The sequence below is a fragment of the Mustela lutreola genome, chromosome 12 (genome assembly GCF_030435805.1).
Source record: "Mustela lutreola isolate mMusLut2 chromosome 12, mMusLut2.pri, whole genome shotgun sequence".
Lineage (NCBI taxonomy): Eukaryota > Metazoa > Chordata > Mammalia > Carnivora > Mustelidae > Mustela > Mustela lutreola.
This window is the reverse complement of record NC_081301.1, coordinates 32,553,455-32,837,148: the sequence shown is the minus strand read 5'-3', so window position 1 is coordinate 32,837,148 and position 283,694 is coordinate 32,553,455. Positions and strand designations below refer to the sequence as shown.

Below are 283,694 nucleotides of genomic sequence, written 5' to 3'. Positions count from 1 at the left end.
TTGTTGAGCAGGGAGCCCAAAATGGGGCTCAATCCCAGGACTCTGGGATCATGACCTGGGCTGAAAGCAGATGCTTAACCTACTGAGCCACCCAGGCACCCCAATTCAGTTATGATTTATAATGAAAGAGAGAGGTCAAGCTTTTCCAGACAGGAAAACCAATATGAACTGTTGAACAGATCCCCTGAGCTTATAAGTTCCTGCTAGAATGATCTCTGCCTAGTTTCACCAAGTGCCAAAAACATTCAGCCTCTTTCAGAAATTACTGCAATATTATCACCTTTGGATTCTTCGATATTAACCAAATGAAAAGCATATGGAAATTTCTTTTATCTGTTTATTAAAAATGTTTTTGAAATAAATACTTTGAACAACCATTAACAATCAAAGCAGTGAGATCACTGAGTGTTGCTTCTTTCTGCAAAGAAGGCACACCATTAGCTTGTATAGTTAATGCAACAGCCACATCCAAAGTCAATTAGGCTGTTTTAAACACATGACGGACACTACTTACGATCCCAGAGATACCAAGGACTCCTCGGGGTCAGTCATCTGAATAGGCTCTGAAGCTGGCTTGATCCTTAGAACCTCTGCAAAGCCATCACCAAACCAGCAAGTAATATGTGCTATGTCTACAGTAAAGTAGAAAAGGCGGTCCTGGCAGAGCTTCCGTCGATACACAGACCGAGGGTCGGCTGACAGCACAGCCTCAATGGCATGCCTTGCTTCCTCTGCTGATTGGAAATACTTAAATGAAGGCTGACTGCCATCTGCAATGAGAAGAATACAACTTAATGCTGGTCAACTTTCAGTACAGTCAACTTCAATGTGGAGTATCACACTGAATACACTATCACTTGAAATGAACTGGGTTTGGCAATCTACTCAGTTGTTACAGAGAATGTTGCTTTCAGGTGGTTTCATTAGATTAAACTTACGCGTGCCCCAAATTTTCATTCACTGAACAAAACCTTCTATGTTCAATGTCGACTCTGATTTGATTCCTTGTCATTCCATTTCTTCTCAGAATGGAGGCATGGTCAGGGAAATGCATGACAGTCCCAGCACTCTCAGAAAGCCACAAGAAAGAAGACTAAACCCACCTATACCCAGAGCACCAGCCATAAGCAAGGGATGGTGTCTCAGAGAGCTGGTGTCACAGCCCTAGTTAAAGTAACACCACACTCCCTAAGGAACGAGGACTTGGGAGAGTCCTGAAAAATAGTAGTATAGATACTCTGAGAAAGTTAAATACCATCACTAGAGAACAAGCCACCCCAAACCACCAAGGTGAGGATGTACAGGTAAACAGACGTACACCCTATTAAGTGGCAAAACTTCCTACATCTGTGTCATCACGGATGTATTTTAATTTTTAAAAATACAGTATGAACAAAACTTAAATAAAAAATTAACTGTGACTTAATTTTTAATAGCTACAACATAACATACATCCAAATAAAGGCCAGGCCCTCCCAGGAAGGCATGTGCTTTAAACAATGTTGTTCCCGTTCAAAATACCATGTGGAGTGGTGGTGGATCTTTATTCTTTTGAAAGTAAATTCAGTTTTTAGAAAACAGCCAAAATCACTTGGGTAGTAAGTTCATAAATAAAGTCATGAAGTTCGATCTTTGTTCAAAAACCAAGGACCAATTCAACTGCTGATCATGTGGAATCCTTATTAAAAAAAAAAAAAAAAAAAATCCCATTAAGGACCAATTATGCAGTGCTAAGATTCCTTTACTGCATGGCTCATGAAATGACTCCAAGGCCACTCAAAAAAGAGTAATTCCAGAAACATCCCGCTCTTCACTAACAGTATACCTGGTAAAAGCTTCAGGACTTTGCACAGTTGTTCATTTGGCACAGGTGCCCTTCCATCACTTCTCTGCCTACTTATTCTTCCAGGCTCAGCTCAAATACTTTTTCCTCCAGGAAGTACTCCCAAATTTTCTCCCTGCTCCCCAAGTCATAATCCTTTTCCCTGTCATGTGCCCATAAGCACTCCATTCCAGTGCCAATCCCCCCCACTCCTACCACCAACACACAGCCACCATTTCAGTATCTTTTATCTTTTTTAGACTCTAAAGCTTCTGACAGGGCCATTTCTTATTTCTGTATTAACTCCAAATTCTGCTGGTCCAAATCAGTCCCTGTTTTATAGTTACATTTAATTTCTCTTTTTAGTGCTTTTTCAAATCAACAAGGCACATTATAACCTCTCAGACACCCAGCACTATAGTTTGAAAAAGATAAAACTTTCCAAAGTAAGAAGCAATCACTGCTAACTGCAGGTGAAAGGGTAAGTAGAAATACAAAGTATATTCTGAGCAACACTGCTTTCTTTGTTCTTTCACAAAATCCCTTTAAAACTGACCTTCCTCTGTATACAATGAGGAAACAACTTTCATAAACAAAACTTTTAAAATAAAGAGCTCAATTTAAAAATCAGATGCTTTGTTTAAACATAAAGCCTTCAGAAAGAATAAGAAACACACCGTGGAGTGGCACATGAAATCAGACATGTCCTTGGCAACCAACTGGCTGTTCTTATGGGCTCGTTGCAGCCACCTTCCTTCTAGACTGCTGCCTCACATCTGCTACAGGCTGGGGAACCAGGGGAGGGCATCTATTACAAACTGTGTGTTAAAGTAAACGAGTCCAAGTAAAAGCCCTTTGGCCTCTCTTCTACAGTAAAGGGCACGTCTCCAGTGCTGGGACTTTTTACAGGGACAATTACTGTGCTAAGAGACTTCCCTTCTACTCCTAGGCTCCGTGCCACAGGGAGAGCTATCAGCCGTCTGACAGAATAAGGTGAGATATTTCTCTAGTCAGAGAGTAAAACATGAAAAAACTTAATCCAAGTATAGAATGAGCACAATTTAGCTTCTGAACGCTGTTTGAAAACTCCAGGAACTACTGTAACAGACTGACAAGAGGCCCTAAATCATGCGCCACCTCACGAGGCAGGAGCCATTCTCAGCAAACACTTCACTGAGTGTCTGGGACTCACTGTGCTGAAGAAGGCTCGTCGTCAGATGGTGCTGTTGCCCAAACAGAATTTTATACTCCTACAGTTCGTATAACCAGTCATACTGACAAATCCTCTATATAATTGCCCTCAGAAATACCAAATTTAGCTAAAGCTCTCATTCCAAACTAAAAGACAGAGGGTACCTGGCTCACCTTCTGAACTGAGGTGCTCGAGGTCCGTCTCTGCATGAGGAGTGAAGCGGACTTCCAAGGGGGCCACAGGGGCCTCTCTAACCCAGTCAGGGACCGCGCTGCAGTGGGCTGCACCAGCCATCCTGGAAGGACACTGACGAACCACCGGCTGCATCTCCGCACTGTTTCCTTGTGCAACCACTGCTTCCTTCCCTCTCTTTAGCCTCTTTTCTGTACCTTCCTCTGAAAAGCTCTTCCCCGGACAATTTGAGCCAATTTGTTCTTCTGCCACACTCAGACTCTGATCACTTCTTGATTCTACACCCAAATCTGCTGCTATTTCCCTGGGCTGAGGGGAGTTTTGCTGGATTTTTGTTGAGTTATCATGTTTCATGTAGTTTGTTCCTGAAGTTCCATCTTCACATTTAGGTTTTTCCTTAGTGTGACTACAGGCTTGTGGTTTATCACACCTTGAGAGCTGTCGCTGGTCATAGTGGTTAGTCTTGCCATCAGACTGGAATGTGTTTTGGGATTTATATTGGTTATTCTGTAAATTAAAGTCCTGTAGAGGCTGAATCAAATTTTGTGGGGAGTCATACTCAGCTATGTAGGGCTTTATGTCTAGGACAGGTGTGCCATGAATCATGTCAATTCCAGAAAGATATATAGCTCCACCTATAATATGAAAAACACATCCTCTTAGAAATCATAACAATGAAGAACGGTACAAACAATTAAGAACCAACATCATCTGCTTATGCCTCACCAAGCTTACTCACAATTCTCTTACACACCAGGTTTTCTTATACCTGGTGCCAACACACCCTTTTCATTCTGCCTGGAAACCCATCCTCTTCTTCACCTGTGAAACTCCTACATGCTCTTTAGGGCTCCTCTATGAAACCTCGCCTACAGAGCCTTTCTGGCTCTTCCACACATAAGCACTATTTCCTCTGTGTTCCACAGAGAAACCTATGTAAAAACCTCTACTACACCCCTTTTCATATGGTCTGGCAATGACCTAGTCAGTCTCTCTCCCTAGACAGTGTGGGTAGGCCCTTGAGCACTGACTCATTTTTCCATCACTGGGGCTTCTAACTCTGTTTCAGGCATAGCAGAGTCTTCAGTATGTCTCTGTGGGCTCAATGAGGATTTCCACTGTGGCAAATATACATGAAAGTGGCCCCCAGAATGCACACCTCCTGGTGTTCACACCCTTGGATAATCCCCATCTTTTGAGTGTGACTTGATATCACTCCAATGACTGTGTTACATTATCTAAGACTCCTGTGCCTGCAGGCAGATTCACTCCGAGATATTCTCCTGGTGGGCTTGATGAAGTAAGCAACCACCCTGAGAAAGCCCAAAAGGCAAGGCACTGCAGAAGCCTTTAGGAGCTGAGGGCAGCCACCAGCCAACAACCTGCAAGCAACTGTGGCTCTCAGTTCCACAACTACAAGGAAATGAATTCTGCCAACAACATGAGTGAGCCTGGAAGCAAATTATTCCCCAGTTAAGCCTCCACATAAGAACTCATCTAGATCACACCTTATTTGCAGCCTGGTAAAATCCTAAGCAGAGGACTGGCTTAGCTGTTCCCATATTTCTAAACTAATTATTATGAAACATAGTAATATTTCAAAGAGATAATAAATGTGTGTTGTTTAAACTGACTAAGTAGGGGCGTCTGGGTGGCTCAGTCGGATAAGTGTCTGCCTTTGGGCTCAGGTCATGATCCCAAGATCCCAGGATCAAGCCTGGTATCAAGCCCCTGCTCAGTGGGGAGTCTGCTTCTCCCACTCCTTTTGCCCCTCCCCTCCCCTCGTGCTCTCTTTCTCTCTCTCTCAAATAAAGAAAATCTTTAAAGAAATAAAAAAAAAAAAACAATAAAGTGTATGGTAATTTGTTACACAGCAATGGAAATCAACACATCCATCAAGACTCAAACACTTAAACAGAACATAAGTCACCACTGCCAAATATTAACAGGTCTTTTGTCTCACTTATACAGCTGCATGTCCAGTGCCTGCTACTGGTGCAGATTCTACTAACTTGATTCTTGGGAAATTGGCCAAATGAGAATCAAAAAATTGCATATGATCACATTCCATTCTGTCTCCATTTAAGAAAAACAAGACTAACAGAGGACTGATTTCTAAAACATGCTCACTACGAATGAGCCTGGAACTTTGGAATAATGACTTTGGACTTCCTAACTAACAGATATGCCCAACAATGTCTGCAGAAGGAAGAAAGCATTGTAGTATACATAAACGTTATTGGGATTTAGACTTACACAACCCCCTGGCTGGATGCTATTAGGCGTATTATCAAACATTAAAGAGCCTCAGCTTCCTCATCCATAGGAGGAGAACTGCTACCCTATCAAACCCAAACAGCCACAGAGCGATAACGCACCTCAACACGCTTTATAAACTATAAAGCACCATGCAACCACTAGTAGTCATCATAACACTTACTTGTAAGAATGTCTATAGTGTTATTGTGTTTGCCTTTTACATTTCTAATTTGAGCTCCCCCATGAGAATTTTAAGTTCTTCTTCAATGCAGGGATTGTGTGTGTGTGTGTGTGTGTGTGTGTGTGTGTGTAAATTTTTATTTTTATCTACTGTTTTTGGTGACACACAATAGTTTAATAATGAGAACTGCAAGTGATGACATCATAACAGGATATATTAAAACCTGAAAAAATACAGAGCGCTTCATGAATTTGTGTGTCATCCTTGTGCAGGGGCCATACTAATCATCTCTGCATGGTTCCAATTTTAGCATATGTGCTGCTGAAGCGAGCACAATGCATGGATTTTTATCTAATTTGTTTACCACTATACCCTCAGCACCTAGAACAATGCCTGGCATATACACAGTGCTCAGAAAATATGTGCGGGATGCACAAATGATAATAAAATGTTCAGTAATAGGGCACCTGGGTGGCTCAGTGGGTTAAAGCCTCTGCCTTCGGCTCAGGTCATGATCCCAGGGTCCTGGGATCGAGCCCCGCATCAGGCTCTCGAGAGCTGGCTTCCCTTCCTCTCTCTCTGCCTGCCTCTCTGCCTAATTGTGATCTCTGTCTGTCAAATAAATAAATAAATAAAATCTTTTAAAAAAAAAAGTTCAGTACTATTACTCAAGCTGGTTGGCTATCACAAATTGACAAAGCTCAAGTTGAACTGCCTTCAGAATTTTCTTGGAAAACCTATCCAAGGCTAGGCTGAATATAACCCAGGGGACGGAGTTCAAGTTCTGGCAAAAAACAAACAAAATAACTGATCTTACCTATTTAGCACTAAGTAGCCTGAAAAGTACTCACAGCTTTTGTCTCATAAGATCCTAAAAAAATTTTAAAAATTAAAAAAAAGAAAATACTATGTAGTCCCAGAGAGGGCAGGTCCTACTCCTTCACCCACTTTACAAACCAGGAAGCTAAAGCCTAGAATGGACTCCTGACCTCCAGTCTTCTGCCTCTCCAACAAATGTGCTTATTGTTAGTCAGAGTGATCCAAGAACGAGATGCTTTACTAACAAACAAAACAAACCAAAACTCAAAGATACAGAGAACAGATCACTGGTGGCCAGAGGGAACAGAGTAAGGAGATAAATGAAATGGGTCAAAGGGATCAGGAGATACAAACTCCCAATGATACAATAAGTCTTAGGGATGTCATGTACAGCACAGTCAGTAATATTGTATCATATATTTGAAAGTTGTTGAGAGTAGATCCTCAAAGTTCACACTTTGAAAAAATATTTTAAACTATATGGTGACAAATAATATCTAGACTTATTGCGGTGATGATTTCACAACGTATATAAATATTGAACCATACTGTACGCTTGAAACTAATACGTCAATTATACTTAAAAAAAAAAAAAAAAAACCATGGATGCTTCCAAAAAATGTATGGCCCAGTAACTAGGCTATATCTGAATACACAGTTAAAATGAACCTGGTATTCTACCCAGGTACTTCCACAATCTGACATGTGTTTAAATGTTATTATACTGCAATTCATAGCAGACCCTCTGCCACACATCAGAGTTAACAGGTGTACTACAACCACAGCGTATGTTCATCTCCTCAAAGTGCAAGGAAGAAATAATACACCACCACCCTACATGTTTACCATATCTACACATACAAGCAGTTATTCTCTGTTAATTCTGAATGTGTCCAATTATTGTTGAATAATTTTGTATTTACTATATTCTAAGTCAGAGAAAATTTGGTTACTAATTTAATTATTTTTTAATAATGTAATAGTTTCTAATATATGGGATGATATAATTAAACTCTGAGCATCCTATGAGAGCTGATTTCAAAGGGTGACATTCTTTTTTAGTCATTTCTTCTTCCATGCCTGGTAATCCCCAGGGGTTAACACCACTGGTACTCCTCCGAATAACAGCCAGTTAATACTATGTTTGTTTTATAAGACTTCTTTTAGAGAAGGAAAAAAGATAAAAGTAGAAATGAAATTTGTTACCTTCTACCTTTTCCAGTTTGGCCAGGGTCAGTCCTATCGCATTGGGACGATGTGGGCTCCTTGTGGAGAAAACTCCAGTCTTGATGCCATTCAGCCTAGGAGGCTGCACTTTTGCCTTACAGCTCAAATGACCATTTTTGTGAAAAACAAACAAAATCCTATTGAAAATAAACCAAACCACCAAGTAAGGAAAGAATACTAAATGAATTTATCATAATAATTTTATGGGGGAAAAAAACTTTAATCTTTTATCCCACAAGTTAAAGCTGAAGGAATGCTTTTTAACGGTACTAAAATGTAATCAGTGGGGAAAAAAATAATGCCATTCTCATTCCTTGAAGGAAGGCAGCGTCTTATCTCTATATCCTAACACAATTACCGGTATGTTGCAGGAACTTTTACAAATATTTGTCAAGTGCCTGAATAAGCATTATTTATGAAGTAAGAGCCTGCTATTTGCCACTAAGTCTGCTACACATTTTTATACTTATTTAACTCTCTTAACAAGCCCAGGACTTGTAATTTAACCTCCATTTTAAGAATGAGCCATTTAACATTTAAGAAATGTTAAATAACTTCACTGGGTCTTCCTAAATAAAACAGAAAAGCAGGAAACCATAAAGAGAAACAATAACAGATTCAAACTCATTAAATCATTAAATTTATGACTATAAAATGTTATCCCAGGAGAAAACATTTGCTACATGTACAATAGATAATGGGTTAATATCTGTGGTATATAAACTGTTCCTACAAATCACAAAGGGGAACTCATTATAAGAAATTAAGCAAAGATGGGGCGCCTGGGTGGCTCAGTTGTTAGGCATCTACCTTCGGTTCAGGTTATGATCCCAGAGTCCTGGGATTGAGTCCCACATTGGGCTCCCTTCTTGGTGCAGAGCCTGCTTCTCCTTCTCCCACTCTCCCTGCTTGTGTTCCTTCTCTGGCTATGTCACTCTCTGTCAAATAAATAAATAAAATCTTTTAAAAAAAGAAAGAGGGGCGCCTGGGTGGCTCAGTGGGTTAAGCCTCTGTCTTCAGCTCAGGTCATGATCTCAGGGTCCTGGAATCGAGTCCCGAATTGGGCTCTCTGCTCAGCAGGGAGCCTGCTTCCCCCTCTCTCTCTGCCTGCCTCTCTGCCTACTTGTGATCTCTGTTGGTCAGACAAATAAATAAAATATTTAAAAAAGAAAAAAAAAAAGAAACTAAGCAAAGAACATGAATTGACAAAAGAGTAAGAAATAACAGCAATCAAATGAAAAGATGTTGAACCTCACTAATAATTAAGAAATTTAACTGAAAAATAAAATACTGTTTTTCTCAGGTCACCTGGATGGCTCAGTCGGTTGAGCATCTGACTCTTGATTTCAGCTCAGGTCATGATCTCAAGGTGGTGAGATCAATCCCCGCTTAGGATTCTCTCCCTCTGCCCCTCTATCCATGCGTGTGCATGCTCACTCTCTCTCAAATAATAAACAAAATCTTTAAAAAATATCTTGTTTTGGGGGCACCTGGGTGGCTCAGTGGGTTGGGCCTCTGCCTTCGGTTCCGGTCATGATCTCAGGGTCCTGGGATCGAGCCCATCAGGCTCTCTGCTCAGCGGGGAACCTGCTTTCCCCTCTCTCTTTGCCTGTCTCTCTGCTTACTTGTGATCTCTCTCTCTCTCTCTCTCTCTCTCTCTCCCTCTCTGTGTCAAGTAAATAAATAAAATCTTTGAAAAAAAAAAATCTTGTTTTTCCCTGTCTGACAAAATGCAGAAAAACTGGAACATAGACAGTGTTAGCAAGAATGTAAGAAAAGGTCATTTTCATACACTGTTTTCATTTACAATACACAAATTAAGCTTTTAAGAGCAGTTTGGCAGTAGCCCTCCAAAATTATAAATATGCGCACCCTCTAGCTCAATATAACCATTTCTGATACTTATTTGTGAAAATGTACATGTGCCAAGATCTGTGTCTAAGAAGGTTTGCTACAGCATTACTATAATAGTAAAATAACTATCCATTAACAAAAGAGTGGTCAAATCATGTCATATCTCTATTTTGCAATAAGAGACAGCCATTAAAGCAAAAAGAAGAAATCTGTATGCATTGTCATGATATACACTGCTAAATGAAGAAAACATAATCCAGGGCGCCTGGGTGGCTCAGTGGGTTAAGCCGCTGCCTTCGGCTCAGGTCATGATCTCAGGATCCTGGGATCGAGTCCCGCATCAGGCTCTCTGCTCAGCAGGGAGTCCGCTTCCTCCTCTCTCTCTCTCTGCCTGCCTCTCTGCCTGCTTGTGATCTCTGTCTGTCAAATAAATAAAATCTTAAAAAAAAAAAAAGAAAACATAATCCATTGTTTAAAACAAACACCTACCCCGGTATGTATGTTTATGCTTCTATACCTATTAAAAAAGAAAAAGAAAAAGAAAAGGCCTGGTAGCATGTAACCAAGCTATTAACAATAAAAATTTCTGAAGAGTGCTGGAGCTAAGGATGAGAGAGAAGACAAATAGGAGGGATACAAAAAATCTCTTTATATAGATCTGGACCCATTTTTTTATATATCAGCAATGTTCTTAATTTAATTAATTTAACCAAGATCATACAAACTATGTCAGACACATGTTGCTTTTACTCTACCCACATCTCCAAATTAACAAAAACATAAGCTATCTCAGAATAAATACTTCATTTTAGGTCTTCCCCAGTAAAATCAGACCAAGTCATACTGGTGATGCTGGAGTGGGTAAAAATGGATAGAGACAGAATTCCAAGTGACAGTAACACTAGTATAACACAGGTGCTAATATATGTAACACTTCATTTAGAGTATCCAGATTTTTTTTTTTTTTTAAAGATTTTATTTATGTATTTGACAGAGAGAGATCACAAGTAGGCAGCGAGGCAGGCAGAGAGAGAGGGAAGCAGGCTCCCCGCTGAGCAGAGAGCCCGATGTGGGGCTCGATCCCAGGACCCTGGGATCATGACCTGAGCTGAAGGCAGAGGCTTTAACCCACTGAGCCACTCAGGCGCCCCTAGAGTATCCAGATTTCTAAAGTCTCTTTTGTCTCTTAGCAAGAACAAACTTAATTGTTAATGGTCTAGAGCAGAGTCTGCAAACTTTTCCTGTAAAGGGTCATACGCTAAGTATTTGAGTTTACATGCCAACGAGTCTGTTGTAACCATTCAACTCTGCCACTGTACCACAAAAGCAGCCACACACAATATATAAATGAACGGGAATGGCTATGTTCCCATAAACTTATTTAGAAAGATGGGGAAAAAACAAAGATGGAGGGGTAGATGGATTTGGTCCATGGCCTGTAGCTTGCTGACCCCTGGTCCAGAGGACAGAATAATGACTTACAGGCAGAATTACGAAGGTCCATAGAGTACAACTCAACAGAAGGCATTCATCACAATCAGGACCAACTGCAAATGGAACGAGTCCCCTCAGTGGATCCCAAGCTTCCGTGAGAATGCCCAAGTTATGCCTACAGTCACGTGTGTGAATATGCAACAGGAATTCCATGCAACAGCTAAGTGTGGTCTGGAGGGCAGACTCTAAGGTTGCCTTCGATGGGAGTACTTTACTCAAGAGCAGGTTCTTACCCGAAGACCCACTTCTAACCATAAAACAACTTACCACACATGAGAAAACTGTTCTAAACCCATCAAAGAATGTTCAGGATTATTAAAGATGCTCTTTCTAATTCTCAAACAAGCCCGTGAATGGCTACAAATAGACGGCTGCCTTGGAGTACCATTCTTGGCTGAGAAACAGGATTCCAAGTAGCCAATTGGCTCAGTTAAAAGATTCCCTACAGAAGAAAAGTAGGTAAGAAATCATTAGTCAAAATGTCAAATAGAGATGTAGGAAAACATGTTTTCTTTAATGCACTGATTTCATAATTTTAGCATCTACCAAGTGTTACGCAACTATTAAAAATGATTCATATGTCATGAATACATATAAATAAATATATCATCACCACACACATATTATTATATCCCTTTTGACAGCCAGAGAGAGTAAAGGTCTAAGAAAGACAGGGGGCTCGAGGCACCTGGGTGGCTCAGTGGACTAAGCCTCTGCCTTCGGCTCAGGTCATGATCTTAGGGTCCTGGGAGGGAGCCCTGCATCAGGTTCTCTGCTCAGCAGGGAACCTGCTTCCCTCTCTTTCTCTGCCTGCCTCTCTACCTACTTGTGATCTCTGTCAAATAAATAAATAAAATCATTTGAAAAAAAAAAAGACAAGAGAAATTCTCAGAAGTTCTACTATGACCATAACTCAAATTCAATGTTACCATTACTAAGGTATGTGACTTTGGTCAGAACTAAGAGTATTTAGGGGTGCTTGGGTGGCTCAGTGGGTTGGCCTCTGCCTTCAGCTCAGGTCATGGTCTCAGGGTCCTGGGATCGAGCCCTGCATTGGGCTCTCTGCTCAGCGGGCAGCCTGCTTCTCCCTCTCTCTCTGCCTCCTCTCTGCCTACGTGTGACCTCTCTCTATGTGTCAAATAAATAAATAAAAATAAAAGAGCATTTAAAATAGAGGGAATTGGGGCACCTGCGTGACTCAGTCAGTTAAGCGTCTCAACTCTTGCTTTCTGCTCAGGTCATGATCTCAGGATTGTGAGATCGAGCTGCAAGTTGGGCTCTCTGCCAAGCATGGAGTCTTCTCCACATTCTCTCCCTCTCCCTCCCCCCTCCCCTGTCCCTTCCTCTGCTCACGCTTGTGTGCATACTCTAAAGAATAAATGAACTTTTTGGTTTTAAACAAAACAAAAATGAAATTTTTGTTTTTTTGTTTTTAAAGGTTTTATTTGACAAAGAGAAACACAGCAAGAAAGGGATCACAAGAAAGGGGAGTTGGAAAGGGAGAAGCAGGCTTCCTGCTGAGCAGAAAGCCCAATGTGGGGCTGGATTCCAGCATCCTGGGATCACGGCCGAAGCCGAAGGCAGACCCTTAATGACTGAGCCACTCACACACCCCAAGAATAAATGAATTCTTTAAAAATATTTTTTAAATAAAATAGAGGGAATAATATGCACAAAGTTTAAGGACAAGTGCGACAGCACATGCAGAGAACAAGTTATTTTGATTGGCTGAAGTGTGAAAGATCAGGCAAAGAATAACAAAAGATAAGGAGACAGAGATTGTATACAGACATCCTCATGCTTTTCACAAGCTTCATGTAAGCCACTGTGTGTTTGTGAAAGACCTACCTCAGTACCTGTTTTTGCTAATCAAAAGAAATCCAAAGAGAATGTTTGATTTTACGAAAAAAAAAAAAAAAAAAAAAAGGCTAAAGTGGAAAGTGCTCAGCATTTGTTTTGCAGCAAGCTGTTATAGATGCAGGGTGCACCCCAAGCAGTGAGATCAGCCCCACCCAGGTCCTTCCCCAGGAACTACACTCAGCATCTGAGCATCAAGCCACCAGAGCTTTGAACTGTGTCTGTGAGCATCTGTGCTTTATCTTAATTTATTTTGTGCATCAACTAACAATATGTGTCCTGAAGTAACAGAAAAGTCTAAGAGAGGTAATTTTTGGGGTCTGGGAACATTCAACAATTTTTCCACATAAATTAATGGTAATTGCTTCTTCGCATTACGCCATTTCAGGTTACGAAAAATTTCATAGAAATGACCTACTTTCAGATAGTGGGGGAAACATGTTCCAAATAAGCATACATTCAACTAAAAAGAACAGAACTGGGTGGTTCAGTCAGTTAAGCATTTGCCTTCAGTTCAGGTCAGGATCCCTGGGATCAAGCCCCGCTTCGGGCCCCCTGCTTAACGGGAAGCTTGCTTCTTTTCCCTCTGCCTGCTGCTCCCCCTGCTTATACTCTCTGTCAAGTAAATAAATAAAAATCTTAAAAAAAAAAAAAAAAAAAGGAACAGAATATATGAAACAAAGTAGTTTAAGCAATAAAGGGAGTGCATGGGATCATAATCATACTACTAAAATATCTACAGACAGAAAAGATTTTAGGTTAGGCTTGGTCTAGTAGCTCTCTGCCCCTAGAATGTAAGCTCCATGTGGGCAGCAGTATTTCTACCTTGTTCACTGCTACATTCTCGGCCTAGTACATTGCATGTAAGGGGGTAGGTACTCAAAAAATTCATGTTACTTGGAAAAAAAAGGATTGTTTAAGTCTAAACTGGTTAAAATGGAAAGTGAGGGGCACCTGGGTGGCTCAGTTGGTTTGGCCTCTGCCTTCAGCTCAGGTCATGATCTCAGGGTCCTGGCATCGAGACCCACATTGGGCTCTCTGCTCAGCGGGAAGCCTGCTTTCCCCTCTCTCTCTGTCTGCCTCTCTGCCTACTTATGATCTGTCAAATAAATAAATAAAATCTTAAAAAAAAAAAAAAAGTGGGCGCCTAGGTGGCTCAGTTGTTTAAGTGACTGCCTTCGGCTCAGGTCATGATCCTGGAGTCCAGGGATCAAGTCCCACAGTGATCGAGTACCATATTGGGCTCCGTGCTCAGCAGGGAGTCTGCTTCTCCCTCTGACCCTCTCCCCTCTCATGCTCTCTTTCTCAAGTAAATAAATAAAATCTTTAAAAAAAAAAAAAGGAAAGTGAAAAATTGAAAGAATATCTCATTAAGAACATTTGTTTATACATTTACCTATTTAAATATGTACCTGTATATGCTTAGAAAGCTATCTGAAAGGATATTTCACCAAAATGTTAACATTTTGGTAAAATGGACATGGTAATATAGTAAAAATGGATAGTGAGATTTCTGGACTATTTTTATACTTTGTAATGTGTATAATATTCAAAATTTTTTAAATCATCAGAAATCCTCTTTTTTCTTCCTAAGTAGTAACTCCTTTCAAAAGACAAAAACTTGGCAAGGCAGCACCAATATAGGTTTAAAGTCCAAGGTATCCACAACTAGCATTTTTAATTTACAAGTAACTTTCTTTTCCACATTTCATGAAATTTACTAACTTCTTTTAAGAGATGACATACAGACACTCTAGACCATCATTTTATTTTCAGCTTCCATTAATTAAATCTATCTACCAGCACAAGTGGTAAGATTATAGGCCTGGTGTTGTCCCTCACAGTACCTTTCATTACTTTTCACTTATAAAAACTGTTTTATTGGCTACATATAAAGTATTACATGTAATAAATGTATAACAGAGCATAATACTCTGAAATCCTGTGTACCCACCCACCCATTACAAGAACAAGAGCTTTACCAACAAAATGTTATCTTTTTATGTTGCTTCTCTCCTATGGCAACCCATCCTTTCTCCCTGAGATAAACAGGTGCCTGAATGGGATCTTTATCACTCACTACCTTTAATATAATTTTATCACATGCATATGCCTAGATAATATTTATTTTGTTTTGAATTCCATAAAAACTGGGATTAAACTGCACGTTATCTTCTCAGAATTGCTTTTTCTTTCTCAGTATTACAATTCTAAGACCCTTCCATATTGTGTATGTTTTTGATGACTTTAAAATATTTTCCCAAATATGTTTACAGGCATTCTTCTGTTTATCCTCATCCATGTTTCTGTGGAATAAAAATGGTAAACAACTTAGAGATGAAGAAACTAAGGCCAAACAATTCTCTGGTCTTCATTAAAATGCCATAAAGAAAAATGGCCCAAAAAAGACCCCTCACCTAATAAGACGGGATCCCTGTGTCTTGTTTTCATTTGTTTAGCAAACTTTATAATATTCTACAACTGCCAGACATTGAGCTAAGCTTGGGTTAAAGAAACAAGAATTCTTATCACAGCAGAATTAACAGTTGGTTGGGAAGAACCTCACAATATGTTTCAACATCATGGGAAAAATATGGAAAGTACCTAGTGCCATGCAAAGTGCTCAGCAAAACTTGGTTTTCTAAGCTCTTACTTAGGCATTTCTCTTGTTTTAACGATACTGCAATTGTACTAACTGTGTAATAATACGAGAAAAACCAACAAGTTATTAATGCAGAGTTTTTGTACACAAAGTTTATCTGTATGTTTTAGTGCTCACAGAAAGTTCAGTCCTAATGACCCTCCTGCCCAGACCCTAAAATTACCCTTGCTATAATTCACAGGTCCCTCCCCTTCTTAAAATACACTACACCAGTACTCCAGACCCTGAGTTCCTTAATTATATGCTATCTCTAACTAAAATTTTCACTTTTCTGTTAACAGACATTGTATTTCTTAACCTGGTATTCAAGGTTCTCTACAATCTGAATCCAACCAACCTCCTTGCTCCATCCACTATTTCAAATTTATAGTTCCCCAGTCTGGTGTTATGTAGACCTCTAAGCCCTGCTCCTTCCTGCCTATGAAAATATTAGGCCTGTAATCTGGCACTGTGCAACAATTTTTTTTTAATGAGCTCACCCTTCTACAAGTAACAGTGCTTTTAGTAAATTCAATCTAAGTTAAACTTTTATAACATGCACAAACATTTCAGTCTTAAGAATCTTCTTCACAATGAAAACTGGCAGTAACCTAGAAGTCCAACAGTAAGAAATTGATTAGAACACATCTCTAAAGCAAAGTACTATGCAATCCCTTAAAACTATTAATGGCCACCCATTTATATGAAATTTATGTTTTAGAAAGACGTTATAAGACAGTGGGGTCACATAATTCATTTTCTAGTTGTTTCTTAATTCATAATTCTTAATTCATAATTCATTTTCTAGTTGTTTCTGCATGCGCAGAAACAAGTATGTAAGGTAGGCACCAGGATATTAACAGCGGTTTTCTCTGGGTGATGGCAGACTTTTTCTTCCATTTGCGTCTTCTAATTTCTTTTTTTTTTTTTAAAGATTTTATTTATTTACTTGACAGAGAGAGATCACAAGTAGGCAGAGAGGCAGACAGAGAGAGAGGAAGAAGCAGGACCCCTGCCGAACAGAGAGCCCGATGCGGGACTCGATCCCAGGACCCTGAGATCATGACCCGAGCCGAAGGCAGTGGCTTAACCCACTGAGCCACCCAGGGACCCGCGTCTTCTAATTTCTAATGTTAATATTCGGCTCTATGTAATGAGGTGAAAATAAACTCATGCCCAACTTTCCAGCCCCAGTTAAAAAAGATTTCCTGTCTCTCCTCTCCGCCCCAGAACTTTTCCACATCTCACTTCCTACAGCACAGGATGCCTCTCTCGGGGGTATTTATTAATTCCTAACCCGCGTAACACCAGCAGCGTTCACATCCTGTCTCTCCTACGTGAGCAAAAACTCTGTGAGAAAGGCTGTTACACTGCACGTGTCTGTTCCAGCTACGGTGCCAAGCCCAACCCAACCGCAGCTACCAGGAACGGAACAGATGACCTCATGCCGCTCGCCTCAGTAAAATCACGTGGTCGCTAGTGCACGTGATCCGTGGCTTCCCAAGAACTGCAACGACCCACTTGGGTTCAGGTTGTCGCATTTTACATCCCGTTCCGAAGTCGGGTCAGGGGCCTGCGCCCGGGCCTCTTTTTGGGTGCGGAACCGCTGATCTCTCAGAAGTTACCTGTTTCCAGAGCCGGCTTCACGCACCCACACCCGGTCGCCGTGGGCTGAGGCCCCGGCTCTTCCAACACACGCATGGCGACTGCTCACTGAGGTATCGACTCGCCGCGACAGGCCTTCCGCTTCCGGTCTCCGAGCGGGGTGCCTGCGCAGTAGCCGTCCTGGCGGGGTGGCGCGAGCCCAGCTCCTGGCGCGTGCGCGGGTAGTGGGACGCGCGCTAGGCGGGCGCTGCCTGTGGCAATGGTGGGGTTTCGTTTTCTATTTCCTGGCTTCGGTTTCTCTGCCGGACCTGATTCTGATCCTTCGCGCTGACCCGCTGTGATTCCCTGCCAGTCAGCGACTCCGAATTCCCGCGCTTGTGAAGGGGGACACTGCGATATAGATTTACGCACTCAGATGTCTCTCTCATTGATATAAACAATCTACGTGACCAATGAATGACACTGGTTTTTAAAGACAAAGGATGTGTTTATGCAGTTAACCACTTAGCATAACGATGGGATGTTAGGAAATTAGAATTTTTTTTTTTTTTAAAGAAGATCCTTGTAGCTTATGGGTGCCCACAAGGCATTTATTTTAAAAAAATATATTTTATTTATTTACTTGACACACAGAGAGTGAGATCACAAGTAGGCAGAAAGGCAGGAAGAGGGCAGCCCCGCTGAGCAGAGAGCACGACTGAAGGGCTCAATCCCGGGACCCTGGGATCATGACCTGAGCCAAAGGCAGGGGCTTAACCCACTGAGCCATGCAGGCGCCCTGGGAAATTATAAATTCTTGAGTGGTGGGAATAAACATGATTTTACTTCTGTTTACGCCCAACTTTTCCGCAATAAAAACGATGTTTTTGTCAGCAAGGAGCCCTAACTAAACCTTACTTCACGTCTAATGGATGGGGAGCGTCACACTGGAGTAGGAGTTAAGGAGTCCGGACTTTTCTGTGCTCCAGACCCTATGGGAACTGAAGCAAGAATGAAATTCAGAGTTAATATGCTATGTACATGAGAGAGATTGTGATCGTTGTTTCTGGGCAAGCTGTGAAAGGTTGAGAGCCAACAAGAATCCTGATTTCATCCCATCAGAAGACCAGCTATCCTTGCAGCGATACTACCCTTTCACCTACTTATTTGTAAAGTCATCTCTCCCCTATATCAAGTTTCTCTGTACATAAAATCTGTTTCTGGGTTTTTTATCCTGCTTGGGGTCGGGGAACATAGGGCTTGCAATATAAAATATCCAGAAGCATGCAAGTCCACAGACTTTAAAAGCTCAACCATGAAAATCTGTTGCTAAACCTTCTCATTTCTCATGGCGTTATATAAGATCACTAGTAGAAAATAACCGGCAACACCCAAAGATTTAAGGAAAAGGTTGTGTAAAATACACACTTTGGGGCACCTAGGTGTCAGTCAGTTAAGCATCTGCCTGCAGCTCAGGTCATGATCCCAGGGTCTTGGGATCTAGTTCCGTGTAAGGGTTCTGCACTCAGCGGGAAGCCTGCTTCTCCCTCTTCTCCCTGCTCTGGCTCTATCTCTGTCCCTCTCTCCAATAAATAAAATCTTAAGAAAATGATAAAAATAAAACACGCACTTTAAAATTTATCAACTCCATATATGAATCCTATGTCCATGAAAATTTGGAAAAGAATACTGTTAATCTGTTTCCAGGAGAAATGCCATTAATATGTGCACTTGCAGAAACAAGTAGGAAAACAATTGAGCTATACACACTTTATAAAACTGGGGCTGTAATAGCTGTGTTTGCCACTAGATGGCGGTATCAAAAGTGATGTCTCGCTTAATTTGTTGACAGTGGAGTGTGGGGAAGACAGAGGTAATTGCCCTCTTGACACTAGATATCATTATCTAAAGGTAATCACGAAAAAAAATGCATTACCGAGTGTGACAAGTACTGCGATGCAAAGCAGATTTGGAGACACTGATGAAGTAGCTTGCTACTTCAAATTTCAAAGGTAAATTTTCTTTTTATGGAAAACAGGAACTTAAATATATAGCAACTTTATTATGCGATCTGAGGCTTTTTATTACCCTTTCTAGAGTTATATCTGATTATTTATAGTTTATAAGGCAACTGTTTCTTTGGAGGTGAGACCTAGGAATCTGCCTTTTAAAAAGCCTAAATGATTCTAATACAGGTGATCATCAGCCTACACTTGAGCCTACACTTATATAAGAGACACCACTTCTTATAATGGTTCTTAACCTTCCATTTGGATGAAGGATCCCTTTGAAAAGCAATTAAACCTTTGGGACTTCTCATGCATCATTTTAGATTTAAAAGCATAGGATTCATGGATTTTTTAAGAACCACTGTTGTACCTACCACAAGAGGAAAATAGCACAAAGTAGAGGTAGATGTTTACCAAACTTTTGATTCTGTGACCTCAAGTTTCAAAGCCAAGGAAGAAAACTGGAAAATGTTTAGATGCACACTGGTGTTTGAATGAGAATAGTGAGAAAGCAGAGTTTGTATGTCTACAGGGAGCAAGGTAAGAGAACGAGCAGAAAGGATCCTAAGAGGTAAAAAGAGAATATTCCCTCTCCTTCTAATGTACTATAGTCCTCATTCCATCTACTTCCCCATCTCTTTCATCGTTATGCCCCCTGTGAGTTGTACCTATGCAAGTATCTAATGATTCATTTTAATGCAACTCACTTAGAACATGAAACTTCCATTTAGTCTTTTTCCTCTAAGGTTGACCCACCCTGGCAGGTGGATTGAGATAAAATTTCTTAAGATTAGACCTAGCGTGAAAAGCACTGAAGAAGTTAGATGTGACTTTAGGTGAGTACCCAGCATCTTTGAGGCTATTCCCTCATCTATAAAACTGGAACTATAATCATTGCCCCTCCCATTTCACGCTCATATGCAAATAAAAAAAGTGTTTATGAAAACATAAATTCTGAAATGTCATCCAGTTGTAAATGACTATTATACAGTTATGCTGCCCTCAATATGTCACTGGAGTAATATGATGGGGTGTGAGTAAATCCCTATACAACGAACATATCTCGAGAAGAAATAAATGTAATGTTCATGGGGGAGTGTGTGCAAACAGAAGGGAAACAGCATTGTGACTGCCCACTATATCAGTGGCCACTAACTGTAGCTGCATTTAGGATCACCAGGGGAGCTTTTCAAATACCCTAAATGCAATGTTGTATCCCATTTTGGATCCTGAAGCCAGAAAAAAGGGCATTAGTAGAAAAACAAATGAAATCCAGATAACGGTAACATCACTGCCTTAATTTCTTAAGGTTTGATGAATGGACCATGGTTACAGAGCTTGTTAACATTAGGATAAACTGGTGAGAGGTATATAGGAACTTCTGTACTATCATGTATTCTATAATTTTTCTTTTAAAGATTTTATTCATTAGACAGAGATCACAAGTAGGCAGAGAGGCAGGCAGAGATAGAGGGCAGGGGAAACAGGCTCCCTGCTGAGCAGAGAGCCCAATGTGGGGCTCGATCCCAGGATCCTGAAATCATGACCTGAGCCGAAGGCAGAGGCTTAACCCACTGAGCTACCCAGGCACCCTGAGTCTTCTGTAATTTCTAAAATTATTTCTCAAACAATATTTAAAACAAAAAACAACTACTTAACAATTAATGTATCTATGCCTGGATCCCATCCTAGACAGGTAAATCAGAATCCTTGGGGAGGTGTCTTGACAGCTGTGATTTGGAAATCTTCCCCAGTGGTTCTGATGGACCCTGAGGGTTGAGCAGCTCTTTCTACACTGTGATGCTTATGAGACTGGGATTCTGTCTTGTTCTTAGCTGTCTAGCTTAGCATTTAGCACAGTGCCTCTATACCTATATGGGGAGCTTATATAATCGCATCCTTGCTGAACTAAACCCTTACCTGCAAAAATCCCCTTCCTTTGAGTCTTCTGTAATAACAGATGGAAAACTGCAAACAGCGCCCCCGCCAAAATACTGGGGGGGGGGCGTTCAGATATCTTCCCCCACAAAATAATTCCTATTCATGCCCCCAGTCTCTTATAATTTTCAGCTAACCCTGACCATTACAAGATAGAAAGTCTTAAAATACTAAAACCGCATTGTTCAAATCTTACTTTGTTCCACATTACCTAACACATACTTCTTAGGTGTGCAAAATTCTGTCCACTCTGATATGAGACTTTCAGCCTATTAGCCTGCTGTTCCACACAGACCGTGCATTAACTGTAGTTTGTATGCAGTTCCCTTGAATATATGCTGAATTCATCCTTCTCTGTGTCACATACAGTGAGGCCACAATCCTCGCCTACAGTACAAATCTTTTCCACCTTTCAAGACTCCTCGAAGATGTGATTTTTTTTCAGGTCACTCCAGCAAAAAAAAAAAAAGTGAGTGTTTCCTCTATTGTGTCTACTCTTCAAACGACACTATTACTGTTATTTGTGTTCTGTTTTATTCCCCCAATGAGACAAGATTAAACCCCTGGAGGGTAAGGACTATGTGTTATAGGTGTTCTAATCCTCGCGGCGCTTATCAGGATGCTGTCCAAATGGTGAAACATGTAATAAAGATTTAATGTACATTTTGCACAAATACAATATTTAAAAAGGAAAAAGAAAATCAAAATTCAAACACTCTAGGAAACTGCGTTGATCACTCATCTCCTCAAAATATCTTGGAAGGAGTCCCAGAATAATTGTTAAAATTAACTTTTTAGACTACCAAAGTCTGAATAAAATGTTGATGCTATTGTTACATGGATAAGTGAACAAAGTTTACAAGAAAACTATTACTCCCCCAGATTTTAAGTGTTCAAACAATAGTTTCTCTACTTTTAAGAATTAACCAAGGAAAAAATAAATAAAATATAGAATTAAAGGTTCTTGATGGGTGATCAATTACTCAGCCATTCCTTTCACGTTTCTCTCTCTCCCCCACCACTATCCTCACCCCAATATGCATATATGTATACACACACACACACATGCACACACACACACGCAAACACTAGCAGGATATCATCTATATAACAGGGCCTGAAAAAAATACCTTCATTCTCTCAGAGTCTATACATGAGAAAAAGAAAACGTAAAAATATTAATGAGTATTGTAGAGATCTACAGTGTTTTGAAAAAATCACACACGTAATATATTAAGATGTGTATTTTGTTGGACAACTATTGACGGTTGAGCATTGTTAAAACAAAACATAACTAAAGACGTCATTTTCTGGATGAATTTCTTGAGGAACATTTGCAATTGCTGGTATCTCTGGTTCTTCTGCTTTGGGTTTTTCTCTCATTTCTGTAAAATAAAATATGGAAATAGGTCCAATAAATGGTATTGAAACAATTAAGTATCTCGGGGGAAAAACTCTGCCTCACACCTTGCACAAAAGCAAATTTCAAATAAATAAAAGTTTTAAATATTAAAATACCATAAGTTTTGTAGAAACAATAAAGTGTTTTTTATACTCTTAGTGTTGGAAAGGCCTTTCTAAGCAGAATAGAGGCCAGAAAACATAAAGGAAAAGAATGACTGGTTTGAAAAACTTAATATTAAAATCATGACAGTTTTGAATAACTAAAAATTAAAATTTTATCATGTAGATGACAAAAACCACTATAAATAAAGTTAAGCCAAAAACAACAGGGGAAATATTTATAACTTATATGTAGGTGAAAGCTTAATAACTAAGATATAAGGATCTTTAAAATCAATCCAAAAGATCAAATTTAAAATAGAACAGGAAACGGGCGCCTGGGTGGCTCAGTGGGTTAGGCCTCTGCCTTTGGCTCAGGTCATGATCTCCGGGTGCTGGGATAGAGCCTGCATCAGGCTCTCTGCTCAGCGGGGAGCCTGCTTCCTCCTATCTCTCTGCCTGTCTCTCTGCCTACTTGTGATCTCTGTCAAGTAAATAAATAAAATCTTTAAAAAAAAAAAAAATAGAACAGAGGGACGCCTGGGTGGCTCAGTTGGTTAAGCAGCTGCCCAGCGTCCTGGGATCGAGTCCCACATCGGGCTCCTTGCTCAGCAGGGAGCCTGCTTCTCCCTCTGCCTGCCATTCTGTCTGCCTGTGCTCGCTCTCTCCCCCTCTCTCTCTCTGATAAATAAATAAAATCTTTTAAAAAAATGAACAGGAATTCAAACGCAATTCTCAAAAGAAAAAAATTCAAATTTATTATAGTCATGAAATTCAAATTCATGATAATATTAATGCCTAGTAGCAGTAGTCATCATTTTAAAAAGTAGAAATTAAAACAATTGGGTTTTTTAGTTTTATTTTTTTAAGCCTAACACATAGGAAAAGGTTGTTTGTTTTTTTTTAAAGATTTACTTATTTATTTTAGAGAAGTGGGGACAAAAGCTGGGGAAGCGGCAGAGGGAAAGGGAGAGAGAATCCTCAAGCAGGCTCCTTGCTGAATGCAGAAACTGACACGGGGTTCAATCCCGGGACCCTGACCTGAGCCAAAATCAAAAGTCAGACATTCAACAAACCGAGGCACCCAGGTGCCCCAGAAAAGTTTTTTAAAGGTAATAATATGCAGTATGGGGGCACCTGGGTGGCTCAGTGGGTTGGGCCTCTGCCTTTGGCTGGGGTCATGATCTCGGGGTCCTGGGATCGAGCCCGCGTCGGGCTCCCTGCCCAGCGGGGAGCCTGCTTTCCCTCTCTCTCTGCCTGCCTCTCTGCCTAATTGTGATCCCTCTCTCTGTCAAATAAATAAATATACATATAAAAAATAATATGCAGTATGGGCAAGGGCCTAGTGGAAAGGCATTATATAAACTCTTGGTTTGTGTGGATTGCTACAATATTTTGGGATGCTGGTCTGAGAGAATGTATCCAAACATTAAATGTGGGTACCTTTTGGCCCAGCATTTCAATTTCTAGAGATTTATCCAAAGAATATAATTGGACAGACAAGCTTCCTGTGCCTCAGTTTTCTAATCTATGAAATGGGGATAATATCGTTTTTCTGTTAGGGCTTTAACATTGAATAAAATAATTCACCCAAAATGTTTAATAGTTTCTGGGACATAGAAAGTGCCCCATAAATGTTACTTCCGATGATGTCCATTGAACTCTGTTTTAATAGTAAAAGTTGGCAGTAATGTAAGTGTTCGTCATTTCAGAGATTGGCTGAATAAATTATTGCACATATAATACCATATAACTGCTACAAAAGATTTCATCAAGATGGCCATGATATATATTGTATGTGAAAAAACGCAGGTTACAGAATGTATTCTACTATCTCATTTGTTTTTTTTTTTTAAGATTTTATTTATTTATTTATTTGATAGAGAGAGATCACAAGTAGGCAGAGAGGCAGGCGGGTGCAGGGGGTGAGGAGCAGGTGGCTCCCTGCTGAGCAGAGAACCCAATGCAGGGCTTGATCCCAGGACCCTAGGGATCATGACCTAAGCCGAAGGCAGAGGCCTTAACCCACTGAGCCACCCAGGCCCCCCTACTATCTCATTTGTTAAAATGAAGGAAAACGACCTTCAGGATGAGGATCAAAGATAGGAGATGGTGTTAGAGTGGACTTACTCTACATTCACTTACATATTGCCCTCCCTTATCATGATGAACGTTCATAATTCATTATTATGAACATTTTCTACTCAGTAAAAAAGGTAGATACTTCCACTTGTTTGGCCAGACAAAACCCCCCAAAAGGAAATCACGAATTAATTTCCCACATTCACCTTGGCAAGAATGAACTTTCTAGAACAGAGCCCTGTGTGGATGAGAGCTGCTTCTCCAGCAGGGGCTCCTGTCAGCACAGGCCCATGCTTCACCCTATCTGCTTTTTACTCTAATTTTCTCTTTTCTTTACTCCAATTTTTTCAGGGTATTTCCAACTAACCCCATGCTTTTGTTGCACTCATCTTTTAGGAAAGAGAATAAATAAGCTACCAGAAGGATTTCTTTAGGAAACAATCGCCTGGAGAGAACTCTAGTCTGGGAGACTCAGCCCTTTGCTAACATTGTCTACGGTATTGTACAAAGAGTAAGTGAAACAGAAGAACGGTCACATTATTTAAAAAGTGTTATGCTTAAGAGAAAGCTTTTCAGGAATAGGCATTGAAATAGAAAGGGATTTTAGAAAACTTGATAAATCCTACAAAAATGAGCTCCCCAGTAACAGGATCACATTTTATATCTTTATAATTTCCTCATACCTTGTACCCTGAGAATTTACTTGCTTTAAGTTTGCTGGGAAATTTTTATTCTCAAGAAATACTGTATTCCTGAAATTTTCCTATTAATTTAGATTTGACTGTTCTTTAAAATATTTTGTACATAATTCATCTTATATTGGGTTCATTTCACTTTACTGGCTAATGCTTCCCAGGTATATCAAACACCTACTATAAACAATTATATTTTCTTTTTTTATTATTAAGAGATTTTATTTATTTATTTGAGAGAGAGTGAGAGGGAGAAATCATGAGAAGGGAGAAGGTCAGAGAGAGAAGCAGACTCCCCACAATGCTGGGAGCCCCATGTGGGACTTGATCCCTGGACTCCAGGATCATGACTTGAGCCGAAGGCAGTCGCTTAACCAACTGAGCCATCAGGCGCCCCACACTTATATTTTCAATGATTTTCTTTTAATTCTTTGTAAATGTGCCAAACAGACATTGGTTGGAAGAAAAACATTTTTTACTGGAAACTAGCTAATGACATTAATCGTATCCTTTGCAATAATGGGAGATACCCTACGATTGTTAAGGCAGGCTATAAAATCACCACTCCAAGGGAGACATACCTATGTTGGTGCTCTAACTATAAATGGGGAACCCCACTAAGTGGCAGTATCACTGACTTATCCTGATAAAACACCCTACCTCGAGGAAAAGTATAAACATCCTTAGCATCCTCCTGGTGTGCTTTAGGATCCTGGCCTTGGGGCCCACCTGTTTCTTGATGTGGTTCTGGAAAGCATTCTTTGGGCAGATCCTTATTTTTATATGCCTTAGTAGAAAGATCTTCAGGCCCAGGTGTTTCTTGGTATATTTCAGGTGAATAGTCTTCAGGCCCAGGTGTTTCTTGGCATATTTCAGGTGAGCCTTCCTCAGGCCTAGGTGTTTCTTGGTATATTTCAGGTGAGCCTTCCTCAGGCGCAGGTGTTTCTTGGTATATTTCAGGTGAGCCATCCTCAGGCCCAGGTGTTTTTTGGTATATTTCAGGTGAGCCTTCCTCAGGCACAGGTGTTTCATGGTATATTTCAGGAGGATATTCCTCAAGAGCAGGCACTTCTTGGGTTGTGTTATGAGAGAATGCTTTAGGCACAGCAATTTCTTTATATGTTTCATGAGAGAAGTGTTCAGGTTCAACTGTTTCTTGGTGTGTCTTTGTAGAAAGGTCTTTAGGCACAGCTATTTCTTGTGTCTTAGGAAAGAAGCTTTCAATCTCAGCCATTCCTTGTTCTGGTTCAGAATTGTATTCCTCAGGTTCACCTCTCTTTTGGTATGTTTCAAGAGCATACCCTTTAGGCATATCTGGTTTGGAGAATGCTTCAGGGGAGCATGCTTCCAAGTCAGCTATGTCTTCAGATGTTTTAGAAGGAAGGACTTTGACTACAGTTGTTTCTTGGCACATTGTAGAGGAGAGGGCTTTAGGTTCAGCCATATCAGGGCACATTCTGGAAGGATGGTTTTGAAGTACAGCTGTTTCCTGGCACATTGTAGAAGTGAAATCTTCAGGTTCAGCTGTATCAGGGCACATTATGGAAGAATGGCCTTGAATCACGGCCATTTCTTGGCACGTTGTAGGAGAGAGGTCTTCAAGTTCAGCTGTATCAGGGCACATTATGGAATAATGGCCTTGAATCACGGCCATTTCCTGGTTCATTGTAGGAGAGAGGGCTTCAGGTTCAGCCACATCTTGGCATGTTTCAGAAGGGTGGTTTTGTACAACTGTTTCTTGTAACTCAGAAGAATGATCCTGATGTATGTTTTCTTGATCCACTGCAGAAAATTGTGTCTCAGGCATAACTTTTTTGGGAGAGGCTAGCAGAGACAACACTTCAGTTATACTCTTAGGTGGTTCAGTTTCTTTCTCCGTAGGTACCAGTGCTTTCTCCATTGTGTCTTTTTTAAATTGTGACTGAGGTTCCCCCTTTAGTTCTGTACTTTGTCGTCTCTTTCTTCCTCTTTTGTTTCCTTTTCCTGTCCTTGGCCGCTTGCATTTTTTCTCTCTGGGGAAGATAAGAATTAGTGTCAGCAATGGGATTACAGGATTGGAAGAAATCCTTAGTGATAACAGTACCAGGTCTCCCGCATCCTACTGTGTTGTACGACCATAAACAAATACTTAATCTCTCTAGACCTCAACCTTCTTGTTTGTAAAATGAAGTAGAAGTGCTAGATGTTCTCAGTTGGCAAGAGAAGAAATGTCCCTCGGGGAATTTTTGTCTCTGACACCTGGCTCACACAGAATCTTCCTGGTGAGTGGAGAGAAGAGAGAGAGAGAGAGAGAGAGTGTGTGTGTGTGTGTATGTGTGTGTGTGTGTGTTTAAAACCATATACTTAACGATTGGTCCTGGTAAGTGTATTACTCATGTTGTACAGGAATAGACTGGCATGCTGGTTTACACAGATGTCTCTTTGGGTCGAGTCTATGTGAGTTTAGTCCCACTATGCCCTGCGCAAACGGATACAACTGTGTTTCTAGATCTGCAATCTAGGCACAGCTCCTTGCCTGTGCAGCCCGCAGACAGAAGATATATGTATAATTGCTTATCTAATTCAGCGTCTTGTGTACAGAATGTTAATCGCTGTGATACATGTCAAATGAGATGTACTGTAAGCTGGGCCAAAAGCTGCAAAAACATTTCTGGAAATAAAGAAGTCTAGTAGAAAGGCATGAGTGGCCATATTATACCTACTCCAAATTAATAGCTAGAGGAAGGATCTAAAAGATAAAAGGATATGCATGGAAATTGCAGCTAATGACAAATTGTTAGTTATTGCCACTACAAGCAAATACAGATGGCTAATGCAGATGGGCTGCGGGGTTGGGGGAGGAAAAGGTGCTATAAATAAACATTTCATCATTTTTCTAAACCTATTGAAATTCTGTTCTATGCTACCTGCTCTGCGGAGCCTTCTCTTAGAGATCACAGGCTGAAATGTTCTCCTTGCTCAGGATTTATGACGAGGGTCATGCTTTTAGGGGAGGGACATGGACTGCCTCATACTTTCATTTTTTCTGGGGAGATATTCTGAGAGTAAATATTCTTATTTCTTTTAGCAAACAAGGTAAAACCAGCGCTTTTATATCTCTGCAGTGTTCATAATTCCTTGCATACTTAAATGGGTACCCTATTCTACCTTTATTTATGTTTGGTGATTTCCATAGTTAAAAATTTTTTTAAAGGTGGCCTCACAAGAACTAGTTTGAAATCAATGTTTTGAAAGTTATATATGTGGGGCACCTGGGTGGCTCAGTGGGATAAGCCTCTGCCTTCAGCTCAGGTCATGATCTCAGGGTCCTGGGATTTAGCCCCGTATCGGGCTCTCTGCTCGGCGGGGAGTCTGCTTCCCCCTCTCTCTCTGCCTGCCTCTCTGCCTACTTGTGATCTCTCTCTCACTGTCAAATAAATAAAATCTTTTTAAAAAATAAAAAAAAGTTATCTATGTAATAAGACAGTCAAAAATAAGTATTAAAAGTAATATACAAGAGGGGTGCCTGGGTGGTTCAGTGGGTTAAAGCCTCTGCCTTCGGCTCAGGTCATGATCTCAGGGTCCTGGGATTGAGCCCCACATCGGGCTCTCTGCTCAGCAGGGAGTCTGCTTCCCCCTCTCTCTCTGCCTGCCTCTCTGCCTATTTGTGATCTCTCTGTCAAATAAATAAATAAAATCTTTTTTAAAAAAAAGTAATAAAGAAGAAGATGTGCAAAAACGATGGGATGAGACCTCAGCATTATAGAGTTTAATTCCAAGTGACAGAGGACACAAGATAATTTATGAAGTCCTCATTGTCAGATTTTTAAAAGATGGTGTATGTGACTTTTTCAGGAAACACATTTCATCCTAGATATTAAATCCTAAATAATTTGTTAGGTACAACTCTGAGGGATACTGAGTTATGTTCCATATTCTTCCTGGTTGTTTTTCAAAAGACACAAATACATCTATGTGGCCTAAAGTTTAATCCAGACTCCGTCACTGGTCAGCTATGTGATCACGGACAAGTCACTTAAGCTCTCTATTCCTTGGTTTCTTCATAGGTAAAATGGAGTAAATGGTATCTGTCCAACTTCATGTGGTAGTTGTAAGAATTGCATATAATAGGGGTTCCTGGGTAGCTCAGTTGGCTAAGCATCCAATGCTTGATTTTTGGCTCAGGTCATGATCTCAGGGTCCTGAGAGTGAGCCCCATGTTGAGCTCCCTGCTCAGCAGGGAATCTGCTTCCCCTCACCCCCTCCCCCTGCTCATGCACACTCTCTCTCTAAAAATAAATAAATAAATCTTTTTAAAAAATAACTGCATATAACTTGGATGAGTGAATTATTCAGGTATAAATTAGTATTCATATTAATACAGGAAGCCCAGTCCTTCTTATGTGCCAGGCACGGTTTTGAGTAATTTACTTATTCTATTATCTCATATAATTTTCACATCATCCACTTATGAGACAGATACTATTATTACCTCCATTTTGCAGATGACAAAACCAAGGCACTTTCTTGTCCAAGGTCAAATGGCTAGAAGTGGGGGAGTCACACCTCAGATCTAGCCATTCTGGCTGTAACAGCCAGGGCTCTTAACCATGACCCTCTGCTGCTTCTTTCTGGAACCACCAAGGTTTCACTGTGTGGTGTGTTATGGTAAAAACAGCCCTCAGCAGTAAAGAGATGTGTCACAAGAGCATGGCCAGCCAGCTGCCAAGAGACTTACCAAGGTGTCTTCTACTTCAGTGGCTTTTTCAACCTTGCCCCACCGCCCCCAACCCAGCAAGCCCAGAAACCCAATTCTATCAGCACACGGAGAAGAGCTCTTTTTATCTGGAATAGAACTCATCAACCAGCTCAGAGAGACTGATAGATAAGCCTAAAGACCAGTTTTTAAGGAAACAGTGAGAAAAGCAAAGTCACCTAGCAGAGGATGCTTGGACTAACAGACGAATGTATTCTTTCTCTGTACCAAGTATTTGAGAAGCCAAGTAACGATCAGAAGTTTGCTTGGCAAGTATGGAATTAGGGGAGCTAATAGGATATTCTTCAACTGAGTCACCTGCCACAAGACTCGAGTACAAAAGTTTCTGCTGTAATTCCTGGAAAATCATAACTCCTGGAAAACCTTTCTGCAAATCATAGACTCAAAGTTCAGTGCTTTGCGGGGTGGGGGGGAGGGGGATAGAGTTAAGGCAAATAACTCAAATTCTGTGCAAATTTTTGTTTGTTTTTATTAAGTAGGTCTAACACGGGACTTGAACACTCAACCCTGAGATCAAGACCTGAGCCAGATCAAGAGTCGGGGGGCTTAACTGACTGAGCCACAGAGGCACCCCTTGTGCAACACCAACGAAAATAATGGGTACCCAGGAGATGACTTGAGTAGTCCAGACAGGCCGCTTACCCCTGCTGGAGGCTGCCTGAGACAGAGTGAAAATACTCAAAAGCAACAGTGTAAATGCAGGCTTTCAGCTGCTGAGATCATGCAAATGATGGGGGTACTCTGAGCCAGCAGGCTGGGCAAGGAGATTGTGCAAGCTACATGTGGGGAGCAGTGCAGGGCTAATCCTATCCTCTGGGGAAGGATGCCTGAATGCACCCTGCTTTTGCAGCAGCCAAGCTGAAGATTTTCCCTTTTCGAAGGTTTTAATTGTATTCCCTTTTGACCAGGCAAAATCTCAAACCAATACAACTTCTACATTATACTGACATCATTCTCCTATTTACCAATCACATGTGAGCTGACTGGTGCTGTAGAAACTCGCCTTGTAGCAAACTAGCTGGTAACTCAGTCCACAGGGGGATAGGTGCTTTTTCTCCAGAAAAGTGCTAAAACATCTACATTGTACTTTTTTTTAAATGATGCCTGCAAATATGTAACCTATTTTATCTTTGCCATCAAAAGAAACATTTTTGCAGCAATGAAGAAATGCAAATCTAACTGCTAATCTAATAATAATCAGAATGATGATAATAAGTGTTTAGATCAGTGGTTTTCAACTGGGGGCAATTTTACCCCTTCGTTTCCCCCCTACGCCCCACCCCCTGTCCTATGTCAGCCGACATTTGACAATGTCTGGAAACACTTTTGGTTGTCACAACATGGGTGAGGAGTGCTACTACTTTCTAGATGCCAGAGAAGCTACAAACCATCTACAATGCACAGAACAGCCTCCCACACAAAGACTTACCCTGCCCACAGCCTCAATAGTGCCCAGATTGAGATACTCTGGCTTAGATGGGCTAAACTCATACTCTGGCTCCTTGGGCTCCCTGTTTCTATCTCTAAGCATGTCCAAGTACCTCTGTTTTCAGAGTCCTATTTTAAATGAGTGTAGTTAGAAGCTGCCTCGTTTATAATCATGGTTTCAGACTCCCTCCCTAAGGGAGGCAGGTGACTTTGCTTGGAGATTTAAGAACTCCTACACTCTTCCATCACTTGTTTCCATGGTTTACTCCATGGAGAGTTAGCACTCTTATTCAATTAGGATTTTACTAATTGAAAGCTTGGAAAAACTAGCTCAACATTCTCCTCCAAGATATCTACTGCTCCCAAAAGATGCTTCTATGGTTGTATTACCAGGGTAGTAGAACACCAGGCCCCTCTATAATATGATTCAGCTGCCTGGGGCTTTAACTTAAGAAGAACAGGAATAAAATTATTTTCCCAACCCTTCACTAGCTATGCGATTTTAGTCAAGAGATTTAACCTTTGGAGACTTGGGGTTTTTTTTGTTTTGGGGGTTTGTTTTGTAAAATAAGAATAATCCCCCACCCCCTCCAATTTCTGGGGTTGTTGGAAAGATACAGTGTGTAAAAGCATGTCAGCACTACTTGACCCAAAGCATATACTGGACAAATATAAGTTCTTTTCCCTCGCAATGATACTATACCCAACATGCCACTGCAAATTTTGCTTCTCTTGTGCTTCAGCTTTCCTTTTTCTGAGTTGCTCTCTGTTTCGCAAATTCCAAGTTCCAGTGACTTCTGTAGGATCAAAATGGAAGTTAGAGGATGTAGTGATAAATTGTGGCATTTATCAGCAAGAGTCCTAGGGCACAGTGGTAGAACCTCTACACGAGGTGTCTGTTTTGCTCCCAGCTTTTGGGGAACAAAGACCATATCTTATTTATCTCTGTACTGACCTCCAAAGAGTGCCTAGGAGCAAATATTCAGTAAACACTTTTTAAACGAAAGAGTCAGTACATAAGTGTGCTATTAACCCATTAATTTCTTCAAAATAATTTTACATATTGTAGAAACATTAAAAAAAATCAACCATGTTCTGCTATCCTTAATGTTAGAACCTATTTTCATTTTATTTCTCATACCCATCTAGTCCTTATATTACATTAATCTGTAATGATTGCATACTATAATTTTATCATTATTAACCTAACATTATGTCAGATATATTTTCTATGAGATAGTCCTCATAATTGTAACTTCAATCAAGTTGATGTATTTCTGTTTGTTCAGTCATTCTACTAGCATTGGTTGTTGCCAATTTTATGGGAATTTTATGGCAAATTTTTTTGCCATTGTAGATCAAATTATAATAAGAACATTCATGCATACCGCTTCTTTCCTTTTGAATTTTTTCCTTAGGATGATGTTTCTCCAAGTTCTTTGGAAAGTTATCAAAAAAGGGTTCTGTTGCCATCTAAGTTGTGAAAAGTTAGTGGGTCTTCTTAGAACTGTAAAGTGATTATAAACTTCCACTGAGATTCCAAAGAGACAGATCATGCCCCTTGGACCACAGCACCTTTTGTTCTTAGGATAGAAGTTCTTAGTGAACTTTGATGGGGGAATAATATACCTTCATTTTTATCAATGTTTAAGTAAATCTCCTTCAATTATGAATGTAGGTGACAAACCACAGCAATTTTTGTTCAGTAACTGACTTTGTCACCAAAAGAAATCACAGATTTTTCCTATCACAATACAGTTGTTACAGATACCTAAAACTACAATTTATTTGAGATGATATATTCAATCTGATACAGTGGTTTTAGACTCACCTTAATATGATCTTGTTATTTAATACATTTACAAATAAGCATATATATTACTATATCACAATTTTAAAATTTTGATTATTGGATCTTATAATTGTTCCCTCTGGAATCCTATCAATTTTATGTATTTAAAATATTTATTTTATAAAGGGGTCTATAGGTTTATAAGAATGTGGAAGAGATCCATGGCACAAAAAAAAATTTTTTTTAAACTATCTCAAGGCCTAGGGTTCTGCAAAATGTTTTGAGACATGTCACTTTAGAACAGACTCAAGACTAAGATTAGTGAGTCAAAAGAATTAGCTCTATTACAGATCGGGCATTAGGTAGACCAGATCTCTTTCCCAAAAATCATAGCAAATTTGCACTACCATAGAAGTATAAGCATGTACTTGTCTTACCTCAGCCATCCAGTATTGGGTATTTTCATTATCTTTCACTTGAATATATTATTAATAACTTACTTGTTATCTCCTTATGTTTCTCTGACTTATTAGAATCAATGCACTGTAAGTCACCTCAGAAGGTATATAACCCCAATACTTCCCATCTAAGGTTATATGAACATAATCATGTCCTTTTTGGGGGACAGATCCATAAAATTTAGGAAAATAATCACAGCCCCAGTTCTTCCCAACAGTCACCAAGTCATCTGAGTGGCCACTAGAGACCTCTGAAGATCTCTCATTACCTGGAACATGATTCTCTTCTTGACGAGGATTAGGTGTCTGACGGCGTTTTAAGCGAGATTGGTCCTTTCCCAAATCCATTTTGCTGTAATACCTTCCTGCTATTTGGTCTAACTTCCACAAGCAACCTTTTTAAAAATATCAAAAGCACCTAACAGTTAGACAGAAGCAGGCACACAAGTTTACTTTTCACTTAACTTCCCGCCTAAAAGTTTTATCTGGTGGGACCACAGCTGTTGGGCACTTCTACTTTCTTTATCACACTGCACAGGTATGAGTGAGTAGGGGACATGGTTCCTACTATCCTCATCCTGTAGCGTAGTTACTGGTTAGAGAGGGAACTACATGGCCACAGCCTGGCATGGCGCAACCATTTATTTCTGTTGCCTGAAAAGTGCCTGAGTCTGATGGTCCTTTTTGGAAGGACCTTTGTACACTATGGAAGTAACATAGTGTAGAAAGAACCCTAGGTCTAGGATCTAACCAGTCCATGTCCTAGAATAAGTCACCCCTCCTTTCTGCGACTCTATGCAAGGTGGGTAAATACTTCCTGACTTGCCCACCCTGCACAGTTCTTGTGAAAAACTGAAGATAAGAATGTGAACACTATGAAGGGGTGAAATTAGACTTACAAGCTCTTCCTGCAAATGGCATTCTTTCTACCTTAATCCTTTGCAAAATAATGTAAAGTCTTAGAAATAAATTGAAAAAATTTTTAAAAAATAATGTAAAGTCTTGCTGTAGATGCTGTGAAATTTAGATGATAGCGCCAAAGAATAAAATTAGGAAACTGAAGCAAATCTGAACTCTTTTCTGTTCACCTGATCATTCTGCATTGACTCAAGGTAACTAGTGAAATCCACTGTTACTTGTCCAGGAAATGTCAAAAAGAATTTCTTAATGAAAATATGACCATGTGATGCCACAGAAATTAAGTTGGAACCAGAGGAATTACTCCATCCCCGGTCGGTTACCCCATTTGAGAAGGCAAGGAGGCTGTTCAAGTAGGGAAGGACGACGGAACACACCTGGATGTGAGCAGCCGGTCTGAGAAATGCAGGATTAACAGTATTTGAGAGTCACAGATTGCACTGAAGCGAGTTTGAACGCCAGTGATGCTCAGTCCAGTTAAATAGTCTGGGGGCCGACTGACCTAGCTACACACGGGGACAATATCGGTACCTATCTCATGGTGTTATTGGGAAGATTAAGTCAAATACTTTGTATAAGACATTTTCTATGTGCCCAGCATATTGAACGTGCTAACAAGTATTAGCTGCTTTTATTAATATTAAAAATATACTAACCAGATTTTGGTAAACCAAGTCATTGTTGGTGTTGTTTTTCAACGACTTATTTATTTATTTATTTGAGAGAGAGAGAGAGTACAAGTGGAGTGAGAGTCAGAGGGAGAAGCAGACTCCCTGCTGAGCAGGGAGCCAGATACAGGACTCAATCCCAGGGCCCCGAGATCATGACCTGAGCCGAAGTCAGACACTTAACTGACTGAACCACCCAGGTACCTCCCAAGACATAGTTTTAAATGCACTAAAGAAATGCAGGAAATCTGGAAAGAATCTTTTATAAACAGGAAACTTTTAAAATGTGAAGAGGTGCCCCGTGCTTTTCTAAACTCTTATGGCATTGGAAGTAGAAGGGCCCGCAAAACCATCTAGTTCCCTCCCCCATTTTATATATGGATAAACTAAGAGCCAAGGAAGGAATGATTTACCTGCCCCAAATTTTCTTACTTATTGCCAACAGCACCTCTTACTGATTATAAAACAGCTTATCTTTTTCAGGCTTGATCTTGTCTGGGTATGAAAATGTATGAACAGATGAGAGAAGCAAGTTTTTCAAACACACTGGAAAATATTGAGAATCACATAACACCCATATATACCCAGCACCCAGAATTAATGTGGTTTTCAGTCATCAGATCCTAATGCTTTAGCTTTACATTCCTAAATTTTCCAGTCTTTCTCATCAGAAAACATCTAAAAACTCATAACCTCAGAGACTGTCTCTACAAAGGAGTCCTGGAAGGAATGGAAGGTGTAATTTGCAATTTGCTTCTTGATCATTTTTGGATTTTCAGATATAGGGCTTAAAGAAATCAAATACAAATTGAAGTAACTTTAAAAATTTTAAAGTAATATGTTGGTTAACTGAACATAATAAAAAAATAAAAAATTTTGGAGCGCCTGGGTAGCTCAGTGGGTTAAAGCCTCTGCCTTTGTCTTGGGTCATGATCCCAGGGTCCTGGGATTGAGCCCCACGTTGAGCTCTCTGCTCTGCAGGGAGCCTTCTTCCTTCCCCCTCTCTCTCTGCCTGCCTCTCTGCCTACTTGTGATCTCTCTCTCTGTCAAATAAATAAAATCTTTTTAAAAATTAATCAATTAATTAAAATGAATTTATATCTATTTAAATAAAATTAAAATATTTTTATAAATATTTTATACTTATTTTATATTTATATTAAAATTTTATAAAGAAATAAAAAATTAAAAAATAAAATTTTAGAGTAGTATAAAGTAAATGATAAAGTTTATCATTTAAAACTGGAATCTTAAATATTGATCCCTTTATTTGAAATGCTTTAATTCTTACTAGTTGTTTCTTATGATAGCTCAGTTAAATAACCTTATCAGATATCTCTGGGGTACCTTACAGAAGATGCGGAAGTACTTCTTAATGAGAATGATCTTTACTCAGGGCTTATTATGTTCAGTTCAGTGATTTGGTAAACCTTAGGGAATGCCACGTACTGTGTGCCAAAAGTTGACCAAGACTGTCAGGATGCAAAGACCCATGGATGTAGTCCCTGAATTCTGGGCACCGTATGCTCAAGAAAGTCATACACATCCTTATTGTAAGGAAATAATAGATTCTTTGGTGTGCTGCAGCCTTCCTAAGTTAATTCCACTCCTGCCTCATGTTCCTGTATCTAGAAGCAGACTGCAGAGGGACCATGAGAGGGCGGGGTCTCAAGTTAACAGTAGTAGGGCCAGTACTGGGTGGAGGGGGCCAGTGAAGGGACCTTGGAGTAAATTAGATTGGAAGTCAGGCAAGCTGTCTTTGATGTGATAAGCAGGCCAGAGCAGGAACTTGTCTGGGACAGCAAAGGAACAGCCACCGAAACAGAGGAAAACCAGAAAAGTATAGTGTCCCAGAAGTCACTTGAAAAAGATGTTTCGAGGAGGAGGGAGTGGGGGTGCCTGGGTGGCTCAGTGGGTTAAGCCGCTGTCTTCGGCTTGGGTCATGTTCTCAGGGTTCTAGGGTGTTCTCAGGGTCCTAGGATCAAGCCCCATGTCAGGCTCTCTGCTCAGCGGGGAGCCTGCTTCCCCCCCACCTCTCTCTGCCTGCCTCTCTGCCTACTTGTGTTCCCTCTATCAAATACATTTTTTAAAAAATCTTTTAAAAAATTTTTTTAAAGAAAGAGGAGGAGGGAGTGTGATCAATTGTGTCAAATTTAGCTAATAGGTAGAGTAGAAGAAAGATTGAGGGTTGTCTATTTCCTAACAATTCAATTCATTATAGACTGCAGCCCAGAGGGGCCCTATAGACAGGACAAAGTTACATGATTTGCACTTCCTAGTGCACAACGAAGAGGCATTGCTCCTCCTACAAAAATTAAGAATTTCCCATCGAGGGGCTCCAGGGTGGCTCAGTCAGTTAAGTATCTGACTTCGGCTCAGATCATGATCTGAGGGTCCTGGGATCAAGCCCCATGTCAGGCTCCAGGCTCAGTGGGGAGTCTGCTTGTCCCTTTGCCCCTCCCCCTGCTCGCGCGCACACACACACACACACACTTTCTCTCTCTCTCTCTCAAAAAATAAAAATAAAATCTTAAAAAAAAAAAAAATTTTCAAGCCAACCACAGCAGAAAATTAAACCCAGCACAGGGCCTTCCCTACTTTCACAAGTGTTTCACAGGATCCTTGCAGTAGACATAAAATAATTATGGTCATTTTTTCAGATTTTTCAGACCTGTGTATGGTCATTTTTATACTGGTGCTAAGTTTCGAGTGATTTCAGGTCACAGAGCTAGAGTAAATCTGGAACTTGGGCCTTCAGCCTCTGAGCCCGGTCTTCTTCCTACAAGACCAAACCAGTTATTGAGGGAGAGAATGGCTTTTCCACCTCCTGACCCATCTGGAGCAAGTTTAAATATTGACGTCCTGTTCATGCTTTTCAGAAGGCTGATTGAACCATGCAGGTGTGGGGAGGAAGGAAACATGGCTAAGAACTTCTGCCCCAGGGCTCTTATGATGGGGGTGAGAAGGGAGAAAGACACATGAGGTACTATCCCATCAAAAACATGGTCTGAGCTTGTCTGCTTATGGATGCCGCCGAGTACACATCGTTAAAGTTCCACTCCCACCGCCATCAGGTCTAAGTCAGAGTCTCCCAAGGGGCTTGAAGAGCTGTGGAAGCTCTTCATCAGAGGTCTGGGCTTTGAAACAACCAATGAGAGTCTGAGGAGCCATTTTGAACAATGGGGAGCACTTAAAGACTGTGTGGTAATGAAAGATCCAAACACCAAGTGCTCGAGAGGCTTTGGGTTTGTCACATAGGCACCTGTGGAGGAGGTGGGGGCCGCCATGAACACAAGGCCACACAAGATGGATGGAAGAGTTGTGGAACCAAAGAGGGCTGTCTCAAGAGAAGATTCTCAAAGACCTGGTGCTCACTTAACTGTGAAAAAGACTTCTGTTGGTGACATTAAAGAAGACACTGAAGCACATCATCTAAGAGATTATTTTGAAAGGTACAGAAAAATTGAAGTGCTTGAGAGCATGACTGACCAAGGCAGTGGCAAAAAGAGGGGTTTAGCTTTTGTAAGCTTTGACAGCCATAACTGTAGATAAGACTGTCATTCAAAAATCCCATACTGTGAATGGCCACAACTGTAAAGTAAGGAAAGCCCTATCTCAGCAAGAAATGGCTAGTGTGCTTCATCTCGCCAAAGAGGTCGAAGTGGTTCTGGAAACTTTGGTGGTGGTCGTGGAGGTGGTTTTGGTGGGAATGACAACTTTGGTCGTGGAGGGAACTTCAGTGGTCGAGGTGGCTCTGGTGGCAGTCAAGATGGTGGTGGATATGGTGCCAGTGGGGATGGCTATAACAGATGCAACTTTGGAGGTGGCGGAAGCTATAATGATTTTGGCAATTAGAACAATCAATCCTCAAATTTTGGACCCATGAAAGGAGGAAATTTTGGAGGCAGAAGCTCTGGCCCCTCTGGTGGTGCAGGTCAGTCCTTTGCCAAACCATGAAACCATGGTGGCTATGATGGTTCCAGCAGGAGCAGTAGCTACAGCAGTGGCAGAAGGTTTTAATTACTGCCAGGAAACAAAGCTTAGCAGGACCGGAGAGCCAGAGAAGTGACAGGGAAGCTACAGGTTACAACAAATTTGTGAACGCAGCCAAGCACAGTGGTGGCAAAGCCTATCTGCTACAAAGAAGACATGTTTTAGACAATACCCATGTGTATAGGCAAAAACCTCTAGGACTGCGGGTGCCTGGGTGGCTCAGTGGGTTAAGTCTCTGCCTTCAGCTCAGGTCATGATCTCAGGGTCTGGGATCGAGTCCCACATCGGGCTCTCTGCTCATCGGGGAGCCTGCTTCCCTCTCTCTCTCTCTGCCTGCCTCTCTGCCTACTTGTGACCTCTCTCTCTCAAATAAATAAATAAAATCTTAAAAAAAAAAAAAAACAACCTCTAGGACTGCATTCAAGACTATTTGTATAACAGGTTATTTCAGTTTCTGTTCTGTGGAAAGTGTAAAGCATTCCAACAAAGGGTTTTAATGTAGATTTTTTTTTGCTCCCATGCTGTTGATTGCTAAATGTAATAGTCTGATCCTGACGCTGAATAAATGTGTCTTTAAAAAAAAAAACACACACATGATCTGGTACAAGTGCTCCAAAGCTAATGTGGTTATGTGTTTTCAGGCTATACTGATAATTATAGAGCCCCCAAACCAGGGGAGATCAGAGTCCTGCTACATTGTGGTTTGTCATGCTGTATCTGGAGCATCATACTGTGAGGACCATGGGCATGATATTTGAGAATGTTCAGGAAAAAGAGGTAGGGTATGTAGCAGTACCTGGCGGTGTAATTTGGGGGGAAACTGCAGCATTCTTGCTAATCCTTGGCTTTTTCCCTTGTAAAACAGGAAAAGTAAAACTTCACCTGGATTCTGTGGTGGACAAAACCAATCTTGAGAGCTTTTTGTAGAATGAAAAGCACTGTGTGGATAGGAGTGTCCTAAACATGGGGGGTGTTCGTGGTATTGTTGGAGTGGTCTCGTGACGCACCTAGGCATTCTCCTAGAGTGCATTTGCGTACACAAGTCAAGAAAGGGAAGATATCATGCACTTACTTTTCTTTTTCTTTTTTTTTTTTTTAAAGATTTTATTTATTTATTTGGCAGAGAGAAATCACAAGTAGACGGAGAGGCAGGCAGAGACAGAGAGAGGGAAGCAGGCTCTCTGCCGAGCAGAGAGCCCGATGCGGGACCGGATCCCAGGACCCTGAGATCATGACCTGAGCCGAAGACAGCGGCTTAAACCACTGAGCCACCCAGGCGCCCCCATGCACTTACTTTTCTTAGTGTTCCTTCCTTGCTAAGATACTTTTCCAAAGCTTTCGAATTCTTTTCAAAGAGTGGATCAAACTTTGTTTTCCTAAGTGGAGATGGAGAGTTTCTGGTTTCCCTCTCTCATGGTCTGTGGATACATGATAAATGAGTTCTGTCTCTGCTTAACCAGATGCTGCAGGACTCCTAGTGATAACATGGTCTATGGTTCTAGAAGGGCGGCAACCTGCCTTTCAACCTAGTTTGTGGCAAAGGTCGTCCTTTGGCCTCCTCCACCAATGTTTATTTCTACTTCTTACTGTATAGACAAATAAGCACCTCCCGATGAACCATGAATGGTCATTTGTCTGGGGAAGAACAATTCTGCTCCCACCTTGAGCCGACATCACATCTTTCTTTCCCCAACTTCTTGAACTCCTACCATACTCAGTTGACCTTCTTTTCCCCACACCCCTTCTTCCTTCCTTCACACCTGCAGTCTAGTTTTTCTTTCCACATTTCGTTCTCTCATCAGTGATGCCTAGCGGCCAAGTCCCGTGGCCCCTCGCAGTTCTACCTCTGAGAGGGAGAGACTTGCTCACGACCCCTCCCAGCACTTCCACCCTCCTTGAAACCTGCTCTGGCTCTTGGCATCTGTGAGGATCTATTTTTCACCTCTCTTCCTCATCCTTCCGCACGGCTTCTCTTTCACTCCCCCGCAATGTGGGAGGTATTTCCCAAGGATGACTCCCTGAACTTTTCTCTGTATACTTCCACCCTTCTTAGGTGGTTGATCCAACTGTAGACCTTCTGTTATTACCTCTGTGCATATATCTTCTAAATAAATATCAGTCTGAGTTCTAAGTTCAAGTTTTCAAGTGTCTTTTGTATGTCATTCATTACAGAATATCCCACTGCACCTCCAACTTAGCATAACAAAAACCAAATCTATCTGCCCCCTCAGGCCACTTTCCTCTTTGGTTTCTTTCTGTCAGAACTATAGCACCATGCTCCTGGTCATCTAGTTGTAAATCTTCACCACTGTCTTCCCCTCTGTCTCCTCACTCCTTCTCACATCTGGGGGACACGGTTCCATCAGTTTCTTCTTCCCAGTGTCCCACATGTTCATTCCCACTTATCCTTCCCCATGCCACCATCCCAGAGAGGGACCTCACCTTCTCACTCAAGTACTGGAAAAGCTTCCTAGGTGGATTATCTGTTTCCATTTTCCCTCACTATCCCCAGACTGTCCTGCAGAAAAAGCCAGAACATTCCCCTTATGGCTCACTCTGAACTGGTTACTACCTTGTATACAATACTGTCAAGTATCAGTAACACTTTCAGGATAAAGACTTAATTTCTCATCCTGGCCCTTACAGCCAACTTCCTGATCTTCTTTCCCATTCCTTTCCCCAAAATACCCAATATTCTAAGTAAACAGTGCCATTGGTCCTCTCTGTTTGCCCTTGGCTCTTTCTAACACCCACAGTACCTTTATTCACACCTCCTGGCTGTTCAGTGTTCTTTCCTTGTGTCTGCCCATCCAGGTAGTGAGCGCCTCCATCACAAAGCCTTTGATGATGGTGATGATGATGGCGAGGAGGAGGAGGAGGAGATGTTAGCCACTTTACAAACACATAATAGGTACCTAATGTTTTATATACATTATCTCATTCAGCTAATATTATCTCTGTTTCACTGATAAGGACATTACTGGTTTAAAGAGATTAGGTTATATCCAAGGATCATCTAAGCGCATTAGTGCTAGATTTAGGGCTTAAAACCAAGGCAGTCTGTCTTTAAGTTCAGATTGACCATTCTGTTCTACTACCTCTTCATACCTAGAAGTGATCTCTCTTTCCAAACTGTAATCACACTTAAGGTGAGCTTCTTGTATAGTAAATACCACATAATAGTTTTAATTTTATTGTTCACATGTATACATCTTTTCTACAATATTCATTTGGCAAACACGTAACAAACATTTACTGCCAGGCTCTTCACGGAGAATTGGTGACATGGAGAAGAATCAAATAAGAGTCCTTTTCCCCCAAGAAACTCAGTCTGATTGAGGGTGAGAGATAACAAGCAAACCTGAATTCGAATATAACACAGTGTAGTCATTTTAATATTGATATTTCCAAATGCTCTGAGAGTAGATATGGAGTACTAATTCTATTGCCATAGAAGCGGAAATTTAAGGATATTACACTGTGCACCACGGCTATAATTCTTATTTGTAACTGCCATGGAATGAATCTGCATTGGTCAACAAGCAGATTTGGGAAAATGAAGAGGTTTTATATGTATGTAATAGTGTCATGGTTTTTTTTTCCACTTTATACTAGTGAGTTTTCCCCCTTTTAGTAATTTCACACACAAAAATAATAATAATAACCAATGTTTATTGAGCACCTGCTTACCATATGCCAGGCACTATTCTAAGCACTTTATATAGAATTCATTTGGTCTCTGCAACTTCCTTTAAGGTAAGTAAGTATTGATATCCTTGCTTTACAGATGAAGAAACTGAAGAAGAGGCATGACCTTGCGCCGTAAATCACCCAACTAGTAAGTGGCCCAGCTGGGTGGTTTGGATCTAGAGATTTTTTTTTTTTTAAGATTTTTTTTTAAAGAGAGAGTGAGCGCACAAGCAGGGGGAAAGGCAGAGGGAGAGGGAGAAGAAGACTCCCTGCTGAGCAGGGAGCCCGATGTGGGACTCGATCCCAGGACCCTGAGACCATGACCTGAGCTGAAAGCAGACACTTAACCAATTGAGCCACCCAGGTGTCCCAGCTGGATCTAGAAGACCATATGTTTAATTACCTTGTTCTCTTACCTCTCAAGTCTACTTCTTTCATATTGAATAAAATAAGATAGCAATATATTTTCTTTTCCAATCCCCTCCCTCTCCTGGTTTCTCTTTTTCCCTCTCCCTCATACTTCCCTTCTTTTTGACATTTGTTGACTCTTTATTCTGCCCAAAACAATGCAGGGTGTTGGAGATACAAAGGCAAATTAACAAAACACAGCATACATAGAACAGTAAGAAAACATGGATGAGGGACACTAGCCAAGGTGGAAAGAGAAGGACTTCTTTGAATAGATGATCTTGAGCTTAGTTTTGAAGGGTAAATAGGAACTAACTATTGCAACACAGCAAGGCTAAGAGCAGAAAACACAGGCTCTGGAGTCTGATCTAAGGTTATTCACATCAGGTTGTGTACAACCTAGGGAAAGTTACTTAAAACCTCCCACCCTTGATCCCCTTGTATATGGAATAGGTATCACAACACCCACCTCTCGTGACTATTACGAAAATTTAAAATGAAAAATTATGGAAAACATTCAGCTCACAGATGACCTTAATACGCTGGCTGTTATTATGATTGCTCATAATCTAATAGAACCACTAAATAGTAAAGCTGAGCAAGGCGTTAGAGTTATTTTCAAGGTAAGAAAGTGGAGATCCAGAGGGAGGCCAGTGTCACACAGGCATAGTGGCAGTTAGAACTGGAACCTGGATCCTTTAAGAGTTCTACCACTTTCCTTTTACTTGTCTGGTGTTCTGAACTCTCCTGTCTACAGGTCAATCTATTTCATTCCCTTGTTTAATATGTATTTCCCAAACTTTCCAATTGTTTACATTCCCTACTTGTAACTTTTGCCAGATTCTTGTAATAACATCTTCTATATTATTATTTGCTTAATATTTTTTTCTTCAGATAAACCCATTTTTAATGAAAGCATTTCAAACATTTTTTTTTTAAGTAGGCTCCAGGCCCCATGTGGAGCCCAAGGTGGGCCTTAAACTCACCACCCTGAGATCAAAACCTGAATTGTTTCAAATGGAAATTTTATATCACCATTGTATGCAGAAAACCAGTCACAGGTTTGTGCTGTAATAAATTCTATTTCATCCAAGGCACATTAAAGTAGATACCAAGCTATGAAAATAAAAAACATTTCATCTAATTATCTGTACTTCCCCAAGTGGAATGCATACCACATCTGGGAAATGCTGGCCTATGTAATTAATCAATGAACCTTCTCATTTTACAGAAGTTCTAGATCATGTCCAAATCCATCTGTAAACCAAACTGCCCTTTGCGGTGGCTGATTTATAACTCAGAAGAAACTGAGCAAAAGACTCACCTCACTCCTGGCCTGCTACTGACTCACTATTATTCAATCAGCAACTCTCATTAACATCTCTAGTTGAACACTAGCCTCTCCTATTTTTGCTATTTCTTCATCCCGTGGAGTTTTAGCAATTCTGGCAATGAACATACTCTAGAAACTAACATAATGGGGCGCATGGGTGGCTCAGTGGGTTAAGCCTCTGCCTTGGGTTCGGTCATGATTTCAGGGTCCTGGGTTGAGCCTCACGTTGGGCGCTCTGCTCAGCGGGGAGCCTGCTTCCCTCTCTCTCTCTCTGCCTGCCTCTCTGCCTACTTGTGATCTCTCTCTCTGCCAAATAAATAAATAAAATCTTTAAAAAAAAAAAAAGAAAGAAAGAAAGAAAGAAACTAACATGATGCTTTTGTTCCATTTATGAAGTTTCAAATCCCTGCTTCCAGCAGATTCTATCCCCCGACTTGGAATTTATAGTTAAATTAACCTAGATCTGTCCCTGCCCCAAAAGGGACCCCTGTGATGAACTGCAACCTTCTGAATGGTTCTGCACACCACGCACCTGCTGCCCACCCCAACTCAGAGGGTCCTGCGCAGGTGTGTTTTCAGTAAATAGTCATCGCCTGAACCAATTGGGGTAGAGGGGCTCTGGCTAGAACTGCTGCCACTAGGTGGACATCTACGGCAATTGCACCATTCTCACCTGCCAATGAAGTCAGAGCTTTGGCTCCAGCACTTTCTTTTGGAGGCAGCCAGCCTTCCTCCCTCATTTACTGACACTCTCTGTTCCTCCTCCCTGCAAGCCCTCCTATGGTGAGTTAGCACTGGGGACGTTTGCATACCAAACACTTAGCTAATTGATATTCTGTCACAATCTGCTCAACAAATGGTAGGCTTTTTTGTTTTGTGTGTGCCCCCCATCCCCGTGTGTGTGTGTGTGTGTGTGTGTGTGTGTGTGTGTGTGTGTAGTGACATGTTGGTTGTATTTTTAGCCAGGTTGGGAAAGGAAGAGCAGGAATTACTCTGGCAGGCAGAAAATGTCTTGCCAGGGTCTTTCTTGCCTGGCGTTCTCTTAAGTGGCTGTGAGCGCCTTTAACAGATGGAGTTCAGTTATATGCTCCAATCTGATTTTATCAGCACATATCCTGGGCAAGTTCAACTCGAGGATGAAGACTTCCTTTGTGCTTCTATATGTGTTGTCTTGTCACCCTTTCTTGTTAGTACTCTCTCCTCATTTTAAGGAAACCAGCCTTGGTCAGCCATGAGACACCCGTGTGGGAGTCACGTAACAATGTCTGATGGGGATAGAAGATGGTGGCAGTCCTGGCCCAGCCTTTGTAGTGAACCTTCCAACCTCCCCCATCAGCAAGAAGCACTTTTTATTCTTAAAGTAAGTGGCACAACGTTCTTGGTAATCAAGAGAGACACTAAAACAAACCCAGACAGAAGAGCCATCCTCTAAGACCACCAGTAGCACCCAGAATGGCCCATAATTCTTCTATCTGAAATAGGAGGTCATGTGTTACTATTGATATAGCCTTTATCATTAAAGTTGGACATTTCACTTCACCTCTCAGGAAACATTAACTCAAAGGAACCACTACCACTCTGAACAGCATGTGGTACAGCGGGTAGAGCCTGGGCCCTTGGATCAGAAGATAAATAGGGTATCTATTTGCACAGAACTGCTATTAGCTGATGTTTTTACCCAGTCCAGATGGGTGTATAATACTTCTTTCTCATACAGGGAGACTGGGGAGAACCTTGTCAGACAGAACATAAATAACTTCATTGGTCCATCCCATGAAGGCAGACTTTACTTTCTAGAAAACCACACACCTACTCTGACTTATGGAAACCTCCATTCCCATATCCCACTACCAAATATGACACCGAAATGGATTTAGTCATCTCTCTGAGAGGAAAGAATAGAGTGGAACTGCACTAATCCAGTCAGTTTAATTCCCCTTTAATGGGAACTAAATTAAGATCTCAATAATACATGATGACAGTTCTGCTTTCTAGTCTTATATAGAAACTACGCCTCTAGCTCTAAATCCTAGTTATCTCTGACAGAGGAAGTGAAGCATTGATCAAGTAATAGAGTTGTTATGTTGTAGGGAGTAAAAGGAGTGGAAAGAAGAGATTGATGGCGGGGGGGGGGGGTGTGGAATAAATAAGTACCAGGGGGAGACGTCTGGGTAAGTCAGACAGGGATGCCAGGCTTGGAGGGCGAGCTATTTATTTTGGGATTTACGAGGGAGCTCAGAATTGTGCTTAATGAAGTTACATGAACCTGGGACACCGTAAACACTAAATTTCACAGAATCTCATAGCTGGAAGAAATCTGGCCCCAAGAAATGCTTGGAAACCCTCTATAGACTCAGTTTACTAGAATATGTTTCTGTTTTTAAGCACTTTGTTAAGGAAACCAGCAGGTACTTTTTAAGTAACCCCCATTTGTTATAGTTCTGATTGTTAATTCACAACCCTGGGAAAGTCATTTCCTATTTAGGGGCCTCTGCTCAAAAGTGTGACCTCTCTGGCTATTAGTTTCCGTTTCTTTCTTTTTTTTTTTTTTTTAAAGATTTATTTATTTATTTGACAGACAAAGATCACAAGTAGGCAGAGAGGCAGGCAGAGAGAGAGGAGGAAGCAGGCTCCCTGCTGAGCAGAGAGCCCGATGTGGGGCTTGATCCCAGGACCCTGGGATCATGACCTGAGTCGAAAGCAGAGGCTTTATCCCACTGAGCCACCCAGGCGCCCCTTAGTTTCCGTTTCTATAAATAACCACCCCAGATCTCTCCTGCCTGCCCCTCTTCGTGGAGAACAGGCAAAAGACAAAGGGAGAAGTGGGAGTGTCTTGGTAACCCTGAGGTATGGTGCACTTTCAAAAACATGACGAGTGTTGCTTTCCCTCCTATATTCCTCACCAGTGACATCCCCCCATGCTGTGCAAGAGGGGCAGTGTTCCATCCCTCTCTGTTCTACCAAGAAGCTTCTCACCCTTGCTCTTCATTCTTTTCATAGAGTGACCCACAGACGCTATAAGAGCATTCACCCAGGGATCCTGGGCTTTTGCACAAAAAACAAGGAACAGGCTTGTGCTGGTCACAGTGCTGGCTGCCTGGGGTGGGAATGGGGGAGGGCTAGTGTGCAGGGAGGCTTAGCAGTGGTCTTCTGGCTCCTCCCCATATCCTCAACTACCAGGGCCACCTGTCCACAGGCCTCTATGGACCCCTGAAGAACCCAGCGTAGCAGCCCACACAGAGGAGCCTCGTAGTCCTGAGTTTTCAGTCACAGTGGAGCCTCCTAATGGCCCAGACTGTTGTTCCCTTTAAGAGGCATTTAGTAAGTGTTTGTGATGCGTCAGGCCCTGTGCTTGCCACTGGGGATAAGAGATGAGTCAGATGCACTGCCTTCCCCAGAGACCTCACAGATTAGTGGGAGAAATAGACTCATGAGTGTCATACACAAGACAGGTTATGACCAAAGCCTGAGTGGTGTTTGGGCTTAGCCGATGGATCACTTCAGTCTGTCTGAGGCTCTGGTTCAAATTCTCAGAGGAGATGAGGTTCAAACAGAACCTTAACAGGGGTGTAGAAATTCCCCAGGGGAAAAGAAGAGGCATTGCAGGCAGGGGAATCTCCTAGTACAAAGCCACAGAGCTGTGGGAGGACACCTGGGTTCTGGGTAATGGGAAGGCCGGAGTGTGTGCTCCCGTCAGGGAGTGGGAAGACCTGAAAACAGAAGGCTTGTGAGGGTCCAAGGAGCAGGCCTTTATGATGTCATGGCAGCCACTGAAGGATTTTAGGGAGGAAATGTCATGGTCAGGTAAGGTTCTTAGAGCATTTAGGTGACAGTGTGGGGGCTGGGTGGGAAAGGAGAGAGAAGATAAATTAACTGAGGGTACTGAAAGGAAGGGACAGATCCTAGAGAGATTGAGGAGGTAGGATTGATAGACCTTATTATGAAAAAGTCTAAGAGCTTCTGGCACAGGAAATTAAAAAAGAAAGAAGGCACACTGAAAATTTAGTGAGGGCCCACAGGTAAGATGACAAGATATCTTACATCAACTTGACTTCAACTTCTTGACTGCCTGGCCAAGATGGCCTGGGTAATGTTTGCGGACAGGAGGTCAAAAGCTTTTTTACAAATGATTTTTCCTAGCTGCAGAGAAGGATTCGGCAGATTTGGCTGACTGAGCCAGTCTTGTCTTCCCTTCTTCTCTCCTGCTCCACGTATCTCAGTCCTGAAACTGATTGCTGTGTCAAGGAGGTTGCCTTCCCCAAATAGAAAAAAAGCCTCATTTGAGTTAAGGATTGGCAAATAACCGTGTAGGATCTCCATGCATCTAGATCTATGCATAATCACCAAGAACCGCATAGCTCAAAATGCTCTACTGTCTCTAGCATACAGTTACAGACCAAGCAGGGGGGAAATTTCCAGAAGAATTGATATTTGGGCTGGGTCTGGAAGGAAAGCAAAGGAAACACAAATGTGCTAAAATCCTCTCTTTCTTGGTTTGGCACCTAGAGTGCTCTAGGGATGAACTGTCCAATATGGTAGCATGTAGCTATTGAACCCTTGAAATGTGACTAATGTGATTGAGGAACTGAATTTTTTACTTAATTTGTATTACATTAAATGTAAACCATTCCCTGTAGCTAGTGGCTACCATCCTGGATAGCACAGCTCTGGAGTGCATTTAACAAGCCCGGATTCTGTTTGAGATGTTCATTCTTTGCTTCATTCTCCTTGTGACCCTCCTCTGTCCCTGCTCTCTTCTGCCTAGTCCTTCCATTTTGATTACCAACTGGCTATCTTCCAGCTTCGAACACTGGTTCTACTTCCTGGTTATTGATTTCCTCTCTCTCTCACCATAACAGAACCCTGGACTATCTTCCATTTGACTCATGCCTTAATACCTCCCCAGTTCGTCCCACCACGTGTGTGGACCTAGGTAAAGTAGGATTCAGAGAATCCTCTCCTGCCACATTGGGCCCTTCAACAGGTCTCATTTCCTCCTTTTCCGTGGTTTCTTTTCTAGGTCCCTTGAACCAGCCAGTTAGTGATGTGGAATATTCCTTGATGTTCTCCCTCCCTGACAAGCTGAGTTTAGAGGATGGGACAGTTGAAAGAAAAGGAAGGTGGGAGGGAGAGTTCTAATAGATTGAATGACTACTTTGATCTGAGGTCTCTGGTAATAGGTCAAGAGCTCCATCCGGAGGCCTTCTCTGTTGTTTTTAACTTTGATTTGGGTAAAGATTGCAATATTGATAGATTGTTTACCTTTGTGGATGAAAGGGATAGACTCAGGATAGATTCAAAAAACGGGTCGGGGTGCCTGGGTGGCTCTTTGGTTAAAGCCTGTACCTTTGGCTCAGGTCATGATCCCAGAGTCCTGGAATCAAGTCCCCTATTGGGTTCATTGCTCGGTGGAGAGTCTGCTTCTCCCTCTCCCTCTGCCAGCTGCTCCCCCTGCTTGTGCTCTCTCTCTCTCTCTTGCTATCTTTCTCTCTCTGTCAAATAAATAAAGTCTTTTAAAATTTTCAAAAAAAAGCTTTTGATAGGCCAAATTTAACACAACGAAATGGAATGATGACAAGTCTCAGATCCTGTATTTAATGGATTTAAATGGTTAATTGCTTATATGTCAATACATGGCTCAGAAGGCTTGGAGGGTTTTGCTGATTCTGAATCAGTGGTGGATAATAAGAAAGGTAATATACTCCGGGAAAGCACTACAGAATCATATCTATGAGAGATCTGTACATTTCCACAGCAATCAGAACATACCTGGATCACTGTTTCAGATTCTGAGCATCTCACTTAAAAAAAAAAAAATGGTGGGGGGAACATTGATTAACCAGCCACAGGGGTAAAGGGACTGGTAACCCATCATATGAGAACTGAGCCACCTGAGGCTTGGAAGAACAGACCATGAGGATGGGATCACCATCCTCAGTCTCTGCAGGGCGTTCGCAGGACAGAGAGCAGACATTCTCAGGGGCTCCCGAGGGCAGAGCAAAAAAATAGAGTGAAAATTCAAGCCGACTTCAGCTCAGTGTGATGAAAATGTTCCCAACTGAACTGTGATTTTTGGCATTGTAACCTGCAGAGGCAGAATTTGGTAGAGCCTCCAGAGGAACGATGTTAAACATGCCCCAGAGCTAGTCTGCTCAAATATTGATTGTCTCTCCAGTGACGATGGCTCATTCAAATCTGTAAGCCCCATCCTTGCTGACCCCGTTGAGCTGGCAGGTTCTATATTAAGTGTCAGACTCTTCTCATTCTGGCTCAGCATTCTAATTAAATAACCGTGGCTCCTTGCATGTGGCAAACAGGTTTCAGGCACAGAACCTCTAGCACCAAGCAGAATGGCAACATAATTTTAGCTCCGAAGCAAAATGGGTCTCACAATAGCAACAGTGCAGCGTGTGCATTAACATTTGAATATGCTGTATAATAAGCCTGTTAATTACTCTGAGAAGAATACTTGAAGAATAAAATAAGCTGTGATCATTGGAGGAGAAAGTGGCTAGCCACGGATAGGATGGCTGCTGCTTGATATTCAAAAATACACGACAGCTCTCATCACAGGTAAAAGATAAAATTACTGGGATTATACACCGTGATGAGAGCGGCAGGACGTGATTGGAATTTTATTGGAAGGAAGTCTGTGGTATAGCTGTTGTCGTCGCCGTCGTCGTTTACCACACTCAGATTTATTACTAATAAAAATGTGTTTCTGTCTGGTGGTTTCGTTCCTTTGAGCAATTTAGGTATGAACCTGTTACTATATTGCTCATCTCAACTGTGCAGAAAATGGCTGGCAGTTTACAAGGGAGATGAGGACCTGGGAGGGGAAGGTCTCCGGTTGGACATGGGGCCATGATAACCACCTTGTGCTAGAAGAGAAGCTGTAGGGACACCCGGGCGCCTCAGTCAGTTAAGCGGCTGCCTTCTGCTCATGTCATGATCCCAGGGTTCTGGGATCGAGTCCTACATGGAGCTCCTTGCTCAGCAGGGAGCTGGTTCTCTCTCGGCCTGCCACTCCCTCTGCCTGGGCTCATACTCGCTCGCTCTCTCTCTGACAAATAAATAAATAAAATCTTTAAAAAAAATACAATAGAAGCTGTAATGATTGGGGTACCTGGGTGGCTCAGTGGTTAAGCTGCTGCCTTCGGCTCAGGTCATGATCTCAGGGTCCTGGGATCGAGTCCCGCATTGGGCTCTCTGCTCAGCAGGGAGCCTGCTTCCCTCTCTCTCTCTCTGCCTGCCTCTCTGTCTACTTGTGATCTCTCTCTGTCAAATAAATAAATAAAATCTTAAAAAAAAAAAAAAAAGAAGCTGTAATGATGACCCAGTACCCCATGCCTTGGACAACCTAAGAGGGCAGTTCTTAAAGTCTGGTCTGCAGACCTCGCTGCGATCTTGCTACTCTTTCAAGGGGTCCATAAGACCAAATTATTTGTATAATAATAATAAGATATTATTTGTCTTTTCCACAGTATGGAACAACTATATACTATGTGATTCATTTCTATGAAATGTCCCAAACAGGAAAATCTGTGGAGACAGAACGCAGATAAGCAGTTGCCAGGGACCAGGAGAGGTCAAAAGGGAGAGCCTAATGGGTACAGGGTTTCCTTTTGGGGTGAGGAAAATGTTCTGGAACTAGGTAGCAGTACTGATGATGAATGTCCTAAATGTCACTGAAAATAGAATAGTGAACTTTATGTTATGTGAATTTTACCACAATTTTTTTTTAAAGACCAAAAAGAGAGATATAGAGAGAGAGCAGTTTGCACATTGTACCACATGAGAAATTTTTCCTCTCCAGAATTTTTAAACTTGAGGGGTTTCTAGTCCTGAAAGCTTTCCTCTTTGCAAGGCCTCAATAGCTACAATTCTTTTTTTTTTTTTTTTTTTTTTTAAAGATTTACTTATGTAGGGGCTGCTGGGTGGCTCAGTAGGTTAAAGCCTCTGCCTTCAGCTCAGGTCATGATCTCAGGGTCCTGGGATCAAGCCCCACATCGGGCTCTCTGCTCAGCGGGGATCCTGCTTCTCCCTCTCCCTCTGTCTGCCTCTGCCTACTCTCTGTCAAATAAATAAATAAAATCTTTTAAAAATCTTAAAAAAAAAAGATTTACTTATGTATTTATTCTCACAACCTGTGAGATCATGACCCATAAAATCATGACCTGGGCTGAAATCAAGAGTCAGATGCTGGGGTGCCTGGGTGGCTCAGTGGGTTAAGCCGCTGCCTTCGGCTTGGGTCATGATCTCAGGGTCCTGGTATCGAGGCCCGCATCGGGCTCTCTGCTCAGCGGGGAGCCTGCTTCCTCCTCTCTCTCTCTGCCTGCCTCTCTGCCTGCTTGTGATCTCTCTCTGTCAAATAAATAAATAAAATCTTTAAAAAAAAAAAAGAGTCAGATGCTTAATTGACCAGGTTCCCCAATAGCTACAATTCTTAAAGTAAAGAAACATTTTTCTTATTCCCTGAACATGCTAGCCTCTTTTAAACCATCTCTTTGGACTTTACCCAATGCTTTATCCTTTTGCCTTATCTTTTCTGTTGACCTGGAAAGTTAGTACTTGTTCTTTAAAGTCCATCTAAAATGAGGGGTGCCTGGGTGGCTCAGTGGATTAAAGTCTCTGCCTTCGGCTCAGGTCATGATCTTGGGGTCCTGGGATCGAGCCCCTCATCGGGCTCTCTGCTCAGCAGGGAGCCTGCTTCCCCCCCCCTCTGCCTGCGTCTCTGCCTACTTGTAATCTCTGTCTGTCAAATAAATAAAATCTTTTTTAAAAGTTTTTTTTTAAATTATTTAAAATGACATTCCCTTGGTGAACTCTTCCTGGACCTGCACCCCAACCCCAGGAAGAAATGGCCAGTCTGGGTTCTTATAGTACTTTAGTCATATTCCTGATATAAAGAATTGTATCACAGTTACTCACAATACATCACTTTTTGTTAATATGTCTGTCTCTCTTAAAAGGTGAGTCTTAAGAGTGGGAGTAATTCTCATTACCCGAAAAGCCCAGTACATCCACATACCCCTCACCCCACACCCCTGTAGCTCTCCAAATGCTGTGCCGATTAACAACTTTATAGTAAGTAGTTTTTAAAAGGCTTTACAAACATAGACTCATTTAATCCTTCTAGCTTTATATACATTTTATAGATGGTTCACCTGAGGTAACAAAAACTTTAGGGCATGAAGAGGTGTTAAAACAGCAAAGTCATGGGCACCTGGCTGGTTTAGTCGGTTAAGCACCTGCCTTCATCTCAGGTCATGATCCCAGGGTCCTGGGATTGAGCCACATATCAGGCTCCCTGTTGACCAGGGAGCGTGCTTCTCCTCCTCCTTTTCCTTCTCCCTCTGCCTGCCACACCCCTTGTTTGTGCTCTCTTTCTCTGTCAAATAAATAAATAAAATCTTAAACACACCCACACACACACACACATCAAAGCCATGTGACAGTAAAACCATAGGACAGCATCTGCTCTCAAACTTGGCACATGGTTGGTCATCAGTAAATGCCTGTTCTGACAAGAGAAGGAAAAGCTAATAGTATTAGGTAAAGAAAAGGTTCCCATATCTCTTTTAGACTTCACAGTGTTAGAGCTGGGCGGGGACCTTGGCTATCTCCCCGTGCAAGTTAGGGATAGAACAGGGGAGGTGCCAGGCAGTCCTGTGGAGCCTGGAGCTGGAGCCGAATGGGAGAGATCAGGAGCAGGGAAAGAGATCTCCCAGAAGGCGAGAGAGTGAATAAGCTGAGAAAGAGTGGGGAGGGCAGCTCAAGATGATTATTCGACCAGCACTAAGGAAACCCCCACACCCAGGAGAAAGGCGGCAGAAGGCCGGAGAACTAAGACATGGGGAGAGCCATGGAGTAATGCAAGATGGCCCAGAGCATGCATGCCCCCCAGGGGATAAAGTCTCAAATCAAAGAGCAAGTCAAGGCTTCCTCCAAAAACCAGCTGTAGCTCTTGTCCCACACCGCCCTGATAGATCTGCCCAGAGGCAGCTACTGCCAACTCTTCCAGCTTCTGAGGTGTACCCCGTATTTATAAACAGTTTCCCTTGCTATTTCTTCATCTCTCCACGTTTGCTGTTACATATTGACCTCCTACCATTCAAAGATGAGGATTTAGCTCTCTGCTACCTCCGCGAAGCACTGGGTGTGCATCAGCCAACTGGAAACCAAGTGACCCAGCTGAGGGGGAGACAATTGCTACTTAGCAGGTTACCGCCAGGAACTCAGCTCCAGGTTGGCGGGATGTGTTTTTGTTTCTATTGGCCAGGGGAAAAAAAAAAGTATGTTTTTTTGCAAGTCACCCAAACACAGCTGAAAAACGGGGACTTAACCATGAAGCTCACACTAAGGGTCCCGGGTCATTCAAGCTTCAAGGTTGGTTTGATTTAGCAGAACACCTGTGTCATCGATGCTGATTTCCGTGTGAGATGGCCACTGACAGTCCCCGGGGTCCTCACCCACATCCAGACAGAGAAAGGTCGTTTCTGGAAGCCTCTTTCTCAAAGACCTCAGCAAACCTCCGTTAGTCTAGATTGGGTCATGAGCCTGTAGTGGGTACCGTGAAGCTCTGCTCAGTTTCCCTCGTCAGGCTGGACATAGTGGTGTCTCAGATGCTGAGAATATTCTTGCAGTCAGTCTCAGGTCTCAGGAAATCACTTCCCCCAAGATTTTATACCTCCCCCCAACCAAACCAAGGTGCTGTCTGAGGCTAGCCACTGGCTGATGAGCCTGGGCCCTAAGCTTCAATTTGGAACGATTCTGAAGGGTCCTCCCCATTCTCAAGTCCTTGGTGGGATCATCTGAGGCCTTGGTTGTAACTACATTGCAGTTAGCTGATCAGCTCTGTCCACATCTTCCCTGGTGTGTTCACGTCCCCACAGATGTATGCCCTAAGAACACCCCTTAACAGACCTTGTGCATGTTACTCTCCATCTCAAATCCATTTCCAGGGAACCCAATCTAAGACAGTCCTCACTTCTGGATCAACAAAGGTAACAAGAGGTGAGACTATGCTGATGAATTAGGACTAATTTACATGCCCTATTATAGAACCAGGGTGGGATCAGCTTCTCCCAAAGCATATAGGCTGAGGCAGGGAAGATGGGGACTGGAGCAAAACTTTGAATTGTTGATAAAAAAGGGAAGAATCATCCTGAGAAGGAAATGCTACAGATATTTTGATCCTTCAAGAGAGCCGGAAGCAGTTTATGTTAAAAAAAAAAAAAAAAATCTCGTGATGTTTCCACATTGGAAACAAATTGAGGTATTTTTAAATGCCATGAAGAGCCCACAAGACATAGTCCAATACTGGCCCACATTTCAGCAGTTGGCAACCTTAGCCAGAAAAAAGCAAGTGTAGTTTGTAGCTCCAGAGACCAAAGTTAGGACTGATAGCTACGTGAAATCAAGATTTCAGCTCCTCTAAAGAATAGTTTCCTAATGATCTGAGTGATATAAAAATGGAATGAAGCATCTAAGGAGGAGGTGAGTTCCTTAGCACCAAAGTTCATGTTTGAGTCACCCTAGAATTTGAACGCTATGATCTTTGAGATCCTGTTCATTGATACCCATAGAAAGTGCCCTAACTTTACAAAATATCATTGATACACCCTTATCCTGATCTTAACAACAAACAGCATTGGGATTACACCAGTAGTACTGCTGAAACACGACTCAGTTTCCTTTTCCTGGAATACACCCCACTTGACTCATTACTTCTGGATATCTACTTAAGTTTATCAAAGGGAAAAAGGTTTCTCGTCTTAGATATAAAGATGCCCCTAGCAAACCCTTTATAAATATCCTGATAACCTCTGTTGCTTAGAAATTAGCATTATATTCTAGCATGTCAGAGCTGGAAGCATCTCAAAGATCATGTAGTCCTGTTCCTTCATTCAATAGAAGTCCCAGAGAGGGGAAAGAACTTAACTTACACAGTAAAGACAAGATCGGGGTCCAGAATTCTTTACTCTTGGAGAAGAGTTCTTCCCACTGCAACCCAAGTGATTTTTTTTTTTTTTTTTTTTTTGTCATTAGGCTGAAATAGTTTCCTATCATCCAGCTATCCCAGAGTGACAGGATTAATGGGCTAATGGACTTCAGGGTTCTAGGAGCAAGCCAGTCTCAGCACCCATTCCCTTTCAGGAGCCTAGAGTACGAAACCATTTATAGAGATAGTTTCTTTGATTACATTTAGAAGTTATTTGTTTTAAAAGTATTATGTTCACATGGTTCCAAATTCGGTGTTCTTTTCTCAATCTCACTATGCCATGAAAAAAAAAAATGCCACGGTACATGCTAAGAACTTAGTCGTGAGAAGCAGGATGAAAGGTATGGTGGGTCTGGAGGGCGAAGAGCCACTGAACCAGGGCTCCTTAAATTCCCTAATAGGACGAGCCTGCAAAAGGAACAATCAGCCCAACCTGTAAAGAAAAGAGGGACTCAACGGGCAGATAAATGATCACCTTGAAATACGACTTGTTTCATCCCGCTCCTTCATCCCATACATCTAATCTGACACAAAGCCTGGTCGAATCTTCCTGTGAAATATGTAGCTTGCCTGTCCCTTCCTTCTCTCCCCTCACAGCAAAAAACTTGATCTGGACTTGAGTTACCTCACACAGAGGTTATTGTCACAGGCTTTTAACTGACCTCCTCCAGGTACAGAAATAGCCTTAACCTAAATGAACATGTCTTTCACCTGGTTTCATTAATAGCATGTGTGTACATTATGCCGGTCTTTAAAAAAGGCTAGCTGTTTACCCTTCAACTCCACGTAGTGGAAAAAACACTGTTAAGTGCCATAAAAAGACGTGCTCCAGGTCAGGAACAAGGCTGGTCACCAGAGAGAAGAAACTTCTCAGAAAATGGGTAAACAAGTTGCATTATTATTTTTATACATTAATATAGGACTCATTAATTAGAAGAAGTGAACACCCAGCAACCCAGATAAATCTAAAAAATACCACGTTGAGTGAAAGAAGTCAGACACGAGAGATGATTTCATTCATACGAAGTTCAAGAACAGGCAAAACCATCTTTTGGCAATGTAATTTGGGATGAGGGTTGCCTCCGATAGGGCACTGGAAGGGTTACAGGGGATAGCCATACTTTCTAACTTCTTTGGGGTATCGGTTTTATACATATATACCTTTGTTAAAACTCACCAACTGTACGCTTAACATCTGCCCATTTTACCCTATGGAACTATTCCTCAATGTAAGTGAGCAAGTGAGAGAAACCTACCTGCTCAGGCTGTTGTGGCAAGAAGACCCAGGATGTCCGGTGAAAAACAGTGGCTTCCTAGGAGGCCCCAGCCCTCTCTCAGCTTCTCAGTAAAGAACATCTGAATAATTGGAGAAATTAGGAATCTCTCGACACCATGCAAAACCGGACAGAAAAGCAATTCTATGGTCTCAGCATCATCCCCCCCTCCTTTTTTTTTTTTAAGATTTTATTTATTTATTTGACAGAGAGAGAGATCACAAGTAGGCAGAGACAGGCAGAGAGAGAGGGGGGAAGCAGGCTCCCTGTCTAGCAGAGACCCCGATGTGGGACTCAATTCCAGGACCCTGAGATCATGACCTGAGCCGAAGGCAGAGGCTTAACCCACTGAGCCATCCAGGTGCCTATTTCTTTTCTTTTAAAGTCCATGTTGCAGGCTCCTGGGTGGCTCAGTTGTTGGGCGTCTGCCTTTGGCTTGGGTCATGATCCTGGTGTCCTGGGATCAAGCCCCACATTGGGTTCCCTGCTCAGCGGGGAACTCTCCCACCCCCCCCCTTCTGTTCTCTGTCTTGCTGTCTGTCAAATAAATAAAATAATAAAGTATTGGGGCGCCTGGGTGGTTCAGTGGGTTAAAGCCTCTGCCCTCAACTCAGGCCACGATCCCAGGGTCCTGGAATCGAGCCCCGCATTGGGCTCTCTGCGCAGCGGGGAGCCTGCTTCCTCCTCTTTCTCTCTGCCTGCCTTTCCCCCTACTTGAGATCTCTATCAAATAAATATTTTTTAAAAAGTTAAAAAAATATAAAGTGCATGTTGCCGCTGGATTAAGAAAATCTGACCCAAACTGAGCTCATATCCTACCACTTTCATTCCCTGAACAGACACTTGGGAAAAGGTATGAAGTCCCTTAGCCCCTCAGCGCCTCCCACACCGTCTGTCCTCTTGGCCACTCTGGGGACATCCGGCGCTTTGGGAACAGATCTGAGGCAGCCAGAACACCTTTTCTCAGCATCCACAGCTACTGCCAGGAGCTATCTCTGCCAGCTTGCTTGCTGTTTAAATTTCATTTGTTTCAGAGTTAAAACATGGACAGAGATTTTTAACTCCAGATAGGACTACAGAGCTCTTACCCAAACAGGGGCTCCTGTCCCACACTTCCCACCTCACTTCCCATTCTTCCCAGAGAGTTGTTCCAGTTCTTTTCAGCTGTTGCCTCTGGGGTTGGCCTCCTTTTACGTAAATAATATGGTTATAGTGCTCTTTAGGTTATTTTTTTTTTTAATTTGAGACATTAACTGTTACCATTAACTATTTTTTATTAAACTTTTTTTTTTTTTGGTAAGGATCTTTATTTATTTGAGAGAGGGAGAGAGAGCAGGAGCAGCGGGGAGAGACAGAGGGAGAGGCAGAGGGAGAAGTGGGTTCCCCCCTGAGCAGGAAGCCTGACTGGGAGGTGGCGGGTGGGGAGCTGGTTCCCAAGACCCTGGGCTCATGACCTGAGCTGAAGACAGATCCTTAATCAGCTGACCCATCCAGGTGCCCCGACCATTAACTATTGACTTCCTACCATGAGAAAGAGGAATTTCCTTCTCTTCCACCGTCACTCTCGCCCGGTTTTGACTACCCCTCCTTTCAGTCCTGGTTATTTATGTTAGCGTGGCTTCCAACGAGCCACGTACCGGTATTTGTCGTACAATTTTTTCTTTTTCCTGGGGTTAAGAATGACCCCTTTTTGTTGTTTCCCTTTCTCAGTGAAACCTGTAAAATGACCTCTCAGTGTGGTTACATGGGAGGTAATCCTCACTTTTATTTTCCAGCATCCCTTCTGGAACCCTCTGACCTCTTACTCCATCCATCCTGGGTTGCTCTCCAGACGTGCTGTCCAGCTACCCCAGTGCGGGGGATTCTCCAGTAGTTTCCTAAGAAAGGGTGCCTGAAGGGTTACGATTTTGAGATCTTGAATGTCTGAAAACATTTGTAGTCTTCTCTCATCTTGAGGGATGGTTTGGCTGTGTGTTACCTTCTCAGCAGAGGATACTTTTCCTCAGAAGGGATCAATTGCTCCACTGTCTTCTGGTTTCCCATGTTCTCTTGAGAAGTCTCATGCCATTTGACTTTTGATCCTTTCATTATGACTTTTTTTTTTCCTCCTAGGACACATTTAGGATTTCTGGTTTTCTGAAATCTCGTTACAGTGTGACTTCACGGGCTATTTCAGTCTGAAAATCCAAAGAAACTGTGTTGTATTATTGCTCAATAAGTTCATCCTTTATAGCTGTAGATAATGAAAATACTGACATTTGAGGGTCTTGCAGTGGAAGTGCCAGCTTGCTTCCTGAGCACCGTGGCGTGATGCCCATTAGTCTTTAAGACCTACTGGTACACACAGTTTCCACTCACCCTTTTATTTATTTTATTTTATTATTATTATTTTTTAGATTTTTATTTATTTATTTATTTGATACAGAGAGAGATAAAGAGAGAGAGAGCACAAGCAGGGGGAGAGGCAGACAGGCAGGCAGGCGAAGGGAGAGAGAGAAGCAGACTCCCCACGGAGCAAGGAGCCCGATGTGGGACTCAATTCCAGGACCCTGGGATTACTACAGGAGCTGAAGTCAGCCGCCCAAATGACTGAGCTATGCAGGAGCCCCTCCACTCAACTTTTTAGTGCCTCTCTTGTAAATATGAATGAATAGTCAAGAATGATCGGGTACTCAGGAAAGACTCTTAACACAGGAGCCAAAAATCTGAGTTAGTGAAAAGGAACTTGGAGAAAATGAACCCATTTCAGATATGAGAATGGAACTTTATCTCTTCAAAGATAGAAAGATGTTACAATAGAGGGACTGGCTGACTCAGTGATGGAACGTTCGACTCTTGATCTTGGGCTTGTGAGCTCCAGTCCTGTTGGGTGTAGAGATTATTTAAAAATAAAAATCTTCAGGGCACCTGGGTGTCTCGGTTGGTTGAGCATCGGACTCTTGATTTTGGCTCAGGTCATAGTCTCAGGGTTATGGGATTGAACCCCAGGAGAGCTCTGCGCTCAGCCGGAGTCTGCCCGAGATTTTTCTCCTTCTCCCTCTGCTGTTCCCGCCCCCCCCAGCACTCCCCACTCTCTCTCTCTCTCAAGTGAAATAATCTTTAAATTAAAAAAAAATCTTAAAGAAGAAAAAGATGTTACAATGAAATAAAAACAGGGTGCTATGAAAAATGAACAAGAAAAAGCCCTTGGAAATTAGAAATATAGCCAAGGAAAAATAAATCTGCTTATTTTAAATATTTTCTCTTAAATCAGTCACTTCATCTGAAAAGAATTCTCCAATCTCCTGCCTTTGGAGATTAGCTGGTAGCCTTCTGGAAGGGGAATTGGAATGGTATCTCACCATTTGGGATGTAGACTTCCACTAATTCCCTTCATTTTAGTCTTCTCTTTCTTGAATTCTGATTAATTTAATATGGGACCGCCTGGGTTGTCCTTTAATTTTAGTTTTCCTTCTTTCCTATTTATCTTTTTGTTCTGCTTTCTGGGAAAATTTCCTCACCTTTGTCTTTTTAAAGATTTTATTTATTTATTTCAGAGCGAGCAAGAGCACAAGTTGGGGGAGAGGCAGACTCCCCACCAAGCAGGGGGCCCAGTGTGTGGCTGGATCCCAGGACTTTGGGATCTTGACCTGGGATCTTGACCCAAGCCTAAGGCAGATGCTTAACTGGCTGAGCCACCCAGGTGCCCCTCCCCATCCTTAGTTTAAAATCCTTTTAAGGATTTGGGAGGGGATGGAGAGGAGCATATGAATTAAATCCATCACCATTATCAAATTACAGAGCATTTCTGTTACTTCAAAAGAAACCTCATACTCATTAGCCCTCACTCCCCATTACTCCCAGCCCTTGGCAACCACTAATCTACTTTTGGCCTCTGTGGAGTTGTCTGTTTTGTATATTTCACATAAACAGAATCATACGTGGCCTTTGCATTTGGCTTTTATCATTTAGCATAATTTTTTTAAGGTTCATCCATGTTGTAGCATCTAGCAGTACCACATTCCTTCCGATGGCTGAAAAAAAGTTCATTTTATGGCTATGCCATGTTTCGTTTACCCAGTCATCAGTTTATGGACATCTGCATTGTTTACAATTTATAGCTATTATGAATAACGCTACCATAAACATTCATGTACACATTTTGTGTACACATATATTTTCATTATCCTGGGTATATGCTAGGAATGAAATTGTTGGCTTTGTTTCGCTTTTTGAGGAACTGCGGAGCTGTTTTCCAGAGCCGCCCTACCATTTTACATTCCCACCAGCAATGTACAAGGTTCCAGTTCCCCTACATCCTCCTCACTGACACTTGTCCATCATTTTTATCATGGCCATCCTAGTGGGGGTGAAGTGGTATCTCACTGCAGTTTTGCTTTGTGTTTCCCAAAGCCTAATGATACTGAGCTCCTTTCATGTGCTTGTTGGCCATTTGCATACCTTCTTTGGTGAAATGTCATTCAAATATTTTGTTCATTTGTAATTAGTTATTTGTCTTTCTGTTGTTGAGTTCTAGTTCTGTATATATTCTGAACTAAGTCCCTTATTAGATATACGACTGCCAGATAGTTCTTCCCCTCCCACACATTGTCTTTGGACCTTCTGCACGGCGTCATTTGAAACACAAAGTTTTAAAATTTTGATTAGCGAAATGTATCTTTCATTTTCCTTTGGTGGGTTGGGCTTTTGGTGTCACACCTAAGAAAGCTTTACCTAATCCAAGGTCATGCAGGTTAACTCCTTTCTTTTCTTCAGCGTCTTCTAGTTTTAGCTCTAATATTGAAGTCTGTGATCCACTGTTAATTTTTGTATATCCTTTGAGGTACAGGTTAATTTCCTGTAAGGTTAATATCCTTTGAGGTACAAGTTAATTTTTGTATATCCTTTGAGGTACAGGTTCAGCTTCATTCTTTTGCCTGTGGATGTGTAATATTCCTTGCACCATTTGTGTAAAACACTACTCTTTTCACATTGAATTGTCTTGACACCCCTAGGTTTTCAACCTTGTCATTACTTGAAAACTGACTGACTGAAGTTTTTCTGAAAGATGGTACCTAATTTAGGAAAGGGTGAGGGGAAATTTTACGTGGTGCTAACGGGAAAGTAAAAGAAGTCCAGCCTCTGAAGGGCAACTTGGTGCACATCCAAATTTGAAACGTATATTCTTTGCTTCAGGAATTGTACTTCTAGGAATTTATTTTCCAGACCTAATTGTACAAAGCTGTTATACGTAGTGGGGAACAACTGGAAGTAAATGTCTATGAGTAGGAGATCAGGTGAATAAATTATGCTACATCCATACAACGAAATATGATGCAGACTTTAAAAATGAAGGAGGCCAATAAACAGATAGATACATAGATAAAATAATGGAGACGTATATTTATTGACAAGGAGCAATCTCTTGCTAAGGGAAAAAGGAAAGCATGTCACAAAGCACAATTTATAGTAGGACTGCATTTCTATATTTTACATATGCAACTACATTCATAGAGATAACTCAGAAAATATTCACAAAAATGTTAACAGTGGTTGGTGCTAGGTGATGGGATTTTGGCTGGCTTTTATTTTCTTCTTTATACTTTTTTGCATTGCATGAATTTGCTACATGCATATGTATTGTCTTTATATTGAGAAAAAGAAAAGCTATTTTCATTTTGCAGAAGAATGTCCTCAAGGAATATATATTGTAAACGACTATTCAATGACAGGGAAAGATGTTCATAATATATTGTTAGCCCAAAAAAGCAGTATCATCCCACTTATGAAAAAATAATTTGAATGTAATATACACAGTATTTCCTAGGTACTATACTTTTTTCACTACTTACTATTTCTGAAATAAGGATGTCTCTTATAATTTATATGAATATTTAATGTAGTGGGCTCTCCCTTCCCTGCCCCCCTGAAAAGCTGTTATTAATGAGACGATGCTTCTGGCAACCTGAGACTGAGAAAGTGCCATATGTGGGTAGCGAAAAGACTGGAGGAACAGACACCAAAACATGAGCAGTGCTTTGCCCTGAATTGAAATTTTTATTTTCCTCTTTTTGTTGAGTACATTTTCCAAGTTTTCTATAGTGCGTGCATAGATAAACATTAAAAACAAAACAAAACAAAACCACCCGGAACCTGCTTTTCAAGGAAGTAGAACGTGAGGGTACCTGGGGCTTATGGTCTTTACCAAAATAAGAGCCTAACAAATTTGGGAACACAACAATTCCCTGAGTAATGTCAGAATGTAGAGTGAGGGAGGAGTACCTTGCATGCCCACTGAGGGGCCCATGGCCAGGCAGGAGCTGGCAAAGCAAGCTTGAGAACAGATGGAAGGTTCAGTCATCAGGAGCAGGACTCTGAGATCAGTCTTAGTCCTGTGTGGACAAGGAAATCCTTGTGATGTAGGAGAGAGTCCAGATGGTGGGATGCTGGCTAATTGTGGAGGAGAGGGATGCTCAACACTGTGGGGTCACTCAGGCTAGCTCAGGAACACATTCCCAGTTCCACAAGAGACCAAGAACTGAATGAAACTGAAAAGGGGCCTGCCCCTTTTAAGAGTGAAAATGTATATTGGTTTGGGTGAGCCCTTCTCTCAGCCAGAGGGGCAGGGTCCCTATAAGAGGTGAAGGACACAGACTGGAGGTGAGGACACGGACTGGAGGTAAAGGACTGAAGGCCACAGCAGAACTTCAACGGCCTCTGCTTAGGGAAAGGGAGAGACTTGGGCTTGTGGTGACTGTGCCTGAGGCACAGAGGAGAAAGCCAGGTACTGTGCCAGGTAGGAGCTTCACCCACATGACCATGTCTAATCTTTGCAACAGTCCCCGGATGAGCCTGAGCCTCAGAGAGGTTATGTGGTTTGTCCAAAAGCACAGCCAATAAGCAATGGAACAGAATTCCTAACTCAAGAGTCCCTCTCTGAAAAGCAAAAAACATTGAGCAAAATTAATACTCATGATAAATAATAGTTTTTTTTAATATGAATTTTTTTTTAACAAATACACAGGTGGACAAAACCTGCAAGGATATACGCCTTAATGGTGGATAGGTCTCACTGGTAGGAATTTAATTTCTAAATTTTATTTTATTTTCTCAGTTTTGGTGTTTTGCTTTGGCTTTTTATTTTATTTTTTTTTACTTTCCACCTCCTCCATGATGAGCACGTAAATCTTCTTAAAGCAGAGAAAACAAAAAAATTTTTCAGAAGCAGTTGTGAGGACTAGTGGATCAAAGTAATGGGAATGAATTACAGTGAGACCTTAATGACAGAGAAATCCAGGTTCTTTACTGGTTATGTGAGTTCCACTTGGCTTCACTGAACCTGTTTCCTAAACAATAAAAGGGGATTATAATCTTGTCCCAGTGAACTGTTGCCAGGATTAACTGAGATGCAGTGTACATGAAAAGTCCCAAGCACAGTACTTGGCATAAGGATGATGCTTAATAAATATTAAACTTGACTAGTCATAGCTCCTCACGCTGCACCAGGAAGGCCGGGCACCTACAGCTGTTTCAGAGAGCAGAAAGGAATCTGGTTTCCTTGGCAGGGGCGCCTGACCAGACCTGTAGCTGCCTATACACCAGACACTCTCTCCTCCCGTTTTTACCATCTGGGAGACTAATAGGATCTCATTCCTTACCCCATTTTCACCCATTTGCTCTTCTTTTCTCCCTTTGTCTCAACAATCTCAGCTGCTTAGATAGTATTTTTGAATACATATGACATTATTTTCAACATAACACACATTTGCAGAGCACCTGCATCCTAAAGATGGCCCTAGGTTTCTACTCTCCATTCATATCATCAGGAATATTTGTACAAGCTAACAGTCTAGTTGAGAATTTTAGATCCTTCAACTCCCATTTATTGTCTAACTGCTGTCACTGGTACACATGCCCTGTTGTGGAAACCCAAAAGGCAGATCTTACCAGTATGCACCTAGGCTTGGGAGAGGAGGGGAAGAATGGAAGTATTTAGTATTTAAAGAACAACGATCAGGGTGCCTGGGTGGCTCAGTGGGTTAAAGCCTCTGCTTTCGGCTCAGGTCATGGTCTCAGGGTCCTGGGATCGAGCCCTGCATCGGGCTCTCTGCTCAGCAGGAGCCTGCTTCTCCCTCTCTCTCTGCCTGCCTCTCTGCCTACTTGTGATCTCTGTCTGTCAAATAAATAAATAAATAAAATCCTTAAAAAAAATAAAGAACAATGATCTTCTCACCCTAGATCATGCACCAGCTTCATATACTGCCTTTATTAGACAGAAAATGTGCCCATTCTGCTAAACCGGTTTCAAACTCAGTTAAACCAATGCCCGAGTGGTGCTGTTTCCTCTCACTTTCAAATTTATTAAATCCTGTTCACAACCACAGGGTTTGTTCAGGTCATCTGATGTTGCTGCTGAGGCAGTGAAGTGGAGAGCAGGCCCAAGGAGTTATAAACTAGTTCAGAGTGTTGTCAGACATATTCTGCAGTAAGATATATACATTAACATTAATGGGAGTAAAAAGAGATTCACCCATAGTTCAGACTCCCTAAGAAACAAAGTTGTTTTCAGTTTTCCTTAATCTCTTTCAGCCCTTGTTCAAATCCATAAATCTCTGGACATGAAAATAATTGTGAATTAGATACAATTATATATTCTACTTCTTTTTCGCACCCAGATGCATACTCAGAATGATCTTAAGTACAACAACACTCAAAACCAGGGCACTGCGACAACAGCCCCTTCAGGCCTGCGGACTGACAGTCCAGTGGAAGACGTTGGCAGGGTGCTGAGACACACCCTGTTCCGCCTGTGTTATTTATGCCTCTGGCAGTGAAGCCCCTGACAAAGAAGCATGTCACTGGAACACATGCTCTTTGTTCACAGAGGTGCATGCCAGCACCGGCTGTGTCAGAAGGGACAGTACCGGGTTTGTAGTCTCTCCTCCTTTGGCTCTTTTGCTTTCTTTTTATTTGCGTGCACATTGTGGCTATGTTTATTAATTACTTGGTAGTTTAATCTTATAAAACAGACATTTATCCTGTGAGCTATGTATCATGGGGAAAGAGTCCTTCATACCCTTGGTTTGATTCTAAAAGGGCAGGATCCCAAGATTTGCCCCTTTTCTTCCTAATGATCAATACCACCTTCCCCACCAGCCACCAGGCTACCACTCTCCTTAGCACAGAGCTACCCTGCTCTAGGCTCCTTCAGCATCTCTATCCTTTACCGGCAAGATAGCTTTGCCCGCGCGCTCTGTTTGGTACTGAAGGCCTTCTACAACTGCTCTCAATCTACTGTGCCAAAGCAGGCGTCATGCTATGACTTCATTCCTGTTAGACTGATGGTGTAGCTGAAAAGATGGCAGGCAGGCTTTGGAGTCAGACCCATTTGAGTTAAAACTTTAGCTCCACCTCTCGTTGGAGCTACAACTTAGGGACCCCGCGCTTCAGTTCCTCATCTGTAAAATGAGTAAAATACAATCTACTTCACAGGTTGTCTGAAGATTACATGAGAAAACATATTCAAACCCTAAAAGAGGATGTTTCCTAATTGCTCCTTGGCTCATGTAACCGATTTGCTAGTTTCTCATAAAAGCCTTTATCTCATGGCCTTGTGGATCTTATAACCTTATAGTTACAGACCTCCAGGGACAATCCTGAAGACCACTCTACTCATCATTTTCCCATCACAGAGATGTCTGCTAGAACTGACATTTTAAATACAAGACTCAAGAAACAATGTACTATAAAGTGTTTGTCTTTTCCCAAAATGCTTCTAAAACTTTTTTTTGCTTTTAATTTTTAATTGGATGTTTTAAAAATTGATATAGACGGTTTTGTTTGGCATTAAAGGAACTCGGGTAAAACGGGAGGAGTCTTTCTTCACTTCCAAAAAAAAAAAAAAAACAAAACCCAAAAAACCACCTTAGGTTATTGCATAGAATTGTGCACTTTTCTCTATTCATAAGTTGTTCTCAATCTTTCGATCCTCTATGTAGATGGCATCTGATCTGACACATGACATATTTACTTATTTTAAGCTTAATATACCCTTACGTGACTCCCCGGAGGTCTGCAAAGCAAACTTAGGGCTCTAACCCTGGCTCTCAGAGTGGTTGCTCCCTGAGCCAGACCATTACAAAGGCTACCTGCCAAGCTTCACCGACACAGAACCCACCGAGTATTTACAGATCTCACTGGGGTGCCCCGAGGAATAAATGAGATAAAAGGCTGGGGGAAAACTCTGTAAAACTCCGAGACCCCATTGGAAATGCTAATTGCTGACTTGCTAGCCTATATTTAACTGTTAGGGGAAAAAAAAACCCCAAAACCAAAAACCAAAACAAACTTAGGGAGATTCTCTTAAACTCGGGGACACTTGGCCTCTCTGTGGCTCCGGCGGACGCCGGGAGCTGGGGTGCCCACTGCCCGCAGGCCGCGAAGGCCGACTCCGCCCGGTGCCACGCGGTACGACGCGGGCCGGCAGAGATTCCTCCCCGAGACTGGGGGTCCTCACAGCACTGCCCTCCCCGGCCCGGCCAAGGAGAGCGGAGTTCGGGTTGTTGGCCTCGTACAGCATGAGGGAGGGGAAGGCGAAGGCGGGTCCAGCGCTCTCTCGTCTGCCCACTTAGCGGGCGTCGGGCTGGCTTGGTCGAGCCTCCCAGGACGGACTTGGCCTCCCGGTTCCCCGCAGCCCTCCGGGCAAACGTCCAAGCGCGAGCCTCAGACCCGCCTCCAAGATCGGCGAGGTGGGGCCCGGGGGTCTCGGCTTCGCGGCGGACGGGGAAGCCCCCCGAGCAAGGTCTTACATCAGCCACCCCACGTGCGGTCGGAGGGAGGAAGTCGCTCCAGTCCCCGGGGCTGCGCCTCCCCCCACCCACCCCCGGCCTCCGCCCCTCCCGCCGCGCGTCTCCCCGCCCCGTCCTTGGTGCAGCAGCGGCCGCCGAGCCGAGCAGCGCCGCGCGGGGCCGAGTGGAGCCGAGCAGCCGCCCGCGCCGCGTCGCCGGTTTAAGCGCAGTGCGGGGCCGCGGCCGGGGGCGGCGGTAGTGAGACCTGCGCTGCGCTCCAGCCCCCTTTTCCCTCCATGGTTTCTCTCCGCTCCCGTGAGTAACTTGGCTCCGGGGGCTCCGTTCGCCAGCCCGCACGCCGCCCACTGCCTGGGACCGCGCCGCCGGGCTCTACCGCCAGCAGACCCCTTCCGACGGCCCTCGCTGCGCAGGCCGGGACGCCTCTCCCCCCTCCGCCCCCGCCGCGGAAAGTTAAGTTTGAAGAGGGGGGAAGAGGGAAACATGGACATGAAGAGGAGGATCCACCTGGAGCTGAGGAACCGGACCCCGGCAGCTGTAAGCAGAACCTCCGTTGGGCGCCCTCTCCCCCCCCGATGACTTGCATGTAATGGTGGCCACCTGCGGGGCCCGGGCCGCGGGTTCGCCGGCTCCGGCTCGGAGAAGGGCGCAGCTCGCGGGCTCGGACGGGAAAGGCGGGCAGGCGGGCGGGCGTGGAGGGGGGGAGCGAGCGCGCGGGGATTAACTCTTTGGCGCCCGCGGGCCCCCGCGGCCGTCTGGGGAAGGCGGTGGGGTGGGGGAAAGGAAACTTTGAGGTCCTCGCCCGCCGGGGTCCTTTCCCGGAGAAGCGCGTGTGCGTGTGGCCGGCGGCGAGGGAGGGAGGAGGGGGTTGTGTAACGCTGGGAGCCATGTTTGCAGCCTCTCGGGATGCGCGGCCGGGCGGAGGCCGGGCCTGCCGAGGAGCCGCGCGGCCAGCCGGGGCTGGGCCCGCCGGGGCTCCGCGCGCCCCCGGGCCGGCCGCGGAAGGGGCTCGGGCGGGGCGGGGACTCCTCCGCTCGGGCCTCGCGGTTGGCACCGGCCGGGCCGAGGGTGGGGGGCCGTCGGGTGAGGAGGGGGCTGTCGGCCTCTGAGGGGGACTAGGAGCCCCCTCGCGGGCTCGGGGGCTTGGGCGGGCGCGGCCTGGCGCGCGCGGAGCGGGGGAGGGGCGAGCCGGACGGCGGAGGTGGCGCAACCGCCGTCTCTCCCGAGGCCAAGTTTGAAAAAAGGACGCGGTTCCCGCCATTTTTCAAGCCTAAAAATAAAACTTTCTCCCCTGTTTCTCTCCCTCCCCTTTCGTCCTCTGGGCCTTCCCCATTCCCGGTCTCCTAGGGCGCGTCCCGGTCGGCCCAGGCCAGCCGTTTTGGCGGCGGCGGCGTTTTCGCCTTTTCTCTGTGCCGTGGTGGCGGAGCCTGGGGCCCCTGCCCGGAGTCTGGCCCCTCGGTGTGGGCGGGCTGTGGCTCCTCGCGCCAGCCGGGGCGCGCCACGGTCCGACAGAGCGCCATGTTGGCGGGCGCCTGTCTCCCTCCGCCGCGTAAGCCGGCCTGTGTGTTCTGGCCGCCGCTGCCGGGCTCAGCCGGTGGCTTTTCCGTCTGCCTTGCCGGGGCTCTGCTCGCACTGGCGGGAGCTGCGCGCTGCGGCCGCCACTGACTCCTCCGGCTCGACTCCTGTGGGGCGCGCTGCCGTCCCCCCTCCCCCCTTCTTAAAAGGGCAACGCCAGGCGGCCGCCTCCGCCCGGGCCAGGCGCCGGGGGTACGGGCGGGCCTCGGCTGGGCTCGCGGGCCGCTGGGTCTCCGCGGCCTCTGCCCCCGCACGTGCTCCAGGGAGGCCGGCACTCGCCGCGGCGGCTGCGTGAGCTGCGGGCGGGCCTTTGAGAATCGCCTCTTTATTCTCCACCCCTGCCCTCCCGGCGGCAGGGCGCGGGGCCATGTTCCCCGGTGCCCGCGCGGGGCGGCCGCGCCTCCGCCAGACCCGGGGCTAGGGTGAGTGGCGTTCCGTGGCGGTGGGGAAGCCTAGGGGGAAGTTCTCCCACCCTGTCCCAGTCGAGCGATGGGCGCGCTTCGTGCAGTCAGGCAGCTGTGGTAACAAGTTGCCAACTTGTGGAAATTTGTCAACCAGCGTTCGCTTGGTGTGTCCCCACAAATGGGGTACGCGGCGAGCCTCCCCGCGCGTCCTTGGAGGACCTGAGGGGTGGGCGTTGCCAGTTGGTCCCCTGGGTTTTCTGGTTGGGGTTCGACCACGGCCGTCCCCTCCGTCCACAGTCAGACATTTTGTGTCGGCCACGTGCTAGTGTATTGAACGGTTAAGCCTTTTCGCACCCTAAGACTTAAAAGAGTTCTGTTCTCATTTTAAGTTGTTAATTTCAGACCCTTGCATTATTGCTGCGAGCTGCAAGTTAGTAGAATGTGGAGTAAATTTAGCCAAAATTTCCAAAAGTGTGCACGTGGATCTTCAAAGGGCTTTAAAACTAGGATTTCAACTCTTTGTGCGAGAACTAAAAGTTTGATAAGAGAATTTTTATGCTTTCTGGGAGACACAACTGGGCTGAAGTTCCCACTATATGGAGTTTTTTTCACATATGCAGTAACCAGTGTATTACTTTTTAGAAGTACTTAAGTAGGAGCAGGTGTAAACTTTTCAAGTAATCAACTTAGGCCTTATACTCTTGCCAAAGACAGGTTAGTCATGTGATTGTTTCATTAACGTTAAATTAAAAGTCAGTTTGTCAGTAGCACTATTCACATTTTAGGTGCTCAAAAGCAGCAGGTGACTAGTGGCTACTGTTATTGGATAGCACTAGGCTACAGCAGTCCACTATTGGTTTATTAAATATTTGAGTACCGGCAGTATGGTGGGGCCTGGAAAAGCAGGGTGAACTAGACAGCAGTGCCTTCCATCTTGGAGCCTCAGAACCCGGAGGTATCTAAATTGCACTGCTGCAGTTTAGGGGCTTTGGGAGCCCTTCTGGAAGCCTGCTAAGGTTGGGGGACACATGAAGGCTCCCCTGGGAACCCTGAGGAGGAGACTCAGCAAGAGTTCGGCTCTTAAGACAGGAAAGCTTTGATCTTAAATTGAAGGCTTTTTCAGGGGAAAGAATGCTCTAGATTTTGAAGGAAATTCTAAAAGAGTTAAATAGCGCTTTGCACGAAAGAATCATCATTGAGGCAAATGAAAAGTTGGAAGAGGACTTCTTTAAAATCAAACTCAGTCACATGGCTCCTTATGTTTGTTGTGGGGCCAGCTGTTAGAGTAGGCTTGGCCTCTGGGATCCTGCAGACTCTTGTCATTTGGGGGGAAAGAAAAGAACCATCATTGGATGTACAGTTAAAATACGGACAGGAGACTTTTAAACGCATATATGCATTCCGTGGTTGAACTTAATGCCGTCAAATGAGAACTAAGTGTTTGAGGAGGGTAGAGGTTTGATCACATGATTTTTGTAATTTTTTTTTTCTTAAGGCCAGATAGGCTTTTATTGTGTATGTGACTTTTTGATTTTTATTTTGAGGTTTGAAGATGACTCTGGTAACCCTTACCTTCTTGTGTTGGCCACAGTGTGTGAGACCAAGATAGTAGGTTCAGTTCACCAATTACTATGGTCTTACTCCTTATAAATACAAGTACGCACATTTAAGAGGGGACTTGTGAAGAAATATGTAATTCAGGTTTTTTCCTACGACCAAAACAGCTCTTCTTATCAGGTGTGTTCTCATAGTGGGAAAGTGCCGCAGATGGCATTTAAAAATCTACATAAAGAATGAAGATCATCATTTCAAAATATAGGCAAGGATAAGAAATATTTTATACAAAATATTTGTATCGTCAGTTACTTCACTGAGAAGAAATTGTGCAGTGCTAGTAATACCATATACACCACGGAAATTGATGGTATTTTCAGATGTGAACTAAAACACTGATGGGGCTAGTGAAACACTATTTAGTTATATTCCAGAATGGAAAGAACACCTGTTCTTTATGTGAGGCTCTCATCCTTCCCTTGCATGAAACGTGGCCCTCTGTTATGAGCACTTTATTAACTCTGCGTCCAGGGACACCAGCCTTGATGTTAGCTGTTGGGAGTTTTCCATTCAAAGTTAGAAAGGCAGGCAATTCCTGTGGTTCACTGGATGCCTCCGTGGGACTTAGGTGGGCTGTGTGCAAAGACGAGGCACTCCTCTTATAAATAAGAGTAACCTTAGGAGACAGACACTTCTGTTTCTCCTACTTTACACTTTTACATTTTTTCCCCAACTTTTTCTGTCTTAAGTTTCTTAATGTAATTTTCAGCACAGTGGGATATTCTAATTGGTTACATAGCAACTTGCTTGCCTCCCCCCCCCCATTTTTAAAGTATTATATCTAAATTGAAGAAAAAAATAGTAGATGTAGATAAAAATAAAATAGGATGGGGGGGGTGTGAGATTTCTACCATCTAGACATTTGGGTATATAGTCTACCAAATATTTAATATTTTCCAAATTCACATTCTTTTAATGTATATATATAAATACAGTAAACTTCTCTATCTCTGTGTGTTACTATTATTTTGCAGTTTCATTGTTAATGTTGCGTAGATCATAATTTATGGGGGTAGTTAGAAGTTTTTTTGCCATTTTAAGTAGTACTGAAAGGAACCTCTTGCAATGTGAATCTGTCTTCTGTCAAATTGTTGTTCAGAATGGTTCCTTTCTTTACCTATACAACCAATAGGATATGGGTGTTTCCTTCTTTCATGCTAACAGTCCTGTCACCTAAATACAATTGAGAACCATTAATATATATTCTGTCATTTTGAAAACATTTAAAAATTTTTTATTTTTATTTTTTATTAACATATAATGTATTATTTGTTTCAGGGATACAGATCTGTAATTCATCAGTCTTAATTCACAGCACTCAACCGTAGCACATACCCTCCCCAGTGCCCATGACCCAGCTGCCCCATCCCTCCCACCCCCTCCCCTCTAGCAACTTCAGTATGGTTTGTCTCCCTCTCTGGTTTCATCTTGTTTCATTTTTCCCTCCCTTCCCCTATGATCCTCTGTCTTGTTTCCCAAATTCCTCATATCAGGGAAATCATGTAAGTGTCTGAAAACATCATTTTAAAATAATGGTAAAGTAGAAGGTTTGGAACATTGGTTAACTCAGAAGAATGAAAGTTGGCAAGGATGCCAGGAGTTACTTTTTCTACATTTTCAGATTATTTCACTTACTGCAATAACCATGTATTAACTTTCTAATTAAAGGAATTGATCACTCAAAATGATCTATAATTCCTCCATACCTTTACCTCTCCCCTCCTTGTAACGGTTATAACCGTTCTAATTGGGGAAGATCACCCAACCAGTTCCAAACCAGTTAGGTAAAATTGATATCAATAGCCAGAGGAGTGGAAAGAGAGCAGGTTGGAGAGGATGAAAGGAAAATTGCTTGATTTTTTTTCTCTGCTAGCACCAATCCCCATAACTTGACTATAGTATATTTCAGATTTTTCGGTTAAAAAGTAGTAGAAAATAATGGTTTTTCTGATAGTCACAGAAAACAAAAACAAGAGTTAAATAGGAAATAATATGGATTATTTATAGTTTTTAAGTATTTATCTTGAATTTATATTTTTAGAAAGATCTAATTTAATTGGAAATTGAAGGATGAAGAGTAAATTTGGTCTCTAAAGTTTATCGGTCTTCAAACAGAAAGCCAGCTAACTTTATCTTGGATCAAATAGCTCCCTGAGTTGTACACCCAAATGTACAAATGCCTGCCCAGCCTTACCTCCTTAGATAGTAGCTCGGAGAGCATTTGGAACAGGAGGAGAAACTAGGGCCATTTTTTCTTGATTAGAATCCCTCATTTATTCTGGGTCTGTATTGGGAGGCCATGGGGTTATCTATCCCCAACTCCCTGCTCACTGTCCCCTTTCCCACAGTTCTGCCGGGCTTGCAAGCAAGTCAGGGTCCCTCCATAGCAAGGAACAGGGCAGGGGGAAGACTTCCTCAAATGCTGCTGATGCAGTGCCTGAGAGCAGACACATTTCACCATGCTCCTCTGTAGAACTTCAGATGAGCTAGAAGGCAGCTGCTGACAGTTGGCTTTCCAGACTTCTTGTCCTCAGGCAGAGCCCCAAGTGGAACCCTGTGGTCTCTGCTTTCTTCAGTAATTCCCACTTTGTGCATTTTTCCCAGGGGCTTGTCCTCTTACTGTGCCTCCCGTCCAGGGTTGTCAGGTTTCTTTACTACTACTTCAGCCTTCCTGGAAAAGTCAAGGGGTATGCCTTCTCTGCTGAGCCGTACAATCCTCTGCCTGACTCAGCCCAGTAAATTCTGTTACCTTCTACTTGTGGAGAAAATTTAACAACTGAGCTACTCAGGTGCCCTACTTGTGGAGAAAATTTAAAAGTCTCAGGTGTGCATTCCCTGAACTTCTTGCTCTCCCACTTATAAACTCACCTACACCTGTATCCATCCTGGCTTTTTCCATAGGAGGAGCGCCCTACCTTCCAACAAGAGTAGAATGATCTATCTCATTTTTAATACGCAGTTTTTATTGTAGTTGCACATCAACTTTTTTAAAGTGATGTTTTGTAGTTTTTTGGCTGGTCTGTTTTTTGTCCACGTTTCTTTTTTTTTTTTTTTTTTCTTCTTAAGGTAAAAACGATATCCTTGAGAAAAAGACAACGCAAATATCTAAAATTTCCGTATATCAAGAAAGGTCACAAAAAATAATAGGGGTTGGTTGCCATTTTATATAAAAAGAACTTGGAACTCAATAACAGACTCAGATGTCTCTATTCTTTCACCTAGCAATAGATTGTGAGGAAAGAATCCTGATTACAGAAGTTTTATGTAAAAAGGTATCATGCCATTATTTATAAATGGGAAACTTAGAAATATACAAGAGGATTGTAATTTGTGGTATATCCTATATACTCTAATTTCTTTAGCCATTAAAAATATTCAGTGTTGTTAAAAGTATGCTTAGTAACAGACTTTTATCTCACCTATATTTGAAATACACAAAGAGTAAGTTAATACCAAAATATTAACAGTGACAGATATTTCTTGCATTGATACGATAATGCTCATGATCAGGAAGAGTTTCTCTTTTATATCCAGGTTTTCTATTGCTGCATCTGCTCAACCCCCTACAGTCCTGACACAAACCTCTATCAGTACTCTGATAAGCCTGTGACTAGTTTTCATCATCTAACAGTTGTGAAAGCTCTTTCTCATACCTAGGGTATAGTGGTGACTGAAACAGACAAGACCCTGCCCATAATGAAGCTTGAAATCTAGTGGTGACTTTTTAAGTCTTTATTCTCCTAATAGATTCATATTATCATCACTGAAATGCTAAATAAGATTTTTTTTTTTTTAAGATTTTATTTATTTGAGAGAGAGAGCTCATGAGTTGGGGGGACAGAGGGAGAAGCAGACTCCCTGCTGAGCAGGAAGCCTGACACAGGGCTTGATCCCAGGACACTGAGATCAACAGTCTGAGCCAAAGGCAGATGCTTAACTGTCTGAGCCACCCAGTTGCCCGCTAAATAAGGTTATAAAGGAAGGTCTCCCTTTCTCTTCTTGAGAGATTTTCTGTATATAAAAGTGAATCCATTCTTCACATTGTATCCCACCGTGTATCCTGGAAAGGAGTCCCTTTTTGATGAGCATTGAAGTTTTCTAATTTTTTCAGTCCTTTCCTCAGTAACTTCTTGTGCCTTGTTTCAGAAGCCTTTACAGGTGTTTGAAACCAGTACTCCACCATTGGTACCATTCCTGATTCTTCTCATCTTTTTTGCAATCTGTCCTTTGTCCTCTTCCTAGGGATTCCACCCTTTCACTCTTCTACCCTGATGACTCCAAAAACAGAACTGACAACCCTTCTCTGCACCCCAAACCACATGTCCTGTTGTCTGGGGAAACTTGTACCCACACATCCAAAGGGAACCTTAAACTCAGTATCCTTCATGATATTCATTACATCTGCCCCTCCCAATCTGCTCCCTACTTATTTGCATCTAGCTACATGGCTCCCATTTCTCTAAGCCAGACTTCAGCTTCCCCTCCATCATTTTCCACACCCAGCAACTGAACCCGCAGATCTGAATCATTTAACATCTTTTTTTTCCCCCTCCCAGTTTCCTCCTCTTGATTCCTATTCTGTTGGTTCAGCAGACCTGTTTTAGCTTACATTTGAATCTTTATGGTAGTTTTTGATGACCCTAGTTACAGTGGAATTTTATCAGTTGAAAGAAATAACCAAGAGGTGATTTCACCCAGTGAGCTGGGAGGCAATATGGCTAACTCTAGTCCCTCTTCACTTGGCTTTGGCAAATTAGTGTCATTCTGTGTAATATTTTGGATTCTCTGTGAGATACAGTCATAGAAAATCCCCCAAACCAAATGAGGACTTTTAGTAGTATTGCTGTTCTAGATGTGTGAGCAATTATAGTTGACTTTATTTTTATGGTTTGTTGGTTTTCCTTTTTTTTTTAATACAAAAGAAATACATGCTTATAAAAAGCCCAGTACAGATATGAATAAAAGCAGAGGTCCCTGTCGTTCCCCTCATCCCTTTCCCCAGAGGTTACTTTTTTAGCATTTAGTGTGTTCCAGGTGCTACTCCTCTGCAGCTCCATGCCATGAATACTATTTTCTTCCTTCACAGATGAGGAACTGAGGCGCAGAGAGGCTAAGTGACTTTTCTGAGGTCACACAGGTCCTAAATGGAAGAGCCAGGATATGACCTCGGTCATCTCTTCCTATAGCCCATCCCACCTCACTTGACACTTTAAGTTTTCAGATGTGATTTTTCCCCAGAAAAGGAGAAAATGGCAGAGGTGTGTAAAGAAGTGTGGAATGAAGGAAGGAAAGAAGTAAAAGGTGTAACTGGCCTGCATGTGTCCTCACTGTAACCAGGGCTTAGGAGGAGGAAGTAAACAGGGTAATGAGAAGTAGTAAAGAAGCAAGTGAGAAGTTTTGGTGTTGTGGATATCACAGACTCTAAATCTGTGTCCTTCTCTGTAAATGGGGGGAGACGGGAAGGTGTAGTGGTGCAAAAAAAAAAAAAAAAAAAAAAGAGTAAGTGCTTCGTAAATGATAGCAATTACTAGAGTAGTATCCTTTGGATTTTGTATGGGAGGATGAAGACATTATTAGCTCATATTCTCATTGTAGAACTGTGAGCATCTCCCTTCCACATGCATGCTTGATTAATGCTATTTAAAATGGTAGATTCACCACAAGCCTTTGGCTGTTAAGTCTAATTTGCATCAGTGTAAATTGACTAAAATGTGTTAAAAAGTTGCAAGTTTGTGTCCACCACAGAGCAAGAGTGGAAGTAGGGATTAGCCTGATAGATACACAGTAGACTTTTATTAATTAATCAGTATTTGGAATTGTGGGGCACCTGGCTGGCTCAGTCAGTAGAGCACTCAACTCCTGATCTTGGGGTCAGGAGTTCAAGCCCCATCCTGTGTGTAGAGCTCACTTTAAAGTAATAAATATATATAACGGGGCGCCTGGCTGGCTCAGTTGGTTAAGTGGCTGCCTTCGGCTCAGGTCATGATCCCAGGGTCCTGGGATTGAACCCTGCCTCAGGCTCCCTGCTCAGAGGAGAGCCTGTTTCTCCCTCTCCTTCCGCCTGCCTCTCTGCCTACTTGTGTTCTGTCTGTCAAATAAATAAATAAAATTTTAAAAAATGAATACAAATAAATAAAATCTTCAGATACGGTACACTTGGATGGATTGGAATTCTGAATTACAGGACCCACAAAGAAGATTTTGTGGCCTGAAAAAGGAACTTAATTTAATGTCTTAACAGTTTTCTTCTGTAGAAATAGCTTTCTCACATGTAACCCAAATTGATCTTTGTTTTGAATTAAGTCCTCTTGCATCTTGACCCCTTCTATATTATCAAGAAAATCTTAGTAAAGATTAATAAAACCAAAAGTGAAAATGTGTAGTGCAGAAACCTCTTGCCAAAACTGGTTAGGGATTTGATAGGAAAAATAAAGTTTTCCTCTTTTTCTTGTGTCAGTCCCCTGGGCCTTGAGGGAGACTCAGCTGGTGGGGTTAGGGTAGGGGTGGGGCGGTGTCTTCTCTGCTTTCATAGTTAAAGTCCCCTCTTGGGGAACAGACCTGGGAAAAGGAATAAGGAAGATATAGTTTCTTCACTTATATTTTAAGAACTGCAGTTCTGTCTGTGGAAAGTAAAGAGTTTAAATCTTTATTTATACTGTGGTGTAACATTCCATTCCTGCTATCTATTAGTATATTGTTACTAAGTGCTTAATCATTTTTCATTTATTTATAACTGTGATCTAGGTCTAAGGCCGCCCCTGTATGTGGATGTTTTTGCTGGGTGTTTATGGTTGTAGGTTTTGCTTCGTTCTTTGTTTTATGTGTTTCTGAAAGCTTTTTTTTTTTTTCCCTTCTTTCCCCTTTGTCATCCACAGGTTCGGGAACTTGTCCTGGATAATTGCAAATCAAATGATGGGAAAATTGAGGGCTTAACAGCTGAATTTGTGAACTTAGAGTTCCTCAGTTTAATAAATGTAGGCTTGATTTCAGTTTCAAATCTCCCCAAACTACCTAAATTGAAAAAGGTAAGTACTTTGTCTTTAGCAGTAAAAGAGAGAACATCTTGAGAAAGGGAAACATGTATGATTTTACCTGTAAGGAAGCAGTTAGTTTAGCAGAAAGCACGTGGCCTTTGGACCTGGGCATATCTGGGATTGAATTCTAGCTCCACCAGTTCCCTGATGATCTTCTGCGGGGTACTTAATCTCTCTAAGGCTCAGTTTCCCTCACCTATAAACTGGTGATACCACCCAGCCTCACAGAACTGCTGTGATGTTTAGGAATAAGACGTGTTGGATGCTCAATAAGTAGTAGTTATGAAAAATAATTATTTTGTGAATAAGCTATTACTGGTTAATTGCTCTATGTTAAAATGTTAGCTGTGGTTTTTTCTTAGTATGCTCTGGTTTAAGAACCAAAGGTGCCTCTCACTCTTCATGTTTTATGTTTGTTGATTAAGGGTGAGTTTCAGTAAAAACTTTTCAGATGTGTAGTCTGATCATTCAAACCTATTGTGTAATTCTTAATGACCAGAAAGCTTAAAATGTCTTGTGACTGCAAGAATTCATTGTAACAAAGCTACAGTATTTCTCATCCTAGCCTATGGCTCGTTGTTAGTACTTCATTGGTCTAATTGTAAATCAGTCATGCCACCAATTTAAAAAAAAAAAAAAAAAAAGCCCTCTAGAAAAATATTTTCTCATGTCCTTGCACATGTAACGGTCTCGGGGCTCCAGAAAGTCAAAACTGGAAGAAACTTCGCTTGATTCTAGCCTAGTCCCTCGCTTTATAGGCATTAGCAATAGACTCAGAAAGGTATTTGCCTAAAGCCACCTACAAAAGAGGTTAGCACTTGAGCCAAAACAACCCATATCTCCTATTTCCTTAAACCAGTACTTTCTCTATTACATAATGAAAAGTATGTGTAAGTATTGCAGGCTTTTCCACTGTTTGGTATTCACTTTATTAGGGAATTTAAGCAGAACTTTTATCCAAAGGTACACAGAGAAATCTGTAATGAGATTTGGGCAAAATGCAGGTAGGCTGTTCAGTAGCTTGCTTTGAGTCCTGAGAGGAGATTGTTATGGGTAAAGTACATTAATTAAAAACCAAAACCCCGCAACACCTGGGTGGCTCAGTCGGTTACCAGTCTGCCTTCGGCTCAGGTCATGATCCCAGGGTCTTGGGATCGAGTCCCACATCGGGCTTCCTGCTCAGCAGAAAGTCTACTTCTTTCTCTGCCTGCTGTTCCCCCTGCTTGTGCTCACGCTCTCTCTGTCTCTCTCAATCTAGTAAATATTTAAAAAAGAAAACCAACCCGGAAACTTTTTAAATTTATTGCCTTAGGTAATAAATGCTTAGACATTCAGGTAACTTAGCTTCCTATCAGAAAGAATAATCCTGTTATATTTAAATTTGTATATTGTTCCTTTCGTCTAAGCATCTATTTTAGAGGTTCAGGTGTAATCCTTTTGTATTTACATGAGTTATTGGTGACACTGGGAGCTCTGATTAACCCATTAAACAAATGATGGCTTTCTAAGCATGTATCTGCATAGACTTGTTGCTCGTGTGATCCTAGTGTGTATTTCGAGTTCTGTTTTCCTAGCATCCTAATACATTTTCCTCTTTACTGTGGTGTGTGTGTACTCTGTCAGACTCAGAAGAGAAGTGAACCAGTGACTATCTATAAAGAGGCTTTATCAAATCCTTCTGAAGCCTTGTTAATCACTTACTTGCAGAGTTAGGGAGGAGTGGAGAGATCTACATATCAAACATAAAGGCAGACAAGAGGTTCTCACAACCGATAACAAACTTCCTTTTCTTCCTACCCTGGAGCACAGATTGTTTTTTAAAAAGAAACTGGTTCTGAAAGATATTTTAGTGTGTAAATATCCCAGGTTTACTAAATTTACACATTGATTTCATTTCAAAATAAACATGCCACTAAATGTGTTGGCAGATTGCCTTGCTGTCTCTATTCCTTAAGCTAATTCATGTTGAAAGGATAGGAATATTACATATGTGTGACATTCTAACCAACCAAAGAAAGTAGTCTGTTTTTGTTTTGATTTACTGGAATCTCAGTAAACACTTGAGTCTTTGTTGATAAGACTTATATTTTTTTGTTTTTTGTTTTTTTTAAGGATTTTTTATTTTAGAGAAGAGACTCCGTAAACACTTGAGTCTTTGTTGATAAGACTTATTTTTTTTTTTTTAAGGATTTTTTATTTTAGAGAAGAGTGAGAGAGCATGGGGGAGAGGGCAGAGGGAGAGCGAGAAGCAGATTCCCTCCTTGAGCAGGGGCCCCACTAGGGGCTCTATCCTAGGACCCTGAGATTACCTGAGCAAAAGGCAGACGCTAAAACCAACTGAGTCACCCAGATGCCCATAGATTTGTATTTACAAATCTAGAGCATGACTAGATAATTTGGAATATCCCATGGGAAGGAAAAAAATGTTTAGAAGTGTTGTGTTTCCTTTTCTGAAATATTTAGTAACACCTAAGTCGAGGACTTGAGTTGTTTTTTAAATTCATTCTTTCAACAAGTATTTAAGTTTTTAAAAGTTCCTCTCTTCTGTATCATGTAGTTCATTTCATTGCATGCCAAAGACTAAATTACATGAAGTTTACATGCTATTCTGAGTACATAGCATAGTGAGAAGGACGAATTCTTCGGAAGCTAGCCTGCCTGGCTTTAGGTCTTTGGTCACCCCTGGAACTGTAGTGTGATCTAGGGCAAGTCACAGAATTATAGTTCATTTTCTTCATTTTTAAATCCAGATAATAATTCTTCCTACCCTATAGGGTTATCATAAGAGCAGATAAGCTTGGGGCACCTGGGTGGCTCAGTGGGTTAAAGCCTCTGCCCTTGGTTCAGGTCATGATGCCAGTGTCCTGGGATCGAGTCCCGCATCAGGCTCTCTACTCAGCAGGGAGCCTGCCTCCCCCCTCAGCTCTGCCTACTTGTGATCTCTGTCTGTGAAATCCTTAAAAAAAAAAAAAAAAAAAAAAAAAAAAGGTAGGTAGATAAGCTCATATTTCTAGTGTTTCAAACAGTGCCTGGCTCTGTACCTAAGTACACGTAGGTACTGTGTAAGAGTTAGATGTGGTTGGCTGCTGTTGTTGGCACCTAAACTAGAGAATTGAAACCAGTTCTGTGGTCCGAGTTTTCTCATCTGCAAAATGAAGAGTTTGAATTATATGCCCTCGACTGTCTTACTACTTCTGGCTCTAATTTCTTTCACTTCGGGTTCTGATTGCTCAGTGAAGGCTCATTCCTTCATTGGCACACGACTTGCTGTGCTGCTTGACCTGCCACTAAGAAATTAGAGTAGGTTCTCATAAAGGCTAGTGCTGGGTTTATGCAAGAAGTGGCCTCTGGGGAGTTGGTTTCAGCAGCCCTGAAGCTGTTGGCCCACTCACTTTCCTGAGGTCTTGGTGCTTCTTTAAGGGCTTGCTTTGGGACCTGTGCCATTCCTGTAGTCTTCGGAACAACACTGTCTGGTGGCTTCCAGGTAGAGAACCTTCCAGTGTGTCAGAACTATATAGGACCAGATCAGCTTTCAAGTGGGGCATAGTGAGCTTTGTTTGGCACATGGAATAAGCTGCTTAGAATGCACAGACCATTTACCCTTCCTGGCAGGTATAGACTGTTGCAACTTCTCAAAGAATTCTAATTTGTCTTGACCCACTTTTTAGGTTAGAAAATGGATTCACCGATGTCAGGGCCAGATCTTGAGCAAACTAATTAGCAGCTGGTTAGGAAAATGCAGCTCTTATCCATTCTGTTTCTCCTCCTTTCCTCAAATGTTCTTGGGATCTGTAAACTACATAATCTGGTTTTAATCAAACAAAATGAATAAACATGCCCTAACAGGAGCAGAGATTATTTGATCTTGATAAGTATTTAAGAATTGTATTAGCTACTTATGACACCTTAATGATAGGTGTTTCTCTGTGTGTATCTGTATGTGTGTGGTATATTCTCTTGCAGCTTGAGCTCAGTGACAATAGAATCTTTGGAGGTCTGGACATGTTAGCAGAAAAACTTCCAAATCTTACACATCTAAACTTAAGTGGAAATAAACTGAAAGATATCAGCACCTTGGAACCTTTGGTAAGTAAGTGAGGACTTGGAAACCAGGACTTACTGGTCATTTTCATTTTCATATTTATTTATAGTGCGGGAAATGCTTGGAAATGATAATAATTCATCAAGAAGGTGGTGGTTTTTATTACAACACTTTCTGTAGAAGTTTTAAAGATCAGGGTATCTCTGGTTATGTGTTCCTGTGGCTTTGCTCTCCCTGCCTGATACTGTGGTGGTTTCCTTCCAAGGGGAAATTTTTTTTTTCCTTTTTTTTGTCCTTTTTAACTTTCCTATATTGACCATAGACTTAAACATTTATCTTAAATTTTTTTTTCCTCACATTGGCCGGGCTAGTCTATACTTTTATACTTTTACAGAAAAAGCTGTTCATACTGGATGGCATATCTGAATTGTAGATGGAACAGTCCAAGGACAGCTCCAGTTAGTTTTAGGTCTTCTAATTGATCTTGTGCCCCGCTGGATCACTGTCGCCTTAAGTTTTGCATGGGAACCCCCGAATCCTCGGTTTTCATACTGGGATAAGCTGTAAAATGTTAAGTGCTAATTGGGTTACAGGCTTACTGTGTGACCTTGGGCAAATTGCTTCTTCTCTCTGGGCCTCAGTTTCCTCACTTAGGAAGCAGGGAGGATAATAAGCTCTGCCCTACTTTATACTTAGGAGTTCTGAGAATAAAATACAGTAATGTGCTTAACTTTGCTTTGTAAGTTGGGAAGCTGTGCTAATGGGGTCCAGGCCACATGGAAGTTGTAGGGCAGAAAAGAGGGCAGGGAGAGGTTAATGTAAGGTGTGGGGCAGCCTCCCAGGCTGTTCTGTGTGGCTGCCACTGGGAAAGTGCTATGAATTCAAGATTGTTAAGTGACTGATTTGTCTAAATATTGCATTCTGTAAATTTGTCATTGAGCCTGAATTCCATTTTAATAAGGCTAATGGAACTCCCAACTTGTTTTACATGTGTTTCATACATTAAGTCAGTCTTCCCATTTGACTTATCTAGCAAACATTAATTGGGAGAGGGTTTTGCAAGCAGGTAGGAGCTGTCTCAGGATCCAGAAGAGCAAAACCCAAGAGGATAAGACACCTTATCACTATCAATTCTGATGTCACAGCACATTAAAATATTTGAGTTTCACCTAACTTGTACAGAATGCTCTGTCGATTTTTCATTTAACAGAGAGGATTGTGACTTCATTTAACAGAGAGGATTTCCTGCCAGAATTATAGCATCTTTTTTCTCCTAATCAATAATTAAGGCTCTGCACTAACATAGGTTAAATCACCTTTTATTGAGTCCCTTTATTTTTATGTTTCATTCAGTGCACCATGGTTAGCTCCTGTTTCTCAAATGCTGGGAGCCTGTTTCTCACCTTTGCTTCGTGAATTTGCCCCTTTGTTCCGTTGTAGGTACACCCAGATACTTGGGCTCCTTCCTTTTTACTAGTTTGTTCTTTTCCTCTAACCCAATCCCCATTTCCAGTTTCAGCAAACATTAGTGAGTTTTGCTGTATTCAAGGACATTAACATTGGCCCATTGTGTCCTCCTGTGACCCAGAGAAAAGAGAACGACTGTCCCCCTTTTAGAGATGAGGGAACCAACTTCAGAGAGCTTAAATAATTACTCCGTGGCGACATGATAAATGGCAAAGTAGAGGTTTAAATTCAACTCTGGCATTCTTTCCACTGCCCTTGGGACCTGTTCTTTTTGCCTTCATATTTATTCCATACCCAAATTAACATTAAACGGAGAATTCCAAGAGGAGCACTAAATTAAGTGCTGGAGTCTCTCCTGAATCTTCCTTCATTGTGTATGTGTCTATGATAGGCCTATTGATTCAGGGTTACTGTCAATCTAAGAACCCCTTTTTTCTAGAACAGAGTGCCACGCAGTGCCTCCCATGGTGGGTCATTGGCTGTTGGCCAATTCTTCTGCCAACCCGAGTCCTCTTTGATGACCAGAAGTTTTTGTCCATGGTCTAGCACACAGAGGCAGAGCAGAAGCAAACATTTTGTGGGAGTTGTTTTCTTGGGCGTTCCTGACCTGGTCAGTGATGTATGAGCGGCTGTGAACATCTAGGTCCCCTAGGACAATGAAGAGTGGTAAATAATTGTATTTACCATTTTTAGAGGATCTGCTATGTACCATGCACTGCAGTAGATGCTTCATGTATGTGATTTCGTTAGTAATCCTCACATTTCTGCAAAGAATAAGAAATAACACGGCCCTCTTTTTTATGCATGAGGAAGCTGAGGCTTGGGAGAGTCCGAATCCCTTGTCCAGAGTCACACACCAGGCTAGCCAGTGACAGAGCCACAGTGCTGCACAGCCAGGGCCATCTGGAAAAGCTTGACCTCCCACCATTCTCCTAAACTTGCTCTTCAGGTGCCTGGGGGTGCTAGGTAGGTCTCCTAAAGTTATATCTTGGAATAAAATAAAACTGCAGGAGAAGATGAAGGGGGGAATGTTGGGTCCGTTTTGTCTTCTGAAAGTATTCTTCAGTGGGAACAACACCATTCTCATCCTCATTAACCACGTACATTTTGAACACCGTCTACTTTGAGCCCAGTTCTTACAGTCATTGCAATGATTGTGAATGCCTCTGCTTGCTACAGGGACATTAATCGAGAGACAAAGAAGGCATCAATTCAAACTTCCTTGGACACCTTTTTTAAGAGACCTGGGCCATCCAAACCATCCCCCAAAGCCCTTCTAAATTCTAAGAAGGCAAGCAAAATTATTGTTAATAAAATGTTTAATGTTTATTATGGCTAGCCTATTAGTTTTAGGCCACATTTCTGGTGTGGTAGCATTCTGATTTTTGAGCGTTTTTGTTTGTTTGTTTTTTGTTTTTTTGTTTTTTTGTTTTTTTAAAGCACTATTTACACATTTCATTGGGTTCCTGACTAAATCTGTGGGTAGTATATTTGGGGCCTTAAAGCACAATTATATTACTTTAAACAGTTCTAGAGTACTACAGTTACTTGGAATTTTGTTGTTGTTTATTTACTTTCACTTTGTTTTCTAGCATACTGTTTGGCATGTTTGAGTTATTCATAATGGGTTCTTAAGAAGTAGCCAAAAATTTCACAGATTCATTGGAGTTTCAGAAATAGGTGGAGGCCCTGTGTACTGTGACAAGAGGTGGAACTAGAGAAGGGGCTTGAGGCACCATAGAGTGTGAAAGATCAGGGGTTGTATGCATTTTTGTGCATCCATTCCTAGGGAATAATTTTGAAAAGCAAATGGCTCATTCCCTTGAGTGAAGAATTTTTAGACTTTGAAAAGCTGCCTAAATTTACTTGTGGTCGTATCTTAGCTGTACAGAGACAACCTTTTTGTGAAGAGAAAAGAGTTCCCAGTGTGTTAGCTAGTTGTCTGGGGTGGTATTTCAACATTTTTTCCCCTCTTTGGCAGGAAGCCCTACCTGGGCTTCTGGAGGTCACAACATAAAAGCAGCTCTCCCTATGATTAGAAGGGCTGGGGACCGCTTTCTTAAGACCTCAGGGGACTGACTTACATAAGCACATTATTTGATCCATAAAATCTCGGATCACTGTACATTGGTGTTTGGAGGAGTGCATTTGCCTGTTGCCGTAACCCTGCTCTGTGTCCCTGCCTGGCTCTCAGTTCCCAAGGGCTGCTCAGTGAAAATAAAACAAGTGTGGGAACCTCTTTGACCAGGAAGATGAAGATCCTGTAAGTGCAGGGGTCAGCAGCCCTTCCTCTACGGGGCCAGATAGATGTTTCAGGCTTTGTAGGCCATAGGGTCTGTCGCAGCTACTCAGCTTTGCTGTTATTCTAATACGAAAAAAGCTGTACATAGTACATAAACAAATGAAGTGGCTGTGTTAGAATAAAACTTATTTTACAGAAACAGGCAGTGGGCCAGGATGAGCCGGTCATCTTTTGCCAAGCCCTGCTTTAGGGTGAAGATTTTAGATTATTTTCTAACTCCCAGATCACTAAGATACCTCAAGTCCTGAAGACAAGGTTTTTTCCATCTGCATTTCTTCCTGGGGCTTGTGAATGTTGAAATAGTTTTCCCAATAAAGCATCAAAGCCTTTGAACAGTGTTTTGTTTTTTTTTTTTGTTTTTGTTTTTGGTTTTTTTTGCAGCTTACTTCATGCAGAGATCCTCTTAGTTTTGTTTTTGTTTTGTTATAGTACTACTTTCTCAGAGAATACCAAGCTTTTTCTCCTGATTCAGAACACTTAAAAGTGACATTTATGAAGGTACATGTCCTGTGCCCTCTGTGCTTATTGGCCCTATTCTAGAGGGCACTAGGCTACATACTACTTGATGTTTTGTGTTTGCTTTTTAAACACTTGGCCCTCTTCTCCTTCCTAAGAGGGTCTGCTGTTACTTCCTGCTGTTCTCTTCTGTTTGCCTGTAATATACTCCCTCTGCCCTCCCAGAGTCTCCCTTCACCTTTAGTCACAATTTGCAAAAGCTGGGATTGAAATATTGTTACACAGTTGTAATAGCAAATGAGTCCCTGAGTAAAATACATGGACATTTTCTTATCTACTTTGGCTACTCAGAAAACTTTCCTCGACCCAAGCTTTCAGATACCAACTATTTTGTGTTTTGTACATTAGATAGATTAAACCAAAGTTCTAAACAAATGAGGTATTGCAACAAAATTTCAGGGTATGGTAAAATCAGAAGAAATTTATATCAGGAAGGTCTGGTAATGGTGTTGATCCTTTCCCCCCAAATTAAAAAAAGAGCATTGTTCTCTCCTTCAGAAGTTTCAACTCTTGAGTGCCCCTTCCCTTTCCCCAGCCTGTACTGACTCGTCTCTTTCTGGAGAATAACCATTACCAATAATTGTTATCATTTGCTTTATTATATGCTATTCTCTTGTGTTTCACATCTGTGTCTCTGAATAGAAATTACAAGTACTTCAAAACTGATGCATTGATTAATTGAATGAATTTGTTTTCCCCCATCCTGCCACCCCAGAGCATTGAAGACTGGACTTGATATCCAACAAGTTCTTTTGGCCATCTGATTACTTGAATGTTAAAACTTAGTTTTGAACCAAATTTATTAAAACTCTGATTTGTCTCATACTGTGAAAAGATCCGGTTTTAATGAATAGTTTTTCAAATTTGTTTTTCTTAAAATTACTAATGCTGCCAGAAAAAGACAGTTCTCTGAGAAGGTAGAGAAGGTAGATTGTAGAATCTAAAATCTAGTGGCGCATTATAAAGGTTGTGAAGGACTTGAGATGTTTACCTGTGTATAAAGCTGAGTCAGTAGCAGCTAAATGAATACAGAGCCTAGAATCTTACCTCTTCGGGAGATGGGTTTTGTTGCTTATATTCCTTTGGTTTAGAAATTTTGTTTCTTAATCCTTTTCTTCAGAAAAAGTTGGAATATCTGAAAAGCCTGGATCTGTTTAACTGTGAGGTTACTAATCTGAATGACTACCGAGAGAGTGTCTTCAAGCTCCTGCCCCAGCTGACCTATCTGGATGGCTATGATCGAGAGGATCGGGAAGCCCCTGACTCAGATGCTGAGGTGGATGGTGTGGATGAAGAAGAGGAGGATGAAGGTAGGTGGGGGTAACATCCAGTGAACCTAATTTCTGCCCGCCAAAGGTCGTGATTAGCGGTTGAATGTTCTTGGTATTGAGAACAATAATTACTTTCCATGTGTATAGGGAATTTATTTCCATTAAATTTGGAACTAGGACCTCTAATTAATTTTAATAAGTTCTTGGGACATTGAAGCCTTCAAATGATTCAAAATAAAAATGATTTGTTAGCCTCAAATTTGGAGCCCTAACACATTGAAGTATTTGTGGTTTACAGTTTACTGAAAGGACCATCATCTCCTGTCTTCCCTGCCTTGTTCGTTTCTTTTCTGGGTTACTGTCTGACTTACCCTTATAAACTCAGCTTTGTCAGCACTTCCAGACTGCATTTCTTGATGCTCATGAGCTAGGTTAGGTTCCTTGCGCATGCTAAAGCTCTTCCTTGCTTACCTCTTTCATAACCTGTCACTCTCTGCTACTCTTGTCCCTTTCAACTATGCTGTGATGATCTTGGGTAGAAACGGTTTTTGTCCTCTTTATTCACAAGGCCTACCACTTCACAGATAGTAGGTATGTGTCCGTTGTATCCAAATGTAAATAAAATCGCTTTCCTGATGGTCTTGTGCTCTCCTTGCACGGTGACTCACTGACTCTGAGCCACTCAGGGTAAATAGTTTCTCACCTCCAGTGGCTTAGAGCAGAATGATCAGTTTTCACATAAGTCAGCATGAAGAAAAGTTACTGTCCTGGGCGCCTGGGTGGCTCAGTGGATTAAGCCGCTGCCTTCGGCTCAGGTCATGATCTCAGGATCCTGGGATCGAGTCCCGCATCGGGCTCTCTGCTCAGCAGGGAGCCTGCTTCCCTCTATCTCCCTCTCTGCCTGCCTCTCCATCTGCTTGTGATCTCTCTCTGTCAAATAAATAAATAAAAAAAAAAAAAAAAAAAAGAAAAAGAAAAGTTACTGTCCTAGAATTCCTAATGTTGCTGCAGTTTGTGGTATTACTGTATTTGAAGCATTATTTTAAATATCTTCTCTTTAAAGAGAAAAATACATAAAACAAATGGTCAAGAAAAATAAAGGAGAAAAACATCAGGCAGCTTGGGTGCAATTAATGGTGTAATATTCTGGTAGCATCTTTGCAGATTGACCGCAGATTGGAGACAAGGCAAACAAGGAGCGGATGTAGGATGGTAAAGCGGACACAGAATAGGACTTTTCACTTTGTTAATATGTTCACATCACTTACTCCCTTCACTGAAGGTTCTCAGGTAGTCATGAAAACCCTCGTCATGCCCCTTGTCATCTAAGTTCACCTTAAACAAGTCGAGTGGCCACATGTGCAAGAGCCTGTAAGGAAGTTCCTTGGACGGTGGAGAGCAGCTCCTGAGAGCGAGTATCAGTCAAGCAACAAGTTTGAGCTTTTATGTGCCAGGGACTGTGGAATATAGTTTCGAAAGTAGAAAGGAGACATGGTTCCTGGCCTTGGTCTTTACAGTCTGCTGAGAAACCTTAAGTAATCCCAAGTGAGTAAAGCATGTGATAATGGAGGAGTATCAGGTGCTCGTGTGAGAGCGTATGAGCCAGGATTAGGAGGTCTGGCGAGTTTGTCTGAGGAAGTGATGTTTAACTGAGACCCAAAGGTTTGAATCGTGTTAGCCAAGCGGAGAAGAAAGGGAAGAGCCTGCAGAGACTAGGAAGCTGGCCAGCGCAGCAGGCTCTAGAACCAGGAGCGGTAAGAACTGCTAGCCTCCAGGCCTGCACCAGCTGGAGTAGAGACACAGGTTGCAGGTGCCTCTCAGCCTGCCTCTTGTTCCCCACCCACGCTGACCCTCCCATTATAGGCTTATGAGCGTTTCTCAGGTTCCTCATCTGCCTCTGGTTTTGTGGTGGTACCCTTACCGCAGAGAAGGAGCTCAGTGTTAATTATTTGGTGAAGGTGTGTGATAACTTTTTGCTGTGGAGAATTCTAGACATAGACAAAGATAGAAATAACAGTAAAACTAACTTTCACGTTCCCATCACTGAGCTTCAACAATTACTGGTTCATGGCTGATCTTATGTTATACGTTTACATCCCAAACTACTTCCCTCTCCCTTATTTTGAAGCAGATCATAGGAATTCTGTCCTTTCATCAGTAGCTGTTGTATACAGCTAGTCCATCAGGACTCCTGGCCTCCAGATGTAAGGGGACTGATGGATAAAGGAGCTCTGATGGATAAAGGTTACAGCTCCCTGGGAGAAAGGGGGCAAGTGTGGTACATGGGTTTCCCAGACACTGGTGTAGCCCAGTGTTTGTCTCATAGACCGACCTAAAGTGCCCTAGCACCTTAGTATGCGTGCCTGGTGGGCCATCGAGGGGATTTAATGAACTCCTTTGGACTGTTTCAGAAGGAGAAGATGAAGAAGATGAGGAGGATGAGGATGGTGAGGAGGAAGAGTTTGATGATGAAGAGGATGAAGATGAAGACGAAGATGTAGAAGGAGAAGAAGATGAAGACGAAGTCAGTGGGGAGGTTGGTATAACTGTTTGCTGCTGTTTCCTATTTGTAGCTAAAAATGAGGTCTTTTTTGCTGCTGTTGTTAAGAAAAGAAAGAAAATGGGCTACTGATGAAAGTAGTAAACTTGTAAATAGACCAATAATGACATGATTGATAGAATTCTTTTCCTCCCCTTTTTAGTAAATACTAAGCAGAATGCTTACAGAATGCAAATTAGACACAGTGCTTGGCTGTGTGGGATAAGTTTTGACCCTTTAACTTAGGAAGTAATGAATGTCCTTTCCATAGGGTGAGAAAACGAAGTGTTGTGAGCTGATAGTATGTCCATCCCTTGGTTGTGTTGAAGGGAAGGATATGTTTACCAAGTCTGAACTTGTTCTTGTATGTTCAGCTTAATTCAGTAAATACATGTAATGCCTGTTGTTTTAAAGAGGTGGGGATGCAAAGTTAAGCAAGAATGTGTTCCTGTCTTGAAAGGTCCTATCTTGAAAGTTGTCTAGTTTATGGGACACCCAGTGATAGAACACCTCTGAGGAGCTGAATGCCACAGAAGGACAGGAGAAATGAGTGACTTGACTTTGATAGACCTCAAGGAAGTTATGAAAACAGAGAAAATGGGATGTCATCAGAATGCACGTTGCTTTGTAGTACAAAAAAAAGAAAGGCTGAGCAATTTGTTTAATCTCATAGGTATTTAATGAAATTAAATTCCTAAAAGAAGCTTTTTATGGGGATGAGCATATAAAAATTCTCTTCTGAAATTCAGGGTTCTAAAATCATTTTTTGAATTATTTATTATAAATTGTATACTAATTAAACACATCTGGCAAATTAAATGCTTCTGAGAAGCAGTTTTATTTATTATTTTTATTTTTTAAAGATTTTATTTATTTGGCAGGGAGAGACACAGTGAGAGTGAACACAGCAAGGGGAGTGGGAGAGGGAGAAGCAGGCTTCCAGCAGGGAGCCGGATGTGGGGCTTGGCTTGATCCCAGGACCCTGGGATCATGACTAGAGCTGAAGGCAGATGCTTAATGACTGAGCCACACAGGTGCCCCTAAAAAGCAGTTTGTTTTTTTTGTTTGTTTGTTTTTCTATTTTATATAACTAGGGTAAATCCTTCTAATATAAATGAAAAGGGGGTTATACTTTTAATACAAATGAAAATAAAGCAAATTCTCAAAATACAAGGTCTTTCAGCTAATATTTGAAACCTTAAGACTGAATTAGCTCTTCAGGGGAATGAATATAGAAAGGAATGTAGAATCAAAACAGCCATAGGAATACTTGTAGGAAAAAGTGGATCCACTAAATATGATGATACACTATTTGTCAGACCTGTAGAATGGAAATCCGGGAAAATGAACCAATGCTTGGATCACAGACAGTTCTTTTTCTCTCTATATATTTATTTATATCTACGTATATGGTGTGTATGTATATCTATACATAATTTATGTGGGCATGTGTGTGTGTGTTCATATGTGTATATATGCTTATTTATGTATGAAATTAGAGTCAATAAATAGGAAAGTAATGAAGAAAAGATGTAAGACCCCTGTAAGAATAAGTGACTTTAGGGGGCCCCTGGGTGGCTCAGTGGGGTAAAGCCTCTGCCTTCGGCTCAGGTCATGATCCCAGGGTCCTGGGATCGAGCCCCGCATCGGGCTCTCTGCTCGGCAGGAAGCCTGCATTCCCCCCTCTCTCTCTGCCTGCCTCTCTGCCTACTTGTGATCTCTGTCTGTCAAATAAATAAATAAAATCTAAAAAATTAAAAAAAAAAAAAAAAAAAAAAAGAATAGGTGACTTTAGAAGGACAGGAAGCTCAGTATTACACCAGAAGTCAGATTAAAGAAGGTTAAAGAAAAGAATATAGAAAAAGAAAGCAGCAAGTCTGACACCACAAATTCTCTTAGTTCCATTTTGCTTTCTTATGCAGTGGGGAGGACAGATGGAATTATATTTGAAAAAGGCAACAAAGTAAAAAGTTAAGATCCTAAAAAGCAGTTTATAAAGAAAATTTTAGTTTAAGCTTATTCAGAAAAATGAACAAAAAAAAAAAAAAAGAAAAAAGAAAAATGAACAGATTTCAGGACATTCAAGTAGATAAAGATAATATTAAAAGGTTTTCTCCTTGATGAATTATTACATTTATTGGCAAATTATCTTTCTGTACTTATAAGTTTGCAGATTAATCCAATAGCATTCGCTATTTACTCGTCTTTAGGAAGAAGAATTTGGACATGATGGAGAAGTTGATGAAGATGAAGACGACGAGGATGAAGATGAAGATGAAGGTGGGTGTTACGCGTGCACGTAGGTCCTCCTCAGTTAAAAATTCACGGGGAAATGGCCATTAATTTTGAATTTGAAACTAAAGAGAGAACAAAATAAGACTCCCTTGGCCTGGGTAGCCTTCACAGGTGCTTGTACAGCGCTGTCGGGGCGCCTGGGCTCAGGCGGTAGTGGGTGTGCGCAGACAGGAGGCTGCCCTTGGCTGGTGCCTGGAGTGTGTCCTACCCACCCCAGTGCTGGGATTACTGCCACACCTGACACTGCTGGTTTGGGAAGTCTTTCACTAGTTTTAATAACTGGATCATAACTTTTGCAAAATATAAATATAGCATCTTTCCAACTTTATTACTATTACTTCTTTTCCTTACCACAACCAAAACCAATGAAACAGCTATTTATTTGTTAATTGTTGGAAATACAGATTCTCACACCTGTGTGAGTTTCAGAGTACCAGATTGTTTGCTCTGCTTTCCATTGGTTTGTACTTTCTCAGCATCTGCTGTCTGTGCCAGCCACTGGACTAAACTTAACCCTGAGTGCAACGGTAGGTAGGGCTCAGTACCGCCCTTAGGGAGCTTTTCGGAACAGCATGCGTGTTTAGGTAATTTCGTTGATACAGCCTTGAATTTTTACTGGTTGGAAAAAAACAGGATGATGTGTAGGTATTCTTAGATCCTCAAGAATGAATACCAGATACTTGAGGATTCTAAGAAATACCTTTTGAGTTAAACACTCGGTTGCTACAATGTGAGTCAACTTAAAGACAGCACATTAAAATGGAGAAAACTGGGTTAACTTCGCTGTCATTTGATGTTGCTGGGCATGTTGCCCTTCTTAATTCAGTAGTTGCTAGTTGCACTTTTTCGTTAATACCCTTAAAATCAGCAACCTACCAGTCCGTTCAAGCTTACAGGTTTTAAATCTCCCAACTGTCAAAAGTTCATTGTTACAATAACATAGGCAAATACATTGTTACAATAACATAGGCAAATACTTTTCCGATTGTCTCAAAGTGAATTTTTGTTATTGTGCAGAAGAGGAAGAAAGTGGGAAAGGTGAAAAGAGGAAGAGAGAAACAGACGATGAAGGAGAAGATGATTAAGACCCCAAAAAACTTGCAAAGAAAGAACTGTTCAGTATTGGTTGGACTGCTCATATGGATTTGGTAGCTGTTTAAAAAAAAAAAAAAAAAAAAAAGGTAGCTGTGATACAAACCCCAGGACACCCACCCACCCAAAGAGCCAAAGAATAGTTCCTGTGACATTCCACCTTCTTCATTTAGCCCCTCTTGGAAATTCACCATCAAGCTTGGGGTCTTCACCCCAACAAAATTGTAAGCGTTGTTAGGTTTTCATGTCAGACTTGCTGTAGCGCGGGGAGCTGTGATTGGTGAGCCAGCCGTCTGTGGCTACCAGTTGCACCAAGACTGTAACAGCATTTTTACTTTCTGTACAACAAAGAAGCTTTGTAAATAAAATCTTAACATTTTGGGTCTGTTTTTTCATGCTTTTCTTTTCAATGAAATTTTTTTACATTAGGACATTTTATGTGTCAACTGCCAAAAAAGTATTTTTAAGAATTTAAGTGAAATAAACACGTTCCTCTTTGGTAAAGTCTAGTTGTATGCTTACATTTTTAAATTAGACTAATTGTAAGCTCATGTTAAAACACTAAAGAACTGGTGTCTCTGGGATTTTTATGTTCATGGTTGTTGAGAGGAAATGCATACAGGGGTCTTTGGACACTTAAATCTGATTCTCCTCATTCCTCTACTGTGGGGGTAGGCCCCCCCACCACCCTAAACAACGTTTGAAATTCAGTGCTCTGGAGCCCTTGAAAGCCAATAAAAACTGTTAGATTCAAGTAATAGATGAATTAAGAAGAAAAGGATAATATGAAGGAAAAGCCTTACCCTGGGTTATGGGAGATCGTAATTCTAATTCTGCCTCTGCCTCTGATTTCCTGTGTGACCTTGCGTTGACCTCTAGATCACCTCCTGGTCTGTAAAATTGAGGGGGTGTGACCAAATGGCTTCTGAAGTCTCTTGTAGCACTGATGGTCTGTGACCCTCACTGACAGGAAGGTCTGAAAAAAAAAAATGGGCTTTGCATCAAGGCTGAAACATGTAGGGTTTGACTGACAAGTGAACAGAGTATGTTCACTTTGTTACCAAGACAGGCGTGCTAAGGAGGAATGACATGTGAAAAGCCTTGCCAAGGAAGAGGGTGGGCACTGCCCAAGGTCAGCTCGGCTTTTCCAGAAGATGGAAATTTTCTCTATTAAAGGGATTTGGGGGAGGGGTAAAATGTTCTGCAGTCTGTGTTCAGTGGCTCAGCTGCTTAAAAGATGCATGACTTTATTGTCAATATTTTTTGTGGTAGGAGATTGAGGATTGTTTTAGTAAATCTTAGTCTATAAGCCACCAGAATAAGAAGGGTTTTTAAACATAAAATTAGTGCTAAAGATTGGGATCTAATTTGAATTCATATCTAGAAAAGGTTATGTAGTGTTTTTTTGTTTTTTGTTTTTTTTTTTTTTTTTTTTAAAGATTTTATTTATTTATTTGACAGACAGAGATCACAAGTAGGCAGAGAGAGAGAGAGAGAGAGAAGGAAGCAGGCTCCCTGCTGAGCAGAGAGCCCGATGCGGGACTCGATCCCAGGACCCTGAGATCATGACCTGAGCCGAAGGCAGCGGCTTAACCCACTGAGCCACCCAGGCGCCCAGGTTATGTAGTGTTAATGGCACCCCCAGATCATGTACTTAAAAATTGAAGTCTTTAGACTTTAAAGTGGAATTTGCTTTTTGCAAAGGAAATTCCAAAAAAATGAGGTTTCTGGTTTAATGGGTACTGTGTTTTCCTCGGGCACAATGCCTTTGCCATTGCAAATCTTCAATACGTTATGAAGCAGTTTTCTTCTGTAATGGCTTTTGCATATATTTCCAAATACCAAACAGTGACTTTGGATGATTGCTTTCCTGCTTTTTCATGTTTACAGAACTTTCCAGTAGCGACCATGCACGTAGGCTGGGCCAGGCTCCTTGGCTGGACAAGAAGGAGAGGGCGGGGATGGAGATAAGCCATCTGTTGGGTGCTCACAGTTAGTTAACTAGTGGGAAAGAGAAGACAGGCCGGAATGCTAACTTACTAGGACCTGGAACTAGAGGTCCAGTAAGTGTTAGGGGAATTCAGAGTTTGCGGATTGGGGATGACTCCTAGAAAGTAGATGTTGCCAGTGCAGGTTTAGAAATGAAATAGGGTTTAGAATAGGAATAGGAGGGAAGAGCACGACTGATCTGGGGTCTGAGGTGGGCAACTGCTTGAATACATGTAGATTCAAAAAGGCAAGTTTGCCTGGAGGATGGGAAATGTGGGAATGGCCCCTGAGACTGGTGCAGTAATTTTGGGACCTTCTAGAGAGACTTTGAAGGTCAAACCTTTCTTGGGCAGTCATTTTGTAAAATGTCACTTTAACCTACTACATGTAGCCCATGAGGATGTCTAGGAAATTATCAAGCCAGGTTTTCTTTTTTTTTTTTTTTTTTTTTTTAAGATTTTATTTATTTATTTGTAAGAGAGAGAGAGAGAGTGAGAGCGAGCACAGGCAGACAGAGTGGAAGGCAGAGTCAGAGGGAGAAGCAGGCTCCCTGCGGAGCAAGTAGCCTGATGTGGGACTCGATCCCAGGACGCTGGGATCATGACCTGAGCCGAAGGCAGCTGTTTAACCAACTGAGCCACCCAGGCGTCCCTCAAGCCAGGTTTTCATTTCTATCCTGTTTTTCTTTTCCTTTTTTTTCCTGTTTTTCTTTTTTAATGGGGCTTTCTGAAAGTCTCATGTGCTGACCTCTAGTAGGGCCTTGAGGCTCTGCCGCTCTTGACTAAAGACTATTTTTAAATTCATGAGAAACAAGTTTTTTGGTGATGAGGTCACAGAGTGGACCATATTTCTGGAGTTGTCTCCCGTCTGAAGGAGACCCTCATTGAGTGGGTTTGCTTCCAGCTTTTGTATCGAATATCTGAGTTACAAAGGTACCATCTAAGCTGGGTGGGAGGCATGTTGGGCTGGATGGCTGGTGTCTGAGGGGGTGTCTCTTCCACACATAGGCCCTCCAGCCAGAGCAGCTGCTCTCTTTGTGTGATAATGGTGGAATGTCATGATCGCATCTGAAGCACTTATCCTTTAAAATAGTTAATATTTGGGGGGCGCCTGGGTGGCCCAGTGGGTTGGGCCGCTGCCTTCGGCTCGGGTCATGATCTCGGGGTCCTGGGATCGAGTCCCGCATCAGGCTCTCTGCTCAGCGGGAGCCTGCTTCCCTCTCTCTCTCTCTCTCTCTCTGCCTGCCTCTCCGTCTACTTGTGATTTCTGTCAAATAAATTTAAAAAAAAATTTTTTTTTAATAGTTAATATTTGGGGTGTCTGGGTGGCTCAGTGGATTAAGCCTCAGCCTTTGGCTCCGGTCATGATCTCAGGGTCCTGGGATCGAGCCCCACATTGGGCGCTCTGCTCAGCGGGGAGCCTGCTTCCCCACTCTCTCTGCCTGTCTCTCTGCCTACTTGTGATCTCTGTCAAATAAATAAAATCTTTTTTAAAAAGTTAATATTTATTTTGTTATTTATATATAATACATATATATAATTAATATATCACATATAATATATAATGTAATTTATATATTTATACACAAATATATTATTTAAATATTTAACTATTAATATTTAATATTTGAAAATACAAGAGAACCAGTACTCATTGCAAAGATGGGTAAACTGAGGCACAGGAGAGGGTGAGTTGGGGACTGGCCCAAGGTTTCCTGGTGAAGTGAAAGAACCTGGCCTAGGAATCACATGGCCCTGTTTTCAACTTGGTGCCCTTACCTTCATTTACACATTCTGCTCTAGTAACCCAAGCCCAGTAATGCTGGCCATTTCTTTTCTTTTTTCTTTTTTTTTAAAGATTTTATTTATTTACTTGGCAGAGAGAGATGACAAGCAGGCAGAGAGGCAGGCAGAGAGAGAGGAGGAAGCAGGCTCCCTGCTGAGCAGAGAGCCCGATGTGGGGATCGATCCCAGGAGCCTGAGTCCATGACCTGAGCCGAAGGCAGTGGCTTAACCCACTGAGCCACCCAGGCGCCCCAATGCTGGCCATTTCTGATGGGAATGCAGACCATCTTGTGTGCGATGCTAGCCTCTGCCCCCATCACCACCCCGGGACTCCTGACTAGTGCTTGCATGAAGGTAGTGACAGTAGACTCCATGTTTCTATTCTGGCATTCCTACTTGGGTTCTACTGCCCTACCCCCAGAGAAAGGTGAGACAGAACCATGAAAATAGTTCCACCCTTAGGCTATGATCTTCCCATTTCTCCAGCCCTGTCAAGTGGTGCTGACATCAATTTTAATGAGGCGGATGATACGCTGTGTTGACAGTTTGAGAAGGGGTCAAGTTACCAGCTGACTTAGACTTAAGCTGAGGTCGGCCAGACAGTTGCTCTGCAGGAAAACCACCAAGATTGCAGCAAGTGTAGAAATTGTTCCCAGAGCCAATTAGGTCAGCCTCATAATCTCTGACCAAGTATCTTATAACTTGTTCCAGAGGTGTTAGGGCATATAGAGGAAAAGTTACCCTTGGAGTTACTCTGTCTGATGAAAGGGACTTCACCCCAGTCAGGAGGGGCTTGTGAGGGGGCTGGGTATTCATTGTGGCCCAGCTCTGCCTCAGCCCTGGGGAGGCAGGAGTGGAATGTAGTGAGCAAGGCCTTGGAATCCAGAGATCTGTTTCAGCCCCAGCCTGGCCACTGACTGGTATTTGACTCCCCCTCCCCTCACACTTCCCTTTGGTGAGTGTCCAGTTCCTCAACGGAAAAGATGGGGCCCGAGCTTACAGCTCTGTTCCGGCTCTACAGTTCTGATTGGGGTACACTTCAAGTTCTATTCAGCAGCGCGGATGCTAGTCAGTGACTCGTGCTTTACTCCCAGTTACCCTAGAGCCCTTGCGCGGAGTAGGTAAGGGTTTGTTTGGGCTGATGGAAAAGGTCAGCTATGTTTTAGGCTGATGAGGTAACAGGGATATGCGAGCAGCAGGACACCAGTGAGGAGACTGTTAACAGTTACCCAGGCAAGGCCGAATGAGGACTGCCAACCCCAGGACTGTCTGTGAGTGAGGTGTCTTCCGAAAACTGCTATAGGAGTATGAGTAAACTGTCCTACCAGTTAGACCAGCGCGGGTTCTGTGTATCTGCCACTAGAGGGCACTACAGCTTCCGGTCAGAGAGAGCAGATAGATGGCCATTTATTGAGAAAGGTTCTTTCTAGCCCCTGTGAAAAAATACACTGTAACCCCCATTTTACAGATGTGGAAACTGAAAGGATTTGAGGTGAAGTGCCCTACCCAAAGTCACGTGGCCTGTAAATAGCCAGCCCTTCTGGGATTCTAATTCCAGCTCTTCCTGAATCCAAAGCTTGTACTCTTGTGAATGCACCTCTTCAGGGCCGTCTGGCTCCTGACTCTTCTGATGAGCAGGTGGGCATGTTTCTTCCCAGTCTGGGAGCAAAGTAGAGGCTGGATGACCAGACCCTGTTGGTTTGGAGGTTCAGGACAAAAAAGCTGAAGTTTTCAGAGTTGAAACCATGAAATGCTTTGAGGGACTGGCAAACAGCCTGCTGTAAATGTGGACAGTCACCGTTACTAATGATTTCACATTGTGGCATGCAGCCCTAACATACACCTCCTTGGCAAACTTGGAAAAGAGCCTTTGCTTTTTGGAATTCTGATTTCCCATTTGTAAATTGGAAGTGCCTTGCTCCTTCCCTCTGCTGAGTGTGAAAGTGCTGGACGCCCATGAGGGAAAATCCTGAGAAGAGCTGAGGACAGACTATGCCGATGGCCTCTTTTGGTGGCAGACTAAGCTAAGCACTCATAAGCCCAGGGTTTTACACAGCTGTGCACCTGCAAGTGATGTAGGTGAGAAGTGGGCATCTTATCAGTGCAGTTGGACTGGCACCGGGGGACTCTGGGAGTGGCTGGCAGGACCTTGAAGAAACTTGAGAAGTCCACAGGACCCCAGCCAGCCCCTGGGGTTGGGAACTCCTGTCAGGCCCTTGGTTTGTCCATTCCAGTGACTGGGGCTCTTCTGCCTTCTGTCTGGTTGGCCCTTGGGTTCCCCTCCTTCTGGGACATCAGCCAGTTGTTCCCCCGCTTCTGTAGCCACCCCGAGCCCTCCACAGCTACCGGTCCAAATCCTACCTACGGCCACCCTGCCAAGCTCAGGCCTGAGCACCTCCAGCCTGACCCGTCCTGAGCCCCACTTGTGACAAAAGAAATGCTGGTCCCAGTGTGTCCCTGGCACACTACAATTTGGCTCTTTACATCTGTTTTCTTGCTCAAGGGAGGCAGTGTAAAGATTCTGACCCCATCTTTCAAATGAGGGAATTGAGGCTCAGGTGGATTATTGGAAGAGCCCAGAGTACAGAGCAAGGCCAACTTCACTGCCCACTTTGTGCTATTCCCAGAGACGAGGGTGAGAGCTGACTGAGGGTGATGGGTCTACTGGACTTGGGAGAAGCTCGTCTCTGAGAGTCCCTCATGTTGGATGGGAATTCCTGAAACCCAGAGCTCTCCACAGTACAGGTGTTTCAGTAGGTGGCAGGTAGAAAAAGAAGACGTAAAGCTGAGGAAATCCAAGTTCCCACACATGGGCCATCTGAGACTGACCCTTCAGTGTCCCACCTGAGATCTGTCATCTCTACGCTTGCTCATGGGATGTCCCCACAGCCTGGCCCTCCTCATGCAACTCAGGAACTTCCAATGACCTTCCTGACCTGCAGATACACACACAAAACCTCCCCACCTTCCTAGCCTTTCTCCCTGCCCCTTAACCCCCCCTTAGCCAACTGGCCCAGCCATCCACACATTCCTGCATGTTTCACTTTGACTTTGTTCATTCTCACTTGACTTTGTTCACCTATCTGTATGATCAAAACCATCTTCAAGAACCAACATAGAGGGCGCCTGGGTGGCTCAGTGGGTTAAGCCGCTGCCTTCGGCTCGGGTCATGATCTCAGGGTCCTGGGATCGAGTCCCGCATCGGGCTCTCTGCTCAGCAGGGAGCCTGCTTCCCTGTCTCTCTCTCTGCCTGCCTCTCCGTCTACTTGTGATTTCTCTCGGTCAGATAAATAAATAAAAAATCTTTAAAAAAAAAAAAAAAAAGAACCAACATAGAGCTATTAGCTTCCCAAATGGCCTGGCAGGCAGTCCTCCCTCCCTGGGGTCCTCTTTGATGACCTCGATGACTTGCTCTCAGCCCTGGCTGCTCTGCTCCCTGTCTCACCTGCCCTGTGAACAGTGGGCGCTCTGGCCAGGTATCTGCTTCCCTCTGCTATGCCTCACACGCTAGCAGTCTGTGCACACTGCCTCAGTGACCAAGTGTATGAGTGTCCTGGCATTGCCATGACAAAATACCCACAAACTGGATGGCCCAAACAAATTTCTCGTCTCAGGTTCTGGGGGCTAGAAATCCCAAATCAGAGTGTCAGGGTTGGTTCCTCCGAGGGCTGTGAGGGAAGGATTGGGTGTAGGCCTCTCTACTTGGCCTGTAGATGCCATCTCAGATCATGATCATGATTGGGTCATGATCCCAGGACCGATCGAGCCCCGCAGTGTGTTCTCTGCTCAGCAGGGAGCCTGCTTCTTCCTCTCTCTCTGCTTGCCTCTCTGCCTACTTGTGATCTCTGTCTGTCAAATAAATAAATAAAATCTTAAAAAAAAAAAAAAAAAGGATGCTAGTCACCTTGGATTAGGGCCCACCCTAATGGCTTCATCTTAACTCATTGCATTTGCAGAGACCCCTATTTCCAAACAAGGTTGTGTTCTGAGGTGCTGGATGTTAGGACTTCAACACACGCATTTGGTGGTGGTGGTGGGGCACAATTCAACTCATACACCAAGTGAGTAATTTGTGAAAACCTCTGGGCAGAGAATGGCTGTCAGGTGCTTTTTCACCCCCCAACCCCCCTGGCTGGGTGTTTGGACAGACAGCAATGTGATTAAAAGGAGGACCTGGGTATTCTGTTTTTGAGAGCAGAGTCAAATCCTGATTTGCCTCCCATCCACTTTGTGTTCCTGAGTAAGTTACCTCAAACTACATTTCTCTCTCAGACTATTAATTCACATTAATTACCTTACTCCCCTTCAAACCCTACCACAAAAATGAGTATAATTTGAGGACCAAAGAGCCAGAGAGTTGGCAGAGAAATACAAATCAATACAAGGAAGTCTGGAGACCCCAAAATCAGAACTCACCAATCTAGAGCTGACAAAAGTTCTGTATCTCCAGACAGCCAGGAAATCTCCAGCCTGCAGGGAAATCCAGACTCCCTAAACTAGAAGAAACCAGATCTCTTCCAGTTGAATCCCTTTACTAATCCTGGAGCCCCCACCGGCAACATGCCTCCCTGACTTCCCTTGGATACCTCAGTGATGGGGAGCTCACTCTTTATAAGGCAGTGTATTCCAACTTAGAAAAACAAAGTTCTTTAGAATAGAAAGGCAACTTTATCTTCTATGATTATTGCTAGTTAGGTAAACAATCTTTTTAAAAAGCTCTTATCCAATTTTCTATAACATTCTTGGGTCTAATTTTGCCCCACGGAGCAACAGAGGGGGAAAAACACCCCAATTCAGCTTTTTAAATGGAGTCCTCTGAATATTTGATGATAATCCATCATGATCCCCAAATCCCAGCCTGTCTTCCTCACAATCTATCTCAATTGAATGTTTTATTATTTAAAATTTATCTACTTGAGAGAGTACATGCACAAGTGTGGGAGCAAGAGAAAGGTGGACGAGAGGGAGAGTCCAGCAGACTCCATGCTGAGTGCAGGGCTTGATCTCATGATCCCAAGATCATGATCAGCCAAAATCAGACCAGACTGATTGAGCTACCCAGGTGCCCCTCTCAGTTGAATGTCCTTGAAAGATTTAGTGAATAAATACTCATGAGGAGATTCCAATGTCAGGTTCATTCACGTTGTAGTATGCATTAGTACTTCATTTCTTTTTATTGCCATACTATTCTGTTGTATGGCTGTATTACATTTTCTTCATGTAGACATGCTTTCATCTCAGGTATATATGGGGAGTGGAATTGCTGGTGCAATTGTTTACTCTATGTTTAACCTTTTGATGTTTTGTTTTTAAGATTTTATTTATTTGACAGAGATCACAAGTAGGCAGAGAGGCAGGCAGATAGAGAGGTTGGAAGCAGGGCTCCCTGCTGAGCAGAGAGCCCGATGTGGGGCTCGATCCCAGGACCCTGAGACCATGACCTGAGCCGAAGGCAGAGGCTTAACCCACCCGAGCCACCCATGTGCCCCTATGTTTAGCCTTTTGAGAAACTGCCAGCTGTTTTCCAAAGCAGCTGCACGATTTTACAGTGTATGAGGGTACCAATGTCGACACGTCCTTGTTTTTACCTCTCTGATTCTAGATATCCTCATGAATGTGAGATGGAATCTCATTGTGGTTTTGATTTGCATTTTCCTGATGGCTAAGGATGTTGAGCATCTTTCCATGTGCTTATTGGCTGGAATATTATAGTTCAACCATGTCCAGATTAGTTTGGTTGGCAGTATCACATGGTTGAGACAGGGGTTGCTGTGGGGTGTTCTGAGCCACTGAGGCTGTGTTTAGAAATGGTGGGGGAACTGAGCAGACAACCAGGGAAAGAACTCAGTCTGGGCTGGTGATGAATGTCTGGGAGCTGCCCATGAGGGCAGAGGAGATCTTGACGCCCTGCGAATAGATGAGATTGCCAGCATTTCTAAGTGTGAGAGGAGAAGAAGTGAAGTTCTGAAAGCTTTGGGGACTCTTGGAAGTTAAAGGTGAGAAGGTGAGAAGAGCAGGTGAAGATACATCATAGAGGCCCACTCTCCTGATTGGGGTGTGGGGTGGGGCACAACTTGTCAAAGTGGGAAGGAGGTGTGGCAGATGAGAGCCATGGAGCATCAGGATGGGGTCTGAGGGTAGGCAATGTCCCAGCAGGCCACAGGCAGTGGGAAACAGACCTGCCAAGGTTTAGGAATGAGACCTGTCCCTAAGTCACCAGGCAGGACAAGAATCCAGAAAGGTCTCACACACCGTTTCTTGTGCAGTCCTCACTACTGCCCTCTGGTGGTGGCTGCCAGTCTGCCATAGGAAGTTGAGATGTTCCTCCTCAGGGACAGAGCTGGTAGTGAAACCCAGGCCTGACTTATTCCAAACCCTGTGCTTTTTCAAGAACACTGTGCTGTCTCAGCATCATGCAGTGACCCCACACGAGAAGAGATTATTTCATTTAAATGTCCACTCTTCAGAAAGATTCTTCCCAACTACCCATGAAAAGGAGCTCCTCTTATTAGTCTCAGCACAGCACTCAATTTGTTTTCTATCATTCCCCTTATTATTATAATTCATGATTTTATATTGTGAAATAAAGAAAACCTCAGGCCCCAAATGGTATCACTTAGACCCAGTTCCCAAACTGGGGCTTAATATCCAATCTAATTGCAGTTGCCACCTCCCCCAGAAATGTGACCTGAACAGGTCACTCAGGAAATTTTTCTTTCCATTAGAGCCAGTGACTCTCATCTGGATCTTCTCCATCTCTCAAGGAAAGACGATGGAATCTGCAGGATAGGATACCTCATCTTTTTCGCTAGCAAACAGCCTCATCTGGAACAATCCTTTTCTTTTGTTAATAGCTTTCTTGTCCTCACCCCCTGTATATAAAAACCTTCCATTTTGTACAGTTCTTCCGAGTGCCTCTTTCTTGCTAGATGGGGTGCTGCTCAATTCATAAGTCATTTAATAAAAGCCACTTAGATTTTCTCACTTACTTGGTTGAACCTTGTTATTTAACAATATTAGCATGTGGGGCACCTGGGTGACTCAGTGGGTTAAGCCTCTGCCTTCGGCTCAGGTCATGGTCTCAGGGTCCTGGGATCGAGCCCCGCATCTGGCTCTCTGCTCAGCAGGGAGCCTGCTTCCCTCTTTCTCTCTGCCTGCCTCTCTGCCTACTTGTGATCTCTCTATCAAATAAATAAATAAAATCTTAAAAAAATATTAATGTGGGGCTTATAGTTTATTGTAAACTACAGGTTACAGAGAAGTACCATACTCTTTCATTCCCCATTTTATTCCTGGTGCCTGGTGAGGTGCCTGGCACACAGTAGGCACTCAGGAATTATTTGTTGGATTATTTGTTGGATGAGTGAAGTCGCATTTAAAAAACGGAGGCTGGCATGTTGTGCGCAGAGGTCAAAATCCTCTGAGGGAGTCCGTGGGAGTTGCCTTTCACCTTCCAGAGCACCCCGGGTGTGCTGGTGGGCTTACGTTCTCAGGGACAGTATAAAAATGATGTTCACATTACAGGGATGAAGCCCAAGGTTGAGGAAGCAGGAAGTAGGTGTGGATGAGGGTGTTGACTAGTAAGGGTGCCTATAAATGGAACAACTGAGAAACTCGGGAGAATCAGACAGCTTGGCCCCTTAACCCCAGGGCAGGTCCTTGGCAGTTTGGGTTGGGAAACTTGGGTGGATCAACAATTCACTTCTTCCTCAGAGGAACTTTCCAGAAAGCTGACTTTAAGAGCAACTCAGGCAACAGTCATGTTTGCCTAAGGGACTGAATGTGGCCTGAGTAAACACATGAAGTCAATTATGTCTCAGTATTCAGTCATCTTTCCTATTCTGCACTTGTACATTGAGCAAATATTTACTGGCCCCTATTAAGTGCTAAGTTCAGTGCTTGGTGCTAGGGATACAGTAGGAAACAGTCCAGGTCTGTTCTCAAGGAGCTCCTGGCCCTGAAGGACACTTACAGTACATGTGGTATGGTCTGTCTGGTTCACCATGGTATCCCTAAAGCTTTGCCCTGGATTTAGTGATGAGTAGGTGATCCAGATGGTTCCTGACCCAAAGAAGTTCACAGCCTAGAGGGAAGACGGAGGAGACAAGGGGCAGTTACCATAAAAGGTAATACATGGGCAAGTAAGAATCTTAAGAGCCCAGAGAAGATCCTTGGGGAGATCGGAGAAGGTTCTGAGAGGAAGTGACTTCTATACTGATGGGCCAGAAGGTGGTCAGACATGGCTCTGTATGGTGGAGGTGGAGGAGTGGGAAGCCTACAGACTCCGGCAACAGCTTATATGTCAAGTTCTGGAGGTGAAAGACCATGATCCCTCAGGACAACTCAGAATAGTTCAGTGAAACTAGAGCCCAGAATAGCAAAAGATTAGGTAGGAGTCCCAGGTCATAGGAAGTTTTCTAGGAACCAACTTAAGGAAGGGTTTAGCATAGTAGGTCTGACCGCAGGGGCCTCAGACTTGAGGGGTTTCAGGGTTTCAGGTCCGAGAACTGGGTCTCCATCCTTTCTCCACCTAGGTCCCCATGACCCAGCACTCTGGGTTACCCTAGTTTCTCCAAAACTAAGTTCTTCCTTACCCTCTCCTGCCAATAACAGGGGGAAAAAAAAGAAAAGAAAAGAAAAAATCCCAGTTGGTTTTGTTTTTAAGACCTTCCCACGTTCTGTCATCCATTTCTACATACTGAGCACGGCTTCGTTATCCAAGCAGAAAAAGCAACAGAAAGCACTGGAAACTGGCTTTTAAAAAAGGAACGAGCATGAAATGAAAATAGTGTCTTTTCCTCCTTTCTGTAGTAAGATACAGCATTACCTTAATTTACTGAAAGCTTTTATTTTATTTATTTTTATTTTTTTTAAAAGATTTTATTTATTTACTTGAGAGAGAGACAGTGAGAGAGAGCATGAACGAGGAGAAGGTCAGAGAGAGAAGCAGACTCCCCATGGAGCTGGGAGTCCGATGCGGGACTCGATCCCGGGACTCCAGGATCATGACCTGAGCCGAAGGCAGTCGTCCAACCAACTGAGCCACCCGGGCGTCCCCTGAAAGCTTTTATTTAATCACAAATAACATCAGCCTAACTTGCTTTTGTGGGATGGTTTTATTTTAATTAATTAGTAAGATTTTATTTATTTAATTTAGAGAGAGTGAATGCAAGCAAGGGGGTAGGGATGGTTTAGGGGGCAGAAGGAGAATCTCAAGCAGACTGTGCACTGAGCCTGACAGGGCTCAGTTTGGCAACCTCAAGATCATGACCTGAGCCGAAATCAACCAACTTGAGCCAGCCAGGTGATTGTATTTTTAAATGTGATTTCTCCTTTTTTGCTTTTAAACTTAATTTTCCCTCATTCACAAATTACTCAAAACCATAATGGTTTTCTTTAGCACAAGTAGTACTGAGCTACTTTATTGCTGGGTTTGATTTTCTCTGGACTCAGGGTCTTTTGCTGAGCCTCTTGGCCTCCCAAGGTGCCCTTCTTCACAACCCCTCAACTCTGGTTCCCTGTCTAGGCCATGGTGCATTTTCCATCTGCTTTTAACAGTAAATGTTCCCCAGAAAAGGTCTATTTTAGTCCCTTCTGTTTCATCTTCCTTGGCCAGCGGCTTCCTGATCCCCAAATCTGCTGGTGTCTTTGTTGTTATTCTCCTGGACTACCTTAGGCTTTTGATCCTGTGGGTCTCCTTGCCTTAGGACCACCCTGGTTCTGTCACCTGCTCTAGTCTCTTTTCCATTCCTGCTGAGGCAGCGGCCCAAGCTCATTCCTCGCCGCACATCCACGCTGTTCATCCGCTTACTGAAACCTTACTACAGGCCAAGCACCGTGATCAGGGTTTTCCATACATCATCTCAAGAACCTATATAATTCCCCCATTTCGGGGAAAAGGAAAATCACGTTCAGGAAGACTAAAGACTAACGTATTCAAGAACCGGTTAGTGGCAGCACCTGTGCTCAAAGCAGCTCTAATTCCAACTCCCAAATTCATTTTTTCCATTACACCGCAGGGCGCGCTCTCCCCGAGCCCAAGGAAGCCGTCTTCCCCGCTCCATTCCTCTTAGGAGAATGTTGGCTCACAGGTGAAGCAGAGAGGCCGCGACCCCCCGGGCCTCGCTACCAGCCCGGGAACCTGGAGCCCCGCCGAAGAGAACCGAGCTTGATTTCCTCGTCCCGCCGCACCGCCCCGCGCTCGCGGGAGGCTCCGCCCCTTCCCCCGATTGGCTGGCGGCAGCGAGTTGGGGCCCGCGGATTGGCTGCGCGGCCGCTGACTAACGTGGCGGAGCTGACGTGGCCGGGACGGCGCGTGGTTCTCCACTGGGCCGCGGACGGGACTCGAGGTGGGCGGTGGAGCGCCGAAACGCGAGCCGCAGCGATGCCGCTGGAGCTGGAGCTGTGTCCCGGGCGCTGGGTGGGCGGGCAGCACCCGTGCTTCATCATTGCCGAGATCGGCCAGAACCACCAGGGCGACCTAGAAGTGGCCAAGCGCATGATCCGAACGGCCAAGGTGAGGGCAGAGCCCGGGAGGGAAAGGGCGCCGGCCGGGGGCGGGGCCAGGGGCCGGGGGCGGGGCGGCGGGGAGCCGGGACTGCTGGGCTCGGCTTCTGTCCGTAGCCGGCGTGCGGCCCGACGTCCCGCTCGCCAGTTCCGTTTCTAAATCTCTGGAATCCTGCTCATCCCTCCCCACCCTCCTCACTGGTCCGCGTTCCTGCGGTTGCCGCCCAACCCGACCTTTGCCCCCTCCTGGTGGCAGAATAATCTTCCTTAAACAGAGGTTTGGTCAGGTCGTACCCCTGCCTCACACCTTCACGGGCTCCCCATTGTCCACGGGTGGAGTTGAAACCCTTGAACATAGCCTTCAGGACCTTAATGACCTGGTTCCTTCCTGCCTACCATTTTTCGTTTCTGACCTCTTTCAGAGACACTGAGTTACTTCCAGCGAGTTCTGAAGCACCTGGAAGTTGCTGTCGTCTTTTCACTTGGCATTGCTTGTGTTTGGAAAGTGAGACAGTTAAAATGCCAGGGCTCTGGGTTCAAATTCAGCGGCCACCACTTACCAGCTGTGTGAACGTGGGCCGGCTGCTAAACCTCTGCGAGCCTCAGTTTCATCATTTGAAGGTCGGGTTGATAATAGTACTTACCTCAGAGTTGTAAGGCTCAAATGGGATGATTTATTTAAAGCTCTAAGCACAGTACTTGCTGAGGACTCAATAAATGTTAGCTATTAGCAGTGGGAGGTTTAGGAATATTCAGTGCTCCGTCTTGGCAAATTTCTATTCCTGTACAGGTCTACTTGGATGCTTTTTCCAATCCTTCCCCACAAGGCTGCCTCTCATCTATCTCTCCTCAAGTTGCATTGTCACTGTCCACGCTTCTTGCTCTCTCTCTTCTGGTTCACTCCGTCCTTTTCCCCCCGCTTCCCTTCCGTGAAAGCTGTTCCCCTGTCATCAGTGTGATTAGGTATTTATCTTGTTCTTCTTTCAGGACTAACTTGCTTTTCTGGAAGCCTATTGAATCATAAAAAAATACTTTTAAAGAATGACAGCTGCACTAAATGGACCAAATGTTTTATTTATTTATGAAAAGATTTTATTTATTTATTTGGCAGACAGAGATCACAAGTAGGCAGAGAAGCAGGCAGAGGGAGAGGGAGAAGCAGGCTCCCTGCTGAGCAGAGAGCCTGATGCAGGGCTCTATCCCAGGACTCTGGGATCATGACCCAAGCTGAAAGCAGAGGCTTTAACCCACTGAGCCACCCAGGTGCCCCGGACCAAATGTTTTAAATGCACCATCTCACTTCATTCCTACAACACAACATGGTGGATTCTATTGGTTTCATTTTAAAGGCTCAGAGAAGTGACTTGTCCAAGGGCACATAGTAAATACTGGAATTCAGAGCTTTGCTCCTAACCAGAGGGTGCTAGCCTTTGTGCTGTAACATTGTTTCTAGGGGGGAAATTCCTGCTCATAATTTAGGGAACAACCTGTTCGCGGAGGTGTGACCTCTGAATGCTGAGGTTGTAAAAACACCCAGAGATTTTGAAGCCATAGAAACAAAGCTTTTTTTTTCTTTTTCTCTTAATTTTGGAGGTTGCTTCTGGGGCGAGGGGAGGAGAATGAAGAGGTTGAGCCTGTGGTAGAGTGGAAGGAACAATGGACTGGTGTGAAGATGCCATTTGTCGGCTGAATAATCTTGGGCAGGTGACTTTTCCTCACTAGGCTTCAGTTTCATTTATTTTAAAATGTGTGTGTTTGTTTTTTAAACTTAAAGTAGTGGAATCTTGTGAAATCCTTGTATTTTAGGATTTTTAAAAAAGTCTTTGTTGCCAGATAAAGTCATATTCGTACGTTTAGTTACCCAGAGTAACTCATGCAATGAAATCAATCTATTTGCAGTGTTAAAAGTTGAGCTCTTTCAATTATTTTTATTTTCTTACAACAAAATATATTAATATATATAAGTTATAAATTTACAATTTATATATATACATACATATATATATACAATTTATAAATATACAATTAAAGATTTACTAGCTGAATATAATTTTTAATTTCCAAATTTTGCAGCAAAGGGAGCATCACAGCTTGGCCCATCCTGGAGTTTTGCTGCTTTTGTTTTGTTTTGGGTTTTTTGGCCAGGAGAGAATCAATAAAAACTTGACCACAATCATCGTTGTAGTAAAACAGAGACAGTGGGGGCGCCTGGGTGGCTCAGTGGGTTAGGCCGCTGCCTTCGGCTCAGGTCATGATCTCAGGGTCTTGGGATCGAGTCCCGCATCGGGCTCTCTGCTCGTCAGGGAGCCTGCTTCCTTCTCTCTCTCTCTCTGCCTGCCTCTCCGTCTACTTGTGATTTCTCTCTGTCAAATAAATAAATAAAATCTTAAAAAAAAAAACAACAACACAGAGACAGTGATTGTGTTTTCTGAACGTGGAGTTCACCATAGAATTAAACAGAGAGATCACTCAGTTTTAGGAAAGAAGAGGACGAACCCGTTCTTCTCTCCGAACAACTGCTGTCTGGTGGAATATAGTTGAAATTTATCTGACCTCTTGTCTTTACTAGTTTCTGCTGCTTCACTTTTATCTTCTTCCTGTAAATGAAAGGTTCACCCAGAGCGGACAGTCTCTTTCACTCCTTGAGATGGAGCTCAGAAGTAAAGGGAGTGGGAAGCAACGCCCCGAGACACACTTCCTTAAACACCCCCCCTCCCCACCCCCTCCTTGGTTTGCTGGAGGCCTGGCTGTAGCAGCGTCTGGGTGGCAGTCATGGGCCAGGAGACACGTGCTCTGCAGCCTTAGCAAAGTGATCTGTCCAGCTCTGCCAGAGACTCTGTGCAACGTTGCTCGGGTTACTCCGGGCCTGGGGATCTTCCTCTAAACAATGAGAACTCTGTTGCCCAAGGTCACTTTCCGTTCTCATGTTTTTCAGACTTTCTTGACCATGCCATATTGTGGCCTTTCCAGGAGAGGGGGCAGCGCTGTTAGCACAGGTATTTCTGGAAGTGAGGCGCTAAAAAAGCATGCTAAAAAGCAGCATGAATCACTCTGTCTACAGAAATGTCAGTGAACTGGAGACTTTTCCTTCGTATTTCTTTTTTTCTTTTTTTTAAAAGATTTTATTTATTTATTTGACAGATCACAAGTAGGCAGAGAGGCAGGCAGAGAGCGAGAGGAGAAAGTAGGCTCCCTGCTGAGCAGAGAGCTCGATGTGGGGCTCGATCCCAGGACCCTGGGATCATGACCTGAGCTGAAGGCAGAGTCTTTAACCTACTGGGCCACCCAGGTGCCCCTTCTCCGTATTTCTATTGACTGGTTTTTATTTTTATTTTTATTTTTTTTAAAATATTTTATTTATTTATTTGACAGAGAGAGATCACAAGTAGGCAGAGAGGCAGGCAGAGAGAGAGGAAGGGAAGCAGTCTCCCCACTGAGCAGAGAGCCCAATGTGGGACTCGATCCCAGGACCCTGAGATCATGACCTGAGCCGAAGGCAGCGGCTTAACCCACTGAGCCACCCAGGCACCCCTATTGACTGGTTTTTAAAAGCAGTTGTGAGAGATCGGGGGCTGACTGGCAATAGAATTAGAGCTTTTATAGCTGGAAAATCCAACTTTCATGTTATAGTTTCTGTTCAGTAAGGCCTGGGCCTATCTAAGTCCTTGTTTTTGTCCTTTTTGCCCCAGAATCTCTTGTTCAACTAAGATGCCATGCAGAAAAGCACTAGCGTGGAACAGCTAAAGCAGAGTTGTTTGTTTCCTGGCCCATGAGGGGCTCCTCTGAGCTGCTCCAGGTCCTGGAGTGAGCCCAGAGCAGCTGTTGATGGAGATGGAAATGCTGAGTCCTGAAAGCGGGACTGACTTATCCAGGCAGGAGTGAGAGTCACATCCTGACTTCCCCTCAGTTCTGGTCCAGTGCTCATTTTGTTGTCCTCTGCGGAGTTACCCAACTTAAAAGTCTTCCTTAGCTGTTTAATTATTTTTAATATAAAATAAACTGAAAAAAAAAATCACATTTTTTTTTCCTTTTTGCATTTTAAGGGGGGACAGTAGGGGAAGGCCCCATTCCCAGCCTTCTCTTCCTTTGAGACTCTGCTTCTCCTTTTCTTCTTTGCCTCTGTCAGTCAACCTTATTTTTTTTTTTTTTAAGATTTTATTTATTTATTTGACAGAGAGAAATCACAAGTACACTGAGAGGCAGGCAGAGAGAGAGAGAAGGAAGCAGGCTCCCTGCTGAGCAGAGAGCCCGATGCGGGACTCGATCCCAGGACACTGAGATCATGACCTGAGCCGAAGGCAGCGGCTTAACCCACTGAGCCACCCAGGTGCCCTAGTCAACCTTATTTTTAAAGATACTGATGTCAGAGCTGTTGCCCTAGCATTTCCCTTTTCTCTGAGAATCCACGACAGGCCACTGAAAGGAGCCTGTTGTGTGTTGCAGGAGTGTGGGGCCGATTGTGCCAAGTTCCAGAAGAGTGAGTTGGAGTACAAGTTTAATCGGAAAGCCTTGGAGAGGCCCTATACGTCCAAGCATTCCTGGGGGAAGACGTATGGGGAGCACAAGCGCCACCTGGAGTTCAGCCATGCCCAGTACAAGGAGCTGCAGAGATATGCCCAGGAGATCGGCATCTTCTTCACCGCCTCAGGCATGGATGAGGTGAGCCCTTGGTGTTGCTCTGTCCTTTGCTAGGCCTGGAGTCAACTCCAGCCATTGCTTATTTGAGCCTTTTTTGTGCTTTCTAGACTTAGCGTTCCCGATCACATAAACCGTATCAATTCCCAACTGAATGGGAGGCCAGGAGAGGCAGAGGCCCAGTGGGATTTTGTGGGCGGAGTACCAGAAGTTTCTAAACAAGTTGTCTTTGGGAGTAGGGGGCAGCCACACTGGCATCCCCGAGTCCCTCAAGCTTCTGGGAGACCCCTGCCGGAGCAGTTTTCTCCCAGTGGAAAGTGGCCTGGACTAGGAATCAGGAATCCTCCCTTCTGACAGGGTTCCACCCATTGCTGCGTGGCCTTGGCAGATTTGGGTGGGGGGCACTGGTAGGCATCCTGAGTGGTTCACAGAATGGTCATGCTGGCATTCTGGAAGAGTCCAGCAGGTACCATGTCTCAGGTCCTGTCTGCTCTGTGACCTGCCCCTTTGAGATTTCCTTTCTGTACTCTTTTTCAAATGCAAAAAGTTTAATTGCAAAAATAATAAACATCTTAGAAAGTTTAGAAACAGGAAAAACTAACCCGTAATCGTTATATGATGGCTCTTTTTATAGATTTAAGTCTTATGTGCATTGCATGGTTGCTACATTTGTGAATATTTGGTTCTGTGCACGGAATTTGGTTCTGTGCATGCTTTTCCCATTTAACATTATGCAAGAAGTTTTTACCCATATCTGGGTTTTTCTTTCCAGCTTTACTGAGATATAAGTGACATAAGTCCTCACATCTTTTGCTTTAAGTTCCTTTTTTTCCCCAAAAACTATTATTAATTTTTGAGAGAGATGTACACGGGCTTGAGTGAGTGGGGCCAGCGGCAGAGGGAGAGGAAAGAGAATTGTAAGCAGGCTCCATGGTCAGCTCAGTGCAAAGCCTGATGTGGGGCTTGATCTCAATGACCCTGAGGTCATGACCTGAGCTGAATGCAAGAGTCCATTGCCCAACTCACCAAGCCACCCAGACGCCCTGTTCTTAAAGTTTTTCATAGCAATGTGATACTTCTTTTTTTTTTTTTTTTAAATTTTAAAATGTATTTATTTATTTGAGAGAGAGAATATGTGTGAGGATGAGGGGAGCTGGGGGGGGGCAGAGAGAGAGAAACTTATGGAGACTCTGTGTTGAATGCAGACCTGACTTGGGGCTTGGTCTCACTAGCCAAGATCATGAGTCAAAACCAAGAGTCAGATGCTTAACTGACTGCAGCACCCAGGTGCCCCAGCAATGTAATTAATCTTTTGAGGATTTATAATGTAACTATTTCTCTACTTGTGTACATTGCAGGTTACTCTAGGGTTTTTTTGTGCTTCTAACTTATGCTGAGATGAACATCATTTTTCTGTGCTCTGTGTTGTTTCTTTAGGGTGGCTTTGCAGAAATTGATCATTAGATGAAACCTACGAGCATTTATATGGCTCTTGAAACTTTTGGAATACTTTTGGTCAGTCAGAGTAGTTGAATCGATTCCAGTTCATTCTGTAGGCCTCCCTGACCATTTGTGTCCCTGTTCCAATCCCAGAATATGTTATAAACAGTTGAAAGGAAACATAAATCGAGTCTGGGCGGTTGGTCGCCTAGGCTGTTGGTGGTTTTAACAGGGGCAGGGAGGCAGAGAACCTAGGCATCTTGGGGAAATGACAAGTCCAGGCCTCAGTTCTGTGGACAGATTCATCCCTTAATTCACAGCTTTCATAAGCCTGGCAGTCTTCAGACCCAGTTGTGCATTTGATGATCATAATTTCCTACTTTTGAATTATGACTTACAGAGCATCTTTCCTTACAGGAAATATATTTTATCCCTACTGTGCCCCACTTTGCAGATGAAGATATGGAGGCTCAGAGGGGTTGGGAAATTTGTACAAAGTCACACGTGCAGGAAGTGGGTCTCGAAGGTGCAGTGTGCTTTCCCCGGTCCTTCAGCTCTGCCTGGGCATCAGTCCAGGTGTGTGTGGCTTCGTGGAGCTTAGTGGAGCCTTGGGCTTCCGCCTTGCTCTTTATTGCCTTGAAGTGGGTGGAGAGCCTCTGGGCCTAAGAGCTGCTCTGGGGACCAGGAGACAGATTTTTTGAGGAAAGTGTTCCTGAAGAGGTGGCTGGGCTTTTTTCTGATCCCAGCTTAACACTTCCTCAGGGAATTCCTCCTGTTCCCCAGCTTGGTTCAGACCCCTCCTGTTTTGGTCTCTCGTTACTTGAGTAATGGTGTGTTAACCCTCCCATTTCCATCCCAGACTGCTAGCTGAATGGAGGCATCTCTGGGGCCTGGCCTGTAGTCGGTGGTTGGGAGACATTTGTTGGAGGAATAAACGAAGGAGCCAAACAAAAGAGAAGGTTAGTGGTTTTTATCAGATTCTTATAGGATCTGAAAATCAAAAAAGTTTAAGCAGGAAAGAGCATGTGCTTTAAGATCTGAAAGACTTGGGTGTTGTTTTTGGTTCTACTATTAACTGACATTTTTTGCGTATTTATGATGTACCATGTTCTCTGCTAGATATTTTAAACATCACAACTCATTCACTCTTCTTAACAACCTCTTCAAATAGCACAGTTCTCCCCATTTCACAGGGAGAGTGTCCGTAGTCACTAATTAGCTAACCGCCCCCCCACCCCCCACCTGAACACACTCTTCTTTCATCTCCCTGGGCCTGTTTCCTCTTAGGGAAATGGCAAGGCATTGATTAAGAGACCTCACCCGCAGGCTTGTCTTCTGAAGTGGATGAGACCGTATACATGAAGCACATGTCTCAAGATGGGACCCTGTCTGTGTGTTCCCTGTGGACCCAGATCGTGGCCCTTAGTACCTCCTGATCTTAGTACTTCCTGATCTTGGTACATGCTTAGTGCCTCGGAAGGAAGGTCACACCTAGAAAGTGGCATTTGTTTTCATTTTGTACTTGTGTCATATACTGTGGGTTCACAGCAATTTGGGATTGCTCTCTGGCAATCCTCTAGAACTCAAGCACTCAGACAGCCAAACCTTCATCCTCACTCAGAGGGCAGATTTGGGTTAAGGAAACTACCAATCCTTCTTGTGCTGAGTGTGAAACTTTGGGTCCCATTGGCTTAGTAATGAGTCAGTAACAAGACATTCCTTTCTTTCAAAAGAAATAAAATCTTAAAAAAAAAAGAAAGAAAGAAATGAAATATTGCCATTTGCGACACCGTGGATGGAACTAGAAGTATTATGCTTAGTGAAATAAGTCAATAAGAGAAAGACAATTATCATACACTCTCCCTGATAGGAGGTTGAGAGGCAATATAGAGGGTTTGGGGGATAGGAAAGGAATAAATGGAACAAGATGGGATGGAAAGGCAAACAAACCATAAGAGACTCCTAATCTCACAAAACAAACTGAGGGTTGCCAAGGAGAGGGGGGTAGGGAGAGGGTGGTTGGGTTATGGACATGGGGGAAGGTATGTGCTATGGTGAGTGCTGTGAATTGTAAACCTGGGGCTAATAATACATCATATGTTAATAAAAAAAGTTAAAAAAAACAAAAAAAAAGACAGGACTGCAAAGCTCTGGAATGAATTTCCAAAGATTATGGCAGTGTTCTGGGTCTCTAGTGTTGTCTTTGCATACAGCCTTTCCCAGAGGAATGAATTTTTTTTTTTTTTTTTAAAGATTTTATTTATTTATTTGACAGAGAGAAATCACAAGTAGGTAGAGAGGCAGGCAGAGAGAGAGAGGAGGAAGCAGGCTCCCCGCCGAGCAGAGAGCCCGATGCGGGACTCGATCCCAGGACCCTGAGATCATGACCTGAGCCAAAGGCAGCGTCTTAACCACTGAGCCACCCAGGCGCCCCCCAGAGGAATGAATTTGAGAAGCACTCTCATTTAGAGGACTAAGTCCTAACCTGTTTGTTAAAAATAGTCTCGAATGGGGCACCTGGGCGGCTCAGTGGGTTAAAGCCTCTGCCTCTGCCTTGGCTTAGGTCATGATCTCAGGGTCCTGGGATCGAGCCCCACATTGGGGGGTCTCTGCTCAGCAGGGAGTCTGCTTCCCCCTCTCTCCATGCTTCCCCTCTGCCTACTTGTGATCTCTCTCTCTCTGTCAAATAAATAAATAAAATCTTTAAAAAAATTAGTCTTAGGACACCTGGGTGGCTCAGTCAGTTAAGCATCTGACTCTTGATTTTGGCTCAGGTCATGATCTCAGGGTTGTGAGATTGAGCCCTCCATCGGGCTCCACATTTATAGGGAGTCTGCTTGAGATTCTCTCCCTCTTCCTCTCCCCAGCTTGCATGTGATGCACTTTCTCTCTTTATTAGAGAGAGCACACGCTCTCATTCTTTATTTGAGAGAGAGAAAGGGAGAGCAGAGTGAGCGAGCGAGAACATGAGTGGGGCAGAGGCAGAAGGAGAAGCAGGCTCCCTACTGAGCAGGGAGCCCATTGCAGGGCTCTGTCCTGTAACCCCAGGAGCATGACCTGAGCCAAAGGCAAATGCTTAACCGACTGAGCCACCCAGGTGCCCCAAATAAGTAAATCCTTAAAAAATAAAAAAAATAATAAAAATAATCAACCTTGGTGGTGTTACTCCCTGACCCTCCACCGCATTGTCGCTTCCCCAGGGCAGTTTTACTAAAACCTGACCAAAGGGGAAGTGGAAGAATGGTCACGTGGGAATTCCATGGCAGTGACACCTGAAAGCAACAATAACAAATGAGAGTAATGGGAAGAGTATGACAGTGGTTCTCAAAGTGTGGTCCAGGAACCCCGGGGGGGTCAGGATGCCTTTCAGAAGTTCTACCAGGTCCACACTGTTTTCACAGTGATATTCAAATGTGATTTACCTTCTTCACTGTCATTCTCTCCCAAGTGCATAGTGTTGTTTTCCAGAGGGTGTGTGGTGCGTGATGACGTCATTCCTCTGGCAGTGGCTACAGAAAGGTGTGCTTCATGCTCTTTTATTTTAGTAACAACTCCTTTCACAGACCACACAATTCACCAATTACAGTTTACCGTTCAGTTGATTTTAGTATTTTCAGAGTTGTGGTGGCCTTCACCAGAGCGGACTTCTGCGCATTTTTATCATGTACCCATTTACAGTCCTTTCTCAGTCCCCTTGTTTCCCTCTGCCCAGGGCAGCCTCTCACTGCTTCCTGTCTCAGTACATTTGCCCTTTCCGGACGTTACCGGTAAACAGAATGAGACAGCCTGTGGTCCTGTGTTTCTGGCCTCTTCCACGCAGTGACGTGTTCGGGGTCTGTCTGTGTTGCTCATGTGCCTCGCTCCTGGCTATGGCTGAGTAACGGTCTCGAGCACAGAGAGACTGGGTCTTACTTACCCGCTTATCAGTCGGTAGACATTGGGATCGTTTCCACTTTTTGCCTAGCAGGAATAATGCTTCTATGAACGTTCAGGTACAGGTTTTGCACGGGCATGTTTTTTTTTTTTGTTTTTTTTTGTTTTTTTTGTTTTTTAAATTTATTTATTTATTTATTTATTTGACAGAGAGAGATCACAAGTAGAGAGGCAGACAGAGAGAGAGAGAGAGAGGGAAGCAGGCTCCCCGCTGAGCAGAGAGCCCGATGTGGGCCTCGATCCCAGGACCCTGAGATCATGACCTGAGCCGAAGGCAGCGGCTTAACCCACTGAGCCACCCAGGCGCCCTGCACGGGCATGTTTTTACTCTCTTGGGCATACGTGGTAACTCTGTGTTTAACTTTGGGGCAGTTGCCAGACTGTTTTCTAAAATGGCTGCACCTAGTTTCTAATCCTTCCAGCAGTGTAGGAGCATCTGGGTTTCTCCACGTCCTCACCAACCATTTGTGAAGAATCTGTCCTAGCAAGTGCGAAATGGCATCTCATCGTGGTTTTGACTCCTATTCCCTGACGTTGAGCACCTTTGCATGTGCTTATTGGCCATTTGTATACCTTCTTCGGAAGAATGTCTGTCACATCCTTTGTCAATTTTTTTTTTTAAAGATTTTATTTATTTGACAGAGATCACAATTAGGCAGAGAGGCAGGCAGAGAGAGAGGAGGAAGCAGGCTCCCCACCGAGTGGGGAACCCAATACGGAACTCGATCCCAGGACCCTGGGATCATGACCTGAGCCGAAGGCAGAGGCTTTAACCCACTGAGCCACCCGGGCACCCACATCCTTTGGCAATTTTTAATTGGGTTATCTATCTTTATATATTCTGGATATGACTCCCTAGTCAGGCATTGGTTTGCAGAAATGGTTCCCATTCTTCTGGGTTATCTTTTCATGTTTTGATGGTATTCTTGCAAGCACAAACATCTTCAGTTTTAATGATGTCCAATTTATGTTTTTTCTTTTGTGCTTGTCTATTCTAAAATTTCTCAGTTTTAGGGGCGCCTGAGTGGCACAGTTAAGTGTCCGACTTGGTTTTGGCTCACGTCGTGACCTCAGGGTTGTGAGATTGAGCCCTGCATTGGGTTCCTTGCTCAGCTCTGAGTCTGCTTGAGATTCTCTCTCCCTCTCCCTCTGCCCTCCTGCTCATGCTTTCTCTCTCTCTCTCTCTCTCAAATAAATAAATAAATAAATAAATAAATAAATAAATAAAATATTTTTTTAAATTTCTCCATTTTAAACCACAATGTGGTATTGCTACAGAGCTATCAGTCTGGTAAAACAAAGTGACAATCACACCAAAAGGTTGTAAGGATGCGGAGAAAATGGAGCATTCCTAGGCTGCTGGTAGGACTGCAGAAAGGTGTAATCACTCTGGAATATACAGTACTCTCCTTTTTATAAACATACCTTATTTTAATATAGTTCACATGTGGTGTTCTATCACAATTTACTCCGTGTACTGGTAGTTTCTTGTAAGCTGGACAACACATGAAAATATTTTGCATCTGTGTGTGGGGATGGATGTTAACTGAACTTTTTTTTGGTAGTCATATCACAGCGTGTGTATATCAAATCATTTTGTACACCCAAAACTAATACACTGTTATGTGTCAATTATAGCTCCGTAAAAAATAACCATTTATTGCATACCTAAAAAAAACAACACAAACTAGACATGCTTAATGCGTAGCCCACCAGGTGTCATTTGATAATTTAAAATTCATACAAAACCTTGTCCACACATGTCCACTACAACTTCACCTGTAATAGCTCCCAGACTAGAACAACCCAGAGAGTTCTCTAGCAGGGGAGCAGTTCCAGCCATAAAAAGCAATGAACTGCTGATAAGTGCTGCAGCTTGGATGGCTCTCCAGGGTATTACATGGAGTGAAAAAGCCAGTCTCAAAAGGTTACATACTATATCGTTGAGTGTATGTAGCAAATGGCAAAGTTACAGAGTTGGAGAACAGATGAGCAGTTGTCAGTGGTTAGGGAGGGGAAAGGAGGCGAGTGGATGTGGCCAGAAAGCCTTGGAATGATGGCACAGTTTTGAATGTGACTCTGGTGGTTGAGTCTGTGCACACGGTCAGGCTGCATAGAATTAGATGCACGCCCGCACAGATGAATACTTGTAGAAATCGTGACATCTAATCCGATCAGTAGACCCCGTCAATGTCACTTTTCCAGTTGTGATTTTGTACTCTGGTTTTGTAAGGTGTCACTATAGGGGGACCTCTGTGAAGGGTTCAGAGGATCTTCTCTGTATTATTTCTTACAGCTTCATGTCAAGCTATCATTATTTCAAAATAAAAAATTTAAAAAGCCCCAAATACCTTAGTTTTAATTCCGTAAATGGATAGAACCTACATGAACAAAAACCCTGTAGAGTCTGTAGTCATTTTTTTTTGAGTAAACAAATCTTTAGATACATTTATTTACAGGAAATTCTTACACTGAAATGAAATCATTTATTTGTAATATATTCTCAGTGGTTTTAGAATTTATAAAATATTTTCCAAAATGAAAGCCACTTAAAAATTTATCACTCTTTAAAAAAAAAAAAAAAAAAAAAAATTTATCACTCTTACCAATGTTCTCATGGTATATATATTCATAATTTTTCTTCATCATATGATTTACCACGAAGATACAAAGTAGATGTCTACAAAGTAACATCCCAACTTTGTATGTGCCTGTGTCAATTTAAGCACTTGTTACTATACATGTAGTCAGGCTATTTTTTTTTTTTTTAATTTCTTTTCAGTGTAACAGTATTCATTGTTTTTGTACCATACCTAGTGCTCCAAGCGTCCTTAGTCATTTTTAAGAGTGCCAAACCTTGGGGAGCCCCATGCTGAAAGGTGCACACCCAGGTTTCACAGTTGAGCCTGCAGACTCCGGGGTCTGATTCCAAGTTTGAATATGCTTCTGCTTCTCATCCCTGGTGGGTCCAGGTGGAGGTGATTCAGCCTCTTTGTGCTTCTGTGCAAAAGCACAGTTAGTACCTGAACCCATCTTGCAAGGTTGTTGTGGGGATTATCTGTGATTATTGACATAAAGCATAGCACACAGCCATCGCTGAGCAGATGTTAGCTACAGTTAAGGAGGGCAACCCAGGCTGAGCGTCAGGACATCTGGCTGGCTTCTTGCCCTGACTCTGCTCTGAGCTGATCTCAGTGTGAGCCTAGCGAGCCCCTTCCCTCTCTGGGCCTCTGTTTCCTTTTGTGTGTGAATAAGCTGCTGTCCACAGGCTCTCCCAGCTCTGATGCAGACCCAGAGAAGATAGGACGAAGGCCACTTACTTGCACCTGGTATGAGGGCTTTCCTTTTCAACCCACGCTGCCAGGTGCCTCAGCTGCCGGATGTGGCCTCTGAAGGAGAGAGGGCACCTCCTGGCATCGTGTCCTTAGGAAAGGTCACTTGTTCATGTCGTTCACTCCCAGGTGGCTTTGAGGCAGAAGCAGGAGCAGCTGGGAGATGGAGAAGAGCCCGGGTGTTGGTGGTCGGGGTCTGCCTCTCAGCCTTACCCTTCGGCTCCTTTCCCTCTGCTCCCCAGGAAAGCCCTGCTGTGTGGTGTGGGCGACACGGGCTCTGTGGCCACACGCTCTGAGTTCAGGTTCTGGTGCTCACCCTTTGTGAGCTCAGGCTTGTCATGTAACCTTTTTTGAGCCCCTTTTTTGTGCCATCTGCCAAGACAGGGTGATAAAGATGCCCAGCCCCCATGGCTGTGGTGAGTGGTTGGGCGTTCTGTTACTGAGAGTCCTTTGAAGTTGTTTTGCTTCACGCTATCTGGACAGGGCGGTATCTGTGCCCCGGAATGCCATGCTTCCCAAGTGTCCTCCAGGCTGACCCAGGCATAGGTAATGAGGGGACCTGCATTCTTTTTTTTCTTTCTTTTTTTTTTAATCTGATGAGACACAGCAAGAGAGGGAACACAAGCAGGGTGAGTGGGAGAGGGAGAAGCAGGTTTGACCTGAGTGGAAGGCAGACGCTTAACAATGGAGCCAACCAGGCGCCCCGGAGATGCATTCTTAAGAGCCTTACAAGAGTTAATTCGCTGGCCAGGTCCCTTTTCTGAACCAGCATGTCCTGTCTGCCTGGCTGTAAGAAGTGGGTTAGTCACTTGTTCTGTGTGTACCTGGCAGGTGGCGCCGGGTATTTAGCCCTGACTTCCTTGTGGGCAGCAGCCAGTTATCAAGTGCCTCGTTTCTCCTCTCAGTGGTATTCCTCATATGCTGAGGGAAGGTTTCAGTGAGGTGGGATTTTATCAAGGCTAACATAATTACCAGAGCCCTGGTCAGAGCTGCTGAGAGACACATGGAACGGGACTGAAATGAACAGAGTTCCTTAGGTCTAAATGGAGAGTTCTCTTGAGAAAGCCAGTAGAGGCCACAACCGTCGAGATGGCTCCTAAAGGATATGCTGCCCTCGCACACAAGTGTCCTGTCCTAGCAGAGCTGGGTACCCCAGAGAGAGGTACCCCCTTTCCTCCCTTCTCCTTTCCTTTGCTACCCCGCTAGCAGAGCACCCTCTACCCAAGCCATGGTGTGCTCTGACAGGGCCACTGGGACTGTCCCTGTACTTCCCCCTTCCTCATTCCCTCATGCTGGGCAGCTCTCCAGCACCCTCTCTTCTCCCCGGCTCATTGCTGTGGGCTTTGCCCCTTTTCCACAGGATCTCAAATGCTGAGGGGTGGGGAAGGGACTTTAGAAAATTCCCAGTTCTTCTTCTTGCTTCTGTTACCCCTCAGATCAGTGGGCCGGGATATGGCAAGGAGGTTCTGTGGACACGTGTTGTCCATCCTCATTAATTAGTAATTACTACCAATTAATTATTAGTAATGAAGCCTCTCCCCCACCCCTTTCCCCCTAATAAACAAGGGTTCTGAGTTAAGTGTGGGAAATACTGGGATTTAAAAAAAAAAAAAAAAAAAAGGCTAGACAACTGTATTTATTGGGACCCTGTAAGAGGGAGCTCTGGCAGTGCAGCATTTTCCGGAACCAGGTTGTTGGTGGGACCCTCTCCTGCGAGTGTAAACCAGTGGATTCCCCGGGAAGGTCTTGTTGGCCCCTCCTTTCGGACAGACTGAAAGCCTTTGTGCTGGGGGGTGGGAGGTAGGAGAATGGTGAGGCTGCCTGGCTGCACGGTACTCCTACATGGAAAAGGGATGGGCAGCGGGGTGGGGAAGCTGGGGAGTCCATGGAGAACGGGGATGCCACCGGCGTTGACCCAGCCTGAGGGGCCCTGGGCCCGGCACTACAGCCTAGGAATCTGCCCCATTACTGCAGTTGGCACCCTCTGCAGCGATTAATCCAAAGCGGCAGTGTTCGGAATGGCCGCTAGGTGGGGCTGGTTCTCCAGAGGACTGCGAACACACCCCTTTCCCTTAAGAGATGAACGGGCCCCCTCTTTCTCGTTTGAAAACTGTAGAATCTGTAGAATTCCGTGCAGATTTTCCAGCCCTCATAGGTGAGCTTCTGCACAGTGTTCCTCCTGCGTTTGGTCCCTCCTTCCTCCTGCTGCAAGAGGCTCCAGCTGCCTCTCCTATTCATGCTGTTGGGGACTTTATCATCATGAGCCCTGCTCTCTGGAGTTGTACATTGTAAGGAAGAAAACTTAGCATAGGGTTTTCCCTCTTGCGGTAGAAAAACACTCTCCATCAGCCAGATAGAATGAGAAAAGTGGGAGACGTAGACTTTGTTCAATAAACCCATTAGAAGGGATGTTTTTCACTTCCATTTCAGGGCTGGCTAACAGTGTGAGAGATACATAAAAAGGAGAGGTAAGAGAGAGCGATTCGGAGGGGACAGGAGAGGTGGGGGAGAAATCCCGCACAGGGAACACCACTCGAACTCCAGCGAAGGCAGCTTAGCAGGCCTGGGAGTAAGGGGCACTCGGGCCACACTGGCTGATGTCTCTTGGACCCAGGGGTTTGTGAACTGCCTGTGAATTGTTCACTGGCTCATTACGCACTGAGTATGGCTCTCCTGCAGCTCTGACCTTCATGCTAGAGGATTTACATGGAAGGAAAGTGGGTTTTTCTGAGTGTAGCCAGTGATTGGAGTAGCTTATCACCTGCGGGCAAGGTGGAAGGAAGCTCGGGCAGCCTCGGGTTGATGTAAAGAGCCTGACGGTGGAATTGCCACTGCTGTGCCCTCTAGGTTTCCAGCCCTAGCTCCTTACAAAATAGGGTTCACGGAGCAGCAGTGGTAGTATTACCCAGAAACTTAAGAGAAACAGAGCTGCAGGCCCCACCCTAACCCAGCAGCATCAGAATTTGCATTTCATTTGAGCAAGATCCCTGGGAGATCATTGTACCATATTCAGGTGTGAGAAGCAAGGATCCAGCCTTCCAAACCTACTTTTGAGACCTGGGTAGCATTTTACAATAGATTGAACTTAGATATTTGGAAGCATTCTGAGACCTTGATTCTCCCAACTTCTGGTATCCAAACTCCAATTAAAAAAAAAGTAATAAAAGGTAGTTTTGGGGGGTTTCGTAATTTGATAACAAGTTGAGATTTTACTCTTTAAACTTGTAGCCTACTGATTCTGTTAGCATTTGTTGACACTTAACAATTTCCTGACCCTGAGTCTTACTGACGAACCAGGGTGGAGGTAAAGGACGGTGAAGGGCCCTCGCAGTGATGTTGTGTTGGAAAAAAAAAAAAAAAAGTGAATGAGGGGCACCTGTGCGGTTCAGTTGATTAAGCATCAGCCTTCAGCTCCGGTCATGATCCTGGAGTCCTGGGATCAAGCCCTGTATCCGGCTCTCTGCTCAGCAGGGAGTCTGCTTCTCCCTCTGCCCCTGCTCTCTCGCTCTCACTCTCTCTCCCTAATAAATAAAATCTTTTAAAAAAAAGTGAACGAGGTTTGTTTTTCCTGTGGGCAGCAGGGTTTGAAGGCTGACAGGGGGGTTGATGGGCTTTGCCGGCTGTGGATCACTGGATCAGGGCTGGGCCATAAAATGCTGCATTTTTTCCACTCGTGGCAAAGGTTGAAATGGCTTCCTTTCCTGGCAGTTTGGTTTTGAGTGAAGGGTAAGGCCTTCAAGGGACACTCACTTTCTCACCACCTGGTTTTCTGGACCAAGATTAGGTCATGAGCTCTTTGTGATGAGACCCTGGGCTCCTTGGGAAGGAAGGTCTGGCCTGGGGTCTGATTCTTTTGCAGAGCTAGAAGCCAGTACAGGCCAGCGTGCACTGTTTGTTGGACGAATGGACAGGTTGCTGTGAATGCAGGTTTGCATCTGAATGAAGTGACGGACATAACACACCTGTCCCAGCTTTCCGGTTGTTGTTTTGAGAGTCTCTCTTGCTGGGCAGGAGGAGGGTTTTTTCTGTTTGTGGCTCCTCGCCCGACCTGAGCATGGTAAGTTTGAACAGCAGTGAAAAAGAGCTCCCTCTTTGATTTTTATAGATGGCAGTTGAGTTTCTACATGAGCTGAACGTTCCGTTTTTCAAAGTTGGATCTGGGGACACTAATAATTTTCCTTATCTGGAGAAGACAGCCAAAAAAGGTGAGTGTTTAATTTTTGCCCTAAAATGAAGCAGCTCAAATCTTCCCATTTTTATTCCCTTTGTAGAGCCCACCAGAGGAGTCTCCTGAAGACAGGCTTTAGAAACCTCTTTACACTTAGCATATACTTGTTTTTCCATGTGCTGACTTTGGAAGGAAAGACATGAAGGATAAGTTAGTTTTTAAAGAACCTTTTATTTATTTTTTTTTATTTTTTGTGTTTTAAATAATTAATGTATTTATTTGACAGAGATCACAAGCAGGCGGAAAGGCAGGCAGAGAGAGGGGGAAGCAGGCTCCCTGCAGAGCAGAGAGCCTGATGTGGGGCTTGATCCCAGGATTGTGGGATCATGACCTGAGCCAAAGGCAGAGGTTTTAACCCACTGAGCTATCCAGGTGCCCCAAGAACCTTTTAAATTAAAGATTATTGTTGTACTTGAAATCGAGAATATGGAAGCATATAGAAGGCTTCTTAGAGAAAGTTTGACTTTGAGAAATAGTCTGTGCATACAGTGTAATATCGAACCTCTGCCTGTTTCAGTTTGTAAAGTGGTCTTGCAACATGAATCCTCTCATTTGGTCCTCCTGACAACCCCAGCACTGAAGCAGGTTCTAGGATTATCATGCTTTGTACTTAGTTCATAGGGTAGGCATGCGAGATCACACGGCTGGGAGGCGGCTGCTCTGGGCCTCACATACTCCCTTGTGCCCTTGAGCTGGGGGCCGTGCTCCCCCTCACCCTCCCATGCTGGGCAGCCTCTTCATCTAGCGAGATGCTCATCTTTCTCCGAGGATTGTGAAATTCCTCTGCCTCCTGACTTCAGCTCACTTCGCTAAACACTAGTATTGGGGGTGAGGGGAGTCTCCCATTTCCTCAGGGTTGGGGGCAGGAATCCACCAGGCTCCCCTCTCCCCCAACTGTGGCTGGCACAGTGTCTGAGAGATCCCTGTGGAGTTCATTTGGATGATGGGACCAGCAGTTGGGGTGTGCTTGAGGGAGAGTCCCAACTCCCCAAGAGAACGTGCTGATGGTGTTGGTGTTGGGTCACTCAGGCCGCCCGATGGTGATCTCCAGCGGGATGCAGTCGATGGACACCATGAAGCAAGTCTATCAGATCGTGAAGCCCCTCAACCCCAACTTCTGCTTCCTTCAGTGCACCAGTGCATACCCGCTGGCCCCCGAGGACGTCAACCTGCGCGTCATTGCGGTGAGCAGGCCGTTGTCTGATTGGGCCACGCCACAGTGGCGTTCCTTGAGCCGAGTACCGTGGGAAAGCTGGGACCTTTCTTGTAGCCAAAATTCTAACCAGTCTTTACCTGCTTCATGTAATTTGAACAGAACCACCTGTGCAGTTAAGAAAACAGGTACATTCTATAGAGGGTGATTGTAAATTAATTTTTCTTAAAAACCAATCTTCATTTTCCCCCTATGAGATTTAAGGAGTGCCTTCTCATAATTGTCTGTATACACTTTCTGCTGTGTGTATTGGCCATCAGAGGTCCCTCGTCTGTCAATTGCTGCTTCATATCCTTTCTTAGTATGCCATCTCTTTTGTGTGTGTGTGTGTGTGTAAAAGAAGATTTAACCATTTTAACCATTTTTAGATGTACCATTCAGTGGCGTGAAGAACATTCACATGGCTATGTGACCATAACTACCACCCATTTCCAGAACTTTTCCATTTTCCCAGACTGACACTGTACACGTTAAACACCGAGTCCCCCATTCCTTTCTCCCCCAGCCCCCATCAGCCTCCATTCTGCTTCTGTCTCCATGAATCTGACTCCTCTAGAGGCCTCATCTAAGCAGAATCCCACCATGTGTCCTTGTGTCTGTCTGCGCACATTTACACACCATGTGCAAGGCTCCTCCGTGCTGTACCGTGTGCCAGGATCTCATTCCTTGTTGAGGCCGCATCATATTCCGTTGTGTGTATATACCGCCTGTGATTTGTCTCTCCCTTTGTTGATGGACATTTGGGCTGCTTCTGCCTTTTGGCTACTGTGAATAAGGCCAGTAGGGTCACTGGTATGCAAAATACCCATTGGGTTTTCTTCATACTGAGTTGTAGGAGACTGTCTCGAAACTTCTGGCTTCTCCTGCTCTCTGCTCTTGGCCAGCTCTGTTATTTTTTGCCTGTAATTCTGAGCCTCCATGAGGCTCAAGGTGGTTACAGAGACAGCCTTTAGGGAGTTTTCTCTCTCGAAGGATTTTGTCTCCTCCACCTCAGCCATTTCACAGATGGTGAAACCCAGTCCCAGAGGGAAAAGGCCTTACTTGGCTGAGACCTCACAGCAGCTTGGTGTCAAAGCTGGGACTGGAATCCCCCGTCTCTTGTTGTCTCGGGCCTCCGCCATTCCTTTCTCCTGGTAGCACCCGAAGCTTAACTTAATTAGAGACATGTATATGTAATTATCCTACACAACCATTGTAGTTATATTAGTGGAATTTTAAATATACACAGGCATATAACCCCAATACTGCAATTCACTAGTTTCCTTTTATATTTTGCTTTTGGTACAGTATTTTGACATTCTGTTCCCCTCCCCCCCACGATAGTCTAAACTTTTGTACATGTTGCTACACAGTTTTCATATTTAACTTAAAAAAAAAATTAGCCTTTTTTGAAAGCATACACTGCTACCTTTTAACCTAAACTTCTGTCTCTCCCAAGTGATAGCTTTTTCTCTATTTCTAGCTCATCTCTAAATCATGTCATTTTAAAAATTTAAATGTGACCTTTCTTTAAAAACTCCAACAGCTCTGAAATATGTCCTGTAGAAGCTTAACGTTCTCTGAAATCTCATCCCACAGAGATTACAGTCATCAGCAGTTTGCCTTATGTGACTCCAGATGTTTTCCTTGATTTTCTTTCTCTCTGGATATGGCCCGCCCCCCTTTCCCTTCTGTTCTCACCCAGGATGCCATCATGTCCTGGGGCACAGTGAGGGTCAGCGGCCTGCCCACCTCCCCCACCTCAGGCCGGCCCACCCTTATCCAGCACTCTGACCCCACAGCCTGCATTCCCTTGTCTGTCACTCACCCTCGGGCCTGGTTTTCAGGGCCTTTGCCACTCAGCTGTCCTACTGATCTTTTTTTAGACCCCATCTGGGTCTTTCTACTACATTTATGCTTTCTGGTCCCCCTCAATGACAAGACCCGCTTGACGAATGTCTTTTGTTTTCTTCAGTGAATTATAGATCACAGATTAGTTAATTATTTAGCATTTCCACCAAAGGTTTGTTTCAAGGTTGGGCCGTATATATTATTGACAATGATGTTTGTGCATACAGCATGCTGGCTTTCAGCATCTCAGGCTAATTAAATGTGACCGATGCTTTCTGAATGAGTTTAGGCATTCGGTTGTAGTTCTGTTGTTACTCCTGGTGGCTTGTGCCATGTGAAGCATTCTTAGACTTCTTGCTAACAGTAGCCATTGTTTTGGGAGAATCGCGATGTGCCGAGTGCTTTTCACGCATCTGGAGCAGCCCTGGGCAGGTAGCGGTATTATACCAAGAAGGAGAAGCTCAGAGAGCCTCAGCGTCTTGCCTGTATTTGCACAGACAGTGAGAGGCCCAAATGGGACTCCAGCCTAGATCTGCCTGACTACACTCTGTGCGTAAAGGGTCACAATACTTAACCTTTTTTCTTTCTTTCTTTTTTTTTTTTTTTTCTATTTTAAAGGAATATCAGAAACTCTTCCCTGACATTCCCATAGGGTATTCTGGGCACGAAACGGGCATAGCGATATCTGTGGCTGCGGTGGCTCTGGGTGCCAAGGTGCTGGAGCGTCACATCACTTTGGACAAGACCTGGAAGGGGAGCGACCACTCGGCCTCGCTGGAGCCTGCAGAGCTGGCCGAGCTGGTGCGGTCTGTGCGCCTGGTGGAAAGGGCCATGGGCTCCCCGACCAAGCAGCTGCTGCCCTGTGAGATTGCCTGCAACGAGAAGGTGGGTTCTGCATGACACTGTCCTGGGAGGGGCCACCATGGGCTTCCCTGCTGCGGGGGTCGGTACTGACCCTCTGAGTCTGGGCTCAGGTTAGCAGTGGGAAAAGCATGTCACTTAAGGGAGTGTTAGCAGTTTCTGCGGCCTTCTAGGGTCCTGCTGTAGTTTCCCACCAAGCCTCTTGAGTCTTTGCCTCCAGGGCTCTAGACTCCAGGAGCTGTAAGTGGGTTCAGGGGTAGCCTCATGAGACGCCTGGCTGGTGAAGTCCTACTCCCTTGGAGTAGGTGAGCCTTGAGAAACCATCGGCCACAGGGGTTCCATGAGGCATCAAGAGAAGGAAGGACCTGTGATACGTTGTTGAGGCATCTGTAAACGGAGGCGACCCTGGATGGGTGGGGCAGTGGGTTGTTGCCAGGGCTGGTGGGGGATGACGCACATCTTCCCCTGGGAGCAGTGTGAGCTGTGCAGCATTGACCTTCAGACGGATGGGATGGTGAGGCCTCGCTGACAGTCTGGGCTTCTTAGAAGCTGTGGCCTAGACCTGCCTTGGCCTCTGTTCCCAGAGCCAGGCACCCTGGGGCTGCCAGAAGTGCAGGCACTCCTGATCTGCTGTGGTTGTCTGGGGGGAGGCAGAGTCCGAAGCCCAGGCAGGTATGAGGAATGCCGTCATCTTTTATTCTAGTAGGGCCTGATTAAAGATGCCTATGTACCAGGACACGGAAGTCATGGTAAAAAGAAACAAACTGCCTTGCAGAGGAAAACGGGAGGGAATTGCACCAGAATTGATAAGGAGAGTTGAGCCCTTAGTTTGGTTTCGAACCTCCCAGCTCCCTGGGCAAACAGTGACTACAGCAGGGTGGTGCATCATCTGGTAAATCCACTGGCAGAACTTGAGTCCTAGCATGGAATTTTAGAATTGATCCCTTGGCCCTCACATGGAGGATGTCGAGTGATGCAGTGATTTGTTCAACTTTTCTGGACAAGACACAGAAAGGCTGGTCATGAGCTTCTGGTATCCATTAGTCCCCTCACATGCTTGTCTCGTCTGCCCCTTACCTGTCCTCTGAGTAGCAGCATACTCAGCCTTGTGAGCCCTCCATAGTCTCACTTTACTGAGCAGAGTGGCCATGGGCCAGGACCCAGGATCCTGGTTCCCGGCAACTTTAGCCAAGTTATCTGCCCTCTGTGCACCTCCATTTCCTGTGTTTAAAGTAAGATTGAATTGGATGATGACAAAAGTAATTGTAATTTTCATGGTTCGGAAGCATTCTGTGCTCCAGGTAGATTGCATACATTATCATCGCTAATCCTTATAGTCGTCTGACAAACTGGAGGTGCTGTTAGCTCCCATTTTACAGAGAACCTCCACCACTTAGGTGGCTTGCACGAACCTGAAGGGGATTTGAACCTGGCTCTGTTGGGCTGTGTGCTCTATCCAGAGGCCCCTCCAAGCCTCCTAATTCACCCCACATTGGCCAGGTCCCTGCTGGATGTGAGATGCTCTTCTAGGCACCGAGGGGAGAACAGAATCCCTGCTCCCAGGGTACCTGTGAAGACTGGGGAGGTCAGGGACCTTGGGTATAAAACAACATGAAGCAGTTAATTTCTATGAGGCTGGCACTGAATCTTCATTTTATCCACAGCTGGGCAAGTCCGTGGTGGCCAAAGTGAAAATTCCAGAAGGCACTGTTCTAACATTGGACATGCTCACGGTAAAGGTGGGTGAGCCCAAAGGCTACCCTCCTGAAGACATCTTTAGTCTGGTGGGCAAGAAAGTCCTGGTCACTGTTGAAGAAGACGACACCATCATGGAAGAATGGGTAGAAAATCATGGCAAAAAAATCAAGTCTTAAAATAAAGTGCCATTTTCTGAACTGCCTTGCTGGTACTGTTGGGGGAGATGGGATAGGAGCAGTGGTCCCTCGAAACGTGGCTTCCATCCGCTGCTCCTCCTGATGTACACATGTTGGGGCCAGGCACTGGCAAGCCCATAGGAGGGGTACAAAGAGCAAACATGCTAGTCTCTGCTTCAGGCTGGCTGGCCCAGAAGGGTGGGCGATTTGCTCAGAAGCAAATCACTGTTGTCCATTTGCTGTGTGGATACTGGGAGGAAGGGAGGAGATTGAAATCTGGCTGTACAGGTCCTCTTCTTTAAGCCTTCATTCATCCTGCCCATAAAGCCAATCCACATGACCTGAAATGTTCCTTCCCTCCAGACCTGTCTTTTCCACTACCCTTATTCCCTCCCTGCCCTGGGACTCTGTACCCAGTGAGCTGCATGGCAGTCACTGGGCATCAAGAGAAGGGATTGGTCAGGCATCTGGTGGGCTGAGAGCTGCTGAGAGCCTGCATATCTCTATGAGCAAAGAGAGGAAAGGACATTCATTCCTCCTCGCCACAATGGGGAGAGCCTGCCGTGTGCCAGGGCCTGCTTTAGGTACAAGGAGACAGCAGTGAATAGCCCACGTTTCTTCACGGAACTTTCACCCAGGTGGGGAGAGAGGCACAGCAGACCATAAGCACCGTAAGTGAATCCCAGGAAGTCAGAAGGGGATATGTGCAATGGGGGGGAGTAAAAGGGCTGCGTAAGGGAGACGGGGAGTGTGGGCATGGTGCATTTGTAGGGGGACATTTATATATGGTGGTAATGCTGAAATCAGCCCTTCCCTACTCATAATGAAATTACGAACCCAGCGAAGGAGAAAGACCCTCTGTTTTACATTGTACAGCAGCATGAACCTTTCAGAGTCCATGTCAGACTCCCCTTTGTTCTTTTGAACCAATACTGACAAGAACGATTCTTTTCAAATGTATTTCCACATTCCTAATCTTTGTGCATATTTATCTGAGCTTGTCACTCTGGTGCCTTGTTTGGAAGTGTACACTTGAGTCTCTTTTCAAATGTATATAATTAGCCTCTTGAAGTTTCTTTACTTGTGAGTATAGAGCCTCCCTCCCCTGTGGATCCCAAAGCAGGTTCTGCAGAGGCCCTGATATTTTTTTTTTTTTTTAAGATTTATTTCAGACAGAACAGGAGTGGGAAAGGCAGAGAGAGAAAATCTCAAGCACACACCATGCTGAGCACAGAGCCCAATGCAGGGCTTGATCCCACGACCAAGAGATCACGACCTGAGCTGAAGTCAAAGAGTCAGACAGTTAACGGACTGCACCATCCAGTCACCCCGAGGCACTGATATTTGTAAGTGTGGTTGGGGTGGGGAGGGAGTCCTGGGCTGTACTCATGTGTAAAAGAGAATGTGTTCAATTGATGTGCTAAGAATTGAAGTTTGAAGGAAAATTATCGCCTGTGTTTGCCACAGGTGGGTAAACAGCACACCCACAGCCAGTAGCAGCGGGCCATCTTGTGTTGCCCTTGGCTGACCTGAGGGTGGAAGGATTGATATCCCAGCATGCCTTTAGTCCATTCTGGTTGGGAAGCTCAGGTCTATTAGATGTCCTTGACCACCTGCCAGGTGGGAGATACCCGACCAGTGCCGCTGGAGAGTTCTTGGCCTATTGGGTGCAGGTACCTCTACAAACGGTATGCTTTATGTGTGAATTGCTGAGATGTTTTCTAAAGGTTATGGGAGCCATGAATGGGAAACTTGGGAGTAGGGATGGGAGGGGAGGCATGGCAAGGGAAGGCCTTCTGGTGGTACTTTAGTTCAGCCTTGTAGGTTAGGAAGTGACAGGAGGAGGAATCTTGGGATTTGAGGCACAGACTTGGGAGGTGCCAGAGTGTCCAAGGACATGCAGGTGATGGTTTGGCAGGGACTGGCTCCATGCGGATGAAGGATTTAGAAGGTGGTCAGAAAGGAAGCAAGGAGCGGTGCACAAATGGCATAGTTGGTTAAGCATCCAACTCTTGATTTCAGCTCAGGTCATGATCTTGGGGTCGTGAGATTGAGCCCCACATCAGGCTTTGCACTGGAGTGTGGAGTCTGCCTGAGATCCTCTCTTCCTTTCCCTTTGTCTACTGCCCCTGCTTCTCCCCCAGGCTCCTGCTCTCTCTTTAAAATAAATAAATCTTAAAAAAAAAAAAAAAAAAAAAAAAAAAAAAAAGGAGGAAGCAATGGCCTTAAAGCCTGTGGAGTTTGGACTTTGTTCTCTAGGTGGTGGAGAACCAAGGAAGGCTTCTGGGGATATGCTGGACTGAGATTTGGCCCCACACCCACGTGCTGACCCCTAACCTCACCTCACATGCAGCTTGGCTCCTTCTCATAGTGTAGACTCCTGCCCACCAGGACCAGGCTGTGCAGGCCCACCTGTGTGTGTGTCCTCTGCTAGGCTGACATCACTTTCCCCTGCTCCCTGACAAAGGAGAATCGCAGAAACAGAAGAGATACAAGAGGTAAGGGAGGGTCCCTGAATTTCTAAGAATCAGTAAGGGACCACAGATGGCTTCCATGTTGCTAAAGGATGATCACAGAGATGCCAACAACTACGTAATATTGTCTTGGATCGGAGCAGCTAGGAGGGAGGGCTTGTCTTCATGTAGGCAAGCACTTAGTGATACTCTGTAGTGAATTCCCCATCACTAGCACTGTTGAACCTGGGACCAGCTGTCTACCACAAGAAAATTGTGGAGGGGACGCCAGGTGAGTGAGGTCCTGTCTGGGCCTACACGCAACGTGAACTCCCAGTGAAGAACACAGTTAAAAGGTTACAGTGTTCATATTTATTAAATCATAGACTATAAAATTAATGTCATTTAAAAATATATCTGCAAGCAGTTTGCTGTATTAAGAAATTTCTGTAAGTATAAATCTGAAGGAGAATTAGGTCAGTGATCTTCTAATCATGGACCCCAAGGGAAATTTTGGTCCTGTATGGAGAATATTCAAGGAGGTTCCTGCTACCACAGGATGGCCGCTGGGAAGGCTTGTGGGTCCTGGCATGGTACAGTACTGGATGGTTTTTAAAGCAAGTTCATAGCCATTGGCCAATACTAGAAGGCAGGGTCACTGCCCCCATTTTACAGATGGTTCTCTGAGAGGTGAAGTGACTAGCCCAAGGTCACATGACTGTGCACTGAAACTGCCGCTTTTTGGCAGCACAGGTCTTGATACAGAGTCAGCACTGGATCAAAGCCAGTTTTTGTCCTGTATAGTCCAGCTCTGTCTCTGATCATGCATTCCAAACTCAAGTTCCTCTCTGGATACAGGACCTCATCTCAGCTCGAGGAACGTTATCCAGAGGCAGACTCAGGAGGCTAGAGCAAAGCATCATAGGCAAAACAGGAGTGAGCAGGCACCCGCCAGGGACCAGCTATGTTCACCGGAGCAGTCCGGCCTGCGGGATGTGAGCACGACCCCAGCTCCGCCATCAGCTGTGTGACCTTGAGCAAGATATTCATTCTGGATCTCAGTTTTGCCCTGCATAGGACTGGTATAACTTTGTACCTCCTAGGAATAATGTCAGGATCAAATGAGTTAATAGTTGTAAAGCATTAGAACTGTGCCTGGCAAAACAGCAGGTGCTGTTACTACCTGGGCCCGCCCCCCATCGGTCTGGAAGTAGGTCTGTGTGCATAGGGATGAACAAGCTTGTAGGGTTAGGAGCGTCCTTCATCTTCTGTCGGGAATGCCCTGTCAGAATTCAGCTCGGGGTCATCTCCAGTAGAATTAATTCTCCTTTTTTTAGCGTTCCCGGAGCAGGGTGCCTAGACGCTGTGCTGTCTCTCCATCTAAAGTTTTAAGTGATTTGGTTACAACCAAAGGCACTCTTAGGGTTCCTTCTGCCTTGATTTCCACTTGTATTACATTGCCCTGTATGAAAGTGGCATTTTTAGAAAATTGTTGGAAATTGGCGTTTTTTTGTGGTTCAAACTAACGAATGCCGAGAGCACGAGTAGGTTTCAGCTTTGCATCTTCCTCACCCTGCCACTGCCCTCTGGCTGAGCACCTAAGATACTTTGACACAGTATGATTCCAAAATCATCTGGGGAGTTTGACAAATAATGCTACATCTTCAGAACCAAGGCACAGACCCAAAAAAGAGGCCTTCCCCTTCCTGTTAAAGGAGCTGGCCCTTGAGGTCCTCCTGGTTTGGCCTTCTCTATTTCTGTGCCTTCTTAACGGAAAATGGGGTTCTCTGGGTTCTTGGCAGTGCCTGCAACTGCAGGATTGGAGGAGCATGGGGATGTCTGGGCCTATCCAGACCTTACTCTTAGCTCCTCCTCTTTAAGTTCCAAGGCAGTTGGGGAAATGGCCTGTGGTTGCTAAGCAACGGTTGCCTGCTGATTCTTCCCAACATCCCTTGAGGAATGAATAAGCAGTAAAATCTCCCACATTGAAAGCTGGGCCTGAAGAGCTTGGACAGGGGGCAAGTAAAACACTTGCCTTGGGGCTGGAGGGCTCTGAGGAACGAACTTTCAGGACCTTAGTCTCTCCCAAATGTACAGTGAGGTTAGGCTGGGTGATTCATGAGGACTTCTCAGCTCAGCTGCTTTTTGCTTCAGTGGTAGCCGGCTGCTGGTCATTGTCTGGGAGGGAAAGGGACACCCTGAACTTTTCAGGGTGGCGAGGGTATGGGACATAGCTGCCCTTGGAGAGCTTCCCACCTAGTGGGAAAGCAGGGTCCCAGGTTTGTGGCTCTCAGAGTAAGAGAGGTTCTTGTGGTTTGGGGAGACTTCCTGAGACAGTTAAGCCAGGGGAAGGCTCAGACAGGCAAAGGGCAAAGGTGCCAGAGGGTCTCTGAAAAGAGCGGTAGAAGCTAGCTGAGCATGGGGAGTTTGAGGGCAGACTAGAAAAGCCTTGAATGCTAAGGTAAAGTGCCTGCTTTTTCTCCCTGCGGTCCTTGGGAACCTTCTGGTAGTTCTAAGAGGTTAAATGAAATTTTAGGCCTGGCACTCTGGCTGTACAGTGGAGGATGAGAATGGGAGGGGGTTCCAGCCCCGAGGCGTGAAGTGCGGCTACCCTGAAGAGAAGTGACACGGACAAGCTGAAGCAGAGTGGAGAGGAAGAGGCAGATCAAAAGGACTTTAGGGAGAAGGGGCTGGATGGCTCTCATTCATTCACACATTTCTTGTGCGCCTACCAAGTGCCAGGCATTGCTGACTACTCTGTGAGGGAGAGGCCAGAGGCAGAGGATGATGCCTTCTAACAGGGTCGGGATGCTTAGGACTCACTTGGGGTCAGCACCTGGACTAAAAGTGGTGTCATGTAAGTGCTCTGGTGGTGGTGGAGAGGCCCCTTGAGAGTGCCCCGGCAGAAGAGGGGCCTTTAGGACCTGTTTGAAAACTCGCCTGGGAAAGGAGCCTTTTCAAAGCACAGGGCATGACGGGTGGGGAAGACGGGGATGCTTGGGTAGCTGACTGTAGACGAGCCACATCAGCTCGGGTGAGACCAGAGCAGTGGAAAGCCTAGGACGGTCACTCGTGCTGTGGCCCCTAGGGCAGCCGGGAGATGCTTATGGCCCCTTCCCAGAGCCGCAGCGCCGGGTAAAGTGGCTCCTGGAAAGCGGCTCGGAAGGTGTGCAGGTGGCTCATGCCGCCTGACACATCGTAGAAGGAGAGGATGCCGGCCTCGTAATCCAGGAAGACGCCCAGCCGGTCGGGGTCGTCGCGAGGCCGCAGGCGGCTGCGCTGGCCGTCGTGGAAGGCCCAGTACTCGAGGTCGTAGCGCTTGAGGCACCAGGACTGACGGTTGCAGCCGAGGCGCGCGGAGGCCGAGGCCCCGCAGCGCCGCAGGGAGGCGTAGGCCACGCCCACCCACCAGCCGACGCCCGCCTCCTGCACGTCCACTTCCCAGTAGTGGCGGCCCGCGGCGTAGCAGTCGCGACCCAGCACCTGCCACAGTTTATCAAAGCGCAGCGCGGGCGTGGGTCCCAGGCGGCCCATGAGGCCGCAGCGCACCGTCAGGCGGTCGGCAGAGAGGCGCAGGCGCGCGTGCATCGTGTCCGGCTCCAGGGTGGGTGTGCGTGCATCTGCAGAGGGCGGGGACATCGGGGGCCACACCTGGTGGGTGGGGCCAGCTCCCCCCCCCCCCCGCATGCCCCCGCTGGTCCTGACAACTTTCCAGTAGAAATTGAGATGCCAGGAATTGCCAGCGGATAAATGAAAAGCCACCCTTTTAACCCTAATTGCATCCAAGGCATTAGCTGGGGGACACGGGAAGGAGTGAAAATTTCACTGGATTTGTGCCATGGAATTTGTTGCCAATTTCTAAAAATTCAATTTTAAAAATCCTGTCCTTATTGACGCTTGGATGTATATCCTTCCAGTTTTTAACTTGCCACTTACAGTTTTTCTTATTGGTATCATGCCATACACACTTTTGCGTAATCTGGTTTTTCAACTTTGATTGTATTTGTGATCATTTTATCCTATCAAATAATATTTTTTATCAGAGTGTTTTAATGCTGACCCTAAGATTTTGCTGTGTTAAGTGTTTTATACTTTAACCTCTCCCTCCCCCTTCTCAATAGTTAGGCTTTTTAAAAAAATATTTTATTCATTTATTTTTCAGAGAGAGCACAAACAGGAGAAGCAGGCTCCCAGCTGAGCAGAGAGCCCTAAGTGGGGCTCCAGCCCAGGACCTGACCAGAGCCAAAGGCAGCTGCTTGACCAAGTGAGCCACCCAGGTATCCGATATTTAGGCTTTAAAAAAGCTCCTGAAAACACTAATATAATTACATCTTTATGCATCTGATTATTGTTTGAGGATACATTCCTAAAAGAGGAACTACTGGGTTAAGATGGATAATTTTGCTTTTAAGGCCTTTGGTATTGCCAACTTGTATCCCAGAAATGTGGTGCTGACCTAACTCCCAATAATTGTTCTCACTGCTTTGTACCATATCTGTAGACATGGAAAATGAAGTCTAGATGGTAGGGTACGTGGATAGTCTGTTTTAGTAGATACTGTCGAAGTGTTTGGAGTGTTTGGAGTGCAAAACCTGTAGCAAGGTTTTGCACATCTGAAGATTTTATTCCTGATTTTTTTTTTAGATGTTACTGAAAATTGAAAAACTGAAAATAATGTTTTTAAAATTTCATTTTCTAATTGTTTATTGCCAATATACAGAAACAGGATTGAGCTTTGTATAATGATATATGCAACAGTTCTAAGTTCACTTAATTCTAAGTTATCTTTTACTTATATTAGATTTCCTGTAATCATGTCATAATATTGTATGATATCGCATGACATTATATGACACCATAATGATATCCCCCCCCTTTTCCAATCCTTATAGCTTTCACTTCTATAGGATCTCTGGAACAGTGCTGGATGAAGCAACTATGGTAAGCATCCTTTCCTCCCACTCCTGGCTAAATACCCAACAGAAATGCCTGCATATGTGCATCAAACAGACATGCACATGAATGTTCAGAGCAAGAGCAACATTCACTACAGGCCAAACCAGAAACAATCCAAAATGTCCTTCCATAGTTTGAGTGTGCTGTATTCATACAATGAAATACTATTTACAGCAGTGAAAACAAGTTACTTCTATGCACAATAATATGGATAAATCTCCTAAATATTATGTTGAGTGACAGAGGCAAGACACCAAAAAGTACAATCTGAATGATCTAGTCCTACAAAGGCCAAAGATCGGCAAAACTAATCTACAGTGTCAGAAATCGGGAGAGTAGTTACCCTTGGTTAGTGAAGAGGAGGCTGCATGAGCAGGGCTTCTGGGGAGCTGGAAGTTTTCATTTCTTGGGCTGAAGGAGGTTATATACCATGTTTACTTTTAAAAAATGATTGGGGTACCTGGGTGGCTCAGTTGGTTAAGCACCCAACTTTGGGTTTTGGCTCAGTTCATGATCTCAGGGCTGTGAGACTGAGCCCCGCCATGGGCTCCACGCTTGGCGCAGAGGCTGCTGCAGAGTCTCTCCCTCTTCCTCTCCTTTCCCCTCTGCTCCTCCCTCTTTGTCCCCCTCTAAAAATAAAATCTTTCCCAAAAAAAAGGAGCAGCACCCCTTTGATTTCTGTACTTTTATGTATTTTATATTTCAAAGTTTACTTTAAAAATGAAATGAAATGAAAACAGGTTACAAAACAGTATGTATAGTATGATACCATATTTGTAAAATATATATATATTAAATATATTCTTATATGTATATATATAGATAAACTAAGGAAAGCTAACAGGGCAAACAATAATAGTTATCTATGGGCAAGTGACTTTAAAAAATTTGGGTTTTTTTCCCTCGTTTTTCTGCAATGAATATGTATTATTTCTGTACTTAAGATTTATTATTATTATTACTTTCAGGTAATCTCTACACCCAATGCAAGGCTCAGACTCACGACCCCCAGATCGAGTCGCACGCTCTACCAACTGAGCCAGCCAGGTGCTGCTTATTTCTGTTATTTAAAAACTAGTAATAAAGGTTGAAAAAACCCAAGTTGGGTCTGTTAGTAAAAAAAGGGGGTGCCTCCATTTCTGTGATCCCCCACAATCTGCCTGGCCCTCTCCACCCTCCCTTTGCTCCCCAGTCCCAGGGCTTACATTTTAAGAAGAGTGATCGCTCTGGTGAGGGGCTTGTTTTCAACAAGGAAGCTAGTTTGGTGCTCGAGGAGCCCGAGAGCTGGCAGTTCGTGTCTGTAACAGATTGTGAGAAATGAGTGCCTGGCCCTCATGCAGGCAGAGCAAATTACAGAATGTACTAAAAATATTACAGAACTGGAAATTCGGATCATCTCTCCCCCAGAAGCACATGCATATTTAAGCAGTAAATGCAAATTCAGGAATTGGTGACAGGAATACCCTAGGACAATACTGGGGTCTAAGGAGAAGCGTACTTCTGAGGGTGGGAAGTGGATTCAGGCCAGTGTGACTGTCCCTTGAACCTTGGGACGGGACAGCGGGCTCAAGGAGGGCCGTGCGAATCAACGATGTATTCAACAGCCAAGCGTGGGGGCAACGGCCTGGCAGACATGCCAGTGCTGGGATAAAATGGAAAATGAGAAATTAGCCATCAGAGAAGGCCAAATCCAGGTCTCATTCCAGTGCGAGGGAGTTCAAGGGAAACCCAAGCCATGGCTCCTGTCTTCCACAGCTCCATCAGGTAAAAGAGGTGAGAGGTAGGCTCACCTGAGCTACCCACCAACGCACAGAAAAGAGAGGAATCCAGGGAGACATCATGGAGGAGGAAGCACCTCAGCGAGCCCTTAAAGGACGGGGAAGATTCAGACATCCAGAGAAAAGGACAGGAGGCTTTCCCAGCCAGAGGGTATGAGCAGGAGCACGGGTATTAAGGTACCCGCTCTGGCACAGGAACTGGGAAGCCATGGCAGGCGTCTGAGTGAAGGCAGACACGAACAGAACTTCCAAAGCTCTGTGGTGGGGAGTGGATGGGGCAGGGTGAGTGGAGGCAGAGGTCCTGCTTGGAGGCTCAAGCCTGAAGTGGGGCAGCAGGGACGCCAGAGCTCCTGGGGGAGGAACTATGGCAGCCGCAGTAGCAGTACCCAGGGCCTAACTTTACTAGGAGGCGACCGGAGTCAAGCAGCAGCGGACCGCAGGGAAGACGTATGTCCCCTTCTCAGAGATGCCGGCTCCGCATCCCCAGGAAAAAGCTCCTCCTCCTGGTCATCCTGTATTCTCCTCACCCTGCTGTATTTTTCATCAGAGCTCTTACCGCTGACTTGTTCAGTTACTACTGTCTGTCTTGCTCCCAGAACCCTGAGCACCACAAAGGCAAGACCTTTGTTTTTGTACTCTGCAGTGTGTAACAGAGATTTAGGGCTCCGTAGATGTCCTGGAGGAATCCTAAGAGCGGAGATAAATGAATGAAGAAAGGTATTTCTGAGCACCTACTTTGTGCTATGCCCTGCAGGGACCTTGGAGCAGGACTCAAGAGTGCTTCTTGCCCTTTGGGCTTTTATGACAGGCAGGGGGAGGCAAGTACAGAGTGTCCAGCTCAGGGACAGCCCCAGCCCGGAGACCAGCAGCGCAGGGAGTGGGAAGAGGCAGCGGGGCATCTGGCCAGCACAGCCAGCCCAGGGTGATGGGGCAAGGCTTCCCAGGTGAGCCCAGCTGGGCTGGCCCCGCAGGGATGGCTGGGACTTGGCCAGATGGGGTGGGGTGGGCAGATGGCTATTCTAGCTGGGAGCCCAGAGCGGGCGAAGGTAAGATGCAGCAGAATCCTGGGAGTGACTTGGGGACAGAAGTGGAGCAGGATGGCTAGGAAGGCAGGATGCCGTCTCCGAAGAGGAAGGAGGTGAAGTCTGAAGGATGGGTCGGGCCTAGGCCCAGGAGTCCTCCACCGCCCAGCCACTGGCCTTTGGGTGGAAGAGACGGGATTCAGGTCTTCACATTCGTCTCTGCGTTAAAGGGTAGCAGGGGAGCTGAGGACACAAGGTTGGTCACTCAGCAACTTACTCTCTTTAAGGCGAGTGTCCAGTGGCGTCTGTAACAAGCTCTGCATGGCGTCCACAAAGCCCTGGAAGAAGCTCTTGATGGGCTCGAAGGAGAGGGGTGTGGGGTAGCACACTTCTCCCAGGCTCGTCTGCTGCTGCATCTCCTGCTCGGCGGCCCGGTACTCCTGCGGGGGTGTGCAGGGCGTCAGTGTTGGTGCTGTCTCAGCTGCCACTGCTGCGCCCTCAGACAAACCCAGCCTGGAAGGGGCAGGCCCCCCCTTGCCCCGGCATCTGGGAGCAGCCCAGGCTGTGCCCCCGACTTCTGCCCCAGGACCAGAGTTGATTTCTCCCTCACTTCCATGTTCCTGGAGCTCTACTCTGTGCACGGCCTTAGGGACGGAGGAAGGAAGGAGACTGGCTGGCTGCACCTGCCACCAAGTTGCTCACCACCTTGCAGGGCGCCCTGAAGCTTTCCATACATTGCCACCGGGCTCTGCCTGACATCCAGGTGCACCAAAGGAATGATGGGCCAGTTTTCCAGGGGAAAGAGTCCCTTGGGCATGAGAAGCCAAAGACCCTGGAAGTTCAGCTGGAATGCCGACTGAGGGGGAGTGCCCCCCCCCCACCGTGGGGACCTGTCCTGTTTTCTGACTAGTCCCCCACTGTTACCTTCCCCACCAAACAATGATGAACTCCAGGCCTCACTCTTTAAATAGCCTTCCTGGGTTAAGTGTGGCTTTGCAAGGTAGAAGCTCCCTGGACCATCCTGGTATCCCCAGCTCTAGTATGTAACAAAGGGCCCGACATACAGTAGGTTCTCTGTAAATATTTATGATAGAATAAGGAAATCAAGCACACCTGCTTCTCACCTTTGCCAGCTTGGGGAACAGCTCCCTAGCCATCTGTATTTCAAGCCATAGCTGGGCATCATCTTGGATTCCCCTTACTTCCACGCACCAGTCCTGTCACAGGTCTCAGACCTGCCTGTCCCTTCCTCCTGATGCTTGTCAACTAGTCTTGGCCTCCAACGTCCACCCTCCACCCTGTCACCAGAGTGACTTTTTTTTTTTTAAGATTATTTATTTATCTGAAAGACAGAGATCACAAGTAGGCAGAGAGGCAGATAGAGAGGAGGAAGCAGGCTCCCTGCTGAGCAGAGAGCCCAATGCAGGGCTCAATCCCAGCACCCTGGGATCATGACCCGAGCCAAAGGCAGAGGCTTTAACCCACTGAGTCACCCAGGTACCCCCAGAGTGACTTTTCAAAAACATTAAACTGAGCAGGTCACTTCCCAATTCAGAATGCTCCCCTGGCTCCAAAATCTTTACAGGACAATTTAAACCACGGCCAGGTACATACAGCCCTCTGCTAACTAGGCCTGGCTTCCAGACCCAGTGGCAGCTCCCAAGGCCACTCCCTCCCTTCATACCCCCACCCTGCCTCCAGCCAGGCTAAACCCTAGCGGCCCTCCACAGCCTGCTGGACCCTCATTGCACATGATTCCTTTCTGCCTGGGATGTCCTCTGTCCCTCTGTATCTCCCTGGTGAGCCCCTCATGCTCCCATACCCAGCTCCACGGTCACCTCCCCTTAGAAGCCTTCCCTTAGTCCCTATGCAGAACTGGACACTTCTTAGACATACTTCTGCCAGCTTGCTGGGGCTGCACTGTAAATAGCTATTTCTGAGCATGCCTCCCCACCCTCAAGCTCCTAATGTCAAGCAGGGGCCTGGCGCAAACAGGTTACTCAGTATCGTACAGATCCGTATATATACGAGAGTGAGCAAGCAGAGGGAGGAATGGTAAATGATGAAAATCAGTAGTTCCAACACCAGAGAATAAAGAAAAAAGATGATCAAGCCATGAAACTCTATGATGCAAGAAAAATATTCTCCATCTTCCTCCAAAAGGAAGAGTCCCTTTGTATCAGATAGCCCTCCCAAGTACCGTCGCTTTTAAAGAAACAAATCTACACCTCTGTGCAGCTTGCCCCTCTTTATAATATCCAGGGTGCCTAAGAAAGCGACTCACCTAGAATTATTTTTTGTTAGGCTGAGTTGACCAAGGCCACGTACATGCACAAGCTTAGAAATATTTGTCGGGCACTGGCTTAACTGGTTAGCTACTGACCGATTTGTTTGTCAGCCTTATTTTCCAGCCAAAGCCTAATGTGTGATTAGACTCAGTGACACCGTTATCTCGTCCCACAAATCTGTAAAGCACCTAACAAAGGTTATCTAACAGGGCAGGCGTTTCCTTTACAGTGAGAAAACTTAAGCGAAGAAAACATCAGGGTAGGGAAGTAAGCTGGAAGCCAGAGTGAGCAGAGGAACAAAGCATATGCTGCCAGGTGTCTGCCGAGCCATGTGAAACCTGTGTAGCTCCGAGAGTTCCAGAAGCCAGGGCAAAGAAGGAACCAGGGAAGGGCCATGTGAGCAGGAAAGCAGTCCCAGAGCATGGGGCTGCACAGCGGTACTGACACCGGAGGGGGGTTTCTCCTGTGGTTCCTTGGGAACAGGAGCACCACACTTAACAACATATGTTCACTAATAGAGCAACACATCTCGGGGGCTATTTCCTAGACTCTCCCTCCGTGTAAGGTGATAGCCTCCAACAGATCCCAGTGGCCAAGGAGTACCATCCTTCTCTGCCCTTTGAGCAAGCTGAGTCACCTCTTGGGGCCTGCTCAGTAGACGGAAGGACACCTGCCTTTCCAGGAGGGGGTCTCGAGTGAGACTTAGCAGGCAGAGGGCCAGGTGGCTGTGCTCTGGACTCAGGCCGACCTGGCTTCTGATCACAGCTCTGCTGCCTCTCAGCTGTGTGACCTTGGGCGAGTCACTTCACCCTCCCTGGGCCTCAACTGCTCATTCATACAATGGGGTGAGAATAGCCACTTTGCTGCGTTTTAGGAAGTATCAGAACTAAGATACAGAAAGTGCTTGGAACACAGAGGGCCCCGGCCCCCAAAACAGTGGCTGTAAATATGATGTCATTAGTCCAAGAAGGATCTGCCCTTCCTAACAATGCCTATTTCCTTACCACTTGTGTGGGGGCAAGAAAGCCTGCAGGCTGGCCAGGCAATTCTTTGTGTATTCACTCAGTGTAAACTCTGTGTTCGATGCCCCAGTAACCAAGGCGAAGTGCAGGGGAGGAGGGGGCAGGGGCCCAGCATTACCTGCAGCAGCTGTATGGGGTCGGGCTCCTGGCTGATCCTCCAGACCCTGGTGGAGAGGCTGTGCATGCCATCTATTTGCTCTTTGCAAGATTCGATATGCTCCCTGTATGCCTGGAGGGTGAGCTGCGTGTTTTTATCGATAAATTTCTTGGCCAGCGCTTCCTCTTCGTCAAGTAGCAGTCTCAGTTCAGTGAATTTTCCCGTCAGCCAGGTTTTACTTGACTCTGCATGAGCCTGAAAAGAAACCAGTTGCAAATGATATCACTGCCAACCAGGAAATCTGGAATAATCAACATAAAATGATTATAACCTCTAAAAAGTGAGTTCAGCAATGTCCCCGGGCAAGCCTAAGACCAGCTCATAAAAACTCCAGCTTTCCCAAGTACCACCACCTATAAACAACTGGAAAATGCATGCAGAAATAAGGGTAGTGGGGAAAATAGCAAGATACATAAAATAAACTAGCAAAAACTGTAATGAACTACATAAAGCATAAAATTGTACTAAAAGACATAAAAAAAAAAAAAAAAGACCTGAATGTGTGGAAGAAAAGACCACATTCCTGGCTAGAAAGATTCATTATAGTCTAAAAATTCATTGCAATCCCAGCCTTAGCATGTGGATTAGACAAATGGCAAATTATGGTGGCAAAGAATAAGCCCAAGAAAAGCCACAAATTGCTTTAAAAGGATCAATGAAGGATGACCTGTCTTATTAAATATGAAAACAAACTGTAAAGCTACAGGATTTAAAACCACATGACTCAGACAAAGACAAAGATCAAGAGCACAAAAGAATTCAGAAATGAACTCTGTGTATGTGTGTGTGTGAGAGAGAGAGAGGGAGAGAGAGGTAATGGTCACATTTCAAATTACAGGGAAGAAAGAGTGAACTATTCCATTAATAGTGTTGGTACAACATGCAATTAACCATGTATTTGCAAAAAAAATTCATTAGATCCTCATACCATATATAAAAATAAATGCAAACAGAAGCCCACCTAGGAAGTAGTGTAGTCAAAAAATGAGACTTTGTGTCTGATCACTCTAAATTTAACTTATAAATCCAATTTAGAAGACGTAAGGAGAACGGAGAAACACAGTAACCATCAACTTGAGATACACGCCAACCAAATGCATTTTGAAAACTTTATTTCACTTCTAATTCAAAGAAAACATGACATTTACAACGCAGTTGAAAATGTGACCACTGGTTGGATGTTGAAGGATAAAAGGGAACTGTTATGAATTTTCACAGGTGTGATGATGACAACATGGCTGGGCATGTAAAAAAAAGCATCTTGTGGAAACAACACGCTAAACTTTTACCGTTAAAACTGCATTCTGGGATTTGCTTCTAAATATATGGGTATGCTTGAGGTTTTCTACAATAAAGGTAAACAGAAAAGAAATTCCACAGAGATTAAGGCACTATACATTAAAAAAAAAAAAAAAAAACTGTCACAATGAAATACAAAACAACTTTATTTCTAAAAATTTGAAACCTCTGTAAGAGGAGCCTAAAACTCAGAGAGCTACAAGGTAGCCACAGCAGGTCTGATTGTATAAAAAAAATGGAACTCTTAAGAGGGAAGGTTCTGTAGACAATGGCTCCAACAAGCTACATGGGTTTATCATCCATCACATGGAGAAAAAAAAAAAATCACTCAATTTAAAATGGACTAAATGCTTATAAGTGCCCGTAGCTGGACAAAGGGATATCCGGCCTCTCAGGCAGTCCAGGAAGTGGGCAGTGAAAATACTTGATGGCCATCAGCCTGGAGGAATTTTAACTGACTGATAATAGCAGAGCCTGGAATGGGGTGGAGTACACTTAGCCACATTGGGTCAGCATTCTTAGGGGACAATATGATATCAAAATTTTGACTGCAACCATCCTTTGATGCAGCAATTCCCCTTGCAAGCATTGATCTCTGAAAACGTTTTCACACGTGCACAAACATCTGTGTACCAAGACACTCACCACTGTTGGTGGTGAAGGTGGGCAAGATTTTTGATATGGGAAGTATATATATATGTTTACTATATATATTATGTGGCTTTCATACAATGAAAGAACAGGCAGTGATTAAAAAGAAGGCAGAGTTCTTATACATGCTACACTGTGGGTGAACCGTTAGGTCATGTGGAGTGAAATAAGCCAGACGTAAAAGGACAAATACTGGATGATTTCCTATTATAAAATAACCCACAATAGGCCAGTTCACAGGGACAGGAAGTAGATGAGAGTCTGCCAGGGCCTGGCAGGAGGGGAGGTCATTGCTTAGTAGTTACGGAGTTTATATCTGAAGTAGTGGAAAATTTTTGGAAACAGTGGTTATGAGTGTAAATGCAGTTTACAGTGGTTATAACTGTAATGTACAGTTATACAGTGGTTGTGAGTGTAATACAGTGTTTTTGAGTATAAATGCAAAAACAGTGGTTATAACTGTAAATTCAGTTCGTCCCACTGAAGTGTACACCAAAAAATGGGCAAAATGGTTAACTTATGTTACGTACATTTTGCCACACACACACACACACACACACACACACACCAGTGGATCCAGGTGCCTGGGCATGGAAAACTCTCCAAGACACCACATGAAAAAGAGCAAGTTATAGAATAACAAATATAGGATGATCCTATTTCTGTAAAAGATAACTAAACAAAAATTATATATGGATACAGGTTTGCCCACTTTCTGAATGTCTGCTTTGGTCCTCTTTGCTTTTAAGAAAAACCTTTATTAGCATGGTAAGGGTTTTTGTCCAAAAAGCGAAAATCGTCTTCAGGTGTCCTCCAGTTAGAAAATGGCTATTAACCCAAGACTTTCCTTAAAGTGAAGTGGCTTAACTCAAACTTTGAAAAAACCAGGGATGCTCTTTCCTTTATGCCCTTTCTACCTACAGAAGGTTTCAGAGAACACTGCTTTTGGATAGCAGGGGTGGGGGGAGGCTGTCTATGCTTCTGTATGTTTGCAAGTGCATTTTTAAATTTTTTAAAGATTTTATTTATTTATTAGAGAGAACATACAAGCAGGGGGAGGGGCAGAGAGAAGCAGGCTCCCCACTGAGCAGGGAGCCTGATACAGTACTCCATCCTAGGAGAATGACCTGAGCCAAAGGAGGACGCTTAACCGAGGCACAACCCAGGCACCCATGCAGGTGCATTTAAATGTTTGTTAGTTCTACAAACAATCCTAGGATTTGTATGGAACCAGAAAAGACCCTGAATTGCTAAGGAAACGTTGAAAAAGAAAAAACTGGGGGCATCATGTTGCCTGACTTCAAGCTTTACTACAAAGCTGTGGTCACCAAGACAACATGGTACTGGCACTAAAACAGACACATAGACCAGTGGAACAGAGTACAGAGCCCAGAAATGGACCCACAACTCTATGGTCAAATAATCTTTGACAAAGCAGGAAAAAATATCCAGTGGAAAAAAGACAGTCTCTTCAATAAATGGTGCTGGCAAAATTGGACAGCTATGTGTAGAAGAATGAAACTCGACCATTCTCTTACAGCATACACAAAGATAAACTCGAAATGGATAAAAGACCTCAATGTGGGGCAGGAATCTATCAAAATCCTAGAGGAAAACATAGGCAGTAACCTCTTTGACATCAGCCATAGCAACTTTCAAGATATGTCTCCAGGGGTGCCTGGGTGGCTTAGTGGGTTAAGCCTCTGCCTTCAGCTCAGGTCATGATCTCAGGGTCCTGGGATCGAGCCCTGCATCGGGCTCTCTGCTCAGCGGGGAGCCTGCTGCCTCCTCTCTCTCTGCCTACTTGTGATCCCTCTCTCTCTGTCAAATAAATAAAATCTTAAAAAAAAAAAAAAAAAGACATGTCTCCAAAGGCAAAGGAAACAAAAGTGAAAATGGGACTTCTTTTGGGACTTGATCAAGATAAAAAGCTTCTGCACAGCAAATGAAATAGTCAACAAAACAAAGAGGGAACCCACGGAATGGGAGAAGATATTCACAAATGACACTACAAAGGGCTGATATCAAAGATCTATAAAGAACTCAAACTCAACACTCAAAAAAAGATAATCACTTGAAAAATGGGCAGAAGACATGAACAGACACATCTCCTAAGAAGACATACAAATGGCTAACAGACACGTGAAAAAATGTTTATCGTCACTAGCCATCAGGGAGATTCAAATCAAAACCACATTGAGATACCACCTTACACCAGTTAGAATGGCCAAAATTAACAGGACAGAAAACAAGTGTTGGAGAGGATGTGGAGAAAGGGGAACCCTCTTACACTGTTGGTGGGAATGCAAGTTGGTGCAGCCACTTTGGAAAACAGTATGGAGATTCCTTAAGAAATTAAAAATAGAGCTACCCTATAACACTGCAATTGTACTACTGTGTATTTACCCCAAAGATACAGATGTAGTGAAAAGAAGGGCCATCTGTATCCCAATGTTCATAGCAACAATGGCCACAGTCGCCAAACTGTGGAAAGAGCCAAGATGCCCTTCAGCAGACGAATGGATGAAGAAGATGTGGTTCATATATACAATGCAATATTATGCCTCCATCAGCAAGGATGAATACCCAACTTTGGTATCAACATGGACGGGACTGGAGGAGATTATGCTGAGTGAAGTAAGTCAAGCAGAGATAGTCAATTATCATATGGTTTCACTTACTTGTGGAGCATGAGGAATAACATGGAGGACATTAGGAGAAGGAAAGGAAAAGTGAATTGGGGGAATTCGGAGGGAGGGATGAAGCATGAGAGACTGGACTCTGAGACACAAACTGAGGGTTTTGGAGGGGGGATGGGGGGTTAGGTGAGCCTGGTGGTGGGTATTGTGGAGGACACATATTGCATGGAGCACTGGGTGTGGTGCTTAAACAATGAATCTTGGAACACTGAAAAAATAAAATAAAATAAATGCTCTAGTCATGTTTGGGAAAAATTACGGGCTTAGGGGGATGGTGAAGAGATACTCCCATTTTGTAGTTGCTAAAGTTCTATACTAGATTCTAACATACTATTGTGAACATTAAAAAAAAATGAACATGTGCTCATGTACTACTAGTACGATTAAAAAATAAAACAAAATCATTAAAAAAAAATAAAAGCAGGGTGGTGGGGATATGGACATTGGGGAGGGTATGTGCTATGGTGAGTGCTGTGAAATGTGTAAACCTGGCGATTCACAGACCTGTCCCCCTGGGGATAAAAATACATTACATGTTTATTTTTAAAATAAATAAATAAATAAAAGCAAAACACAGGTCAGCCTCTTTCTCCAGCCCAAACATCAGTCCACACAACAGAACAGCTCCTGGCACTTGTACAGGCTCCCCATAATGTCATGTTCTCTTTTTAGTGGGGCAGGAACACGAACTTTGGCATGATCTGTGGAGTGAGTTCCCCGAGTCAGTTTCCTATACAGCGCTCTGGGCTGTGGTTAGGTTCTGAGGCTAGCTGTTCCCAGCCACACGCAATATAGGTTAAGTTGGCTTTGGGCCGGCCTGGGAATTAGTCTACACTGACAACATGATTTCTACGGGTCAGGGAACACGGACACAAATTATGTCTCTCCTGAACGACCCAATGAAGCCAAGAAAATGGGTGCCCAACTCTAGATTGAAAGACACACTCTGGAGGCAACGTATGTAAATGGAGCACCTTTCTAGAAACCAAGAGAGCAAATACTCTCCTGACCAAGCAGTTTCCACAGCTCCACTTTGTGAAGAAGCATGGACAGAACAAGCTTAATGACACAACCCATCGCTGTACCTCTCCGTCCAGGAACAACCGTTTGGAAACATCCACAAGAAAACTTAAGGTGTAAGGAGATGAGGCTGATCGTGCAAACAGTTTAAAAGCATGAGAAAGAGAGCAAGAGAGAGAGAGAGAGAGAATGGGAGGGAGGGAAGAGATTCTGGCGATGAAACAAGGAAGTATGCCGTCTGGTTGTTTGGGCCACATTGATTCAAAGCGAAACGGGACCCCACACTGGAGTGGGCTGGGCCGGGTGAGGCCCTGAAGAGTCTAGCTGAAAAGCTGAGGGACTGGGGACAAAAGGAACTTAGGCAGCGGTGAAGTCCGGCATGGGAGAGTGGGGGATTTCATACCCAGAGTGCTGGCTGCTGTGTGACTCGTGTCGGCCCAGGGCCCTGCAGGCCTATCTGGGTCCTGTGGAGGGTAAGGGGCCTGTGAGGAGAATGGAGAGAGCTGTGTGGCTGATATCTCAGCACGACTCTGGACAGTGCTTCCACGGGTGCCGCTCCGGGGCCTCCCACTGCTCCCCACCCCTGCCCTCTCCCTGTTAGCTATGCTGTCACTGGTGACTCAGGCAGGTGGCCGTGGCCTGCGGAGGGAGGCAGAGGGGTGGCCTTATCCAGAGGCGGTGGTGGAGACTGGTGGCATCGCCCGTCAGCAGGAGCATGGCCTGGCTGAGTCCTCATCTTCCCATTCCCACCCTGGCAGAGGCTGCTTTCTGTCCCATAACTGGTCCCCAAGCTGCGGTTCAGTCCCTACAGCTCTGGTGGGTCACAGGGAAAGGCAGGAGTGGAGGCTGTTTATTTCCCTCCCTAGGGTGCCAGTGTAGGCCCATTTCCTCTCCTTCCCCCAGCCCTGCATGGTAGGGAGAGGGGCTGACTCCTGCCTGTGCATTTCCAAGAGCCTCCTTCAGGCTGGGTCTGGTCAGTGGGAGGAGGAACTAGAGAGAAATGAAGGAGAGGGAGCAGCCAGGGCGTCCCCTCTACCCTCCAGCTCCCGAAGGACAGGTCTGCTCTGGTTCCAGCTCCGACCACAGTGGCCCCGGCCTCCTGCTCTCCCTCCTCCCACATCCTCCCTGTGTCTCCTGCCCATGCTCCTGCCTCGCCACCCCTGGCTGGCTTCTCTGCCACCCCCATGCTGTGTCACTGTTCCCTGCACTCATCACCACTGTCCAAAACCCTCAAAGTGGCTTCTGTCTTCCTGGGTGCCCCCAGCGCCGAGGGCCACTTCAGCTCTGCCAGCCTGTGCACACCCTAACTCCCTACCCAGGTCTGGATTCGACAGACAGTAACCAAACTTACGTGTATATTTATTTTTATAGTATACATATTTATATAACCCCCCACCACACACACACACACACTCTCATAAAAGTATCAAAAGCTTCCTGGGGAAAACTGGGAAGATTCCAAAAGAAGAGCAAAATCACTATGCCACTCTGACACCTGACCCTTGTCCAGGTTAGGGTAGCAGGCAAATGGTGAGTTTCCCATCCACCTGGGCCTCTGAGCTGCTGTGCAGGGGAAGGAAACAGCCTCTCAACAAGGATGTCAGAGAAAATCATTCCATGGGTGTTGGTTGAGGATTAAGGACCAAGGCCTTCTTGATGGTTCTCTGGAAGGAAGTGGTTGGCTGTTCCCTGGTTTCTGAGCAGTGGACTTTGGAGCACATGTGAACTTTATTGACTTTCGTTTGCTCACAAAAGTGTTTTATGGATTAATTTCCAGGCAGACAGCCCTTTCCCAGCAGTGCCTCTCCCTACGCAAGCACAGGGCAGTGTGGCTGTCCCTGACCTATCTGCCCCAAAGCACATGGGCCACAAGTTTAGTGGAACACAGGAGAGTCCTACACGTGTGTGTCCATGAGCTGGAGGAGTCACTTCTGGGAATGTGTCCAGACGGAACAAGTAAGAAACGTTCGCTGCGGTGTTCTTTTATGCTAGTGAAAAACTGGAAATGATCAAAATGTTCCACATTACAAAAATGGCTTAATTGTGGTAGAGCCATGTACTGGAACACACCGTCTCTGACACTGACCCAGGGTAGTGTTAGTTAGGACCTCAAGCCAAAACAAGACGCCCATATATAAAGGGACACAGATTTTTGGTCAATAACGGGGGAAGAAGATGACATGGGAGACCTCCCTCCCTAGTTCAAACACACAGAAATGGGGATATACACGTGAGCCAATTTTTAAATCATATGACTCAGCTCAAAAACAAAAAGCAAACCCACAAACGACAAAAAGCAGAAATCCTTAGCTGCCCCAAACAAAGAGGGAACTCCATTGCGGAAGCTGAGCAAGTGACCCGTATGATAACCGCACCACACTGGGAGCCCCGCAGCCTTGTGTAGGGGTCTCTGGGCACCTGCCACCTGCACCAACCCAGGAGCCTGCTTCATCCATGAACTAGGAACAGGAAAAACTCCATTCACTGGCCTGGGAAAGGAGCAAGGGATCTTTTTTTTTTTTTTTTAAGATTTTATTTATTCATTAGATAGAGGGGGCGGGGAGAGCACAAGCAGGGAGAGCAGCAGAGGGAGAGGAAGAAACAAACTCGCCGCTGAGCAGGGAGCCCTATGTGGGGCTCATTCACTGAAGGCTGACGCTTAACTGAGTCACCCAGGCACCCCAGGGGCAAGGAATCTTGTCATCCATCAAGGGTCATGGGCAAAAAGAGTCACCAGCAAAACAAATAAACCAAATGACAGGACTGTACTGAGAAGAATTCAAGTCCAAGCTCATGGACCCTCAAAACTGAAAAATTCGGGGGTGCCTGGGTGGCTCAGTCAGTTGAGCATCTGGTTTGGCTCAGGTCATGATCTTAGGGTCCTAGGATTGAGCCCCACATAGGGCTCCCTGCTCAGTGGGGAGTCTGCTTCTCCCTGTGCCTCTCATCCCAATCATGCTCTCTCTCTCTCAAATAAATCTTAAAAAAGCAAACATTGAGGGGGCACCTGGGTGGCTCAGTGGCTGTCCCTGACCTATCTGCCCCAAAGCACATGGGCCTTCGGCTCAGGTCATGATTCAGGGTCCTGGGATCAAGCCCCATATCGGGCTCTCTGCTCAGCGTGGAGCCTGCTTCCCCCTCCCCCACCTGCCTCTCTGCCTCCTTGTGATCTCTGTCTGCCAAATAAATAAATAAAATCTTTTAAAAAAAAGATTTTATTTATTTGGAGGGGGAGAGAAAGAGAGCGGGCAAGTGAGCACGTGCATACAGGACCATAGGGGAGGAACAGAAGAAGAGAATCTTCAAGCAGACTCCCTGCTCAGTGCAGAGCCTGAGGCAGGGGTTGGTCTCATGACCCTGAGATCATGACCTGAGGGGAAACCAAGAGCCAGATACTTAAGCAACAGTGCCACCAAGGCACCCCTGTCTTCTACCCACTTTTAATTGGATTTTTGGGGGTATTTTGGGGGGATGGTTGAGTTGTAAAAGTTCTTTATGTGTTTGTATGGAACCACAAAAGGCCCCAAAGAGCCAAAGCAATTTTGGAAAAGGAATAAAACTAGAGGTACCCAAATCCCAGATTTCAAAATAATCTATAAACCTATAGTGATGAAAACAGTATGGTACTGGCACAAAAATAGACATGTAGGTCAGTGGAACCAAACAGAGAGCCCAGAAATAGACCCTCAACTATATGGTTAATTAATCTATGACAAAGGAGGCAAGAATATGAAATGGGAAAAATATAGTCTCTTGAACAACTGGTGTTGGGAAAATTGGACAGCTTTGTGACAAAATGAAATTGGACCACTTTGTTACATTATACACAAAAATAAATTTTAAATGGATTAAAGACCTAAAGGGGGGCACCCAGGTGGCTCCATTGTTAAGCATCTGCCTGAATTCTGCTCAGGTCATGGTCCCAGGGTCTTGGGATCAAGCCCCGTACTGGGCTCCCTGCTGGGCTGGAGTTCAGCTTCTCCCTCTCCCACTCCTCTTGCTTGTGTTCCCTCTTGCTCTGTCAAATAAATAAACAAGACCTTAAAAAAAAAAATACCTGGGGCGCCTGGGTGGCTCAGTGGGTTAAAGCCTCTGCCTTCGGCTCGGGTCATGATCCCAGGGTCCTGGGATCGAGCCCCGCATCGGGCTGTCTGCTCCACGGATAGCCTGCTTCCTCCTCTCTCTCTTTCTACCTGCCTCTCTGCCTACTTGTGATCTCTGTCTGTTAAATAAATAAATAAATAAAATCTTTAAAAAAAAAAATACCTAAATGTTAAAGACCTGATACCATAAAAATCCTAGAGGAGAGCACATCAGTAATTTCTCTTACATAAGCTATAGCAACATTTTTCTAGATATGCCTCATAAAGTGAAGGAAACAAAAGCAAAAATAATCTGTTGGGACTATATCAAAGTAAAAACTTTTGCACAGCAAAGGAAACAATTAACAAAACCAAAAGGCAACCTCCCGAATGGGAGAAGATATTTGCAAATGACATATCTGATAAAGAGTTAAGCATGGCTGAATTTTTAAATATCTGTTTCTTGACCAGGGATGGAAACACAAATGCCCCCAGGAGCCAGGCTGGTAACACAGTGAGGGAGGCGATCAGGTGGGGGCTGGGAGACCTGGAGGCAGGCACCCTTCTTGTGGGGGTGTCTGGTGCTCAGCTCCCAACGGCTCCCAGGGCCAACTGATTTTCGACAAAATTCGAGGAATTCAATGGAGAACACACAGTCTGTCCCCAAATGGTGCCAGAGCAACTGGACATCCATAAGAAAAGAGAAAAAAAGAATTGAGCTATATCTCCCACCTTATACGAAAAAGGAACTCAACAAGAATCACAGACTTCAATGTACAACATAAAATTGTCAAACACTTAGACCAAAGAAAAGGCGGGAATCTTTGGGATGTAGGGCTAGGCCAAGCGCTCTCAGTCATGAAACCGAGGGCACAATCCATTAAAAAAAAAAAAAAGGATAAACTGGCCTTCTTCAAAATTAAAAAACTCTCACTCTGCTAAAGCCCCTGCGAAGGCAATGATATGTCAAGCCCATACTGGGAGAAAATATTTGTAAACCACAGACCTGACAAGGGACTCCCGTCTAGCTCAGAGAGACATCTCCAAACTCAGCAGCAGGAAAACAGACAAACCAATCCTGAAGTGGTAAAAAACAAAAAACACAAACAACAACAACACAGAGGACAGACAAGCTGCCATTAAACACATGGAAAGCCGTTCGGGATCATAGCTGCTGGGGAAATGCAAACACAGGGTCCAAAGGGTACAGCTACCAGAAAGGCTAGAACAGGACTCCGGCAAGTCCTGCCGGTAGGCAAGGAGGAGGGGAGACTGGATGTCTCATACACGGCTGGTGGGAAGGTCGAATGACACAGCCACCCTGCAAAATGTTCTGGCAGTTTCTTGAGAAGCTAAACATACAAGCCCCATAGAACCCAGAACCAGCGCTGGGCATTTATTGCAGAGAAATGGAAACTACGTCCACCCAAAAACCTGTACACGATTGCTCAAAGTGGCTTTATTTTTAATAGCCGCAAAATGGAAACAACGAAACTATCCTAACGTAGATGGAAACTTCAAATTAAAAACAAAAAACAAAAAACAAAAAAACTGGCTGACCTGGACTACCAGATGGCTGGGATATTATTCAGCAATTCAAAGGAATGAACTATTGATACACAAAACAACCTGGAGGGATCCTGAAGGCATTATGTTGAGTGAAAAAAATCTCAAAGGTCGTACACCGTATAATTCCAGTTTTATGACATTCTTAAATGCCGTAATGACAGAGATAGAGAACGGATGTGTGATTGCCTGGGGTCAGACTGTTGGAGGGAGAGTGGGAGGGGTGACTCTAATGGTGTTGCCCGAGGTAGGTCTTGGTGGCGGCGGAATCCTTCTGCATTCCCGAATCTACCCGTATGAGAAACTGACGTAGGACTTTATACACACACACTGTCAACTCTGGTTTTGACACGGCACTAGGTAAGCTCTAACCCTTGGGGCAAGCTAGGAGAAAGGTACGCAAGGCTTCTTTGCACTACCTTTGCAACATCCTGTGAATCTGTACTTATTTCAAAATAGAAGTTTAAAAGCTGGGGAAAAGGTTCAAAGAAAGAAAACTCCACCCCTTAGACGAGGCTGAAATGTGACCCACTTGACTCTGCACACGGGTCCTAATTCTTTCCTTGGGGGCCCCCAAGGAAAGAATCTCTGCTCATAGATCCCGCAGACAGTGACTCTGTATCCCGATTCTGCCCTTCTGGCTGAGTGGCCCAAAACACCTCCCCCATCCCTTCCTGAATCTTTTCCAATGGATGTATTTACCTGAGCCCCAGAGAAATGCTCTTGGAGACATGACGGGCACCGTTACTAATGCAGCTGGGGCTCCAGGTGCATTAATGCAACTGTCCCCAGCATGCTGGGGTACGCAGCCACAGACAAAGCATGCTGGGCCAATAGAGGACCAATTCTGTTACCTCGCCTAGCCTGGGCCTCGGCATCTCCCCTCTGCTGTGGGCCTGGCCTCGGGACGTCCTGGGTGCCAGTCTCTCTGCTCTGACTGTGGGGGTCAGTCCAGGGTTCACAGAGCCGTCAGGGGGAGAGGCCCTTGGAGGGCACCCCACCCCAGCCCCCATTTCGAGGTGGGGGCAGCCGAGGCCGAGAGGGTAAGGGACCAGCTCAATTCACATAAAAGGACCAAAAAACCCAGCACAACTTCTTTAGAGTAAAATGGCAGCTCACAATCGTATCAGTCCCAACTTCTCATTTCAAGCCCAAAAAGAATCCATTTAAATAAACAATTCTGGGGTGCCTGGGTGGCTCAGTCGGTTAAGGCCTCTGCCTTTGGCTCAGGTCATGATTCCAGGGTCCTGGGATCGAGTTCCGCATCGGGCTCTCTACTTCTGCAGGGAGCCTGCTTCGCCTCCCCCCCATCTCTGCCTGCCTCTCTGCCTACTTGTGCTCTCTGTCAAATAAACAAAATCTTCAAAAAAAAATTAAAAAAATTTTTTAAAAATTATTAAAAAATAATAATAATAAATAAATAAACAATTTTGTGAAAAGAGGAGCCTAAAGAAAGTACTTACTTTTGGAATATATTTATACCCTATTTAATTTCTTTCAACAAAGTAGTTAGCACCCAAAGAGTTATTTGCACGTTCTTTACACTGCATTTTGCTTTGTTTAAGGTGACCTGGGGTGCAGGGGATGGACGACTAGTCCCTCTAAGAGAATGGCCTTGGCAGAGGCGGCAGGTGGCAGGAAAGGCTGTTCCTCCATTTTGTGAGGCGCTATGGGGCAAGACTAGGGCACTGGACAGAGGCAGATCTTCACCAAGCTAACAACACAGAAGCTTTGGGTACAACACAACACAACACAACACAACACAACACCACAAGCTTCAAGCTCCTCACTAGCCCGGTCCCTCATGGCCTTGCACCTGATTTTGTGTCCTTTTTCTTCAAAAGAGCCCCCCAAGTTCTGGAAGTCCCAAGGGCCACCAAACCGGATCTAAAAACCCTTAGAGGTTTTTATATACCCTTGGCTCCACACCGAGGAGAGCCTTGCATCCGAGGGGAAGTGCGCATATCTCAACTAGAATAAAGAAGAAATGTCCACTTGCCTTGAGCTTCTCGGCAGTGTCTTCTATGTGGGTTATGTTGCCAACATTCTGCTGCTTCTTGGTTTCCAGTTGCTTTAAACATTCTTGGATGAGTTTCTGTATGTGAAGGAGTCAGGAAAAATTAATTCTTAATTCTGTGACTTTTAAGGTAACAAGCTACCCCGAGGGGCATCTCCCACCCCTGAATTTTGCTCCAGTTGAGGTACCTGATACTCACTGGTGAGATGAGTGGGCCCAGAGTCACGGGGCAAATTGGAGGATGAGCTGGAACAAGGGTCCCTCTGATCCTCGGAAGCCTATGTCAGATATTCTTCAAACCTTGATGTTCCCCTCCCTTTTTTCTAGAACAATCCTACTTATGACCCAGTTTTCTCAAACAGGGCCTTAAGGCAAACAGTTTGGGGACAGCGGAAGAGTGTTCACTTATAGAGTCACTATTAACCGAACCACCAACTACATGCCAGGCCCTGTCACAGGGCCTGTCCGCGTGGAACATACATTCCAGAAATGTGGGCCTTTGGCCTGGACTGGGCTTCAGAAGACCTGCACATGTGAGGCCTGTGGGGGTTCATGGTCCCATCTCCCTCCCACCTAAAACGGCTCCCTTCCATATGTCTCTGTTTTGCGACTGCCATTTTTCCACGGGTGGGCTCTGTGACCCTCTTCCCCACAAATTTGACCTCACCTCTATTTGGACTTTCTTCAGGCTGGCCTTATACTCAGCTGCTGGGCCCAGGTCTGGCTGCCCAGCCAACCAACAGCTTCCTGAGGGCAGGTCTGCTCTGTTCCTGGCTACCCCCCCCAGGGACCAGGGAGTGACCCAGAAGTGTTTGCTGAATCGAACACAGTGACCAAGGGCTGCCAGCTTCAAGTGGAGAGCGGGGGCCACCCAGCAAGCTATGAAGAGCACCAGCCTGAGTCACACAGGACTTCCTAGGTCTGAGTCCCTTTCATGGGAACTGAGCGAATGACCTCACCTCTCTAAGCCTGTTTTCTCAGCATAAATCTGGAGCTAACCCCATAGCGTCACCATAGAGAATAAGAAGTATACAGAATATCTGGTGCGGTGCTTGGCAGGGACTAAGTACTCAACAGGGTTGTTAGCTGTCATTGTCACATCCAACAAGCATTTACTGCTGTGTGTGGTTGTATTCTAGGTGGTGGGTGAGGGTGGGGACACAATGGGAGCCCAGGTATAAGCCACAGCCGCAAACTCCAGGAGCACATCCTTACCCCACTGTGATTTCTAAGCTTTCAAGACCAAAGGCTCTCCAACACCCCAAGAGAGCCCAGCCTCTTGGTGTCTGGACCTTCCAATCCCAGGATGCTTCTCCTGTCAAAGCTACCTGGTAAAATTCTACTCAGTCTTCAAGGACAGTTCCAGTGGCACTCCTCCAGGAAGTCTTCCTGGGCTCTCTCTTCCTACTTCACACTGTCTTCCCTCCAGCTTTCCAATTACAATACTTATCACACTATATTGTCACTATCTGTTCTCATCCCACCAGCCAGGGAACATCTCCAGATCCAGGAAGAATTGATTTATTCCTTAGCTCATGGCACAAAGTATGTGCTGAATGGATGTCTGATGAGTGGATGGAAGGATGATGGATAAACAGGTGAGTGGGTAGGTATGTGAACACAAAATGGGTACGGAGGCAGGAGGTAGGTAGGTGGGTGGACCCACCTATGAGACACCAAAGCCTTATCTCTGGAAAGCAGCCATATGAACTCTGGAAACAGCCTCTGAGGAGCTATTACTCTTACAACCATTATACAGATAAGAAAAGGAAGACCTTGGAGGAAGAGGCGGGCCTTAAACCGAGGAATCCACCAACTGGACCAGCTCCCACAGGGCCCATTTTCATCCAGCTCCAAGGCTGTCGCAATGTGAACAGAAAGGTCATTAATCACAGAAGACTTCCCGGAGGAGGAAGTGGTAGAATCTACATCTGTCAGAGAGAGGAGGGCCTGCCTATCCCAGGTGGGGCAGACAGATTTGACCAGAGCCACAGAACAAGTTGTCCTCAAGGCCAGAATAAGAGTTGAGAGCCCCTGACCACTATTAGGATTATGCACAGGTGAGGGCTCCAAGATGAGAAGCCAGTGGGGACAATACAGCTATGGAATCCTGGGGTCAAAGGCAGCCTCAGCTTCCAGTTTTCCTTTTCATATCAATAAAATGGCTGTCACAGCTCCCCACCAGGCTGTTAAATGCGTGGAAGGGAAGTGCTATGGCGAGGAAGGGTGGAGGGGGAAGGGCAGGAGTGGGTGGCTGGCGGCCGCTCCTACAGCAGTCAGTCAAGCAGTCCTCAGGCCCTGACTGTGAACTTCAGGAGAGGAAACCAGAGGTTTCTGTAGGGCTTTTCATCCGTGTTCACCCGCAGACCTTCTTCCAGCCCAAGGGCAGTGTGGTGGACCCGCGTGGTGGACGAGGTCAAGGACATCTGCGTTATCAGCCAGGGCGCCCAAGTTCTCACTCCCAAACCCACCTCTTCTGAAGCTTAACTGATCGTTGGCAACAACAGGTGGGCCTCCCTGCGGCTCCAGGCCTAACCAGGAACCGGCCGCCAACCCTGCGCGCGCCTCCCCGCCCGTTGCACCCCCCGCGCGCCGCCCCGGTCCCCACCTGCACGTGCACCGCCTCTTCCAGCGCCAGGCCGACCGGGTGGCCGCGGTGCGCGCCCAGCACCGGGCAGAGCGCGCACACGCAACGGCGGCAGCGGCGACAGTAGAGCTCGGCCACGCGGTCGCCATGCTCCGGGCAGCGCCAGCCGCTTGCGTCCTCGCGCTCCGGCGGCCCCGGCCCCCCAGGTGTTCCCGGCCCCCCAGGTGTCTCGCTCCGCGCACCTGCGCCGGCCATTCAGCCCTCAGGTCCCGGCGGCGCGGTGCGGGGGAGGGGCTCCCGCGGAGAATCGAAAGCGGGGCGGTGGGGCGGGGTTGGCTCCGGGCAGGCCCCGCTCCCGCAGGAAGGACGGCTGCGCACGCCCGGCCCGGGTAGCGGCAACATCGGCGCCCTGCGGCCCCATGGGCCGCGCTCTAGCCGGACCTGCGCCGGCCCCTTCCGCGGCCTGGAGGGCTCGGGCCTGGCCTAGCGCCTGGGAGGTGGCCGCAGCCGGATCCACTTTGCCTTGATTCTCTTTGCCCTTTCCCCGGGAGAAATCACCGTTCCCCCAGCTGTCAGAATCCTAGAAACTCTGATCGCCCCAGGCTGTCTCAGCCTCCACCAAATGTAAATTAGTACAGCCAACCTGTACAGCACCATGGAGTTTCCTCAAAAAAGTGAAAAATGGACCTACCCCATGATCAAGCCATCTCCCTTCTGGGTACATACAGGAAGATTACCGATTATGAAGTCAGTATCTGGGAGAGCCACCTGCATTCCGGGGTGCCTTGCAGCGTTATTCACAACAGCCAAGGCGTGGAAGCCACCAGTGTCCGTCCGTGAATGAATGCTGTGTGTATATACGGTGAAACGTTGCTCAGACCCCAAAAAAGGAAATCCTGACATTTGCCACCTGGGTGAGTTTGCAGACTTTATGCTTAGTGAAATAAGCCAGACGGAGGAAAAACAAACACTGTTTAGTTTCACATAGATGTGGAATCAAAAACAAACAAACAAAAAACCAACAACAACAACAAAAAAAACCCAAAATAAAATTAAAACAGTTGTACTCCTAGCAACAGCGTGGAGTTCAACTGGGAGGCTTTGGAGGTGGGGGAAAAGAGTACAGACTTTTAGTTGTGAGATGCCCAAGTTTGGGGGATCTAAGGTACAGCCTGGTGACTCTAGTAATACTTGAAATTTTCTGCGTGTAGATCTCAAGTGTTCTCACCACACACTATGTGAGATAATGTGTTAATTAACTTGATGGTAATCATTTCACAAGGTATACATATATTAAATCATCACATTGTACATCCTTAAAAATCATGTACAATCCAAGTATATACAACTTTTGTCAATCGTATCTCAATAAAGTTGGAAAAAAATTCTCAGTTCCTATCCTTGGCTCTTAATACCTTTGATCCCTGCCCTGTCTATGCTCTACCTTTTACTTGTTTCCAGACCAAGAATAGGCAGTTTTTTCTGCTTGGGACCTCTTTTCCCCCAATACCCTTTGCCCTGCTCACTTCTATTTATCCTTCTGCCTAAATTTCACCTCCTCCAGGAAGCCCACCTTGCTTATTCACCCAGAGCAGCCCACACTTCCCCTAACCTGGCCCTCATCTTCCTTCCAAGCAGAACTAAAAACTTCAGAGGGCAGGGACCAAGTCTGTTTTATCTGTTTCCCAGCCCGGTCTCTGGTCCAAACAAGTAGATAATTTAATTGGTATTTGTAGAACAAATCAAGAAAAGGAAAGCTCCAGGTATTAAAATGTCAAGGCAGATGTTGTTTATTATTTTGGTGCATTCTTTCCATTGCACGATTTCACATCTATTTATTTTCATTTTTATTTCTTAATTTTTTTTTTTTTTTTACAAAGGTAAAAGGAATTTCAGAAACAACATTAAAACAATCAGACTATTTCAGGCACGGTTTCATATTAAAAGCATAGATCTATTTTTGATTTCCTTCTTCCCTCTATGATACAATCTTAAATTTAGTTCCAGGAAGAACATTTATTGTAGAGCTAAGGTGGATACGCCCCAGCGCTCATCTCCCGGTGCTGTCTTCATTCTCAGAAAGCTCCTGAGTCAACGATCAGGGGCCTCCCAGAGGACGGAGTAAAGAGATGAGTGCACATTCTGCTTTGCCCTGAGTGTGCAGGCCTGGCCCTGCAGATGCTGGGCAACCTCTGCTTCATCAGTCAAGAACATAAACAAAAATGCAATTTTAAAAAATGGCTTAAAAAAATATTTGATAAAAATCACCTATCCCTCTCCCTTGCTGTGAAATAATTTAAATAATTTATTCTAGTTTAAAAAAAAAAGCAAACCCAAAAAACAAGTTTGTTCACAGATGCCTTCACATTGTTTTTAAGCATGAGGTCTGGGTCCCTTAAGAGCCTGAGAAGGTTCTGCTCAGAGGAGCATTTGGGAGGCGCCCCAGACTCAGCCCCAACTCTGGCTGTTTGCGGCCAGTGCCTGTGGGCGTGATCCTTCTTCATTCTCTGGGAATGACATGGGGATAGTGTCATCATTCTGACCAGGGGGGCGATGCCCACCTGGCCCATGTTAGAATTAGAGCTGGACATGCCAGGGAGTGGAGGTGGAAGGGCTTTGTACACTGCAGAGAGCTGACTGCCCATGAGGTGGGAGAGGCAGCCCCACCCAGGGGAGCTCTGTTCCCTCACAATGCCTGGGACATGGCCTCTGGTGAGCCCCAGGGACGAGTCAACAAGACAGAGGATGCGGGCGTCTGGTATGTGTAGGCAGACAAGGGGACCAAGCTATGGCTAGGGGAGGGGGCGCTCGGGGTCACAGAGCCCTCATCGAGTTGTAGCCAGGGGTCCCACAGAGACACGGGACACTTCCGGCCCAGATTCAGAGGAGGGGGTTAGATCCCAGAGCCGGTCTGACGTTCTCTGTCCTCATCTCTACCGCAGATAGGTACAGATGGGCCAGCTCAGCGGCTCTCCAGTCTGTACTGCAGAATGACTTGGGAACTCAGAGCAATATACGCAAAGATTCAGCTTCAACTGGCCTGGGATTGGGACGAGGCATCTGTATTTCTCGAACCCTCCTAAGAGGACTCTCAACGTACAGCCTGGGCTGAAACCTACCAGGCGGTGGGGCCTCCTCCCGTCCCCATCTTAGCTCTAGGATTGCCCTGTGCAGTGGACAAAATCCCATCAGGGCTCAATTAATTTCCAACATTTTCCATCTCTAGCTCGGCTGTGTATTGGCCACTGACAAAGAACCTTAGCGAATGGGCGTAGGACGCAGATTCACAAGGGAAGGACATATTACTCTCAGGCTAGAAGGAAACTTCAGGGTCACCTGGCCCTACTCCCTTCCCTAGTGCAGTCATACCTCTCCAGAAGGGGGTGGCCACGGGGTTCTTCAGGCATCCCACAGTGCTGGGGCTCCCTGCCTCGTAGACCAAAATCTACCTGCCTCTATCTATCCTGGAGCGGACAGGCTCTGTGGCCTGTCAGTGGTCACAGGAACCACCCTGATGTCTGCTCCCCCACAAAAGAGATAAGTGTCTGTCCACACTTGGCTGATGGCGATTGAAGAGAGGATGGTATGGGCTTCCTCTCTGTGTTCTAGCACTGGGCCAAAGCTTGACTTATTTCCCCACAGTTAAACTTCCTCTGCTGGTTCACCAATGTCTTGTGAGTTCCTACAGCCGACCCAGATCATTGCTATGGGTAGTTTTCCTCAGGTCAAGGCCATGGCTTCTTGTCTCAGGAGGCAGATCCTGTAGAAGGCAGCACACCCCAGGGTCCCCAGGTTCAGATGGAGAAACTGAGACCAGAGAGGGAAGGACCTGTAAGAAGTCACTGCTGAACCCAGAATAAACAGATTCCTGCCCTGCGGGCTGAGAGCTGCATCAGACCGGGAGAGGCAGAAAGACCCAGCAGACCAGAAGCTTGACCCAGCCCTTCCATGAACCCTCTGTGGACCCTGGTCACTCGTCTCTCTCTGGGCCTCAGTTTCCCCACCTGTAAAATGAGGAATTGTGCCAGATCACTGCTTTTCAAACTTCTCAATGTTTTTTCAGAAACAGAACTATGTATTCCATGGAAGCCGATATATAAATCAGAAAGAAGGGAAGCTGTCTGGTTGGAACGGGGTGGGGGTGGGGGCCACAGCCCTCCTGCTTAGGCTTCCTCCCACCCTGTGGACAGTTTGAAAATCACAGGCAGCTTCCCCTCTTGGATCCTTCCAGCTCTAACTTTATAGTGTTCTTTTCCTGGAGAAATGACAGCTCGCCGTGGACCCTTAAACACAGAACAAAACCGAAGGCAAGTTGTTGTCTAAAAAGAGTCAATTCAGACACCTGTTTTGAGAAGGCAAGTAGAAAACGGCACCACACCCCTCCCACTAGAATCTTCCAGCAACCGAGAGTTTTCGTTTTCTGGTAAAAAATATAGAAATAGTGGTTGTTCTTGGGGGACTTGTGGTTTGGTTCTGGACCTCCCCGTGGAGCCAAGTGGTGTCCCTGAGGGTGGGGAGGGCAGCACGCTCTGCTCAGAACCTCTGTGAGCCCATGCGCGAGTTCTGGACCTCCAGCTCCAACTGCTTGGCCTGCACCTCGCGCTGCGTCAACAGCTCGCGGAGCCTTCGGATCTCCTCCTGTTGTCGATAGAACATCTGCAGCAGCTGGGAAAGCACAGAACAGAGAGAGAGATCACGCGGTGGCCCCGGATTTGAGGGGCCAGAACACCCTCGGGAAGGACAAACCACCGCCCCCTTTCCACACACAGACACGTGGAGGCTCAAGGGAGCGGCCATTGCACAGAACTTTATAAAATCATTTCTTCACACAATAAATGAAGTAAATAAATGACTCGATGTGTCAGACTTTTTTTTTTTTTTTTTTTTTGCCTCCTTAGATGCCCTGTGGGATAGAGGAAAGGATGCATGGCCCTGAAGTCTGGAGGCTACAGTTCTCACCACTAAACTAGCTAAATGAAGTGACCTCAGCAAGTTACTTAGCCTCTCTTGAGTTTTAATTTCCTCCTCTAGGAACCCGGGGGTCAGAAGATGAACCTGGGCGTTAGCGTCATCACTGTGGCATAGGGAACCATTTGCAGATGCTGGGCGCTCCCCTGAGGATCTTCACACCCCTACAGAGGTGGGAGTGTAAGTACCCCTTCCCCCACCCCCTGCCGCCGAGGCCAAGAGAGATTCAGCCCCTGGCTCTGAGGTCCTCCTGTCAGTGTTCAGCAGAGGCAGGACCAGGACTCCTCTGTGAGGTGCCGGCCCCTGTGCTTTTAGCCACTACATACTGACCCCCAGGCCTGGGGAGAAAATTCAGTCAGGTCATAAGCCACAGTGCCTACCACAGGACCTGGGACGTGGCGGGCACTTAACAAATGTTGACTATGAAAACAGAAAATCCTAGCGTCAGAGCAGGGAGGAATTCTAATACGGAATCAAACCCTCTGCATCTTGCAGACGGTTTTCCGCCATCTGGATATACACCCGCCATCTTGGCAGACCACAGCGCTCACTGCCTGTTTGGTCAATGAGGTCACAAAGCAAGTCAAGAGGCCAGGCCAGGCCAGGCCCCACGGCTGGCCGTCTTTACCGCTCACTTTCTCCCGACCATCCCAGTGCACGCACCGCCCCCCTCGTTCCCACCTCGTTCTCTGTCTTTGGTGGGGGACACTCCATGTCGAAGCCGTTGGTGAGCCGAGGGGTCTTCTCTTCCAGCCTGTGTTCTGCTGCTCCCTGCCTGGGCACCTTCTCCTCCAGACGGGAGAAGGCTCTCCGGCCATCGTCTACAACTACCTTGTCTGTTTGTTTGGAGGGGGCCATGGAGACGGAGGGGGATGTCTCTGGGAGCAGTGGCTGCGGGCTCAGGAGCTCGGAGCAGGGCCTCAGGGACACCATGACTGGGCCTGGGAGGGAAGCAAAGGGCCGTGTGAGGACCGAGGGCTCGTGAGCAGATGGACAAGAGTGGAGCTCTGGCCGCATGCAGACAAGAACCAGCCCCCACACTGGGGCACCCAGCTCGCAAACACATCCCCACGGGATCATCTAAGCGAGGCCTGGTTTGCCAGGGCCGCTGAGTGTATGCCTGCAGCTGCCCCCAAACACTGCGAATGGCTCCAGTGAAGACTTGTCCTTGCTTTACAGGGACAGTCCTGTATGCATTGCGCTCTGCCTTCTACCAGTTCATGAATCCTCCCAACAGCCCTGAGAAGCAGGGGTGGGGTGGGGTGGGGTGGGTGCCAAGGTAGCAGTCAAAGAAGACGTGAGAAGTCCAGAGAGGAACAGACCAAGTGTCGCCCAAAGGAAGAGGCAGGCGCCGCGGAGGGGCCAAGAGCACACATTGCCTCCTCTGGGGTAGCCCTTAGGTGGACAGGGCAAGGGGGGGGTGGTGTCAGCACAGGGAGGAAGGGCCTGGGGCAGGCGTGGGCAGCGGGAAGCTTCTGCCTAGACTAGGGTCTCTTAGGCTGAAAAGTAATTGCAAAGTGGGGATGGGAAGATGGGCAAGGGCCTGGGGCCGAGACTGCCCACTCACGCTGCACAGTCTGGAGTTTCAAGAAGTGTTCCATGGAGCAAAATGCCTTGATTTGGAAAGACTTTCCTGAGCCACTTAGGACAAGCCCTCCATTCTCAGACCCATATGGGACCATCCTAGCCAATGGGGACTCACTGTCAAGGACAAGGGGTTATGGGAGAATACAACTGTAGGCCAAACCCCTTTCAGCTACCTGGGATGACTGGACACTCCATTTCACCTCACATTTGCACGGGGCCTTCATCTGCCCCCCTCACCTTTATTCATCCCACAGAGCCACTCCTGGGCTGTCAGAGAGGGCCGGGCTCCTGCCGTAGGCGGGTAGATGTCCTCTTGGTAAGACTCCGACTGTAGGAGAAGCCAGGAGTGAGGACCGAGGTGGCAAAGGGGCTGCCCAGATGGAAGGGCCCTAAGGGAGCTGGGGTCCAGGATTTCCCCACCTAGGAGTTGAAGAAACCAAGGCCAAGAGAGCAAAGGGACATGTCCAAGGTCACACAGCAACTCAAGAGCAGAGATGGTTTGGTCTCAGGACCCTTAGCTCCCAGCAACACTGCACTGACAATGAGAAAGGCCTTTCCCTTGAGGAGTGGCCACCAGCCTCCTTGCTGTTACCCCAAGGGCATGGGCTCCGGGCTCCAGCTCCCAGGGCATGTCTTCTTCAGAAGGGGCTCCCGCCTCCCTCACAGATGGCCACACCACCCTTACCCGCCGGGGTACAATCATGGATATAGGCTCAATGAGGCCTTTGCTTGTAATCAGCTTGTAGAAGCGGAAGATCTCGCAGGAGGTGACGTCGAGACCTCTCTTTGGCATGACACCTGCGGGCAGATGGCCAAGGAGGGCTCAGAGGTTCTGGCTGGGCTGGGGTCACAGGGACCCAGGGTGAGGGGCAAAGCCAGAGTGCACACCTGGGCATGAGCAGAGAGTTCCCTCCTCCCACCCCCCTTCCGTCTACAGACAGTTCATGAGCAAATACCTACACTGGGCTGGGCCCTGTGCTGGGGAAATGGGGTTGGAGTAATCAGACTTGGTCCTCCCCTCCAGCTTGCGCCTGAGCTGCTCTGAACAGAGCTCCTGCCCCCATCCTGTTGATGAGTGTTACCATGGTGTCCTTCTCCTTCCCTTTGTGGTTAATGTAGCTGTGTCTTCATGTTCAAGTGGGTTTCTTATAGATAACATAGAGATGTGTCTTCTTTCTTTTTTTTTTTTTTTTCTATTCCCAAATACACTTACAGAATAGGGGCTCTCCTAGGTCCGTCTCTCTTATGTTGTGGCTGCTGCTGTAACTGCCCTACCTCAGCCTAGAATGCCTTCATTCTCTCCGCATACTGTGCTCCGCTCCCCTTTTGGCTCCTCGAGTGTTGCCTCCTCTGGGAAGCCTTCCTCGACTTCCTGCTGCTTGCTCCCAGAGAACCTCCTACATACTTCCATCAGAGCTCCCATAGAGTCTGCCTTGATCCACCTTCTGACCTCCTGAATGGGGTCCTCTCCAGGGTGGGGCCCTCATCTGACTCGCTCCTGTCTCCCCAGACCCCACGTGTCCTCAGCATTCCGTACTCACCCATCCCCTTCTGCGGGCTGTGGGAGCGGTACTCTGTCAGGTAGCTCAGGTGAGGCTTGTTGGCGCTCACCTCATAGTAGCGGATGTTTCCATCTCCCTGAGGAGGAGGAGGGTACAACTCAGAGCCGGGTCCCATCCGCCCCCCCGGGGCCTCCCACGGCCATGCAGCAGAAACCTGGCATTCACAGTGACCGAAGGGCTGGCAAAGCCACCTCACATAAGAAAACACCAGGGAACTGCTGTTAAAGCAGCAAGGGGTCCTCATTTCAACACTCGATTCTCCCAATCATGACCCAAAGCCCACCTATGTGCCTCCAAGGCAGAAACTCTGGGAGCACAGGCCTGAGTCCCACTCCCAGCTGCACAAAAAGGTCAGCAATGGTGGGTCCTGAGACCATCCAGTGATCTTACACTTCTGGGGCATTTCTGGTTGTCCCTGTCCTAGTGACTTGGGAAGGGAGAGAGGGACAGAGTGCTGCTCCAGGCACTGGTGGGGAGGAGCTACGATGCCAAGTACCAGTTAGTCCTACCCAGTGAAAACCTGCTCCAGCCCAAATTCGAAGGTACTCCTATTGAGAAACACCAATGGGGCCTCCTCATCTGGTCTCAGACCTGAGGAGCGATAAGCCTCGGGTGTCTGCCCAAATCCCTGGCCCTGGGTGTTCGCTGGGAGCCAGGATGGTGGGACAGGGTATGTGCCCAGTGCAAGGAGACAGTGTCCAGAAAGCCTTCCTCATCCCTCTCCCTGGCCTGAACCCCCAGGGCCCCCGGTTGTTGTGGGGCTAGCGGTAGGGCTAGGCTGGGGTAGCCCTGCTCCCTGCCTCAGGGGCTCAGGCAGCCCCCTCCCTGCCACACCAGGCTCACCTTCCCCACCACATAGAGCATGTTGGTGTCCACATCATAGAAGGGAAACAGCACGCCCGAGGAGCCATCCAGGTCCATCTCGAAGAGAGGCTGGGACAGGTTGTCCTACAAGGAAAGGAGACCAGGAAGGCCTGTGGGTCACTCCTGGAGGTCCTCAGTGGTGTTCCTGGAGATGGGAATGCCTGCCAAGGGGCTCTGGGTAAGTGTGTGTGTGTGCACGCGTGCATGTGAGAGGGAAGGAGACAGAGGGAGAGAGACCACCCCCTTTTATCCTGCAGGCATTTTGCCTCCAACCCATCACCTCTCACACCGCTGATGGCACACCAGCCCTCCCCTGCTTGTCTGATTATTTGATGGAGGAGGAGGTCAGAGAGAGCAAGCAATCTGTCTAGTCTTTGAACTCTAGCCAAGCGCTCCTGCAGTGCCTGGCCTGGCCCTTGCCCTCACCCCCTCAGCTGCTGCTCCTGCCCACCTGCCTCCAAGCCCTCACCCCAGCTGTTCCTTCTGTCCAGAAGCACATCTCCTCTCTCTCCCCCCACCCCCACCCCTTGTCCTGGTCCAGATGCGGCCACCTCCCCCTGAGCCCCACACCACGGTCACTCCCTCCTCAAACGAGAAGATGTGCAAGATCTGAGCAGCCCCCCAGTTTGCATCCCAGCACCCTTAGCACCGGCCGGCTCTGCTAAGTACGTGCTTGGGCAATGAGTAAGGGCACGAACAAACGAGTGAGTGAACGAAGCCAAAACTCAGCTATAGACAACAGTGAGGGGCAGGGTAGGGCTGCACGGGATACTCACCTGGTCCCACACCGCCAGCTGCCGGTTGTTCCACTGGGATGTGCCCGTGGACAGCAGCTTATTCAGGTTCCCCAGAAACAGTACCTTGTTGGCCCGGTGCCCTGTGCAGCTGGTTTCCTGGATGGACATGTGTGGTCAGGGGCTCGTGGGCCACAGCTAGGGTCCCTGGCCTCCCTGCCTTTGCTGCTGCTGCTCTACTGAAATGCCTTTCTTGTTCACTACCTAGCTCTGCTTAGAGAATCTTTCCAGAGACACCACCCCCAGGAAGCCTTCCAGAGATCCTCCCATCCATCTGGGGGCTCAACTACTATTTTTGCTGAGCTTTTTCTGAGCTATGATCGAGGCAAACTTCAGCGCACCTCTGTGCTCGTGCTGAGAGATCCTTGAGTGTTCACTGTATGCAAGGCAATGGGCGGGGTGGGCACTGTCACCTGAGTTATCTCATTCAATCCTTCTAGAGGAAGGACTGACAGCCCACTGTTGCAGATAAGGAAGCGAAGGCTCAGAGAACAGAAAGTGCTTGTCTTTGGTCACACAGCTGACCGGCAGGAGTGATGTGCCTCTTGACAGAGCTTAGGCACACCGGCAAGTTCTGGAGTTAACTAGGTTCAAAACTCAGCTTTCAAGGTGGGCAAATCACCTGACCTCTCCTTAGCCTTCGTTTTCTCATCCAAAGAATGCAGGGGACACATCCCACCTCCCAGCAGGGCCAAGAGGACAGAGAGATAGCACATGTGAAGGCTTGGCCACAGTGCCCACAGCATTACTAGCCTCCCGCAGGCCCTCACCGCCCCTTGCTCCTCTGCCCCCAAGCCAGACCCCAGCCCGGCACACACCTGGAGGACAGTCCCGGCCCGGGGGTCGAGGATCCGAAGCTTGCGGTCTTTACAGGTGGTGGCCAGCAGGCTGCCATTGGTGTTGAAGGACATGGAGAGGATCACGCCTTGGTGGCAGGTAATCGTCCTCACGGGGCTCATGATTACAGACTCCTTTGTGTCCAGGTTCCACACCATCACCTGCACGGCAATGAGCTGTTTCTGAGCACGGCAGCCACTCCCACCCCGGGCTTCCAGGGTCGCACGCCCGCCAGGCTGCAGTGAAACACGGTATCCCCAGGAGGGAAGCCACAGATGGCAGTCTGGCCAAGAAGCCTTGGGTGGGAGGCGGGATCTGCTGGCTGAAGCCTCCGCGTGGCAGGAGGGGAAGCCGGGAGTCAGGCTGTCTGGCGGCAAAAAGAAAACACCATCTGCTTTGGAGTGACAAACCATCCACGCTGGGAGGACCCCAGAGATGAGCTAGTCCAGGGGCTCTCACACACTGATTAGCAGCAGTTTCCACCTCACACAGATAGAGGGCTGCCACGTTTAGCTGCGGAGGTTGTGCACTGCACAGCTCCAGGGAGATCCATTCCCATAGCCCGTGACGTGACCTGCACCCCGTGGAACTGTGTGCAGAGTTCCGTGCACAACCATATAGCGTGGCCCTGCAGACACAGCCCACATACACATGTGAAAGAGCACTTCTGATCAGAAGGGGGTCAGAGGCTCTGTCAACCGCTCCCATCCCTGATCCATTAGAGAGGTCCCCAAAGTACCTCCATAAAGCCCTGTGTTGTGAAGGGAAGAGTTTCAAAGCCACGGCTATGGTCACACCGACCCCATTCATGTACAAAAGGAGAAACTGAGGCCTAGAAAAGTCAAGGGACTTTCCTAGTTCCTACTGCAAGGCAGAGACTGAGTTGTAATAGAATCCAGGGCTCCACCACCATGAATTTTCCCCAACCCCAGGACCCATAGACTGCCAGCTTGGCTGTCAGTGGGGCAGTGCGAAGCTTCTCCGGATGGGATCCAGCCCAACCCCTCCAGGACGACTAAGGGGTTGTACAGTGTCCCCCCGCCCCGACCACAAAACCTCATGTCCACTGGAGCCTCAGAATGTGACCTTATTAGGAAACCGGGTCTTTGCTGATGTAACTAATTATGATGAGGTCATATGGACTGGGGTAGACACTGCATCCGCTGACAGGTGTCCTGCTCCAAAGATGAGAGGACACAGAAACACAGAGAAGCCTGCACGAAGCTGGAGGCAGGCCGAAGTGACCCAGGTGCAGCCCAGGGAATGCCCAGAGCCATCGGAAGTTCTAAGAGGCACAGGAGGGAGCATTCTAGGGTCTTCGAGGGACCGCGGCCCTCCTGACAACTTGATTTTAGATTTCTGGTCTCCAGAACACAGCGAGGGTCAATTTCTGTTGTCTGAAGTGCCCAGTGCGGTCATGTTAGGGGGGCCCCAGGAAACGAGAGCACGGACCCACCTTGAAGTCGTAGCCAGAGCTGAAGAGGATGTTGGCAGCCGTGGGATGCCACTCGACCAGGCCCACCCTGCGGGTGTGGCCCATTAGCTCCTTCTTGCAGGCTGTGAGGTTCTTTGTCAGCAGCTGCTTGGGGATGTCCCAGATCTTAATCTTTCAGGGGAGATACAGCGGGGGGAAGGGGAGCTGTTAGCCAGGGTCACCTGGTACCCAGGCCACCCTAAGCCACAGAACTGGCAGTGCCCGGCAGAAGGGCCAGGGGAGTGCTCTCTGTATCCATCTCTCTGGAACCCTCAGAGGGATAGTGGCTTTGCCAAGGTCTTCCAGCCCAAGACGGGGCTCACATTGCCAGAGTTGAGCCCAGGCCTCCAAATCTGCTTCCTGGTAATCTTTGCCATCCTAATGGCCTGCATTGTGGGCAGCTGGGCGGGCCACAGGCCTGACTCCCAGGCTGGATGTCAGATCAAACCCAGCTCCCAGCCTAGACCATCTCTCCAAGGACAGTCGTCTACACCTTCCTAGTCCCAAAGGCTCAGGCTACAGCCTCAAAGGCCAGGAGCAAGAGTTTGTGCTCTATCATCAGAGCACTAGGGAGCCAGTGCAGTCTCTGGCGCAGGACAGGGTATGGCCAAAGTCTTTCCTTTGGAGTGGCCCCCTTAGATGGCCTGAAAGAGGAAAGATAAAGGGCCAGAAGGTCATGGCCTATACCCCACAGGAAGGGCCTGGGAAGAGGTACTGGGACTTCCTTTCAGAGTAGTATTGTTGAGGATGGAAGGGGCTTGCACAGCAGAAAGTGGATACAAATGGAGCTGGGGGTGGGGGGTGGGGGTGAGAGGGGGTGACACAGAGGGGATGGCAGAAACTTGATGTTCTCCGTTGTCTTTCAGAGCTCTCAGGCCCCTGGGTGACTGTATGGCCCCTTACCCTCAGAGATACACAGGGTTTTCAGGCAGACTTTGCTTTCAGTTCAACACATATTTATTTCCTGGTCACCAGGATTTAAAACCAGGACGGCAACCCCAAGAGTGCCAGAGGCTCCAGATAAGGTGCTGCAAGTATGCTGGGCATGTGGGCAAGTCCCAGAGCCCAGACTTTCTCCTGCACAATCTCCCTGAGCCCTCCCCCCACACTGACCTCGCCTCATGAAGGATCATGGGGTTAGGAGCATCCGAGCTAAGCACAGACACCCATCAGTCCACCTCCCCATGCCCCCAGCCCGCTCCTCTCGGGAAAGGGAACCGCCTCACGCAGACACTCACTGTGGTATCTTCAGAACAGGAGGCGATCTCAAAATCATTAAAAGGATTCCACTTGATGTCTAAGACATTCCCTCCATGCCCGCAGACCCTTGGGTAGTGGGGGTCCAACTTTCCCGTCTGCAAAACAGTACCCAGGAGTGTTGGGGAGAAGAGGGGCTAATCCCACATAAGCATGTGGACGGTCACTCGGCAGGCAGCAATCACGGAGTAGGCAGGAAAACATAAGAAACAGACAGGGTGTCAATCTAGGCCCTACCACTGTTCTCTTGGTGATGCTGGGCGACTCATGTCACTTCTCCGGGCCTCAGTGTCTTCTTCAGTATAATGGAGGCAATAATAGGTATTTCCTGGGGTTCATGTGAAGATTTCAGGAGATGAGGTGTGGAAAGGGTCTAGCATAGTGCTTAGCACATAGTAGGTTTTCAGTCAAAGGCTATTTCCCTTCAGACACCGCTGATGGGAATGCAAAAACGGTGCAGCTGGTTTGGAAAACAGTTGGGTGCTCCCTACTAGGTTAAACACAGTTACCACGTGACCTAGCCATTGCACCCCGAGGTAGAGCCCCAAGAAAAATAAAACACAGGCCTACAAGAAGCTCATCCACCAATGTTCATAGCGACATTATTCATAATAGCCAAAAGGTGGAAACAACCCAAATGTCCATCAATGACCGAATGAATATACAGAATGTGGTATATTCACACCATGGAATATTATTTGGCCAGAAAAAAAAAAAGAAACAAAAAACCAACATGCTCTTTGACATGGACAAACCTTGAAAACACGCTAAGTGAAAAAAGACCCAAAAAGACACACATTGCAGGATTCCACATAAATGACCAGCTGTGGTTTCACTGTTAAGAGCAACTTAATACATCTTTTGGTACCTGATACTCAGAACCCTGGATAATACCTATGAAAATTCTAGAACGGGTCAATCCATAGCGACTGAAAGCTGATTAGTGGTTGCGCGGGACCCGGGGCGAGAGGAAGTGACAGCTGATGGGTATGCCGTTTCTATTTTGCATAATGATTTTGTGATGTTTGCACAAGCACGTGACTATATTAAAAACCTACGGAATCATACATTTTTTAAAATGGTGAATTTCATGGTATGTGAACTGTATTTCAATTAAAAAGAAAAAGCGAGCACCTCCTTCCCCTCCCTCTTGGCCTGCTGAGAATCGCTGTGTGGGTGGACGGACGCCCCAAGTGGAGACTTCCAGCTCTGCACACAGACCTGGGTTTCCTCGGTTGTGGGACTGCCACACGGGTTCAGTCATAGAAACCCAGAGCTGGCAGTGACCAGCACTCTCTTTTCTCACATTGCACTGCATGGCTTGGCGGAACAGGCGCCAGGACCCAGGCCCCCTGCCTGGCAACGCAGGCTTCGTCCACATCCACAATCCCACCCCAGGTGCTGAAGGCCCCCTGCCCCACCCCCCGAAGGCTCTGCAACCCAGTTTTCCATATACGAGGAAGAGACAGCTGAGAAGAAAACCGGCCAACATCCAAGACATACATAGGGACAGGCCCTGCGCAAGGTGGTGGCGGCATAAAGTGTAGTATATGAACTGGCAGCCTCGATGGTTTCAGGGTCTTTATAAAAGATCTTTCAGGAATAGGACAGACTCAAGGAACACCCACCACCTCTCCTTCCCTCACCACTCCCAGCTCTGCAGAAACCACCCAGATGGTGCCCCGCTGAGACTGAGCAAAGATGCAGTGGTGTCTCCCATCTGGCTTCATAAGGCTTCCAAGCCACAGCTACCGCAAGAACGGACAGAGGCCTCCAGGTCCCTCTGGCACACTAGCAAACAGACACAGAGGCCCTGGCTCACAGAGACTTAGGCACCCATCGTAGTAGCTCTGCAAACACAAGCAGTGGTCCTGGGCTCCCCTTCACAAATACTCTGCCCAATCCAGCTCCTGCCCTTCGGGAAAGGGTAGTAGACACCTTACCCTTGACCGGATCCCACACTGGAGGGGAAACTCTCCACCGGGCATTATCGGATAAACTGGAACATGAAAGGTAGGTTCAAGTATGACCACAATGTTAAACTTCCAGAAGTTGATAATGGAATACGGTGATATAAGAGAATATTCCTACTTTCAGGAAACACTTAAGTATTTAGAGGTCAAGGAAATATGTCATTTATCCTCAAATGCATCAGAAAAAAGGATCATACCCTCATATATACATTCAGACAGAGAAAAGGGAAGAGTCTGGACTTGAGTTGTTTGTGAGCTTTGTGTGAGGTGCATCTGGGCCCTTCAGCAAGGAAGAGGGGTGCATGTTCCCTGCCCCCTGCAGTGGGCAAGGGCCTGGAGCCAGGCCTGGAGGAAGAGAAGGTGCACCTGTGGGCCCTGGCCCAGGTCTGCACGGGACCACCGATCTAGCCACCAGCCTCTCGCCTAGCCTCTGCGCCCTTTTGCACACTGTCATGCGTGAGCTTTCAGAAATGTAAAATCTGATCATGTCCTGCCCCTGCTCAAATCTTGCAAGCTTTCCCCCCTCGCGTGTAAAACGTGAAGAATCATCTCTTCCTCGCAGGGCTGTTACGAGGGTAAAATGAAATACTGTGCATGAAAAGCCCAACAGGGATGTCCTACAGTAAGCGCTCAAAGAACAACAGCTTTTGTTAAGAGCGTGTTTGTGTGTGTGCCTGCCTGAGTGTATCAAAAATGAGGGGAAAAAGCCTGGAAGGAAGTGCTCCAAAATGTTACTCATGGTTACCTCCAGATGGTGGACAATGGGTAGTTTAATCATCTTCCGTGGTTTTTAAAAAAATTTTCCCAACTTTCTATAAAACTATTGCAAAAACATTTATTTTGCAATAAATGAAAGGTATTTAACACAAAACTCCAAACTTTCTGAAAAGATGGGTCCTTCCCGGAGTAGCCAAAAATGTGTTCTAAACCTGCAGATCTTGAAGGGCTCTCAGAGACTTGTAATAAGGGCCAGCAGCTTTTGCTCAGGGGCCCAGCCCAGAGGGATTTGCATAGGGTCCCAGGAAATGTGGGGGGTGGGGCGGGGCTGCAGCCCAGGGTGGGGGCTGGCAGGTGTGAATGAGCCCTGCCCTTGCCCTGTGGGAGGGCTCTCAGCCCTGCATCTGTGTCCTGCCCCCTTCCTCACACAGCCCTTCCTTCTCTTAGGCCATTTCCTGGGTCAAAGGGCATAAGCCACGCTGGGTCTTCTGCTCTGGCACACCCAGTTGTTCTCTGGCCCACAGCCCTACCCTAATTTTTGTCCCAAAGGATTCTGGTAAGGCATGTGGCTGCCTTCAGAGGAGCACGGAGGCTTGCGGGGGGTGCCGCAGACCCGGGAGATGCTTCTAGGCCAGGCATAGCCCAGCCAGGCCAGCACTCCTCCCAGGCCTCCCAAACAGAGACCCAGCGCAGGCAACTTCTCTGCATTTTCAGAGGACGGGAGATGGCAGCCTGTTCTGCCTGCAGGCAGAGCAGAGGTCTGAAGTTACCAGACCTCATTAGCCCATCTCCTGGGCTGAGACGGAGCTGCTGAAAGCCCTGTCATGACAGGGACATTTATAATCAGGAGGCCACTTCCGCCTCTCAGTCCACGAGGCCAGCAGTCAGCCGGGGCAGGCCTCTGATTTACGGGGAACTCAGCTCTAAATCAGGGGGGCACCCCTGCTCCCCTTGCAGACTGCCGGAGCCCGGGCTTGGGGGCAGGAGCCGGCCGCTCAAGCCTGGAGACATGCCACTTCCAAGTCTCAGTGGGGCTGCCCTGAGGTAGGCGAAGTGGATGGGACAGTGGACAGAGGGCAGAGCCGTGCAGGTGGGGGACACTCTGAGGGGGGCAGAGCTCAGCTGCTGGGATGGGACAGCTGTGAGGCCATTGCTACAACCCCCAGCGCTCGCAGGGGTGCAGCCCTCCCCACAACAGTGTAACAGCTTCTGGGGGCCCTTCCAACTGCCCAGGGCGGACACGGGAGGCAGAGGTGGTAGGTAGAAGAGGTGAGGCGGGCAGGCTGACTCCAGCTTCCTGGGTTTGAGTCCCTGCTGTGGCACTAATCTGTGTGACCTTGGGCAAGTGACCTTAGCGCTCTATGCCTCAGTTTTCCCCATCTACGAAATGGCAATAGTAGGACGTCGCAGGGTGTGAGCGATTACGTGAGTTCCTCCAAGTAAAGCACTTAGGACAGCGCCTAGTACAGGGCAAGCTCTCTGGAAACTCGCCAGTGTTAAGTTTATTAGAGCGAATTACAACGACCCGGTGTTCTTGTCACTCAGGATGCTTCCGGGGGGCCAGGGATGTACTCAGTGTGATGTCAAACTGTTTCGCGAGGGTCTGCACTCTCTCCCTACACATCTGACAGGTGTTTGTGCCTGGATGCCCTCGGTGAATAAAGCAATGCCGAGACTGTACTCCAGTGAACAAATCTGTAAGGAGCAGGTGTGTAAACGCCGTTCTTTAGGGACTGTAATTCAGGGAGTCATCCATGTGCCAGGCCTGTGCTGGGTGCTTCGCTTCACTCCTTTTATTTCATTTATCCCCCAGCCACCCTGTGAAGAATCCCCGTGTACAATGCAGCAGCTGGGGAACAGAGGGGTTCATAGTCATGTGCGAAGGGCGGCGGAGCCCTGGGACCTGGGAGTACATCCTCTCGCGGCCTGCTCGCCCCGGCTGTCCTCTTGGCACAGTCAGCACTGGCATCATGGGCCACTTTCACGAGGACCTGCCTGGAACTGGAAGAGGCTTTCAACAAAATAAAACAAGACAAAACAGAAAGCGACACACCATGCTGGCCCACAGCCCTGCATTTCTAGAAGGGGAATCTGAGTGTGGAGGGAGTAAGTACGCCCCACGGAAGGCTGAGATTCAACACGATGGCTGGGCCAGAGACAGAAGCTCATGAGAAGGCAGGATTGGTCTGCAGGCAATGGGGAGCTCTCAGAGGGGACTGAGCCAGGGAGTGACATGATCTGACGAGGGCTTTAGAAACTCCGTCTGGCCCTCCAATGCTCCTCTCTTTCTCCAGGCACACAGTGTCCGTCTGGCCTCCTCCGACGAGGTCCACCCCTTGGGCCTATCCCCAGGGCTCTGCCTGCCCTTGTGTTCATGTCTCCCCACCCACCACACCTCACAGCAAAGTCCACCCCACACACCCCCAGGGGTGGCTTGGCTGCAAGCCAGGCCCCAGGCTCACCTGTCCCCAGACCTTCCTGCCGCTGCCGCTTCTGTTCCCCGAGCACAGTCCTTGTTGCCCAGGCTGCGGGAGCCTCCCTCCAAACAGGCCGGCCCTAGGTCACAGTGAAGGAAAGGCAGCCGCCTGCAGAGTCCCCTGGCCCTTCTGAGAATAACCTCCAGGACGCCATGGCAAGGCCAGGCACCATGTGCGCTGACACGCCCGTACACACTCCATGAAATATTCAGCTAATTTTTCCCTCCCTTCCTTCTCACGGCACTAGTTCAGCGACACCTTTCTGTGCCTGGCTGGGATGGAACCCCTGGTAACCGACGAGAAGCCCCTAGAAACCAGAACCCAAACTGAGAAGCCACACACAGGCCAGTGAAATGAGAGCGAGGCCCACAGCCACACCCAGGGCTCAGCCACGTTCTGGTCCTCACCCTCAGGGCTCAGGAGCCTTTGGGATGTCATCTCTCTGAGCACAGCATCCTCATCTGCACGACGGGGCAGTATTTCCCGCAGAAGGGGCTAAGGAAGGCAGCAGCGTAGGCACTGTCTGTGCTAACCCTGCAGGCCCGTCCGCTGGGACGCACTGGGTCAAAGGCCCAGCAAGCGTGTCCTCTCCCTCTCCCCTCCGCGCCTACTCGCGCACACTGCATGGGTTCACCCAAGAAAAGAACAACCAAATGTGATGCGTGCACCTCTCTGGACGCCGATTCAAAGGAACCAAGCACAAAGAGGCATTTACAAAGCAATCAAGGGTATCTCCACATACACTGGGAATCGGGTGACACCGGAGCTCTTGTCGGGGCTGCCATCAATGGCACTGTGGTTCTGTCAGAAAATATGCCTAGTTTTTAGAACTGCACCCTGAAGTTTATGGGGGTATAATGACAAAACGTCCAGGATTTGCTTCAAAATACTTCAGGAAGGGGCGCCTGGGTGGCTTGGTCAGTTGAGCGGCTAACTCTCGATTTCAGCTCAGGTTACGATCTCGGGGTCATTGGATCAAGCCCCATGAGCCCCAGGAGCCCCACATTGTCGGGGTCTGTGTGGAGTCTGCCTGACCGATTCACTCTCTCCCCTCCCTCTGCCCCTCCCCGGGCTCTTGCATGCTCTAAATAAATAAGCAAATAAATAAATAAAATCTTTAAAAAATGCTTCAGGAAAAAAAAAAAAAAAAAGGATGGATGAAGCAAGAGCGGCAAAGCCTTGAAAATTCTAGAATCTGGGTATACAAGGGTTCCTAGGATTGCTTTTATCTACTTTTGTGTTTGAAATTCTTTTGTAAATATGAAAAGAACCAGATTAGAGCTTAGCTACTGCAAATGTAGTCTGCAAACTAGCAGCATCTGCATCCCCTGGGAGGAGGGAGGCCAGAACTGACGAATAAAAATACAGGATGCCGGGGCGCCTGGGTGGCTCAGTGGGTTAAAGCCTCTGCCTTCGGCTCAGGTCATGATCCCAGGGTCCTGGAATCGAGCCCCGCATCGGGCTGTCCGCTCCGCGGATAGCCTGCTTCCTCCTCTCTCTCTTTCTACCTGCCTCTCTGCCTACTTGTGATCTCTGTCTGTCAAATAAATAAATAAATAAAATCTTAAAAAAAAAAATACAGGATGCCCAGGGATGTGTGAATTTCAGATAAATGACAAATAATTCTTTTAGAGTAAGTACACTCCATGCACTATTTTACTCATACTAAAAAAGAGCTTAGCAGTTTCTAGTGAAACTGAACATGTGAAAATACTTTAGGACCCAGAGACTGCACTCATGGGCAGAGAAACGGAGACTTACTCATGTCCCCACAGAAACCTGTACATGAACGTTTATAGCAGCTTTATTCCTAACAGCCCCAAACTGGAAACAATCACAGTGGCCTTCGGCAGGTGACCGGTCAAACAAATGTCTGCACACCACTTAATACTCTGTAGCAATAGAAAAAGGAGGCGCTGGGGCACCTGGGTGGCTCAGTGGGTTAAAGCCTCTGCTTTCGGCTCAGGTCATGATCCCAGGGTCCTGGGATCGAGTCCCACATCGGGCTCTCTGCTCAGCAGGAAGCCTGCTTCCTCCTCTCTCTGCCTGCCTCTCTGCCTACTTGTGACCTCTGTCTGTCAAATAAATAAAATCTTTAAAAAAAAAATAAATAAAGGTTTAAAAAAAAAAAAGAATAAGGAGGCGCTATTGGTCCATCCTAGATCACCCATCCCTGGGTGGATTTCCAGGGAATTATGCTGAGTGACAGAAGTCAAGCCCAAAGGGTTACACGTTGTATGGTTCCATTTACACGACTTTCTTAAAATGGCACAAGGCTCAAAAAAGAGAACAGATGAGTGGTTGTCAGGGGTTAAGGAGAGGGCGGAGATGGAGGGCGGCAGAGCAGCAGGAGGGATCTTTGTGCTGGAGGCAGCATTCAGCTTCTAGACTGTATCTGCGTCCATATCCTGGTTTGGATACTGTACTCTAGTCTTGCAAGATGTTTCCATTGGGGGAATTGGCCAGAGGGTACACAGAAGCTCTATGTGTTAGGTCTCTTAATTGCATGTGAACCTACAACGCTCTCAACACAAAAAAGTTTAAGTACAAAGAAAAAAATAAGCAAAAAAAAAAAAAAAAAGTTATTCGGTGTTTATTTGAAATTCAGGTCTGGGGCTGGCTGGAATGCAAAGTGCCTGGCCCCACTTTGGACCCGCTGAATCAGCATCTATGTTCTGACATGCAGGCGTGAGCTCTGATTCGTGGCTCCCAGCTCCTGGTGCGCTTGGATCCCTGCTGAGCAGGGAGCCCAGTGCAGGGCCTGATGCCGGGATCATGACCTGAGCTGAAGGCAGATGCTCAGCCAACTGGGACACCTAGGCACCCCTCATCCTATCTTTCTAAAATTAGGTCCACTTTCCCTACCCAGGTCCACACTCCATCTCAACAAAGCAACTTCTTTTCTTAAGTCAGTTGTTAGTACCTATTTATAGTCGGTAGCTCATTGAGTTAGAAATTGTGATAGCTCTGAAAGAGGCTGAGTAATAAAAATCTGAAAAATACATTAATTATTTAATTACGAATACAGTCTGACGGGTAGAATCTTCTAAAAGCTCCCAAAGTATGGGAGAAACAAGTCAAATGGGTCATCTCCAGGGAACCTCTGAACTCTGATCTTCAAGTTCAAGTCTTTGCAGAAATCCCATTTTACACTTGTCCCTCCCCAGCTTGAAAAACCTCAGCTCTAGAATACTGTTTACACTTCTCAGCCTGGCATTCAAGACCCTTCTCATCTGGCCCGAATCAACTTCCTCAAGGTACTTCCCTTCCTCACCTTTGACACAGAGCATTCATCTGTTCCAGCCAGACCGTTCTCTGCATTACTGCCTTGGGCATCTGCACAGTCTCACCTCCACACCTTGGCTGGTGACATTCCCTTTGCCAGTGATGTTCTCTGTATTTATTCAGATGAGTAATCCCTGGGTAATTTGTTCAATCAATGAAAATTTATGAGCACTAACCGCATGCCCCAAATGTGAGATAAACACACACACACACACACACACACACACACACACACACACACACACTAAGTACCAGTTGTCTCCCCAACCGCCAACTATTGCAAGTAGGTTAGGAGGTACTAGCAGAAGAACACAAATGCGAAGTAATCACATTATGGTGTCCTAAGAAAGGAATACGCTGTGGAATACATCCTACAAAGGAGAATGTTGGGGAGATTTAGGAGAGGAGAAAGAGAGGCTATTCATGAACATGGTACATATTTCCATTTACTTGGATCTTCTTTAACATTGGTCTTTTTTTTTTTAACAACAGACAAAAAATGGTATTTATTGAGAAAATGGCAGGCAAAGGATTAATATCTCTGATCTAAAGTAAGTACATACAAATGAATGAGATCAGTAAGTCTTGCCCCTAAGTAAATCAACAGAGACTAGTCACAAAAGCAATGACTAATTGGCAAATGTATGGGAAAATGTTTGGTTTTCATCTTTTTAAAAAAAAGTCGTAAGTTAAAACAAGATATTCTCTTTCCTCTATCAAATTAGCAAAGATTTTAGGCTATCATAAAGGTAATGGCCAGAGCAGTGAAATGGGCAGCTGAATTCATCACAGGTAGAAGCATATATTAACCTTTAACATTGGTCTTTCAAGAATGCTCTGTAATTTTCTCCATTTAAGCCTTGTTTATTCCTCCATATCCAATCTTCTTTTATTCCACTGCAAATGTTTACAAATTCTAAGTGTTCTAGATATACAAATATGCAATTCATTTTTGTATCCTGACTTTTTGCACCCAGCGACCTTCCAAACGCTCTATTTTTTTTTAAGATTTTATTTATTTATTTGACAGACAGAGATCACAAGTAGGCAGAGAAGCAGGCAGAGAAGGAGAGGAGGAAGCAGGCTCCCTGCTGAGCAGAGAGCCTGACTCGGGGCTTGATCCCAGGACCCTGAGACCATGACCTGAGCTGAAGGCTGAGGCTTTAACCTACTGAGCCAACCAGGCACCCCTTTTACTATTTTTCTAATAATTTGACCACAGATTTTGGGGGGAGTTTCTATGTAAGCAATCAATCTATAAATAAGAGTGGTTTTATGTCTTCCTTTTTAATCCTTACATCTTTAACTTGTGTTTCAGCCCTATGGTGCCAGTTAGCATGACCCATTAAACTCATTGCTGATTTTAAAGGGATATTTCTTTTTCTTCTTCTTTTTTTTTAAGGTTTTATTTATTTATTTGACAGAGAGAGACACAGCAAGAGAGGAAACACAAGCAGGGGGAGTCGGAGAGGGAGAAGGAGGCTGCCCGCTGAGTAGGAAGCCCATGCTGGGCTCGATCTCAGGACCCTAGGATCATGACCTGAGCCAAAGGCAGATGTTTAATGCCGGAGCCACCCAGGCATCCCTAAATGGCTATTTCTAACATTCCACCTTTATGAATGTTTGCACCACATTAACAAGGAGATCAAATATCACCATTATTACCAATAATAGGACAAACTGACATGTCACACGATGTAATCAACTGAGGATACGGTGTCATTTGTTTAACATTCTTGCCCCAAATGTATATTATTTATCTCATAATGAGGACAAAAATGTCAAAAATCCAAATTTTAAAATGTTCTGTAAAATAGCTGTCCTTCAGCTCCTTAAAAATATCAGTATCATGAAATAAAGTAAAGAGATTTGACAACTAGATATAATGAATGATTCTCAGCTGGATTCTGGGCCAGAAACAAAATTTCTATACATACGCATACAGAGAGAAAGATATACAAGAGATAACAAGTAAAACTGGCAGAATGTTAGCAAGTGGTGAATCTAAACAAAAGGTTTTAAAACTTCTATTTCTTATGTTAGTGAAATTCTCTTTTCCTTGTTTGCTAAGAATCTGTATCAGGAATGATTACAGATTACTGTACAGGTTACCGAGCTTCACCAATGCTTTTTTCCTGTATTTATGGAGATGACCATTCGGCTTTCTCCTTTCCTTTGTTAATATAATGATTTACATTTATAGATTTATTAATATTAAACTGTCCTGAGTTTCTGGAATAAATCCAATGTGGTTAGAATATATCTTTTTTAAAATTCACTGCTAGATTCGGTTTGCTAGCCATTTTACATACATCTTGAGTAAGGCTGGCCTGTCATTTTCCTTTCTTGTTCTCTCCTTGGGTTTGGAATCAAGGTCACACTGGCTCACAGAACAAGGAGGGGAGCTGTCCCTCTTTTCCTATTCTCTAGAAATGTTTACAAAAGATTGAAATGATCAGTTCCTTGGAAGTTATACAGCAATGGCCTGTAAAATCACATGAACTCTACAGTATCATCTTTATGTATGCGATTTGTGAAATGTAGCATATAAAAAAGGCATAAAATATAAGTGTTCAGCTTAATGAATTACTGGAAAATAAATTACTCATATATCTGCCACCCTCTCAGGCTAAGACGTGAACTATTATGAGCAACACAAAGGAGACCCCCCCACCCCCCCACCATGGGACCCTTTCCAATCATAACTCCCCCCTTCCCTCAGGTGGTGATAGTTATCCTGGTTTTCTGGACAGTCTCTTGCTTGCTCTTAAAGTTTTTCTACTTACTTATACATCCCTTAAGGTAGAGTTTAATTTAGCCTCTATCTTTACATAAACAGAAGGAGACAGTTTATAATTTGTTTGGTATCTTTCCCTCAAAACTGTCATTAGGATTCACCCATGTTGGGGCACCTGGGTGGTGCAGTTGGCGGAGCGTCCTGACTCTTGGCTTCTGCTCAGGTCTGATCTCAGCATCATGATATCAAGCCCGGTGTCTGGCTCCGTGTGGGGAGCCGTGTGTGCTCAGTGAGGAGTCTGCTTGAGATTCTCTCTCCCTCTGCCCCTCCTCCTGCTCTCTCTCTCTAAAATAGATAAATCTTGGGGCGCCTGGGTGGCTGAGTGGGTTAAGCCTCTGCCTTCAGCTCAGGTCATGGTCTCAAGGTCCTGGGATCGAGCCCCGTATCAGGCTCTCTGCTAAGCAGGAAGCCTGCTTCCCCCTCTCTCTCTGCCTGCCTCTCTGCCTACATGTGATCTCTGTCTGTCAAATAAATAAATAAATAAAATATTTTTAAAAAAATAAACAAAAACAAAATTAAAAAAATAGATAAATCTTTAAAAAAATGGTGCCTGGGTGGCTCAGTCATTTAAGCCTCTGCCTTCAGCTTGGGTCATGATCTCAGGATCCTGGGATGGAGCCCCACATTGGGCTTTCTGCTCAGCGGGGAGTCTGCTTCCCTCCTCCCGCCCCTGCCTGTCTCTCTGCCTACTCGTAATCTCTCTCTCCCTGTCAAATAAATAAATAAAATCTTTAAAAGAAAAAAGATTCATCCATGTTGTGGTATGTATGTATGTTGTTTCTTTTTCATGATTATGTACGTTCCCTAGTATGGATACATCACGATTTATTTATGTAATACTTCGGACATTTGAGTTTTTGCAGTTCGGTGACAATATGAACCACAATGCTATGCACAGTGTCGTCACTGCGTCCTGGTGCACAGAAACACCGCGTGGACATACCTTGCAGCAGAATCTCGGGGTCGCAGGGTGTGTGTATTTTCCTCTCTACTAGAAACTACCACATGTGTTTCCAAAACACAGGTGACAGTTCACCCTGTCCCCAGAAGCATCTGACAGTTTACGAGCTCCGCATCCTCACCACCACTCACGATTCCTAGCTCCTCACATGTTCCCCGATCTGGTGGTTGTGGTGGTATCTCATTGTGGGCTGCTGGTGAGATAGTCCTCAAGGGGGATTTAAGATTTATCTTTTGTAACTGATTTCTAATTCAGTTCCATTTGGTTCAGAAAACCCAGTGTATGAGATTCTATTTTGTATTTATGATTTTAACTTCTGAAGTCCTTCATCGGGGGGCGGGGGACAGGGTATCTAAGCCTGTTGTTCCTTGTTTCAGCTGACTCTAATTCATGGTGGCTCACATGCCTGACCTCACTCTGTAGGAGTTCTGTCCACATATGGGATGCTTTCCTCTGGGGACACTCCCTGTCTGGCTCTGCTGGGAACCAGAGGCACTAGTAGCCAGCATCCTGCTAGTCCCTTTGGACGTTCTGCCTTGAGCCGACTCAGGCTCGGTTGGATCCTGAAAAGGTCTGCTGTTAGGTTAAGTTATATGAAACTACCCCTTTGGGGTTAAAAAAAAAAAACTGTGAAACATCAGCAATTGCATATAGTGTAACCTGTACTGGTAACCTTTGCCTACAGGACAAGCTACTGCTTTCTGTTCGCTTCCCGCTTCCCTCTCTCAGACTGTTGACTCAAGATTTGCTTCTTTTTTGGGCGCCTGGGCGGCTCAGTGGGTTAAGCCGCTGCCTTCGGCTCAGATCATGATCTCAGGGTCCTGGGATCGAGTCCCGCATCGGGCTCTCTGCTCAGCAGGGAGCCTGCTTCCTCCTCTCTCTCTCTGCCTGCCTCTCTGCCTACTTGTGATCTCTCTCTGTCAAATAAATAAAATTAAAAAAAAAAAAAAGATGTGCTTCTTTTTTTTGGGGAGGGGAGGTGGCTTTGGCCATTTCCCCAACGTCTTGTGAGCCCGGCAATGCATTACAAATTATATCTGATTCGGGAGTGAGCTATTTTGCTGTGGGGTGGAAGACAGGTCTTGGGAGTAGCTAGGCAACTGCTAAAAGCAGAAATCCCAGGATACGTATCTTTTTTTCCCAATGAGGAAACCAAGGCTCAAAGAAGTGAAAGAACTCAAGGTCACAAGGCTGGTAAGAGGCAAGGTTAGGATCTGAAGCCACACGTGAGACCAGAAACCCAGGCTCTTTCTACTTCTGCTGTCTACACCATCTCCAGAGGGCTGTGTGGGCCCGAAGCTTAGCCAGTGGCCTTACCTGGTTCAAGGGAATGACGAAGAAGGCCCCCCCACAGGAGCACTCAGTCACGACTGCAATGAAACAGGGGTTCACGGCACAGAAGTGATTGTCTTGGACGCTGTGGGTGATGGGCACCGAGTCGTAGCAGTTCTCCTTGCTGGCTGGTTTGCCAAAGACGTGGCGAAACTTGGAGCTCCGGTACTGGGAATGCCATGACATCTGTGGGAAACGAACAGGACAAGGCGGGGCGTGAGGCTCGTGGCGCTGACAGCAGGACACCTGGGGAGCCTCTCTGGAGAGGGCAGGACCAGGGCAGCGGTCGGCTCTATGTGGACAGGGCGCTATCAAGGGCAAGCAAACGAACAGGATGTCATTGTGGTGACTTCTGTGGCTCTGGTGAGATGGTGTATGATTATCCCTGACCTGTTTGTTTGTCATCTCTTCACCTGTCGATCCAAAGGGCAGAAACGCCAGAGAGAAAACTCCCATTTCCTATCGGCCCACCCCACTCCAGTCCAGCGATGTGGGTCACATTGTGTCCTCTGGACCCAGCCTGCCTGGGCTCCAATTCCAGCTTTGCCTCTTACCAGCTGGGTGAGCAAGTGACTTAACTTCTTTGGCCTCAGTTTTCCCATCTGTAAAATGGGGATCACAAAATCATCTCTCTCACAGACTTGTCGTGAGGACCAAATCATAGGTTCCTTGATCTACAGTCATAATTACTACTACGATTATCATCCAGGCATCTTGAGCTTCCCTAGCCTCCTCATTCGGCCCTGCATTTGTTCACTCTAGTTACTGAGCGCCACTGTGTGACGAGGCCCTGTACCTAGCACTGGGGAATTGGAGAGAGTAAGCCTGAGCCCGCCTTAGGGAGTGAAGAATCCTGTGGGAAGATGGGCCACTGGGATCCGGGGTACTACAGATAATAATAAAGGTTAGTACATGACAGTCTGGGAGGGCTTCCCAGAGGAAGTGACAAGTGAGTTGTGATTCGAAGGATGAGTAGGAGTTGGCCATGTTGGCGGTGAAAAAGGTAAGGTTGGGGGAAAATGTCCCAGGCAGATGGAACAGCCTGAGCAAAGGCCCTGAGATAGAAGCAAACATGGAATGTTTGAGGAATGACAGGTGGTTTTATAATATTAGCAAGGAAATATGAGAAAGAAAAAAATATATATATATGCATACACACAAATAAACATGGATATGGGATGATGGGAGTGAAGAGAGCACAAGCCAGAGGGGTGAGCATGGCTAGGTCATGGATGGCAGAAAAGGGTCTCAGCTTCATGAGTGGCCAAACACATGTGGCCTTCCAGCCCTGCTGTGCCTGGGTCAAACCCCTGACCCCAGGCTCTGGCCCCACTGGGTCTGCCCATCTACGCTCCTCATCTAGGCCAGAGAGAGCCTCTGGACCCCAAGCCTAGCTGTATTCCTCACCCTCCTCCCCAACCTGAGGTCACCCTTGGTCACTTTGGACTGACTACTGCCCTACAAAGGCCAAAGCCAGCCTGGCACTCAAGGCCTTCCAGTGAGGTTCCCCTCCGATATTTCAAGATGCACCTTTTCTTGCTCATCTTTTAAAATGTACTTTCTAGATAAAGAACCTTCCAGCTTCCTTTGTACCTGCTCTTGCATTTCCAGTCCCTTGTCTTCCCCCTCTGCTTGGCCTGCCCTTCCCAGTAATCCCTGCACCCATCTCCACAAGTCCGAACCCCCCCTTCTCCAGCACCCAGGGCCCTCCTCCAGAGTCTTCCTTGCTACCTCAGGTAGTAGAGCCCCCGTCCTCTCCTCTCTTCTACCCCCACCAGCTGTGTCTCCTGCCTGCCCTCAGGCCCCTGATACTGTCTGCCCTGATTCCTGCGTCTGGTGTCAGGGGTCACCTACTCTGCCACTGGCAGGTTCTTCAGAGAAAGGCCTGGAGCTCTGCTGCAGGAGTGCCCAGCACAGAGCTCTGCTCACCCCCAGTTTCTAGGAAATTCCCAAGGGCAGGCATGGTTGGCTGGGCACCCCTAGGGTCAGCACAAAGAAGGCATCTGCTTTGTGGTTAAGTTCAAAGGCACAAGATTAAACTGTTGACATCAAGAGGTCACGGTGGGGGTGCCTGGGTGGCTCAGTGGGTTAAACCTCTGCCTTCGGCTCAGGTCATGATCTCAGGGTCCTGGGATTTAACCCCATGTTGGGCTCTCTGCTCAGTGGGGAGACTGCTTCCCCCTTTCTCTCTGCCTACTTGAGATCTCTTTCTCTGTTAAAAAAATAAATAAATAAATAAAATCTTAAAAAAAAAAAAAAAAAAAGAGGTCACAGTGACTGGGGGTCTGACATGTGAGCCAAACCCTCCACAGGAAGCCCACCAGCCTCCTGGGACAGATCTGTCCTGCGTAGCTCAGACATTTCAACTCTCTTTTCAGGAGATACATTTGCTAGAGCTCCAGGAAGCCGCCCAGAATGCAGGGGGAGACTAATTGACGTCCATCCGGTCCCAGAAAGGATGTAAGAAGCCTTACAGAAGTGGAGAGCATGCAAGATAGAAGCACACGGAAAAGCCACGGCGAGGCAATGGGGACAGAGGGAAAATGCAGGAACAAAGAGATCACCCGGGATTCGGAGGAGCTGAGCTACTGAATGTGTGCTGTCAGGTCCTCCACATAGTGGAGGTGCTTCTCCGACATGGGTCTGAGCCTCCTAGTGGCCAATTCAATAAGGGAAACCGAGTTGGAAAGGGATTTAATCAGTGTGTGGAAGATATAAGACACATGCTAGGCATAGCCCATCTTTTCTCTGCCCTGCGTCCTGAGGGAAATGGGTCCTGGACACCTTCTTACAAAAGAACAGCAAGGATCAAGATGTCCCTAGGCTCTTGGTCATTACATGGCAGCTGAGGAGCTGCCTTGGGCCGGGGCTTGGGGTAGGAAAGCAGCGGGCAAGTCAGCAGGCTCAGCTCCAGGCCCCCCAACTCTGCCTCACCTTCAGCAGCCGCAAATGTTGAACATACGGTGTGACAGAGACATAAACCGGCAGAGCGAACCCCTGAGCAAGTGGGGCTGTTTGTCCCCGAGGGCAGTCTATCCGTCCCAGCACCCTGCCCTGAGCAGCCCCAACCAGTGGTAGCCTGGTGATGGCCGCCTATGCTCAGTGTGGCTGGAGCACAGGAACCCAGGGGGAGAGGTGGCCAGGGAGGCAGGACCCACATCATCTCAGGAGCCAAGGAAAAGGACTTAAACTCTCAGGGCAAGGCAGAGCTGCTGCAGGGATTCCAACAGGCGCCGAGGAGCTGAGCTCACTTTTGGGTGATTCCCTTGATTGCCAAGAGCAAGACAGCATGGAACAGGTGAGAGATGAGGATCACCGGGGCTGAAGCAGGGCAGAGGGGACAGAAAAGGGGGTCAGGTCCATGGAAAAGCAAGGCGGGGGGGATAAACTGGCGTTTGTGTCAAGTGCTGTGGGCAGTGGGGTAAGAGGGCCGGTGGTGGCTGCAGAAATCACCTTGACCTGAGCGGCATCACCCGTCTGGGGCCCTCCTGCCACCCCTGGTGCTCTCCCTTCACAGCCCGGTGCTCGGCCCCACACTTGAGGGATGGCTCCCTGCCCAGAGTCAGGGTCAGGGTCAGGGTCAGGGTCGGGAGGTCTCAAGAGGCCCAGGCAAGGACCCTCCTTCAGCTCAGTCACTCCACGGCAATGATAACTCACAGTTTTCAGGGTGCTTGCTATGTGCCAGGTGGCATTCCCCGTGCTTCCCTGTATGGACTTAACAGGTAGCTGCTACCTTGCTCCCCAGTACAGAGGCAGAGAAGTTGAGGCAGAGAAGCAAAGGAGAACCCACGCGAGGTCACACAGCGAGCAAGCTGGAGCTGAGGGCTGAAGCGAGCCCCCCACCCCCCGAGCCTCCAGCTCCAGGTTCCCGCAGATAATGACGGTGATGAGGAGTCTCGTTCCTACCCATCCCATGCTTGATCTCGCCTCAGCCCAGAAGCAGAGGCATCACAACCGTTCTCACCACCACTTTACAGAAAAGTAAGGCTCAGGAAACTATGCGACACCTTCTGGAAAGAGGGCTCTTTGCTTCCACTGTTGAAGCCAGTAACTGTGGAACAGTGACAGAAAGCTAAAACTGTGTTCACGACCTTCTGTCCCCTTGCCCCCAACTCCACTCCCCAATCTACACCACCCTACCCCACCCCGGGCGCCTTATCTCCCCTGGCAAAGTTCTTCCAGACCTGTTGCCTCAGACAGAAACATGCAGAAGTGGGGCATTAGGGCCAAGCCTGGCCGTGTCTCCCTCTGCCCGCAGTATGGGGGTGTGCACCCATATACGTGGGTGAAGTCTGTGCAAATGTGTGCTGTGTGCAAATGCGTGCATGAGTGCAGCATTCACCATAGGCACGGGTGTGCAAGCACATGAGCATCTCTTTGGGTGTTTGGTGCATCTGGGCGTGCATGGGTGTTATCTGTGCATAAATGAATTTAGGGACTCAGCATTTCAGAGAATGGATTTTATTTCCCCCACAAGCAGGCACTTGCCTGGAAATGTGGACTGCAGTGGGCCCTTGGGACCTGGAGGGCCCTCGCCCATGGGCTGGGCCAGAACGGCCTATCTGGGCCAGGTTTAGCCCATGCCACCAGTCCCGTCCTGCCTGGTGCCATCAAGTGGGCCCACATCAAAGCCACAGCATGCCTTTCTTAGGTGTGGCAGGCTGGCTCACTGGGGCACAAAGTGTATGGGGGGGTGGCTTGTGTGGCTGCTATCCCCATGCGTGTTTAGCAGGCCTGATGCCACGGGATTAGGCTTTGTGGGCTGAAAATTCCCTGCCCCCCCCCAAAAGATTAGTCATCTCTGGGTTTTAACATCCCATTGAGTTTATTTCTTAATGCCTGAGAGAATGGCTTGCTGCCTGTCCCATCCCTTCCAGCTCCCCTGCCAGGTAGGTGCAGGGTCTTGTCCCACTTGAGGGCAAAACTGAGGTGCCGGGGAAGTGCCTTGACCAAGATCACACTAACAGGAGCAATGGGAGGTGGGAAGCAGAAGCCAAGGCTTGCCCCAGAGGCCCCTCTTCCTGCTACACCTTCCTCTCTGACGAGTGTCACACACACAACACACACACACACACACACACACCCTTTTCCCACTGTGTGTGTGTGTGTGTGTGTGTGTGTGTGTGTGTGTGACAGGAGCAATGGGAGGTGGGAAGCAGAAGCCAAGGCTTGCCCCAGAGGCCCCTCTTCCTGCTACACCTTCCTCTCTGATGAGTGTCACACACACACACACACACACACACACAGACATACAGACACACACACACACACACACACACACACACACACACACACACCCTTTTCCCACTGGGCCCCCCAAGGCCTGTCTTCCCAGCCTAACCAGGTCTCACTGCAGGACAAGGGTTAGCTGCGGGGTGAGCTGGGTGTGGCACAAACTAGCATTATGGATTATTCTTTAATTGCCTGTTCCTGGCCTCAGGGAAAGCGTGACTTGACCTAATTTAGCATTAGACTCAGGCGAGAGTTGGGGTCTGGTGCTGCTGGTTACTATGATCCCTTTGTAAGCTTGTGGTTCCTCATGGAAGATTTGCAGTGTTATTTGTTCTCTTAAGACCTGCCCTGTGCTTGTGCCTTGGGAGGTCAAAAATCACCATGCTTAGGTCAATGCAGTTAACAGAGGGGAACTAGAACCATGGTTTCCTAGGCTTAAAAAAATGCAAAAAGGAGTGCCTGGTTGGCTCAGTGAGTTAAAGCCTCTGCCTACGGCTCAGGTCCTGATCGCAGGGTCCTGGGATCAAGCCCCGCATCGGGCTCTCTGCTCAGTGGGGAGCCTGCTTCCTCCTCTCTCTCTGACTGTGTCTCTGCCTACTTGTGATCTCTGTCAAATAAATAAAAATCAAAATCTTTAAAAAAAAAACAGAGAAAGAAAAAGAAAAAAGACTACGGTAAGAAAAAGAATACTCTGAAGGTGATCTACAAAGACCAAGAGTTAACACCTAATTATGGGTGGGTCCCTCACCTTGACTCCAATTCCTGACCAAACTATTATCCATCATAGAGCTTATCCTGACCTTGACTCCAAACTTGACAGGAAATCTTTCTCTTTCATCCTGAATCTTTATCAGGGCCTCTGATTCACGCCTGAAGGAGGCAGGACACCTGGATCAGGAAGCAAGGCCCAAGTGAGGTTCAGGCAGCCTGCTGTCGACACGTGTCTCTGCTTAACCAGCCATTCCCAAGGAGGCTTCCTTTCTCACCAGGCAGAAAGAAGAAACCACAGGTCTTAGTGACCTCCTGCTAGTGAGAATTTTATCCAGTTTCTGCTCACGAGTTTCTGCTCATCTGAGGCCAGGCCCTGGTTTATTTGTCACTTCTTGGCATAATCTCTATTTTTGCCTTCCACGGGCCAGCAATAGGGTCTGCAGTGACACAGCGGGAGCGAGGGACCTGGGGCCTCAGGGTCTCACCCCACTGGCTGTTTTCTTCCTTCCTTCAGAGCGAGAAGAGGCCTTGTCGCTCTCCACAGAAGCAGGGGGATCACGTGTCCTGGCTTGCCCGGGATGTGGGGAGAAGAGTTGGGGGACGTACTCCTGATGCTAAAATGGAAAATGCCTGGGAAAGTCCTGGGCAAACAGGGGCAAGTTGGGCACCTCACCAACCTCAGGGGTTTCCAGAAAACTCTTATCTGATTCACAAACAACGATTCTGAGTCACTTGTAACCTTGACTCTGGCAACCTGCTCATTGAGGCCCAACATTCTGAACCAGAGCATGGCACTTTCAAAGCAGAACACAAGGTTTGTCAAGGAAGGTGAAGCTGCCTTAATTCAATCAGCAAGCTTCATCTGCTGTTGGTGCACTGCTTCTTCTGGGCCAGGCCTCGTGCTGACACCGGGGTGCAGGGACGGGGGATGGGCAGTGCTGTCCCTGCTCTGCGCCTGTGGACGCCACCCAGGGACATGGCTGAGGGCAGGAAGTTGGGAGATGGCGTGATCTTAGCCTGCTAAAGCACGGGGCCGCGGGCTGCGACTCTGAAGGCATACGAGCATAAGGGACATCAGATCACTGGGTGTGGGACCCCCACCCCGGCTCTGTCTGACACGGGGCCCCTGTGGCTTCTAGATTAAAGTCACAATGAAGTACAAGGAAATAAAATGTAAAATGCAGCTCCTCCATCACCTTTGCAACGTTCCACGTGCCCTACATGTGGCTACTGGGTACCCAGTTAACAGTGTAACTACAGAGTAGGTCCCCCACACCTATGTGACTTTGGGTGGGTGACTTCACTTGTTTGTTCCTTCACCAGCAAAATTCGGCACAGTAACAATTAACAGCTACCGCATCGCTTACTTTGCACAAGGTAGGCTCCGTGTCCTAACTCAATCCTCAAAGCAATCCCCTGTTATCATCCCATTTTTACAGCGGAGAAAGCTGGGGGCCCAGAGAGGTTAAGCAGCTTGTCCAAAATCACACAGCGGCTGAGCTTGGCATTTGAAGCCAAACTGTTGAGTCCTGGGTCCACACTCTCTCACGGGGCTCCCTGGACAATTAAATAAGATAATCCACACAGCATATGGAGTGATGCTGGGTGCATACTTAGTGGTCAACAAATGTTTGCTGTTAAGACTGCTGTGGTCCCAAATTTACCGCACTCTAGGACGTGATGTCGTATGTGTTGAGGGCCCAGCATTTTGGAGATCTGAGTAAAAATCCCAAACCAGAAAGTACAAAGCAGCCCCCTAGGCACAGAGTTCTGACCCCTGGTGCCCACCACGGTGGTGGAGGGCGCAGACAAGCACTCATGAAAAGCTAACTAGTAATCCCTCTTGGTCGAGAGGAACCTGAAGAGTGTATGTGTGCATCTCCCCGGCAGGGTCAAAGCCCTCGGAGGGAAAGCCGGCGGCCTCGCTCAGCCCTGTGTCAAGGAGGCTGGGGTTCCTGGTGGGTTCTGGGTGGGAGCGGTGCTGGGCAAGACAGGGGAAGCCTTGGGATTTCCTCCATCAGCACAGCCCAGCTGGCAAGTAAAAACAGCCCCGTCTCCAGGCTCTCTCTGCTGTGGGGCCCCTCCCCTGCGCCCATCTCCCTTCTTCCAGGTCTCCGGTCCTTCTGGTCCAGCACAGATGCCTCCCGGCAGGCCCACAGGAAATACAGCCTGAGTCACAGACAGAGCCAAGAAAATGCCTCTCTCCTCCTGATGAGATTAGGCCCAAGGGAGTGCTTCCTCCTGACATCTGACACTGCCCAGAGCCCTGGCACCAAAGAGGGGCAGGGCACCTCCAGGGACAGCCTGACCTCCTCTGCCCCATGGCCCCCCACTGTCCTCTACCCCTCCCTCAAGTCTTGCAAAGCCTGGCCAGCCTTTTCTCTGGGCCTCACTCCCTTTCTGCCCCTACCCCAGCCCAGGGCTCCTTTCCTGACCTCACTCAGACACCATCATTTCCCCTAAGACCTACCACCCCAGATCCCCTCTGTCCTCAGAATCAAGCCCCCTGCTGGATTTGGGGTGTGGGGCCCCACACTCCACCGGCCACATCTCATCTCCACAAACTCAACCTTTAGCCAAAATGGTTTATCTGCCTTCCCCTCAAAGCACCGTGTTTTCCCCAGGCACACCATCTTTGCTCATGTCCCCTTCTCTCTGCCTGGAAGCAAATCAGCCCACGCTAAGTACTTAACTGGGCTCCTAGGATGCTCCTCGTTTCCCTCCACCTTCCTGGGCCCAATAGAACCACCACCAGCTCACCAGCCAGAGCACTCTCTATTCTCTGAAGCAGCCTAGAGCATGGAGAGAGGAGAATCAGGTTCAAATTCTGGACCTCAACCTGTCTCTGGGCCTCAGCATCCGCATGGGTAAAAGGGTATCCTACGATCCACCTCATGGAGGCTTACCAGGCATTGAACAAGGTAACGGCTGTAAAATACCTTGCAAACCTCTGGTACCAAGAAAGAGCTCAGCTGTGGTTGTGTTCTTCCCTCCCAGGTCCTGCTGCCCACGCTCCTGCCTGCTCCCTCCGTCCAGCCTTCCAGCCATCCGGCCATCAGACTGCCAAGTCCGAATGGTTCTCCCCTCTGCTTTGCCCACACGCAGGCCAGATCCCACAAGCATGTACCGGAGTGGGGGCACGGTGCAGGGGGACCCACCTGGCTCCTGGACTCCTGCACTCACGCCATGAGCCTCTTCTGAACCCCTCTCTGGACACAAGGAACAGTGGGCAGGGCGGGGGGTGCGCTGAGCCTGTAATTTTCCTAGTTGGTATGCTGGTCAGGTGGGAGAGCCCTGATTCTGACACCAGTCTGCTCCCTGACCTTGGGCAAATCTCCATCCCCTCTAAGGTTTCGTTTTCTCAGGCAGGTAATACTCTTACCTTGCCCGACTGTTAGGACGGTCCACTAAAGCTCTGCAGCCCACATGCACCAAAACCCGGGACTGGGAGGACGACGGGGCTACCTATCAGCTGTCCTAGTCCTTGGAGGCCTGGGGCCCTTCTTGTCTTGCTCCTCTAGAGAGACAGAACCTGGCTTCTTCCTGTTTATTCCCCTAAGTCAGGCCCAGACCAAAACTTCAGGCAGCTTTATTGCCCCACAATCTCCTTATCTGAGAGTTTCAAGAGACAAGGGTCACTGGGGACTTTCTAAAGCCACCTTCAGGAGGGTGACAACCTGGAGGTTCCACTGCTTCCTCACCATTCATCTCCCAGCGGAGCTTCTGAATCTGTCTTTGGACAGAGAGGGCCACTGAGGCCCGGACTGGGAGAGTGCCTGGCTCAGGGTTCCACAGTGAGCAGAAGCCCTCCAGCCCCTGTTCTGGGATGGGCACCTGTCAGCGGCAGGGGCCACCTCCAGCCCACAGCTCAGCTCCCACCTTGCCATGTTGCTGGGACCCTGGGGCCCAGGGGGACTCCAACCTGCATTCCTGGAGCCCTCCCAGAGCTTGGCTTGTGCTGGGCACTATAGGGGGAGAGGCGACGATGACCCTGGCAGGGACTTCTGCCCTCCAGGGGGATCAGGTAGATGGGAGAGGCCAACATGGAACCAGTGAGCTCAGTTCAGGGCGAACGGGACTGACCAGGCTGCAGCGGGAAGGTGGGAATCCCAGGAGTGGGTGAGAGCCTCGGGGCAGGTCTGTTTGAGGCCAGCCTGAAAGGCTGAGTCGGGTGAGCTGAGCACAGAGTGATGGGGGACGGGGGTGCGTGCTGTAGGTGGAGGAAGTGAAAGACACAGCCAGGGAACGAACCACAAGGGGTCAGGTCTGGTTGGGGTCTGGGCAAGGGAGCAGTGAGGGCCCCGCCAACGGCTCCGAATCTGGCTAAGGCCTTGGCACCTGAGACCACAGGAAGATGCCAGTTTGAAACCAGTGGTGTGGCGACGTGACGGCTGCCATAAAATGTGGGTCCAGCTATTAGGTAGTTAGAATGTCTGGCCAGAGGAAGTATTTTCTTTCCTCAACTTTCAGCTTGTATCTAAGGAAGAAACAGGTGGGTGAGTGGGTCTTGTTTCATGGCTGGTTGTAGTCGGCTGGAGGGGGAAGCCGTGGGGCATGAAGAGGAGGAGGGGGGAAGAAGATTCTGAGGACTTCCTTGTCTGGGCTTGGGAGGAAAAGAGCGTGCCTGACTGGGGGAGAGCGCAGAGCCTTGGGCTTGCTGGCCAGGAGTCAAGGACTGACCTGTCTCCACAGGTGTCAGCAATTTGAGAGAGCCACGGAGCCGGGAGGCCTGGCTCGTAGGTCACATCTCAGTCAGCAGCTAGGACTTTACATCAAAAAATAGTCTCGGGGCGCCTGGGTGGCTCAGTGGGTTAAGCCTCTGCCTTCGGCTCGGGTCATGATCCCAGGGTCCTGGGATCGAGCCCCACATCAGGCTCTCTGCTCAGCGGGGAGCCTGCTTCCTCCTCTCTCTCTGCCTGCCTCTCTGTCTGCTTGTGATCTCTCTCTCTCTGTCAAATAAATAAATAAATTTTTTAAAAAATTAAAAAAAAATAGTCTCCTTTTCCCCCTCAACCCATTCCTGTGCTGAGTCCCCAGATACGCCTGAGGGCCAGCCTGCCTGTTTCCTGCTCCTGCCTGGGCAGCCCAGCCCAGCACATGGGCGGGGGGTGGGGCACTGGCTGTCCCTTCCTGCTTCTCTGCCCCACTGCTTAGGAACGCGGACATAATGCTTGGCCTTCACCAATTCTTCAGGTAGCAGCTGCAACAGCGGCCAGGGGAGGACAGCCAGGCCACCGTCCCCCCAACTTCCACCCTCCCTGAGCTCCTCTTGAATCATCTGTTCGGACTGGGCCCATGGACCAGGGAAGGCAGGCCATCCACCAGAGCCCAGGCTGAGGAGGCCCCTCTGGCCCAAGGCAGACTCTCTGCTAGGACTGGTGCCCGTATCTCATGCACATTCTGTGTGAAGCTTTCCAACAGCAGGTCTCAACCCAAGGGTGCACCAGAATCACCTGGAAGGCTGATTCACTCCCCAGATCACTGGGCCCATCCTGGAGTTTCTGAGTTAGCAATTCAGTAGCAGCACCTGAAAACCAGCATTCCCAACAAGTTCCCAGGTGACCATGAAGCAGTTGACTGGGGACCACCCAGAGCCACCGCCCTACAAGTCAGCTCTGTGATTTGCAGAGTCCTTCCTGTTGGGTTCACTCCTCACGTCCACTTCGGCGGTGGGGGGGGGGGGTTTACCCCCTTCGGGTGGACACAGCGAGCTGTGCTCCGCTCAGAGCACTTCTCTGAGGTTACACAACCACGAGACAGCAGGAACCTGTCCTCCAAACGCTCCAGGAGCACACAACCGCTTCCTAACTGGGGGCCACTGGGGGCTGTGATTCTTGCCTTTCCATCTCGCAAATATTCTCGGTGTACAAATGGGAGGGTCAGGCCAGTCCTCAAGAACCAGCAGGTGCTCGGCAGCTAGCTTCACCCTCTGAACTGCAGGCATCAAGGTCAGGTGGTCAAGACACAGGCTTCAGAGTCAGAGACCCAGAGAGAAACCCAGACTCTCCTTCTCTAGATCTTGCAACTACATGGGCACCGACCTCTCCCCACGTTGCTATGAAATGGCGCTATGGTTGCTATGAAAAGGCTGAACTGAGCGGTTAGACCGGCACACAGTGAGTCCTCAACAAACGGCAGCAACTGGTGGGCCAGGGAGGGATGTGCGGAAAGATATTAAAACCTGTCTGTGTCTCAGTCTTCCCATCTGTAAACTGGGGTCAACGACAGAACCTAACTTACAGGGAAATGGTAAGGATTCGATGAGTTTATTCCTTTAAAATGCCTTACAGTGGGTGCCTGGGTGGCTCAGTCGGTGAAGCATCTGCTTTCAGCTCAGGTCATGATCTCAGGGTCCTGGGATCGATCCCACATGCTCAGTGGGGAGTCGGCTCCCCCTGCTTGAGCATGCTCTCTCTCACTTTCTCTCTGGCAAATAAATAAATAAAATCTTTCTAGAAAACCATTTAAAAAATATAAAATAAAATGCCTTAAAGCAATGCCTGGCATGGGGGCAGCTCCGACACGAGCTCCTTTTTGTCAAGGGCGGTAATTTCAGCACCCGAGCGCACACTTTTCATTAAGGCATGTCAGCAAAACCATTAAAGAACAGAATAGGCTATTGTGAGATCAAAATTTAAAAATCACAGTGGTGCTGGTTGTACAAACAGCGTGAATGTACTCCAGGGCACAGAACTAAAAATGGTTACAATGGCAAATTTTATGCGATGTAAATTCTGCCCCAATAAGAAAGGAAGAAAAGAGCTAGCAGCCCCTAGGTATCCGGCTGGCTCTCCCCTGGCTCTCCCAGGCCATCAGCCGGCTCCACCCTTCCTGCTCTACTTTCCCCGGGGAGGACGTCCTCCCCCCCCCCTTTTTTTTTTTTAAGATTTTATATTTATTTGAGAGACAGAATGAGAGAGAGAAAGAGAGAGAGAGAGAACGAGAGGGGGGAGGGTCAGAGGGAGAAGCAAGTCCCCACTGAGCAGGGAGCCTGATGTGGGACTCTATCCCGGGGCTCCAGGATCATGACCCGAGCTGAAGGCAACCAACAGTCGCCCAGCCGATTAAGCCACCCAGGCCCCCCTCCCACCCCTTTCACTCCTGGCTAGTGGGGCCTTCTCTGCCCGCACTGCCCTCAGCAGAAGGGGCTGCGATAGGGCGAGTGTCCTCACAACTTTCCCAGGCCCTTTCAGGAAAGGCCTGGAGGAGCTGTGCCTGGACAGAGGAGTTCTCTTCCCATCCCCTTCCTGCAGGCTTCCTGACCCTCTGCGGGCCTGGCTCCTGCTGCTCTTGGGGCAGAAAGAGCTGAGGGAGCAGTATCGGCTCACAGGGACTCTCCTTGGGCTTGGCTGGGTTTCCCACTCTGCGCAGGGAAGGCACAGATATGTTCTGAGACCAGGGGCCCAGCTCCAGTCTGCTCTGCCTCCATTGGCTGTGTGACCCTGTTCAAGTCATTGCCCTCTCTGGGCCCCAGGGCCTGATCTGTACAATGGGAGTGTGCATCTCTGCTTGCCGCAGTCCTGAGGCTTTAGGGAGGCTCTGAAGGGAGAACGGGGTGGGGGGGAGGGGGCACATGTGCTTTGTTTCTTTACTGTGTGGTATGACCACATGGAGAGGAAGCAGAGATGGCTACAGACACAGTCGGGCCTGGCTCAGGCACTGGTCTCACCACATACCCGCTGGGACACCTTGGGCAGGCTAGTCAACCTCTCCAGGTCTTAGGTTTTGTCATCCTAAAGTAGTAAATGAGTTCATATATGGCCAGCACTTAGAACACTGCCTAGAACATGGCAAATCCAAGATAAATTCAAAATAAGTAATAATAGCATTCTACTGAGTACTCACTGTGGGCTAGGCACTTTCCTACTGTATTTAACTGTATTAATGGGTTGAAATGAACGTTTAACAAAAATGCATAAGGTGACCAGAGCTTACAGATTAAACCAGAAGCACAAAGTGTCCATGTCGTTTTTTTCTCCTCCATGTGGCAATGCTTAAAGATCTAAAGACTTGGGGGTGGAGGGGATCACCTGTGTTGGGAGGCACCCGAACCCCCTTAACAGGCTGGCAGCAGAGAAAACCTTGTGCCCCTCCCCCAAGCCCTCTGTGCTGATTTAAAGCTCTAATTCTTATCTAATCTAATTCTGAGCCAGACGCACTCACTCCTGCTCTCAAATGATCTTATTACATCTGGGGCAAAAAAACAGGACTGCCCAGCCTCGGGGACCTGGGTGGACATCCAGCCCAGCTCTCAGTCCTCCTTTCCACACCATTCTGTCTGAAAAGTCTGAGGGTCTTGGCTTGTACCATTCTAGTGATGGGAAGCTCACTCCTTCCGGGAACAGGGCAGATCCACTGTCACACTTCCTTCTCCCACTGAGTGGAAATCCCCAGTTCCCCTGCCTCTGTTCCTCCAGCTCTACCAACGGCACCCATGGCCTTCGCCCCATGGCAACCTTTCAGACAGGGGTCCATGCAGGGAGGGGGAGTTTCTTGTGTGACTCAGGTTCCCATCTCCCCACTTTCATCGCCTCCCCATAATGTTCCGAGCTGTCCCCATTTGACACCTAGGTTGGAGCCCAAACCAGACTCAAATCCTCCAGATGGGGGCTGAGAACCACTCAGTGGAGCAGGTACCCCCAAAAGACCCTAGATTCACTTCTTAGAATAGTAGCACTGGCCAGACCTCAAGAGCTCATGGGGTACAGAAAGGGAAATTGAGTCAGCTTGTCCGGGGACATCCATAAAGGGCAGAACCAGGAATGGGATCTGGATTTCTGGCACCCCAGCCTGGGAGAGTCCTCTAAGACATGGAACAAAGTTCCCTTTGATCCTGTGACTGGATACAGTACCAAATATTTTTTTCCTTATCTGTGTTGCTGTTCTCAGAGGGACAGATTCCAAGCATGGCTGGGGAAGAAGGCTTCTAATTGTGAGGCGCGGGGGTGGGGTGGGGTGGTCATTCACCCCAGCTGGACCCTCCCGAGACTCAGACTTTGAAAGGAGGGCTGCATTTCTCCAGACTGCGGTTTACGCTGAGAAGAATGGGGCTTCTTAGGGTCAGGCGGGGAGACAGACCCCAAGTCTTTGCTGCCAGAAAGGTCAGCACAGCCGCAGCCCCACAGTGGGAAAGGTGAATGGGGAAACATAGACTCACACTACATTCTTCATGCCTCCTGCCAGAGACAGATTCCTGTGCTGGGTTCTGTGGACCCAGAGGTAGCAATGGGGTGTCTGCCCGGGGAACAGGCAGAAGAATGGAGAAATCACACCCTACCTGAACAAATCACAAACGAGGTGATTTGTCAGAAGGGGCAGCTGCAGAGAAAGGACCAGGAAGTTAGAGCAGGGAGGCTTTTTTTTTTTCCTGATCATGTACTTTTCGAAAGAGAAAAAAATGAACCCCACCCACCAATATTTTATATTTTATACACGTTACTACTCTCAGGAGCTACGAGGCACAATGTATACATGAGGCGAGATTCATCGCTAACCAGAGTGACTCTAAAGCTGTATTTCAAATAGCGCCCCTCCCCCCAATTTAAAAAACAGCTTGGGCTGACTTCTTATCAGATTGGATTAGTTTGTCACTGTTTTTTTTCCCCCTCTTCGTGTGGCTGCGGATGTGACCATGGCCAGAAACCCAAGTGTTAATTTCTTGTCCAACAGTACTCATATTATTAGAACCACTAACAACCCACTGTTCAGATAGCAATCTTCTTTTTTTTTAAAGATGTATTTATTTGACACAGGGAGAGAGTGAGAGCACAAGCAGGGAGAGTAGCAGGCAGAGGCAGAGGGAGCAGCAGGCTCCCTGCTGAGCAGAGAGCCCGATGCGATGCGGGGCTCCATCCCAGGACCCTGGGATCATGACCTGAGCCCAAGGCAGAGGCTTAACCCACTGAGCCACCCAGGCGCCCTCAGATGGGAATCTTCTAAAACCACTTGTCCATTTTGTGATGATTAGTTTTGTTCAAACTGGTTAATATAATCCACAAAGCCAATCTGGATTAATTAGTCTGGATTAATTTGGATTAATTTGGATTCATTAACCAGGTTAAATTAACTATACTGAGCTCCCGAAAAGAGAGCAGGGGCATGCTTGCCATCCCTTCTCAGAGTACTTTCCCCTTCTCTGCATAGACTTCCAGAGACACGAGACACGAGGCTGTCTGACGGCCTGAGTGGTGTCGGTGGGTCTGCATCTCCCAACCTTGAGCAAAGCCGAATGATCGTCTCAATAGAGCTCTTCCCTGCGCCCCAATAAGTGTCTTGCACCCCTCACTTGGGAGGCCACCAGAACAGAAGCCGGGGAGACCAGCAGGATTTTCAGGCTGCACAGGATGGTAGAGATCGTCTAGTCTAACTCCCTCCCCTTACAGGTGAGGAAACAAGGCCTGGGTGAGGGATGTGACTAGCCTACCGCAGAGCCCAGAGAGAACACAAATGTCTAGTTCTTGATGTGCAAACCAGCTGCTTCCATGTCCCCGCCTCAGTCCAGCCCCTTCCTCGGCTATTCTCGGCTCCCTGCCCCTCTCAGCCCTCTGCAGCTGTATCCCCCGTGCCACGAGGTCGGCCACTGGCTCTGAGGCCGGCTGAAGGTGGCAAGGAGGTGATGTGTGTCCCAGTCAAGTTATAGGTGCTATCAGGATGGGAAGGGGGGACACAGGGAGCCATCAGTAGGCCACGGTTCTAAGAGTCGCTCTGCTTCCCTCTGTAGCCTTGGTTCCTTGTCTGTGAAATGGGACCAGTCAAACCCAGCTCCTGGGTTTGCTATTTGGATACCCATGAGGTCCCCTTGATGTCTGTGGGCTGGGAAGTGACCCCTGAGGGGTGCTACGGTTATCCTTACACTCTGGAAGGTTTTGTTTAGGCAATGGGATCCAGGGGGTGAGATCTAGAGTCTGTGGAGTCTACCTCCGACTGCCAACCAGAGCCCTGGACACTGCAGGGCTTGGAGCCCCGGCAGCCCAGTGGTCCCCCGAGGTGCCGACCCAGGCCTGGTGTGGCGGTGGGCACCTGTGGGCATGGATCCCGGGCCTTCCAAGGCAGACCTTAAGTCCTGCTGCTGTCTCCACAGCTCTGCTCTCTGCTGCTCTCATCCGCCTCATCTCCACATCCCTCTCCCCTCCCCCACGCTGTCTTCCTAATCTCCCCACCTGACTTCTCCTAAGCGGAGTCCCATTTGGGCGACCCTGAGACAGAAGCATCCCTTCTTCCAAAACCTTCAGTGGCTTCTCCGTTGGGCATTCGAAGCTGAGGTGTGGCCCAGGAGTGAACCAAGGAGAGAGGTGGAGGCAAGGTGGGGGAGAGAAAGGGGGACAAGGGCAGCAGGGCTGGGTGCAGACAAGAAGGGGGTGCGATCTCCTCCCTCCCTCCCTCCCGTTCTTTTTTTTTTTTTTTTTAATTTTTTTATAAACATACTCTCTATAGCTCTACAATACCTCCCTTTCTTTTTAAAGATTTTATTTATTTGACAGAGAGAGACACAGCGAGAGAGGAAACACAAGCAGGGGGAGTGGGAGAGGGAGAAGCAGGCTTCCCGCTGAGCAGGGAGCCCGATGAGGGGCTCCATCCCAGGACCCCAGGATCACAACCCAAGCCGAAGACAGTCGCTTAATGACTGAGCCACCCGGGTGCCCCGGCGGGGGTGCATTTTCTATAGAGAACTTAAAAACAATAATAAGACTAAAAGTCTGACCTGTTATTATCATGATCTGCCTGCAATTCTCAACAGAAATGACAAAACACTCCCCTCTGCCAGGCCAGGCTGCTCCCGCCTCCTCTGCCCTTGGTGACTGCCCAGGACTGGATACTACGCCCTGGACCGAGCCAAACTGGACTGTGTTTGCCACAGCCCGAACAGGCTCAGCGTGCTCCCCGTCAGCAGCCCTGGCTTACACTGGTTCTCTTGCCAAGTCCCTCCAGCGCTCCACAGGCCCCGCTGCTGCCACAAGGTTCAGCTTAGTGGCTCCCCTTCGTTGTCTTCCCACATGCATCCCTGTGCACTCCTTGGCTAGCCACAGCTCCCCCCGCCCCCCGCCCAGGCCATGTGCGGACCCCGCAGCATCAGGTTCTCATCTCCCAAGGAAGACCGAGGAAAGGAAGCACCCCGTGCGATCTGGAACCTGCAGCACGGCAAAGCATACTAGCAGAGTCCCTGTCTCCCTGTGTGACCTCAGATCCATCCCAGATCCTCTCCAGCCTCAGTTTCCCCCTGTCCAAGGGCCGTATCCTCTCCAAAGGCCCTCCTTTCCTTGTCCTCAGTCACCCATTTCTCTTGGCCACACCCTGCACTTTGCCACCCTGTGAAAACGTTCCACCTGCTTCCAAAGTCACTAATCCAAGCGCCCCCTTGCTGACCGCCCACTGGGCGCTGCCTCAACTCCACTGCCAAGACTGGACACAGCCTCTCCATGAGGCCAGCTCCGGGATGGCGTCTGGGCCATCCGACCTCAGCCGCTTTCTTGTGTCCAGTGATCTGGGACACCCGCCCACAGCTCTGCCCCCGAGAGACGCCTCCTCTACCTCATCCCCGCCCATCTGCCTCTCTCTCCTCTCCATCCACGAGGTCCGTCACCTCATCCTCGCCAGAGACCTCTTCGCCCACTGACCTCTTTTCCCATCAGCCACCAAAAGTCTGGTGCTGGATGAACCAGGATACTTAAGGAGGGCTGGGGAAAAAATGGACAAAACCCAAACCAGGACATGTATCAGTGGGGTGACAGCTTTCCCACTACAGCTCTTCTCCTCCCGGGACCCTTCCCTCTGCAAGGCAGGTCTTGTGACGGCACAGCCAGGTCCCAGCGGTTGGCCAGGTGGCCTCCTCCTCCTCCTCCTCCAGCTGCCCATCACCAGCGCTCCTTGTACACCATCCACCCAGCTCTCATCCCACTGCTACCAGCGGCTCTCACCTGCACACACTCACCTACCTACCATCTTGGCCCCTATCTTATCAGAAGATGCCCATCTGAGCATGTCACTCCACAGCCACTGCTCCAGGAGCCCAAGGGTCTGGCCCACTCCACCTCTCTGGCCTCACCTGCCCAGGAATCAGAGCTGGAGACACTCAGAACTTTCAAGTCCTCAGAGGTCCCCGTCTGTCAGCCTCAGCATTGTTTCCTTGGTCCAGCAGCCTCCACTTCCCCCTGACTGGTCTTTGAGATCAGTTCAAAAGTCCTTCCTTTGGGGCATCTGTGGGGCTCAGTCAGTTAAGCGTCTGCCTTTGGCTCAAGTCATGACCCCAGAGTCCTGGGATCGAGTCCCACATCGGGCTCCCCACTCAGCAGGAAGTCTGCTTTCCCTTCTGCCCCTCCTCCCACTTGTTCTCTCAATCTCTTTCTCTCTCAAATAAATTAAAAAAAAAAAAATTAGAGTCCTTCACTTAGAATAGCCTTTTGCAGTTGACCCTGAACTGGACACATTCTCTGCTCTGTAAGCTTTGATGCCGTCTCTTCCCCAACAGGCACCTGTTGCAGGTTTTGTGGGACGCGAGGATTACTGTCTATTGCCTCTGGTCTGTGACCCCACCACGGCGGCACCTATGTCTGTTCTGCGGTGTGCTGTAACCCTAGCGCCACGCCGGGCTTCACAGGCACTCGGTGACCCATACGCAAATAAAGGTCTCATTCATAAGAGTAAATCGAAAAACAACTTTGTAGGAAATGAATGTGTGGGCCTTTCTGGGTGAGGCTCTAGGGTGATTGATCTGTGTGGGGCAGGTCTCTGTGGTCTCTCTCCAGGGTGGGCCGTAAGTCAACCTAGTCCTGATAATGATCATTAACAAGGATGAGTTTAATGAACCAGCCAAGAAGCTCTCTGAGCTCTTTCCTGTCCATTATCTCTCCAGCTCCCCTCCAGGCCTTCCCCCCATTACTCATATAGCCCTGGGCGTTTAATGACCAGTCCACAGGGGCATTTCTGAACTCCGAGCTGGCGTTATGTTCATTTTGCAATGTGAACACTGTCTTCTTCGGAAGGGCCAGCACTCAGGAGCCTTTGCTTTGTGAGGTTGGGTGAGGAAAAAGTGATGGATGGGTTCAAATCCCAGCTTTATCTTTTGCTGGCTGTGTGACCCTGCAAAAATCCCTTAACCTCTCTGGGCCCCTGTTTCCTGATCTGTAAACAGAGGACAAGACTATCTAGCCAGGAGGTTGACAGAGGATTAGATGAGTATATGTACATTAAGAATCTAGGGTGGGGCCCTCCTGCTTGTTGTTCTGATTGATTCCAAGACACATTTTTTTGACATTTAACATCTCTGAAACTGAAATGCAACTTAGAGTTTTCTGTTTTTCCTTTCTTAATGGGTTATAAAACAATGGCATATCTCACAACAGATGGTACCCTGCATCCAATAAAATATGACAGGAGATTAGTTTCTTTACTTCCCTTGTAAAGAGGCGGGAAGGTGTATGAGAGCCCCACGGACTGAAGACCAAGCGAGGGCATCACTGAGGGAGAAGGGTCTGCGGGGGTCGGCTTACTGAGGTGGGCCCCTGAAGCATTTACAAGGCCCCTGCCCTAGCCAGCGGGCCCTCTGGACCTGTTCCTGCCATTCCAGTCCCACTCAGGGGGTGGCCCAAGTGCCAGGAGAACACTTACCCTTCTGGACCTGACCCTGTGCTCCTGCTGCTGGGGCCTGCGGTCCTGCTTGGACAGTCTGCTCACCGTGCGGAGAGTGCTACCAGCCACCTTCAACCCCCGTCTCTGTCCCAGGAAGAGTCCTAGAACCTACTCCAGACACCTCTCCTTCAGTGCCGCCTCCAACCAGGCCACCCCTGGACCCGGTTCCCAACTGTCCTAAAGGCCAGCAGGGAGGATATCATCCAGGCCTCACCCAAGGCCACCTGCTGTGGGTGCCTCCTGGAACCCTCTAGCCTGCTGATGTCAGACCCTTATACTCTCTGCATTATACTGTCACATATATTACATGCGGACAACTTGTTCTAGAAATAAACATCAAATAGCGTGCAAAAATTTCAAAATATAGAAAAGACAAAAGTAAAAGCGATCATCAACCAGCTTCATGTGTCTGCGTATTTTCACATATTCACAAGTGTGGACATACATTCTTCTCCCATATTCAAACCCAAGCAGGCTCAGTGCCCGCACCGTGTTCACCATGTTCTCTGCCTTGCTTTTCCAGGTAATGAGACCTCGCGGACCTCCTTGACCCAGAACTATTTCTCCTCAGTGACCTCACGGCGCTCCCGTCTTCCACCCCTTCCCCTGGCACGTCCCTTAGCTCTCAGCCCCCCCTCCTGCCCAGGTCCTGAGACCCAGCCCATGCGTATGGCCCTGCGTTTCTGCAGGCACTCGTCCTCTTCAATGGGACAGGGCTGTGACTGGGTTACGGCTGTCCTCGGGCCCCCTCTAAGCACAGCCACACACCCCCCTACAGAAATACTCTTTAGCTCTTAAATCAAGGGGTATAAGGTGAACAGAGGCTCTCTGTCCCTGTTAGGTTTGATTGGAGGCCTTTTAAAATAGACCAGATGTTCTCTGAGACCCAGAAGGATGCTGGCCCTGTGTTTCTTAAACTGCCAGGGGCTCCAGACATCACAATAAGCAACAACAAACAGGTGCCTGACATTTTAGAGTTCAGAAGTACTACCATGCTCTTTATCCAATTTTAAGCCTCACAACCACCCTATAAATTAGGCAAAGCAGGTACTTATCTTTGGGCCATTCTACAGATGAAGAGGCTCGGGCTCAGAGAGGTGAGCCATTTACCCAATGGCCTTCTGCACTTTCTTCCCCTCCCATGTCTGGTTGACTTCCATCCCACTCACAACCCAGCTGGGACATCACCTCCTCTGGGGGCCTTCCCCACCTCCAGCCCCACCCAGGCTAGGTTAGCTGTCCCTCTTTGAGGGCCACAGCTCCTGGGCTTCCCTATCAGAGCTGGAGCCCCCCGCCCCCCTCCCGGCTGCACACCCTTGCAGACGGTGCTGGGTCTGGTTTCTCTCCATCATTCCCTTGAGCACAGGGAAGCCTCAGTAGATGGCTGCTGGCATGAAGATCGTTACAATCATCAAGGCAGGAAATAATCTCCCCACTTTATGGATGAGAGGAAGGGGCAGAAAGAAGGGACAGGACTTGCCTACAGAGCACGTTTTAGGCCAGATGCGGGCTCCCTCCTTGGGGGCGTGGCTTCCTTCCTTCCACTGTCTTTTGCTGTCTGCAATCTTGGACTGCAGGCCACTGCCCCAGGTTCATTTCTGTCTCCTCCTGCACTGGCTGCGCCTACCTGGTTCAGCCAGGTGTGAAGGGGCGTGTCGTGGAGGTGCTCTGGCTGGGGCAGGCTCAATCCCCCAGCCTGAGCCAACACCCCGGGGGGCAGCCTTAGGGACAGTAACAGTAGCCACCCATCTATTGAGCACCTCCGTGTGCCGGCACTTTCCACTTACACCTCACTTCATCCTGCAGCTGGCACCATTATGATGCCATTCTGCAGGTGGGGCGGGGTGCGGGGGCGGGGAAGACCCGGCCCAAGGCTCACCTGGTAGCCGGCTGGGCCTGGATGCCGGGACCACATCCCTAGCAGCAGGAGGCCCCAGGAGTTTGCTGGCACCAGAGCCAGAAATAAATGCACAGTCAGAGTACAAGAGACAACTCCCAGGGGGCCTGCAGGCCTGGCAGGGCCCCAAACTCTCGCTCCCTGTCTCCTGGCCACCTCCCACCCAGGGCCCACGGGAGGGTTGAGACTCTTGAGCTCAGGGAACCCACGCCTGCCCCAGCAGCCCGGCCCTGCCCGGCAGGCAGCCCAGCCCAGCAGTCCTGCCTGTGGGTGGGGTCACGACACTTGCCAGCCCCCTGCAAACTCTGGGCTCAAGGCCAGACCGAAAGCAGCTGCCACATCAACCCTGCACAAGTTCTCAGCATCCTATTTCTTGTCAGAATGAGACCTCACCTATCTGTTCCCAACTAGGTGAGAGATGCTCCACAAGGCCCTACCTTTCACTGAGCCTCGCTTTCCCCATGTGTGAGCTGATGCTGGGGCGGGGTGAGTGCGGGGGTGTGGCTCACGGGAACCCACCAACTGACATTCCAGGTAGCAGAGCACAGTGATGAAGACGCTGGAGACTGAAGCCTGATGACATGGCTTCAGGTGGCTGACCCTGTGCAAATGGCCCAACCTCATCTGTGAAATGGGGGAGAACAGGGTTCCTGGGAGGCTCAGTTGGTTAAGTGGCTGGCTGCCTTCAGCCCAGGTCATGATCTCAGGGTTGTGGGATGGAGCCCCGCATCAGGCTCCTTGTTCACCAGGAGCCTGCTTCTCCCTCACCCTCTGTTTGCCACTCCTCCTGCTTGTGCTCCCTCTCTCTCTCAAATAAGTAAATAAAAGCTTTAAAAAAAAAAATGGAGAAAATAGTTGAAAAAAGGCGAAGTAAATATGCCAAAATATTTATAATGATTACCTGAGATGAAAAGAGAAGATACAGATAATTTATTTTCTGTTTTCCTTTTTTTCTAAATTCCCCATTACCATCAAGTATTTATAATATAAAAAAAACTTTCCCTGTACACTAACTTTATTGAGATATAACTTACATATAATAGAATACACTCATTTTTCTTAGAAAGTAGCAATAACAATGAGAGTATCTATCTTCCACCATGCTTTGAGGACTGAATGGGTTAATGTATGTCAAATCTTAGATGGTTGCCTAGAGCAGAAGTGCTATTAAGTGTTTGTTCAATAAATAAGCTAAGACCAGCCTGGCTTCCTCCTCGTGCTCACCTGGCCTGGATGCCCACCCCCCGTCCTCATTCCCAGCACCTACATCCACTGGGTCACTGCCTGGGTCCAACTCATCCCCCCAGCCTGGATTATTTCCACAACCTTCTCTCTGCAACCCAGAAGACACACACTGACATCAGATCTGGCCATGCCCAGGCCATGTCCCACGGCTCCTCACTGCCCTCTACTAGAAGCCCTGGGTCCCCTATGAGACAGCGTCTCATCTCAACAAGCTACCTAATGTCTCTGTATCTTTGTTTTTTTTTTTAACTGAAAAAGAGAAGTAAAAAGAGTACCCCCCCCTCGGGGCAGTAGAGTAGAGCTGGCTCAGTCAGTAGAGCACACAACTCTTGATCTTGGGTCACGAGTCCGAGTCTCAAGTGTGGCATGAAGTCTACTTAAAAAGGGGGGGAAAAAAGAGCATCCCCCCCCCCATAATGATGCACAGGGCAGGGTCCAAAATCTGACCACCAGTGGCACCTCTTACCCATCTTCCCTGCCTTCTCTGTCACTCTGTTCTCGCCCGCTCTTCCGTGAACATGCCAGGCATGGTCCTACCCCAGGCCTTTTGCACTGGCTGTTCCCTCCACCTGGATGGCTCTTCCCCAGAAACCAGCCCAGCAACCTTCCTCACCTCCTTCAAGACTTAGCCCAAAAGTCTCCTTCTCAGTGATCCCCCAACCACCCAATTAAAAACTGCAACCCCATCCTTCCACTCCCCTTCACATGCCTGGAACGTAACTCCCGTGTTTTATTTGTTCCACCCCATTTATCACCATTTCCCTTTACTTACTGTTTATTGTCTTTTCTTCCCTATCAGATCGGAAGTTTCTTTAGGATAGATTCTGGGGGTCTATTTTATTTACTGTCAAGACTGCTGCCTCCACCCCAGGAAATACCGAGCACAATGTAGCTGTTCAATAAAAGAACAGCTAAATGACTAAATGAATAAATGTAAAGCACTTAGGACAGAATCAGGCAAGTGGGAAATACTCATTGTCATTAGTATTTTATTAGTATTACTGATTTTTCAAGGTGAGGATCTCATGCCCTTCCTCCTTGACTTTTCCAAGCTTATAATCACACTTTCCTAGTCTCCACTGCACCCTGCCAATCTCTCAATTATGGTAAGGGAGCACAGGGCTCTTTAATTATATCTTTTTCCATTCAGACTGAACTGAACGAAACTGCCATTTCTTGTTAAGTCAAGAACAGTCAGATATTGGCCATTTCCCACAGTTTAACCTAATATATTTCTCATGTCAACCTGCAGGACCCTAGGAGGCACCTCAAGTCCTCGTACACAGTAGATACCCAATAAATGTTTGTTCACAGAAGGCAAGCCACCTATTCCTGGCCCTTCATACTAGGTCTGATTGCAAAGCACCTCTAGTCTGGTCTGAAGGAGGCAAGGAACAGCCTATAGCCTTAAAATAACAAACAGAAGATCCTGCTGCACTATTTTCTGTCTTCCTGAAAAATCTCTGTCCCCTGATATCTGGCAAAGAAAAATAGAAACAAAGCCACACTCCCCTGTACAACAATCCAGCTTCTGGCCATCTGGAACTAACAAAAGTCAAAAGCTGAATGAAGCCCCTTCCAAGGGAAAAAGAATAGCTGCAGTCCTCTAAGAGGATTTGTTTAATGATGGGGGAGGAAGGCTAGAACATTCTTTGGTTATCACCATGTTCACTGTTCCAACACAGGCTTCAGTTACAGAGATCTGTTAGGTCCTTAAGGCGGGTTGTCAGAGCTGAAAGAAATTCAGCAATCATTGACTCTATGCCATTTCACAGATGGGGAAAGTGAGGTCAGAAAAGGAAAGGGGGGGGGCACCTGGGTGGCTCAGTTGGGCATGCACCTTTGGCTCATGTCATGATTCCAGGGTCCTGGGATGAAGAAACATGTGAGGTCTGCTTCTTCCTCCCCCTTCCTCCCCCTCTCCCCCTTCCTCCCCCTCCCACTCATGCTCGGGGGCTCTCTCTCTCTCTCAAATAAATTTTTAATTAATAAAATCTTAAGAAAGAGAGAAAGGGAAAGGGACTGAGCCAAGGTCACACTGTGGGGTACATGCAGAGTTCATCCTGGATGTATGCCTAACGCCTACTGACTTGAGTCGTGAGCTTTCCTCTTGACCATGCTGCTTTTACGGCAGCCTGATCCCAGCAACGGAAGCTTTAATGCTACTATTTTTTAAGCTGCGCTTTTCAAATGAAATACTTATTAAACCTCAGGTAAAACACCAAAAGCGTCACTACATGAAAACTTGTTATAAATAACAGCACTGCATTCATCTTCCTCTATAGTTATTTCCTTAAGGTAAAGTCCTCAAAGGAAGAAGTCTAGGGGCAAAGGGCAGTTTGAATCATTTTCCTGGACTCTTGTAACAGGCTACCAGATAGACCTGCAAAATTAAAGGCTGCTGGAGGATCCCCACAGCCTTGCAGCAGGGAGGTTTATCCTTTTATATTTATTTTTGTTCATTTTATAGGAATAAATACAGACCACTTTCACTTACTATATGGTATGTGTCTTCCAACAAATAAACAAATACTCTGGTCTTGCAATCAGAAACCCGGGGCGTGGCTGCTGGCTGGCGTGTCAACTTGGACAAGTCATGTCCCCTCTGGGGCTAGGGGATGCCTATCTAGACAATGAGGGGGTTGAAGCGATGATTTCTTCCGCTGCCTTTCAGCTTGGACATGCCATAATTCCACAGTACATTTTCAAATTATTAGGATAGGATGACTTTATAATAGCCAGAATCTACCAGGCCCCTAAATCAGGCCAAAATGCTGAGCAGGAAAACAGATTATACATATGTGGAGATGACAAGACACTTAGGTAGCACTTAAGCGTGTGTGTTAGAGCTACGTTCGAGGGACAGCACATATACTTAGTCTGCTTTTACGAGGGGGTAATAATACTCATTTGTGGTCTAGCTCCAGGTTCTGTGAGGCTCCACCATAACCAGAGGGCACAGTCATGGCCACACTGCCAGTCAGATCAAGAACCCCAGACTTGCAGTCAAAGGTAATTCACCCCCCAATAAGTGCCCCCCCCCCAGCCTCTGCTCACATCCCTCTGATGATACAGAGCTCACCACACGCCCAGGCAGTAAGAAAGCTCTTGGGTGAGGGCAGGTCACGAAACAGACAAGAAGGCCCAGTCTTGGTTCTCAGAAATTACTCCCTCCATCAGGGCAGGCAACAGGAGAAAATGAAGAGGCACTGGAGGCAGGAAGGGGCTGGAGAAGGGCTCCTACCGCTCCTCCCCTCACCCCAGACCTCTAAGGGAGCTGCTAACCCAAAGGCATTCTGAAATACAGGAAGTGCACATTCTAGCCCTGATGCGGGTGGGTTCTAAATGAGCCCCAGGCTCACTACTACTGGCTCTGGGGCAGACACCTCAGCTCCTGCCTCTTCCCTTTTCTCCCTTTGGCTCTAGCCAGAGAAAGAGTGCTGGGTTTGGAGCTGTTCAGCCCGGAAGTGAGCAGATTTAAGGGACCTGATGATTGCCCCAGAGTGGAGGAAGATGTTGTATGTGTGCCCAGAGCAGGACCAGCAGCTTCCAGCTGAGTGAGATCCCCATCATAAGAGGTGTGTAATGGGAGCAGCCAGACCTTCCAGAGGGGATCTTACTGAGCCACTGGGCCAGACACCACAGGTTTTTTTGTTTTTTGTTTTTTGTTTTTAACCCTGAGAGCCTGGAGCCACAGTCCCTTAGACACGTGCTCCGTCCCAGACCCAACCCCACCCAGACACAGCTCTCTTGGCACTGTCGCCCCTCTGCGGTCCACACACATAAACCTGATCCAGCCCTATCATGCTTGGAGGGGCAGGGAAGGGGATGAGGGTGTCCGATACTATGCTCTAAAACCTGGTGGGTTCATGGGTCTGGTCCAGGCAAATCTGCAGCTGACGGTCCCTTCACTCCCAACTCAGGGCTCCCCCAGCAAGGCAGACTTGGCCGGCCGGCTTCGAGGGCCCTACCCTACATGCCTAGGGGACCCCGGGTTGTTGCCCCCTCCAGTTTCCCGTACCTGGAAGCTGAGGCCCTGCAGGCCACCCAGTCAGGAGGGGGAGCGTCCAGGGTCCCGCGGGGGCACGCAGGCCACCGAGTGGGGAGGGCTGTCGGGACCGCCTGGCCACACCCAGCGTGAGCGGCCCTCGCTGCGGGTTGGGGTGGGCGATGCAGACAGTACCGATCCCAGCCCCAAGCCGTCGGGAGCCTGGACCTCAGCGCGGCCTCTCTCAACGGCGCGGAGCGCAAGGGGCCACCCTTGCGCCCGCTATCCCAGTGAGGAAACTGAGGCCTGGAGAAGAGCGGTGCTTTGTAAGGTCACGCGGGGGTGACGGAAGCCTCGTCCCCCTGCGCCCCGCCGGGTCCCCCGCGGCGCGCCTAGCCCTGCATTCCGCCCAGGGCGCTGCAGCCGGGAGGCGCTGGGCGCACACACCGCGCGCACCGGGAAGGCAGGCACCGCTGGCAGCGCGGGGCCGCCCTACCTTGATGACGACCGCGCAGGTGGCGGTGGCGGTGGCGGCAGCGGCGGCGGCGGCGTCCGGCTCCGGCTCCGCGCTCCTCACCGCCCGCGGAGTGCCCGCGCGCAGCGCCACCGCCTCCTCCCGGCGCAGGCGGGGGGGGGCGGGGCCGATGGGCGGGGCTAGGGCCGGGCACGAGCCCCGCCCGCGCGCCCCGGGGCCGAGGGGCACCCCTCCTTCCCCACCCTCTCGACCGCGCTCCTGGCCCCCGGGACCGGTCTTGGGGCGGGCGCACGCGCACAGAACAGGCGCTCACAGCGCACACGCCGCAGTGATTGGGGCGGGCCGCCCGGCGCCCAAGCAGAGGCTGGGGGAAGCGAACCCGCAGCTCCCTTGGGGCGTGCCGGGGGGCAAGGAACTCGACCTCCCGAGCCTCCCTTCCTCCCCTGGCCAAATGGGAACAGTGACTGCTTCCGCGTCCGAGAGTGTTGGAGAATTAGACGAGACGACTTAATCTACCGGCCTGGCAAAGTGCGCGCGCAGAGCCGGCCACGGGAGTGGCGCTTGGTAAACCCGGGCTGGTAGAGAAATTTCCGAGGCTTCCCAGTCGGCAGGGAGGAGCAGAGCAGGGAGGGCAGCTCAGTAACGGGGGACTCCGTTCTCTCAGGAGCCAGGAGGGGGCGCTGCCGCCCGGTCTCGCCGGCTCTGGGGTCCTGAGCACACTAGGCAATGGGAGATGGGGAGATCCCTCCTTTTAATAATACGGCCATCTCACACTTACTGAGCCAGGCACTGTTGTAGGCACCGTAAATGCATTACCTCACTTTACCGTCACACAAGCCAGTGAGGTTACACTATTACCTATTTTACAAATAAGAAGGCTGAGACACAGGTTAAGCACCTTGCTTGAGATCGCACAGCTAGTCATCAGCCCCAAGCAGCACGGCTCCCAAGCTCAAGCTCAGAGCCACTTCATCACACCACCCTTCTTGAGAAGAGCTTTGTTTTGTTCAGTTGTGCATCTCGGAGCACTTAGAACAGTAGCCAGCTCAATTCTGAGTGAATAACAGAGCATACTATGTACTTTACGTATATTATTTCATTTAATCCTAGTGACCCTTTTATTTAGCTGCTATTATTACCCCCATTTTACAGGTAAGAATATTGAGACTTAGAATGGCTAAGTAAGTCGGGGTTCTTGAGTATCTCCTTGGAAAGAATAACCAGGGTCAAATTCTGCACCTTATTCGGTGTTCACTGGGCCACTCCCCGCACTGAGTCCCCTCCCCGCTCCCCATCCCTCCTGTGCGTGGTCCTCAAAGCCCCGCCCTCCCCGCTCAGACAGAATGTGAGCTTCAAGTATCAGCCTGAGTCGGGTATTTCATATTTCAGAAAAGCAGAGAAGTCAGAATGTTTTGAGAGTTCCTTATATTTAACGGCTCAATATCGCCTTTATTTTTAATTACTCCTGGGGGTGGGTGGGCACCACCACCTTTCCAAGGCTAAGCTATCTGAATGTCCTAATTCACCTGGGGCTTGGGCCAGTATCTCAGGTCCGTCCCCACAACCCCCACAAACTCCGTTCTATGAGGAAGTCTCTTCCTACAGCATCTCCCATCTGTCTGAACCAAGGCATCCTTCCTTCCAGGTTCGCCACCTTCCCAGGAAGCCTTCCTCCGTGCCCAGTGGGCGTGCCCTCCCAGCCTTACAGCTGCATCTTGTCCCCCTGCGCCATGGTGGTGGATGGCTGGGACTGTGTTGGGGAAAGGGCAGTTTGGCAGGGACCTTTGGGGGCCACAGGCATATGGACTATTGGGAGGCCATTGGAGGCCTCCGCAGTAGACAATCCAGGACCCTTTCTGGGGATGCTGCATGAGTGCATGCCTGTACACCTGTGTGTGTGTGTGTGGGGGGGTGTCTTTGTTCTCCTGCCTCTTCTCCCCCCCTGGTCCTTTTCAGGAGGGCTACCTGCCCCCCTCAAGCTTATGAATTGCACATTCTGAGGCCAGAGCAGGGATGACCTGCCCAGGAGCCCCTAGTTAGAAAATCACACAATAGGTTTGGCCTCAAAGCTGGGCCCATCTGCCAGTATCTTCTGTTGGGTCTTGGTTGAATGGGACAGACACCCCTTTCCTTCCCTATGTGTCAACATGGCCAGTTTTGTCTAATCTGCCACGTGTGGATCAATGCCATGTGCAGGACGAGATGTGTGTGAGAAGGGTGGCAAATTCTTCACCTACCTGCCCGACATGGAGCTTTCTGGGTACCATTGGCCTGTGTCCTGGGAGACTGAACGAAAAATGAGGGCACAGCAATGCCTGGGGGGTGAGGTTCTGAGTGCGGGGGATGTTAGTGGAGTACAGGCATTCTGTAGAAGTCAGTGTGCACCTCCCACTTTGAGGCGGAGGTGGGGGCGTCTTCCAAAGTGCCCTTCAAGCCCTTCCTCCTCCTTTGAGGAGTCCTTTTGGGGGACATTGCCCCAGGGAGGTTCCCTGGGCAACTCCTGTCCCCTCCCCTATCCAGTGCGGCATGGATGGCAGCTTGCTGGGGGCCTAGTGGCTGAGAGAGATGCTGTGAGCTGAGAGGTCCCATCCCCTGGGATAGGAGGGTGGGGCTGTGAGGAATCAGATCCTCCAGCTCTAGAAGGCCGCAGCCCCTGGGGATGGGGGGCAACAGCTGTGGTGCAGGCCCAGGAATCTGACACCACGGGTGGGCCCCAAGTGCCCTTGGGGAAGAAGGGGGAGGAAGGGAAGGCAGCAGGAGCCACAGACCTTCTTGAGCTGGGACAGCCTCCACCCCCACCAGTCGCTGTTACAGCCTCCCTGTCAGGTGGATGCCTCTTCCATTTTCCTTTGCCTGGAGCTCTCCCATGGGGCCCTACACCCCTCAGGAAGCTAGAGGCCAGGTCTGTTCCCCCCCCCCCCCATCCTTTGGTGTTTTAGGCTCCAGAGGAAGCTGAGGTGAGCTGGAATGAACCCTCCGTGGTCTAACAGTTAGCACCTCTAGGGCTTGAGCATGGCTTAACCACTCAGTGGCAGGCTGTGTGACTTTGGGCAAGTTGGTGAACCTCCCTGAGGCTTCGCTGTCTTGTTTCTAAGCTGAGCGCAGCCTGGAGTGAGCACTGCTCTAGGACAGGCAGTTCTGATTCCCGGCTCCAGCTCCAAGCATCTCATTTCACAGCTGGAGGAAGCCGGACCAGGGCCAGTCCTGTGGTCTCCAACCTGCACCCCCCCACCCCGCCCCCGGTGTATCAAAATGCCCCAACCCCACAGGCTGTGCAGCACACAGCACCAGCGTTCTTTAAGAGCCACTTAGGTGATTCTGTCGTTGGGCCAGGTACAAACCAGAGGTTACTGGGGGCTGAGGGCTGGGTCAGCAGCAAATCACCACCCCTTCCCCTAGTCTGGGAGGGGCAAGGTGGAGGCCCTGAGCTGTTGGCTGAGCTGCTTCTCCTCCGGGTGGGGAGGGGAGATGAAAGGGGTTAGAGGGAGAAAGGAAGGGTGGTGTGAATGGGCAGGAGAAGAAGGGGAGAGATGAGGGAAGGAGGAGAGGGAAGGAGAGGAAAGAGGCAGGACACAGAGAGGAAGCAGGGGAGAGCTAGGAAGGGGAGAGGGGGTGTCATTTATCTGACAGGCCGTGTCTGATCTGGGGTTGTTTATTTTTTGTTGAGGAGGGAATTTGAATTTCAAGGCTGGACCTGAAGAACCTGAAGGTCATCTTTCCTGGAGCCTTGGGTCTTTTCAAAGCTGACTGGCTGACGTTTCACCCTGCTAGTGGTGGTGCTTTACTCTGCGCCAGGCACCAGCGTTGTGTTCTTTAGCCCTCCTGGGAGCTCCAGAAGGCTGGCCTTGTCTCCTCAGCGATGCCCTTAGGGGTACAGCACCCAGCCTGTTAGGGATGCAGCTAGGACTCCCGCAGGCTGCCTTCACACTTCACAGATGCCATTTGGCGGTGAAAGGATCTCAGTAGATGTAAATGTTTAGGAAAAATGAGGAAGGCTGTTAAGATCCTAGGTGGGGTGCTCACGGCAAAGCCGGGGCCCTGGGCCCAGGCAGCAGCCTCTATCATGTGGGAGGAAAGAACTCTGAACGTCTCTTCCCCAGAGCTCTGTGGGGCACGGTGTCTGGGAACTGGGTGTCTGGTGCGCCAACACCTCAAAGTCCCAAGTGTGTGGTCTCCTTCCCAGCCCTGGACAGGAACCTCAGATCAGAACTGGAAGTTCCCATGCCAGAATCCCCCAGCCCTAATCCTTCCTGCCGAAGACAAGACAACCCTCAGCCAAGGGTTCGCTGAGAAATGAGCAGCCAAAATCACTTGTGCAGTCTTGACCCCGGCCTTGAGGGGAACGGGGAGGCCTCTGACTGCTGAGGAAGGGTACAGAAGAGCCCAGAACCACTGAAACCGAGTTCCTGCACACAGTGGGTGCCAAAAGAGCCGGTCCAGACTTGGCGACAGGCTGTAGCTCTGTCCCTCTCACCATGTTTTCCTCACCCTCCAGCCACTCACTTTTCAGAGAGGAGGGGACTCTTCTTGCCTGGGCCCATGAAGCTGGGAGAGGGAGATCAGGCATCTGGCACCTGACCCAGGGCTCTCTACCCAACCCCCACACCAAGTTCCTCTTGGCACCAAGTTCCTCTTGGTGTGGGCAGGGGTTTTTCCCTCAGAACCCCTCTTTCCAAAACAGGCTATGAATGGAAAGGAGCGCATAGGTGCAAGGCTCAGGAAACGGGCTTCAGTGGATGGGAGCTGGACCTGGGACAAAAGCAGAACCAGCACTGGAGAGGGGCCATGGCCCAGGAGGACACCCCTGAAATGCACAGGGCCCTTGCTCCTCAGGAAACCAGGAGGGGGTGGGCCCTGCAGGGGCACCCAAGAAACAGAACTCAGGGATGTCCCAGGCTGGGAAGACCCTAGTGATGGGACACCATGGGGCCCTGGGCCTACCCAGGAGGAGCTGGTGACTAGGAATCATTCAAATTCCAAAGCCTGTCAACTATTTCCAACATTTGCATTGTTTTATATAGATAAAACTTAGAGAATGTTCAGGTTACCCTATAAGACAGCATTCTTGCTTGTCTATGTGCTAAAGTGCTCTGTGGAAGAAGAGAGAAAGGGGTAGCATCCCTGGGTATGTGCTCATGAGTCCCAACCAATGGCTTCACAGCAGACATTGTTCTGATGGGGAGACTGAGGCTGAGAGAGGGGAAGGGACTTGCCCAGTGTCACATGGTGCTGGGGCTCATGGGCCAGACCCCTGTTCCATGGCCATCCTCCTTGAGGCCTGACAGCCAAAGGGGCGAAAGGGCTTTGGAAAGGGCAGGTGGCCAAGTCAGGCCTCCCCCTCCCCCTCGTCCTCACTGGTGCAACCCTCTGGCACCGCTGGGCCTTGGGAGTTCCGAGTCTCCAAGTACTCGGCCTTCAGCTGTTCCAGCTCGCGCAGCTCAGCCTCCAGCCGCTCCCGGTGGGCCGTCCGCAGCTGCTGCAGCTGCTTCATAGGGAAAGGGTTCATGTCGTTGAAGGCGATGTGCATCAGTTTCCTGGGGGGAGAACACAGTTAGTCCAAAGCCAGGGCCCTGCTGGGTCTGCATTCACTGGGCCTTCCCGGGCACCCTGCCATTCGTTCTGTCCATGTGGCTGAGACTCACCTTCAAGGAAGGAAACAGTGAATAAGAAGACAACTCCCAACCAAAGTGATGTGTACTGAGGCAGGAAGAAGCTTAGGGCTATGGGAGTTCTAACTCAGTAAGAAAAGGTTTATCAGGGAAGGCTTCTTGGAAGAGGTGACATGTGAGCAGAGTTTTAAAGAACGAGTAGGGGTTGGCCTGGCAAAGATGGCAGCGGTGGAGGTGACAGGGAGACATTCTAAGTAGAAGAAAGTGCAAGGCCAAAGTCCCAGAGGTTAGTGTCGAGCCAGGAACTCAAATAATTGTTTGGCAGGGAAAGGTGGGAAAGAAATGAAACTGCCTAGAGGCTTGAATGCCACGGTAAGGGGCTGACAGACCACAGGGCAGGGAGATGTCCCTAAAGGCTTCTAAGCTGTAATGGAGAATCAGTATCACTAACAAATTTCCATTCAGCGAACACCTGCCTACCCTCGGCTATGGGTCCTGGGGTGCATGCGGGTGGTGGGAGTGCCGGGTAGGCAGGGCGGGGGCGGAAGTGGGCTCTCACTGGCTGTTGCAAATGGTCTTGGTGAAGAAGCGCAGGTACTGGTAGATCTCCAGGGCATCTTGCAGTCTCAGGATCTCCTCCTCATTGTACTTGAAAATGGCCAAGGCATAGCGGAATATCACCTGGGGGGCAAAGTGGGGGCTCAGGTGGGACACGAGGGGTGGGGCCTGGGCAGGTAATCCCCAGGGGGAGGAAAACCCCTGTACCCAGAGGTTGAAAGCTTGGGTGCGGGATGGCTGAGGGGCAGGGGAAGACAGCGCAGTGTGGAACCTGGGCATGGGGACTGAGTCCTGGCTCTGTCCTGCCTTGTCGCAGGGCCTTGGTTGAGGTGCTACCCTGTTGGCCCCAATACTGTCTTTATATGCAGTCAAATAGAGTAAAGCAGGAGTCAAACAGAGTAACAGATCTGAAGGTGCTCTGTACACTGTGGTACGTTATCAACCACTATGGGGAAACTGGGGTGGTCACAGGGAGGCCTGTCCAGGGTCTCCTAGAAAAGTAAGAGGCAAAGCTGGGACCCTACCCACATGTCAGACTCCCAATAGGGGGCTCAGTCCAAACAGGAGGAAGAGAAGGAGGGGCCCGGGTGACTGGATAGGCAGTAGAGAGAACAGGGATGGGCCTCCTGGATCATGGCCATGCCTCTTCCCTAGGGAAAGGAAATCCCCCCAACTTTAAGACACATCTTCAGAGGCAGAACCACCCCTTCTCCTTCGTGTGCAAAGCACTTTAGTTTACAAAGCCATGCTCTCAGGAGAGGCCCTCAACAGCCCTGCCAGGGGAGGACTGTCTTCCCATTCTCTGGGGCAGAAGGGAGACCCAGAGGGCTGCAGGGCTTTGCTCAGGACTGTCCTGCTTACCCCCAGCAGGGCCCCACCTTGGTGCCCTCATATAAGAAGGCGTCCCAGACCCGGAGAAGGATGTTGCTGATGAGACTGTCTGAAAAGACCACGAGGAACCAGTTGAAGGTGAGGAAGGAGAGATCCACACGGTGCTGCCCCAGGTGAGCCATCAGCCTGGGCAGCTTCTCCAAGAGGAGGTCCTGGAGCACCCGCTGGTCCACCTGGGAGTCAGAGAGAGAGGGCTTGTCGGGGGCCACCCTAGAGAAGGGGCTGCCTCCCTCCCTGCCTGCCCTTCCCACTCAGTCCTGGAGTTATGTCCCCCAACTCCCACCACCACCCCGGACCCCACCACCCCTGGCCCCAAGCAGCACAGAGTGCCTGGAGGAGCTGGGGACTCCCATGGCCAGGAGACAGGCACAGCGACACAGCACCCTGCTGCTTCCAGCACAGGCTGGCAGTCTTCTGGGCTGGAGCATTGGGCTCTGGGCCAGAGGTCTCTGTGGGCTAAGTTCTTAGTGGTGTTTTGGCCCATTTACCCTCCTGAACCCGAAGCCAAGCAGGAATTCAGACTTGTATTGGCTGACACCATGGCTCCTTCTGTCCCTCCATTTTGGGCCTGACATAAAAGCTGTGCACTGCACCCAGCTCAAGACCGAGGGTGATTCACTGACCCTAAGATGTCACAGAACCTGCCGAAGGAGTCACAGATTTACTGATGTGATGTCTGGGATTTATTTCAAGATCACCAAAGCAGGAGGAGTGGGTGGGAGTAGAGATGGAACAGCAGTTGGGTACCTGGGTTGATAATTATTCAAACTGGGTGATAGATTCATGGAGGTTCATATATGATTTTCTCTATTTTTTGTACATTCAAAGTTTTCTACACAAAAAAATGAGAAAAAAACTCTCCCAACAACCCCACACCACCACACTGGTTATACAACACACTTCAATTTTGGAGACATTAAAGCATGACCATAAAATATGGAACATTTCCCAGCCTGCCTTGCAGGGAGAGGTACCATGTGACATAGTTCTGACCAATAAGGTGTAAGCAGCACCTGACAGGCGGGAGAGCTATGGGAAATGGAGCCCGTGCCTGCCTTGCACCCTCTGCTTCTTCCAGCCTGAACCACGGCCACAGTGGCAAAGGTGGTACAGCTGTCCTGTGACCCTGAGCAGGGGGCTGAAAGCAGTATGTGAGTGACGGCAGAGCAGTGTGCTTGAAGGGGACTTCAGCTTCGTCATTCTCAGGGGAATGGGCCACCCCTTGAGCCACCATGAGGTTGGGCCTCCTTTTCTGTTTCATCACCTATTCCCTGGCAACTCCTCAGTCTCGATCTCCGGCCCTGACCTTCCTCCTTCACATTCGTCACCCACGTGTCCACTGACCTTCCTGCCCAGGTGGGTGTCCCACAGGGGCAATCAATCAGTGTTGGGCGATCATAACAGGAGAGGAACAGGGTGGGTGGGCAGAAAGTGACTTGGTAGGTTCAGGGTGGGAAGTAAGAAAGTCCCCTCTGCATGGCGCGTCTGCATAAAGCAGACAGTGTGGGAGCACCAGGGCCCGGGCGAGGGGTGAAGTGAGAGAGGACATGGGAGATCAGAAATGGCTTCACATTTACACCTGTCAACAAGCCCAAGAAGAAGTACTCCCACCCCAAAGCAGACAGACTGTGGGTTCAGAGGTGGGAGGCCACAAGGCCATGCAGCTGGCAGGGGGGGGTGGGCTCTGGATCTAGCTGCACCTGACTCTCGGGCTGGCTGGGGCTCAGAGTGAGAGGGCAGCGCAGATCGAGGCAGCTGTGCTTCTCGGGAGACTGTGACGAGCGTGTGCAGAGACTCGTCCCCACCTCCCACCCTGAGTCCCCCTTCCACCCACCTGACCTCGGTTTTGAAATTCTTTACTGGCAAAAAGCAAGAGATTCTAGATTGTCTTCTCCTCCCCCCGCCAAGAAACCATTTCTGAAAAGAACAAAACAAAAACACAACTCCCCCAAACCATTTCCCACAACCTAGTGTCACCACTGGAATAACAACAATCTATGCCGTGGGCAGGGCCCCCACAAGTCTAAAGCCCATCAGCTCACCCGAACTGCCCACGGGTCTGGGGGAGAGGTTACTGGCCCCTTGAACAGAGGGAGAAATGGAGGCCTACGAGCTTCCTGACTCTTCTGAGATTCACTGGCTTGAAGGAACTACTCCAGGGGCACCAACCCGTGTGGCCGCTAAGTCCTGGCCATCCCTGCCCTGCTCACCTGGGATGACGTCAGTGTCTTGCTGTAGTAATCAGGCGGCATGATGGTCTCCACAATGGCCACCAGACACCAGAAGGCACTCTCCTCCTCCTCCAGGACGAGCAAAGCGATGGCCGCCAGTCTGAAATGGGAGGAAAGGAGGCCTGGGGTGATGTGTGGAAGCTGCAGCTAGGCAGAGGGTGGCAGAGGTAGACCTCTGGTCCAACCCTACTCCCTAACTAGGCTATTGTTCCGGCACCGGGGGCGAGATGAATGTGCTTTGGGGGAGGACTACAGAGGGGATTTCCGGAGCAATGGGGGGATCTGAGTCCCTAAGAAAGGGTTCTGGAGTCCCATTGCCTAGGTATGAATTCTGGCTCTGCTGCTTCTGGCTGGGTGATCCTGGGCAAGTTCCTAAACTTCTCTGAGGCTCAACCTCATAATGATCACGGGACTGTTATGAGGATGAATGAAGTTAGCATGAGATAAATGCCCCGCTTAAGAACCGACACTAATGAGTACTTTATGAATGTGAGCTGTCCTCATTTAATAGCCACAGGCTTTGAGACCTTGACAAGTGTGTTAACCTCTCTGAGCCTTATTTTCATCATCTGTGAAGTGGGATTAACAATTGCTACCTCCCAGGGCTATGTGGCATTTGGAGCGAGAAGGCAGACTTGCAGTGCCTTGCTAAATATCTGGCATATAGCAGATGTTCAATACACAGAATTCTTTCTTTCCTTTGCTTTCTGAACTCCCCCCAAATTTATCACAAGGCTCTATTGAGATCATGGTAAGAAAGTAAAAAACCCACAGGGCTGAGCAGGGATGTCGGCCTAGAGGAAGTATTGTTTTCTCTACTTCTCCCATTTTTCCTGGCAGGTCTCACCCACAGTCAATCCAGAAATACATTTCCCAAGATGCAGTGGTCTCTCAAGATGCTAGGTGAACACAAGGTCCCAAATTCAAAAAATGTTTGGGAAATGCTACATACTCTAGCCCCCTTTTAGAGGCTGATGATATACAACATCTTCCTAAAAGCCTCTGAGAAATTCTGCAGTGACAAACCCTATGTGACTCTAACCCAAGGCTGTCCAGTGGAGCTAGGGAGCCCCTTTGGTACAGTGCACCCACTGAACACCCTTAGGGAGATGCCACCTTATAGTAGTGTGAAGCCTTACACTCTTGCTGGGCTTAAAGAACACATTTCATTGTCCAGCTAGTTTTCCTTCTCTGGACTCTTAGTAGACTGGATTCATGATCTCCAATCTCAGTTCTGAGTTTCACACTGTTTAAAGAAACAGGGTCAATTCTCCAAAGGAAAAAGAAACCCCTTTTCTCTCCCCAGTAGATTGGGAAGGAATTTCTTTCTACTCTGGCTAAAATATCTGTACAAACCCTCCTGAGTCTGAGCTGAGTGGAGGAAAGGAAGAGTCACAGATTTTGGGGGCAATAGGGAGCTCTCCCCTCTCCAAGTTGGGGAAGGGGGTCTTCTGAGGTCATTTAGTTCCGGGATAGCAAATGTGTGAAACACAGGCCACCACTCTCTCTTGTCTATGTGCAGGGCAGACGTAACTAATCATTGTGCTCTTTTCCCCAGACTCTGGAGGCTGCCTCAGAAACTCACAAGACAGGGCTCCAGGCAGGTGCTTCCTGCTGGTCATCCCCGGTCTAGATAAACTTATTGCAGATAGGAAGACCGAGTCCTGGACAGCAGAAGTCACTGGCTCAGAGTCACAGGGTCAGTTGAGCAGAGTGGAGACAGAACCCAGGGCTCCCCAAGTCCAGCCTGGTGTTTTCCCCACCCCAGCCCATCCCACTGGAGCCTCAGGACATGCTCAGTCCAGGAGCTGGAGGGAGACACCAGCACAGACTTCTGCACACATTGAAAGGTCAGTGGAGAGAGGCTGCTGGTATCAACCAGGGCCTACCAAATGCTCAGGGCTGCAGCCAGACTCCAACCTAAGGCATCCAGGCTCAAGTCAGTCTGCAAAGGAGGTAATGTGGTGATGTGGGAAAGAAACAGCTATTTCTAATGCACTCCATTTATATTTTGAAGAGAATTGGCTTTAAAGTTTTTGCCCTAAATTAGCACTGTATCATTACTATGATATCTGTCACCCTATAAACAGGATGATTTGAAAGAAAAAATAAAATAAAATAGAACTAAACAGCCTGGGGACACCTGGGTGGCTCAGTAGGTTAAGCGGCTGACTTTGGCTCAGTTCATGATCCCAGCACACTGGGATTGAGTCCCACATCGGGTTCCTTGCTCAGCGGGGAGCCTGCTTCTCTCTCTGCCTCTGCCTGCCACTCTGCCTGCTTGTGCTTTCTCTCTCTGACAAATAAATAAATAATGTCTTTTAAAAAAAAGAAAAGAAAAGAAACAGGCTGATTTGTTGCAGGGTCTTATGGGACACCATACACGCTGTTCAGACCAGTGAAAGGGGCCTGTCTGCAGGGTGGGGTTTAAATGGCCCCACTCTCCATGGGTGAAGGGGCTCCTCCCATTTTAAGTAACTTTCGATTTTAAGCAATAATATGAGTATTTGCCTAAACATCAATTATCAGTTAAAAAAAGCATTCAGAGGGTGCCTGGGTAGCTCAGTGGGTTAAGCTGCTGCCTTCGGCTCAGGTCATGATCTCAGGGTCCTGGGATCGAGTCCCGCATCGGGCTCTCTGCTCAGCGGGGAGCCTGCTTCCTCCTCTCTCTCTGCCTGCCTCTCTGCCTACTTGTAATCTCTCTCTGTCAAATAAATAAATAAAATCTTAAAAAAAAAAAAAAGCGTTCAGAGAAAGAGTTAAAGAAATAATCCTGGGTGTCACACGCCCCTCCCCCGATCTGTTTTCCTACATGCCCCTCCATAGCCTTCATGCTGTCTCCACACAGGGAGAAGCTTCTTTCCTTCTGGGAGGTTTATCTCAAGACCCTTCTCGCTACAGGATCTCCCTCTGCCCCTCCAGCTTAGATTAGCTGTGCTGTGCCTTAACTCTGAATTTCTAGTAACTGAACATGTATATATGCTCAATTTCACCCAGTTTATGCTGGAAATTAGGCTCGAAAATCTCTACCCTTAGGAATCATTCAGATTGGAGCAGGGACTCTCTGAATGTTTATTCTGTGTTAAATAAATGTCACACACCGCCTCTGGAGGTGGGGGCAGAATGTCTTATGTAAATTTCACTTGAATATATGCGTGTTTAAATTGAATGAGTCAAAACTTGCTTTAGAGAATATCTGAAATTATGTAATCCCTATCGAGACAGCTGGGGGGCATCCATGAGAGTCCTGAAGTACTGGAGGGGGCAGCCCTAGCAGGTGACCCCACCCCACCTCCACTCCCAAACCCTTCCATCCTACTGTTGGACCAGAAGCAGAAATGAATCCAGGCTGGGTCAATCACATTCCTTCCTTTGGGAATTTCAGCCCGGAACATGAGAGTATTGACCAGTGGGAAGATTTGCTGAAAAGGCTCCAGACTCTGGGGCTGAGGTCTCCATTTTGACAGCCTCGAGGGGCCCTAAAGGTCCAAAGAATGGCAGACAGAAGCTGGTCTGCTGAGAAAAGGAAGCAAACATGTAGAGCAAGTGAGGCCAGAGATGAAGCGGCCCCATGCAGGGCTGCAGAGCAGGACTGTGGTGCTGCACAGCCTGGGGGACTTGTCCCCACAGCACCCCTGGGGTTGTGTAGTGCTGTGGCCTGCAGGACAGAGGAGATGCCACAGTTTCTAATGACCATCTGGTCTTGTCCTCTACTGTCTTTCTTTCTTTTCTTTTTTTTTTTTTTTTTTAAGATTTTATTTATTTGACAGAGAGAGACACAGCGAGAGAGGGAACACAAGCAGGGGGAGTGGGAATGGGAGAAGCAGGACCCCACCAAGCAGGGAGTGTGACATGGGGCTCCATCCCAGGACTCTGGGATCATGACCTGAGCTGAGGGCAGGCGCTTAATGATTGAGCCCAGGTGCCCTGCTGTCCTCTATTTTCTTTTCCTGGCTTTTATGAACTTCTGCTGTGACATTTACCAATTCTCTTTTTCTTGGGCTCCCTAGAATGGGTTTTGTTTAAAGTAAATGATCCTTGACCCAGTCAGTTCTGCACTATGCGAGCTGAGCCGTGCACTACAGAATTCCAGGGAACTGTTCACAAGGCTGTCTGTAGGCTGTCAGGATGGCACCACCCTGAACACAAGCCAAAGGAGAGAACAAAGCATGAGGAGCCCCTCCATCTTGAACATGTCCATGTTGTCCCCATCTGTATGGGGGAATCAAGGAGGATTCAAGGAGGAATCCAGGAATCCAGGAATTCCAGGAGGAATAAAGCCTCCTGGACTCACCTCTCTAGGTTCTTGGGAGGCTTCAAAGAGACAGAAGGGTGCTGTAAAGAACCTTGTGCCCTCCCTAGGGCTTTAATGCTCACCTGTTTAGGCCCTGGCAGTAGCCGATGGTGGGGTTCTGCCAGGAGAAGGCTAGCAGCACCCGGCGTAGCTTGTCGGGGAAGCTGGAGGTGGGACAGGTGAAGTGCTTGTTGTTGGGGAAGGTCCGGTTCAGGTCCAGCTCGATCTGGCGGGCGGCAGGGTGCTTTCGGACCTGGCCCTGGCTCAGCAGCGCCTGGTAACGGCCAGGGATCTGCAGATGCCGGACACGGAGATGGATCAGCCACTTCCAGACACGCGGCCGGTGCTCTCGGGGCACACCTGCCCGCAGCAGCTGCTTGAGCTCGGCCGAGGGTGCAAGATCACCCAGGGCAGCCCAGCGTTCCCGCAGCGGCCGCTCCACAGCCTCATGGGCCAGCAGGTAGTGGGAGTGCACCTCCAGCGCCTGGATCTTGGCCAGCAGCTTCAGGTCTTCCATCTCGTAGTTGGGCACCGTCAGGAAGCCATACTCATCATACTCACTGCCAGCAAAAGCCTATGTTAGCAGCACCTTGCAGAGCCCTTTCCTTGACAAGGGGCAGGACAAGGGGAGGCCAAGGGGGGACCCCAGGCAAGCTTCCTGCCTGGGTTTCACTGTGGCTTAGCCATGCAGCTTTGGGTGGGTCACTTCAGTTCTGAGCTTCAGTTTGCTCATCTTTACAATGGGTAGAAGAATTCCTGCTCTGCCTCATGAAGACCCATTGATATCTTCTGTTGTAAAATGCTCGGGGCCTAGACAGTGACTGGTGCACAGTAAGAGCATAGTAAGTGCATCTGTGCAAATATAAAGGACCCTCTTATTACTCCATGAGGCCTTGGGCTCAAGGAGTCTGGCACCGCCAATACAGAATCCCACATGCACAGAGAGTAAGATGGATGGGGAATAGGCAGCAGCAGTGACAAGCAAGATGGGAGAACTGGGGGTCCATTCCAGATGGCCTTTCGCTGAGTCCACAGTTCTTTGCCCTCACTATGTGCTCTGCATGTGCTGTCTCATCAAATCCGATCCCGCAAAGCGAGGATCTTAGCCCACATCTGATGGAGGCTGAATATGTGGCCCAGAAAGGTAAAGTGACTTGTCCAAGATCACATAATGAGAGAACCTGGTCTGGCTCCAAAGCCTGGGCTTCTTCCCCTGGGCCACCCAGCCTCGGGGGACCCTTGGATCCCACCCACAGCCCCTTCTGTTATATTTAACTGCCCCTGCTCACATGCTCAGCAAGGACCTGGCTCTGGAAAGGCAGCGGGCTTGTCTCCCCTCCTCCCCTCTCTGACAAGCACCTCAGGGAGGCAGCCTGGGGAAGCAGAAAAAATGGTGCTCTCAGGGGTAGACCCAGGTCAGCCGCACGAACAACCTGTGTGGCCTTGGGCAAGGGGCAGCCTCCTCTGAGCCTGCATCACCCCAACTGTAATATGGGGCTCATGCCAAGAGCCTGTTTATCTGAAGATACGAGAAAGTAAGGGGAGTGCAGGGCTTGTATGTGATCAGCAGGAGCCAGCACCAGGGCGGCCGGGTCCCCTCAGGTCACATAGACCAAGAGCCGCCCTCGCTGGCTGCCGGGCTCACCTGACGGGGCTCAGCTCCACGCCTTCGGCCAAGGCCTCCCTGGCTTCGCACTGCAGTGCCTCCTGGATGAGCTGTCTGAGCAGCTCGGCGCACTCGCCCTCCGCAGCCTCCTGCAGCCTCTGCAGCCCGGCCAGGTACTTGCTCTCCACCTGGCAGTTCTTGGCTTGAAGGTAGGCACACTGTGGAGGGCAGGGAGTGGCTGTCAGCCCATCTGCTTGGCATTCCCCCGCCCCCCATGAGGCCTGAGCAGCCGCAGGCAGCAAAACCATTCTCCAGCGGCATCTCCCACCCCATTCCCACCCCAAGCCCATCACCTAAGAGAAAGGAGGTGGGCCCCAAACCCAAGGGTTTATAGCAAGGCACAAGCAGCTCCAGGCCGGACAGCCAGGCCCAGGGCTGCAGGTGGATTCCAAAGAAAGAGGGGAGAGGTGGGCTGGGGCAGTGTGGGTTCTTGCTGGGGACTGCAAGTCCTATCCTGCTTCAGCCACTGCTGGCTGGGGGACCTATGGCAAGTTGCTTAACCTCTCTGTACCTCAGCTTCTTCATCTAAACCACGGAAATAATAGAGCCTGCCACGAGGCTCTGGCCACTGCCCTGCCCCTTCTGCTTCTGCAGTCTCAGCTCTCTCCATTCCTCCAACACACCGCCTCTCTCCCACCAGTGGCCTTCCTGTGTACTCCCTGCCCCCGTTTTGAACTTTTGTACTTCTCTTTCCATAAGCTGGGTGTGCTGAGCAAGCCAGGTCATTTTCCTGGGCCCACTTTCCTTCTGTGTAAGCCGGACTGGAAAAGTTGGCCTCAGTGCATCGCTGTGACCTCCAGACCAGCCTAGCTCCTGTTTCGTCCTGCGGTGGCAGAGGGTGAACCTCCGGGCCATGACTGCCTCTGGGCCATGGCTGCCATTCTGCTGCACTCCTGCCCAGGGTTACCGTCTCCAAACATTGGCTGAGCCCCAGCTTCAAGCCATCTCACTGCTTTTGCTGCATCCCCTAAGTTTTGGTGTGTTATGTTTTCTTTTTCTTTGGCTTTTAAGTATTTTCTCATTTCTCTTGTAATTTCCTCTTTGACTCATCGTTGAAAAGTGTGTTGCTCAACTTCCACAAGTTTGTGAATTTTCCAGTTTTGCTTCTGTTATTGATTTCTAACTTCATCCTGTGGTAGTTGGAGAAGATACTTAGCATAGTATCTATCTTTTTTAATCTACTGAGACAGAATTTGTGGCCCAACATATGGCTTGTCCTGGAAAATGTCCCATACACACTTGAGGAGAATATGTGTGCTATTGTCACTGGGTAGAGTGTTCTGTGCTATGCCTGTTGGATCCAGCTGGTTGACTGTGTTGTTCAAGGCCTCTAGTTCCTTACTTATTTTCTGTCTGGTTGTTTTAACCATTACTGAGAGAGGGGGTACTAAAGTGTCCAACTACTATCGTAGAATTATCTACTTCTCCCTTCAGTTCTGTCTGTTTTCGCTTCACATATTTTGCTGGTCTGTCATCAGTTGTATATGACTTGTATCTTTTCACTGTATTGAACCTTTTATTAACATATAATGTCTTTTGTGGTCCTTTGTAACTTTAAAAAAATTTAAAGTCTCTTTTATCTGATATAGCTACCCTGCTCTCTTTTGGTTACTGTTGAGTGGAATATTTTTTTCTACCCTTTCACTTTCAATCCATTTGTGTCTTTGGATCTACAGTGAGTCTCTTGTATACAGCATGTTGTTGGATCATGTGTTTTTATCCATTCTGTCAATCTCTGTCTTTTACTTGGAGAGTTTAATCCATTTACATCTAAAGTAATTATTTGATAAGAAGAGACTTCTGTCCTTGTGCTATTTGGTTTCTATGACTTATAGCATTTTTTGTCCATCATTTCCAACATTACTGCCTTTTTTGTTTTTTAAAGATTTTATTTATTTGACAAAGAGAGATCACAAGTGGGCAGAGAGGCAAGCAGAGAGAGAGAGAGAGAGAGAGAGAGAAGGAAGGAGGCTCCCTTCCAAGCAGAGCGCCCAATGTGGGACTCGATCCCAGGACCCTGAGATCATGACCTGAGCTGAAGGCAGAGGCTTAACCCACTGAGCCACCCAGGTGCCCCACATTACTGCCTTTTTTGTGTATTGATATTTTGTAGTGAAATGTTTAAATTCCCATTTCATTTCCTTTTGTGTACATTCTATAGCTATTTTCTTTGTGGCTACCATAGGGATTACTTTAAAATTCTAAAGTTATAACATCCTAATTTGAATTTATACCACGTGAACTTCAATAACTAGCAGAAACTTTGTTCCTTTATAGTTCCACCCCTACTCTTTTGGTTGTTATCACAAAATACATCTTCACACATTGTAAGCCCCAAAACATAAAGTAATAATTCTTTTAAATGCAGTGGTTTCTGAAATTAGGTAGAAAACAAGATGTGGAGTTATAAACCAAAGTTGTTGTAATGCTAGCTTTTGGATTAATCATTCAAGAAATGTATTATGCTCTTAAATTATATAGAAAACAAAAGTGGAATTACAAACCATTTTTATCATAATACTAGGTTGATGGGATGCCTGGGTGGCTCAGTTGGTTAAGCTGCTGCCTTCAGCTCAGGTCATGATCCCAGCGTCCTGGGATCAAGTCCTGCATTGGACTCCTTGCTCGGCAGGGAGCCTGGTTCTCTCGCTGCCTCTGCCTGCCACTCTGCCTGCTTGTGCATTCTCTTTCTCTCTCTTTTTCTGACAAATAAATAAATAAATAAATAAAATCTTAAAAAAAAATAAATACTAGGTTTTATAACTGCCCATGTATTTACCTCTACTGAGGTTTTCGTTTCTTCATATACTCTGAGTTACTGTCAAGTGTCACTCTCCAGGACTGTCCAAATATTTCTTGTGGGGCAGATCTAGTGGGAACAAAGTTTCTCAACTTTAGTTTCTCTGAAAATGTCTAATTTCTCTAATTTTTGGAAGAAAGTTTTGCCAGATCTGGACTCTCGGTTCACCTTTTTTTTTGTTTGTTTTTGTTTTTTTGAATATATTGGCCCACGGTCTTCTGGCCTCCAAAGTTTCTGATGAGAAATCCACTCATGATCTTGAAAATTCCTTGTATGTGAGGAGTTGCTTCTCTTTCCGCTTTCAAGCAATCTCTTTGTATTTGACATTCAAAAGGTTGATTATAATGTGTCTCAGTGTGGATTTCTTCAAGTTTATCTTACTTGAAGTTTGTTGAACTTCTTGGTTGTTTGTATTCATGTCTTCATCAAATTTGGGACGTTTTCAGCCTTTATTTCTTCTCATTTCTCTCTGCCCTTTCTCTCTCTCTTTTCCTTCTGCAACAACCATACTATAAAGGGTATGTTGGTCTGCTTAATGGTGTCCATAAATCACTTAGGCTCTGTTTACTTTTCTTCAATCCTTTTCCTTTCTGTTTCTCAGACTGAATAATTTCCACTGTCCTATCTTCAAGCCCACTGATTCCTCCTGTCTGCTGGAATCTACCTTTGACTCCCTCCAGTGAATCTTTCATTTCAGTTACTGTACTTTTCAGCTCCAGAATTTTTTTTTTTATTCTATGTAGGTTTTCTAACTCTTTGATATTTCTATTTTGTTTGTACATTTCTTTCTTGACTCTCCATATCTTCCTTTAGTTCTTTGAGCACCTTTAAGACAACTGTTTCAAAGTCTTTGTCTGGTATTAGCCAGTACCAGGTCTTTTTCAGGGGTAGTTTCTATTGACTTATGTTTTTCCTTCAAATAGGCCATACTTTCATGTATCTTCGTATGCCTTGAGATTTTTTTTGTTGTTGAAAACTGGACATATGAACACTAGAAATCAGATTCTCCCAATCTGAGAAAAAATTGTTTTTGTTTTTTGATTGTTATAGGCTATCTCTGTGCTAAGAGTAGCCTAAGGTGTAAACTTAAGTTCTCAAGTCTTTTCTCAGCCCTTCCCTGGATGTGCAAAGCCACTTTCTAATTTCCTCATATATGCAGTTGTTTTGGAATATCTAGTCTTTAATAACTGGCTCCCAAAATGCAGGGGGAAAAGAGAGAAATGAATGAGGAGGGGAAGAGTGGCAACCCTTTGAATCCTCCAGAAGTTACTCTGGCCAGGAGGGGAGGTGCATTGATGGCTGCCTGCCTCTTCATCGGCATTTCTGTGATCAGAAGCAGCAATCAGCACAGCACAGATGCCTGAGGCTGGAAAGACAGCTCGTAAGGGGCACAGTCCAGAGGTAGCACAGTTGATAAGGACAGAGTCATATAGGGGTGAGAAGCTGAGGGACCGAAGGATGGCTGGGCTTGGAGATGGAATCCAGCTCTTACCTTCATCAGGAGGGCCTTCTCCTTTTCAGCCACCCGTCTCCAGATCTTTGTCACCTGGTGGATCTCGGAGTTGAGGAAGCGGTTCTGGGTCCGATAAGCTTCCATGTCATCCTGGAAAAGAGACCAAAGCATTTGATGAGTTGCACCACAAACATCTCCCTCATCTTCACCCTCAGATGAGCTGCCAACACTTTCTCCCTTTAGAAATGTCTAATAATGACAACAGAAGAAAAAGTCTGCAAGAAGTAGTATTATAGGCAGACCCCTTCACTAATCTTGATCCCAGCATGATATGGTAGAGAGGGCCTCAAGTCTGGCATTCAAGCTGTGGTTCTAACCTCCTGCCTGGGACGCTTCACTGAACTGGGACGCTTCTCTGACTCTCTGTTTTCTCATCTGTAAAAGGGGCAAACACTACTCCCTGAGGGGCTGGGAGATGACCTGAGGTAACAAGTGTCATTAAGTATAGAGACCAAAACAAATAAACATCCAAGTAGTGTTTGTTTTAAAAATAAACATATGTTGTCACATATTTGCAGTCATACTGAACAATTTTGGGTGGAAAATTTTTTTTTAAGTAATGCCACCGTGTAAATACAGTTGACCATTCAACAACACCAGGGTTAGAGGTGCTGAACCCCCCCCCCCCCAAATCCTGCCACATAGTCAAAATTCTATATATAACTTTGACTACCCCCCCAAATTTAAATGCTAATCACCTACAATTGACCAAAGCCTTACTGAGAATGCGAAGAGCCAATCAGCACACATTTCATATGCTATGTGCAGTATATACTGTATTCTTACAATAAAGTAAGCTAAAGAAAAGAGAGTACTAAGAAAATTATAAAGAGAAAATACATTAACATGACTATACCGTATTTATCAGGAAAAAAAATCTGCCTGTAAGTGGACCCATGCGATTCAAACCCACGTTATTCAAGGATCAACTGTACTCTATGTTACATAAGCTTCCCGATGATTACTTTAAAGGTCTGATGATGATTTTCTTGGGTGAATTTACTATATCTCAGTCATAATCCTTCCCCTGTTATTTTTTATTTAAGCCCTGAGTGTTTCCAGTTGACTTTTGATTAGGAATAATGCTCTGATGCAGATCTCTGTGCCCAGAGTTTTCCTTTTGCAAGCTGTCCAGTGGATAGAGTGAGATCCTGCTGCCAGGGCATTTGAGGAGAGGCTGGCCAAGCACTGGGGAGGCTCAAGCAGAAGCCTGAGCCTTGGAAAGGAGCAGCCACAGCACTGGCTCTTAACCTTCGTTCCTCTGGGATGGATATTACAGAAGCAATGGACAATGCATGTTCACAGCTATACCCAGCAATTCCAAGACATCCGCTAGCTGCAGCTCAAACCCTTCAGCTCCCACCCAAGAAATGTACTGGGCTGTAAGTGCGTGAGAGAGACACTACTGCAGGCGTGACCGTGGGTAGGCCCTGACTTATTTGGAAAGTAGGAGCATCCCACCTGTGATGGCTGTGGCATCTCATTATCAGGGATGGGTCACAGGTGCCCTGCTCACAGGCCATCTTGATCCTCCCTGGGTGGGCCTGCATCCTAGCCAAGATCCTTCCCAGCCCAGAAGCTCCAATTCATACCTGGGGTCTGCTGCCTTCTGCCTGGATGGTTGACCCAGTGGGAAGGCCACATATTGCCAGGCTCCTCAGCTAGAAATAAAAGCCCCTGGCTGGCTTCATCACAAGGCCTCTCATCACCCCACTGGGGCTGTCCAAGGCATCTCTCACCCCAACCACCCCTGCCTTTGTCCCTCACTGTGCCCGGGCTGCAAAGCTTCATGTACTCGGGCTGAGCTGGTTCTCTGCTCTCACCATCCAGCCTGAACCCAGGTAACTTCAACTCCCCAGCCTGGACATCCTCTTCTCCCACGTGTCTACCTTAGACCAAACTCTGGGCTCCCTTTTCTCAGAAATGCTGCCAGGGGGTCCCAGCACTTCTCTGCACAAGCATCTGCCTGCTTCCTCTCTATGGCCCCCTTCTTCTTATCCTTAGGTGGAGGGGTGGCAGGCTTGGTGTGAGTCCTCATGTTTGCAGCACGAGGACCAACCTTCTGTAGACATCAGCCTCTTCCAGGACGGCCCCCTCCCCTGTCCATGACAGTCTTCCATTTAGGTGGGGACTGGCATGTTTAGGAACACAGCTGTGTGGGCACCCGACACCATCACCCTGAGCCCCCAGCCCATGCTGGGCGCATCACCCCACTCAACCTCCCCGGCAGCCCTGAAAGGCACTCAGGTGCGGTCTCAGAGGCTCTGAAAGGACAAGTGCATTGTTTGAGGTCATACGGCTGTATGAGACCAGGTGTGACTGAGCCCGGATGTGTCTGCTTCTGAAGCCAAGTCCAACCACCGCACAAACAGCCTAGATCCTCCCCAAACTCTGGGCCTGCTGGCATCCACCTGGATGCCAGATGTCTAGTCCCATCCTTCAAGGGTTGTGCTTGGCAGTCAGACTGACCTCACACAGGCTCATCTGACCTCTGACCCTGGAGCACAATAATACCACAGAGAGGCAGGCGCTGCCTTTGGTCAGGGAGCTGGCCCAGAGCCCTGTGGCCTGGTCAGAAATCCTGCCTTCCCTGCGGAGCCCAGCAGTTCCTTGCCCTTTCTGGGCCTTCTCTCCTGGAAAACAGGAAGGATAACAGGTCCACCTCAGGCACTGTGGGCAGGGTGTGATTAGTTAATATGTGCAAAAGGCTGAGAATGGTGACTGGCCTGTGGTGAATATGAGAGTCACCTCCTTCTCTGCGCTCTCGTGGCACCTGGAGAGCTATACTCCTCCCTCCCCCACTGACAGACTTCCTATGGCTGCTGTTGTGCCCTCTTTTTCCTATGAATTTATTTTATTTAAAGATTATATAAAAGAACCCAAAAGATTATATAAAAGAACCCAAAAGCTATTAATAACATTTATAAATCAGTTGGAAAATTTTAACGCTGACTGGATACTACCATCCTACGCATTAATTACTGTTAATTGCTTTTGATACGATGCTGTTGTGCCTTCATCCCAAACATCTGAGGAAATACAACACGCTTCCAGGCAAGGGAGGAAGGGAGCACCCATTGCTGGAGCTGCTACTGTGTGTCACACCTGTCTCCCTCACGCACATTATTGTGTGTAATTTATCTCCGCCATGGGGGGCTATGTGTTAAAGTACCATCGCCCCCATTTTACAGATGAGGAAACAAGCACAGAGAGGGTAAGTCCTCCTCAGTCACATGCTTAGAATGCAAGAGAGGCAGGATCCAAGGCCAGGGCGGGAGGTCTACAGAGGAATGGAAAACTGCTGGTGACAGCACATCAGGGTCTGCCGCTCCGTTCTGCCTCCTGCTTCTGTCCCTCTGTCCTCAGCCCAGGCCCCGAGATGCTCCCTGGCACTTCCAAGGCTTTGGACATGTTGCCAGGGGCATGCTGCCTGTAGCCCAGATGGTGAGGGCGGGTGTGAGCCCCCTTGGAGCAGCCGTGGGATTGGGGGGGCATCTGGGCGGCGCCTCCCCCTTCAGCTCATCGCCCTACCTTCAGTGCTCTCCATGGCTCAGAACTGTAGGGAGGAAAAAGAGAGAGCTCAGAGAAAAGAAAGGCACATGACAGTCATTGGTAAGCAAAGGAGGAAAACACAACTGGAGAAGGGGACAGGAGGAAGAGAGTCTGCCGGTCTGTCCTCACAGGATCACAAGCCTTGGAATTCTCTTGGGGGAAATGCCGCATGGACTGACCCCTGTGCTAATGGGGAAGGCAGTGGATGGTGTGCAGGGAGACCTGGGGTCTAGCTGCAACCCTGCTGCTTGCGCTATGGGACCCTGGACCCCATTAGGGCTCAGCTGTCCCTGCCAGAAAATGTCGAAGACTGGGTCTCTGAGTCTTCAAGAGATTCCAATATTCAAGAGGTCAGTAATTCTGTTCTCAAACTGGCAGCTTCAACAAGGGGGCATCTCCTTCAAGCCGCATGCCCTCTGTCCTAGGGCAAAGGGGAGATGTGAACATTGCTCTGTCCCCAGATGGAAAGACCATGGCTTTTGGAGTTTTCTGTTTTTCTAGATCAGACACATAAAGGCTAACAAATGAGGAATTCTAGCACATGAGATTCCTTTCTGGCATAAACACTGGGCCTCTGAGGATGGCAGCAAGGCAAGTTTGGTTGACAGGAATTTCCCTCCTATCTGGGCTCACTGACATGCAAATCCAGGGGCACACTCCAGCTCCCACAGCAAGCCCCTGCTTCCAGTCGGCTCTCGGCTCTCGGGGGGCACCCAACACATCTACTTCTCGGACCCCGGACCTGCTCTACGGGGTCTTCACCTGTGGATTCCAGCAGGATGGGCACAGACAGAAGACTCTTAGCAGGGCAGAGGAGGGCAGGGAAGCAATCTAATGAAAGCAATTTTCCAGTCCTGAGAGCTTTCTAATAGCCTCACTCCATCTGCATTTGAAAGGATTTTGTTTTCATTTTGAAGTCAAAAGAATCTGATTTTAAAGGGAAAAGATTCAAAGATTGGTTATGTGGTTTTTTCATGCTGAAGGAAATGGGAGGGATCTGGGTTTCATGTTATCTTCCTTCACCCCCCCTGCCTCAACTCCATGAGTAGGAACAGTGAGGTCATTTTAAAGAGAGGTGAGGGACCCTGCCCAGGTCACACAGCAGAGCCTGGATCCAAACCTAGGCCCTGGCTTCACAGCTCGGGCAGGGGACACTGTATCACACTGTTCACTGGTCCCTCAAAAGCTTCTGAAGTTTTCTTTTTTTCCTTCTTCTTCCCCTCTTCCAGCAGCAATGCTTTGGTCCTGTGGCAAGGGAGCTCCCTGGGTTATAGGTACATACATATTCATGTGCGTGGTGGGGATCTGGGCAGGACTGGCCCTGTTATACAACTGCCTTTAAGGACACTGGGGGTTCTGAGTGCCGATCCCCAGCCTCAGGCCTTCAGGTGGCTCGGCAGCTCCTGTGATCATGTCTTAGAGAGGATATTGATGTCCACGGCAGGCATCACACCTAAAAATTAAGTTCCTGCTCCCCACGCTGTAATCGGTCTCTGTGGGAGGGCACAGCCTCCCCAAGTGAGAGCACTGCCTGGGCCAGGGGGAGGCAGGGACAGTGGTCCGAGCGGGAAGGCGCAAAGAAACTGGAAGGCAGCAGAGCAGGCGCTCATCGGAGAGCTCCAGCTCTCCAGCTCCTCTGCACACAGGCCCCTTCTCAGCCTCACTCAGCCTTCCAGCCCACAGTGGGGAGCACACAAGTGGGGAGCACACAACCCTCTCAGGGCTGGTGGGGCAGCAGATGAGATGCCAGGAGCAGAGCAGCCGTGACGGTGGCCGCCGTGCAGCAGACAGTGTCACAGAGGAGCAACGATTCCTGCCATGGTTCTGGGCAAGTCCCAGGTGGTCACAGATCACCTGGACTGCATGTTGGGGAAGCCACCAGGTGCCCTGGGGGCTCCCAAGGGCATCAGCGTGACACTTAGCTGGCCTGGCACTCAGGAGTTCTGCCTCACCTTGTGCTCTTCCACTTCTAGAGATCATCTAGGGATACCCTCCCTTTCCAGCCCCGGAGATCACGAAAATGTCAAATTGCACTGGACCTTCTGGTTAAGACAGCGAGAAAATGGGTAGAATATTCTCACTGATATGTATTTCAGACACAAACCTTCCAGTACCAAGGGTTATCCCTGCTCTACCTAGGAAACCCTCAGGGTTGAGAGCAGTGGGCCCCCCACCCTACCCCCACCAAGGGCCCAGGGCCTGCGGGGAGGGGCCCCTACCTTCAGGTGCTCCATCTTTTCCTGCTGGCTCAGGAAGTCCCTGTCGGCCACCTCTGGGGGCACAGGCGTCTGGGAAGGGGGCTGCATGAAGTCCCGGGTGACCTGCTCCGAGAGCTTGCAGATAACCTGCTGTTTGGCCTGGTTCTTCTCCATGAGCAGCTGCACATGCCGCTGCAGCTCCTGCAGCTGCTGCTCCCGCAGACTGGCCGTGTGTGCCAGGCTCTCCCGTTCCTGCTCCAGGGCCTCTACCTGCCTGCTCAGCTCCGCGATCTGCCGCACCTTGTGCCGCACCAGCTCCAGCCGGTCCTTGTCCTCGGCCGCAGCCAGGTATGCGCTGGACGCCCTCTTCTCCTGCTGGGCAGCCTCTAGCGCCTTGTGCAAGATCCTCACCAGCTCCTGGGGGAGGAAAGGGAAGCAGCTCGTGAACTCAAGGATGGCCTGGGAGGTTCCGGGGACTCGGCGTTTGCTACAGTCCCTGGTTCTCCTAACGGCCCTGAGCAGTGGCGAGCATCATCCGCTGGGCCGGCTCATTTTCTTCTTTCCTGCTCAGCGGAACTTTACTTGGACACAGGGCTCCCCAGCTGAAGACCCCATTTCCCAGCCAGGCCTCCAGTGAGGTGTAGCCTAGTGACTGCTCTGCCTACATGGGATAGCAGAGATTGTGTGGGTAGCTTTTGGGTCCTTCCTTTATAAACCACCACCCGTGCTGCCCTTCCTCCTGGCTGGGAAACCGCAAGAGCCAGAGCAGCCCCCTTGGGCTCATGAGCAGAAGGTGTGTGAAGGACGGCGGCTGTCCTCCCAGCTCAGAACTGCCACTGAAGCTCTGGGTTCTTCCATGAAAAGGTAGGAAGGAAATAAGTAGTACTGGGAGGATTCTTTGTCACAGCAGCTGAGCTGGAACCCTGACTGATACATATCCATTCCAGAGATGGGAAAACTGAGCCCCGCAGAGTAGAATGGAATTCAATCCCAAATCATTGCAAGCCTGTGCTCGGTCAGCCGTGAAGGCAGCCGGTGGGACACTGGCGTGGCTCTTCTCTCCTGTGGCAGACCTCACTGATTCGTCTCAATATTCTTTCCTACTAAGCCTAGCGGAGGCCTCAGGATACTGAAGATAGCAGCAGGTAGCAGCTACTGACGGAGCTGGGAGAGCACCAGAGAAGAAATACATTTGCAGTCCTCAGGCTAAAGCACACACAGAGCCTCATGTGGTCCCCTGTGCCCAGCCCCTCAGGCCACCAAGCAATGCCTGCAGGCCGATGCGAGAAAGCAGAAGGGCTCACGAGCAACAGAGCCCCGTTCACTCCTTGGTGGGGCACGATATTCACATGGAAACTCCAGGTCTGCTTGGCTCTCCACGCCTTCAGGCCCCCAACCTCCCTGGGACTTGTTCTTTCCCAAAACAGGGATGTGGACTCACTTAAGGCCAGGATCAGAGAATATCAGAAGCCAGGCAGCCCAGCGGCCAGTCCCACGTGAACCTCAGACCTGGGGGACAGGGACTCTGGGCCATTGCTATGCTCCATGCCAGAGAACATGGCTTCCCAGAAACACGTTACCTGTATCCACACCAAATGTTCAACTAAATGGATCAGCTGGGTAGGGTTCTTGCTAAGAACAATTCCATTTTGGAAGAAAACTCCAAATCATGACTTTATCTGAGAAAATAATGGCAAGATCGAAATAGCATGCATCTTCTGAAACTTGGGGACCACAGACTGGCCCTCTTCTGCTTCTCTCCCTTCCCTCCAGCCATCCAAACTTATTAAGCCCCACTCAGTGCCAGGTCCTAGGCTCAGTATGGGTGGCCCGAAGAGGGATTGGTCAGAGTTCTCACCTGCAAACACCACCAAGGCTGGTGGGAGTAAAAAAATGAACTACTATAATGGAATGATTTACTGCAAGGGGGAAGCAAATGTGTTGGTGGGGATACAGAGCAGAGAGCAATGACTTCTACCTGAGGCAGAGGGAGGGGAAGACCAGTATATTCTACAGAAAGGCAGAAGAGTTCTGTGAAGAATGAGGGCCAGAGACAGTCAAGAAGTAGGCAGGAGATGAGGGCTGATAGGCCTTTCCACATGTGCTGAGTCAGCAGCTCCAGCAAAGGCCTAACCCTAACCCTGTGTGGGGCTCTGGGCATTCTGGGGTGTGGCCAGAAGGTGGGGTGAGGAGGTGGTTGCAAACCAGACAGGAATGTTTGGAATGAACTGGCTTCTCAGGCTCTGCTGAGAGAGATCACCATTCCTGTGGCTCCAGGATAACCGAGAAGCTGAGACCATTTTCTGGTTTGGCTGAGATGTGGAGATGACCCTGGTAAGTGCCCGGGTGGGATAACGAGCCGACACCACTGTTCAGACTCGCCTGAGGCTCAGCATCGGGGGTATCTTTCCCCCAACTTTACGAGAGTCAACTCTGAAGCCCATTTTATTACATCCAGCTGCCTCCCCCCTCCTACTTCCAGCCCAGGAGACTGTCCTACCATCCCAGAATCCCTGCTGCAGCATGAGCTGGGGGAAAGGAAGCAGGGAAGGAACGGAGTCAGAGCGGGAAGCACGAGGTGAAGAGTGCGAATGGACCTGAGGTTCAGAAAACCTGGTGGCTGGCAGGCCCGGGGAAACCACCTGGTCAGACGGGTCACTTGCTGTCACAGGAGGACACTGAAGCCCAAGAAGGAAGGAAGGAGACTAAAAGGAGTTTGTGGGTCTCCACAGGTGGCCGTAATAGAGGACCCCCAACTCCTAATCTAGGGTCCTCCACTTCTCCATGATGTGTATTTAACACATTTTGCACTGAGACACTTCTTCCCATTTCTTTAAAAATAGAAATAATCCATGTTCATAGCAGCATTAGTTACAACACCCAAGAGATGGGAACAACACACACGCCTCTGATAGTGAACTAATAAACGGAATGTAGCGTATACATATGACGGCATATTACTGAGCCTGAAAAAGGAAGGGAACCTGTTACATGCTACAACATGGATGGACTGGAGGACATCATGCCACAAAAACGCACATACACACGATACAGAAATATTAAAAACCAAAAGGGAAGGCGCTCAGGGCCTTACGATACACTATGCTGTGTTGCCAAGCACGGCCGTCACTAGCAACAGTATAGGGACTGTTCTTTGTCTGGATGCGCCCCAGTGCCCTGTCCTGCCCTCAAGAAGGGACACCTGGGGTCTTTCTAATTCCCACCTCTATAAGCAATGCTTTAGGACCTCTTCTTAGAAACAAGAGCTGATCAAGTGGTACTTCTAATATTTCTTAATCAAATCATTGTTTGGCCCATTTCAGATTTTGATAACTGGCCACAAGTTGTCATTTAAAATTTTTTTTATTGAGATATAGTTGATTATTTAAAATTTTAAAAGCCAACAAACCATCTTTTAAAAATTAATCCTTTCCTTTATTAAAAAGTCAACACTTTCCTTACTCACTAAAATTGAGGTGGATGGGCCCATGTTGCTGGGGAAAGAACCAGAATCTCAGTCCGGCACCCCAGCCACTGGCCCCTCAGAGGCTGGGCACCAGCAGTGCAGCAAGGAGCACTGGCTCTGGAGTCCCTGAGGTCTTGGTTGCCATTCCAGGTCCATGAGGGTGTTTCTAGTGACGGTGTTTCAAAAAAGTAAACTATGGCTTTGTCATACGTAAAATGGAGAGCATGCTCCCTACTCCTGGGACAGCCACTTCAAGGAAGAGAAAGGAAGTATGGCAAGTGCCCCTCCCCAAGTGGAAACAGTCCAGGCCTGCATCGAGCCTCCCTCTATGCACTCTGAAGTCTTTGTACTCTGTACTCTGGACAAGGGGAGTGTACATTGAGGTCTCTGGCTGGGGTTCTAGGGAAGTAAGAGGCTGCACTTTGTCCCCACTGAGTTTCCTCAATAAATTACCCTCAGCAAGCTAAGTTGGCCCCAGATAGGGCCTAGGAAGAGTTCATCATTCCTAGCAGTCAACAGATGGCCAACATCACTACAAATATGGGCTTCCATCTGCCAGAGCAGGCAGCCTTCAGGCTGGGTGCAATTTTGTCAACTCTGAGAGCCTGAGTCACCCAGCCAAGCAGCCATCTGGTGCAATCTTCAGGAGGCCCGAACTCCTGGGGGACCAGCATGCTGCAAGGGCCTGGGACAGATAATGGCTCCATGGGTCCTAGAGTGGTCCTATAGTTCAATATGACACTAGACATGAGTGTATTCGTATTTTCTGAAAAGCAGTTACGGTGATCATGTCTTATGCTGGGCCGTACCAGGAAAGGCGACTGAGGGTCTTAGTCCTGGCTCTTCCAGCTGTGTGACCTCAGGGCAGTCACCCACCATCTCTGAGCAACTTGAGCATGGCATGGTGAAAAAGGCAGAAACTCTAGAAGCAGACAGACTAGAGTCTGAAACTGGTCTTGGCCCCTGGGAGACCCTGGGCCTGCAGAATCTCTCAGAGCCTCAGTTTGCTCCTCAAGAAAAGGGGGCTGGTAACTGTTGTGAGGATAAGTGTTAATGCATGGAAAGCCCAAGCACAGAGCTAGGGCCACACTCAACACTAGGTATGTACGCTCTTATCTCCCCTTTCCCTCCTGAGGGCAGGGACCCTATGCACCTCTGTGCCCTCCACAGCATGCAACAGAATCTGAGATACAAATTCTTCAAGGGTCCCTAAAGCTACTGGCAATGAGCCCCTGGGTGGCTGAGCCAGGACAAGACCTCCCAGGTCCCACATCCTCCTGCAGCCTCAGGCAGAAAGAGAGCACCTTCCACTGAAGAAACATAGGAAGACATCTTGCAGATGTGGGTCTAGGGAAGTCTGGGGGACTGTCCACCCAGCTGAGGAACTGGACTCGGAGGGTCTCAGATGGACAGTTAGTGCTCTCCAATCAGTATTTCTGCACATCTGGGCCACCACTGGGTACACCAAGGTTTTGCAGGCCTCCCCTTGTCCTAGCTCTAGGCCAAGAGTTGATCATCTCTCCCTCTGCTCTTTGGTTTTGGTATCTGGGTTGGAGGTAAAAGGCCAGAGTTTGTAGGGCTGGGGCTCCCCGTGATGGATGTGGGATGAAGACTTGACCTCCATCCATCACTGCTATGCCACTCGTTTCTTGGAGACCCTCACAGGTGCCCATCTGTCTTCCTAGAGCCCCTCAGAGGAATGCACCACTCCTTGTTAGGCTGGAAGGAATCAACAAGGAGGGCAGGGAATGCCACAGTGACAGCCAAAGCCTGCATCTGGTGCGAGGCTGATGCGAGCCAGGCACTGGGCTTGATGAATCCAGATACAGGCCTCTCCAGTAAGGACCACTGAACCTCCAGGTGCAGAGGAGGAAGCTGAGGCTCTGAGAGGTTAAGAAACTTGCTCAAGGCTGGAACTGCAGACGGTACTGTCCACTTCAAGGCCTGTGCTCTGAGACACCCACCAGACAAAACCACCTTTGTGAGATGGGCCGGATAGCACGCACAGCACTCATCTGGTGAGTTAAGAGTGAAACCGCAAGGCTTCTTCTCCTTCTATTGGTCCCAGGCCAGGCCAAGCTTTGCTGGAAAGTGAGCTAGTTAGAAAGTCCAGATTCTGTAATGCTTGCACAACTTCCTCCTGCCATTTTCATCCCGACGGCAGGGAAGCTAGTAGCAGCCTGGGAAGCCCTTACTGATCTCCAAGAGCTTGCCTCCATTTATTAAGAATGCCACATATTCCAGGGAGGCACAGTCATCGGGGGCAAACCTCAATGAAATCTCAGGCTCCCAGGCCTCTCTCCTTCATTGGACAACTCCTGACACCTTGGAAGCAAAGGCTAAGCCCCGGAAGGCTGCCCAGATTTCCTAGAAAGAAGGGGAAGGTGTGGTGAAAGGAGAGGCAGTGCTCACATCCAGATTGCTTTTCCTGGCCAGGTTGGGTCTGGGCCTTATATTGTACTGGTCCAGGGATCAGGATAGATCCAACTGGAGCCAGCTGGACACCCTCTGGGCTCTCAGGAGCGCCAGCAGCTCCACTGCAGGATGGGAAGATGGCCGGAGAAAAAACTGGGCTGCTAAGCGGACTCAGAGGGGGCTTCCCAGGCTGTAATGCTATACGTGGGTGTCGGCATGCTTACTGCCTGCCTCTGCTGTGAAATGCAAGCCCCCAAGAGGTAGGGCCCATATCTCTTCTCACTGTTCCCAGCACCTAGACTACTGCGTGCACACCACAGGCCCTCGACAAAGACCTGGTGAATTCACAACTGAAGGGAGAACCTATGAATGAATGAGCTTCCTCCTTGGAGAACTCCAATCATGGGCGGCTTCATTAGGGAAGCCTCAGCTGCTTCCCCTACTACCCGCTTAAGGCAAGAAAGGCAGAGAAGGGGCAAAACTAGGTAGGGAGAGCGTTTTTCTGGACTGTCTTCTCCAAAAATGGAGCAGCAGAAAGGAGGAGAAGAAATGTACAGGAGGGAGACTATTCAGAAGTATATACACTACACCCCCCACCGCCCACCTCAGAGGCTAGAGCTAGGGAATAAAGCAGGAAGACTGAGGCCAGCCAAACCTCAACATGAGGACTTGGGCTTTCCCCTCAGAGGAAAAGAAGCCGGGGTTCTCAGTGGAGCCCATGCCTGGGGACATCATCGGGCACCACCCTCGGGATTTTCAGTAACAACTGTGCTATCTGAACTACTTTCATTGTGCCCAGGGTTGCAGTCCCCCTCACCTCCTTGCCACATGCCACGTGATGGAGACTTCACAAAGTTGCCCCAGAATGCGAACATGGTGTATTCCCTGGGTTGTAGAATTTAGTGATGATTTTAACGTCTGTGTATGTATGTGATCTGCGTTCTACAATGGCCATTGTAGAATCTTCCTTGTCACTGTCCCCTCTGGGGCCTGGCTGAGCCCCAGAGCTACATAGACCTGCCTGCTTTCTCTCTCCTGTGAGAGTTCTTCGGCAATCTACAACATTAGTAGCTGCCAGTTCCTTCAGAGGCCCCTCCCAGGACCCTGCATCCAGACCCCCCTCCTCCAAATGCTGCCTCTCTTCAGCGTGGGGTCAGGCCAGGCACAGTGTTCCAGGAGTCCAAGAGCAATACAAAGGAGGTTCAGGAGACCCTGCCCTGGAAGGCTTTCTGTCACCTAGGCTGAGTGTCCACAGGTCCCTTAGTAGCCAAGAGCACAACATTTCCCTCCACTAGCAGTTTGGCTGGTAAGGACAGAGACTGGCCCGCACCCAGCTAGGCAAACATGGCATGTCTAGCTTGTTCAGAAACTCCAGGCCAGAGGGGTGCACCGGAGCCTGGGGCCCCACTGGGGCCAGAGCTCACCTTCTGAGACTTTAACTCCTTGGTGAGCATCAGAACCTGCTGCTCCAAGGCCAGAACCTTTTCCTGGGCAGTTCGGGTTCGTGTGAGTCCTTCGGCAAAGAGTGGAAAGGTGGTGTTCTGGCGCTTGGCTTTCTGAATGAGATTGGCGGTCAGAGAGGATTTGGGTGTAGGCTTTGGAGAATCTGCTGGATCTTTCCCTGCTCAAAAGGAGGAACACAGAGGTTATGATCAGTGGCCTCAGTGGTCAAAATGAACTTGCTGCAGAAGCACCTGGGGGGCCTGGTAAAATGCAGATTGTGGGACCCTATTCCCAGAGCTTCTCATCAATAGGTCTGGGGTGGGGGGAGGGGGCTTGACAATTTGCATTTCTAAAACGTTCCTAGGGGATGCTGCTGCATCTGGTCCTGGATCACACTTTGAGAATGCTTGGGCTATATAAACATTATTTATACTGTACTGGCTGGGTCCTTCAGGCCGTCCTCTGACGTGTGCCTCTCACCCACTCTCGGATCCCCGCCTGTCTGGGCTATCTCACACCACACCACTGCTGTGTGCCAGGGGCCATCTCAGGCACAAGCCCTGGCAGGATATCTTGTTTCTTATTTCAAGATACCACCTCTACCCTCTGGGCGATTTTTGAAGTACAGAGATCTGTCCATAGACAGGAGTATGGAATATCTGTATTTGGCATTCTTGCCCCCGAGATTAAGTCAAAGTTGGATTCTTATTACAAGTTAAGTTAGGGAACATATTCCCCACAGTTGACTGCCTCCAGGCTGCAGAGTCCTATTTCCTCTAGAGCCAGGGTCAGCAGCCAGAGGCCCACAGGCCAAATCCAGCCTACAACCTGCTTTTGTAAATAAAAAGTTATTGGAACATGGCCACATCCATTTATGCATTGTCTGTGCTGCTTTCACTCTACAAGGGCAGAGTTGGGTACTGGCAACAGAGACCAAATGCCGCACAATGTCTCCAACATTTAGTATCTAGCTCTTTATAGAAAACATCTGCCAACCACTGCTGAATTTCTTACTTTATTTTTTTTTTCTTAAATCAAATCCAATATCAGAGTTACTCACCTACCCCCGACGCCTTGTCCTTCCCTGCCCCAAGCCTACACTTTAGGGATCTGCCATCAGCTTGCATCCAGGGACATTTTAAAGGCCCTTGAAAAGGACCTTTAAAAGACCTTGAAAATCTTGTCTACGTGGTACATACACACCATGCCCATTATGAGGCACCAGCAGAAGAAATTTCTCTCAGCCCTCTGAGAAAGGCTCTGCTTCTTAGAAAATATGTGTTTATTCTGTGGGCACTGGAAATAATCTAACACTTACATTTCTCTCTTTGCCTTGGCTACTGAGAAGCTCAGAGCCACATCTGCTGCTCACTCATAGCTATTCTATAGGATCTTATCTTGGTCTTATCTAAATTTCCTAACCCAGATTACTCACTTACTTTCCCCTGACACATAGTTTAATAAGCTATCCCCAATCCTTTTGGGACTAGGGTGTTAAAAATAAGGACATGGTATGGGATCCCAGGTGAGGGCTTTGAGGATGAGTCGAATAATTTAGCATGTTTCTTCTAGGGTCAGCCAAACCATCTCGAATGGAGAAGAAATGAGTAAGAATCAGAACCTGCCTGGCCTTGCTGAATACAAGAACAGAATGGTTTTGTTCTAGACTTAAAAGAAATCTGGCTGCGCTGGATACAAACCCAATTGCAGAGGTCAAAGGACAGCAAGGCTTCTTTCTTTCTCTTTCATGCATGGGGTATAGAAGAGCAGAGAGGCTCCCTACATCCCTGCCGCCCTCTGATAATACTATTCTCCACTGACTCTGAGGGCAAACAAGGTAGGGATCACGGCACCCATTTGATAGTTTGAGAAGATAAGGCCTAAGAGAGTGGTCTCCGTCAGTGCTGTAGGATTTCATGGGTGTGCTACAGGGCTAGCTGGGAGGGGAAGATGGTAGGAGGAGCTGAGGGGAGCCCAGACCCCATTCCCCTGCCTCAAGTCTGCTTTGATCTGCACTGTATATTAGATTTTATTTATGGGAGTCAAGGTGTCATGGCAATAAAAACATAGTGTGAAAGAATCACTCTTTTAGAAAACGAGACTTTTCTAAAGCCTCAGCCTGAACTCTAGTTCCCAGTTCTGCACAAGCAGTACGGTCATGAGAGAGTCACTCCCACTTTTCTGTCCTTGGTCCTCTGATTTAGTAAATGAGAACAACAGAAGCTACCGCTCAGGTTGCTGGAAGGGTCAAAGAGGTTAAAGCAGGTGAAGCGCTTGGTACCCATAAGAGAAACTTGAAAAGATTCTGTTCGGTGACAGGAGCCAGTCCTAAAGGACCAGACACTGCAGAGTCCATCTATATGAACTACCCAGAACAGGCAAATCTGCAGAGACAGAGAGCTGAACAGCGGCTGCCTAGAGCTGGAGGGGTGCGAGGTTTCTTTTGGGTATAATAAGCATGTTCTAGAGTTGATTGTGGTGAATTGCAGACTTCAAAGGGGTGAATTGTTTGGTATGTAAATTATATTTTAATGAAACTGTTACCAAAGGGAAAAAAGTGCTTAAGGTAGCCTCAGCACAAAGGAGCGGCTACAAAGCAGTGCTGGTTCCATTAGCCCTGGTTCCCAGGATACTGAACCCCTCATGCACTGTTCACTGCGATACGCGGGCACTGCTCCAAAGGGATGCTCTTTCTGGAGCCACTACTATATAGCCCAGGGGTCCTCACGGCTAGAAGACCCCACAGTGCTGCCTCAGCCAGTTTTCTTCCAACTGTTTTTAGATTACAGAATGTCCTAAGGGCACCCATCCCAATTTCCTTAAAAAAAAAAAAAAAAGGCCAATCCCTCCCCCTGAAGGTGTGGGCCGCTCACATTCTGTGAAATAGTAAAGTGCTATGGAACAGCTGGATGGACATCTAAAGGTCACTTGTTCTGCTTCTTCAGGCAGATCTGATTTTAATCACCCCAGGGATGCATTTTTATATCCTTTCCTTATAAATTAAAAAAAAAAAAAAAGTGAAAGACATTTTCTTTTACTACTTCAGGAGTCATTGCTAAGAGCCATGTTTGGGAAGACGAGAAAGAATTCCTGAAGACGGATGGCGGTGAGGGTTGAACACCACCGTGAATGTGCTTCATGCCGCTGAACTGTGCACTTATAACTGCTTAAAGTGGTATATTTCATGTGTATTTTACCATAGTAATATTAATTTAAAAAAAAAAAGGAGTCACTGCTGCTAGACCCATGGAAACCAGGAGGAGTGACCTGGAGAATTTCATGTTCAACACAAAAGGCACTGGGGAGGATACAGAGGGCACTTGCTTGGTCTCTGACGACAGCCCAAACCTGAGCTCACCTGGGGTGCCTGGGTCGGAGGGTAAGGGCTGCTCGACCCTCTGAGGTTCCACACTCCCGGGAGGATCTTCTCCTGGAGGTCCATGGCCTATTCCTTGGGCCTGCCTGTTGCCCCGAATATTGTACATTGTGTTTCTGAAAGGAAAATGGGAGCCTGAGGCTGCCATCCTGCCCCTCCACTGTCTCCCCGCTCTCCCTGCTGCCCCTGCTAGAGCCACCTCCTTCACCACAGTCATGCCCCAAGCAGAGCGGTCGGTGGGACTCCAGGCAGCCTGGAGGTGCATCCCACCGGGGCCACTCCCCAAGCCCTCGCCCTCTCCTTTTCATTTTCTCATCATGCTTATGGCCATCCACACACGATATTGCTAAGAAACAATACAGGCTTCATTCCCCTGCCCCCAGCCACATTGCTGGAATATAAGTTCCTTTTTTTTTTTTTTTTTTAAAGATTTTATTTATTTATTTGACAGAGAGAGAGAGAAAATGTGCACAAGCACACACCAGCAGGCGGGATGGCAGGCAGAAGGAGAGGGAGAAGCAGGCTCTCCACTGAGCAGGGAGCCCGAAGAGGGGCTTGATCCCAGGACCTTGAGCCGAAGGCGGATGGTGGACGCTTAACTGACCGAGCTGCCCAGGCGCCCCACAGAGTAAGTTCTAGTGAGTACAGGGATGTCTGCCCGTTTTGTTCACTCAAACACTCCAATGCCTAGCACGATGCCAGCAACACTGAGGGCACTTACGGTATATGCACTGAATGAATGCTAGACTTGCCAAATCAACTATCCTGAAACCTTCATCTGGTTTTATAACTACTTGGCTGAAAAATGATCGGTGCCTTCCTGCTTCTGCTGAGGAAAGCTTCAAGCCCCTCCTGGATCCTCCTCCCCTTGTTTTCTTTGCCCATTCAGATCTGTTCTCTTGGAAGCCTTCACTAATCATCTCATGGCCTCCAAGGAACTTACTGCTCTTTGTCCATGGGCTACCCTTTGACCCAGTTCTTGTCTAGGCTGAATAACGGTGTCATTTCTCCAAGAGCTCGGCACCAACCAGCCTGCATGGCTGTTGGCACCTGGCGCTGGGCGCACATGCCCGGACTGCAGGCTCTGTGCAAGCTGGGTTTTTAGGAAGGAACTAGGTGGCACCCAAGCCTGGCTGAGGTGTGAGAGAAATTCATAATGAGTCAGATGAGAGGACAGTTTAACTGAGTTTATTTTCCATTTGCAAAGAGATAAAAGTAGATATACTCCAAAATTAATAATGAGGAAGAGAAGATAATTAAAGGAGTTTTCTAGGTCAGTGTTTTTCCAACTGGAGGTTGTGAACCATTGGTAGTTTGTAAAATCAGTTTAGTATCATGACTAGAACATATTTTATTATTTTAAGATTTGAGAGAGAGAGAGAGCACACAAGCAGGAGAGGCAGAGGGAGATAGAATCTCAAGCAGATTCCGTGCAGAGCATGGAGCTCAACATGGGGCTCAATTTTAGGATTCTGAGATCACGGCTGGCGCTGAAACCAAGAGTCAGATGCTTAACTGACTGTGCCAATCAGGTGCCCTGTGACCAGCATTTAAAATATGGAATGGATGCATCAAAAAGCACAACATAACTAGGAATAAACCTAAACAAAGAGGCAAAGGATCTGCACTGTAAAAACTATAGAACACTCATGAAAGAAATTAAGGAAGACACAGAGAGATGAAAAAAACATTCCATGCTCAAGGATTGGAAGAACAAATATTGTTAAAACATCCATGCTACCCAGAGCAATCTACACATTCAATGAAATCCCTACAAAATACCATCAACATTTTTCACAGAGCTGGAACAAATAATTCTAAAATTTGTATGGAACCAGAAAAGACCCCCAAATAGCCAGAGGAATGTTGAAAAAGAAAACTAAAGCTGGTGGCATCACAATTCCAGACTTCAAGCTCTATTACAAAGCTGTCATCATCAAGACGGTATGGTACTGGCACAATCCATAGATCAATGGAACAGAATAGAGAGCCCAGAAACGGACCCTCAACTCTATGGTCAACTAATTTTCAATGAAGTGGGACAGAACATCCAATGGAAAAAAGACAGTCTCTTCAACAAATGGTGCTGGGAAGACTGGACAGCCACATGCAGAAGAATGAAACTGGACCATTCTGTTACACCACACACAAAAATAGACTCAAAATGGAATAAAGACCTTAGTGTGAGACAGGATTCCATCAAAATTCTTAAGAACACAGGCAGCAACCTCTGTGACCTTGGCCACAGAAATGTCTTGCTAGACATGTCTCCAAAGGCAAGGGAAAGAAAAGCAAAAATTAACTATTGGGACATCATCAAGATAAGAAGTTTCTGCACAACAAAGGAAACAGTCAGTAAAACTAAAAGATAACCTACAGAATGAGAGAAGATATTTATCAGATAAGGGCTAGTATTCAAGATCTATAAATAACTTATCAAACTCAACATCCCAAACACAAACAATCCAGGCAAGAAATGGGCAGAAGACATGAACAGACACTTGTCCAAAGAAGACATACAAATGGTGAACAGACACAGGAAAAAATGCTCCACATCACTTGGCATCAGGGAAATACAAATCAAAACCACAATGAAATACCACCTCACAGCAGTCAGAATGGCTAAAATTAACAAGATAGGAAACAACAAATGTTGGCAAGGATGTGGAGAAAGGTGAACCCTCTTACATTGTTGGTGGAAATGCAAGTTAACGCAGCCACTCTGGAAAGCAGTATGGAGGTTCCTCAAGAAACTAAAAATGGAGGGGTGCCTGGCTGGCTCAGTCGTTAAGCATCTGCCTTCAGCTCAGGTCATGATCCCAGGGTCCTGGGATCAAGTCCCGCATCAGGCTCCCTGCTCTGTGGGGAACCTGCTTCTCCCTCTCCCACTCCCTCTGCTGTGTTCCCTCTCTCGCTGTGTCTCTCTCTGTAAAATAAATAAATAAAAACTTAAAAAAAAAAGGAAGCTAAAAATGGAGGTACTCCACGACCTAGCAATTGCATTACTAGGTATCTACCGCAAATATACAAATGTATTGATCCAAAGGTGCACCTGCACCCCAATGTTTAAGCAGCAATGTCCACAATGGCCAAATTGTGGAAAGAGGCAAGATGTCCTTCAACAGATGAATTGATAAAGAAGATGTGGTGTATATGTACAATGGAGTATCACTCAGCCATCAGAAAGGATGAATACTTACCATTTACATTGACGTGGATGGAACTGGAGGGTATTAGACTTAGCGAAAGAAGTCAACAGAGAAAGACAATTATCACATGGTTTAACACAGATGTGGAATATAAGATCTTAGGGGGAGGGAGGGAAAACTGAATGTGAAGTCATCAGAGAGGGAGAAAAACCATGAGAGACTCTTTTAACTATTGGAAACAAACTGAGGGTCACTGGAGAGGAGGTGGGTAGGATAGGGTGATGGGCATTAAGGAGGGCACATGATGTGATGAGCACTGGGTGCTGTATGCAACTGGTGAATTACTGACCACTACATCTGAAACTAATGATGTACTGTATGTTGGCTAATTGAATTTAAATAAAAAAAATATGGAATGGAAAATATCAGAATGGATCCCACTCAGAATGGAGTTAATATTTTGTAAATTACATATATGTGTACTAACTGAACTATAAAATAAAATGTATTTCTTACTGTGATGGTGGTCGATGGTTTGAAATACAATGAAATAAATGCAGAGGTCATTCACTTAAAAGGCAGCAATAGTGTGGTCAAAAGAGAAGGGGAGGGGCGCCTGGGTGGTTCAGTTGGTTAAGTGTCTGCATTCAGCTCGGGTCATGATCCCAGGGTGCTGCGATCAAGCCTGAAGTTGGGCTCCCCGCTCAGCGGGGAGTCTGCTTCTTCCTCTCCCTCTGTCCCTCCCCCAACCTTGTGCTTTCTCTCCCGAATAAACAAAATCTTAAAAAAAAGAAGAAAGAAGAGGACGTGAAGAAGGTCTGTAGATCTGCGATGGGAGTCCTGGCTTCATTGTATCATCCCTCTGTGCAATGTACACTTCTAGCAATACGGGGGACAGATTACCCTGAAAAACCCTTATTCACAGACACCTAGATGCTAGATAAATACCAAACATGTTTCAAAAATACTGAGCTGAATTCCCAGGAAAGGAAGGGAAATTCTTGGGGACATGAAAAGATGAACTTCAAGTAAGAAGGCGAATGTGCAGATCAGACTACTCCTCAGCAAATATTCACCCCTTTCCCACCACCTCCTTAGAAGTAGAGTACTTCCTCTCTGGGCTTGGGCATGGCCATGGGATTTGCTTTGTTCAAAGGGATGTTAGCAGAAGTAATGTAATAATAGGCTTAAAATGTCCTTGTTTACAGAGCATGGCCTCTTGAAGAACATGACTCAGGCAGCTGCTGGTCCATGGAAGATGAGGAACACAAGGAGAAGACCTAGATCTTTTTTTAATTAAAAAAAAAATATTATTAATTTATTTGGCAGACAGAGATCACAAGTGGGCAGGGTGGCAGGCAGAGAGAGAGAGAGGAGGGAAGCAGGCTCCTTGCTGAGCAGAGAGCCCGATGCAGGGCTTGATCCCAGGACCCTGGGACCATGACCTGAGCCAAAGGCAGAGGCTTAACCCACGGAGCCACCCAGGCGCCCCATCAGCAGATCTAAATCTTACCAACAGTTTGGAGTCAAGACCAGGTGTACCTAGCCTATATCAGCTGAATCCAGATATGTGAGAAATAAAGATGCTTATTCTGAATTCTGAAATTTGTGTCTGCGGGATTATTGTTGTGAAAGTTGAATGAGGACATGAGTTTGTTTTGGGGTCAACTGTGTCTTTTTTTTTTAAATTGAGATACAACTAACACAGAACATACATATGTTCTGTGTACAACATATTTATTCAACATAGTGTGAAACGATCACCACACTACATCTAGTTAATAGCCATCACCACACACAGCTACAAGATGGTGTGTGTGTGTGTGTGACCACAGATCAACTGTTGATATCATAAACCTAGAACATTGGCTGCAAGAGAGGAAAGAAAGCAAAGTTTTAAACCCATATAAACTGCAGCGTTGAAACTGAAATTCTCACAAACAGCTGGGAGTCCTGTGAAGAAGTAAATTAGGAAAAAACTCAGGCCTGCTGCCAAAATCAACACAAGGAAACTCTAGGTGAAAGCTCCAGGTTCTTGTGCTATTTTTATTTGGTTTTGGTATCAGGATAATATTGGCCGGGCACCTGGGTGACTCTGTTGGTTAAGGGTCTGCCTTTGGCTCAGGTCATTACCCTGAGTCTGGAAGGCCTGGCAGTGTGGGGGAGTGGTCATAAAGACTTGCTCTGGAAAGATAACCTTGGGCAGCCATTTATCCTCCCTGAGCCAGGGTTTCCTGATCTGGAGTGGGGATGAGGAACATGTGCACAACAGACAGCGACTGGGTTCTTCCACTGGCCAAGCACTAAGCTGACACTAGTCATTCAACTCACTCAATCCTCACCAGGGTCCAGTGAAGTGAGTAGCAGTGTCACATCCACTGTCCAGAGAGGAGAATGGAGATTCAGAAAGGATAAGTAGCCAAAGCCACAGAGCTAGTGAGTGGGGGGACTGAACATCAGACCCGGATGTCTGACTCCATACCCTAAGAACTTAACTGTTAAATGACACCGCCTCATAGATTTGTGCAGCCATCTCAGCGACGGTGCAAGGAACCTAGCACAGAGCTCTAGAAGCACTCTTACTCCCTTCCCCGGAGTATGGCCCCAGGTCATGGCAGAGCCCACAGCAAGCTCTAAGACCAGCCAGTGCCCAGGGTGCAGGAGACAAGGGCAATCCCGATCATACTGGGGCTGTTAGCAGCAGCCCATGGCAAGTAGCCCACTTCTTGCACCTTTTCCTCACATTTTCTGTGGGTTATTACAAATGTCGGGAGGGAAGTAACGAACTGATCCTCTGAAACTTCCTTCCTTTCTGTCTCTGCATGTTCTCTCTTCCACTTCTGTTTGTGGCCTTCATTGCACAGACCTGGCTTAAGCTTGGTGAGACTACACTGGATACAACCTGGATGGGTGTATCGCAGCCCCTTCTGCCCCACAGCGGGCTCCCAATGTACCCAGTTCTCTCCAGTTCCCACTGAGGAAAGATCCCCTGCAGGGCATCTTCCTTATCCACTCACCCTGGGAGCTCACCCATGCCTGACACCCCCAAGTCTCTCTCCCCAGCTCAGATTACTCTCCTGAGTTCTGGGCCTCTCTATCCAAATGCCTCACAGGGGCAGTCCTACCTCCAGCCAGCAGGCCCTGGAGGACACTCACCGTCTTTCCCTACAACCTGCTTCTCTCCTGCAAGCATCACCACCTTCCTAGCTACTGGAAGGACTTCAAACACCGAAGTTAACAGGGAAATGCTCTGAGTCACAGAGAGCCAGGGGTCTCTAATCCAAGTCCAGGGAACAATGTAGGCTGCTTCCTAAGAGGTCCCAGTCTATCTGAAGTCCACAGAAAATAAGCACCTCAACAGGCTCAGTATTGGGTACCATCTAAATTCTCAAGAGCTTCCTATTCTTCAGTTAGATTAACAATAGTAGCAGCAGGGGTGCCTGGGTGGCTCAATGGGTTAAAGCCTCTGCCTTCGGCTCAGGTCATGATTTCCGGGTCCTGGGATCGAGCCCCGCATCAGACTCTGCTCTGCAGGGAGCCTGCTTCCTCCTCTCTCTCTGCCTGCCTCTCTGCCTACTTGTGATCTCTGTCTGTCAAATAAATAAATAAAATCTTAAAAAAAAAACAAACAATAGCAGCAGTAGCAGTAGACAATATTTATAGCAGTAGACAATAAAAAAAACAGTAGCAGCAGACAATATTTATAAGTACTTTATAAAGTACTTATCATGGCTAAGCACAGTCCTAAAGCACTTCACATGCATTGGCCCATTTAACTCCCACACTAATCGTGTAGGGCAGGCACTGTTGTATTTACTTCTCTAACAATTTAAGTGAGGCACAGAGAAATCAAACAAGTTGCCATGGGCAGCACCTGGTGATATGAATCCAGGCAGTCTGTCTCCAAAGCTCAGGCCATAACTGCTATCTTTTTATGAACTATTTAAAACAAATCCTACTTGTGGGAAATTGTATAAATAATGAATAACAAATGAAAAAGTAGCTGAGATACGATAGACATATAGTAAGTTACACATTTTACAAGTGAATTTAATAAAAGAAAAACAAAACTAGAGGCATCACAATTCCAGGTTTCAAGTTATATTATAAGGTGGTAGTAATTAAAATAGTATGATACTAGCAAAAAAATTAGACACATTGATCAATGGAACAGAATAGAAAACCAGCAATAAACACATAATCATATGGTCAATTAATCTTGACAAAAGAGGAATGAATAAGCAATGGGAAAAAGACAGTCTCTTCAACAAATAGTGTTGGGGAAACTGGACAGGTACATGCCAAAGAGAGAAACAGGATCACTGGGTTAAAGAGTAAATGTTAGACCTTAAACCATAAAATCCTTGAAGAGAGCACAGCAATAATTTCTCTTACATTGGCTGAAGCAACACATTTCTAGATATGTCTCTTGAGGCAAGGGAAACAAAGCAAAAACAAACTATTGGGACTACATCAAGATGAAAAGCTTCTGCACAGCAAAGGAAACAATCAACAAAACTAAAAGGCAACCTACTGAATGGGAGAAGCTATTTGCAAATGACATATCTGATAAAGGATTAGTATCATAATATATAAAGAACTGATACCATTCAACACCCCAAAACCAAGTAATCCTATTAAAAATAGCAGAAGACACAAATAGATATTCTTCAAAAAAGACATCCAGATGACCAATAGACACATGAAAAAATGCTCAACATCACTCATCATCAGGGAAACACAAATTGAAACTACAATGAAATATCAACTCATAATCTATCAGAATGGCTAAAATCAACAACATAGGAAACAACAAGTGTTGATGAGGATGTGGAGAAAATGGAACCCTCCTGCACCATTGGTGGGAATGTGATCTGATGTAGACACTCTGGAAAACAGTAATGAGGTTCCCAGAAAAATAAAAAAATAGAATTACCCTATAATCTAGTAATTGCGCTACTGGGTATATGCCCCCCAAGATATAAAAACTCTACCTCAAAGGAATCCATGCACCTCTATGTTATAGCATTATTTACAATATTCAAATTGTTGAAGCAGCCCAAGTGTCCATCCACTGACAGATGAATGGATTAAGAAGAAGTGGTATATATACATAAAAGAATGAAATCTTGCCATTTGCAACAACATGGATGGAGCTAGAGAATATAATGCTACGTGAAATAAGTCATCAGAGAAAGACAAATACCATATGATCTCACTTATACATGGAATTTAAGGAACAAAACAAATGAGCAAAAGAAAAAAGAGAGAGAGAGAGAGAAGAGGGACAAACCAAGAAACAGACTGTTAACTTCGGAGAACAAACTGGTGGTTGCCAGAGGGGAGCTGGGTGGCAGGATGGGTGAAATACGTGATGAAGATTGGAGAGTACATTTATCGTGATAAAAAATAAAACTTCTATAAAAATTTTTTTAGGGGGGGGCGCCTGGGTGGCTCAGTGGGTTAAGCGGCTGCCTTCGGCTCAGGTCATGATCTCAGGGTCCTGGGATCGAGTCCCGCAGCGGGCTCTCTGCTTGGCAGGGAGCCTGCTTCCTCCTCACTCTCTCTCTGCCTGCCTCTCTGCCTACTTGTGATCTCTCTCTTTCAAATAAATAAATAAAATCTTTAAAAAAAAAATTTTTTTTAGGGCGCCTGGGTGGCTCAGTGGGTTAAGCCGCTGCCTTCATGCTCAGGTCATGATCCCAGTGTCCTGGGATCAAGTCCCACATTGGGCTCCTTGCTCATCGGGGAGCCTGCTTCTCTCTCTGCCTCTCCCTGCCACTTCGCCTGCTTGTGCACTCTCTCTCTCTGACAAATAAATAAATAAAATCTTTAAAAAAAGATATTTTAAAAAAAAGAATAATCTGATGCATTTCCCATATGAAGACACTTTTGATGTTATCATCATGTTACGTTCAGTAGGATCTCAGTTAGGCAAGGAGGTATACAGAAATTGCAGAGGAATGAGATATACCAAAGGCTAAGAATGCTGTCTGGGTGATAGGATCATGGGTAATTGAAAATTCTACCTTTCGAGATGTTTCTAATTTCCTACAAAGAGTATGCACTACTCTGGGGCACCTGGGTGGCTCGGTCAGTTATGCATCTGCCTTTGGCTCAGGTCATGATCCTAGAGTCCCAGGATCAAGTCCCGCCCTGGGCTCCCTGCTCAGCAGGGAGTGTGCTTCTCCCTCTGCCCTTCACCCCACTCTCTCTCGCACTCAAATAAATAAATAAAATCTTAAAAAAATATATGCACTACTTTAAAAAACCAGAACAACAAATGTAGTATTTTAAAGTAATAATGTGATGAATTAAAAATGAAGCCCCTAACCCTTTCCCCAGGCCCACCTCCTTGCAGGGATCACACCAGATCATTTTAAGCTCCAAAGAAGGGGCTGTGTGCAGCTTGGCCAGCACCTCCGTTCCACCGCACTTACTGTATTTCAGTTCCAAGATGCTTGAGGGAAATGTTCTGAAGGGCCAAGGGCATGGCAGGTGCGGGCTGCAAGGCAGCCTCCACACCCACAAGCCCGGGGGGCGTTTGCACAGGGCACAGGAATTCCTCCAGCTCCGCTTCCTCTTGCTCTGGGGAACGAAGCAAAGGGCAGTCATCCGCTTGGTTCACTGTACTTGGACATAATAGACAGAGGTGCGATGGGCTCCCTCCCGCCCGAGCAAGCCTTCCTTGTAGGTAAAGAGCAGCCAAAGAGGCAGGCTTTTCATCAAATGTTCTCCCAGGAAAAGGAAGCATCTTGCTGAGAAAGTCTTCCTGAAAACCCCGTTAAAATATGCGGAACTGCAGATACTTCTACCTCTGAGAATCCATCCTAAAAAAGTGAGCTGACATGCAGACAAAGCTTTATGAGCCAAGTGGTTCATCTTGGCCCTGCCTGGCTTCAAACTGGAAATAACTCCCTCAGACTGGAAGTAAAGACCTGGGGAGAGGTGAAATAAATCACGATGCCTTCAGAAAACAGATTTTTACTCAGCCATTTAAAAGGATGCTAATGAAGAATGCTTAAGAACACAAGGACTAGGCATGGGATATATCTATATCTACATCTGTATATCTATATCTATATATAAAAATATAAACTGAGGTTATAGCAAGATCTTAGTTGTATAAAAGAAGTCTCACAGAAATGCACTCTGTGTATGAACAGAGGTCAAAGTGCATGGTGGGATCAGAAGCAGGATGTCCTCATTATTGCTTTGTATTTTTTCCCAAACTGCCTACAGTAAACCTGGGTTATTTTTTATAAGCAGAAAAATAATACATATTCATCAAAAGTAGAAGTTTATAAGGAGATTTTATAGCATCGAGGTTTTAAGTTCACAATGTGGAGTACCAAAAAGCAGAGCAGGCCATTTGTATTAGATGATCTGAAATATTTTTAAATACAAGGCAGGCTGGCGGGGGGGCTCATAATGTAATGTAGATACCGGCTGTCTCTGGGTGCTGGGATTATGGGTACTTTTTCTTCTTCTTCTCTAGGTTTTATAAATCTGCTTAAACAATGATTCTTATACAGTGAGTGCTTCAAAACATTTAATGTTAAGGAACACTTCAAGGCTAAGGAAACATATTTGATGTGTAAGAGAGAGCAGGTGAAATAGTTAGAAGCTGGTTTTGAGTGTTATAAAAAGCAGAAGAGAATTAAGGCCACTGATCGGATGGCAGGATCTGGATCAGGCGGCTCCGGAGATGTGGACGGCAGCTGACACCTTCCATTCGAGCCCTCTTCCTAAGGAGGTGAAAAATGTAGGGGAAGTGGGAATTTTATTTTTGCACTCCATCGGCAAACAGGGTGTGGGAGCAAAAACATTAAATACAATGGTAGGGGCCAGCGGAGCTATTTAATCTACTCACAAACACACTTTGCAATCAATATATTTCTTTCCTACTAGGCTCGCTCACATCCGGCAGACTGGCCAGTAGTGGGAAAGGCCAAGACATTCTCTTGAGCTCTTCTCTTCGGTTCACTCTCTCACCAAACACTTCTGGCATCTGTCCTGATGTTTCTGGGTGGAGCTGGAGAAAGTTTGATAATCAAAGGTGTAGGAGGCTTCTAGCTTAAGGAGCAGGGAGAAGTGAGCGGAAGCTGGAGGGCAGGCCAGGCAAAGCATAGGGGAGTCCTAGGGGATTGAGACAGATTGCTTCACCTGAAGTCAGGGAAGACTTCTGGGAGGAAGGGCCTAGAGAGTTTTCCGGGTTTTGACCTGCCAAAGGAGTGAGGGAGGGTCTTTCTGGGTAAGTACAGGCAGCAGCAAAGGGTTCCAGACCCAGTGCTGGGAATGCTGGGAGGGACCAGAGAGGAGACAGGGCTAGGAAGGACAAATGCGCAGGGGAGTGCTAAGAGGGGATCTCATCTGGCTGGGCACACAGGGTCTCCTGGGGGATTCAACAGAAGCCCCAAGGAACCTGGGCTCAGCTGTGGGGTTAGAAGACCTGAAGCCGGATCATGTTTGTGTTGGAAGGGTGCTGTGATCAGGCTGGAAATCATATATTCTCCTCCGGCCTCAGGTTCTACATGTTTAAAACAGGAAGGATACTCCCCACCCTGTCTCCTGCAGAGATAAAGTATATGAACATACTTAAAAACCATAAAGCCCCACTCTGTGGACTTAAATCTTTCAAAAAAGTTGTCTTTAATCCAGACCTTGAGCTGATTCAAAATAATTAAGGTCTTCTGGTTTATCAATACTTTGGCCATCTTTATTCTCCCTCATTCAGCACATAAACATGGTCAATTTGTCTAAGATTTTAATGTCTTGGCAAGGACTTCCTCTAACTGCCAATATCTGTTTTAACTTCCACATGTGGCTCTAAATGTCCTCTGAGGTCACACCAACTAGGCCTCGGTGGTAACTGTCACCACTGGTTGGACCTACCATGGAGGAAACAGAGGCTCAGAAGGTTTGTTGTGGCCAGGGTCACATAGCCGGCAGCAGAGCCCTGCACTCAAACACAGTTCCTTGCTTTTCCATTAAAACTACGTGGCTTGTCAGAGCAGGCTTTGTGACAGGCAGAGGGTTCCAAAAGGGAGAGGCTGCCCCAGAAGGCAGCAGCCTCCAGAGCAAGGTCTTCAAGGGATGGCTACGGTGGCGATGGCACAGTGAAGGTCAGCACTTCCTTCAAGAAACAGAACTGATGACCCAAGGCTCTGGTCTGGGTCATGCCTTCAGGGAGGAGAAATACTATCAGTGAGCAGACCACACAAGGAATTTTCGGCTGCATTTATTTGTAATCCTCCCTTTGCCTGAGCTGTAGGCACTGCTCTATCACCAGTAGGAAGTCACTGCCTAGTGAAAAGGGCCTGGGCCAGCAGGTCACATCCCCACTCAGCACTGGACATGGCCTTGCTTCCTCAGCCTAAGGAGAGGGTTGTGAGCCTGCAAACTAGGGTTCAAATTTCAGTGCTGATGCTTTCTTGCTCTGTGAACTTGAACACCTCCTTTGGCTTCTGTGGACCTCAGTTTTGTCTTCTGTAAGATGAGAACAACACTACCATATAACATTGATGTGAGGATTGGATAACATGTTGCGTTGTGTTAGAACTGTGTAAGTGGTATGCATATTTTTATGATAACATATACTTAAAAGATTGCTATTTAGTGTAAATTGTGTCCTACTCTGGCAACATATAAATTATAAATTGCTTTGCCCTTGATCTTTCTCAGCTCTTGTGGAGACCAATGATTAGGTGAAGCATAAAATAAAGGTATAAACACTTAAAAATTGTAGAGAAGAGAACATGCCTTGCAGATTGCTCAACGGCAGTGAGAGGACACTTCTTACAAGATGAAATGTCTGTGATTCAAAGTCAGATGTGAGTCAGTTGGTTTTCACTACCCTGGGAGCAGGCTCTGTTTCCTCCCAGGAAGGGTGGAGACTGGCGGTGGGGCAATCTGCTCCCAGCAGCTAATCCAGGGCCTCCCAGCTTGCTCATGAGTCTAGAAATGTCTTCTGGGGTGTGGGGGCTGGGAAGGTTTTCCAGGGACCTGTTCGGGGAGGGTGAAGGCTTGCTGTGGTAGGCGAAAGGTTTTAGAAGACCATATCCCAGCTTCCTACGTCTCCCACCTGTGTGTTTCTTGGACAGTGTCCTCTCCCCGGACATGTCTCCAGCAGGGGCTGGCCCAGGAGAGGACTGCTAAGTGCGCTAAACCACAGCCACAGAATTCAAGAGCTTCAAAAGGGTTCAGCACAGTAGAAGAACTTGTGGGATCCCAAAGCAATTTCAGTTCCAACTTTAGTTCCAGACATACAAGAATTCTGTTTTCAGGGGGAGTGTCTTGTCACTTCTAATCAGAGGCTGATCTCCAGCAACTGTGTTGAGTCAGGCTGCGGCTGTGCACTCAGCCAGGGTTGTTCCGCTCTCTGGCCGATGGGGACTGGACGGTGGAATGCAAGTACAGAAGCACAAAGAAACCCTTCTCCAAAGAAAGCCCTTAAAAGCATGAAACACCCAGCAGGCTCTTGGAGCAAATGACTGATAATTATTATTGACAATAAAAAAATAGCTGTTATTTTAAGTGTAGTACTATACTGGTACACATATAACAACAACTTTATTAGGACAGCTACTATGCATTGAGCAATTACCATGTGCTGGCATGAGGCTAAGGGTTTTGCGTTCCCTTCCTCATTTAATTACAAAATCCAATGCGTTTGCTCACAAATATCTGATGTGCCAGCAGGGTACTCGGTAGCAGGGACATAAGTGACAAAGACATAGGCCCCAGCCCCGAGGGCAGAGACTGACAAGGATGCTATAATGAGGGCACAACGTGCCAGGCCTTGTTAGAACCATGTGAACAAAGTATTGAGGGCTCATACAGAGGCCAGCTGGCAAAGTGCTGGGAGGCTTCCAAGGGGAGGCTGGCAAGAGCAGGCGGCGACACTGGAGTGTGGCTGTAGAGAATAAGCAGGAATTTGCCAGGCAGACACACTTCTGGTGCTGCCGAAGCTCACAGCGTGAGGCGGGCATCGGGGGAGCAGGCAGAGGTGAAGCAAGGGGGGACGAGCCCTGAGCACTGTGGTGAAAAGCTGGGCCAGGGACGTGGTGGGGGGCCATGCAAGGGGACAGGGCTCCAGCACTCATTTTACAAAGCCCACTCAGGCCACAGCAGGGAGGACGGGTCCGAGCTGCCAGGCCAGGACACAAGACGCAGGACAGGGGCGAGGAGGCTGCTGGGACTTTCCCCCTGGGAGCTGGGGCCTGCCCTCAGGCACCGGCAGTGAGCAGGAGCTGGTCTGGCACAGAGGCCGGAAGGCAGACACGGCCAGCTTGGTGACTGACTGGCTTGGCTCACCAAGACTGCTGAAGGGGCGAGGGTGGCACCCTGATCTGGGAGCCGCCGAGCAAGTGAAGCATCATTTAACAAGAGGAAGGAAGCTGGGGGGGCAGAGGGTCAAGGGCGGACAAGCTGGGTTGGGGACATTTAAAACAGCCCAGTACAGAGGTCTAGAGGCTCCTGGCCACAAGTCGTGCCCTAGCCTATCTGGCCGCCTGTCACCACGCGGCAGCACGAAGCTGTAACAAGACTGAAAGCTGTTCTGAGAGCAGCTGGGGGTGGTCTGTCCGGATTCTCAGCCTGCCTGCCAAATGGCCGCTGTGCCACGGCGTGGGGCGTGGGGGTGGGAGCGAGGGAGCTCCAGCACTCCTTGGCGCTAGGGATGTCCTAGGACTTGGAACCAAAAAACTTCCCTTGCGGGCCACGTGGGGGTGAAGGACTCTGCCGAGGGGAACACTCTGGCTAAAATCAGCCATCTGTCCAACCTGCAGCACAAACGCACGCATGTCAGGAGCAGCACTGATAACTGCATTTTCTCACTAACCCTCCTCACAGCAGCCCTGTGCGAGGTTCATTTCTCCAGAACGTCCCATAACAGTCATCGAAATAAGAGCTGCCGTTTCCTGAACTTGTACAACATGCCAGCCTTGCTCTAAGCACTCCAGGTGTATGGATTCATGTCATTCTCAGAATAATCCTGAGAAGCAGGCAGGACTTCTGAAGCTCATTTTATACGGAAAGAAATGGAAGCTCAGAAAGGCTAATCTACTTGTTTAAGACCACATAAGCTTAGGATTTAAACACAGACATCCTGGCCTCAGAGCCCCAACCCTGTCCTCGAGGCTACGCTGTGTCTTGCCTGACCGTGACTCTTCCCCCTGGCTCTTGGCTGCTCTAGCAGAGGCTCCTCCTGCTCACTCCCAACAGGAGCAAAGGGCTTGGTCCCCACGAGTCCTGGGGGTATGGGCAGGAGGCAAACCCCCTGGGTACCTGGCTCGAGGCGCAAGGTGGGCCCGTTGGCAGCTGGGGTGGCGGGGGCGGCAGGGGGCGCGGGCGGGCTGCTGTGGAACTCCCAGCGCTTCGTCTGCAGCTGCTGCAGCCAGTACAGCATCACTTGCTTGGTGGCAGCCTAAGGAGCACAAGGGTTAATCAGTATGGCCCTGTGCCCTTGGCCTGGCACTGGCTCTGAGACGCGGAAAGACCATGGGAGGCTTCGTAATTCTCTCCCTCCCATAAAAAAAAAGTTGTCACGGCCAAGGGGTGCCCACCTCTGAAGCACCACCTGCTTTTTGGCCACAGAAGCAAAGGAGGCTCCGGCCCCAAATCCTGAGGTTCCTTAATCTTTCTGGGTCTGTTTCCTCATCTGTGCTATGGTGACGACGGCACTCCTGTCACAGGGCCGGTAGGATGATGCAGTGAGGTCAGGAAGGTGAAGCGCCCAGCGCGGCAGCTGACACACTGCAGGAGTTCAGTGTGTGCTCACTCAATAAGGGCATTTGGGGGTGGTAAGAGACAGGGAAGGAGCTTTGAAGTTCTGGCCGGGGATGAGGGGGGATCCTGGCACAATCACCATCTCCCTGTGTGACATCACACTGTCTTAACCTACTGTGATATTGTGGTTAATAAGAAACATATATCTGGTCATTCAAATGCCCAAAAATATATTTTTCATATGTATTTGATCTTTGTCTATAGTTTCTGCCTCATAGCTCCTAAATCCCTTAGAATTTCCTGGGATAAGGGTGATCAGAAGGTGACTTTTGTTGTTTTAAGTAACTCTTGGAAAGCCCTTAGGTGACCTACTGATGGAAAGCTAGTCGCCAGGAGAACTGATCATGTGATTAGAGGCCTGGAACCTTCAGTCCCACCCCCTTCCTCCCAGGAGTGGAGAGGGGCTGGAGGCTGAATGGGAAAATGGTCAACGACTTAGTCCATCATGACTGTGTAATGAAGCCTCCCTAAAACCCCGAAGGACTAGGTTTGGAGAGCTTCTGGGCTGGTGAGCACAGAGATGTGGGGAGAGTGGCGCATCTGGAGAGGGTGCGGTCATTCCTGCCCTTCCCCAGACCTTCCCCTGTGCATCTCTTCTGTGCATCTGCCTGTTGACTGGTATCCTTTCTCACACCCTTTAATAAACTGGTGATGAAAGTAAGTAAGTGTTTCTCTGACTTCTGGGAGCTGCTTTACCAAACTAATGGAACCTGAGGTCACTGGAGACTCCAATCTGCAGCCAGCTGTTAGACACAAAAGTAACAGTCTGGGGCTTGTGACTGACCTCTGCAATGAGGTGTGGGCGAAGCCCTGTAGGACTGAGCCCTTAAGCTGTGGAATCTGAGGCTGTCTCTGGGTAGACAGTGTTAGAATTGAGTTGGAGGCACCTGGCTGTGTCAGTCAGTAGTGCATGCAACTCTTGAGTTGTGAGTTTGAGACCCAAACTGAACATGGAGCCTACTTAGAGAGACAGAGAGAGAACTTCGTGGTGTTGTGGTAGGAGTGGCAGTGGGGGAACCCTCCATGTGCCATGTTGGAATTGGGTCCAGGAATCCCTGGACCAGAGTGGAAAGAATCCCTCCTCTGTTTCGGGGACACACCAAAATCATGGATATGATTGGGAACTGGAAGGCCGTATGCATACAGTAACAACACAGTGGCACCCTCCAGGTACCCCAAACAAGGCAATGGTTGATGCTGGTCATTAATCTCCCAGCCCTGGATGATCCAAATACCTATATTTCCCATCTATTCCATAGTTGGATCCTTCAAGAAGGACCTGCCCTTCTACAGATGGAATATTAAGGCTCTGAAGTTGTTTAGGCAGGTGGTGGCAGAGCTGGTCCCAGAACCCGGGTCTCCCCCTTTAGGCCAGAGATTTGCTGTCATTTATGGTCAGGAGACTGTGGCTTCCCTAGAGAAGGCCTGGGGTCAGTTGGGCCAAAGGAGCCAGGCAGCTCACTGGGAGTGGATGGTGAGCCTCACAGAGCTGCCTACAAGGCCATGTGAGAAGAGCAGCCTGCTATGGGCAACCAGGGCAGGCTCCCCATTCTAAGTGGTCCACAGATAAGGTTTGTACGAGGCCGGGGGCTCCATGAAAGAGGCCCTAGGCCTGTCAGGGAGGTACCATATAAGATAAAATGATGCCCACCAGTCTTCTCTTTCTACATACTCTCCCTGAGAGACCTCAGCCCCTCCCAGGGCTTCACCATGACCCTGTGTTGCCAAGTTCCAGCCCATACCCAAATACCCCATTTTATTAATTCACTGGACAAATGTATATTGAGCACCTACTATACGTGTCATGGTCGATCCTCTCGGAATTTAAGAGTCTACTGAGTGGGTGTCCTACAGCCTCCCATCCTGGGCTCCCTCTATTCTGACTGGCCCAACTGGACAGTCAGCTACCCAACTCCTCCCTTGCGTTCCTCCTCCCTCACATCCCTAGTCACCCCCATTGGTCTCCCTCCCCCGCTCACAGCTCTAGCTCATTCTCTCCCGACCACCTCCTGATGGACTTCGTGACCAGCAGCCTTGCCTTCTAAGGTTTTATCTACCCAACAGCCACAATAAGTCTTCTAAACATTCTAATCTCATAGAGTTTCCTTGTTTAAAGCTCTTTAACAATTTCCCACAGCCCACAGGACAAAGTCCAAGGTCCCAGGCCTAACTCACAAATGCTCTATGCTTGGGCCTCAGCTCTCCCACTCCATCTTTTGGGCCCCTCTGTAACCCAGGCTCCTGTGATTGGCCAGGACACTGTTTCCTGTCTTTGTTCATGGGGCTCTCATGGCCAGGAATACCCTCCCTCTTAGCTACTTGTGGAAAACCAAACCCGTTTTTCAGACCTCAGATGTCATTTTCTTCTCTATGCTTCCCTCCTGGGTAGACTCTTCCACTCAGCAGAACCACACTTGGCTGGTACAGACTTAATCAGAGCGTCTCTACAGAACATTTCACTGTTGTGTGCTAGTCAATCTCTTAATTCCCTCAGCAAACTGTAAGCTGTTTGAGAACCAGGGGGGCAGGTCTGATTAGGCTCCATGCCCCAGGGCTTAGCACAGAACCAGGCACACACACAGATCAAGGGAACAGTAAAAGACAGGTGCTGGAGATCCAGTAGACAGTACTCAGCCTGTGTGGGAGGGATGCATGCGTGAACCACATGACCTCCAAAATGCCTGCCTTCCCCGGCCTGGAATTCCAGGTTTGCCTTATTTTATCTGATTTCCCCAGCCTGGTCACCAGCCAGGCCCAGCCATTAAAGGGGAACTGAAACTACAGGCTATATGCAGGGGCTCAGCAGATGCCCAGTTAGCTGGAAGTGGGGGTGGAGAGGTGGGAAGACAGGGTGGGGCTGGGGAGGCTGTCTGCTGGCACAGTCTTCTCGGATGAATGTGAATCCCAGAACTCTGAACCCAGATTTGTCTTTCCACTCAAGTTCTGGGGCACCTCCTCTTGACATGCACATTATGACCATGGTTCTATCACCATATGGGGTCATTAAACAGGAATTTATTGAGCACCTACTAGGTGCTAGGCTGTATCTAGATGCTGGGATTAACTCAACAATTTGCAGGTGCCAGATGCTTACACACCTTGTTTTAAATCTCACAAACTACCTAGATTCCGAGAGGTTAAGTAGGTTGGACAGGGTGACACAGCTAGTAAGCAGCTGATGTAGAATTTGAATCCAAGCCTGTCTGTTTTTAAAGCACATGGCTCTCCCAGTTAAAGGTGATATTAAAACAAAACCAACTGATGGTAAAACACGTTAAGACATGCCTCTGTGAACATTCTAGGCTGATCCAAGAAACCTAAGTATTTTATCTCCTAGTTCCGCCAAAGTTTGCTAAGCATTCAGTCCCCTTGGCCAAAATAACAAGAAAAGTGATTTAGAATCTGGGCCATGAGAGGATTGCACAGCTCGTATCTTGGCTATATTTCAGCCCCAAGTAAGAAAGTTAAGAGTAACCAAAAAGTAAAAGTTTTGATACAGTACTGAGAGGTGGAGAGACTCAGGGATTCCAAATGTGGGCTACACCACTCTGGAGATGCATGACCTCTGGCTGGTCATTTCATTTCTCCAAGACTCAGTTTCTTCATTCTAGTATGGGTACATCATCCCCACCTTTTCCGCCTTTGTCTGGGAACCCAGTGAGGAAATGGGTGTGACTGCGTTTTGGAATGCACTAATCCCTGGCCACCCAGGGTTCACTAGGGGAGATCAAGGTCTGTGATCCTTGTTTCAGTGAATTTACTGTGACCACTCACTCGTGCCCGCCCGTGCCCTGGGAACTCACCCTGGCTGAAAACGGAAAAAACTGCCCCATTTACCTTCAGAGTAATAACCCGGCTAGGAGTCTTGATTTCAAAAGTCCCCTCCTCGGCGTCGGCCTTGCAGTCAAAGACCGCACTGGAGAGGTCGATGCTGTCCAAGGGATTGGCATCCTGCGCGGTCCGCGAATAATACAGATGACATTTCTTCTCGTCGTAGAAGAACCAGCGGGATTTCCAGCCCCGGATGGGCCCCTTGCCGCCAAATTTACTCAGATAGCCACAGAGTTTTTTGGGGGCCGCGTCCAAGGGACGGGCGCAGCCCTCCGACTCCTCCCGAGGCAGCACCTCGGGGCCCCTGGCCGAGCCGGCAGGCTCTTCGGAGCTGGGGGCGGAGGAGCTACACTCTGCGGGGTTCTCGTGGGCGCCCTCCATCGCCACTGGAGACCGCTAGACCGATTGGAGGCCAGCAGCCAACTCGGGCCAAATCTCAGAGACTCTGGGGGTGCTTCCCAAGAAGGAGAAATCTGGGCGGGGGCGGGGCCAGTAGCGACCAGGAGACGGCTGGAAAGCGGACCGGGGCGGTTCACCGCGCCTTTGACTGAAAGCCCGGGTGGGGCGGCTGGCCACGCCCCGTCCGACCTCACGGCAGCCAGGCCACGCCTTCAAGACGCCCTCTGCCAGCACCGCCCATTCCTCCTGCTTCCGGCTTTTACTGCACGCCTGTCAGCTGTCTTTAGTGAGGGCAGCTGCGAAGCTTGAGGGGGCCCTCAGGTTGAAGGCGTGGTGTCACTGAGCTAGCTTAGGGGCAGAGAAGCGGGAAGAGACACCTGTCTCTGACTAAGCTGCCTCGGTAGCTTGCGTAATAACTTAGAAGGATGGTCCTCCTTGCGCCTTAAGGGCTGTCTGTCTTTACCCCCAGGTGCAGGGAAGCTTACACCGGACGGCGCATTCCCCGGCCATTGGCTGCGAGGGACGCCGGCTCGATGACGCCACTTCCGGCGCAGCTACGGGCGCTCGCGTGTCTGGGGCCCTTCCCGCAGGCTTCCATCCGGAGAGTTTAGCACCTTGGTGACCCTTCGCTGACTGCTGGGGACTCCCGTGCATCTGTCCCAGCTCCTACTTGCCTCCTTCCGCGAGCCGCCCAGGCCCGGCTGCTGCTAAATGATGATGCTAAAATCTTTAAAATATTTGCAAACCAGTTCCAGTGTTTTACAAAGAATTATATAGTATATCTAGAAGGAGTTACTTGAGAGATGCAGGGATATTTTAATAACTAGGAAAAAACCCCACATCTGTAGTGCTAAAGCAAGCATCTTAATATTTTGTAAAAAGATATTTGATCAAAAATGTATTTTCTAAAAAGGTGTGTGATCAAATTCAACATCTATTTCTAAAGTTTAAAAATGTATTATTATGGAAATATAGTTGGTACACAGTGTTTCACAGTTTCTTTTTTTTTTTTTTTTTTAGATTTTATTTATTTATTTGTAAGAGAGAGAGAGTGAGAGCGAGCACAGGCAGACAGAGTGGAAGGCAGAGTCAGAGGGAGAAGCAGGCTCCCCGCGGAGCAAGGAGCCCGATGTGGGACTCGATCCCAGGACCCTGGGATCATGACCTGAGCCGAAGGCAGCTGCTTAACCAACTGAGCCACCCAGGCGTCCCCACAGTTTCTTAATAAAACAAATAGTATATCTTGTTCTAGATTTTCTAGCTAAACAATGATCAATATTTGAAAGAATATAATAGTTTCAAATACACAACTTAATCTGAAAAAATAGTTTTCCCACTAATATTCCAGGATCTAATCTAGGACTCCACATTTCCGCATCACTTTCCCTTAGTCTCTTCTGAACAATGACGTATTTCATCTTTTACTATTTTTTTTTTTTTTTGACCCTGACATTTTTCAAAGGGTATTGGTCAGCTATTTTGTAGAATACTGTGAATTTGGGTTTGTCTGGTATTCTCTCATGATTAGACTGGGGTGATGGGTTTTGGGGAAGACTACCACGGAAGTGCTCCTCTCATCACATAATATTCAACTGTGTAATATGCACATGGTGATGGTAAACTCCCATCACTTAGTTAAGAAGGTTTCTGCCAGATTTCTTGTCTATAAAGTCACCATTTTCCCCTTTCAACACTCTGTTCTTTGGAATAGAATCACAGAGGCCCCACCACAAGATGCTCCACCTTCTGGCAGGTGTTGGGGTGGGGGCAGCTGATAAGATTATTTACAGTCTATTAGAATGATTCTAAAGGTAATTTCCAAGAATGAACAGGTGAGAGTGGCCAAATTTTTGAAGAAAAAAAGAAAAGGACTTAGAAAGGATTTGACCTACTAGATATTCAAATTTATTAATTCAACCAAAAAGTATTTTGTGGGTGCCTTCTCCCAGGCATCATTTAAAATACAGGGCCACAGTGATGAACAGGACAAGTCCCAGACCCCACTGAGCTATCATTCTAGTCCAAGGAGACAGGCCATTGATAGGTAAAAGTATATGATCATGGTGACCTCAGATTCTCATACTTTCTAGGAAGGAAATGAACAGAATGATAAGAACAAAAGAATTTAGTGTTTCTAGTACAGGGACAGGCACATCAATGTAGCAAATAAGTTCAGAAAAACATACAAATAAGTGTAGGAATAGAGTACAGGACAGGATTTCTCAACCTTTCCCCCCATTATTATCCCTAGAGGAGCCTTTTCAGACTTTTCCCCTACTCATCACCTCCCATAAAATTTTAACCCCACAGATATAATGTGTATCTCTTTATGTACTGCATGTATGTCTGAGTGAGGATATACATGTGAGGAGCCTGCTTCTCCCTGTGCTTGCCACTCCCCTTGCTTGTGCGTGTGCACTCTCTCTGACAAACATAAAAAGAATAAGATTTTCTTTTGTACCCCAGAAACCAATTTTCAACCCTCTGCAGGTGATGTTGTCCCTATTGAGAACACATGGTATTGAAAATATCATGATGAAGCTAGATGAAACTTCTTAGATGAAGCTAGAATTTCAAATCAGTGGGGGACATGATGAGCTATTTAAGAAGTTAGTTTAGAGGGGTGCCTGGGTGGCTCAGTGGGTTAAGCCGCTGCCTTCGGCTCAGGTAATGATCTCAGGGTCCTGGGATCGAGTCCCGCATCGGGCTCTCTGCTCAGCAGGGAGTCTGCTTCCTCCTCTCTCTCTCTCTGCCTGCCTCTCTGCCTACTTGTGATCTCTCTCTGTCAAATAAATAAATAAAATCTTTAAAAAAAAACCCCTACTTTAAAAAAAAAAGAAGTTAGTTTAGATATTCACCTAACACAGTATTCAAAATACTGTTTACATAGATTAGAAAATTATGCATAAAAATGAAACCATAATGTCCATTCAAATGGAATGTTATTCAGCCTGAAATAGGAATAAAATTCTGATATATACTATAACATGAGTGAACCTTGAAAATATTCTGCTAAGTGAAATAAACAAAACCCAAAAGGACAAATATTGTATAATTCCCCTTATATAAGTTACCTAAAATAGGCATTTTGCCTATTACCTAAAATAGGTAATAGAGGTAATTTTAGGTAATAGAATTGTAGCTAATAGAATAGGCAAATTTCTCTGAGGAAGAGTGATAGAAATTACTAGAGGTTGGGAGGGAGAAATGAGGAATTACTTTTTAAGGCATACAGAGTCTCCAAGATGATGAAAAACTTCTAGAAATGTATAGTGATGATGATTATAGAATACTATGTGCTTGATGGCACTGACTTTCCACTTAAAAATGGTTAAAATGGTAAATTTTGTTATGTATATTTTACAATAAAAAATTTAAGTGAAACCGTAAAACACTCAAAGAAAATAAAGGCAAATGTTTATATAATCTTGGTTAGAGGGAAGGAAGGCCTTTAAGAGCACAATATCAAAAAACAGCACACAGGGATGGCTGGGTGGCTCAGTGGGTTAAGTGTCTACCTTTGGCTCACGTCATGATGCCTGGGTGCTGGAGGGCTGCTTTTACAGCAAGGAGCCTGCTTCTCCCTGTGCTTGCCACTCCCCGTGCTTGTGCAAACAAAACAAAACAAAACTGCACACAGAAAGCGAAAGAGTACTAACCTGACCTTAGAAATATTCCAAATGTGTGTACCAGAAAATATCAGAAACTGCCTAAAAAGACAAGTACAAAAGGAGAAAATTTTTTGAAACACATTTATAACACATGATACTGAATTAATATTTATAAGCAGCATTGACAAGTCAGTTCAGCCAAAGAAGTAATGAAAATAGTGGAGAAATCAAAAATCCATTAACAAAAGACTAAATGTGTAAAGGGCAAAATCTTTCAAACACTTCAGTGATTTTGACCTATAATATTGGTCATATATATATATTTTTGGGGGTGGGCTGTATTCTTTGTCCCTGGAGTGGGGACGACAGCCAGGTCAGTCTGCTAGAGGAGGGATTGGAGGAGAGTTGTGGAAATTGGGCCGAGGAACCCAGATGATAACTTGGCAATTGAGGTCAAAAGTCCTGGGAGTTGCATGTCTTGTGTTTTCGGAATTCCATTTGTAACAGTTCGTCATAAGAAAAAAAGTCACAAATGTTTACAAATATGTTCACCACAGCAGTACTTAACTCCTTCAAAAAACTGGAAGAAATACAACTGTCCAAAAATCTGAAGCTCCCCTAGGTAACAATTAAGAACTTTTTGTAGGAGGAGATGGAATGTTATGGAGAATATTAGGTTAACAAAGCAGGTCACAAAACTATTTTCACAAGAGTTACTTTTTGGTTAAAAAATGTATACATATACATATGCACATAGACACACAATTTAAATATATATTTATACATGTATTACATATATTTTGTATATGTACCAAAGATTGGAAAGATGATGCATCATGTCACATTTTCTCTAGGGGGTGGTGAATACTTTTTATTTTCTTCTTATTGCTTTTCTATATTTTCCAAGTTTAAAAATTAGAATTTAAATCCTTAGAAAAGTGCACTCATAAGTACCCATCTCTTCCTGTTTTTAAGTTACTCCAAAGTTGAATATAATTCCTTGCTTCAAGAATGGGGATCATACAGAATTCTGGGTGTAAAATAAAGAAGTCACAAGGCTGAGAAGTCCAGCAAGGGGAATATCGTCAATAGTGTTGTGATAACTTTGTATGATGACAGAGGGTGACTACACTTATTATGGAGAGCATTAAAGAAAAAAATATAAGGGGGCACCTGGGTGGCTCGGTGGGTTAAGCCTCTGCCTTTGGCCCGGGTCATGATCTCAGGGTCCTGGGATCAAGTCCCATATCCAGCTCTCTGCTCAGCAGGGAACCTGCTTCCCCCTCTCTCTCTGCCTGCCTCTCTGCCTGCTTGTAATCTCTCTCTGTCAAATAAATAAAATCTTTTAAAAAATTTTAAAAGAGAAAAAGAAAAAAATATAAGAATGGAGATCATAAACCTTTTCTTCAAGCTCTACTCCTACAGGAAACAATCAGAGTCACATATAAAAAGCAGATTAAGTTAAGGAGCTTTCTTGGAGAAAGAAATCCATAACATCCAACTCTTGGAAGTTGTAGTTAAGGACCCAGACTAGAACGCTGTCATTGTGGTGGTGGAGAGTTGGAAAGGCTAATGCAGATTTTTCAACTTTTCCACCTTGTTACAGATTGAAGTGTTGTCTCCTCTAAATTCATATGTGGAAGCCCTCACCGCTCCCTCCCCCAGTACCTCAGAATGAGACTATTCTTGAAGATGGGGCCCTTAAAAAGGTAATTAAGGCAAAATGAGGTTCCAATCGGACTGGTGTCCTTATAAGAAGAGAAGGTTAGGACACAGGCACAGACAGGGAAGACCCTGTGAAGACACAGGGAGAAGACAGCCGACTGTCTACAAAGGAGGCAGGCCTCAGGTGAGATCAGCCTTGTTGACTCCTTGATCTTGGATTTCTAGCCTCCAGAATTGTGAGAAAATAAATTTCTCTTGTTTAAACCACCCAATCTGTACTTTGCTTGGCAACCCTAACAAACACACACACACTTCTAACAACAAAATGAGCTCCCTTGGAAACCCATCCTAGACACAGCCCAAAGTGGCTTAGAGCACCCCTGAAAACTCTCTGAAGCCTTCTTTTATAAACATAAACAAGTACAAATTCATATCAGACACTTTTGTCTAGCATATTTACACTCATTTCCAAAAAGCAAAATAGTCACGCCCTGCTCCCAAGCTCCTCTACTCTGAGGGATGTGGGGGAGGGGCGGGGAATAGGGTTCCCAGCTGGGCAGGTGTCAGAAAGCCTGGCCACTGGAATTTTCATTGGCCAATTACAACTTTTCTGGTTTTTGGTTTCTTTGTCTGTAATATAGGTATCATAGTCCACCTCCAGGATAATCCCACTGAATGTTTGTGAAGACCAAGAGGTAATGGAAAATTTCCACGTCCGTATTACTAATCTGTAGTAATACCAAGGCTCAGTTTTGCTCCAGAGGAAAATACAATAAAAAGGAAAAAAAAAATTGAGGTTTTCAGTATAGGGAAACTTCCTTTGATCTGGATACACTAATTGCAGTGTATTCTAAAAGATGCACTTCTGGTTATTTCATCAAAATACTGTTAACATCCCTCTTCTCTCCTCTTCCTTCTCCAGAGAATATGGGTAACTGCAGGCAGGGCAAGTCGTTGTTGGAAAGCGACGCCTTGTGGCATTTGTGCTGTACTGCCCCTGGGTATATTGGGTGTTCCCAGTTTTGTCAAAGGGCTTTAAAGAGGTACCACGCAATACTCTTTTCCCCTACAACATATCCCATACAGGCAGGTTAATAACTTGAGATCCTTTAAAAAAAAGATTTATTTATGTATTTGAGAGAGAGAGAGAGAGAACAAGCAGGGGGAAGGGGAGAGGGAGAGGGAGAGAGAATCCCTAAACAGACTCCCCAAACTGAGCATGAAGCCTGACCCGGGGCTCGGTCCCAGGACCCAAAATCACGACTGGAGCCGAAACCAAGAGTTAGCTGCTCACCCAACTAAGCCATCCAGGCACTCCAAAAATCTGACATCCATAAAGTCAATGTATTTTACAGATCCCTTCAACCCATTTATTTAGTGAAGGCAAAAGAAATGGGTTTTCTATCAACAAAATCATATATTTGTGTTCAATAGAAGGGTTTATTACATGCACTAATGAACATTAAGCTTCCAGTTACTGAAGTTGTCTTCCTTGTCACATTTTTTCCTCCTCGTACTACAAGATAATTTCAGTTCTCTTATTAAGGTAGGAGTACAGTCTTATTGAAATATATATATATATATTTTAAAGATTTTATTTATTTATCAGAGAGAGAGGGGAGGGGAGAGAGTGAGCACAGGCAGACAGAATGGCAGGCAGAGGCAGAGGGAGAAGTAGGCTCCCTGCTGAGCAAGGAGCCCAATATGGGACTCGATCCCAGGACGCTTGAGCCGAAGGCAGCTGCTTAACCAACTGAGCCACCCAGGCATCCCGAAATATATATTTTCTTAATTTTAGGCTTTCTGGCCAGCAAAACATTATCATATCCTTTCTAATAGACCTATTTTTGAGTAATAGAATTTCCAACTGATAAGCCCAAAGAATTTGTGTTTATTTGGCACATATGATTTTCAGATACATAGGTTTTTAATGGAATTAGTTTCATTTAAACCCATAGTCATTTGCAGATAGGATTCTCAGGCAGTTTTCCTGTAAAATATTGAGTTAGAGAAACAATGTTTAGTTTTGCATGCATACCTCATCATATAACACAATCTCAGAGGTCAAAATAGGCCCCCACTTACCTGACAGGATCACTGTAATGAATGTTCACCCCGTCAGTAGAAGTTCCCACGCTTGAACATAATGGAGATATGGCCCCACACGTCCAGCAGGTGTTTGACAGCATTGAGCTATAAAATCTCGAAGGAATGGGGGACACCTGGGAGGCTTGGTCGGTTGGGCCTCTGCCTTCAGCTCAGGTCATGATCTTGAGGTCTTGAGCATAAGCTCCACAAGGAGTCTTGAGGGCTCCCTGCTCAGCAGGGAGTTTGCTTCTCCCTCTCCCTCTGCCTCTGCCCCCCATGCTGTGTGCACACGCTCCTTCTCAAATAAATAAATTCTTAAAAAAAAAATAAAAGAATCTTGAAGGAATGACTGGACTCTGTGGATGCTGAAAGCTCTTCTATTTTATATTCCATCTCAAATTCCTTGAATTTGAATGTGAATCAAATTCTGCCAGAGAAACTTTTATCCCAGATAAATTTGCTTTTTAATTTATTTTATAGTTTAAAGAATCAAATAATGTAAGGGAATTTTTTAGTTTAATTTTCACAAATTTGTAAGCCAGAGGAAAAGAAAACTAGAGGTCTGTGTTTTATGTTCTTGGTATGCTTGGCAAGAAGTGTAGCACCATCATATAATGCGTGGGCAGAGGAAATCCCTCTGGGACATTAAGTATCAAATCCTGGTGGTACCTGGAGTTAGAAGGTCTGAATTTGAATTCTGGCTCCATCATCACTAGATGTGTGACCTCAGACCGGTTATTTGAACTCTCTGTGCCTGAGTTTCTTCATCTCTATAACAGAGAATAATCGTAATAACTCTCCTGTAGTGTTATTACACAATTATGTGAGATATACCATGTAAAGTGCTTAAACAGTATCTATAGGAAGCATTTAAGAAGTGAGAGCTACTCACATCAGAAGGAATTCTACAAATCATAGGTCCTTTGAGCTAGCAGAGACCTCCCAACAGACAGTTTGATCCTGGTCATGGCCAAACTCTCTTACTTTTATTTCAGGCTCGCAGACAAAAAGGTTTTTCTATTTCTTGTTGGTTTCATTAACTAACAGGGGGCCCTGAGTCTCTCAAACGGGAGCTGGCTAGATAGCAATGTCCCTTCAATGACGAATAGTGTCCATTTAACGATGGAAAATGATCTTAGTCCTGGAGAGGTGGTATGGCTCCATGACCCACCAGCTGAAGCATATTCCAGGGGTTGCCTTTCTTCTTTCCACTGGGTTATTGGGAGCCTACTAGCTCCAGGGCAGGGTGAAGAAGGCCTTTGGGGGCTGTTCACATGTACTGCAAATCTTCAGGGAGCATGGCGAGAGAGGGAGAATTGAGATAAACATAGCTATACGCCATTGTTTCAAATGAAGGTTGAGAGCCATAAAATAGCAAAAGTCATCCATTCAAATGCCTATAGAGAGAAGACAGGTAATGATATACAGGAGTGAAGTGGGCTGGGTATAAGGAAAAAAGAAAAACCCCAGAGCATCAGGATGATAAATATCAATTGACACTTGGCCTTGATGTTGGGTAATAATAGGGCGTGGTGTGGCTACGGGGACCTAAAGACGATATGACCTATATAAAGAAGTACCTCTAATCAGCTCAATTGTACTTTTCAAAAAAAACTAGAAATGCAGATTTTATGTACATAATAATGATGACGATAAAAACCACTTGCTAACCAAAGTGAACATATCTGATTCCCCCGTAAGACATGCACGTTGTCAGACTGCAACCAATGAAATATAGGTCTTTGGGCTTATCCATTCCAGCCTCTCACCTAGTGGAGGAATTCTCTCTCCAGCTTCCCCATTTGAACCCTTCTAGAGATGGGGTGGCTCCTCTCTTCCATTATGCAAACTATTAGGTTTTTGGAGCCAAAGCTGTCTCCCTGGAATTTACTGAAGTCTGTCCTCCTTTGCAACTTTGGAGCAACGAGGAGTAAGACAGTCCCTTATTTGTGAGGGCTTCCCACAGAGAGTAATAGTTGTCGCGCCAGGCTTTCCCGCTGCCCCCAAATCTTCCTTTAACTGTGTCCCCATGATTTCTAGGCTTGTCCCTATCCAGTTCTGCATCCTCCAGAACGGCCCTTTAGAAACCGCATGCCAGAACTGGAGATAATGATGGCAGGGAAAGAAATTCAGACCCCTTGTAACTTTCACCACCAGGGATAACTGCTATTCTGATGTCTAATAGATTAGTTTGGCTCATTTCTGAACTGGATGCTATTGCAATCTTACAGTACATCCTCTTATGTCTGGCCTCTTTCAGTCTGCATGCTTTTTTTTTTTTTAGATCCATTAATATTATCACACATAGTTGTAATTTTTTCGCATTCTCACTGTTGTACGATTCCCACTCTGTGCATATATTATGTTACTTTTTTTTTTCTGTTCTGTTGATAGCATTTGGTTATTTTCCATTTTTTACCAGCCTGATCATTTTTAAGCAGTGAATATCGTATCCAAGGCTGGCATTTCTCTCCAGAAGGCTGAGTTCCTTCCATCGTGCTTCTTCTGCCCTGGGCTGGCAGAGTCTTACGAGATCTTGGAGGCCTGGGTGTTCCTGATTCAGTGGTCAGGGATGGTGGGGGGTGCGGGAATCTGGGCAATGGGCAACCTGGGCAGAGTTCTGTTTCTGCTGTAGCTTCTCCCATGTTGTTGGCTCACCTACCTTTCAGTACAGGGAGGGATCCCTTATTCACTCTGTCCAGACCAGAGGGGCTCAGACTGGGGTTTAGAGCCTCAGGCGAGGACATGGATGAATCTTAGAGGTGTGCAAATCTGTACAATTTTAAAAGGCTGTACTTGTATTTAAGGGTAATCTAAAACAAATTTAATAGACATATTCTGGTTCGTTGGAATCCAGTTACTTCTGA

General features: G+C 46.9%; 7 protein-coding genes, 1 long non-coding RNA gene, 1 other non-coding gene and 1 pseudogene across 25 annotated transcripts in view; 4 read left to right on the top strand and 6 right to left on the bottom strand.

Annotated features, from left to right (window-relative positions):
* TRMO (tRNA methyltransferase O) overlaps positions 1 to 17,316 on the bottom strand; it is a 22,329-nt gene extending 5,013 nt beyond the window's left edge. Inside the window, exons 1-5 of one of the 5 annotated variants that reach the window (XM_059141712.1) lie at positions 17,164 to 17,316; positions 11,308 to 11,482; positions 7,672 to 7,829; positions 3,188 to 3,841; positions 515 to 770 (exon numbers count right to left, since the gene is read on the bottom strand). In XM_059141712.1, the coding sequence (XP_058997695.1) occupies positions 515 to 770; positions 3,188 to 3,841; positions 7,672 to 7,829; positions 11,308 to 11,482; positions 17,164 to 17,239 (1,319 nt within the window). In that variant the 5' untranslated portion in view covers positions 17,240 to 17,316. Of the gene's footprint in view, positions 1 to 514; positions 771 to 3,187; positions 3,842 to 7,671; positions 7,830 to 8,502; positions 8,631 to 11,307; positions 11,483 to 17,163 lie in introns of those variants that run through there. The other 4 variants (XM_059141715.1, XM_059141714.1, XM_059141717.1 and 1 more) reach the window with 4 other exon arrangements.
* Positions 5,874 to 5,980, bottom strand: LOC131813278 (U6 spliceosomal RNA). Its single transcript, XR_009346704.1, has one exon. It is a non-coding gene; the product is annotated as a U6 spliceosomal RNA (small nuclear RNA).
* A 4,390-nt stretch (positions 17,317 to 21,706) lies between the features above and the next one.
* On the bottom strand, positions 21,707 to 44,090 carry HEMGN (hemogen). Of its 4 annotated transcripts, XM_059142855.1 has the most exons (7): positions 43,927 to 44,090; positions 42,119 to 42,198; positions 40,654 to 40,777; positions 34,050 to 34,175; positions 32,234 to 32,327; positions 26,007 to 27,358; positions 21,707 to 22,454 (listed from the first exon to the last, which is right to left on the bottom strand). In XM_059142855.1, exons 4-7 carry the CDS (start codon positions 34,126 to 34,128, stop codon positions 22,348 to 22,350), a joined length of 1,632 nt encoding a protein of 543 aa, XP_058998838.1. In that variant the 5' UTR covers positions 34,129 to 34,175; positions 40,654 to 40,777; positions 42,119 to 42,198; positions 43,927 to 44,090; the 3' UTR covers positions 21,707 to 22,347. The 4 variants fall into 4 exon arrangements, with proteins under 4 accessions (XP_058998838.1, XP_058998837.1, XP_058998840.1 ...); XM_059142854.1 differs by lacking the exon at positions 40,654 to 40,777; XM_059142857.1 differs by lacking the exons at positions 40,654 to 40,777; positions 42,119 to 42,198; positions 43,927 to 44,090 and having other exon boundaries at positions 26,076 to 27,358; positions 34,050 to 34,230.
* LOC131812115 (heterogeneous nuclear ribonucleoprotein A1-like 3) lies at positions 38,261 to 39,386 on the top strand (annotated as a pseudogene).
* Positions 44,091 to 69,010: 24,920 nt separating the features above from the next.
* ANP32B (acidic nuclear phosphoprotein 32 family member B) lies at positions 69,011 to 95,392 on the top strand. Of its 2 annotated transcripts, XM_059141921.1 has the most exons (7): positions 69,012 to 69,389; positions 79,321 to 79,470; positions 83,443 to 83,565; positions 88,927 to 89,116; positions 91,489 to 91,613; positions 93,827 to 93,896; positions 94,929 to 95,392. In XM_059141921.1, exons 1-7 carry the CDS (start codon positions 69,336 to 69,338, stop codon positions 94,994 to 94,996), a joined length of 780 nt encoding a protein of 259 aa, XP_058997904.1. In that variant the 5' UTR covers positions 69,012 to 69,335; the 3' UTR covers positions 94,997 to 95,392. The 2 variants fall into 2 exon arrangements, with proteins under 2 accessions (XP_058997905.1, XP_058997904.1); XM_059141922.1 differs by lacking the exon at positions 79,321 to 79,470 and having other exon boundaries at positions 69,011 to 69,389.
* A 13,683-nt stretch (positions 95,393 to 109,075) lies between these two features.
* On the top strand, positions 109,076 to 132,649 carry NANS (N-acetylneuraminate synthase). Of its 2 annotated transcripts, none has more exons than XM_059142102.1 (6): positions 109,076 to 109,292; positions 113,726 to 113,941; positions 126,728 to 126,827; positions 127,880 to 128,034; positions 130,512 to 130,778; positions 132,419 to 132,649. In XM_059142102.1, exons 1-6 carry the CDS (start codon positions 109,161 to 109,163, stop codon positions 132,626 to 132,628), a joined length of 1,080 nt encoding a protein of 359 aa, XP_058998085.1. In that variant the 5' UTR covers positions 109,076 to 109,160; the 3' UTR covers positions 132,629 to 132,649. The 2 variants fall into 2 exon arrangements, with proteins under 2 accessions (XP_058998085.1, XP_058998086.1); XM_059142103.1 differs by lacking the exon at positions 109,076 to 109,292 and adding an exon at positions 110,867 to 110,986.
* Positions 132,650 to 133,328: 679 nt separating this feature from the next.
* Positions 133,329 to 141,245, top strand: LOC131812493 (uncharacterized). Its single transcript, XR_009346375.1, has 4 exons — positions 133,329 to 133,974; positions 139,244 to 139,358; positions 139,974 to 140,022; positions 141,006 to 141,245. It is a non-coding gene; the product is annotated as an uncharacterized LOC131812493 (long non-coding RNA).
* TRIM14 (tripartite motif containing 14) lies at positions 135,431 to 163,572 on the bottom strand. Of its 2 annotated transcripts, none has more exons than XM_059142101.1 (6): positions 162,917 to 163,572; positions 159,621 to 159,716; positions 146,266 to 146,499; positions 143,115 to 143,277; positions 141,243 to 141,335; positions 135,431 to 138,701 (listed from the first exon to the last, which is right to left on the bottom strand). In XM_059142101.1, the coding sequence occupies exons 1-6, from the start codon at positions 162,947 to 162,949 to the stop codon at positions 138,166 to 138,168; spliced, it is 1,155 nt and encodes a 384-aa protein (XP_058998084.1). In that variant the 5' UTR covers positions 162,950 to 163,572; the 3' UTR covers positions 135,431 to 138,165. The 2 variants fall into 2 exon arrangements, with proteins under 2 accessions (XP_058998084.1, XP_058998083.1); XM_059142100.1 differs by lacking the exon at positions 162,917 to 163,572 and adding an exon at positions 162,247 to 162,854.
* A 419-nt stretch (positions 163,573 to 163,991) lies between these two features.
* Positions 163,992 to 217,432, bottom strand: CORO2A (coronin 2A). Of its 2 annotated transcripts, none has more exons than XM_059142098.1 (12): positions 217,305 to 217,432; positions 189,096 to 189,296; positions 175,550 to 175,666; positions 174,294 to 174,443; positions 172,819 to 172,998; positions 171,983 to 172,099; positions 171,186 to 171,290; positions 170,322 to 170,418; positions 169,466 to 169,578; positions 169,018 to 169,108; positions 167,875 to 168,134; positions 163,992 to 166,890 (listed from the first exon to the last, which is right to left on the bottom strand). In XM_059142098.1, exons 2-12 carry the CDS (start codon positions 189,294 to 189,296, stop codon positions 166,759 to 166,761), a joined length of 1,563 nt encoding a protein of 520 aa, XP_058998081.1. In that variant the 5' UTR covers positions 217,305 to 217,432; the 3' UTR covers positions 163,992 to 166,758. The 2 variants fall into 2 exon arrangements, with proteins under 2 accessions (XP_058998081.1, XP_058998082.1); XM_059142099.1 differs by lacking the exon at positions 217,305 to 217,432 and adding an exon at positions 211,159 to 211,463.
* Positions 217,433 to 222,274: 4,842 nt separating this feature from the next.
* Positions 222,275 to 273,727, bottom strand: TBC1D2 (TBC1 domain family member 2). 6 transcript variants are annotated; one of them, XM_059142091.1, is made up of 13 exons: positions 273,071 to 273,720; positions 268,733 to 268,871; positions 262,885 to 263,032; positions 253,278 to 253,411; positions 249,901 to 250,097; positions 242,617 to 243,012; positions 236,825 to 236,935; positions 232,512 to 232,690; positions 230,950 to 231,426; positions 226,552 to 226,672; positions 224,329 to 224,514; positions 223,452 to 223,573; positions 222,275 to 222,817 (listed from the first exon to the last, which is right to left on the bottom strand). In XM_059142091.1, the coding sequence occupies exons 1-13, from the start codon at positions 273,443 to 273,445 to the stop codon at positions 222,610 to 222,612; spliced, it is 2,793 nt and encodes a 930-aa protein (XP_058998074.1). In that variant the 5' UTR covers positions 273,446 to 273,720; the 3' UTR covers positions 222,275 to 222,609. The 6 variants fall into 6 exon arrangements, with proteins under 6 accessions (XP_058998074.1, XP_058998075.1, XP_058998076.1 ...); XM_059142092.1 differs by lacking the exon at positions 223,452 to 223,573 and having other exon boundaries at positions 273,071 to 273,727; XM_059142093.1 differs by lacking the exon at positions 268,733 to 268,871 and having other exon boundaries at positions 273,071 to 273,188.
* Between the last annotated feature and the right edge of the window lie 9,967 nt (positions 273,728 to 283,694).

Excerpts from the sequence above, each read along its gene's own strand:
- TBC1D2 (XM_059142091.1), bottom strand. The coding sequence starts at position 273,445 with ATGGAGGGCGCCCACGAGAACCCCGCAGAGTGTAGCTCCTCCGCCCCC. Across the intron at positions 250,098-253,277 it reads CTCCGACCCAGGCACCCCAG|GGAAAGATCCAGCAGATTCT; the intron begins GTGAGCTCAGGT and ends CCTTTTGAGCAG. Across the intron at positions 222,818-223,451 it reads AAGACCATTTGCAACAGCCA|GAAACTGATGCACATCGCCT; the intron begins GTGAGAGCCCAC and ends TTCTCCCCCCAG.
- ANP32B (XM_059141921.1), top strand. The coding sequence starts at position 69,336 with ATGGACATGAAGAGGAGGATCCACCTGGAGCTGAGGAACCGGACCCCG. Across the intron at positions 79,471-83,442 it reads AACTACCTAAATTGAAAAAG|CTTGAGCTCAGTGACAATAG; the intron begins GTAAGTACTTTG and ends ATTCTCTTGCAG. Across the intron at positions 89,117-91,488 it reads TGAAGAAGAGGAGGATGAAG|AAGGAGAAGATGAAGAAGAT; the intron begins GTAGGTGGGGGT and ends GGACTGTTTCAG.
- NANS (XM_059142102.1), top strand. The coding sequence starts at position 109,161 with ATGCCGCTGGAGCTGGAGCTGTGTCCCGGGCGCTGGGTGGGCGGGCAG. Across the intron at positions 109,293-113,725 it reads GCATGATCCGAACGGCCAAG|GAGTGTGGGGCCGATTGTGC; the intron begins GTGAGGGCAGAG and ends TGTGTGTTGCAG. Across the intron at positions 126,828-127,879 it reads GGAGAAGACAGCCAAAAAAG|GCCGCCCGATGGTGATCTCC; the intron begins GTGAGTGTTTAA and ends TGGGTCACTCAG.
- TRIM14 (XM_059142100.1), bottom strand. The coding sequence starts at position 162,480 with ATGGCCGGCGCAGGTGCGCGGAGCGAGACACCTGGGGGGCCGGGAACA. Across the intron at positions 141,336-143,114 it reads GGACACTCGCCTTAAAGAGA|ACACGAACTGCCAGCTCTCG; the intron begins GTAAGTTGCTGA and ends AATCTGTTACAG. Across the intron at positions 138,702-141,242 it reads GCGATCACTCTTCTTAAAAT|ATGCACGCACACCCACCCTG; the intron begins GTAAGCCCTGGG and ends CGCCCTCTGCAG.
- HEMGN (XM_059142855.1), bottom strand. The coding sequence starts at position 34,128 with ATGGATTTGGGAAAGGACCAATCTCGCTTAAAACGCCGTCAGACACCT. Across the intron at positions 27,359-32,233 it reads AATTTGCAGTGGCATGTTGG|AGAGAAAAAATGCAAGCGGC; the intron begins GTATAGTATCAT and ends TATCTTCCCCAG. Across the intron at positions 22,455-26,006 it reads TGTTTATACTTTTCCTCGAG|AAATGAGAGAAAAACCCAAA; the intron begins GTAGGGTGTTTT and ends TTTATTTTACAG.
- CORO2A (XM_059142098.1), bottom strand. The coding sequence starts at position 189,296 with ATGTCATGGCATTCCCAGTACCGGAGCTCCAAGTTTCGCCACGTCTTT. Across the intron at positions 174,444-175,549 it reads CCTGTTCTGAAGATACCACA|ATTAAGATCTGGGACATCCC; the intron begins GTGAGTGTCTGC and ends CTCCCCTGAAAG. Across the intron at positions 168,135-169,017 it reads GCTCTGTGGGATGAATAAAG|GCCCAGTCATGGTGTCCCTG; the intron begins GTGAGGGGGGCA and ends CTTCCCTCCCAG.